This window comes from Pteronotus mesoamericanus, unplaced genomic scaffold (assembly GCF_021234165.1).
Source record: "Pteronotus mesoamericanus isolate MK-2021 breed Mesoamerican mustached bat unplaced genomic scaffold, CSHL_Meso_final scaffold_651, whole genome shotgun sequence".
Classification (NCBI taxonomy): Eukaryota; Metazoa; Chordata; class Mammalia; order Chiroptera; family Mormoopidae; genus Pteronotus; species Pteronotus mesoamericanus.
In genome coordinates this window covers 20438868-20727225 of record NW_026555325.1, presented here as the reverse complement: position 1 = coordinate 20727225, position 288358 = coordinate 20438868, and the positions used below count along the sequence as shown (strand labels likewise).

At 39.4% G+C, this 288358-nt stretch overlaps 1 protein-coding gene across 4 annotated transcripts; it reads left to right on the top strand.

Annotated features, from left to right (window-relative positions):
* The first annotated feature begins 95246 nt into the window (after positions 1–95246).
* ACVR1 (activin A receptor type 1) lies at positions 95247–236280 on the top strand. 4 transcript variants are annotated; one of them, XM_054562475.1, is made up of 11 exons: positions 95247–95524; positions 149425–149608; positions 171825–171898; positions 191359–191622; positions 193825–194036; positions 197940–198039; positions 201601–201747; positions 209383–209658; positions 213531–213728; positions 234200–234330; positions 235062–236280. In XM_054562475.1, exons 3-11 carry the CDS (start codon positions 171832–171834, stop codon positions 235194–235196), a joined length of 1530 nt encoding a protein of 509 aa, XP_054418450.1. In that variant the 5' UTR covers positions 95247–95524; positions 149425–149608; positions 171825–171831; the 3' UTR covers positions 235197–236280. The 4 variants fall into 4 exon arrangements, with proteins under 4 accessions (XP_054418450.1, XP_054418451.1, XP_054418452.1 ...); XM_054562476.1 differs by having other exon boundaries at positions 149425–149725; XM_054562477.1 differs by lacking the exons at positions 95247–95524; positions 149425–149608 and adding an exon at positions 184062–184245 and having other exon boundaries at positions 171846–171898.
* The last annotated feature ends 52078 nt before the right edge of the window (positions 236281–288358 follow it).

The window sequence follows — 288358 nt, the reverse complement described above, 5'->3', positions numbered from 1 at the left end:
GAAAAATATCAGTCTTTGACTTTCTTAAGCCTGCATAACTTTAAAAGCAAGCCTTAAAAGGGTCAAACTGTTTCCAGGTAAATTAACTATATCCTAGAACAAAGCTCAAGAACATGTATAAAAACACAAGAATATGCAGCATCCTAAGTGGAAAATTTGCAAATGCTGGTAATCAAAAATGACTAGGGATACAAAGAAGTAGGAAAATCTGACTTACAATGATAAAGAAAAATCTATTAAAACTGACTCAAAATGAGACAGATAATAGAACTAAATGGTTAAGGACATTGTAACTATAATCTATGTTCAAGACAATGTTCAAGACAATGGAGGAAACTACAAACATGTTAGGGAAATAAATAAGCAATGGTATGAAGAAGACTCATATAAAACTCTGAGTTGAAAATATACAATGTCTGAAGTGAAAATATACTGGGTGGGATTAAGAACAGATTAGACACTGCAGAATAAAGTATTAGTGAATTCAAAGACAAGTCTACAGAAACTATTCAAAATTGAAAATAGAAAAATGGCTGAAGAAATAATCAACAGATCATCAGTGAATTATAAGAAAAACCTCAAGCAGCCTACTATACATGTAATTGTAGTCCCCAAAGGAAAAAAAAAGAAGAAATAATGGCTGAAATTTTCCCAAATTCATTGAAAACCACAAACATACAGATCCAAGAAATTCAATAAACCCTAATAAAAAAAAAAGTGAAGAAAGCATACCAAGGCACATCACAGTCAAACTGGGGAGCCTACCTCAAAGACAGCATCCCTGAGAGTCATACCTGCCCTTCAAGTGAGAGCAAGCACAGAGTGTTTCAAAGAGTGGGTATTCTCTTCACTAATGTATTTTCCCATGGCTTAATGAAGGGAATCCATTCTGGGTTTCCTAGTGGAACAGAGATGTGGGGATGGGTATATAAGTTGCACATGACAAATCTAGTACAACATTCTTATCTCTTTAAGCCTGTGGATTCTGTTCTCCACATCATGACAGGAAAGCTCTGGCATGTCATCCCATTAAATGTAGGCCAACATTGAGTCCAAGTTTTAGTCAATTATCCAAGAAATCTTAGCGCCACCTCCAGCTACACAAGCTGACACATTAAATCCAGAATCTCTAGGAAATACACCATATCAATGAGTTCAACCCAATATACTATTATATATTTTTTGGACAAATGCCCCTAGAATGCACCCCTAGTGATGTTGCCCAGGTGTCTTTTGATATATATTATTAGCAAGGTCTTGAAAGTTTTGGGGGATATAAATTATGGGTAACCATCCCCTCAGGAGCATGCTAAAATTTGCCCCAATTCAAAGGCCCCTTGGTAAGAGGGAATGGTTGTGGTAAGTCTTGTGGAGAAATGTGCATGCCTCTCAGGGTATCTGCCCCAGGTGAGATTATCACCAAGTTTTCCCAGGAAAGGAAATACAACCATGGAGTGAATGCTCATGGAATCACATGGTCTTACCACAGACCCATTTCTCAGAAATGGCTGAGCTATTTAAAAACTGGAATGGCTTACTGAAGACTCAGTTATGGTGGCAAATGAGAGACGGCCTGAAAAGATGTTTTGTCTTATTAGGTGCAGTATATGCTTTGAATCAGAGACCGTTACATGATGGCATTTCCCCATAACCAATACACATAGATTTGAAAATTACAGAGCAGCAGTCAAGCAGCAGCCTGAATCCCCTGAAAAGGGAATTCAAAATTTTAACTCTAGAGACACCACAATTTGCTAATAACTTAAAAAGTCACATCCAGTCCCTAGTCCTGCCCTCTTCCCATTATTAGTAAGCCACAGGGTTCCAAAAAATATATTAAAATCCAATTTTGGTTACCTAAAAACTGGGGATATTTATACATGTTCACTAGTATATTATAACATGATAACTTTATAATAAAAGAAATGAGCAAAGATTCCCCAAATGAGCTGTAGAGTGCCTGGCAGCAAAACAAAAAATAGGAAAGCCAGAAACAAAATATTATGTGGTGTCCCAAATATGTTTTCTTGATTCCCTGATAAGCTCTCTAGTTCATCCTCCTATATGATCTAATAATCAGACAGATGCAATCCCCTAATGTTACAAGCTGACAAATTACCCTTAGAGTTTAGGGCACTATTCCAAAGAAATGTTTTGAGAAAATGGTAGGAAAGGATTCCTGCATGCAGCTCTTCCTTCAGCCTGTATTGCTTTCCTATTCCAGTGATGTGAAGACACACTCTTGAGGTTAAAAGTTCAAGGTCAAGTGGGTGTTATTATTTTCTAGGTCTTTTCATGGGTCAACTAAAAAAAATATTTGTTGACCTGGAGGTAACTAATGAAAAAAATTAGCTGTTGAACTCAGGCTTCTGGGAGAACCTTGGGCAGACAGAGTTGTGTGACTCCAGGACTAGGGGTATTTTTTCCCTCACACACCCAGCCAATGCAAAGTTGTCCCTTCTTGCAGCCAAATCTTGGTCTGTTGGGCCTGATAAACTCTGCTGGACTCAGCCAAACTCTGTAAGAACCCCTTGACACCACAAAGGTCAGTGGACACCTTTATGGGTCACTGGGTGGCAACCAGGGTATTTGGTGTACCCTGGGACATTTGCTGAGTGGCCTTAGAGCCAGCATCGGCACTACATTTGAAGCTGTAACAAGTAATGAACACCACTCGCCCCTACCTGGCGACTCACTGAGAACCTACTTCATGCAACTAGATACAACTAGAGTACCACAAGAGGCTCTTACAATGAATGAGACCCAGGCAGCCAGCAGACAGAGGCAGGGGGAGGAAGATCTCAGGGTGCCTTAAGACTTTTGCAGACCTGCCTCTGGACCTGGTGCTGGAAAAAGCTGGCCTTAGTTATTAGCTTTGTTCTTCCCATGCACACCCAGGCCAACAGAGGCAGCCACAAAGTGCAGATGATTTTGTAGTTCCAAACAGGTTGCCCAGGGCCAGTCATAGGCAATGTCTGACATTGGTCTGAACCAGAGTCCCTCCCAAGAGGTCCCCAAACCAACATATTCAATGGCTAGCTTCAGACAATATCTGAGTAGGATCCAATTAACTCATATGTGGCATATCCAAAGGGAGATCTTGATAGACATCAAACCCTGCTGAGACAAATTCTGCTTTGTGGGGTCAGCACCTGCACGGCAGTCCATACACTGTGGTCAAGGTCAATCCTCACTGTTAGCCTGAGAATTGATCCCACAGATGAAGGGACCAATAGCAGTTAGGACAAGACTCAATTACAAAAGGAGGGCCCACATAACACACACAAGGAACATTCTTAGAGCACCTAGATCAGGTGATAAAGGAGACTATGCCACTGGATACTACAAGGCACCTACTAAATAAGTCCACCCTGCCAAGACCAAGAGTCATGGCAGATCTACCTAATATATGGAAAAAAAAAAAAACCCAGAAAGAGGTACCCGAGATAAGGAGACGACAAAACATGGCCCAAATGAAAGAACAGAAGTAATCTCCACAAAAAAAGAACTAAATGAAATAGAGGCAAGCAATTTTCCTAATATAGAGTATAAAAAAGTGGCTAATCGGATGCTCAAGGAACTTAATAAAAACTTCAACAAAGAGATGGCAAGCATAATAAAGGACACAGAAACCATAAAAAAGAACTGGTCAGAAACGAAGACTACAATATCTGAAATGAAGAATACACTGGAAGGAATACATGGTTGGATAAAGCAGAGAATAGAATCAGTGATTTGGAAGACAAGATAGAAAAAAAACACCCAATCAGAACAGAAAAATGAAAACAAAATTTAAAAAATGAGGAGAGTTTAAGGGACATTAGGGACAACGTGAATCCACATCATAGGGGTACCAGAAGGAGAAAAGAGACAACAAGCAATTGAGAACATAGGAAATAATGACTGTAAATTTCCCTAACCTGGGGAAGGAAAAACAACACACAATTACGGGAAGCACAGAGAATCCCAAACAAGATGAATCCAAAGAGGCCCACGCCAAAACACATCATAATTGAAATGGTAAAAACTAAAGACAAAGAGAGAGTCTTGAAAGTAATAAGTGAAAGACAGTTTTTTACCTACAAAGGAGCTCCCCTAAACCTGTCAGCTGATTTCTCAACAGAAACATTTCAGGCCAGATTGGCCTGAAATATACAAAGTGATGAAAAGCAAGAACCTACAACCAAGACTACTTTACCCTCAAAGGCTATTATTTAAAATTGAAGGAGAAAAAAAGAACTCCTCAGACCAAAAACAAACAAATGAGTTTGTTATCACCACATCAGTATCACAAGAAATGTTAAATGGCGTCAAAGAAGAAGAAGGAGGAGGAGGAGGAGGAGGAAAACAAACAAAAAAACCCAGTGACACCTAGTTAAAAGAATAAAATGGCAATATATACAAACCTATCAATAATCACTTTAAATGTAAATGGCTTAAAAAGATGGAGTAACCATACTTATATTTGACAATATAGACTTTAAAACAAAGGCTATGGTGAGAGACAAAGAAGGACACTACATAATAATAAAGGGAGCAATCCAACAAAAGGATATAACAAAAAAAGAACACTTAAATATATAAACTAAATATTGAATGACATAAATTCAATTCAAGAGATTGACAGTAATGCAGTCATATTAGGGGATTTTAATACCTCATTGACATCAGTAGATATATCTTCCAGACAGAAAATCAACAACAACAATAAAGTGGCCTTAAATGACACACAGTATCAGTTACATTTAATTGGTATCTTCAGAGCATTTTACCCCCAAGTAGCAGAATATACATGCTTTCCAAATGAACAAAGAACATTCTCTAAAAATAGGCTACATATTAGTACACAAAACAAGTCTCAATAAATTTAAGAAAACTGAAGGCATATCAAGCATTTTCTCTGACCATAATGGTATAAAACTAGACATCAAACACTGCTGAGACAAATTCTGTCTCAATGTTATTCAATTTCAAGAAAAAACTAAAAAACACACACAGATATAAAAGCTAAATAACATGTTATTAAACAATGAATGGGTTAACAATGAGATCAAGGAACAAATCAAAAGATACCTTGAAACAAATGAAAATGAGAACACAACAATCCAAGATCTGTGGGACACAGCAAAAGGAGCTCTAAAAGAATTCATAGTATTACAGGACTACCTAAAGAAACAAGAAAAATATTAAATAAATATTATTACAAGAAATTATTACAAACTATATACCAACAAATTGAGTAACGTGGACAAAACGGATAAATTCCTAGAAACATGCAATCTTCCAAAATTGAATCAGGAAGAAACAGAAAATCTCAATAAAAAGATTACAACTAATAAAATTGGGGCAGTAACCAAAAACTCCCAACAAACAAAAGTCTTGAACCAATAGCTTCACAGGTGAATTTTACCAAACATTCAAAGAAGAACTAACACCTATCCTTCTCAAAGTATTCTCAGAAGTTCAAGAGGAGGGAAGACTTCCAAGCTCATTTTACAGGGCCAGCATTAACCTACTTCTAAAGCCATCTAAGGACACTACAAGAAAGAAAATTATAGGCCAATATCCCTGATGAACATAGATGCTAAAATCTTCAACAAAATATTAACAAACTGGGTCCAGAAATACATTAAAAAGTTCATACACCATGATCAAGTGGGCTTTATTGCAGGGATGTAAGGTTGGTACAATATCCACAAGTCAAGAAAGGTGATAAACCACATAAACAAAATGAAGAATAAAAATCACATGATCATATCAATAGATACAGAAAAAAATCTGATAAAATCCAACATCATTTATGAAAGAACTCTCAGCAAAGTGGGAACAGAGGGAGCTTACCTCAATGTAACAAAGGCCATATGTAAAGACCCACAGCCAACATCATACTCAGTAAGCAAAAACTAAAAGTGTTTTCCTTAAGATCAGGAATAAGACAGGGATGTCCACTTTTCCCACTGTTATTCAACATAGTACTGAAAGTCTTACCACAGCAATCAGACAAGAAGAGGAAATAATAGACATCCAAACTGGAAAGGAGGAGATAAAACTGTCATTATTTGCAGATAATATAGAGAACCCTAAAGATTTCACCAAAAATCTACTAGAACTGATATATGAATTCAGTAAAGTATCAAGATACAAAATAAATTTCCAGAAATCAGTTGTATTTTTATATACCAACAATTAACTATCATAAAGGAAATTTAAGAAAATAATCCCATTTACAACTGCATCAAAAAATACCTAGTAATAAATTTTCTGTACTCAGATAATTATAAAACATTAAAGAAAGAAATTGAAGAAAATACAAATACGTGGAAGCATATACCATGTTCATGAATAAGAATACATCATTAAAATGTCCATACTACCCAAAGCAACTTTAGATTTAACAAAATTCCTATGGAGATACCAGTAGCACATTTCATAGAACTAGAACAAAATATGGAACTGCAAAGACCCCGAATAGCCACAGTAATCTTGAGAAAGAAGAACAAAGAAGAATCATGCTACCTGATATTAAATGATACTACAAGGTCACAGTAATTAAAACAGCATGATACTGGTATAAGAACAGACGTATAGCTCAATGGAACAGAACAGAAAACCTAGAAATAAATCCACACTGTTATGGTCAATTAATATTTGACAAAGGAGGCAAGAGCATACGATAGGGTACAGATAATCTATTCAATAAGTAGTGTTGAGAAAATTGCACTGATGCATGCAAAAAAAATGAAACTAGAACACCTTTTTACACCATATACAAGAATAAATTCAAAATGAAGTAAAGACTTAAATGTAAAACGTGAAGCCATAAAAATCCTAGAAGAAAACGTAACTTGTAAAATCTTGGATATTTCTCATATCAATATGTTTTCTGATATGTCTCCTCAGGCAAGGGAAGCAAAAGAATAATCAAATGGGTCTACATCAAACTAAAAGATTTTTGCACAATAAAGTAAATCATCAACAAAATTAAAAGATAATCTGTTGAACTGCAGAAGGTATTTGCCAATGACACATCTGATAAAGGTTAACCTCCAAAATTTATAAAGAACTTATTATACAACTCAACATCAAAAACAAATCCAACTGAAAAATAGGTAAAGGACCTCAACAGATGCTTCTCCAAAGAGACAGGAGGCCGATAGACATATGAAATGATGCTTGACATCACTAATCATTAGAAAAATGCAAATTAAAACCACAATGAGATATCACCTCACACATGTCAGAATGGCTATCATTAATACATCAACAAACAAAAGTGCTGGTGAATATGCAGAGAAAAGGAAGCCCTTGCGCACTGTTGGTGGGAACGCAGACTGGTACAATCACTGAGGAAAGCAATGTGGAGATTCTTCAAAAAGTTAAAAATGGAACTGCCTTATGACCTAGCGATTCCACTTCTGGGAATGTATCTGAACAATCTGAAACACTGATTTGAAAGAATATATGTACACCTATGTTTATTGCAGTGTTATGTGTAACAGCCAAGTTTTGGAAGCAGCCCAAGTGCCCATCAGTAGATGAGTGGATTAAAAAGCTGTGGTGTGTTTACACAATGAAATACTATTCAGCTGTAACAAAGAAAGAAATCTTACCTTTTGTGACAGTATGGATGATTCTGGAGAGTATTAGGCTATGTAAAATAAGCCAGTCAACCCTGGCTGGAGTTGCTCAGTAGGTTGAATGCCTGCCTGCCAACCAAAGAGTTGCTGGTTCAATTCCCAGTCTAGGGCACATACCTGGGTTGTGGGCCAGGTCCCCAGTAGGAGGTGTGTGAGAGGCAACTACACACTGGTGTTTTTCTCCTTCTCTACCTCCCTTCCCCTCTCTCTAAAAATAAATAATTAAAATATAATTAAAATCTTAAAAAAAAAAAGCCAGTCAGGAAAAGACAAGTACCACATGACTTTACTTATATGTAGAATCTAATGAAGAAAATCAACCAACCAACCAAATAAAAACAGACTCATAGATAGAGAACAGACTGACACGAGTTGGGGGTGGAAGGCTTTGGGGAAAAGGTGAAGGAATTTAAAAAACAACAAACCTCTAGACACAGACAACAGTTTGGTTATCGCCAGAAGGAAAGGTGGGTGAGGGGAGGTAGAAGAGGTAAAGAGGGGATAAATGATAATAGAAGACTTGACTTTGTATGGTGAACACACAATGCAATGTACAGGTAATATATTATAGAATGGCACATTGAAGCATACATAATTTTATTAACCTATGTCACTCCAATAAACTCAATAAAAATTTTAAAAAGAAAAACATTATGTTTACATTATTTGTATAACTGAATAAATGTTTTCTTAGAATGAAGTTTATCACTCAAAGTATGTCATATTGCCCTATAATTACTTATGCAATTTCTGTCCAGAGATGATTTCTTTAGAGCAATTCCTTACTCAACTTTTCATTGATACAATCTCTGACAAACAAGGCTTCCAGTAAAGCGAACATAGGATTTGGAAAACTGTCTGAACCCCTATGGCTAATATCTGAGCTTATCCAAAAGGATGGTTTTCAGGCTGCCTCTACTATGCTGAATTCTAGAAAGCTCTAGAAGGATTTGATAGTAGGGCAAATTGTCAAAAGAGTATTACTCAAGCATAATAGTGGCTATCAAAGGTTTAGAATTAATTGGAAGAATTATTTTCTTTAGGATCTAATTCTAATTTATCTACAAATTAATCATTTGTAGGGGCTTAAAATTAGGAAACAATGTGCAACAATATGACTAACTCTGACTCCCCATTGGAAAACACCTACTTATTTAATAAGGAGTGAACAAGTTCAGGACAATATGTAAGAGAATAAATTAATCATATAATCATTTAGCAAGAAAAGAAGAGCTCAGAGAAAATTAGAACCTAGCTTTTAAAAACTTATGTTTAGAGAGGAGTCATGTCTCCTAACCAGAATTTAGGTAAATAATGATATAGCCAAAGCTATGGTAATGCATGAAGAAAAGCTCTCCTCTCCACAGGAGAATTTGTCTCTACAATCATGTGAGCACAGTGGCTGTGGGGTTGTGGCCAGGTATCCTTGCTCTCCTAAGGTACACAGTAAGCATCTTGGTTTGACAAGCAGATAGAACGAGAAAAATAAATATATTTAGATCCAAACTTAAAACAAAAACAACACCCCTTATGCAAAAAGACATTATTACATGGAATTCAAAATATATATTGGTACAACCAATCTGTTAGAGCAATTTAGCAATGTATATCAAAGGTCTTAAAAATGTACATGTCCTTTGAACAGACTATTTCTCTTTAGCCTAAGAAAATAATCAGATTTTTTTTAACAAAAATCCTATGGCAAAAAAATAAAATGCCCAACAAACCTATTAAAGTATTTTTTTCCTAAAAATTATTAGTTCTCAGTACATGAAGTAGAAAAAAACACAGGTTATAATCCATGTTTCCATTATTTTCCATTTTGTAATTCTGTGTGTATGTGCACATGAAAAAACTATAAAAGAACTTAGAATAATTTTTCTAGGGTTTTCCTTTGTTGTATTTTCAAAATTTTGCTAATTAAAAAAGAAGAGCTTTCTTTAAAAAAGATATTAAGAGTAGCCAACAACCTCACAAGATATCATTACTTCATGATTAAATATAGTGATTAAAAATAATGCACCAGTGCAGCACCTACTGCTCACATAGCATGTTCTTCTAAAATACCTTCCTTCATCTTCTGTAATAACTGCCTGACTTTCAGTGGGCCTCTAGCCTCAAAAAAGTTGTGAAATTGTGCCAATATGTGTTTCATCATCCCTTAATTATTTGTGCCAACTGATGTGAGTTGAAATATGGAAAACATCAAAAAGATAATCCTAAATTAATTTGTACTTGGACTTGGAATATGACCAGACACATGTGCTTAGACATGAATATATTTATTCCCTATTAAATCCCAGCCTTTGTCTTCACCACTTCTTGGCCTGGCTCCTACCTGTTCTTCCTCCTGAGGAGGTCTCCAGGAAACAAAATAAAGCTGAGAAAGAATTGTTTGATGATGAAGATTTGGCTCTGAATTGTGGATATTTACATTTTTAAATGCAAAAAACATCTTTATATAATTATCCACATATTTATATTCTACCTATAGCAGTTAATTTTCCCTATTTCTTTGATTAAAGGAAAGTTTTATTTGTGTAGAATCCTCCAGATTTGGTGAAAGTGGTGACTGAGGTAATGCACAGAAAAGATGTCAGGACTAGCTACATAATTTAAATGATCAAGTGCAAAGAGAAAATATGGGGCCTATTATTCTAAAATTATGAAGAATTTCAAGATGGCAACCAATCAAGAATAGGACCCTTCTAAGCTCGGAGCCTGGTGTGCGGGCTCAGGTCACATACCCATAAAGCCAGTCCTGAGCCTTGGAGTGAGATAGACATGAAATCAAAATCAAATTATAGGTTTTTTATTTATAAGCTGAGTATCTTCCATAAGTCACTTAAACTTCTAAGCTTCAGTTTTCTTATCTGTAAAATCAGAGTAATGAGAATATACTCTGATTTTAGAATAATGGTTCTAATTATTGTGTTTCGTAAGAATTCCTACTAAGACTCCACTGCAGTGCACCTCTCTCTCGTAGTCATAAGAATGTCAGTACTGGGCAATGATCTCTTTTTCTATGTCTGTATCCCTCGTACTTTGCTTATCATGATGTATTTTTTTCCTCTGCCATACTTGTCTAATCTATTGATTTAATGCATTATAGTTCTACCAAAAAAGCAATCCCTACAAAATACTCCATTCTCAAGATTGTTGTGACAATTAAGAGAAAACATTATATTGAGTGTATGGCAAAGTGTTTGGCTTGTGGAGGCTCTGGCTTCTAAAATATAACCTTCAGGGTCTCTCCCTGACTTAAAATTATTTTTGGTATCCATTCATCTACAAAACAAAATGAAAATGCATATTATGGCATATCAAGACTTTTATTGTTTAAGTTTTATCCACTTCTTTAGACTTAACCGTCTACCACCCACATTCCCACATGTATCAAGTCCAAAATATAATTTGTGTTTTCACTTTTCCTTAAGGGTCAGTAATTATAATAGGCATAAGTGACATGTTAAACACAAGACAACAGGACCAAATGGAGTTGCTGATGCTATGTATAATGCCACCAAACCAAAGCTTAATTACAGTTTGCTTTGGTTGTCTCAGAACCTGTATCTTAAACCAGTCGATCGCCTGATTGGGACTAGTTAGGTAATCTGCCTAATAGACCTAAAGGAAAGTGATCTTCCAATAACCAGCTGCTTTTGAAATCTAATATAACTTGCTTATTTCTGCTCCCTTTTGCCTATAAATCGTTCATTTTGTACAGTTCCTCTGAGCTCCTTTCTAGCTGCAAGATTGGATGCTGCCTGATTCAATTGATTCTTGCTAAATTCTTAATTTTTTTAATATACCTAGTTTATCTTTTAGCACAAATAATAACTGTTTCTTTGTGCCAGACACTGTGCTGAACATTCTATTGGAAGGAACACTTATTCTCCACTCCTGCTGTTTCCTTCCACGAGGGGAGCTCCAAGAGCTGTAACACTCCTGATACCTTCCTTCCTGTCATCCCCCTCCACATCAGCAGAGTGATTTATCTCATTGGTGACCTCGGAAGAAACTGGTTGTTTATAATCTAGTTCTTCCTTTTTCTGTAGCAAATCTCCTCATGGGGCACATCTGCTCTCATTTGAACTCAGACATGCTATTAGCTTAAAAGAAAAGACCTTTGGCCCAGTGGGAAACCTGTTGTCTAGGCCTGCTTGTGATGAGGTGGTAAGTCTGTCTATTTCTGATGTTTGGTGTCAGGAAGCCCACACTCTCCAATGTCAGCTTTTTCAGTGATAATGGGTATTATTTATCAGAGCTATGCAAATACAGGTCTTATGCTTCATTTTGTTGCACTTCCCAGATGTTGCTTTTTTTTTAAAAAAAAATTGAAAGCAAGACCCTCCACCAGCAAAAAGAATACAATTCACTTTAGTGCAAGGCTCGCCTTATTGAAGGGCTATGGAATCAAAGTCGCATAACTCCAATGTATGCCTGTACCCTTATATGATCTTTATCTTTTAGCTCCTTTAAACCTTATTGCTACCATATGAGATAAGCATTATTGTCACACAATTTTTATAGATAGGGGAGGATTAGGGATCAAAGAAGTGGCATAGTCAAGATCTGAACTAGGTCTTGTTGATGCTAAAGATTATGCCCTTAAACATTCCCATTTTGTTTTTGCATGAAAGTTTAATAATAAACAGTAAGAACATTCAAATTTTGGGTTGATATCGAAAATAAACCCAATGCAGTATTATATCCAGTATACTTATATTCTGTTTGGCAGAAAAGTAAGCCAAGCTAAACTTAAATTCAGCAAATGCTGAATTTTTATTTTAGGAAGAGCAAGCTGCAATCATAATAAAGAACTGTATTTACAGCTAACAGCAATATCCATGTTACTCTATAGATTTTACACTATAATATGAAACTACATTTTATGATTTACAAGGTCTGGGGTGTAAACAATAAAAGGTATGTTTTGGAGATTTCCCATTAACTAGCAATTTTGTGTGCAATTGTTTTGTTTATCCTTTCTCAGAACATGTGTGCAAGACATCTCTTTGGTGGTGTGCCTGTTATGATTTGAACATGTGACTATTTTCAACACTCTGGGAACTCCTCCACACCCCACCTCCCAAGGTTTGACTCCCTACACGTGGTGACAAAAAGGGAATTTAGAACCATTTTTGTGGTAGCAGACTGCCAACTTATGACCACCTGAAGAATGAGCTCTGTATACCCCAGTCCCTTCATGCAGGTGCATGAATGAGTCATCAAAACTTCACTAATGCTTTAATTATTTATGCTGATCGCAGTTGTGCTAATTAGAGAAACAACAAAAGGGTATAGTGCCCAAAAAGTTCTAGATCTGGCAGATTTAAATGCATCCATCTATATCCACAACACATTCCCTCTCCATGTTCTAATTATTGTGTTTCGTAAGAATTCCTACTAAGACTCCACTGCAGTGCACCTCTCTCTCTCGTAGTCATAAGAATGTCAGTACTGGGCAATGATCTCTTTTTCTATGTCTGTATCCCTCGTACTTTGCTTATCATGATGTATTTTTTTCCTCTGCCATACTTGTCTAATCTATTGATTTAATGCATTATAGTTCTACCAAAAAAGCAATCCCTACAAAATACTCCCAAACATATAACTATTTTTTAAATGTAGCTACTCCTATGTTTCTCATATACATGTTACTTGACCTGACATTTCTCCCTTTTTTAACACAACACTGCCACTTCTGATTGTCTCTTTATCGTTCTATCTGAAAGTGCAACTGAAAAGGGAAAGAAAACAGAAGTGAAGGAATGTAATTTGTACTCCTTGCAACCTAACCTTCATTATTTATCAAATATACATTTTTTAATAACCACCTTTGCAGCACTTCAAGAGCTGCCTAACAGCCAGTGTTCACTCTTTTACAGGCCCTGCAAATAATGGACAATAATTGGACAATACAGGCCTGGAAAAGTCAATCAATAAGATTAGTGTGACACTTCTCTTTATTGGAGGAACTATCCCTTTTTTGAGAGAAGATAACTGATGGAAATCCGGGAGAAACTCTAGAGAACAACTAGAGTCTAGATTTGAAACATGGTTATTAGTCTGCATGGATGTTGCACCTGTTTAAAAAAGGCTTCATTTGTATTAACTTACTGATATTTGTATAACCTGGTAACAACATAGAGAGGTAACATTGGTTAGAACATTATATAAATTTCAGGTGTAAGGCATTATAATTCAATATCTGTACACTCTATTGTGTGCTCATGACCCAAAGTCTAGTTTCCCTTTATTAACATACATTGGTATCCAATTCATCCTTCCCCCATACCTTGCCCATTTTTTAAATTGATAATTTGAGGCACAGAGAGCTAAATGACTGGCTCAAGGACACATAGAATGTGATCAACTTAGTTTCAAGTTATAAGCTGAATCCAAACTCCCCTCAGTAATCTATTATGAAAAGAACTTCCAATCCCCAGATTTCCTAAATGATACGATATAGAGAATTCAGGAATATGGCACCAGCTTACTTTGTCTTATTGCATAGAAGGATATCCAAGTCAAGACTGAAGATTTCACATCAGAGTCTACAGACCTTTAATGCTACCCGATAGTCTTTAGTTGCCTACCTTCATTCTTCTGTGAACAGCAACCCTTCCCTCTCTGCTTTAAGCACTTCTGAATAGTTGTTGGTGGTTACTGTGGTAACAGACGCTAAGGTTTCAGCTTGAAATGCTCCTTTCAATGAGGTAATTTCAAGAATATTTGTGATAAATTACCAGACCACAGACTTAACTGTGGGAAGTTTTGCTTTGGAAAATCTAATAAAAAGAAAGCAGCAAATGCAATCGAGAAAATGGAGCCAGATTTGGAAGGGATGCCGGGCCTCCTAATACCAAAAACCAAATCAGAATCAATTCAAACCAGAGCTTTAAATTAAAAATGGTCCCTGAAGGGCTACTGGGCAGACTGAGCCAAGATTGCTCAGGAGGAAAAGTGGTACAGCGAGAGGTAGAGAGGGCAAGGGTTGAGTATGTCCTACAGAAGGTTGTGTATTTTAAAGAGCTTCTGTTTTCTATTTTATTGCTGACTGAGGCGTCTAAATATCAGCATCAATCTTCCTTTTGTTTCTCCATTTGTGAAACTAAAAGACACTGCGACCTGGAGAAGACATAATGACTAGAATGTGGAATTTGGCATAAGTGAAGTTCTTAGAAACCTTCGTTATTCATAAATCCCAAAGACATAGAGGTCCTGATAATAATGTGCCAGGATTCTGTTATTAACTCTTATCTACTTTAAAGAATGATAAAAGGACTTTATTACACTGCTACCCTATTGCATGAAAAGAAACATATCATAATTACCCCAGAGAAGACATGTCAATAATCCATGTTACGTTTTAATATAAAAGCATGCCTCATCTATCTAGGATAGCTTAAGTTTGTACCTCACTGGAGGCGAGAGGATAGCTTAAAGAGCTTTCACACACACCTTTCATTTCTGGCTGGGCTCCTTAGGCCCTTACGGGAACATCTTACTCTTGGTACCCACGGAAAGCTCCAGAGAACAGATGCATTACAGTTTGTGACAGGAGAACAGCCTGTGTGTTCCACCCACTCCCTCCAGTCCATCTGGGAGGTGGGTGAGACAGGGAGCCCACAGAGAGGGGGCTCTCCTGGGAATTCCTCAGGGTACCATGGCTATTGGTGCTTTATTTTCAGTAGATGGCACTGTGTCTATTGAGATAAGCAAAAGGAGAGTCTAATGGGAAATTTAATTGTTTCTTGAGAAAGCATGCTGCATATGAGAATGCATAGGGTTTGTTTTTTTTTTCCCACTTAGTAACATGATAACACAAACACTATTCGATATTCATGTTAACACCCTTTTTGGAGCTCAAGGAATGGCTCAGATGCAGGACTGTGGTGGAGCCTAGGGCCATTCTGTGAAGGACATAGTTGAGATAAGAATAAATCACTCTGAGCGTTCACCCACTTTATCATCCAGACATCATCAGCACCTGCAATTCCATCTGTACACTAGTACACTGGATTCCCACCCTGTGCACTAGATTCCTCTCTACCCCACACTGGGAACTCTGACATCTCAGTTCCTGCCAACACCCAGAAGCCCTCACACACCTAGAGTCAAGGCAACCAGGCGCGTTTCTTGCACATTGATGGTCCTGTGCAGCAGAAGATTTAGCTGCCCTTCACCCTTTGTCCTTTCTCATAGATATTCAATTATGTTTCCTGTTTTCTGAGTGCTTTCAGAAAAGTTGACTCCAGCACCAGAAGACAAATCACAAATCTTTATTTTAAGTTGACCATGGTCTTTCAAGTGGGAGGAAAACCTCAAGCTCGCTTCTGAGAAAAGAAACTCTCCACACAGCATGGAGGATGTAATAGGTGAAAGGAGAGCTCTGAGCTAAGAACTATATACAAACTTGATAGGATACTCTTTCTTATTCCTTACAATAATATTGAGATAGGTACTATGCTACCTATTGTGTAGATGAGAAAACTGAAGCTCAGAAAGGTTAAGTAAGCTACTGAAAATCACTCTTGCTATTGACTGGCCATTTGATGAGATTCTAACCTTAGAGGAGATGTCAGCTATGGGACTTCTGGGAAAGAGACATGCAAGGAGAAACCCCTAACTCTGTCCCTTGACACTGTCTTCTGAACATGACCCCTGGGACTGCAGCGATCAGCATGAGACAATTACAGGAGCCAACTTAAGACAAGACAAAAGTCTGAGGATGACAGAGCAGAATTAAGGAAAGAACCTGGGATCTTGATGATGCTGTTGAGCTGCTAAATTAACCAACCTGCAAACTTCAGATTTATGTTTTGGCCACTTTGAAATATATTATCTGTTACTTATAACCCAAAAAATCCTAACTACTACAACTTAAGACCCTAGCCATAGAGGATTTCAAAAAAGAAGTAGTGGTAAACCAAAAGCAGCTATCCATAGAGTGACTGTCAATGAGGCAGGATATGAGAGTCCACCCATGAGAGCCTCTCTATCGGATCGTGTCTAATGATCCAGTAAGATCTTTTCTGGGGGAGCCTGAATAAGACAACATTTTCTCCCATCTCATCAGGAAACTCTTCCCATCAATTAACCCATCTTTTCTATATTTTTAATGTTTTCAGCTTATACTAGCATCTTCTTAAATACCATTTAATTTTTTATATTAAAAACTAGAATAACACCTTTGTCAAATACAGAACTTCTTATATAAACCACTGTAAATAACATTTCTCTTTCACAATCAACTTATTAAAATTGTTGTCTCTAGTTCTGATCATTCAGCTCATGGCAGTTTATATGCACAGGACCCCCATCAGACATGGTTTCTTATAAATGTTGCAGAATAATAAGAGAACAGGCTATCAGTTAAGCAGCCACCATCTATTATTTGTGATGATGATGTGGGTTGACTAGGCTTGAGTGGATATTTCCATAGCCAGAGCTATGGTCAACTGGAGGCTTGACTGTACTGCAGCATCCACCATGGCTCATTCACATGGCTGGCAGGCTGTGTTGGCTCTTGGTTGGGAGCACAGCTAAAAGTCAGTCCTTCTTCTCATGGCTTCCTCCACTGTGGGCTTTCTGCAGCATGAAGCACAAACTAACAAAATTGAAGGGGAAAATAGGCAACTCAACAATGATAGTTGGGAATGTCAGTGGCTCACTTTCAATACATAATAGAACAACTTAGACAGGAAATCATCGAGGAAATAAAAGACTTAAACAATACTATAATTTAATTAACAGAAACCTGAAGGATATTCCATTCAACAGCTACAGAATGCACGTTCTTCTTAAGTAATGTAGAACATTTACCAAGATAGAATGTATTAGGCCATAAAAAAGTGTCAGTAAATTTTAAAGACTGAAATCCTATAAAGTATGCTCTCCAACCACATTGAAATAAAAATAGGAATTAATAACAGAAGAAAATTTGGCAAATTCACTAATGCATGGGAATTAAATGCAATCATAAATAATCAATGGGTCAAAAGGAAATCACAATAGAAATTATAAAATATTTTGAGTTGAATGAAAATGAAAATACAATGTACCAAATCTTATAGGATGCAATAAAAATAGTGCCTGGAAGGAAATTTATAGCTGTAAACATCTGTATTAAAAAAAGAAGAAAGAGCTCAAATCAATAATCTAGGATTCTACCTTAAGGACCTATAAAAACAAGACCAAACTAAACTCAAAGCAAGATGAAGAAAGGAAATGTAAGTTGAATGGGGAATAAATGGAATAGTGAATGAAAAAACAATAGACAAATCAACAAAACCAAAGCTGGTTTGTTGAGCAGCTGGCCAAAATTGACAAATCTTTAGCTACTCTAATCAAGTGGAGGGGAGGGGGAAGGAGGGGAAAGAGGATGAGGAGGAGGAGGAAGAACAGAAGAAGACTAAAATTCCTGAAATAAGCCATGAAAGAAGGGACTTTACTACCAACGTAACACAATGCCATGGCATTTGGAGATGATGCCTCTGGAGGGACTCAGGGCTACATTAAGTCATGAGGGTGGGATGAAATTAGAGGCTTTGAAAAAAGAGAAAGATCTCTTGCTCTTTCTCTCTGCACCTCCCCTCTCTTCCCTTCCCCAAGTGTGTACACATGGAAAGACCATGTGAGGACATAGCAAGAAGGTGACTACTTGCTCACGAGAGAGAGAGAGAGCTCTTACCAGGATCCAAATTGATTTTAGAGTTCCCAGGCTCTAGAACTGTGAAAAATAAATTTCTCTTGTTCAAGCCACCTAGCCTATGGTATTGCGGTATGGCAGGCTCAGTTAAGACAGATTTTAGTACCGGGAAGTTGAGTACTGTTCTAATAAATATCTAAATATGTGGAAGCAGCTTTGGAAATGGGTAATGGGTAAAGGATGAAAGAGTTTTGAGCTTCATGCTAAAAATATGGATGTTAAGGGAAATTCTGGTGAGAGCTTAGAAAGAAAAGAGGAGAGCAGGAGAGAAAACTTCCCTTTTGTTAGAGAATATATAAATAATTATGAAGAGAATATTCATAGAAATATGGGTATTAAGTCCACTGGTGAGGTCTCAGATGGAAATGAGAAATCTTAAAAACTGAAGGAAAAGTGACCCTTGTTATATAGTGATTAATTGAAGGTTGAACTTGCAAGTGATGAAATTGGATATTTAGCTGAGATTTCTAAGCAAATGCTGATGGAATGTCTTGGTTCCTCTGGACTACATATGGAACAGGCAAGAAGAGAGAGATGAAATAAAGAAAAAAAATGATAAACAAAAGGAACCAGAACTTGAAGATTTGGAAAACTCTCAGCCTATCCATACTGCAAAAAATGAGAAAGCGTGTATTAAAGAGAACACCAATGGTGCGGCTGACCTATCACTTGATAAAGATTTCATGGGATACTATGAGCAGAAACACTGCCAAATTGAACTGATGGAGATGAGAGAAAATGAAGGAAAGCTGTGGGACTTTGTGTATTTAACAAGACTGGACAATAGTGATATTCCTTGTGAACATGTACTATTTATTCTTCAAGAAATAAAAATGACCCCAAAGGTGATTCACAGATCATCAAGGCCACCTTTCTTTCAACACATCAGATGGCCTCTGGCAGAGCCCTTGGCAGTGGGACCACGATGTAGAGCTGTGGGACCAAGGTCACTCTGCAGAGCCTTGGGATCAGCATTGCTATCCAGCAGAACCTTTGGGTCACAACCCCTGCCCAGCAGAGCCTCAGAAGCAGAACCTCTGCCCCCGTAGTCCAAAAGGCATGGAATCAAACCCAAAACGATGATTTTCTTACGTCTTAAGATCTAATGGAATTTTCCTTTCTAGGTTTTGGACTTGCTTGGGACCTGTAACCCATTGCTAACTTCCTATTTCTCTTTTGGAGTGGAAATGTCTACCCTATACCTGTCCCGCCATTGTATTCTGGAAGAACATAGCCTGTTTGGTTTCACAGGTTTATAGTTAGAGAGAAACTTTTCTCAGGAAGGATTGTACCTCAGATCTCACCTACATGTGATTTAGATATTTAGATGAAACTGAACTTTAGACTTTAGAGTTTATGCTGGGACAAATGAAGACTTTTGCTGTTGTGCAATGGAATAAATATATTTTGCATGTGAGAAGGACACGAATTTGATGAAGCCCAGCACAATATTATGGACTGAATGTTTGTGTTTCCAAAAATTCACGTGTTGAAGCCCTATCTCCCAGTATGATGGTATTTTGGTAGGAAGCCTTTGAGACCTCATTAGGGATAGGTTAGGTCAGGAGGAATTAATGATCTTAGAAGGAGAGAAAGAGAGCAAGAGATCTCTCTCTGTTTCTCCTGAGGAAAGGCCATGTGAAGATATAGTGAGAATGCAACTGTCTGCAAGCTAGTAAGAAAGCACTCACCAGGAGCCACATCAACCAGCACCATGATCTTGGACTTCCCAGCCTCTAGAACTGTGAAAAAAAATTCTACTCTTTAAACTACACAGTTGATAGTATTTTGTTATGGCAGCCTGAGGTGAATAAAACCTAAGACGTACCGTGAAAATATGTTGGCCAAAAAGGTAGATAGCTCAGTTGAAATGGACACATTCCCAGAAACATAGAAACCACCAAAGCTGATTGTCAAAGAACCAGAAAATCTGAAAAGATACATAACAATTAAATAGCTTAAGTTAATAATCAAAGAACTTACAGCAAAGAAAAGCCCAGAACTATATGACCTCACTGGTAAAATCTACCAACTTTTAAAGAAAATTTAATACCAATTCTTTTTTTCTTTTTTAAATAAATTTTATTGATTATGCTATTACAGTTGTCCCAATACACCCCCTTTGCCTCCCTCCACCCGGCACCCTCCACTCCCTCAGGCAATTCCCACACATTTCTCCAAGTCTGTGGGTCATGCATGTAAGTTCTTTGGCTACTTCATTTCCGATACTGTACTTGACATCCCCATGGCTATTGTGTAACTACCTATCTGTACTTCTTAATCCCCTCACCTCTTCACTCATTTCCCCACACCCCACTCCTTTCTGGCAACCATCAAAACACTCTCTGTATCCATGATTCTGTGTCTGTTCTTCTTGTTTGCTTAGTTTGTTTTTCAGATTCAATTGCCATTTTATTGTTCACACTTTATATTCTTCTTTTTCTTAAAGAAGTCCCTTTAAAATTTCATGTAGTAATGGTTTGGTGATGATGAACTCCAAAGTTTTTTAACTCTAAGCATTTGAATTCTTTAGTTTTTTCTTGTCTAGGAAGCTCTTTTTTTTGTTTGTTGATGTTTATTGATTTTTATTATTATTTTAATTGCTTATTTTTAAATCATATTTATTCTATTACAGTTGTCTCAGTTTTTCCCCCTTTGCCTTCCTCCACTCATCCCATCCTACCACTCTCTCCCACAGTCAATTCCCACTCTGTTGTCCATGTCCATGGGTCATTCATACATGTTCTTTGTCTAGTCCCTTCTCTTTCTCTCCACCATTGTCCTCCTTCCCCATCCCCTCTGGTCACTTTCAGTCTACTCCATATTTCTGTGCCTGTGGTTTATTTTGTTTGTTAGTTTACTTTGTTGAATAGATTCCACTTATAGGTGAGCTCATATGGTATTTGTCTTTCACTGACTGGCTTATTTCACTTAGTATAATGTTCTCCAGTTCCATCCATGTTGTCACAAAAGGTAGGATTTCCTTCTTTATTTTTTTAAATGCAGATTGATTTTATTTATATTTTTAAACATCAAGATTCATTATAAAATATTAAAAAATTTAAATCCTTTATAAAGTCTCAGCAGTTAAAACAACATGCCACCAGCACAGAAATAATCAAGTAGATCAATAAAATAAAATGAGCATTCTAGAAACAAATGTATATATCTGTCTAACAAAGTAATATCTGATTAAATTGATATTTCAAATCAATGGGGAAAATAAGGCTTATTCAACAAATAAGCTGCATGGACCACTATTACTTGAAATAAATATAGATCACTATTTCACACATTATACAAAAAATATTCAGGTGAGTTAAAAATCAATATATAAAATCTTAGGAGTTTTAGGAGAAAATACAAAATAATATTTGTCTTACCCTGAAGTAGCATATTCAAACCCAGAAGGTATAAAGTAAAATATTGACAATATGACTATATTAAACATTTAAGACTATACAGTAATATATATATTTAAAAAGTTAAAGGACAAGTAATAGAATAGAAAAGTATTTGGAACACATCTAAAAAAGGGTTAATAGCTGTTATTTTTTAGGAAAAGAATTCTACAAACATTTAATTTAAAAATGGATAAAGAATACAAAAAAGTCATTTAAAGTTTTTAAAAATAATAGAATATAGGCAAGAAATATACAAAAACAAGTTTAGTTTCAACAAATAATAAAGGAACAAAATAATACATCATTGTTGCAATCAGATTAATAAGTATTAAAAATATTGGCAATATCAAGTATTGGTGACTGTGAAAGGAACTGGGTATTCATAGACTCTTTTTCTTCATCTTCTTAAAGCAGTCTCTTTACCGTATTTTGCAATGCTGGTTTGGTGGAGGTGTTTTCTTTTAGCCTTCTTTTTTCTGGGAAACTCCTTATTTTGCCTTCCATTTTAATTGAGAACCTTGCTGGGTAGAGCAATCTTGGTTGCAGGCCTTTGCTTTTCATGACTTGCAATATTTCTAGCCATTCCCTTCTGGATTGTAGTGTTTCTGCTGAGAAGTCAGCTGCTAGCCGTATCGAGGCTCCCTTATATGTTACTACCTCCTTCTCCCTTGCTGTCTTTAGGATTCTCTGTTTGTCTTTGATATTTGTCATTTTAATTATGATATATCTGGAGCGGGCCTCATTGGGTTCTTCTTGAATGGGACCCTCTGTGCTTCCTGGACTTGTGTGACTTTTTCTCTCCTCCAATTAGGGAAGTTTTCCATCATTACTTTTTCATACAGGTTCTCTATCCCTTGTTCCTCTTCTTGTCTTTCTGGTATCCCTATTATATGGATATTATTACATTTCATGTTGTCCTGCATTTCCCTCAATGCCTCTTCATTATTTTTGAGTCTTTTTTCATTTTCTTGGTCCTTCTGGGAGCTTTTTACTACCTTATCCTCCAGCTCACTGATTCATTCCTCTGCTTCATCTAGCCTGGTTTTGATTCCTTCTACTGTGTTCTTCAATTCCAAAATTGTCTTCTTCATTTCCTCTTGCCTCTTATTAATAGTTTCTATGTTCTTTTTCATGCTGATACAGTTTGCAGTAAGTTCCTCATAGTTTCCCTGTAGATTTTTGTAATTCTCTGAGCTCATTCCTTAGAACCATTGTTTGGAACTCAATATCTTATAGTTTACTTGCCTCTATTTCATTTAGTTCTCTTTCTGGGGATTCCTTCTTTCCCTTCGACTGGGGGGGTGTTTCTTTGTCTTCCCATTATTTGTGAAACTCCTCTCTTTTGCTTCTGCTTCTTAGATTGATCTGTCTTGATTTCTTGACTTTGTGGTATGAACTTCTATGGTAGGAGACTGCTGTTTTTTCTTTTTGGATCTGCCTCTGATGATGTCAGCTGTTGACCCTGTCTGACCTTAGGCAGTCTGTTCAAGACGTCCAGGAATCTACTGTCTGTGGATTCAGCTTCAGCTGTTATCTAGTCATTCTGCACTCAGCACACCAGCTTAGGGACACCACAGGGTATGGCAGAGTCCCTCCTTGGGGCAGGGTTATTGTGTCTTCTCAGGCTGCTGCTGCTCAGGGGAGTGGTCTGCCTGAGCCAGATGGCTGCTGCCCTATGGTGGATGAGTCAGCACTTGGACCCCACAGGCTACTCTCACAGCTCTCTCCCCAAAGCCTCCTTCCCCAGTCTCTCCTCAGGTGTCTCTAGTCCACTCTGCCCCCGCCTTTGCTGGAGACCAGGGTATGTGGCTGCAAATAAAAATTTATGCATTAATCCTATAAATGGCTTTTTGCGTCTCCAGCTGCTTGTCTCTGGCAGAGAGCAACCCTGCCACTTTTCCCAGCTGGCTGTTATCTGTGTACCTTCTGGGCTTTGGTGCTGGAGATCCCTGCTTACGGTTTAGACCCCTCGCATCTCAGGGGGATCCAACTGGCCATTTCAATATCCTTCTCATGCTGCTGCCCGTGGGTGTCACACCCTCCTTCTGAAGTCTCTATTGCACTCCTTACTAGTTAGATTGTGCTAAAGCTGATTCTTCTGTCTGTCTGAGGCTTTAAGGCTCCTCTCTCGCTATGGTTCAGTTGTTTGTTCCAGGTGATTTCTCCACAATTTAGTTGTAATTTCAGATGCGTCCTGGGAGGAGGTCAATGTGACTTCTACTCACTCCTCGGCCTTCTTGATTCTCCCTAATACCAATTCTTTATAAGCATTTGCAAATATAAAAAAGGTGGGAACACTTCATAATTCACTATTTGAGGCCAGTATTTCCCTGATACCAAAACAAGAGAAAGACATCATAAGAAAAGAAAATACAGACCAATACCCTTAAAAAATAGAAGCACAACTCTTCAACCAAACACTGGAAAACTGGATCCAGCAAACCACATAAAAAGATTTATACTCTTACCAAATGGAATTTATTGTGGGAGTACAAGATTGGTTGCATGTACAAAAATCAATCAGTATACTATAATATTAATAGAATAAATGGAAAAAACATACATGATCATTTCAACAGATACAGAAAAAGCATTTGACATAATCCAACATACCTTCACAAATAAAAAAAAAGACCTGAACAAATTGAGAATAGAGTGTCACTTCTTCAATCTGATAAAAGGCAGCTATAAAAACCCCATAGCTCACATCATCTTTAATGATGAAAGACTGAAAATTTTCTCCCCCTAAGATAAGGAACAAGGTAATTACACTGTGATCTGATATTACTTTATAATTTCAAAGCTATATATGCTGTAGTTCAAAATACTTTTTGAATAATATGTTCAATATGATCCAACTTTTATTCTTTAAGTAAGTATTTATGATACACAGAAGTGAGTTTGGAAGTCTATGCACCAGGGTGCTAGCAGTAGTAATCTTGGGACAGTGGTACACACACACACACACACACACACACACACACACACACACACACGTTTGTTTTTAGTTTTATAACAGCTTTAAGGAGCTATAACTTACATACCATACAGTCCCCCTATTTAAAGTGTACAATTAAAAAAATAAAGTATACAGTTCAGTGGTTTCCAGTATACTTGTGCAAGCATCACCACTATAAAATTCCAGAGCATTTTAATTACTCCCAAATGAAATCTCATATCCATTAGAGGTTGTTCCCACTCCTCCCCCACCATATTTTGTCACAACCACTAATCTACTTTTCTGTTTGTATGGATTTGCCCATTCTAGATATATACCATATAAAAGGTACCATATAATAACACTTGGACTTTGTGTCTGGCTTCTTTCTGTAGCATAATATTTTCAAGTCCCATCCATGTTGTAGTGTGTACCAGTACTTCATTCTTTTTTATGACTATATAATATTTCATTCTATGGATATACCACATTTTGTGTATCCATTCATCAGCTGAACATTGGGTCTCTCTCCAAATCTTGGCTATTATTAATAACATTGCCAGGCATATAACATGTACAAGTTTTTGTGTACACATGTTTTCATTTTTTTTGGAATTGAAATGTGCATGTAACATTATAAGAAATCATCAAACAGTGGTTTAAAAGGTTTTGTAAAGTTTACATTCCCATCAGCAGTGTATGAAATTCTAATTCCTCCATATTCTCACAAACATGTGGTTTGGTTAGTCTTTTTAATTTTAACCCTTCTAAGTGTAATAGTATCTCATTGTACTTTTAACTTGCATTTCCCTGATGACTAATGAAGTTGAGTACCTTTTCATGTGCTTATTGGCTATTAGTATATCTTCTTTTTTAAAGTGTCTTTCAAGACTTGTCCATTTTTTTAAGTTGGGTTGTTTTTCTCTTTGATAATCATTTGTAGAAGCTTTAATGTATTCTGAATACAAGTCTTTGCGAATACTTTCTACCAGACTGTAGCTTGCCTTTTCATTTTCTAAGTGTGAGTCAGTCTCTACTCAATACATTGGGCAAACCTTAAGCTTTATCTCCTCCTCCATCCCCACTTCCTGAGAAACCATTAAAAATAAACTATCAGGATCACTACAGTTTGATGCATATTCCTAACACAAAATGCACCCCTAGTATTTCCTCACCTTTCGAGAGTTCTATATTCATTTCACTTTTTAGCTTCTTAGAATCTTTGCTTTCTTGGCAGCTCAGTAATATGTTTGCAAGTTTTTGTTGCTTATTTGTTTATTTTTTTATATTTTATATGGCAGGCAGTATTATTGCTTTCAGTGGGAGGATTGTAGCTTCCCATTTGTAGCCAGCACCAGTCATGTGACACAGTTCTGGCCAAAAAGATAGAAGAAGTTCTCCAGTAATTATCTTTTCTCTTCCTTCCCTTTTTCTACTTTAAATACAGATGTAAGACCCATAGATGATGCAGGGATCTTTAATTCATGAAGTGATAAAATAACAGATTTCCCAGGAATGGCAAAATGGAAGGAAAATAGAATAATAAACACTAACAACATCATTAGTTGTGGCACCAACCCTGGGTGGCCTTACTCTAAACTTCTTAGTTGAAAAAATGTTATAAACCCTAATTTGTCTAAACTATAGTTAGTTGGGTTTTCTGTTACTTACCAGCAAAAGTTAAAGTTATTTTTAGAGATACAATATTCACACATTTTTTCATCCACCTGATCAATAAGCATGTATTAAACACACACTGAGTGCCAGGTACTGCTTAGAGCAGAGTTTCTCAGTAGGAATGATATTACTATTAGTTTGCATTCTAAACATTTATGGGAGGTTTTTATAGTGTTATTATGACTAGAGGCTACTTGCTTTTAGTGAGTTGGGACTGAAAATACAATCTTTCTTAAAATGTATAGAACAGTTTCACATAGTAGGATTTGTCCCCAATCCTGCACACTTTGAACAGCCACCAAAACATTTATTTAGGTGAAGATGGTAATTTCAATTATCTGAACTTAGAACCTAACTCCATTTTACAAATAAATACTAAATATTTTCTACACATGCTTAATCCAAATTTTCTATAAATTTTTTTGTCAGAAACTTACCATAAGTTGTTCCCAGCATTTAGGAAAATCACCTCATGAATGGCAAAGCTGCATATGGTTTATGAGTCTACACTACAACACACCTGTATCAGTCCACATTTATAGAAGTCTTATTTGCCTAATTCTACATTAGGTGCAAACATCTGACTATGTTATTGTGTCTTCTAGTCATACCTACACATTTATTATACATTTTATTATAAACAACTTTGCTTTTATTCTTTTATATTTCAACTTGGCATTGTATTGCTTTTTAGAAATTAGTAATATACTTACTAGTTATAGTATTGGATTGACCAAAAGTCCATTTAGTTTTTTTCTGTAAAATATAAGACACATTTTTCATTTTTACCAATAATTTTATTCATTTGTATATTTTGAGTATGTCAGCTCTCTCCCACGTGGAGAACATTGATTGTTCTCAATTAATGTCTCGATTTGATCGCTATCAAGTTCAACTGGTCTATCCAACTGTGGAGCATCATCCAGCAAGATATCTCCAGCACAAAACTTCACAAACCACTTTTGATGCATTTGATCAGTCACAGCAGCTTCTCTATACACTGAACAAATCTTTTTTTGCATTTCAGTTTGTTTTTACCTTTCTTGAAATCATAAAGCATAATATGTCAAAAATGTTGCATATTTTCTTCCATCTTCTGTATTAAAATGGTTACACAAAAATTCACCAACTTTGATGAGTTTTTTTAAATGCACACTCATATGACAGCTGTCACAATACAATCTAACAAAATTGTTTCAAATGAAGTTAAAGACAACCTCCTTGGCTGGTGTGGCTCAGTGGATTGAGTGCAGGCCTGTGAACCAAAGGATCACCTGTTCAATTCCTAGTCAGAGCACATGCCTGAGTTGTGGGCCAGGTCCCCAGTAGGCAGTGCATGAAAGGCAACCACACATTGATGTTTCTCTCCTTCTATTTTTCCTTCCCTTCCCTTCTTTCTAAAAATAAATTAATAAAATCTTAAAAAACAAAAACAAACAAACAAACAAAAAAAGAAGTTAAAAACAACTAAGTCCCTACTAGAGCCATTTACAGAAAAAAACAAATGAACTTTCTGGCCAACCCAATGATTTAAACATTAATTTAATGGTATAATTGTAAGCGGGTCTTATAAAACATCATAAAAATGGAATTTGGGCTTCAATAGAGGTAGGAATTACTGGCTTTAATAGTAACCTCATATCTTTAAGAAATTGTTAAGTGGCATGTAATATTTTTGAGTAAGATGACCAAAAACAAAAAGTTTAAAGACAAATTTCCTGATTTGGAAAAACCAGCTTGATTCTCAGTGAGGATTCCCTGCCTGCAGATTTTGAGTATCTGAGTTTATACCCTATGGCTGTTTGACTCTGATCACAAAAATCCCTTCCCTCTACCAACTGCTCATGTTCCTGGGACCTGCTGGGAGAGGCTGTGAAATCACCTTTCTAAGAATTTGGATTTATTTCTCTTGAAGTATGACAGTTTTTTTCCAAAAGGGAAAATCCAAGTTAGGAGGACCTCCTGATGTATAGATAGAAAGAATGGCAGAAGTGTGACTTTCCCACAATCATGCAAAAGGCAGCGAGTGTTAAGAGCTAAGACTCAAATCCAAATTTTCTGGCTCCTGAAGCTAAATAAGATTTAATCTACTAGAGTATGAAAAAAATGGTGTGGAGGGGGTGAGAATATCTGTACATACACAGGAAGATGTCACTCCTCTTGGAGCTTAGTAACTTAAAAAAAGTGGCTCATATTTCCATGTGAGCATCTCCCATCAAGTCTTCCCTTTTTCTAAGTAATTTCACATCCTTAAGTTCCTTTGAGCCTCCCAACAATCCCATTATCCCACTTTTTAAATGAGGAGAACAAAGGACGGAAAATTTTCTAATGTCACAGAAATATTAATTGATAAGGTAAGAACTCCCTGAAGTTCTCACCAAACTTCCTTAATATAGTAAAGTATATAAAGGGAATCAATAGTTTACCTCTTGTTGTAGCTTTAGAATGCCCTCCTTGGCCAATCATACTGAGTCTCCTATGCCTTTTTCAGCACTGCCTACTCTTTTATCCTCCTTTCTCCATCAAGTTTTCTCCCCTTTTCTTTTGGGATCTTTCCATTTAACTCTACCAGACAAATTTTATCTAAGCAAATTATCAGAATCAGATAAGAAACTTCAAACACAGTGTGACATTTCGACTATCCTCAGTCTTGGGCAAATGTCTGAAACTCACCATACTCCATCATAGCTTCATATCTGCGATCATTTGCTCTTAATAAATATGCATAAGAGGGTTATAATTGAGCCTATAAAACTGCCTAAAATTTTAGGTGACAACTAGAAGGTAGGGAATGGAAAACAATAAGAAAATATGTTATTTATACATTTGTCATTCAAAATGTAAAGGGGAGTGCTCTAATAGTATTACAGAGCAACTATGCTGCCACTTCAGTAAATAAAACAGTTTGGGCTGTAAATGACAGACCACTCAACCCATGGTGACTTGACCATAGGACAATTCTTCCTCAGTTAATAGCAGTCTGGAGGTAAGTGATCCAGTTAAACTGGAAGCACTTGGTGTTGTCAAGCATCCTGGATTTGCCTATTATTTTCTTTTGTTTTATTCTTAGCACTCAACCAAGGCCCCCACTGTGGTCATACAGTAGTTGCTGGAGCTCCAAGTATAAAGTCTCACACACTAGCTTCAATCAATACCTGAGCAGGAAGGGAGTGGGAGTGGACAAAAGGAGACTTTTCTGCCTGTATCGTGACCCAACACACAACTGTGTTTTTGTTTGGGATCTTCTTTTCGAGGCTGTTTGTATAGGAAAGAGCTTGGAAGATAGGGTAACTTCCTCCAAAGTGGAGGTCAGTTTTGTTTTCTGCCTAGTGTCATAAAGAAAGCATCTCCCTCCAGGACAAAGCTAAGGCAGGGCGCTTACTGTTTATTATAAAAGTTCAGGTTCCCTAAGCTCAGGGCTCCTCAGCAGACACAAGCCCATTGCATGTGCAGGACCCACCCCTGTGTCCCACCCCATGGGCTTGGGAGGTGAGGGGATTTACACAAACACGACGCTCCTGCTGCTTGCTGTGCCGCGACTAATGAAGTCCTCTGTACCTGACCCGGGAGCTTCATGGCTTTTGTGAACATCCGTGAAACCATGACAGAATCATTTGTTAGTCGGCAAGTAGTGCGAACACTCTGACCTTTCACAATTCTTCAGAGACACATGTTTTCTAGAACAACAAGATGTTTTTTGATTGTCTTGTACTTTTCCTGCTCCAGCTCAGGAATTAGCCCCTTCTTCAATGAGCCCTAGTTCGTTTGAGTGGAAAATGGTATTTAAAGGCCACCTCTGAGTGCTAAATGTGCTCCTTCCTTTTAGCGTGTCACTGCTCCCAGTCCCCTCTCAGTGGACACAGCTAGCTTTGCACGCAGGAGCACATACACACACGCACGCCAGCATCTATTTTTTATTTTTACATGTATTAAAAACCGAGCATTCACAGCAATGTCTCCAATAATCCAAGATCAAGAGTTTGTTCTAATTTTCTCGTTTCTGTGCTCATACTTACCTTCCCCAACAGTAAGAAAACTGGCTCCAACAATCTTTTAAATATTTACTTGTTTGATTAATTCCCCTGTATGGTAAAGCTCCCAATTCTGCTGCTATTTTCTCTTCCACCTATATGCTTTCCTCAGCCTGAACAGCTTTTATTCCCCATTCCACACTGATATCACTCCCCACATCTTCAGAGTGCGGGTTAGGGGTGGTACTATAGGTATTATAGATTGAGTTCTCCAGAAGTACACTCTGAGATAGAGTTTAATGTGAAGAATAACCATTAGAAATCAACAGTCATGCAAAGAAGGGGAAATATGAGTGAGTAGAGGGAGCGTTTGAACTACAATGCAGTTCTAAAAAGTCTTCACTAACCCCACTTGGAGCTCTGGAATGTAGAGAGAGCCAATCAAAATTGTTGCAGGGTAACCCCAAATGGCTAGGGCTTTATACCCCCACATGACAAGTCACTGAATATAGGCTACCCTGGAATGGGTGTGTTCTTGGGCAAGGCAACTGTCTGCAACTGAGATAAACTCTGAGGAGCTGACAAGTACGACAGCAACTTTTCCCTTCGAGGGAGATTATTGTAGCTCATGTCCATATCCATTACAGCCCACCCTGTGTGTCACTTAGATACACTTTTTTATATAAGTCAAATTTTATTTATGGTTTGGTTTGTTTCTTTTCATGAATATTTTACAAGGTTAGGTACATACATACCTATTTGGAGAATTTTTCTTCCAGGATTCTGAGGTACCTGTCTTCTCAAAAGAAACTTAGAAGAAAAAGTTTAGTGAAACAAATTATAGCCCCTACACAAGAGCTGGACTTAGACTCATAACTGATATTTATCATCCTTCTCTTCCAATATCCATTCTATATTCCCCTTCCTTCAGCAGCTACTTTTGCTGGCTTGGGTGACTTATGTGATGGTGTTACCCAGATCCCCACAGCTGAGGGGTAGGAGCCCCTGGACACTGCGCCCTCTTGAGTCCAGGGTGGCTGACATGTGTCTTTACTACCACAGTTGAGCAAAGGAGTACAAAAAAGCCCTCAAATGTGTTAGCGAGATGCCACACATGTTTATCTCTGCCTCCAAAGTGCAAGAGCAGTTCTACTGCGTACCACAAACTCCAGTGGGAAAACATCAGTGTAGGTTCCTGAGATTCTAGCTCAAGGAGAATTATATATTTAAAAATGAAAAACAAAAAAAAGCAAAAAAAAAAAAAAAAAAACCAAACAAACAACTTCTGGTATGTTATTGGCCATTCGTAGGGAAAAAAATTGCCTGACCACAAAATATTAAATGACCATGCCTCCAGAATTGCCTATCAAGAGCTGGGTTTGCATGGAATCTCAAGTGCCTAGGTAGCAGTGTAGTCCATATTATAATGACACACTTGCTGGAGCCTCCAGTATAAGTGTATTCCCTTCACACACCAGGACCTCTAACACCACAGAGTCTAGAAGTATGGGGACAGAAAGAACAAAGTCCTCAGTGGGCCACTGAGAGACATAGTAATTGGGATCACTCCTGTTTTCATCCCTTAGTGCTGGACTTATGTATTTATCTGACTAGGTGATACAGTGCCATGTAAATGTTTTCTGATTCAGTCTTCTGAAGGTTGGGTGCCTTTTCTTGCAAAGTGTTGTCTCTAATCTAATATTTCAGCTGTGTCCTCAATGGCTATTTTCATGCTCTATCAGGCAGGTAGCTTCTGAGTAGAATGGTATGTGATATGATCAGTGGATCCAATGGTCATAGATCCATTTCCATACCTTCTTTGCAGTAAGGTAGGCTCCCTACTCGTACAGTGTTATACAGGATACTTTTCCGATGGATAAAATATTTATAGAGGTTTAGGCCTTGCAATCATGAAAAGCAAACCCACTCCGAGAACACGTGCTTATTTTTGGTAGAGCAAACCTCGGGACTTTTCAGGGTAGAGGGAACTCATAGAGTTAACTTTGCACCAATGATCTCCTTGAGGAACTGTACAATTTCAGAGGTTCAGCATTGGTGTTTGTTGCTGGCATGTTACACATTTGATGGCAGCAACAATTAAATCAGGCTTGATATGCGGGAACACATGCTGCTGGACCCATGTAGAACATCCACTTCTCCCACGTGGCCACTATATTTGTGTACCCATTGAGCCAGCCCTAGAATAGCTGATGTCAGGGAATAGTGGAGTAATCTTGTCAACTTGACTGTTTAGATCTTCCTCCATGCTTGATGCTCTCTGGTGGGCATTAACATATGATAGAAAGATTTTCACACTTTTATCCCACTCCCATATGTTCATCCACCTCCTTGTTTCATTCGTTCAATCTTACTCTTTCACAGGCGCCTGCCCATTAGTCTGGGTACATTGTCACCTCAGATCACTTCTTTCACACAAAGTGGATAAGTACGTGCATCACCCAACACTCTACCCATTAGGAGAATTTTCCCTCACTACTGTCTTTCAAAGCCATTTCAGAATGAGGCTGAGAGCAGCTGCTTCCATTTTTAAGCACCCACATAGTAAGCTGTTCTATTTTTAAACCAAGCTTGGAGTATTTGTTCTTCCATCAGCTAATGATAAGAGATTCCTAATATGATCAAAATGAAGTGAGCAAGAGGCACTGCAGTACAATGATGAAGGTCATGGGAGTTTGGGCTACAGGCTTATGCAAGCCGTTTTTGCCCTCTAGCTTTCCTCATGTCTGGAGCTCACGCTCACCTTGCAACAAACTGCTACAGGGCTCAAGCAACCTTGTGACTTGAGAGCTCCGTGCAAACCCAGCTCTTGACAAGCAGCAGCTCTGGAGGCACCATCACTTGGTGTTTTGTGGGCAGGCATTTCTTCTCTACCCATGCCCAATAGCATATCAGAAGCTGTATTTTTTTTTTTAAGTATATAATTCTCCTTGCGCCAGAACCTCAGGAGTCTGCACTGATATTTTGCTGTAAGCACAGGCAGCATATTGCATCTCTTCCTGCCACTGATATCTCTGATACCATAGAGCCTGCAGGGTCTTATAGCCCCAACAGTAAGGCTGCTTGCACCGAAAGCTTGGATTTGTTGCAGAACTCTATTTTTGTACTGTGATCTACTCAAAACTAACAACCTTTCTTGTTACCTGGTGTTTGTGCTGGAGAAGTATCCCCTGTGTAAAATATGTTCTCTTTAGAACTGAGAGCAATCTATTAAGCATACGATTTCCTTCTTTGTAGTTGGAAGTGCAAGATGTAATGATTGTCTTTTAGTTTGGAAGGTATGCCCTGAAACACCCCTGACTAAAGAACCACAAAATTTACTTATACAAGTGTATCAGGGCTTTGATTCTTTAAAGGGTTTATTTCATCTGGAGCATGGGTGTCTTACTAAGTCTCCCAGTGTGCTAGCTGCTTCTTATTCATTAGCCCCAATTAGCATAATATTATTAATGTAAGGGGTTAATGTGAAGTTTAATGGGATGTCCAGATGACCCACATCTCTCTGGAGAATATTCTTACATGAAGCGAAGAATTAACATAGTTTTGGGACAGAATGGTAAATATATTATTACCCACCCTATGTAATTGCAAACTGTTCCCGATGCCATTTTTATTAGACTATAATATAAAGCATTTACTAAGTCAATGGCCATGTATCATGTACCTGAAACCATGTAAATCTGCTCTAGCAAAGATATTAATCATATCTAGGCTGTAATTAGAGGACAGTTTGTCTAAGTTTGAAGTGCACTATCATTTTCCAAGATCCATTTGGTTCTTCAGGAGGCCAGATCAGTAAATTAAATAGATATATGATAGAGTCCTTCATCCTTGTGTCCTTCGTATTCTTAAAGGTGGCACTGATTTTTGGGATCTACCTTGGTGTTTTTTTTAAAGAATTTATTTATGTTTAGAGAGGGAAAGAGAGGAGGAGAAACATCAATGTGGGGTTGCCTCTCATGTGCCCCCTACTGGGGACCTGGACTGAAACCCAGGCATGTGCTCTGACTGGGAATTGTACCAGTGACCCTTTGATTCTTAGGCCAGCACTCAATCCACTGAGCCACACCAGCCAGGTACTCTGGGGTTCTGATATTGGTTCTGGTACTTGGATGTGATTGGGGGATGATGGAATATGTTCAGAGACTTCTCCTTGGATTGCCTCATTATTTGAGCTCTTACCCCAAAGGCTAGTAACTCAAAGTTGGACTTGTGTCAACTACAATATAGGTCAATCCCAATTACATATTTGGGAATCATGAAAATGACTCCTTGGTGGATCAACAGATCCAACAGGTTTACCATAAGTGGGACCATGGTCAAGACTCCATAAGACTCTATTCTAACTGTAAGACCATGGTGATACTTTGCATCATGGGTTATCAATATCAGATAAGAACTTCTCTTTCCACAGTCTCTAAAATGTTTGGGATACCTAACTGTAAATGACTAACTATCCAGTCAATGGGTTCTGAACCTGAAAACTCATTGAGATCCAGTAGCCCTATCCATTTTGTATTTCTTCTGATAATACAAGCTGAGTTGTACTCTTGTTGGATGCCCATCTATTTAGCCCTTAGGGATACTGAGTTCCATTAACCAACTCCATTACTCTCTTCAGGTTAGACCCTCTTGGCTATCCGATGACTCTGCCACTCATTAGGAAAATTGCACCTACTTTGCTCCTGGCAATTAAGTGCCACTACCTACTCTATATTGTTTTGAAGTCCTAACATCCCCATTGCTATCATTGAGCTTAATTCTGTAATGGCCTCTCCTCCTGTTAACTGTCTTATATAGGAGATCCATTACTTAACTTTTTAGTGATGCTGGTACTCTCTCACCAGTGCATTATTTATGGCCTTGGCAATGATGTATCCAGTAGTCCCTCCCAATGTATGTAACATCTGATATCTCTCCCAGGCTTACATATACACACCTTGTTTTATTGCATGTCACTTTATTGTGCTTCACAGACATAGCATATTTTATAAATTAAAGGCAAGACCTTCCACCAGCAAAAATATTACAACTCATTTTATGGCAGAACTCTATTGCAGTGGCCTGGAACCAAACATGTAACATCTCTGAGGTGCACCTGCATGATGCACTTCAGCACGCCCATTTCCCTGAACCCGGTGGACCCTTCTCTGCTGTCTGTCATAGCACCTCTGGCATCTTGATTTAATTTAACATGAACCATCATTTTTTTCATGCTTCTAAGATCCACACTAGTGGTGAGGTCACGCCATCTCCTTGGACTCTTCGCAGCATCTTATATTTTGAGTGTCCACAAATCAATAAACTCTCTTCTATCCAATATATTGTACCAGCCTGACTAATGAAGCCTCAGATTCCAGTCCTACGATGCTTCCCCCAGCTTCTGCCAATACATTCTAGTTAGGTCTTATAACTCCTTTGGGCAGAGCCTCTGTCTTTCTTTATCAGGCCCAGAATTTCTCCAGCTGTGTTCTGTTGGAATGTAACCCTAGTTATAGGCCTAATGACCAGGAAGGGAAATGGGAGCAGATCATGAGGAAGGTTCATGCTGCTCTGCAAGGAAAGGCTCTGCGTTGTTTTCAAGCAAGGAAAGAAAGCTAGCTTTTCATGCTAAGGCGTGATCACTTCTATAGACTATGATTCAGAGAAGGCCCAGAGTTCAAAATCTTAATCATCTACCCAAGTTTTCCTAGCTCGAGTGTCAGTGTTCTCATTTTCCTAACCATAGCCCTAATCTTGGCATAACAGACTTGCTCTGATTCAGCATTTAACCTTTTCCCATTATTGTTATCAATTTAAAAACAAAGACCTCAGGGTCTATTTAACATGACAGTGGAATGCACCAGCATTTAAAGAAATTTGTGAAAGGAAACATCAAACTTTTAACAGTGGTTAAACGTGGAAGTAAAATAGGACAATGTGGAGGGAGGAACTGGAACTATTTACATTCTTCCATGTTTTCTGCGTTTTTTCTTTACACACATTTGTACAACATTTTAAAGTATTAGAAAAATTAAAATCATCATTGCATTAGGGGGAGCAATCTGAAAGAAGGAAGAAGACTTTAGCATGGTTCTTGATTTTCCCCCATGAGTTTTTAAAATATATTTATTTATTGCCAAAAAACCCACTTATATTTTCAGGACTGAACAACGCTTTTGGAGCAATCCAAGAGTATCGTGTTCTACCTTGAATGTTTGAAGTGGCTTTCCTGAGTCAGATTTTGGAGAACATACTGAGATACTTTCATTGTGGTCTTTTTGCCACTTTGGAAGGAATTTAGCCTTTCTTTTCCTTTGTGTCAGTACAGATGAAAAGTCTGAGCTAAATTAATGTAGGGGTCAAAGAGACTGAAGACTTTATCACCCTCACCACTGATTTTTTATATTCTGCAGATATAAACCTGGTTAGAGAATGGGAACATAATAGAGTTCCAAGTGCACCTGAAGTTCAGAACAGGAATGTTCTCTCTCCTTCCCTCTCTAGATGCAAACCTTATTTTATGCGAGGGAGAAGTGGTTTATGAGTAGATGTTGCCCTATGAGATTTGACCGCACTTGATCCCATCTCAAGGGGAGAGAAGGAATGAGTGAAGGCTGTTGTGCAATGAACCAGTCTCTTGCTCCTGGAGAAGGCAGAAATGAGGGGGAAAGGGCTTATTACCTGTGGTCAGCCATACTCTTTTATTCCTCCTTCAGAGGGACCTATGCAGAGATCCAGAGGCAACAGAAAACTGCCTCAGAAGCAGATCGGCCTGTATGCCTGTCACAGGAGGGTGATCTAACTGGGGGCGGTCTCCGAGTGATACCACAGCAGGAACTGAATCTGTGCATTAGCAACTCTTCTCAGCTTTTTGGCAAATTAGCAGGATGGAAAGGGCCAAATAATCTATATAAATAGAATAAAGTTTCTGACTCTTACAGCATTTCATTAAACAGATTTTCTATACACTTGACAAATGTACTTAGGATGGTGTATTAGCTTCCTGAACCTGCTGTAACAAATTATCACACACTTTTTGGCTTTAAACAACAGAATTGAATTCTCTTACAGTTCTGCAAGCTGTAAATCCAAAGTCAGTTCCCTCAGGCAGAAATCAAGGCATCAGCAGGTCCATACTTCTTCTGGCAGCTCTAGGGGAGAATCCTTCCCTTGACTCTTTGAATTTCTGCTGACCATCACTATCTCTTGGCTTGTGGATACATCACTGCAACTCCACCTCAGTCTTCACATTGCCTCTCCTCTGTGTGTGGGTGGAATCTCCCTCTGCCTCCGTCTTATATGGACACTGGTGGTGGCATTTCAAGCCCACTCAGATAATCCAGGATAATCTCTCCATCTCAAGATCCTTAACTAAATGACAGCTGCAAAGATCCTTTTTCTGTATAAGTTAACATTTACAGGTTCCAGGGATTAAGACCTGACATATTCGGGGGCCATTATTCAGTCTGCTACAGATGGATTGATTTAAAACATGTAATACATTTAAAAAATATATAAAAGAAAATAAAAGTTCTGGGTATTCAAAGACCAATTTGCTTCTAGAACCCAAAGCTGAGAAACAATGGCAGTTTTATGTATCCAGCAGTCAGAAGAGAGATACCATATAGATTAAGACAGCAGATGCAGAGAAAATAGTTCGTGGTTTTGAATTTGAGCTCTACACACCCCGTCCCTACCCCTGACCTATGGAATCAGAATCTCTCCATCTGATTTTTACCTTCATTAAAGGCATAAGAATAGATACTAGTGTATAGGCTCCAGTTCACAGTCAAGGTGCTTCTCAAACAGGCAACTCATTCAGCTGACTTCCGGGTAATAAACAGGGATCTGTTTGTTTAACTGTGGAGGGTCCACCAAATAGGAAGTCACATTGGAGTAATAATACTAGCTAACATTTATTAAGCATTTGTCATATCCCCAGTATGAGCAAATTACCTCACATGTATCATCATATTTAATTTTCAAAGCTAACTTTTGAGGTGGATTGATTCATGAAGCTCTTTGGTTGTATCCTACATAAACAAAAACGATTTCTTGGAAGGCCCCTGGACTGGCTCAGTGATCGGCAGAGCTACACAAACAGGGTTAGGCAAGACAGAGAAGGCAATGGCTCTGTGGCTCTCGGTCACAGCGCTGGGTTCTTTTCTCAGTCTGTGACACTGTGATCAGATGATTCTATCTAAACTGCCTTCCACTGCTGGGAACCGTCCTGCCTGGTTTCAGGGACTGTAGCCTGGCCAACAGGCGAGAGGGCCCCAAGGCTGGAGCTGAGCAAGGAGGCCTTGGGAAAATAGGCCACTGAGGGGACAAAACCTGTCCCCCTGGCAGGGGCACACCCCCTACCTTCCTCACATCACCCTGCTTGGCCCCGATGGATGGCTGGTTAGTCAATGATGGGTAAGACCCCCTCGATGCCAGGGGCAACCTAAGCCAGACACAGTAGCATATGGGACATCAGGGAAGGACTAGAGGGGCACAGAGAAGGGGCAAAAGACCCTCCCCTCTTGGCTTTGTCATAGCCAGGGTCCTCATTCTATCTGAAAGAAGTCTCCTTATCTCTTGGCTGCTCTGCTACCCTGACTCAGGCTTGAAACAATACTATAGGCAGGTACAGCCCTAAACTGGTTCAGGCTGTTCATGGGGGCAATTAGGCCTGGAAAAGGAACACATTAAATCCTATGAAACCTGCTTTGCTAAGACTGCCTTTGAGTCAATGAGTACTGGGGTTTGGGGACCAAGCACAGGATGAGTTTATTTTCCCAGGCTTTAGGGCCAAATGGGCATCACTCTCTCAACCAGACCCTGACTCAGAAATATTCCTGTAATCCCTTTACTGTTATCTTTAAACCATATCTCCTTCCTTTAATCATTACTGCTTAATATTGATTGATGAGCTTTACACTCATGCTTTGTATCCCTATACGAGCTAAATTCAATAAGAGCCAAGGAAAAAGGTGCTTGGGGCTCTTCTCCTCTGAGAGATTAGCCAGCCTTTCCTCTTCAAGAAGATCTTACTTTGGGCATTTTCATTTCATCCACCATGCCGGGGGGCACTGCAGGACGGAGCTCCCCCTTAATTCTACCTCCATGGGTATTCACTATCAATTTGAATTCCAAGCAGGGTTCACCTGACTGCTGGGACAAGGGCACTATCACTGGCCCTGATTCAGCAGATTCAGTTGTGAAAAAAGGAGCAGGAAGAGGAATGGAGCAGGCCAAAAGGATAATTTCTTCATAAGTAATGTTACTCTCATTTTTGCAGATGAAAAAATGTTGAACCTCTGAGGGTTTACAACTTAAACTTAGTAGCAAGTTGTGAAGCTGTTATTTGAACCCAATTCTGCCCAACCCAGAGCCAGGAATTCTTAATCACTATTCTCATCCCAGTATCTGCTACAGCCCAGGGATCAAACAGGACAGACTCCAAAGCAGTTTCTGCATGAAGTTACCAAGAAGAGCTGCAGCATTTAAGTCAATTGTGAGACCCAAAAAAGTAACTGTACAATGAGAACTTTTTCTGTTCATTCAATTGGTGGATGTTTTGTGAGCAAGTATCGATTGCGAAGCTTTGGGGATGCAGTATTGAACAAGATAGATACGTTTCATAGTTTATGTCTGGTTTCAAGAAGCAAAACTCAACTCAAACAAGTTTAAACGAAACAATATGCATTGATTCAAGGGAATGGGCACTCTAAAGGGAAAACAGACTTCAACAAAGCTAGATGCAATGCCATCAAAATGTGTCCCTTTCTCTCTTTGTCTTCTGCATGTACTTTCCTCTGCGTTAGCTTTACCTGCAGGTATGCTCCCTCCAGAGAGGGCAGAGATGGACACCAGCATCACCAACAGCCAGCGACATCAAGGAAAAGAACCCCTTTTCTCCCAGCAATGGTGCCAATTCTCAAAAAAGATTCTGACTGCCCCTTCATGGGTCATTTGCTGAACAAAAAGCTAGACCAATCACTGAGTTCAGGGAAATGGTGTGCATATTCCGACCTGCTTTTCTGACTCCTGTGTCCATTCCTATGGTAGACTACATGAGACCACATGATTGACAGACCCACCAGGATCACACAGAGTGAACTAAAAGCTCTTCCTAAAAATAAAAGAGAAGTAGTGTTCCAGAAATAGAGGGAAAGGACAGCAGGAATATAAGGGGTTTTATGCTATCTTTCCAAGCTTTTCCTGTCTGTGCTGGTTATAACTGTAGGTACCAGAGTTATAAGTTGATCTTCCCTCTAGATGAGAAAGTAAAAAGGTATGTGAAATCCTTTCTACAGTTTGGCTAGTTAGAAAAGCTAAAGAGCTGATCTACACTAGTACATTCAAAGTGGAATCTGCCAACCAGCTGCAACCTTGTCACTTGAGAGATCATTTGAAATACAAATCCTTGGGCCCCACCTCACCCTGGGAATCAGAATATTTCTGTATAATTCTTACACATGCACAAATTTGGTTTATACTAGTCTGTAAAATGAAGGAATTCCAGGAAAGGCACTGAGGAAATACAAGATTATGAGGTGAGAGAAGTAACTCAAAGCTAGGATGAAAAGTAGATAATAAAAGAATGAAATAAAGGAGAGAAAAGGAAAGAAAGAGAGCCAAAAACATAAGCAGTAGCAGAAGCAGCATTTGTAGGCACAAGGCACGTTCTTAGGAATCAGACACAGCTTTCAAGCCTACACGGCAGCTTTGCCTTCATTTATTGGAGGGGCTTTTTGCATCGAAGAGACGACTTCTGCAGCATGATGCTAGAAAGGACACAAATTTAGGAGGCAGAAAGCTTGGGTTTGAATTCTCATTTTGCCACACTTATCAGCTCTGTGAATTTAGGTAGATGACTCATCCCCTCTTATATCAGTATTTGGGTTCATAAATTGGGGATAATGATATATTCCTCACTATGTTCTCGAGGTTTGAGGGATACGAACCTGTCCAGAAAGTATCCAGCTGTGCACTATGAAAACTAAAGGCATTTTTTGAAGAAGATACAAGATTCAAGAAACATTGTACATAGGATAATGATGCCTAAGTCTTCTTCAAAATAGGTACCTTAGAACCTCACACAATTCCCCCAATTGCCATCAGCTGCCCTGTTGTATTTACCTGAATCTCAACAATGGGCTGAAATCACTTCCTTTTCAAAGGTGATTTTAGTTTGGGGAAAAACTAGAAGGCACAGGGCACCAAACCTGGGCTATGGGAGGGGGACTGAGTCACCTGAGTGATTTAACATTTTGCCAAAAACTCTGCACGAGATGTGATACATGATCAGGTGCATTGTCAGAATGAAGCCGCCCATCACCAGGTGCCCATTGCTGTGCCTTCTGAATCATCTTAATAGTTTCAGTGGAGGAATGTTCAAGCTTAACACAAAATTTGATGCAGATTTGTTGCTCTACTGAGTCATTTTGAATGCAATGCCATAGAGTACACATGATCAATCAAGGACATCTACAGTCCCCCCTGACTAGTATAGTGAAGTCACCATTGTTCACACATGCGCATCCCAGCCCACTCTCCTTGGCTGTCAGGTTATATCAATGTCAAGAAAACTGTTCTCATATGTTAACAATAGCTGGACTTTTTCCTAACAGACCTCATACAATGAATGCAAAATACCTAGCAAGATAGTTGTTCTTATGTTGTCTCTCATTTCTCTTAAGTCTTTCTGCAGAGTAAAGACTAAGGAGTAGAAAGAATTTAAGAAGGTAAAGGATTGGGTTTAATATGAAGAAGAGCTTTCTAATAATTTGACTCACTTTACAGCCCAATGAGCTGCAAACTACTATTATGAACTGTGTCCCCCTCAAAATTCATATGCTGAAACCCCAAACCCCAATATGACTGTATTTGCAGATAGGGCCTTTAGAGGAATAATTAAGGTTAAATAAAGACATAAGTGTGAAGCCCTGATCCACTAAAATTAGTGTCTTTATAAGAACCCAGAGACCTTGCTCTATGGGAGGCCACAGGGAAGAGGTCTGCACATTAGGAAGAGAACTCTTACTAGAAACTCTTTCCTGCCAGAACCTTGATCTTGGGTTTTCAGCTTCCAGAACTGTAAGAAAATACATTTCTGTTATTTAAACCACCTAGTCCACAGTGTTTTGTTATCCCAGCCTGAGCAGACTAAGATACTCCCCTCTCTGGAATCAATAAAACAAGCTGAACAGCCACCTCTCAGAGATATGCAGGGACTTTCTGCAGCAGGACAGTGGATTGAGAGCAAACTATACTGATAAGTCTATCTCAAGGTTTCTCAGGCTCAACTGCATATTAGAAGCACCTGGGGAACTTTTTAAAAATACTGATGCCCAAATTCTCCCTCCCAGCCCAATTAAATCAGGATCTCTGGGTGTGTGCATTTTAAGATAGTATCCCAAGTGATTTTAATGTGTAGCCAAGGCAAGGGTGAGAATCACTCCCTTAAGAGATATGAGACCCTTTCCAGCTCAGAGTTATTATTAATTTATTGAAGCTTACATCTGGGGCCATACGAAAGGAGTATGTGTAATGAACCCCATTTTGCAAAAAGGCAAGAGAGAAAAGGGAATTATGAAGTTAAGTTCCCCAAGACTAAACAAGTTAAAGCAAAGCTATAATATATCTTTTAGTCTGTGACCCTTGGAACTCTCTAATAAGATGCAAACAACCTTTTTAGTTGTGTGGTAGAAATGTGTTGTTTTTGCTTGGCCAGTATCCTACCCCTTCTACTGGAAGCAGCTTGTCTTTGGGGAGACTGCTCCGTCCTCATTCTATGTGGTCTTAATAGGACTGTCAATCACAGGGCCTCCTCATATGTCCCACACAAAGCAAATCAAATGCTTTCTTCAGGAGGAAGGACAGAGGGACTCTACGTGGAGTTGGATTATTCCCATGATAAGACCTAATGAAAGAGGATGTATTTCTTACTAAGATCCTGTAGCTTCCTGCTTTCCTTTCTTCCCAAGATCTGGCTTTCAGCATTTCCTTTAACTCTGGGAGCTATAGAGGATGTGTCCCATGAATTTCTTTTTCCACCTAGGTGAATCAGAGTTTCTTTCAACTGCCTGAAGAACTAGTACAAAAATTGGTACCTGGAAGTGAACACTGCAAGCAACAGACTCTCAGCTATGGAAATAGCAGAAGGTAAGTGCAAGGCAGTGAAAATTCCCTGATTCAGTTGAAAAAGTTGATTGAAGCCAGTTCTTTTTCTTGAAATTCCCAATTTACACATGCACTAATAAATTCCCCTTTTTGCTCAACCTTGTTTGGATTAAATATGCCACTTATGTAAAATGCAAGGACTTACACTAGTAAAGTGCTCCTCTCTTTGTGGTTATTTGGGGGATTGGTGGGTTGGGACTGCCGTTGGGTGTGGCTTGGAGCATTTTCTAAAAAACCCATTAGAGGAACCTCAGTGAGAATTAAGACCTAGCCCAAACCAAGCCTTTGCTTTTACAGCCCTCAAATAAATGAGAATGGAAATTTAGATGCCCAACCAAACTCCCCATCTTTCTGTGATTGTTGTACTAGAAAGAGCCTATGGAAAGAGCAGAGCACAGCAGGTGGGCATAGCAGTAAGGACGATGACCACCATTTGTTAGGCCCTTACTATGTGCCACAGACTGGGCTATTGTGTCACTTAATCCTAGAAGAGCAACACTATTATGTTTTGTTTTATTTTGTTTCTAAGGTTGAGCTTCAGATGCACAACATTGAATTGATTCAGTCATCCTTCTCTGTTACTGGCATGATAATCATCTGTCTAGACATGACCCCCATTTTTTTCTTATCTTCTTTATTCCTCATCCCTGACTGTATCTAATGTATGTACTTTCAATCTATTTTCCATAGATTTACTAATCCACAAAAATATGCAGTGTAGTGTCTGTCTTTAAAATACATGGATCATGCTGCATGTCCCACTCTGCAATTTGCTTTTTTTACTCAGCATTATGTTTCTGAGATCTATTCATGTTGATATATATAGTGAGAGCTAGTTCATCTGTTTAAACTGCTCCATTGTATACTATCATATTGATACCCTATAGCTTACTCTGTATTTTCGACCCAGATGGATTTCTAGACTACTGCCAATTACTTTCTATTTCAAAAAGTACTTCAGCAAATAATTGTGTACATGTTTCTCAATGCATAGGGTAAGAGTCTCTGTAAGATTTACCTAGAAGAGGAATTGCTGGGCCTTAGGCTTCATGCTTTTTCAGTTTTAGTAAATCCTGCCAAATTACAAAGTAGGTTTACTAATTTATACTCCCACCAACAGCATTATCAGCGTTCTTGAAACAGATGCTATTACTATCTCCATTTTACAGATGAGGAAACATTCAGAGAGTCCAAAGTTAAATACGGTATGTGCCTGAACCATGCCTATCTAACTCCACATCTACACTACACAATATCACTATACAATACACACTAATTAACAGCTAGAAGTAGATTCAGCTTCAAGTGACAGAACCCCCTAATGGTGACTTAAGCAATATGGGCATTTATCATCTCACTTAATAAAAACTCTAGGAGGGGATTCCAGCGCAGTTCAGCGGTTCAGCTGTGTTGTCGGCAACATGGACACTTTCAGTTCTTTATTTCAACCCACCCTTAGCTGTTTTCACCCTTTTATCATCTCTTCGCAGCCCTAGGATGGCTGACATTACCCTGACACCAGGCCTGAGTTCAGGGAAGGGAACAAAGGGGAAAACAGTGACACCATAAAGCCCTTTCTTTGTTCTTGTCCTTTTTATAGGAAAGAAAAGTGCTTTCTTTGAATCTTCACTCACTCCAAACTATGCTCTTTTTTGTCTCACTGGTCAGAGACCAGTATTGGCCCAATCTTCAGGCAGAGTGGAATGAGATTATCCTGTGTGGTTTACACCAACCACAACTCAGCCAATGGGGCTACAGGGAGGGTTTACCTTCCTTCATCTCGAGACATCTCTGTGTCTGAAACCTGTTCTGCCAGCAAGAAAGAAAGACAATGACTGTTGGTTAGTAACTTGTCTTTTCTTCTAACTCTCTTATCTTTTCATATCAAAAATTTTTTTTTCTGGCCTCTCCTCCCCATTCAGTTACATACTCGTTTCATCTTGGGCCGTTTCTCTTCCCAAGATACTTAAGAAGACCAACAGAATGCCAGTAAGTCAAATCTGAGCATGTGCCCCCTGCTGTATACACTCTCCCTAGACCGATAGCATCCATTTTCATAGTTTGTTTATCATGTACATATTGATAACCCCAAAACTTGTGTCTCCAGTTTCCTCCTCTTTCTTGAGCTTCAGATCCATATACACCATAGCCTACTTAGCAATTCCTAAGACACATCAAACTCAACATGTTCAAACTGAGCTTCTCTGTTGCATCCTGTCTCAACGACTGCTATCCCCTTTCACTGAGTTGCCCGTGTCAGAGGCCTGTGAGACTTCCCACACAATAGCTCTCAGTTTCTCTGATTTACTTCATCTCCATTGCAAACACCTTGATTTAAAACTCTGTTACTAAAATGTTTGTGGTGTGGACCAGCAGAGTGGGGACCTGGATTTTAAATGCAGATCTCAGTCAGAATCTGCATTTTGACAAGATCCCCAGACAAGTCATTAAAATTTGAAAACTTCTCATATTTTGACTGGTCTTATTAACTGGTCTCCCTGAATCAGTCTCTTGGCCTCTAAAACTCTTTTTCTACACAGTCAACCTCTTAAGTCATTCTCTCATTAAATCCCTGTAACTAGCTCCCCACTGCTTTGGAGATAGAAGACGAAAGACTACAGAATACAGAAAGTCTTATGGAAGTTCCCCCCTGCCGTAGCCCGCAGCCCCATTCTAGCTTTCCCCCTGGGCTACAGCCACATTTGTCTTCTTTCCATTCGTATGCCAGGCCATGTTTTTCCTAAGTCAGTGACTTTTTGCCTGCTGTCCCCTATGCCCAGCATGACTTCATCCTCCCTGGCACATGGCTAACTCCTACTCCTTCGCTTCCTCAGAGAGGACACCTCTTTTACAGTGCATGTGAAGTCAGCCGCTCTCATATTATATTCTCTTTGCACACTGAGCTCCTTCATAGTCATACTTAAATAGCAGAGTGTGTTTCTAAGACAACATCAGCTCTTACAATGTCACAGCCTTCCAGTGCCCAGCACAGTGCTTGATACATGTTGTACACTCCAAGAGCTGCTGTTGACATGATGAGTATGAATGAATAATCATCCCCAGGGAGTTGTGCTGGCTCAGGGTGGCCCTCCTTTCTTAGTTCGACTGTAATCAAGAATCTGAAAAACGACTGAGGAGGGCCAAGGAAGTATAATTTGACCACCAGCAAGCTAATCGGAGATAAAAATGTCCAATTCTGACAGATGAACCCCTGCACGTGCTGAAAGGAAAACAGAGCAGCTGGCCAGAGAGTGATGGTAAACATTTTGTTCCCTGGGCCAATGCCCACCTCCTCGGTACACTCCCAAAACTGACCTTGTATAGTGGGAGGTCTCTTTTAACCTCCAGTGAATAAGGGTGTGAAGTGCTGTTTGCTTTATTCCTTTTGTTCTCTGGCTGAGAAAAGTCTGGAGGCGGTTGAGTGAGGTTTAGTAATACAATTGCCTTCCCTTTCAAATGCTAAAGAGGGTTTTTGCTAGAGGTTTGGTACAATCTGAGAGTTGTAGACGTCTGGACTGGATCCACTCTCCTTTCTTTTGCATCTCATTTCCTGCTGGCTATGGGCAACTTAACAATTAATGAAAAAAACCAAAGTTGTAAAAATGTTGTCAACTTTGCCCTCCAAGCATTTTTGCATGGTGAGCCAGTGTAGAAAAGTTAAATGCTAAATTTACAGGGAGGGCTTCCAGGAGAACTGCAGGATGTTCGAAGTCCTCAATTCTGAAGTTGGCCAGAAATCCTTGAGTTTGTACCACTCTCCTCACCAGGAGTGAGCTGGAGCCAGAGGTTGATTTCCTCAAGATGACTGCTATTCAGTCTTTTGACTCCCATACAGACATGGATCTGGGTTTTGGAGAAGCATGACATGTATAAAATTTGGAGGGAATCCTTGAAGAAGAGAGTGCAAAACTATGAATAAAGTCAGATTGGGAGCTTTGAAAAAGACAACTGAGGATTTTCTTTGGCTCCGTGATACATCTACATCTGCCCCCAGCAGAATGTAGTGGAAAGCTAAGGCTTTGAAGGCCTTGGACAAGTTACTCACTTCCTAGAGCCTTAACTGCGTAATCTGTAAAATGGGACCTTCCATGCTTCTTCCACAGAAATGGTGTAAGGTAAAGAAAGATGCATGAGCAACAGAGAAGAGAGGGTACCTAATAGTGAGGGCCTTTGGTAACTGCAAGTTCCACATCTATGGATTCAACGATCTAATGAAGGCATTCAGGGGGTTTGGGGACAGGTCTTTCCATGACCCACTGTGGGTTCTTGGTTTCATGCAGGAAAGAATTCAAATGTGATCCAATATAGTGTTTAAAGTGAAAGTGAGTTTATTAGTGAAGCAGTTAGAGAGTGGGCTATTCCATAGATGGTGTGGCCCTTCCTTAGTAGTATTTACTTCTTTTACTGAGATTCATCTTTTATTTATTTATTTTTATTTTTAAAATTATTTTTTATTGATTATGCTTAAAGTTGTCCCAATTTTTCCCTTTTCTCTCTTCCTTCCAGCACCCCCCTCAAACAATGCCCCCACCATTGTTCATGTCTATGGGTCATGCATATAAGTTCTTTGACTACTCCATTACCTATATTGTACTTTTCACATCCCCATAGATATTCTGTAACTACCTATTTGTATTTAATCCCCTCACATCTTCATCCATTTCTCAACCTTCTCCCCATCATCTGGCAACCATCAAAAACCTCTCCATATCCATGGTTCTGTCTCTGTTCTTTTCGTTTGCTTAGTTTATTAAATTCAATTGTTTATAGGTATGTATTTTGTGCCATTTTATTGTTCATAGTTTTGATCTTCTTTTTCTTAAATAAGTCCTTTTACCACTTCATATCATAATAGTTTGATGATGATGAACTCCTCTAGTTTTTTTCTTGTCTGGGAAACTCTTTATCTTCCCTTGGATTCTAAATGATAGCTTTGGAGGGTAGAGCAATCTTGGCTGTAGGTCTCTGCTTTTCATGACTTTGAATATTTCTTGCCAATGCATTCTAGCCTGCAAAGTTGGTTTTGAGAAATCAGCTAACAGTCTTATGGGAATTCCCCTGTAGGTAACTGCTGTTCTCTTACTGCTTTTAAGATTCTCTTTATCTTTAACCTTTGGCATTTTAATTATGATGTGTTTTGGATTGGGCCTCTTCGCATCCATCTTGTTTGGGACTCTATGCTTCCTGGACTTGCACATCTATTTCCTTCAAAAAATTAGGGAAGTTTTTTTCATTATTTCTTCAAATAGATTTCCAATTTCTTGCTCTTTCTTTTTCCTTCTGGTATACCTGTGATGCAAATGTTGGAACTTGTGAAGTTGTCTCATAGTTTGCTTACTCTATCCTTGTTTTTCTTGGATTCTTTTTTCTTCTTGTTTTTCTGATTAATTATTTTTTGCTTCCTTATGTTCCAAATCACTGATATGATTCTCACTTTATCCACTCTACTGTTGTTTCCCTGTAAATTGTTCTCTATTTCAATTAGTGTATCCTTTATTTCTGACTGGATCTTTTTTATACTGTTGAGGTCCTTATTAAGTTCCTTGAGCGCCCTTATAAGCAGTGTTTTGAACTCTGCATCTGATAGATTGCTTCTCTCCATTTTGTTTCATTCTTTTTCTGAAGTTTTGATCTGTTCTTTCATTTGGGCCATGTCTCCTTTGTCTCCTCATTTTGGTAGCCTCCCCATGTTTGTTTCTCTGTATTAGGTATAGCTGCTTTGACTCCGTGTCTCGGTAGTGTGGCCTAATGAAGTAGGTGTCCTGTAAGGTCCAATGGCACAGGCTTGCCTATTACCCAGGATGCAGACTGTAGGTGTGCCCTTCATGTCGGCTGAGTATACCCTCCTCTTGTAGTTGAGCCTTGGTTGCTGTTTCCAGGTCAATGAGAGGGATTTCCCAGGCTATTTAGCATCAAGGACTGGCTATGATTATTGACTGCCAACCGCCAACCTCCACCCTCCATGGAGGATCAGCTGTGTAGGGGTCAGGTGGTGGTACTCCAAAGTGGTGTGTAGTTGTCCACTAGGTGTGTAGGCTCTGGGATTTCCTGGGTGGTGCAGGCCAAGGTCTCACCTGTGTTCTTCCTGGGGCCACCCTGCATGATCTATAAAACAATCTGCAGATGACTGCTACTTGTGCCTGGTTTGGAGATTCCCAGGCAAAGCCAAACTGTGAATCTAGTCTGGCTGCTGCCAATGCCAGGCCCGGGACCACATTGCAAGAGGTGTGGGGGATGGAGGCTCTCTGAGGCTAGCTGTTGCTTATTTGAGAGGATTTAGGAAGTTGTGAAGCATGAACCAAGACCAGCCATTCATATGGAAACATTGCAGTTTACATTTTGGGTGGGCCAAAAGTTGGGTGGGACAGAGTCTCGGGGGATCTCCAGGGTAGGGCAAACAGTGTTAGCCAGGTTAATGGAGTCTCAGATGTGACACCTGCTTGCTGAATCTGTAGCCCTGTATAAGGAGGGTTCAGAAAAGGGACAATTGCCTCTGCCCATATTTCTGTCTGAGAGAAAACTGTCCCCCAGCTCTTGCTTTGGTGCCAGATACTTCAGTTCCTCCCTGTAGGCCACTGGTGCCTTTCAGGTTGCTACCCTGGTGCTGAAGCTCAGAGAAAATGAATCTGAGTAAGTTAATGTGTGGTTCCTTTAAGGGGAACTGGTTGGGACTCCAGAAATTTCTTCCACTGACTAAATCCCCTTTGGTTTTTGCAGCCAGAAGTTATGGGGACTTATCTTCCTGGCATTGGAACCTTGGGCTGGAGGGCCTCGTGTGGGACTGGGACTCCTTGCTCTCAAGATATCCCTCCCAAATTTTTATCCACGACATGTGGATGTGGGACCAGCCCATTCCATGTCTTCACCCTTCCTACCAATCTGGACGGATATGGTTTCTTTACTCCGTAGTTGTCAGATTTCCATTCAACTTGATTTCTGATGGTTCTGAGTGATGGGTTTTCTATATTTTAGTTGTAATTTTGATTTGGTTGTGTGAGGAGGCAAGCCATGTTTACCTATACTGCCATCTTGACTTGAAGTCAATTGACTGAGATTCATTTAATTGAGGGGTAAGGCATTCAGTCATGGGGAGGAGGTAGGGTGGGGTCCTGGAACCAAGCCCTAGTGGATACCTAGTGACAAGGTATTTGATAAGAGGTGCTCAGTAAGGATCTCATATTGAAGACCCCCTGTTGTGTATTGTTTTAATATGATTTCAAATCCACTTGTTTATGGTTTAAGTGAAATTATTTTAACTCCCATTTATGATAAAGACAAATGTTGTTTTCAGAAGTAAAATTATTTTAAAAAGATAAAGTAAGTTTTGTAAGGATGTCATCATATGTTGTCATTAATAAGCACTAAGCAGCTCAGCCAATCAGTGGTCCTGCTGGGGGTTTATTAATAAGAACAAGTGGAAAAGCAACTATGCAAAGAGACATTTAGACTATAATTGTAACAGAAGGAAATGCCTGTTCTGCGATGGCCTTCAGAGTAATAGCTCCTGCTACTGATATGCTAATTAACTAGAGGAATTCTGCTTGAGGCTTGAACAGCCTTTTTGTCAGGAAGAGATAGGAAAGTGTGCACAAAGTACAGGAATCTCCCTCCAGAGCTGGACACAGATGTGGTGGTCCACAGATGAGAAACAAAGTGATTTAGAAATTTAGAGCTTTTCATTGGCTCCCTTTTCTGGTGTGGCTGTCCAGAGTCCCTACCTCTTGCCTCATTCTTCCTCCCTTCCCTTGGTACATAAGATGCCTGAATTTTTTATTTCTCTTACAACGGATTTGAGAATTAGTTCTCCCATCTTCTTGAGGTAAGCATTCTCAATCAATAAACATTTCCTTGTTCCAAAGTCTGATCTATTTAATATTGACCTGTCTTTTGAAACGCCGGGCACATGAACCTTGTACCTGTGTCAAATTGGGTTGGTCAAAAAGTTTATATGGTTTTTTCCATAAGATGGCTCTGGTAGTACTTATTTGTCTTGAACTTCATTCGGGGCAATTTTGTTAGGTTGTATTTGTGACAGTTTTCATATCAGCATGCATTAAAAAAAACATCAAAATTGGTGAAATTTTACATAGCCATTTTAGTAATGAAGATGGAAGAAAATACACATTTTTGGCATCTATGCTTTATGATTTCAAGAAAGGTAAAAATGCAATTGAAACAAAAAACGATTTATGCAGTATATGGAAAGGTACTTTGACTGATCGAACTCGTGAAAAGTGATTTGTGAAGTTTCGTGCTAGATATTTCTAGCTGGATGATGCCCCATGGTCGGGCAGACCAGTTGAATTTGATAGGGATGAAATCAAGACATTAATTGAGAACAATCAATGTCATGTAATGTGGGAGATGGCAGAGATACTCAAAATATCTAAATCAGTAAGGTTATTGGTGAAAATGAAAAATACATCTTTTACTTTATGGGAAAAAAATTACAGACTTTTCAGCCAACCCAATAAATACTGAGAGTTTGTGAGGTCTATTCAAGAGTTTTGGTCTCAGCAAGGTACACTTGGTTGACCTATCTCTTTGAAGATTCCTGGGGCTTTAACTCCTGTCTACAGGACTCCTCGTGGCCAGTGGCAATGCTGAGCGATGGCCCCCTGAAGGAGTCAGCCTACCCCCCCAACTCCTACAGCTGCGTTCCCTCACAACATGCTATAGGACAAAGGTCTTTAGTTTTTTTAGCTGAAATTCAGCTCCTGGTTGGTTAAGCAAGCTCTCCAAGAAACCAAACTTGTATAAAATGTACACTTCCAAATTTGGACTTTATTCCTTTCACCTCCCCTTGCCTGGAAAAATAATGTAATTAATCTGTCATTGCTATGGATTTTTTTTTTAACTTGGCTTATTAAGAGATATTATCCTGTATGCTATTGTCTTACGAAATTATACTTTCCAAAACAAATCCATGTTAATAAATTGTTGGCAAACACAAAATCAGTTTCTAACTTTGCCACCTCCCCCTAAACCAAAACAAAACATCCCCTCTCTAAGATGTTATAGATGCATTCCAGGCTGCCTTCTCACCCTTGCTACTATCTCCTTTAGCTTTTTTGAAGTTTTTACAGGTATTTCTGTAATCCACCTTGAATGTATATTATTACTTGGGAACTTAATGGAAGTTCCCAAAACTGGTAATTGAAGTTAACACATTTTTTTGGACATCACAAGGATTTCTGATAAATTTAATTTGCTTTACTTTTTAAAGAGCCCATACAAGGTTGTTGGGGTTTTTTTTTTCTTTTCTGTTTTGGTTTGTTTAACTGATGTGTTTTTTAATTGTTTTGTTACTGTGCAAAAGGTAACCCGAAGGTGAGCCTGATGTTGTGAGGTATGTGGGGGCGGAGGAGTATACAGGGTGGGAGTCAGATTCTTTATCATCCCTAATGTTTGCCACATCTCACCAGTCAGTTTCATGTTTACAAACCTGAAGGCATCTGAGTTTATAATAAATCAAAATCAGTTAGTGACCCACATAGGAATGGAAAAGGAAGAAGGAAAATACAAAGATGACGATGTGAAATTTTAGGTAGCAAGTACGTCAACAATATTGGGGCTAGTTGGGAAGCCTCCAGCCTTGGACTATCTTGTTTAACTCCCAGTTTTGCCATCACCAGTTTTTAACCTATAACTATTTTTATTTGAGCTTTCTACCTCTAACTTTGCTCATCAATACAACTGGAATATTTATAGGATTTTCCTAAGAGATTCACTGTGAGGATTATGTTGTTGTTGTTGTTGTTTTTAATTCTCACCAAGTGACATGCTTATTGATTTTAGAGAGGGAGGAAGAGAGGGAGAGAGAGAGAGAAACATCAGTTGGTGCCTCCTCTGTGCACCTGGACCAGGAAACTCTTGTTTGCTTCCCTACTGGAGGTGGAACCCATAGTCTAGGCATGTGCCCTGACCAGGAATCAAACCCACAACCTTTTGGTTTACCAGATGATGCTCCAACCAAAAGAGTCACAAGAGCCAGGGAAATTCATTGTGAGGATTAGATGAGAAAATTCTCTCATTGTGCTAAGAACAGTAACTAGAACTGGGTACACCCTCAATAAACATTAGTTATTATTAAGAGCACCTCCTGACATCTGTAGTGAGCTTTATATATGTTGCCTGATGTTCACAACTCTGGAAGATTAAAATGACCTGCCCAAGATAAGGAAATGCAGTTTAGAGAGAAATCTTGTTTTAGCACTGGCTGGTGTGACTCAGTGGATTGAGCACCAGCCTTTGAACCAAAAGGTCACCAGTTCAATTCCCAGTCAGGGCAGATCCCTGGGTTGTGGGCCAGGTCCCCAGCTGAGGCTGTGTGAGAGGGATGTATCTCTCACACACTGATGTTTCTCTCCCTTCTTCCCCTCTCTCTAAAAGTAAATAAAGTCCTTTTTTTTTAATCTTATTTTAATGAGTCTCCATTTACTGCTCTTTACCACCTCAAAGACCCATGGGTTTGTAAGATGAGTTCCTATTTCCAAGTATTAAAATGTGGAGAAAAAGATGTTTCTCAGAAATTAAATATAATACTGTTCTTTCCACTACACTATATCTTTCATCTCTCCTTCAAGTTTCCCTTTATTAAAACTGTCACAAGATAAACTCAGGAATATTTAAAATTTTAAGAGTTTATTTGAGCAAAAATAAATTTGAATCTGGCAATCTAATCTGGCAGATAGGAAGGAGTTCCAAAGAGCTGTACAAAATGAAAGACTTTTTGTGCAAGGTCACTTTCATTTAGGGGTGGCATGGGTCTCTTAGGCAGATCACCTAACTATTGCGGATCGGGTGATTCCTGATTGACTAGTTTAATGTTCCATTTCTGGGTGAGCCTTAACCAAAGTTAAGCGTTGTGGGGCTTAGCATGAGCAACTCCACTTTTGGGCCCATTGTCTTTTTTTTCCTTTAACAGCATGTTGTCCAACAGTGGATGTGCCCATCACCAGCACTATTCCTTAGCTGGATTACATATAAAGGCATCAGTATGGGGTTCAGCAGAGGGGTTTTTTTTCTTTTATTTTTTGTACCTGCTATTTTCATCACTTCCAGATGTGATCCAGACACTTCGCAAATCAAGCTGGGAAGCCCATCCTTCTCACTTATAAACAAAACTACTGGGAAACTGTATGGTAATGTTCCAAATTGTATCCTAACCTAAATTTTGAGCTAACTACTCTGTAGGACACTTTCGCTGAGACTGGGGAGGTCTGGATGTGGAATCCCCCTGTGGCAAACAGTGTGATGTAGGAAAGACACTTGTTGTTTGGTATGGAGGAAGCAAGTTCAGTCGCAACTTCTTCAGCAAATTAGCTTTGAGAGTTTAAACAAATTACATGGTCTATAAAATGACACAAATAATCCCAACGTGCCTGCTTTTGAGCATCAGAGTGAGGATCCAGGATATGATGCATGTGAAATGTAACGTGTGTGGAAGTGCTGACAAAAGTCACCTTTATTAATGTAATTGTTAATTGCTATAGCTTGTTCTTTTTAGTGGAAATGAGATGATAGAAGTTGATCAAAATAGAAAAGATATATGCAGATTTGATTGTGTACGTATTTTAAAAAGTCTAAAAGGGTAAATGCCAAATTGTTTACTGTAGTGGAACTTTTACATTTACTTCTATATATGCGGGTCATTTGAATTATTTGTAAAACAAGCATGTATATTTATAATATTTTTATTTCAATAAATTTCTCCCAAAACAACAAAGCACCCATGTGCTAAAGAACATGTCTTTCAAAAGCTGTGATTTTGTCAAATTAAATCCATTTCACACATCTTATTCCAGTCCCTCACCCTACATACAATATGTTATCAGATCATGTGAAAACCAGCCCTATTAAACTACTTCCCTTCAAAGCCTAACATTTGGCTAACATTCTACAGCCTAACATTTGGTTGTTGTTGGTTTTGGTTTGATAACCTCATATAAGAATGGAATACCTCTTTTGAAATAGCAACGACTGATTTTCACACTGTGAGTTATCAAGATTTATAATCAAAAGGGAACCAATCTGAGCAGAAAATCAGCAGTTTCTTCAAATCAGTATGACATCTCAGAAACTGGAAGTTTCTCCTAAAATTTAAAGACAAAAGAAAATTACCTTTTAGGTAAACTAAAATATGTAGTTTCACCTCATTGGCCAGTCTTCATGTGGTGCTTTTGATAGTTAGACTTCCTCATCTCATCTTAGGAATTGGTAACATGTGAAAAGCTCTGTCCTCAGACCAACTTTCTAACAGCCTCTTCTCTGGAGATTTCCTTTATTCTTCCAATCGTTGTGCATCTGGTGTCATCATTTGCATGTAATTTCCAAATATTTTTCTCTAGTCCCAGCGAACCTTGTCATTTTTGTAAAGCTTTTCAACTATGAGCTCAATTTGGTTCATTACTGGTACCTCAACTCAAATATGCTCAAAGCCAAATTAATCTTTTTTTTTTTAATACATCATAATTTTCCCCAGTCAACTAGGGCTGGCCAAGACTCTCTTTTTATCTTTAACTTGCTCATTCTCTGTGTCCCTCTTGCCCATAATCCTTTGCCTAGATTTTTATTACATCCTTTGCTTCTTCCCATGTCTACTTCCACCTCCCTTGCTCAGGCTCTTGCTTTCAAAAAAAAAAAAAAGCAACATGAGTGAAGAGAGACAAGCAATGGGAGATCAGAGAAGCCCTCACAACAGGCCTAGCATGTGACTCAGGACTTGAAAGATATTCTTTTTGAGTGGGAAAAGTTATTCCAAAATAATGGATCAGCATCAATAGAGGTACCTCAGGCACAGAAATGCCTGGTATCATTAAAGAAAGGCAAGGAAGCTGGCGGGGCCTCCAGGCTGGGTATGTACAGACACTGTCAGTGATCAGGCTGGACAGCTATGTTCAATCCTGTAAGACCTTAAATTTCATTTTGTATACTGTAGAAAAATACACTTATATTATAAGAAAACCTGTTTAAAAAAACTGTGTGATAGTTAAGGTAACAAAGCATGCAAGCATTAACCATGGCCATGGGAATTGATACACCACATATTTGCTGTTAGAATCAATTGTTTCAGAGACTAGTTGCTTGTGGGAGCAGGAAGGGTGGGAGATGAAGGTACCAGAGATAACCCTGAGTTTGATATCCTGGATGTTTAAAAGCAAATTAACCAATGCTTAATTTGTGTTTGTGAATGACTGTAACGTTCAGTCTTAGGCATGTGAAGTACGATGTGTCAGTGGGATATACAGGTGGAGGTGTTCAAAACACACTATTACCTCTGTGCGGATGATCTCCTAGGAAATCTATTTCTAGCTCCCTGTTGGATGTATGGCTTTTGTTGATAGATTCCATCAACAGAAAGACAACCTGTCTAGTCCCGAACGAACCCTTACCAAAAACCACTTTCACCTCCTCACTGCTCCATTTTGGTTAATGCCATTTTCATTTCCCAAACCCCTTTCCTATTTCCTGTGGGTTGTTTTCAATTCCTCTCTCTCCTTTGATGAGTGATTTACTTAGGCACCAAATCTTATTGATTTTTCCTTTACAGCATCTCTCACTCCACGTATCTTTTGCTTCTTCCAGCTCTACTGCCTAATTCTGGTCTTTAGTGTTTATACCTTGACCTTAATACCACCTTCTAATAGGAACTGTGCCTCCAATCTGTTCCCTAACAACCTACCACCCGCTTACTTTTCCTGAAACCCTACATTGATCTTGTCACTTCCTTTCTCATAAACTTTCATTGACTTTGTCACAACAAGAGAAAGTTCAAATTCCGCAATATCATAAAATTTATAATATATCTTCTCCAACATTCTCTCCAGCCAGACTGATTTAGCATCTAAAAACCTGTTTCTCCTTCTGAGCCTTGCTTTACTGTCTGCAATTTTATTGGAGCTTATAAAAGGTGAAAGGTAAGTTTAAAGAATTACCTTGAAATCTATTATATCATCTGTAATAGAAGAAAGGAACTTGGTATACTGACAAAATCTCAAAGGGGACTTCACTGAATGTGCCTGGCTAACCCTGCCATGCCAGTGGGCTCCAATCACAGACCTAAAGTTTAGGGAAGGGAAGAAAATAAAAGAAGAGGAAATGAGGGAAGGAAGGAAGGAAGGAAGGAAGAGGAGATAAAAGAGAGTCATAGGTATTAGCCAGAAATACAGATGTATCAGAGTTCTAAATAATAGTGTTTATAAACTTAAAAGTGATTATCCTCTTATCTATGAGCTTCTCAAGGGCAGAAACCAGGCCTTGGTTCCCTTTGTTTCCTAGCACCCAGCACAAAGGCTGGCACAGAGATGCTGCAAAGAAAACAATTTTAAATGAAGTGTCAGCAATTGACTTGTCTTCTTCATTTAAAAGATCTCAGCTCCTTCACTATCCCCTCTGGTTATATTTGCAATCATAAAGATTTGTTTTGCTTTTTATGCAAAAAACAATATGTCTAAGAACAATATCGGAAAAAAACCCCACAGGATTCAAAAAAAGAGTTTTTAAAATATAATATATAATATAAAAATTGATTTTCCCCAAGTAGTCTTATATTTTCAGTACATTTCCAGACTCATACTTGACTTTCTGTCTCATTTCTATCTTATGAGCAACTTTAACCATTCACTCTTTTCAGAAACAATCATTCATTGTTAGTCATTGCCCTTGTTCTGGTCATATAATGTGTCCCTCTTAATAAATGTATTACTCTGTGCTAGTTACTAATGAAGTTTATTTTTCTTGCCTCCACCTCTTCTCCATCTTGCCAGGCCATTTGGAATTCTAATCCTGTCCTGGATGCTAGCCTTCCTAACTGACGATGGGTGTCATCTGCTAACAGCATGTATCATCTGTCATCTTTAGAAGCTTATTTTCTGTTCTATCCATGTAAATCATTGATGAAATATTAAAGAATCAGTTCCAGAATGGAGTCCTGTGGGACACGATTTCTAATATCCCTGAGTTTGACACGAGTGCCGTTGATAACAAAGGCTACCTACCACAGAGCCACATGTCCCTGGTGCGTTGATGCAATGCAGCCCTGAGGAAGATATTCAAAGTCTTTCACATGGCTGTAGACAAGTTTAGGGAGAGACTTAACATACTTTCTGCCCACTTTTCTGTTAGATAGTTTGTGTATGTTAATTTAATGAATCCTTCCACAACTCTCTAAGGCAGTATAGCACAGTGGTTAACCCCATGGATCCTCAGGTTGTAGGTACTACCTGAGGTCAATTTAAAACAGAAACCATAGAATCTTAGGTTTGAAAAACTATAGGGATTATCTAGTTTAATCTACAAGTTAATAAGAAATGCTTTTGGAGTTGTTTTTTAAAAAATTCTATTTATTTTTGGAGGGGAAGTGAGGGAGAAAGAGAGGGAGAGAAACATCAGTGTGGGGTTGCATCTCACGTGTCCCCTACTGGGGACCTGGCCCACAACCCAGGCATGTGCCCTGACTGGGAATCGGACCAGCGACCCTTTGGTTTGCAGGCCAGCACTCAACCCCCTGAGCCACACCAGCCAGGACTGGAGTTTTTTTATGTTTACTTTCCCTCCCCCTGCCCAATTACCTAGTGGTAAGTGCTCAAAGTAGAAAACTTGGAAAACCCTGAGAAGCTCAGAAGAGAAAAATCACATATAATTCAAACACTAATGGTAACCACTATTAATGTGTTCATGTATATATTCTGTAGTGTTATTTTTCCATACATATCTTTTCTTTACTATATATATATACATATATATTCTATTTTAGTAGTCTGCTTTTTGAAACTTATTAATAGATTTTAAACATTTCCCATGTCATTATATTTTTGACTTTTAACTTCTATAAAATTGGTAAAAAGATAAATCACATGAGAGTACCATAAATAATCTAACTATCCTATTGTTGGACATTTAGCTTGGTTCTATTTTCTTTTCTACTATTATAAATAAAACTGTCATGAAGAGCCTTGTATTATGTTGTTGCATAATTCTCTCATTATGCACAAATCCTTTTTATCCTTAACAGATGGTTAGCCAGCCTCTGTTTGATCACTTCCAGTAACAGGGAGCTCACTTCTTTGCCAGATAGCTCATTCCATTTATGGACAACTCTAATTGTTAGAAAGTTCTTTATTTTTAACCAAAATCTGTTCCTCTTAACTTACACTCGTTGATTCTAGTTTTGTGGTCTGGAATTACCCAAAGCAATTTTTCCTTTTTGTATTTGGCAGCCCATCAAATACTTGAAGAATGCCATAATAAAACTCCCTGAGTATTCTCTTCCTGGAGATAAATATCCATGCTCATGAGTCTTATGATAAAAAAGGATGAAGAATTGGTAGCAGTAGGGGGTTCCTCATGAAAGATATATATTTGGTAACATCATATGTCCCTTTTTGCCTTGGCCTCCTGGAAGCTCAGAGCCTAATTGGTTGCCCTGTCTCGTAACATTATAACCTTATCAGCTGCATATATGTGCACGATCATTTCCCTTAGGTCTGATCATTCTCTTTTGCCTATATTTTTCCTGGCTATTATTTTTTCTAAAAAAAATTAATGACATATATCTATGTAAGTTCTGTACCTCTATAGTACACGCATTGTAAGTTTCTCAATTTCCTTTAGACATCTTTTGTATGATATAATTGATAATTTTTCTTTTCTCTCACCATTTCAGTATACATGCGTGTCTTTTACTCTGAAAACTACAAGAATAATGGAATAGTTTGAGTTCCCTCTAATTTTTTTTTTCTGGTGGAGAAGTTTAATGGAATGGGAAGATAGAAAAGTAATCTCCATCTTCCTGAATCATTAATAGTTTCTATCAAATTGTCAACATCTCTTCTGTCATCCAGCAGCACCATTTTCTGCTCTTGAAAGAAATGAGAGCACATGTCTCACCAGCCCTCAGATCAACACTGAACATGCATGGGATGCTGTGGGGTTGAAGAGCCTTTCCATACTCCCATGAGCATGGGGGGAGTCCTCCCCACAGCACCTCTAAGAGGATAGTACTATTATCCTCATTTTAAACTCAGGGAGCAGAAGCTCTGAGAGGTGAGACTCGAACCTGGGTCCTTTCACTCTGAATCTGAGAGCCCCACCCCGCCCTTAAAGTACACTGACTTCAGAAGAGCTCTGGACCGACCCCAGCCACAAGGATTCCACTACCGATGGACAGGAGGCAGGTGACTCTGCATGTTCCTCCTTTCATTCGGGAATCCAGCTCTGATTATCCTCTTCCCACAGAGAGAAGCGTGGTGGCTGCCAGTTGCATATGGCTTGACGAAGATAGGAGAGGACATAAAGACGGCCCCCCTCCTCTCTCTGCTCCCGGATGGGAATCAAGCAGATTGTTTCCTATTTGGAGGAAGTGGATGTGAGAAACCTAAGGCAGCAGGCAAACCTCAAATGGGTGAGAATAAAAACGACTCCCCCCACCCCCTTGTGAGGATCTGCCTAGAGGAGCCAGGGATGAAGGCAACCAGGCTGTGTGGGCCAGAGAGCTAGAATGGTTCTGCCCCAGGAGCTTCCTGCTTGAAGGTCCCCTCCTGAGGAGAGGCTGAGATTGCCCTCGGCCTCCCTGGAAGACCTCGCTGCTGGCAGCATGGCCTAGTGTGACAGCTCAGAGTTGAAACCCTCTTAAAAATAGCTCTGTGCCTTTCTGGGTTTAGCAACTCACACTTGAAAAGCTCTTTATTCTTTATAATGAATAGAGAGCAGGGACTTTTCACTGAAAAAGAGGAGCTCTAACACAAAATAAAGACAGACTGAGGGTAGTTATTCTTTTGAAGAGGTGGACAGAGAGGGCTCCACACTCAGCTTTCACAGGCATCAACCCTTTCCTTGGATTATTCTTGGAATAGAGACGTGGAGAGGCTTTGAGCAGCTCTTGCTGTCAAAAGCGTGTGTGTGGCGGGCAGTATTTCTTTCAGGTGACAGCACCAGCTAGAGACCAGCAGAGCAGCCTGAAGTTGAAATTTCAATCTAATTAATTGATGAAAGAAGCAAAAGACCTGAAAGAAAGGTTTACTCTTTGCTCTCCAGATCTCTAATGCTTGTACCCATACCCCGGAAGGTCCGAGAAGGGCTGGAAGCAAAAGGGTGGGAGTGTGCAGTCAGGAAGCTGATGCCTTCCTACTTTGGCAGGAAGGTGTGTGCCGAAGAACTTTATTCGTCAGAGAGGACAGATTCCTTAACTTATGTCTTTTCCAGAAAGAAAAAGGAGTTCAGATAGAGAAATGAGGCAAAACTCAGTCTATAATGTCAAGTCTTGTTGCAAAGTAATGTATTTTCCTTAAATCAAATGAAATACACCTCTCAGGATGCCACTGAGTCAGTGAGAAATTCAATCTCAGTTATTATTTGGGTCTCTTCCTCTACTCCAGATATAAGCACTGGGAGGCATCTGTGTTTGCATGGGAAAGTGGGGTAAAACATCTGAATTAGGCAAGGTAACTAAAGCTTATTATTAGACAAAAACAACTCTAAGTTACAGAGGAAAAAACCCCTCTAAGTTACAGTATCTTAAGATAGGAAGTTTATTTCTTACTCACTCAAAGTCCAACGTGATGATCCTGGCCAGGAAGCCATCTTGGGCTTCATTAACTCAGGGATCCATTTCCCCTCCAGCAGGGATTCTTCCAGCCATCCTCTGGGCGTTGCAATCTTTGTTCCTGTCACTCAGACTAGAGAGAGATTCAAGGTGGCAATGGAGAGACCAACAGGCGTCAGCCCACATTTCATCAGCCAGATTCAGTCACTTGGCTTCACCTAGATGTAGGGGGGCTGGTGGAGAGAGTTGACCTTTGTGCCCAGGAAGGAAAGCTAAAATAGGTATTGATGAAATTTAGCAATCTCTACCAAGTGGCTAATCCTCAGGTCACATGGGTTTTTTTGCTCTGTTTTGTTTTTCTGTTATTATCTTTGTTCCCCATACAAGGTCCATAGAAGCCTGGCTTTATCTATTGCAGGGAGATTACCTGAGGCTGGAAGCTGTCCCCTCTGTGATCTTTCCACTTCTCCTGGTCAGGGGCATCAAGAACCCATCAAATTCTAACCCTTCCCTGTCCAGGGAAAAATCTGTTTCTCCTTCTCTCTGACCTCTTCCAGAACTCCTAGCAAAAGTTTTTCAACATGTTCATTCTTTCACAGAAAATAAGAAGGAAAGATACCTTGAAACAACTTCAGCTTCAGCCAATCAATGACTCAACCACCTTCTTGAAATGAATGGAAGAGAAAAATACAGATGACACAACACAAATCAATATTTCAATTGATCATTATGCCACCAAAGTGCTCTAGCTGCCTGGCATTCATGAGACATTTGACTCAAGACCTTCATAAGCTTTCAAAGTTAAGAATGTTATCTTTTTTAAGACTTCTTTATTTCTATCACAACAATATGAAATAGCCCTTTTTTTCAGCAACATTTCATAAAGACAAAGAAGTCATAATCAACATGATGGTATAAAGAGAAAGAACACATGCACAGAGTAGAGATGGGGATGTTGGGCAGTTGGCTAAGCTGTCACTGGCTAAGAAAGCTGATGCCAATTACCATTATGAGAGTGGGTCAGAGCCAAGTGCCTCAGCAAAATAGCAAAGTGTTGCTGACCACAGATCTCTGAATCTCTTGTAGATAGTTGAAGATTTGAAGTGACAATTGCCATTGTTTGTTTTAATTGTTCCAAGAAATAAGACTTGGTAGGAGTTGACCTGGGGGCTTTCATAAGTTCAAGTTTCTGGAAATTCAAGTGCCATTAAATAGCCACAGAAATCTCAGAGGAATCGTGGCTTGTGGGAGTGAATTCAAAAGACAAGGTATAGAGAAGTAATCTGATTTTCAGAAGGGGGAAACTATAAATGTGCAACTTAGAGGCTGATTCATTTGAAAACTCATCTAAATTTTACTAATAGAAAATATATAACTTTAAAAAAAGAACATCATAGTTGCTATGGACCGAATGCTTCTGTTCCTACCAAAATTTATAAATGTTGACAACATAATTCTCAATGTGATAATATCTGGAGATTCAGCCGTTGGGCAGTAACTAGGACGGGAGGGTACAGCCATGATGATGGAATTAGTGCCCTTATAGGAAGAGACACCAAAGCCAGCGTTCATTTGCTTGCTGTTTCTTTCTCTCTCCCTCCTTCTCCCCCATCCCCCATGTGAGGATATAGTGAGAAGAGAAGCAAACCAGAAAAAGAGATCACTAGATCGTAACCACTCTGGCAGTATGGTCTCAGACTTCTCAGCCTCCAGAACTGTGAGAAAAAAACTTCTGTTATTTAAGCCACCAGTCTATGATAATTTGATAAAGCAACCTGCATTAAGGCAGTAATCACTTCAAATTATAATCAATTTGCTCAGAATAAGTCATACCCAACTCATTTCTTTTCCCATTTTAGTTTTAATATTAAGTTATCAGATAGACCTGCTTTAATTTTGATTATGTGGAAGACCTCAATACTAATATATTTTGATCTATTTGAAGCCATTGAACAATCAAACAGAGTGTTGCTTAAGATTGAGTTTGGGGCCCTGGTCAGTGTAGTGTAGTTGGTTGGAGCATCATCCTGTACATGAAAAGGTCATCTGTTCAATTCCTTGTTAGGGCACATGCCTATGTTGCGGGTTTGAATCTGATCAGAGTGCATGCAGGAGGCAGCCATGTTTCTCTCTCTCTCTCTCCCCCAACTCTTTTCCACTCTTTCTAAAAGTCAGTGAACATGCCCTTGAATGAAAATGTAAAAAAAAAAAGATTGAGTTTAAGGAACAGTTAATTAGTAACTCATTGCTCTTACCTATCTAAATTCTAAAGCAATGAATAAATAAACTCAGGTGTTAACCCAATAGAGAAAAAAATCTCAGCTTTGTTTTTGGTAAACTGATAGGAGAACATGGTTGATTACATACCCACAATCTATCCCCTATTCTGATATTTCAGCCCTCATATTATTAACTTCCCCATTCAGTCATTGACACAGCTGTGCAGACTACTGGGTGGGGGCAGGGACCCAGGGATTCCTCCCCAGGGGGCATCTCAGTGCTTGCTGGAGGAGGACAGTTCATGGTTCAGAACAAGGACAACTTCAAAGACCTTAGAGAGGACTTGGTCAGGCATTTTCAGTGCTTTCTCCAAAATTCACCAATCACAAAGCTTGGTTGGAGACACAGGAGGTGGACTGGAAGTGGCAGAAGTTATTATCCTGACATTTCTGGAAGGACAAATGTTCTTACCTTACTGGCAAGTTAGGAAATCATGATTAAGAGAGGGATAAAGTGTCTATTTTGGCAAATTATGAGGGAAACTAGAGTCAGTCTTCTCCTCTTGCTGCTGTTTCAGTCAACATTTTGCTATTTGATTCATATGAAGCTAAAGAATGAATGTATATCTTTTTTTGAAGATGACATCAAAATAGGAACAGTAGCTGATATGGCAAATGATGGAACCACAATTAAAAATTACATCAACTGAATGCAACCTAGGCTGGAATCTTCTAGATATAACTGAACAGCAATAAATCTCAAGGCCTTTATTTAGATTAAAATGTTTTAAACAGAAAACTCCATACACAATGCAATCTCTCAGATACAGGGTGAAGACAGACAGCTTTGACATCAATTTATATAAAAATGTTCTAGGGGCTTTTTAGTTTATCTGAACTTAATATGACAACAATTATGTGTCTGCTAAAAATGTTAATTCAGTCTCCAGCTGCATTTGTTCCATAAATGATTGCTTAGAGTGTATTCCATGGCAGGTACTGTGCTGGGTCCTGGGAGTTGATGGTCACATAGTGCCGGGAGTAATCTCACCAGTAAAGTGCACATACTTTAGGAGAGTATTAACGAATTAAAATGGAGCACTGGGGGGTAGTTCTATTTCTTCAGGTTTCCATGAGGCAATTTCTACTAACCCATAAGAACAATATTTGAGTATTTTATTCAGAAGAATTATTGTACCCGGAAATGACAAAAACACTGACATAACTAGCTTAAACAATAAGAAAATGTAGTATCCTTTATAATTAAAATATCCAAATATAGAGCAAACATGCTATCATTGGAGCTGGGGGTCTATTTCTTTGCTCTTTTTTGAACACTTTCAGCCTCTCAGTGGAGGCTTTTTGTTCAGTCTGGCTCCTCTTGCAATTAGAAGATGGTTACCATCAGTCCAGGGACAAAATGCTTCTTCATTAGAAAGTCTCTCCTTTAGCAACTGAACAGAAGTTCTCACCTTTCGCTTAATTAGGCTAATTTGTATCACATGCTCATCCCTGGTCCAATAGCAGGCTCAAGAACAATGCCATCCGTTGATTGGTTTAAGCCTAAATTCTGGAACCTTGCAAGGATATCAGAGTCACTATGGTGGGCTCGAGTTGAGAATAGGGTCAGCTTTCTGAGAGTCTGGGCAACAGGGAAGAGGGGGGCTTGTATAAATAATATCTAGGTTCTGTCTGATAGGAGAGAAATTGCAGGAATAGATGCTAAGTAGGTGACTGGAGAAGAAAGAAGATCTTACTGGATTGGTAAGAAGCCTTGGGGACAAGAAGCTAGACACCTTTCCTTTCTCTATTTCAGGAAAACCTGTCTTCTCCTGGTGGTTGGTGCATTTCTTTATGTGGTGACAGCTGTAACTCTTACCCTCAAAACCTTGCTCAGTGGTATAGATTCAGTTGTCCTGCTTCTCTGTGTCTGACCGTGTCAGATAAATTCAATGAGGTGGCAGTTAGTAGGAAGGCTGATTGTGCTCAAGGTCGAGGTTCTACTCTCCAGTCTATGTTTACTGAAAATAAGGATGACCTTTGGATCTCTCTCTGTTGGTTTCCTAGGTCTATTTCTAATTAATTCATAACCAGTAGGAGGCATGATTATTGTCCCTAAAAATCTCAACAAGTGTGCCCTCAGGAGCAAGCCAGCACCGAGAGGATTCAGAGAATTCTGTCACACAAAAGAAATGTAGAGTTCAATATTAAGACATTCAGCTGCCATCAGATATCTAGATATATCAGATAGTCAGAAAGTTCAAAGGGTGCACATTTCCCCAGGCATAGCTGTGGAGAAGTCTGCTCTGCTAGTAATAAGAACCCTGTCATTGGAAGTATTCACACACAGACCAGATGACAATCTTTCATGTATGCTTTAAAATGGAATTCTGCACATTTGGAAAGTTGAGCGCAGTTATTTCTATAGTATAATCCGACATTTAGTTCTATGTAGTCCTGCTTCGTAGATATTTTAGATTTGCGGTTTGCAAAGTGTGGTCCATGGAGCAGCATCAGCATCACCTGGGAAGTTGTTAGAAATGCAAATTATCAGGTCCCACTCTAGACCTCCTGTTATGAACTGAATTGTGTCCTCCTCAAAAAGATGTGTTGAGCTCTAGCTGGTGTGGCTCACTCAGTGGATTGAGCACCAGGCTGAGAACCAAAGGGTCGCTGGTTTGATTCCCAGTGTAAGGCATATGCCTGGGTTACAGGCCAGGTCCCCAGCAGGGAGCATGTGAAATACAACCACACAATGATGTTTCTCTCCCTCTTTTTCTCCCTCTCTTCCCCTCTCTCTTAAAAAAAAAATTAAAAAAAGATATGTTGAAGTCTTAAATGCCAGTACATGAAGATGTGAACTAGGGTCATTGTACATGTAATTAGCTAAGTTAAGATGAGGTCATATTGGAGTAGGGTCAGCTATTATTGCAATATGACTAGTGTTCTTATAAGGAGAAGAGACAGATACACAGACACAGATACACAAGTTGAAAAATACCATGTGATGAGGCAGAGACTGGAGTTATGCAGTTTCTAGTCAAGAGTCACCAAAGATTGCCAGCAAACCACTAGGGGCTAGGAAAAGGCAAGGAAAATTATTTCCCTACCTAAGGAAGTTTTCTGAAGGAGCAGAGCCTTGCCAACACCTTGTTTTCATACTTTTGACCTCCAGAACTAAGAGAGAAAATAAGTTTCTCTTGTTTTAAACCACCCAGTGTGTGGTAATTTGTTATGGCAGCCCTAGGAAACTAACACACCTATTGAATCAGCAACTCTCATATTGATGCCCAGCAATGTGTTTAATAAGCCCCCCAGGTGACTCTGACGCATGCTCAAATCTGAGAACCTGATTTCTATCGTAGAGCTAAACCAATGCCTCTCACTCTGACATGCATGTGAATGAACCGGGGATTTTGGTAAAACCTCGATTCCGATGCAGTGGCTCTGTGGTAGAGCTTGAGATTCTGCATTTCCCATTAAGCCTCCATGCGATGCCATACTCCTGGTCCAAGGACCAGACTTTGAGAAGCAAGTAGCTGGATCAGTAATGGCCAACAGAACTTTCTGTAATGATGGAAATGGTCAACATCTATGCTGCCCAGTAAGAAAGTCACTAGTCACATGTAGCTGTTAGACATTTGAAATGTTGCTATCCTAAGAAGTGAATTTCTAAATTTTATTTAACTTTAATATAGCCACATGTACTAGGGCAGGTCATCATCTTGCTCCTAGATTTAAATGACATGTCGTGTAAAGCTTTCAGGGCTCTCAACTTTTGTTCATTTGAATTATCTGTAGTTCAGTAGTCAGGACTGGTGGTGCTGTGCCCCATGCAATAATATGTGTGTGCAATAGTGTATTAGGAGCCACGGGAGAACATGACATAGATTGCAGGGTCTTTGCCCTTAAGGAACTTCCTGTTTATAACCAACTCTTATTGTATTTCTACCAGTTTCTGCCAAACCTAAAAGTGTTAGTTTGATGTTAAAGGGGTGGGGGTGGGGGGAATTAAGCAATAATTAGAAGACATGATGCTTGGCAGGGGCTTTTTTATCTCAAGGCTACCAGATTTTGTACATGGAATTTGAGAACATGAGTGATTTGCATGTGTTGCATAAATTTGCATCTTGTATCAAGAGCCCTGACTCCAAGTCTATGAAGTACAATTTAATTAATTAGTAGAACCTACTAGCATTGTATTGAGAACAAAATTCAGGGCATAACACATATGAAATAAGCTGTTGACTACAATTCAGGAGATTTCAGACCAGGTCAGGAAACAAACAAACAAAAAGGAGCAGAAGATGTTCACAGCGGAAGGGGAAGGAGGTGTAAGGAACTTTATCATGCCTGACCCCTGCCATCTGTGCCCCTCAAGCCTTCGTGTATTGGGTGGTTTATTTTCTTCAAATGGCACTAGGTCAAATGAAGTTCCACAAGTGAATGGAAACATGCCTTTTGTGCCAGCTAGTGTCTGTTTCCTTGTCTTTGGCATACCCATCCCTCCTGCCTTGTTTCTTTGCCTACAACTAAATTCTGCACGGGTGTTAGCAGATAGTTTTAATAGGAAAAAAAAAGGGAGCAAAAGAGAAGACACTAGGCGCTGGGTTAGAAAGATAAAAAACACAGGATCCTTGCCCTGACTGGTTTGGCTGAGCAGGTTAGAATGTCATCCTGCAGACCGAAAGGCCACTAGTTTGATTCCTGGTCAGGGCACATGCCTGGACTGAGGGCCAGGTCCCCAACCGGGGGCATACGAGAGAGAACCGATTGATGATATTTCTTGCACATCGATGTTTCTCTCCTTCTTGTTCTCCCTCTCTCCTCCTCTCTAAAAGAAAACAATAAATAAAATCTTAAAAACAACAACAACAACACAGGATCCTTATTGTGAAGGAGCTTAGCACCGCAGCAGGGAAGAGGCACAGATGAGCAGTAACTACCACATTGTTTGTAAAGAAAAATGATCTCCTAGGAAGACGAGGGCCCAGAGGAGACAAAGATACACTCCACTCATGCGGAGGGGTGGGAGGAAAGTTTTCACACAGGAGGAGCTTAAAGAAAGGGAAGGACTGTGGGTGGGATAGTGGATTCCAGGAAGAGAGAACAGCATGTGCAGAAACAGCATGGTGTGTTTAGCAAACTGTATCACTAAAAGTGAAGGGGAGGAGGTAGGTCAGGGAGATGTTCAAAATCCAGACCAGCCTATAAATGCTTTATTAACTTGCTTTTAAGAGCAAGGGGAATGTAATTAAAATAGGGCACTTTAGTTCACCTCACATAGGAATGAAAACATGCCAGAAATCTAAACAGAAAGGCTAAAAGATGTCTCCCCTAAGAACAAAGTCATCCCCTCCTAGCATCTCCTGACCTATGTTTGCTGTAAATCTGCCCTTAACATTTCCTATGCATTCCCCTTTCTAGGGTAACTCAAGTTCTTTTATGACCCCAGTTGTCTAGAAACAAGGACCTATACAAGATCTGTTTTGCTACCCGTAACTAAATGCACTCTACCTGCTGGGTGGCCTGTAGAGGTCAGTTAGAGCTGAAGGGTCATTCAGAAATGATGATGCTAACCACCTGGGAGCTTCCCCTTGGATTATGGCGCCTCTTCATTATGTTGAGACCTACTCCTTCTTTCTTTTGGAACCTCAGAATCAAATTGTGACACTTGTGTGTTGTCCCAGAAAAGCTGCAGATTCGCCCCGTCCCCCTAGTGGCCAATCTGAGAGCCACAGATCTCCCCACGGCTGCTGAGCTTAAGGACAGAGTTCGGGCCTGCCCTTTCCTGGCCCTGGTAACTTGACTGTATGGGAGGGCTGGCTTCCATTTCTCATTGATTTAGTACATATTTCAGAAAAACACATAGTATAGAGTATAAAATAACGAACACTCATGTGTCTGCTCCTCTGTTTAGGAAATGGGACTTTTCAAGATCAGTTGAAGCCTTTGTATATTCCTCCATAATCACATTCCTTTCCTTCCTTTTAAGAAGTGACCTGTGTCTTGTAAATTGTGTTTCAAATACTTTCTTAAAATGTTATCCAATAGTATCCTAGTAAACGTTTAACAACTGGCTCTCCAAGGAAGGAAAAACATAGCAAAACAAAACCCTGATTTAAAGCGTGTGCCAATTTCCATGGTGTACATATTCCCACCATGGCCACTTTCAGGCTATCACATTATGTCCATGAACAAGGACCTGAGGAGAGAGGAGCCTGTTAGCTGTAAGCCAGCTGTTCTATATCCTCCAGTAACTTGGGTTTTTTTCCTTCAACATTATGATATTTGAGATTTATTCATATTGATTCATGTATTTCCAGGATTTTTCATTTCTTCTACATAGGATTAATAGCACTAAAATTTAGTTTTCCTGATTGTGGACGTGTAGGTTGCTCCCAATTTTTTGATTCTTAAAAATAACACTTAGAAATCTTAGAAATCTTTTTTTTGAATGCTCTTCATGGTGCACTGGTACAAGAGGCTCTAAACTGCATGGATCTTGGATATGCAATGATTCAACATGACTAGATTTTGCCAAGTTTTTCTCCTAAGTGGCTATAACAATTTACCCTCTCATTAGCATGGTATGAGGGTCTCATTACTGTCCTTTTCTCCTCCTCTCAGTTTTGACAGAGGCTATGGACTGAATTGTGTCCCCTTAAAATTCTTATGTGAAGCCCCAGCCCCCAATGTGACGCTATTTGGAAATAGAGTAGTGAAGAAGGAGCTCAAGGTTAAAGGAGGTCATGAGGGTGAGGTCTTAATCCTGTAGAATGGGTGATCTTACAAGAAGAGGAAGGGACAACAGAGCTCTCTTCCTCCACCTGCGCACAGAGGAAAGGCCTGTGAGGACGTGGTGAGAGATGACCCTCTGCAAGCCAGAGAGCTCTCATCAGAAGCCAGACTTGCTGTACCTTGATCATGGACTTCTAGATAACCAAAATGTGAGAAAATAAATGTTTGTAGTTTAGACCACGAGTCCATGGGTTTTTTTGTTATAGTAACTTCGGAAGAAGAATAAACAGACTTAGATTTTTGCCTTTAAACCGACGCAGTTTTCCTTTATTTTCTTTTTTAGAACCTCTTTGTTTCCCCTCATCAAACCACGACTATTATCTAATTTGAGGAGACTCCCAAACTGGCCTTCTCCTTTGTAATTCACCTGTTTTCTCCTTCCCAATGTACTCCCTTTGCTCCCTCAGGCTGATGTTCTTAGAGTCCCCGAAACTACCATGTTCATCTCATCTCTGGACCTTGCCCGGAATAGCCTGTCTTCTTCCCTAAGCACATCCAAATCCTACCTAGTTTTAAATACACAATTCGAATTCCACTAACAGTTATGACTTCTGGTTCAAATGGAAGAAAATCCAAACCCAACCTCAATAGGCACAAAATGAAAATCTGGTTTCAAGGAAAGCAGAAGAGTTTGTCTCAGGGACGTCAAGGACTGAAACAGTGCTATTGGGCCCCTCTTCTCACTTCCAGTCTCCACCTCACCCTGCCTGGAACTTAATCTCTCCTTATATAGACATCTTTCTTCTAAACTGAAGGGCCCCAGAAAGCTCCAAACTTACATCATCCCACCTAATGAATAACCCACAAGAAAGAGCTTCCCTTCTCCCCCATGTACAATGTCTGGGCAGGGAGTGGGGGTTCATTGGCCTAATTTGGATAAAGTACCATTCCTTTGTTCAGTCATTCTGGCTAGAAGGATATGAGACAGTGGTAGCCAAGCCTGGGGCATATACCCACATGTGTAGCCAGAAAGTTGCTCCACAGAGGGTTTTTGCATTATTATTATAATCACATGATATTGTGACTGGAAAACCAGCTAAAACTAGATGGAGTGCAGATCAAATCTGCTAAAGAAGGGCTCTTTGATAAACACAAACAATATTATCTACCACATCCCTGGTCCATGAAGCCACCCTTATTTCTCTAGCCCTCACCGCTCCTCTTTACTTCTAAACTGATACTGTACCTAGATTATCTATCACTGAATTATCAAGCTGCTTGTGTCTCATGCTAACTTATATTCTTCTTAAAGTTAAGAATCATGTCTTCATTTTCTATGTACCCTCTATAGCCCCTAATGGAGAACTAAGCGTATATGAGGCATCTGATAAATACTTACTGGTTCTTCGAACCTGTGCCCTACTATTTCTAATGGGAGCAGATCTGTTAAAGCCATACCTATTGACTTCCATGGTAGTTCTAACTCAGATTAGAATTTTGAAATTATAATGAGATTCTGGAGATAATAACACTGCCAAAAATGTGTATGATACATTGCAGTTTAAGAAACACATTCTATGATCCTTACAACTGGGCAGAAGGCAGGTGCTATCCCCATTTTCTTGACGTAGAAACTGAGGATCAGTGTGGTTAAATGTCTTGCCTGAAGCAGACCAGCTCTTAAATGGCAGAAACAGATGAGCCACACGTTGACTGGGCTTTGGGAGGACTGAGTGTTGCGGGAGGTGTGATAAGGGGCTCTCCTGGAAGTAGCGCTGTGAGGCACTGCCCTCATGCAGCGCCGATTGCCTTTCTGTCATGAGAGGCGTTCATGAATGGATTGGCCTAAGGAAGCTACCTACTTTTGGGCATTTGCCGCCTGAAACATGTGTTTGAAGCCTGGAACCAAAGCATCTTTGTGGCCCTGGACGTTACTGGGGAGAGATTCAGCCCACATTTAACTGCCAGATGATAGAAGCAAGTGGCAGAGCAGTGCGGGCATTTTTGCCAAGTTGGAATGGGAGCAAGTGTGACTAAGCCAATGGGACTAGAGGTGGCAAACAATTCGTGTCTGGTTGGAACCAAGCGCTGTGTTGGTGATAACACTTTCAGAACAAGCAAGGGTGACCAGAAACCCACATTCCAAGGAGCCCTGTAAAGGAATGAACTGCACACACTCCCATCAGTTAAGAGAAATTCTCCACTGGGTCCATCTTTTCACCTCAGCGAGAAAAGGTATGTCGGCAGTGGCATCGCCAGGCCTTCTCTGCCTGCCGCTAGCCCAGCAGAAGCTTGTAAAGGCTGAACTTCAGGGCCCAGACATCTTGTTTCTGTCGCTTTTGCCAGAGAGTTGCTCCAGAGGAGGTTTGCATTGTGTTATAATCACATGGTTTGCAAAATGATAGTTAAGAGTCTGTTAGCATTTCCACCCCAAACCTCATATTTTCAGCTGCTCACAGTGACTCAAATATAAGAATTCTCTTTAGGCTGAAATTTGGCACACAGGGTCTTAGGCCCAGCTGGGGAGCAATTTCAACCTTTTTTGGGACCGGATTTCAATAACATCCATTTGGCTGTTTTTGAATAACAGCAGAAGCACAACAGAAGAGAAGTTAGCATTTTTATAGCAATGTGTTACCATTATGTGAGTCAAAAACTGGTTCTGGGGGTAGGGGGGTAACCCACCCTAGCAAGCTTCAAGAAACCCTAGCAGGCGATTAGCGTTTGAGTGGACTAAGCATATGTATGATTTTTCTTAAATCTATATTTAAAAACCCAACCACTCATCTGTTGTTCAGAACAGAGGAAAGATTTTGTTTAATAACATATTGTGTTTTTGAAAAAGCAAAGTTGACTCAGGAACAATGACACGTACCAGTAGATATTGAATTTCTACTACACCCACTCCTTGGTGCAACTGGGGCAGTGGCAAATTGTAGGATGCAACTCAGTTCCCAAATGTAAAGGGAAAAACTGTGAGGGGGCAGGGGACAGGGAGACAAAGGAAGTGCCATGACTGTAAAGATATGAGGAATATTGCTGATGATCTAAGCTCAGGGACCCAAGATATGGCTCTTCGTCCTAGAAGGAATAAGCCTTCAGAACTGAGATCCTCTTCTCCCTGTCTCTGCTCACTAATGGCAGCTCACCAAATTACAAATGACAGAGTCCAAAAAACCAAATGATACCAAACTTTTTTTTAATGAAATATTTCAGAAAAATAAGAGAAGGCATAGAAAATAACATAATACATGTCCATGTACCCACCGCTCAGTATATGAAATAAAACACTGAAAATAAAATTGAAATCCCGTCTCTGTAATTATTGCCTTTTTTTGATGACTTTCTTGTCTCTTAATATGAATGTTTATTATTGTTCTCTACGTAGAATGTTGTATCTCCAGTTTGAATTTTATAGAAGTAATTATCTATGATTCCTCCTCTTCTTCCTTCTATGTTATTAAAGTTTATCTAAATTCTGTTTAAATTTATGCTTCTCCCTGCTCCCCCTCACCAGAAGTTCCTAGGTTCCACCACTGAACAGTAGTCACCTATATCAAAGCGGGGAACTTGAGTTTCAAGGGACGTTTCTTGGTTAAAGTGAAATATAGATGATTTTCCCCAACCTCTGTGAAAACAATGCCCTAACATACCCTAGGAAAGTCCTGGCTGTTCTATGGTAGGCGTGATGCCCAGAGCCTCTAAATCCCAGCCTCTGTATGCATTCTGTCATATCTCCTTCCTCTTCCACAGTATAGGAAAGTTGCCTGCTGACATGGCCATCAGCCCCTCTCCTATTTGGCTGATCAGTACCTTTGCAAAGAGAAACTTAGACTAACAGGCACGTCGATTCAGGTTCTCTCCCGATCTCCTAACCATGACCTCAGGCAGAGCTTCTAACCAAACTATAAAGTAGTCAATTCTGAGACTTGGAGAGTCATTTGACCCAAGGAACCCCAATGCGGCAGGCTGCAGAAATCCTGCTGGTTCCCTCTCTAGATGCCATACCCCACCCACTCCTGGTTCCCTGACTTCAGGCATCAGGTAGCCATGTGCTTCGGGGAGGTGGGACCCCTCTCCATCCCTAGGGCAAGAAGGAGCACTGCCTGCACACTGAGCAAGACTCTGGGCTCATGATTCTTTCACTTAGTAGGTGTGTGAATGTAGGTGAACTGCTAAAACTCTGTGGCTCAGTTTGAGTCCTCTTGTCAGAGATTGTTATAGTAGATGTGCCGGGTTTGGCAGAGTTTAGGAAAACAAAAAACCTGGGAACTTGTACATGTTGTTGAGTACGTGGAATTTACAAAGCACAGAACATAAGCTCCCTGAAGGCAGGGATTTTTGTCTGTTTTAGTCACTCAGACATCTCCAGCACCTAAAGCAGTGCCTGGCCCATTATAGGTGTCCAATAAATATTGATGAAATTGAATTGACTTGAATCCCAGACTCACCAAATTTCAGATGGGACTTTTTGTTATGTTGACGTAATAAATATACTTACTTGTAATCAAAAGAATCTTGGTACATAGATACCATCTGTGGCAGGTGTGTCCAACCTCTTGGAGTCTCTGGGCCTCAGTGGAAGAAGAAGAGTTGTTTTGGGCCACACAGTAAATGCACAAACACTAACAAAAACTGATGAGCAAAAGAAAACTTTTAAGTAAGTTTATGTTTCCATGTTGGGCCACATTCATAGCCATCCTGGGCCATGTCTGGGCTGCGGGCTGCAGGTTGGACACCCCTGGCAGACAATACCATCCTTTCCTTAGATTTGTCCCCTCACACCTAAACAGACATGGCTGTGATAGACACTAATTTAATAGCATGTGACTCCAGGACCACAGTTAATTCAGTCAGGGGTGGGTACCTGACTCAAACTAGGCCAATGATAGCCTTTCCCCAGGAACTTGGAATAGACTGAGAGGTTCAAGCTTGGTCTTGCTGCTTTTTTGAAATGGAAGAAACAGGAACTTGTAGCCTATTGGCAGTTGTATTTCCTGGGTGTACTCAGTGAGCACCACAAACAGCAAGAGGACAGAATGGAGCAGACGAATGAAGAAACAAAGACAAAGAATAGAGAGAAAGTGCTCATGGTATTTAAGTGTGGTTCAAATTGTTTTTGAGATCTACCTATATCTTAGTTCTTGGAATCTGGGAAACACATGAATTTTTTTTTTTTAATAATTGTCTTTTTTTTCCTTAGGATATTTTGAGTTGGATCCCTGTTACTTGCAGAGAAAAATCTTGAGTTTTTTAAACCATAGTTATAAATTCTGAGTAAACTACTCTTTATTTCCTATACCTTATATGTATCTCTGAAGATGAAAATTTTTGTGTAAAGTAGAAAAACTAAGAGACAAATATAACCCAACACATAATCATAAACCTTTGTAAACTTACTCTATGAACAAACTGTGCCAAGCCAAGTTGTCTTAAGTATACTTTAAACCATCTTTGACAGGCTTTCCAATCCTACCGTCTTTCCTTTTTCTCACACACATGGTGACTAATCTGAGATTCTTCAAGGTTTATAGCGCTGTGCTCCCCCACCGTCCCCGGGTTTTTCCATGTGGCACGCTCCATCACTGGAAACCCTTTTTTATTTCTAGCTGTTCAGTATTTAACTCTTGCAGTTCTATTTTTCTGGATTAGCTACAAATAACTACATGATCTCCCTTCCCCCCACCGCCTTGAGACTTCAATGTACAATTCCATGAACTAATTATCTCTATCAACCTGAAACTCTTGCTGTGTTCTGTGTTGATAATTTTCCACTAGACCACAAGGACCATCAGGTTGAAGGCCACGACTCTGTTTGCCATTTCTGCAGCTGCCTGCACATCTGTATATTCTGGTTTACCCTTTTATTATTGCCTGCTTCCCACTGCACGTTATCAAAGGCCCGAGGACTACATCTGTTTGAATTTTGTTTGTGGGCCCTGAGCATAGAGCAGTGTGTGGCTTGGAACACAGAAAACGTTACTCCCAGAAAACTGGATTCAGGGGGTCATGATAAGTAGAAATGGTGAGAGCGATTTGAGTTCAGGAATAGGTACTAAATTTCATATTCAATTTCTCGTGAATAATGCTTCTTTTAAATGTTCCCTCTTCAATGCTTTGATCTGAGCCCTACTCCCACAGTGGTTATTTCCTGGTAAGTACTTGTTAGTTAAGTTAGCTGTTTAAATATCACTTTTATATAGGCTTTTTAGAATTGTTCACCCAGTCTTACTCTTTGACATGTATCCCCCTATTCCCTTTCCCCTTTTCTCTCTTTCTTTCTCTGTCTTTGCACATACACGTTCATTTGAAAAATCAGGCCTTAATGCTGGATCTATACTTGGCCAACGTCTTCAAGGTCACTGATGTTACTTGCCTCTGCTGTGTGGGAGCCAAAGAAAGTGAGTCATCAGGGTGAATAATACCTCTGTAATACTACCAGATTGTGTTTGTCTCCACTTCAAAGCTCTTAGTTTTAACAGAATAGTATTTCTTCATCCTGCCCACCCAAACAGCAGTCTGGATAGCTGAGAGGCAATGGTTAGATGAACAGCACATTGTTTTCATAGGGTGGACTATGCCCACTCCACCATGCTCCGCCCCCCCCCCCCCCATCCCCTGCCGCCAATTTTCAGGGCAAGTTCTTTTCTTTCTTTCCTTCCTTCCTCCTTCCCTTCCGCGCTCTCTCTGTTTTTCCCCTGCTTTCATTTTTTCTTTATTTTTGCCTCACCGAGGATTATAACTATGCCTTTCTTTATCAGTCTTCTGTCACTACTGCCTCTTGAACCCTTTACTTTATTTTCTATCCAAAAGCGAGTTTGTAACTTTCAGTTTGTAAACAAAAGAGGGAAAAAAGAAAAAAAAAGATAAGAGGGAAAGGAAGGAGGGGAAAAACAAAGGAGAAAGAAAGTAGTTTTTATACCCTGGAATCTATTCCCATTTCTGCCGCACCCTCATGATTCCTCTTGCAAGGACTCTTTATTTTAAAAGTCATGTGCCTTTGGTAGAAGTACAGTGCAGAGTGGCCATGGCGAAAAGAACAATGGCAGAGCTACCATTATTAAGTACCTAACCAAGGTGCCAGGTGCTGTATATACACATTTCATTACATTCCCCTACATGAAGTAAGCCTTAGAATCTTGTTTACACATGAGTAAAGTGAGGTTCAGAGACATTGAATACCTTGCCCAAGGTCACAGCCAATAAGCAAGAAGGGAAAAAATATCTAATTTTACATGGTACCAAGTTTTTTGTTTATTTGTTTGTTTGTTTGTTTTTTGCTCAGCTACTTGGATGAGAGGGAAGTTATTGACCAGTCTCAAATTCCTAGTTTTTCCATGCTCTTCATTTGTAGATGTTAATTCATGGGGTAACCTGAAAACATAATTTTCTTTGATCATTCCTTTGTCACTTCAGCCCAAAACACGTCCTCATTGCTTCTGATTGCATTTAGGAGTATCTTTTTTTCATTGGAGAATAACTTAGCTTAGACGTTTTGCCATTCATCATTCATGTGCTGCATGTGCTAATCAAAGTTCCTGTAGATATAATGTAATGATATAATTAATTATCCAAACTGGGAACTTTTGATAACAAAAAGGTGTGGTAGCAACCACTACGCCAGGCAAAACATATGGCCACCCTCTTAGGACCAGCTATAACCAAGCTAATGCCTCCTATGGGCAAAGAGAGTTTGGACAGTCTAGCCTTAACTAAATATTATGCAAAACAGCAGAAGAGAGGTTGTAGGGAGGGAAACTAGAATTCCCAGACCTGAACCTGTCTCTCACAAGTAATTGCTGCATTTCTGGGCCTGGCTGCGTGTGGTGGGAGAGGGAAGATAGCTGGAAATGACTCAAAATTAGAATTATCATTGTCCCTAATCCTTAAGGAAGTGGTTTTCAAACTTCAGTGTGCTTAGGAATCACCATCATTTTTATTTGAAGTGAGGATCCCTGATCTCCACACCTTAGAGATGTTGAAAATACAGTCTGAGGGACGTTACACTTTAACACCCCCCATAGGGATTCTGATCTAAGTAAATTATGAACTACCCTGGGAGGGAAAACAGTGTTTTATGATATAAAGACTTTGCATACTTACTCTACAAAGACAAGCACAATTTCAGAGGAAATCCCTGTGGGACTTTATAACACAACTGTTTTCAATAAGAAGATTTGATCCCAGATACCATCTGTATGACCTGAATCATCATTTAAATCAAATAATTTAAACTATGTTAACTTTATAATTACTTTCAACATAGACTTTGGGATTCTTAGACACATACACACGCACATTCTCAGTATCTTTATATAGAATTCAAAGAAAAGAGAGAAAAACTTTTTTTATGCTTTCTGATAATCACAGTAATAATAGCTGCCATATATTGAACAATGCATGTCTGCCAGTCATATACATTACCTTGACTCCCCAAACACTCAAAAGTCATGTTACCTCTATTTTATAGATGATGGGCCACAAGCTCAGAGAAGTTAGGTGACTTGCCCAGAGTCTCATAGTTGGTAACCGGCAGACCTGTCATTTGAAACCAGGTCTGAAGCCTTGCCCTCGAAAACTTTACTGAATGCATAAGTACCCTGTGAGTAGTAAAAAATACTTGTTGGAAGGTCACATCATGCATGTAAGCTAGTAAGACCTTTCTAGAAGAATAATTCCTAGACAAAAAGAAGACCTGAATGGTGACTTTGAGAAATGCTGAGGCATTTCTTGGATCTAAAAAAGCAAGCTAAAGCCAATTATTGGTTAACATTTGGGAAACATGAGGGTACAGCTAACCATTTTCCAGGCTGGCCTTTGGATTGATCTCTTTTGTTGGCGGTGCTGCTGCTATGCTCTTTATTCATATTTTCAAGGAAACACAAGTAAAGTGACTGTTCTGTCATTGTGCTCCCTTCCTGCAGTCTGCCTGCTCCTTCTGAGTACCATGGGCGGGTTCGCGGGTTCCATACGCATCGCATCGTGTGGAAGGACTGGTGGCAGCTGCAAGTTGGTGTGTGACACATTGAGTAGTCATATTTCTCTTCTCTGTGGCCCTCCAAAGCCCTTTCCAACATAACTTTTCCCCATCTGTTCTCGTTTGCACTGCATAATAGGGGACAGGTTTTGGAACTTGGGATTCAAAAAAAAAAAAAAACATTAAGAGAAAATAAAAATGAGATGGAATTTGAGTAGAGAGAAATTCACTGGCTTTCCCCTCCTCTTCAGTTACTGGGATCATTACCAGAGTATTAAGTTGATCAAGTTTTTACTCTAGTCTAGTTGATTCTCGGTATGTGAGGATATATGAGAACATTTAAAAGATCTCTTTAAACTGTCTGCATAGCAATAAGATTGACAGCCTGGCCTAGTCATTAGCAGACACAGCGTTGCCCAGTACAGGACTTAAAGTTTTTCCACATTTGCTTAGAATCTCTAATAAGTTACATTAATTGCCTCATGCCTCAAGTTTGTTCTCCATAAAATGGAATGTGTGATGTGAATTTTAGAATCCTTAGAGACAGTGTTTGCCAAAGTGCCATAAGCCCACCTCTGTGTGCAATGAGTGATTTTGGAAATGATACAAACATCTTTAAATTTTAAAAGCAATACATTTCTTGCAATATATTAGGGAAAAAGTACAAATGGCACAATATACCCATGATGTCACAGACATTTTTTGCATGGAATGAGGCTAACCGAAGCATTTGTGTTTAAAAAGTGAACAAATTTAAAGGAGAATACTCAATTACAATAAAAGTGAATACGGCAGAACAAAAAAGACACAAAAATGGCAGCTTTGAAAAAAACTATAGGACAGCAGCAATTCATTTATTCTCTGTTTTCTTTCTGAAATGCCGTCTTGGATGGGCCGCTGGTTCCAGTGTTGGATGAATCATAATCCTGTGTCACTGTGCACTATCATCATCGATCTTGAAGGGGCTTATAATCCTTTTATGATCATAGCCTTCTTTGAGAATCTGATGAAACTTATGGATACCCCCAGAAATATGGGTGTTCCCATATACAAACTCCTGAATATAATTTCTGGGTTTTCAGGACCATTTGGATTACATTTGTGGTTTAATGGATATTTCAGGTCCGTAAATTGAAGGTTTTGTCCACTGGCTTCACAAATTATTCTCTGCTTTCTTAAGTTCATACATCAGCTAGGAACACCGTCTTCCTTCACTGCCTGCCCAGGGCAAAACCATCCAGCCCGCTTCCTGTGATCATGAAGGTAGTACAGAAAACATCCACTCTCCTCCAACCCTCCTCCTTTTTTAAAATCAGAAATACTGCAGAAAGCTCTGTAGTTGGGACTGATATTTCTTGCCCAGCTCACGTCCTCTCTCTCCCCTTGGGATCCGCTCCTTCCCACTCCAACAATGTGGTCCCTGCAGGAACTGACGTTTCTTGAGCGGCCATTGATGGCTGGTCCAGAAAGAGGCACCTGCCCCTAAGCCAGGCCAATCAGTATCTTTCCATTTTTCATCAGAACCTGGATAGACAGGTGCATGATATAAAACTCAGGACAGGGCCCTAATTTGCGACTAGTTCTGCAGATAAGAGTGGCAACTGCAGAGAGGTGATCTGTAAGTGCTTTTGATGACATCAGCTCTGTCAGCAGACCCCTTTGTAGCTGAAGATGCTCTGGGTTAGTAATCACTTTTGTAACCCACTGTCACTTTCCACCCTCTTCCCCAAATACCCAGCCACTGGTGGTAATATTAATGAGAAGAGGAATGGTAACCACTCACAGAGGCTGAACATACCCCGTGCCCCTCCCACTCCATGCCCTCTGTGCGCCCTCATCTAATACGCTCCACTCCCCTACGAGGCAGGTAGTATTATCTTCTCCACTTAAAGAAAAGGAGACTGAGGTTACATAGTCAGAAAGTGCTAGCACCAGTTTACAGAAACAGGACTGCCTCACTCCAGACCTAGACATTTTTTCTTTCAAACTTTGAACTCTTTCCTATTCAGAGTGGTGAAATATCTTATTCCTGTCTCTGACTTTCAGTTGTTTCTATCACCCACTCTCTATCTCTCCCTCCTCCTCGCCACTCCTAGAATTTTGTCCAATTATACTACCTCGTATAGATGCCTCTTCTTTTTAACTCAAATGGTAGCATATGGCCCAATTTTTTGAACTTTGCTTCCCCTCTGCTCTAGCTACTACTATATTGAGGAGCTATATCAATATACTGAGAATTTCCTAATTCTTCATAGAAGCTTCATAGTGTTCCACTGTAAGGATATATCATAATTTAGGGACTCAGTATCCTATTGATACATTTAGAATGTTTTCAACATTTAACTTTTACATATAGTGCCAGAATGAAAATCTTGTACAGACATCATTTCACAATTGGGTGAGGATATGTGTAGGGAATATTCCTAGAATGGAATTGCAAGGTCAAAGGGCATGTGCATTTGTAATTCTGCAGTATGATATCAAGTTGCCCTCCGCAGACCTTGTACCAACTTCCAATTCGGCCATAATTTATGAGAATAACTTGCAGGATTCTCGATGATTTCAAGTTCTTGTTCTACTTCCACCTCTGAAAATTTCACCTTCTCTAAAATGTCTTGAATTCTTTTATTAAAAAGAAAAACATAAGACTTACACTGAGTTTTTGCCCCCGGTCACATACACACACATATAGAGTTGATTCTGTTGTACATTTTCACCTACTTCACTTAGAGCTTCCCCTAACTTCCAAAGGGAGCTTGGGAGATAGACACTTTAAGGGCTGGGATACTCTCAGCAAGTCGGTCCTGTTTAACCGCTTAACCAGCAGATGGTTGATCTCCAGGCCATTTACCACTCAGCCTTTCCACGGGGTTTCCAATCATCTTCCACTGTCAAGCATGCCCACCACAAAGCCTCCTGCCTCCAGCCTTCTTAACAGTTTGCACCAATTGCATCTTTGCTGCCATACCACTCTATTTATTCTTCACATTCCTTGGGAGGTTAATGACTTTGTGGAAATTTGAAACAGCCCCTCCTCAGGAAGTGGTAAAAGTCTCTGGGAATAACAGAAACAAGTCTTGAAAGAGCTCGAATTCATCAGCATTTTTTATTAAAGACCCTGGGACATAATGATATGCATAAAAATTTAAGATTATATAATGACCAGTGACCAAAATCTGATAATTAATATGGATACTGTCCTTTAGGTAGGAACAATAAAAAATTGCCTAAAGGAGGGACAGAGCACCTTCCCTCCATCTTCCTTCTTTACAAATTCATGTCTGTTCTCCTCCTTTAAGTTATTTCTGGATATTAATTATTTAGCAAAGAGGAAGAACCAGAAGCAGTATACTCTTTGTAGTAAGAAGGCTTTGTCTTCTCAGGAACTCCAGTTCAGAAACTTTCAAACATGGTTTTAAAGGCTTTTGTGAGTCAACTGTTAGTGAGTCACACAAAAGGGGCCTTTATTAATAAGCATATTCTGTTCATTAGAGAGAAATGAAAGCCTCAGAATAATTCACCAAATGTTTAAAGAGAAAACAAAAAACAATGTGGTAAACATATCAGGACTTGATGAGCTGTCTAGGTAATTGGTTGTTTCTGTGCACCTGGTTCCAAAGACAATATTTAATGTGTAATCTGCTTATTTTGCTTTTGGGGAAGTAAGTGTAACTCTACCCCCTGGATCACATCTGCATTAAAATTAGGGGGCGGCAGAGGCTTGTTTTAGTGAGTGGAAATTTATGCACATGAGTTGTCTTTTACATGGAGACAGCAATTATACCCTGGAAATGCAGTCTGTGGGAGAAAATGACATATTCAAAGCTGGGGAACAAAAGCCTAATGCTAAGGGGACATTAACAAGGTTGGGAACCCCCTCTCAACAATTAACATGATCATTTACAAAATCTGCAATCTATAAAATTATTTTAAAAACATGTTTTTCAAAACAAGTGGCTTTTTCCCTTCTTTCTCAGAAAGAAAAAGATTCAGCAGCAACCATGCAGTATCTATTCCATTATAACAAATAATATTTTAAAATCTCTTCAGATATAATAAGGACTAAAATAAACAAACTCCTGAGAGTGGTAGGTGACCCCTGGTTTTACAACCTTATAAGGACTGAGGGGAAAATGTGGCCAAGAGTTTTTCATTTTTATGTGTGGAAGTTGTGGTGTTTGAAAACAACAATTTCTTATCAGAATTCTAGAACACAGGAGGATTGCATACTGCATATGCAAGTAAAAGTCCCTGTTAGCTAAAACTGGTTTTAAAAAACACTTTGTTGGCTGACTTGTTAAAAAGGACATAGTTGGAGCGTCTGAAATGGATTTAAGCTTTTGTTCATTCTGTCTTCTCAGAAGACTATAAGAAATGGATCAGAAAGGATGTGTTTTCTGCCGTCTTTCCCCTGTGTCCTCTCCACCTTTGTGCTTCCTGGGGACATCGAACATACTGATGACCATGCTTTATTTCATGTACTAATTTTATTACCAAAATAGAAATATATAAGCTCTGCTTAACTAAAATAGGTTATAGCAAGTAAATTGTTTTTGAGGTTTTCTAAGTTTTTAACATTTGACCCTACCTTTTAGTGTATGTGTATGTGCATTTCTGTTTTATTAGTTTTGCTTCAAATTCTGAGTGAAAGCACTAGAACTTTTTATTGATCTTCTATGAGATGTTTATGCTTTCTTTTGTTCTTGGAAAACTAGAATTTTTCTATTAATTGTGGCATATTCTCAAAAAGTAACATTTATAGAGTAACCTCAATGGGCCAGGCATTGGAGAAAAGCAAGCTATAAATTCTAAGTCCTCATTAACTTTGAAATAACTTTAAATGTAAACAAATATGGTAAAAGCAGGGTATAATGTTTTTTAAAAACATTTTCCTGAACCACCAGATTGCTAAAACCATAGATACTGTAAAACTGTAGCATGACAACATGATATATGGTAAGGGACATGATAGAATGGGATTAAGAGACCTGAATTTTACTTTGTATTTGGGGGAATTCACTCAATTTCTTTAAGCCTCTATTTCCTCAACAGTTAAAAAGTAAAATGGAGGTGGAGTCCACTGACGTGTTTTCATCGACAAATCAAGGCATCAAAATCATCATGGTCAACAGCAACAACAATAAGAAAAGTGGGTTGGGGAGAAAGGGAGGATTAATTGACCTCAAAACTAAAGGAAACTTAACAAAACGTCAACAACCAAATGATATATGTAGTCATCGTCTAGATCCTGATTTGATAAAAGACTTTTCTGAGAAAATCTAGGTAATTAGAATCTGAACTGGGGATTGCACATACCAGGCAATCATTAATTTTGTTACGAATCTATTCATTTTGTTAGGTGGGATAATAGCATTATGACTGGGTGAGCAAATGGCCATGTGTGTTTAGAGATGCTTGCTAAAATACGTAGGAATTGAACGACATAATGGCTGAAGTTTACTTTTAAATACCACACCCTTTCAAAACAGAAAACCCTATCCTTCTATTTCAAAGGCTGAATAGTGATGACTGTAAAAAGATAAAGCAATTTTTAAAAGTTTTCAAAATCAAATAAATAGAATCTAATTAAGGCTGTGAGTGACTATTAAATTTTACTGGTGCCCGATACATAACTAACTGAAAATCAAGTAGAAACAAAGAAGTCATGGTAGAAGAACGTCTGATGAACTCTTGATTTGGAACAAATCTACACTTTTTTTTCTCAACAGGGAACCCTGAGTCTGTTCACGCCAATCAATAAATTGCCTTTTTCCTCTCTCTTTTCACCAAATAGGTTATGTGGCCATTTTTAAAAAAATTTTTTTATCCAGGAATAATCACTGTCATCAACACTTTTTCTGCACTGTGTATTTCTTTTCCCTTCCAAGGTCCTTTCCATTAGAAAGAGATTAAAATGTTTTAACATTTCCTATTTTGAAACTCCAGTTTCTTAGATGTGATCAGCATAACATCTTTAGCTGTTAAAAAGTGAGACACTTAAACTTCCTTCATTCCAAATTGGATCTCTGTGTTAGAAACAGGAGGATTTGGTAACCTTTTGTACTCAGTGGTGGAGCACTAGGAGGAACTGAGTCATAGTTAAACTTCAGTATGTTCCCTGGCTTAAAACTCATGTTTGTCAAAGAAAGAAGTGAAGTGAGACTCAGAGCATTTTATATACCCTTGTACTATCTTGTTCAGGGTCGACGTTACTCTTCGTAGGGAAGGATGAATTTGGTGGGACACAACTTATCTGGCTACTTAGGAAAATCAAGGGCTACCTAAGAAATAGATACAAATAAGTGGAAACACATACTGTGTTCATGGATAGGAATTAACATCATTAAAATGTTCATACTACAAAAAGCAATCTGTGGATGCAACACGATTCTTATCAAGATTCCAATGACATATTTCATAGAATTAGAACAAACATTTCCAAAATTTATATGGAACCACAAAAGGCACCTCATAGCAACAGTGATCCTTGGAAAGAAATACAAAGTTGGAGGAATCACACTACCTAATATGAAACTATGCTGTAAGGCCATAGTAATCAAAACAGCAAGGTACTGGCATAAAAACAGACACATAGATCAATGGAACAGAAAAGAGAACCCAGAAATAAACCCACACCTTTGTAGTCAATTAATATTAGACAGAGGAAGCAAGCACATACAATGGGCTGAAGATATTTTATTCAACAAATGGTGTTGGGAAAATTGGACAGATACATACAGAAAAATGAAACTAGACCATCTTCTTTTACCACACACAAGAATAATTCAAAATGGATTAAAGACTTAAGTTTTACATCCCAAACGATAAAAATCCTAGAAGAAAACATAGGGAACAAAATCTCAGATATTGCTTTCAGCAGTATTTTATCTGATATAGCTCCCCAGGCAAGGGAAACAAAAGAAAAAATAAACAAATGGGACTATATCAAACTAAAAAGATTTTGCACAGCAAAGGAAAGCATCAACAAAATAAAAAGATGACCCACTGAATGGGAGAACATATTCGCAAAACATCTATTAAGTGGTTAATAGCCAACATTTATAAAGTACTTACAAAACTCAACATGAAAAAAATAAACAACCCAATTAAAAAATGGGCAAAAGACCTGAGCAGACAATGCTCCAAAGAGGACACACAGATGGCCAATAGACATATGAAAAGATGCTCAATGTCACTAATTATCAGAAGAATGCAAATTAAAACCACAGTGAGATATCATCTCACATAGTCAGAATGGCTGTCATCAATAAATCAACAAACAACAAGTGTGGCGAGGATGCGGTGAAAGGGGAGCCCTTTTGTACTGTTGGTGGGAATGCAGGCTGGTGCAGCCACTGTGGAAAGCAGTATGGAGATTCCTCAAAAAATTAGAAATGGATCTGTCTTTTGACCTGACGATCCCACATCTGGGACAATATCTGAAGGAACCCAAAACACTAATTCGAAGGAATATAAGCACCCTTATGTTCATTGCAGCATTATTTACAATCGCCAAGATATGGAAGCAGCCTAAGTGTCCATTGGTAGATGAGTGGATAAAACAACTATGGGACATTATACATTGTAATTCTACTCGACTGTCGAAAAGAAAATTTGACCCTTTGCAACAGTATGGATGGACCTGAAGAACATTATGCTCAGTGAAATAAGCCAGAGAAAGACATATACCACATGATTTCACTCATATGTGGAATCTAACGAACAAACTGAACTAACAAGGAAAATGGGGACAGACTCATAGATGGAGAGCAGGGTGACAGCTGGTGGGAGGGGGAAGGTGAGGGATGTGGGGGGGACTGAGCAAAAAGGAAAAAGGACTCATGGACATGACAACAGTGTGGTGATGGCTGGGGGCAGGGGGTAAGGGGTTTTAGGGGACTAAATGGTCATGAGAAATAAAAGAAAGCAAAGGATAAGAGTATATAGCATGCTACTAATCTTTGTTAAAACAAAAGAGAATGCACATACACTCCCGTCTGCACCCTATTAGGTGGATGCCCTAACTGGGAATTGAATCTGCAACCTTTTGGTGTAAGGGTAACGCTCTAGCCAGCTGAGCAACCTGCCTAGGGTTGTATCTTTTTTTAAATGATAGAATAATTATTAGGGAAAAATCTTGTTAATAAAGGAATATGGATGTCTTGGGGGTAATGATACATGACCTTAAGCAAACTTACTACTCATTCCCTTGCTTAAGCCCTTTTAATCACTATTTTTGCTCAGTTCTTGGGAGACCCTCATGATTGGGCTGGGTCATCTTAGTCCTCTTCTACGGCCACTTCTCCACACGTTCCTTTCCCCACAGTCACGCAGGGCTTCTGCCAGTTCCTAGAAATCTGAAGCTCCTCCTTGAAGGGGCTTTTAACTTCAGATAACAAGTTTATTAGGAATTCCAAGTCAAGTCATGGAATTTTAAAATTGGGAGACTTCTGAAATGCAGCTCACTCCTCACTTTATACCTGCAGAGAAGCTGGGCTCCATAATCTGAAGTTCCCTGCCTAAAGGTCACACAGCTAGTCTTCAGCGATATGTAATTAACCTCAGCGGCTGCTCTCTGGAGTTTCAGGTAACAAAAGTAGGTTAATAAAAAGGTAGCCTTTGGATTTTAGATATTGGTACAGTGGAGCTACACAAGGACTTGGAAATTAATTTTATTTCTTAACCATGAAAATGTCTTCATGATGCCAGGGCTCAGAGGGACTAATCAGGCAAAAGAATGCTCCCTAAAAATGAAAAGCCATTGTGACACTAGATTCTGCCAAGATTATATTTGAAGTGTACTTGTTTAATTTGAGGAAGAAATTAGTTTGATCATCCTGAGGGCATTCATCCATGGGACTAGCTTTTAAAAATCCACATATCCACAATACAGCTGAGTTAACCGAAGTTAAGTAAGTTAGAAACTCAAGCAGCTTCAGAATGTGAGCAAGACCATGAACAGGCCTGATGGACGTAGCTTCCAAGGTTACAAGGAAAAGGTCACAAAAAGGTCACAAAGATGCAGGTAAAGGATGAGAGCAGGTTGAAGCCTCTGGGAAATTTTCTTCTGAAAGAAATGGACCTAGCAGGAGAGTACAAAAATGCCAAAGTCAAATCTATTCTCCATGCCTTACCCCCCAGTTCACCTATACAAATCCATATACATTCTTCCCTAGTTAGGTTTTGTTCCATGATTGTCAGACACTTTTAAATTATGTGTTTCTATTTTATAATGTTCATTATTTCTGCTTATAAAAATGTTACAGAAAAGTTGGAAAACACAGACATGTGTAAAGAAAGTAAAAGTCAAACATACCCATTATCCAAAGATAATTACTGCACATCCTGGAATATTTTCTTATAGTCTTTCATATTTGTCATATATGTATACATGAGCATGAGGGATTCATGTGTTTATATGTTTATACAGGTTATGGAATTGGAATATTACCTGTGAATTCTACTTTTTTCAATTTATGCTTTACTGTTGGCCTTTCCAAAATTGTTAATGATTATCTTCTTATACAAATCTTTGTGCAATTGATGGCTATTTTCACAGCATAAATTCCTAAAAGGAGATTAAAGTGTCAAAGGGTATAGGTATCTCAAGGCATTTGATACATATCACCTAATTATCTTCAAGAAAATTATTTACATTCTTCATAGCAACTGAGTGTCCTTTATAAAGTCAGTCTTACCACTAGAGAATAGTTCAATTGGTGAAAAGTTGTATAAAATTTTTTTTTGCATTACCTTTTCTTCAATTTGTACTTTTTTCCTAACGTTCATATGTATGGGCCAAAAAGTTCGTTTAGTTTTTTCCGAACAATGGCTCTAGTAGTGCTTAGTTGTCTAACTTCATTTGAAACAATTTTGTTAGATTGTATTGTGACAGCTGTCATATCAGTGTGCATTTAAAAAAAAATCAAAATTGGTGAATTTTTGTGTAGCCTTTTATACTGAAGATTGAAAAAAAGCAACATTTTCAGTATATTGTTTTATTATTTCAAGAAAGGTAAAAACGCAACTGAAATGCAAAAAATTTGTGTAGTGTGTGGAGAAGGTGCTAATCAAACATGTTAAAAGTGGTTTGTGAAGTTTCTTGGTACTTTTGACATTTTGGCTAAGTAATTCTTTGCTGGGGGGCTGCCTTACGCATTAGAAAAGGTTTAGCAGCACCCGTGGCCTCTACTCACTAGAAGCCAATAGCGGGAGAGAGCTGACATACTCAAATATCCAAATCAATTAAGTTATTGGTGAAAATGAAAAATGTGTCTTTTATTTTGCAGAAGAAACTAAACAAACTTTTTGGCCAACCCAATAATAATTTTGTGTTTGTCTATTCATGACATCTGCCCAACTTTCTATTAAAGTGTGCATTTTGTTGATTTGTAAGAGTTTTTTTCATATATTAAAGATTTTAACCTTTTGAGTATGTTGTGAGTAGTTTCACTACTTGGTTTCCATCCCCCCACCCCTCTTCTTTTGATTGTTCCTTTAAAAAATTTAAGGGAAGAAATTGTTTTCTTCACCTGAGGACACGCTTACTGATCTGAGAGAGGGAAAAGGAGGGAGAAAGAGGGAGAGAGACATCAATGTGAGAAATATCAGATCATCGATTGGTTGCCTCTCCAATGTGCCTGGACTACGGAGCAACCCAGACACACGCACTGACTGGAAATCCAACTGGCGACCTTTCAGTTTACAGGACAACCCTCAAGCAACTGAGCAACACTGACTGAAGCAAGGGAAAAATTTTTATGTAATCAAGCCAACAAATCTTTTTTTATTATTTTTCTGTAACTTTTATTTAGAAAGTCCTTTTCCCGTCCAAAGATAAGTATCTACCTTTATTTGCTTTGAATTAATTTATAATTTAAAATATAAATATTTTACTTATATTTTATTCCTCCTGCAAATAGCTTCAGGAACGGTGTAGAGAAAGTACTAACAGGATTTTTTCCCTCAAGTGCTTCAACATCGCTTTAATGAATAATCTTCCCCTTCTGCAGTGGTTGTGTAATGCCCCTTTTAACACAGGGTTGGCCCGTAGCCACACATTGGTTTGCATGTAACCTTTTGTGCCAGGAATGACTGGATTAACTTTCCCATGTGGTTAGTAACTGTAGGTAGTTTGAGGACTCATGTAGTGTAGCTCCCACAGTTCCTTGACTATGGTAGATGGCCAACAAAGTCCTGTATAAAATGAACAATTAATGAGTCATTCATACACCTGGGAAAGTTTAACTGGAAGGTAAATAAGTGTCTGTCCTGACTGGTTAAATGTTTACCTTTTAGGGAAAAGAGTGCCAGGACTGATGGGACTTTTAGTCATTCTTTCAGGATATGATTTTTCTCTTCTACCCCCTACTATTCTGATCTAGTCACTTTGATCTTTGGACCACAGTATTGGATTTTTAAGGGCCTCAATATTAGGATTAAATTCCAGATGTCCAGGCCTTTTAATTCATCATTCTCCAAGAATAATTATGACGCGGCTGGGCCAGTGTTTCTCAATGTTTGAGTAATGTAGACAGCTTTAAAACAAAAAAAATTTCCATAGACCTTTAGTGATGCCTTAAACTATTTTTATTACCATAGCATTTGAATAACCCGCATGCTCCTATAGGTACCTCGCAAAAAAGGGCGGTAGCATCATGGCTCCATGGCAGATATCCGTATGCTGCCGAATATGTGCTGTTAATTTTTTTTAATATGATATTAATTTCTTTGAAAAATATTGTAACTGAAGACAACCTGGAGAGCCCCTAAGAGGATATGCCTTAGTTCCAGTCTAATGAGAATCAGGATACCATATAAACCACATCCAACCCTCAAACTCTACCCATTTTCTAAGTAGTTTGAATGCCTACCTAGTCTGTGATGCTCAACTTAAATGTGAACAATCGCTAAACTGGATGTAAACTAACCTCCATATGTTTGTAACCATTATGCAACTACACAAAAGCTGAACATGAACAAACTATAAAACCAATGCTTCAAATAACTTTATTTAATGAGACAGATGATATTGTTTTGCTAAACAAAAATGTCTGCTCACATCATAAACATGGTACTTCTGCCTGCCAGGAGCAGGGTTTTTTGGGTTTACGTGCCCATACTGAGGAACAGACTGATTAGAATATGTTCTTTCTGTCAACCATTAATCTTTATTTTTCTTCAAGAAACCTTTAGAAATTGAACAGCAGTACATTAATCAATCAGGATTCTCATCAACAACAGCTCTCAGACACCACACCAAACTGCTGCTGCTGGAAGTTGATATGTATAACTAAGCTGATTTTTCCTTTATAGGTTTTTATAAACCATGGTCTCTTATACCATTATAAAACTCTCTAGAACCAAAAAGATAGGCTTCAAGATAAAGTAAAATCACTCAGTGTAGTTGCATACTGAAATATTTTAAGTAAAATCATTTTAAAAAGTTATAATTTATATTCTGTATCACATCTGTGTGCAGAGAAGCCATGGTTATCTTCTGTGAGTCCAAGAGCTTAATCATAAACATGAAGCTTTCTGCAAAATTTTATAAAATTCTCCAAATTTTATAGGAAAATATTGTACAGGACTTTTAGGTTGCTCAAGACCCTGTTTCCTAATAGTTTTTGAAAGCTGTTGACTTTTAGAAATGAACATGTTGATCTGGGCGTAAGGGAGGAGGATATGCAGAAAACAGAAGAGATGCCAATTCACAATGCAGCAGGCAATTAATTAACAAGAATCCTGCTCCTTGAAACATATGACGGAGGAGATCTGAGAATCTTAGAATAACAGAAGATGTATTTCTTCCAAGTTACTTTAGTGGTGTGTTTTCCACCAGAGTAGAATCAGTGGATTAGATGTTGGGGTAAGGCAGTGGTTCTCAGCATGGGGCTATTTTGCCCCCATGAGACACCTTACAATGTCTAGAGACATTTTTTGTTGTCACAACTATGAAGGGAAGGTGTCCTATGAATAGATGTCAAGGATAATGCAAAATAACTTACAAAGCACCAGACAACATCCCACAACTATTCAGCCAAAGATGTCAACAGTACCAAGGCTGAGACTTGGATTAAGGTGTCCAAGCCAAAGGATAATATCCTTGTGTGGACGAGGCTTGTGTCTTTCAATCAATCAATCAATTTATGTTACAGTGCCACAAGAAGTACCCAGAATCCTCCCAGACAGACTTCTGGAATACAAGTTAGTCACAGGAGGATTAGGGTTAGATTTTTTTTACTGAGCCAGCTACACAATAAGAAGGAGCCACTGCTGAAGGACCAGATAAAAAGGAACAGTTAAAATCGTAACAGGTTTCACTAGTTCATTTATTCACTTAGTCAGCAAACCTGTATTGAGCACTAACATGTGCATTCTGCTAGGCATGATGTTACATGATGAACACAACCAAACCTGGTCCCTGCCCTCACGGGGCTTACAGCCTAGAGGATACTATAGAGAAGGTTACGAACAAGAGAACAGTAAAATACTGTCAATGTACAGGACTGAGAAACATTTACACAGTAGCTTGAAGAGCCTCCACATGCATGTAATCTCATTTGAACCGTACAGCAAACCTCAGGAAACAGGCTCTGTTCCTTATTCTTAGAGAGGTTAAAAATGGGTCCAAGGTCACTCAGTTTGTTACTGGCTAAGTAACAATGAGGCCCCTGTTATATTTGTCTAAAGAGCAGGGAAACACCTAGCCACTCTTTTTTAATTTGACCTGGAATTTCCTCTCCTAATCCACACCAATCACATAGGAACAAAGCCCTTCTCCTTTTGAAGAAAAAAAAAAAAAAAAGTCCCCAACCTTTTCCATATTCTTGCTCCTGTAACACTTGGGTATTATTTTCTAGCTGCTTTACATATATATGCGCCTTGTGTTCCTAATTCGATTGTAAACTCCTGACCTGCAGGGCCCCGATCTTCCATTGCCTTTGCAAGCTTTTGCAGTACTGCAGGCAGTCACCCAACAAATGCCTGCTGCATAAATGAACCTGTAGAGATAAAAATACTTTATGGTATCTCCATTTATGGCTTTCATGCTTTTATTTTGCTTTGTGATAGGACTGTACATTATAAGCTTCTAGAGGGCAGAGAAAATGGCTTTCCTTACACTCGCAGGCACTATGCAAAATTTGATCCTTGCATGCCTTTTTGATGCTCTGGATAATATTAGCACACTGGAGTGTTTTTGTGTATCTAAGGACCGAGGTTGTCAGCCTCTCTACGTCGGGGAATGTTCCTTCCTTTCCACTGTAAGCTCCCATGGCGCCTAGGACAGGGCTAGATTACTGCAGACCCTCCCCGCGCCCCCCCCCGCCCCCGCCCGGAGCATTTTTACTAAGGAGGCAGACTGCGAAAATGGCAAGCGCTTGCATAATTCCAGACCTTGCGAAGAAATGAGCAAAGTGGAAGGGGATTTTAAGACAGATCAGAAATGGCCTGGATGAGAATGCTGAGGCCTTTCTCTGAGAATCCAGCCGGTCTAACAAGCAGATCTCCAGCCACCCGCCACCCGCAGTCCCGGGGCCCGGGAGGCAGCCAGCCCGTCCGCCCTCCCGTCCGCCCGCCCGCCCCGAGAGCTGTCCAGACGGCCCCGCCTGCGCCTACCTGGGCACTCACCCGCGCCGCGCCGCCTCTCCTCCTCCCACCCCGGCCCCGGGAGCCCGGCTCGGGCCTGCCCCGCCGCCTCCCCGCCTCCAAAAAGCCCCGCGGGCGGCGCTCTCGCAGCCTCCTCCGGGCCGGCGAGACAGCGCGGGGCGCGCCGGGGGCGGCGAGGTCAGGCTCGGCAGGGCTCGGCGGGCTTGCCCCTGGCCGGGCGCCTGCAGGGGGCGCGGGGCGGCCCCGCCCCGCCGCCTTCCCTCTCCCTCCCGGCTCCCTGGATCTGCGCCGGGAGGAAATGATGTGTTGCTGCCTGGTTAATCACAGCTCCAGACACTCATTGGCCGAGCGCTCCGCAGCCACTTCCTTCTCCTCCTCCTCCTCCCGCTCCGGCTCCTGCTCTTTGCAGCCGCTGCCGCCGCGGCAACCTCCCCCTCTACGCTGGGGGAACTTTCCTACTCTCTGTGACCGTCTCCCTCTCCGACGTCCGGGCAAGCCCCCACCCGGCCGGCCCGCCCCGCCCGCGGCCGTCTTCCCCGCCCGTGCCGCTGCGCCTCGGGAAGTTTATTCCGCCCGCCCTCCTCCCCTTCCTTCTCCTCCTCCTCCACTTCACCCCGCCTCTCCTCCCTCCCTCGGCTCTTTCCCCGGGTGGCTGCTGCCGCTGCCGCTGCCGCTGCCAGGCTGCTTCTCGGCCAGCCGCGCCGGTCCGCGGGCTGGTAAGCTCCTGGCCCCACGCACCGCTCCGCCGCAGCCGCCGCCGCCGCTGGGGGCCGGCCACCGGTTCTCGGCCCCGCAGAGTTCCGGGCTCCCTCGCCGGCTGCACCGCCCCGCCCCGCGCCGCGCCGCGCCGACCTGCAGCGCCCGGCTGGCTCGCACTCCGCCTCCCCCGGCTCAGCCCCCGGCCGCGGCGGGACTAGAGGTGAGGGCAGGTCGCCGGCCGCGCCTGCAGGGGCCGGGTGGATCGAAGGAGGAGGGAGCCTAACGGGAGTAGAAGCAGGGATTGGGGGTGGGAGGGTGGGCGTCTGCGGTGCCTCCCCCTCGCTTTCATTCTTTTCTCCCCCAAGCTCGATCCACTCTCGGTGGGGGAAGCAGCCACGGAGCAAAACTGTCTTGCTTTGGGCCTGGACTGCTGGTGGGATATCGGAGAGGGCAGAGGCACTGAATGGGGGTCTCTGGCTTGCAGTGTGTGTGTCTGTGTGTATGTGTGTATAGATGTATGTAGTGAACTCCTTCAGGATGTGCGCCTGTGACTTGTAAATTGATCTGGCAGCCGGGCCAAGGGGCTCACCTTCCTAGCTGAGCTTGGGAGGAAGTAAAGGATGGGCGAAACACCCCCACCCTCAAAATATCCATCTCTTCCAAGAAGAATTTTCTGCTGGAGAGACAGCCAATAAACTCTGTTCAACTCCCTCCCTCCCTCCGTTCTTCCTAGCTGCAGTTTCAAAAAGCTTCAAAGCCAGGAATGTGGGATTCATCTTCCGATCCCCAGAAGGCAAATGTGGTTACAGATGTTGCACGGTACTTTGCCAAGTTTAAAACCCTTCCTTCAACACTGTAACCAAAACAGTGAGGCTAGAACCCTTGGCGCGCTGGAGAGAGACGTGGGCCTCTGGGGCCGCCGGATTCACTAACTTCCGTCTGCTTCTAGACTGGCTCAGCTCTGTCCAGTTTGTGCCAGATAGGTCTCTCACCCCCACCGCCTTTTCCCTGGAGGTTCGAACGCTCCTCGCATGGGAGAGAAGCTTAGAGGAAGCTACTAGGGAAGAAAACATTCCATTTGGTAGTAGAAGAAACGCCTAGGTTAAAAAGTTGTGCTTAATTTGGCTTTTGGAGAGAGGAAACAAAGTAATACAAAGGATTAAGTAATTTTGTTAGGCTTTCTTTTCTTTTTTGAAGTGTGTGAGATGTGAATTACATGGTGAGAAAAAGGGCTGATCTCATACATATTTTGTATGTTTTTGAAAAGAGGTCTCAAATTGAGACATAATCCAGTGCTTTTAAAGAACCTTGTCCAGAGATGCAGAGTGCTCTGACAGGCCAGGGGAAAGCGGTGGCAAAAAAATAGACAGCACCTCCGCCTCCCCCCACCAAGTTTCTTCCTGGAAAGGTGGTAAGAAATTTCGGAGATGGGCTGATCCAAGTGGCGAGCCTTAAATGGAAACACTATAGTATGTCCTGGCACTTGTCTCTGGAGGTGGGTGGCTGGCCAGGGGCCCAGGGTTGAGCAGCCAGCAGACACTAGACTTGTGCTGACCTCAGACACTGGGCTTGCCATCCAGCTTTACAGTATGCTCAAGTATGAAATATGGGCCTCACCCATTTCACTGATGGGGACCCGGGGGTCAGGAAGTTCGTAGGCCTGGACAAGACTTGGATCACCAGGCTACTAACACCAAATCACTTATTTAAAAAAAAAAATTCAGTTGTATTTGTTCTCTGTCCTGAAGTTAACAAAGTAGAAGTCTTTTGAAGCTGAAATGTGTAGGCCTTAAATTGATGGAATTGTGTGTTGGATAATAGCATCTGTATTGTTACTCCTCATGCAAATTACTCAAAGTCAGTGAATGATGTTGCAATAAACTCTAGAGAGATGGCAAAAATCAAGGGCTGGGATGGATATAGATTAGGTTCATGCTCTCTTTTCCCAGCAGTATAGGTAAATTTTACTTGAAATGGCGAGAGTGGCTTTAAATAAAACTTGATTTAGGTAGCAACTTTTGTACCTTGGAAGAGAGATCATTTGGATCCAACAAGTTTCATTTTATCTCTAAGTAATTTAAAAGAATAGTAAGGATATGGAGTAAAGGTGGAGGAGTATGCCACATTCAGGAGTGCAATTACAGGCATACCTTGGAGGTATTTCAAGTGCTTTTCCAGACCATCACAATAAAGGGAGTATTGCAAAACAGTGGAGGTGGAGGGTCTTGCCTTCACTTTGTAAAAAATATAATGCCTGTAAAACACAATAAAACAAAGTACGTTAAAATGAGGTTTGCCTGTATTTAATTTCACAAGTGAGGAACTTAATTCCATTAATAGCATTGTGATGGTTTTTTTTCAAAGCAGTGATTTTTCCTCATTTTTTGCACCTTTCTGCGGAACAGGTAACAGTGAGTGACTTAGTAAATATGGCCTAGGTCTCTGTTTCACCCTAGATTGCACTGAACTAGTCCTGTGACGATTATGATAGGCTTCTAGGTAAGGTTGGATCGAGCAGTGAAGCCTTCTGGGAGAGGGAGGAACCAGGCAGAAATTCATCTGAAGAAAAATAAAACAAAACGGTCCTGCTCTTCAGCATCTTGAGGTGAAGATGGCATCTATGCACGTGTGGTACTTCAGACAGAGAAGAGCTGGGACCTGGGCACTGCCCTCCGATCCCTACGTCTTGATTGATTTTTACATGAAGACATCAAAGGACAACTTGTTAGAGTTTAGGGAGAAGTAAACTATTGATATTGGCAAAACTTGTTGATATGGTTTGCGTGAACTTGATGTCTGATATGATGACTGGTGGAGGGGGACTGGATATGTACCAGGCATAGTGCTTCACTCTTCTTACATTTTATAACAACCACTTTTTTTTTTTTTTTTTTGTTACTTTACTCTTTGTGATAAGAAATTGAGGCTTGTTAAAGCTGAGTTCCCAAAGTTGTAGAGCTAGTCGGTTGTGGAGTGGGGATTTGAACTGGGAGTTTGTGGGATTCCGGAACCTGTGCTCTCGCCACTTTTGCCAGTGTTTTCCAAATTTCATTCATTTGTATGCTGTCTTCCTGAGTTTACCATGGCTAAGTCTCATGTAGTCTATTATGTTTTTTAAAAAGCAACAATAACCTTTTCAAAGACATCAGCTTTTAAGAGGAAACAATATATCACTGCTGTATTTAGAAAGACAACTCACTTCTTAGGAATAGGACCTACTTATGAAGATGCATTCGTACTGTTGTTGAAACCCCAAATCCAGGATAATAATTATCTGTGGTATGTGTGTGTGTGCATGTGTGTGTTGCTGGCTCCTGGGGGTGAGGGTGGAGGAGGTGGGTAGCTTACACAGTATTGGTGATATTCTGGTTTTGGGGTTCAGGTGCTGATTTTTTTTTAGACTTTATCACCTGCATATGCAATACATAATTTTTGTAAAAAAGATAAAATTAAACATTAACCATTAACGTAATGATTACTGGGGGGATATTTCGCTGCGCTACTCTGACTTAGCTTGGTGCCTGTTTGAAGTAGGCACACAAGAACAAATGGCTGATTGACAAGACTCGAGGTGACAATTTAAAGTAAAGATGATTGTTGTCATACCCAAGGAAGATTGAGGTGTATCCCCTCCTCTATTTTCTCCTGCTCCCACTCTCATTTCCGATACAGGTCCCTCCCCTCCATCCACCCCATCCGAATTAGAGCATTTCTGTGAAAGCTTTTGTGAGCCGAAATGGCATAAAGTGAAAAGCAATTACCATTCATTTATATGGAAAAAATGTTGAGTGTTCCCAGACCCCCAAAACAACCTACTAAATCATACCAAATAACATGTAAAACCCCAAATAACATTAACCTGGACTAAAAAGCAGGAATGCGCAAAATAAATGGTGATAAGGCACAGATGCTCACAGACACAATTCAAAGCAATGGCAGCTTGAGCTTGGTGGTACCACTATTTGCTGCTCCGGGTGCTGCTGCCTGTATAAGGACTCCCTGAAAAGCAAGTGCTATTTTCCTTTTGGGCTTTTTTTCATAAAAGGAAAAATGCTCTTCAGGTTTCTGTTAGTAAAAACAGATACTAATGTAGGTCTTTTGTAAAAGTGAAGCGGCGTAACATGAACTTTGAAAAGCAGGGGATTCCTGTATTGCGATTAAGATAATAGTGTGGGCTGCAGTGTGGCTTCTCCTGACTGGGGTTATGGGAGAGCTGGCACTTTTCAGCATCACCTTGTCTTATACATCAAGTGCTCCATCCGGATGGGGCAAAGAACGCTGACATGAAGTGTTAGAAAGCTTTGGCGTTTACCCAGTGGGTAAGTGTGACTATTCAGACCCGGGAGCCGGTATTTAAGGTAAAGCATTGCCTGGGTAAAATGTTAACAGCATTAAACCAGTGAGGCTGGGAAATAAAGCCATCAGCGATTTTAATTGGAGTTCACATAGTCTCCTGTTTTATTTTCCCAAAGCAAGTATTGGGCACTGTGGCTTTATTCCTGGAAATGAGAATTTGAATTGGGTTTCCTGGTACAAAATGCCTTCTTTGATCTCTTGAAGTGAAAACTTTGTGTTTCTTACTGTGGCCAGTTCCAGCTCTCAGAAGAACCAAGGGGAAGGTTTACCACTTCTGTTTTAGCAGTTGGCCATAGTCCGCTCTTGCTTGCCACGCTCGTTTAAGAATCAGAAGTTCCAGACCCGGGCTTGGCTGTTGGAAAGGGCATTCAAATTAAAGACTCTTTTTGAAAAGAGCTTCATCAAGTTGGTGTGATTGGCCCATCATGGCCTTTGGTTCTAACGGGACGTAGTTTTGCTTGAATTTACACTCTCAAAATTAGTAAGAGACTCAGCAGCTTTCTTTTTAAACTTAAAACAAATACTCCTCCTGCCCCCAACATTCAAACTGACTGCACAGTTGAATAATATTCCTGTGTTTTTATACGCATTTCTGGAAATCTGAGCTTGTTTATGTCTGAAGACTCTTGTGGGATCCGTGAGAGCTTTGTTTTCCGAAGCCACCGCCACTCACTTGTTTGATTTTGGGGTTTTAGTCTCGGACCAACATTCCACTTTGCCCATTACTGTTGCTTCATTGTTTGCTCTGGGTATTTGGCTTTTATTTCTGTGACTGGGAAAGTGACTTTAAGTTTTAGTCTTTCTGAATTGTGTGAAGGTTGTTTTTTTTTTTTGGAGGATGGGGCACGGTTAGTGGTCCCATTTAGCACAGGTCCTGATGTGTCTCCAAGAGTTCAGGTCTCATCGCAAGGCTGAACCTGGGCTGCTCTGTTCCTCTTTGTCGCCCTTCCCCCCACTTTTGGGGTGAGTCAAATTCTTCAGGGCTCAGAATAATCTCATTGCAAGCAAGAATCCTTCCCGGATTTTGCCTTTTGACATTTTTCTAACGTTTTATCATCTTCTCTACTTATTCTGGGGCTTGATTGATCTCTTTGAGAGCAAGGACTTCAAGTTATTTATTTCTCCATTTATTTGCTCCACACAATTCATTTCCCTTCACGAATTTAAAACCTTTTAAATTATCTCACTGGGCTCCTTGAGGACAAGGACTGTGTCTTATTCATCTTTTGTATATCTTTTGCACCTAACACAATGTCTGGCCTAGACCACATAGTCAATAAATCGTTTTTTTAATTGTGGAGAGAATAAATGGACGGTTGCGTGTTAGGGGAGCGAAGGAACCCGGTCCTCCAGGGAACCAGTCTCAGAGAAGATGATACCAGACACAGTGGGCTTAAGGGTGAGTTTGGGAAGCAGGGATAAAAGACATCCTCTGTAGAAGAAACTTTCTTTACACCTCCCTTTTAGAACAAGGTGATTGTAACTTGTACTTAGTGAATTCAATACATATCTCTATGTATATGTTTTCTGATTGTTTTTGGATTTAAGGATGATACCGTATTTATGAGGAAGAATATCTCAACTAATGTTTTATATCCCGTAGAGCAAGCAATCCTGCAGTAGTACCCTGTAAAGCTGGGACTTTAACACTTGGCGAATTGTCTCTTTTTCATTGTTTTTCTCGTGTTGCGCATGTTCTCAAACAGTTGACAGTGAAAACAGTGTGGTAGCCAGAGCTCATGTGAGGGATGGACTGTGGATGACCTCTTTGGAGATGGTTGGGATCCAAAGTAAACTCCTCTTTTGATAGGTTTTCAGGACTGATTTGAGTGGGCCTGCAACCTAGACCTTCTCCGCTTGAATACTGGGCGGCCGGGTGCCTTGCCCATCTGTGGAAGCCGGGATGGGCCTTTGCTAGCTGCCGTGCAGCGTGTATGCCATTGAAAATAAAATCGCTTTAGGTTTTGTTTTTCTTTGTAAGACAGTTATGGAAAAGTTATTGATTGAAGTTCTAAAAAATAACCTTGACTTTGATGAGAAATGTTTAAAGGAAGGTAGGGGTGGTCTTGGACAAAACTGGGTGTTAGGTATGGGATGAAACTTCGTGATCAGAGAGAGTGTACTGAGAAGAATGAGCAATAAAAGGAACTTGAGAAAAAAGCATTTCTGGTGTAGAGGGGCTGGATTGGGGAGATATTTTAAACCAAGTTCTGAATCCACCACTATTGGAGCTATTAATGAATGCTGTTATACTCTGGGTGAAAATACAGAGTATTTGTTCACTCTTCTTAAGTGGTATGTTCATGCTTATAAGGAAATGCCACCAAGAAAGCTGGAGATTTTGGACTTGTAACTTGATGTCAGGGACTTAGACAAAATAGAAGTATATGTAGGAGGAAAAAGTATAGGTGGTTATCTAGAGTCACCCTTACCTTCTTTTGTGGGAATAAGGAAAATGGTAAGGGACAGGTGTGCCAAATGATATTTTTTCATATGCTTTTTTGAACTGTCATGCATAATAGGTGGCAAGAACAAATATTCTCTGACTTTATAAGTATGACCTGGTTAAAAAAAAAACGGAGAATTTCAGTTTCTCAAGATTACATAAATATGAATGTTGGATTTCAGTGTTTTAAAAACCTTTTTTGACTCTCAACATTTCATTTTACACAATGACTGAGTACACACTCATACATGCATGTTAAAAATAAAGCTGAATTGCAAGTTTTATAATATTACAGTGCTTCCTAATTTCTGTTCAATTTTTATTAAAACTTTTTTGGTCTTTACTAAATTGAGTTGACAACTTGCTAATGGGTTCTAAACAACAGTATAAAAAAAAAGAATTCTCCTAGGTATTGTGGACATGAGCCTTAATTTTTTTTTTGTTGAAAACTTAACTGATCTGGCTGAAAATTCTGTTTCTCTTTTTGTATGAGCCTCAGTCATCCTGCAGAGGGTCCACCCCACTGTGTTCCTCCACTATCCCCTCCCCACACTGTTCTTTTTTCAGTGCGGGGGTCTTTGTTTGTTTCTCCAAATCCGATTAAAGTGACTAATACGTGCTTTGGACTTGCTCCAAGAGTTCATCCTCATCTTGATCCCAATCAGCATCAAAGGTGGGGCTAATTAATTTAAGCTGGTGGCAGGAGCCACTTAGCTCCCTGTTTATTTAGATTATATTTGAATGGAATGGTGACTTTTAGTAGTAAGAGGAGAGCAGGAATGCCTGTATAGGTCAAGTGCACCAAAAGGATGGGAGAGAGGTAGGAAAGGTGACCCCATACATCTATTGTTCAGAAAGGCAAAACAAGGTTAGTAGGGGACAGCTCTTTCAAAGAGGTAAGTGAGAGCGTAGTAGGTGGCAGCCGTCATCACTGTCATTGTCCAAATTAAGGTTTCCCTGTCTTGCCATTGCCCCTTCATCTTTTCCCCTCTTTGTCTTTCACGTGGTCAGTGTTTATCAAGTTCAAGAAGACTTGATAACTTGAGCTGAACTTATGGTGCACTTGAGTAAAGGATTGAAGAATCACACATCTAACTGTAAGTGGCAGAATGCTGAGTATCTTGGTCACAAGATACAGAGATAAAGTTCAACCAACACCTTTGAGGAAGTAGCTGTTTGGTTGGCCTTGGAAAGAGGTAACATTTTGATGTTATCGTTTTGAGAGTTATCTATATGTGTGTAGGTTGTGGAATAGGCAACATTCCAAAACCAGGGAATGGGGCAAGTAAATATGAGTAGTTGGCTTTTGTATAGGAGCCAAGTTGTACAAAACATAGTTGCACATATTTTTAATCACTAGAATCAGACACAGTGCCTTGAGGTGTAGCTTCTTGGAGAGGCATCAAGACTTGAGAAAACTGGAAGGAACAGCAGATTGATTTTGCACTAATTCCAGGGCCAAAGTATGCTGAGTGTAGTGGCCAATACTATTTAAGTGGTTAGATTGCACACCCTCCCCCACATTTTTCTTTTTCTTTTTTTTTTTGGCCAAGCACATATATTTTAACTCCTGGAAGTTAAAAGTTCTTTGTGATGTGACAGGACTGTATAGAGGACCTGAAAGTGAGCACTGTAAAAGAAAGCTTAGAAAGGGAGATTTACAGCCAAATTAGGGCTTATTTTGATTGCCAGGCTAAAGGCTTTAGACTTGCTTCTAAAAACAGCAACAATAAGATAATAAATAATACATGTGAAGGAGGCTCCAGCCATGCCCCTTGCAATCTCCATTTAATGCTTACACCTACTCCTTGAGGTATCTACTCTTAATGCTCATTTTACAGAAGGAGAAGCTGAGACTCAGAGGGGTGATGGAAAATGTCTAAGGTCGCACATCTGAACTTATGACCCAGGCTGTACATTCCCTAGTCCTCATGCTCCATAGTGGAGGTTGGGAACCGGTGGTCCCTGGACTGCCTATACCTCACAGTTGTGTCCTGTTTCATAATGCATTTAAAACTTTTATTTCTGAAATGATTGCCAACATTTAAATATGGGGAAGTTTCCCACAAAATGTCCAAATTTCCACCTGCTCTGCAAAATTGAAAGCTCTGGCTGCACCAGGTCCATATTCCAGCAGGAACCTGCCAGAGCTCCTTGTAATGATGTCCATGTGAGGGGACATGTACCCTGTGTTCGCCACAGCCCCAACTCATTCCCGTTTTCTCCCAGACCTGAGGCCCCGCATCAGTTACTCCCTCCCTCCCTCCCTCCCTCCCTTCCTCCCAGCCTGTCTCACTCCTGTATGTCAACTGCATTGTCCCTATAGGCATAGGAGTTTGAGACCCTTATTCTATAGCCTTCTGCTGGTCACAGATGATTAGTCTGGTGCTGAGGGCGGATGCCCAGCAGCTAAGATCACAAGAGAGAAGGTGGAATCAGGGTTTTGGCCTTGGGCTGGAGAAGCCATAGGGTGAATAAAGTATTTTATCGAAGAGAGGGAGGGATGGGTGGGGAGCAGATGCCTCTGAGTGTAGAACCTGGGTAACTGGGAAAATGACATTCTAAAAAAAAGGAAAAACAAAACCCCCCACCCAAAATGGAAGATTATTAGGGGGAGCTGGTTTGAGATTGGGTATGCTGGTGTTGATTTTGAGCTTCTGGTGGAACCGGGACAAAGACGAGGGCTTACTGAGTCTAGAGAGGAGTGCCATGTGTGGCGCTGGAACCCGACTGACAAGGGTTGGAGCTGTGGCTTTGTGTTGGCCAACAGATCTGTGAGAGAGGATGGAAAGGAAGGCCATGCTGCGCCATTGGATCTGGGGGAAAGGTCCCTTTTGGAAATGGGGAGAAATGAATTACAAAATGATAAAATGAACCAGCTATAAACAGTTCAAAGTCTCTTATTGACTTTTTTGGATCAAGTGCCCTATTTTGTAAATAATCAAATGTTTATCCTAATAAAGGAGTACAATAACAGTCTTCCACTTTTGAACATGGAAACTGGTAAACATTTGCCCACAGAATCAAAGACAGGAGTACTGTTTGATGGATGGCATCTGTAACTTATACCTATTTCAGAGCCTTACCTATTTAGGTGAAGGGGATTCTGACAATGATGTTTTCTGTATCACAGCTGATAGACAAAGTGGTTGCTGTGGCCCTCACATGGGGAAATATGCTAGAGGAGAATGACTGCCTGGCATTTATTTTTGCCTTTAGCCAGTTTAGAATGGAATGTCCTTTTAAAATTCAGATGACTCCCCCCCCACCCTTATCTTGGCATGTTTGTTTGGGATCCTCTCTAACTCATTGTTACTTAATCAGTGAGGTCCACCCCAGTTGCTCCCCTTTTCCCACTAGGTTCTATTTTGATCTCTAAAGGGCTTATTGTTTTAGAACATTCTCACAGGTGGAGTGAATCCTTCTCAGATGTGGCTATTGAGTGTGGAAATCTTCCAAGAGGGCGTTTCATTTGATCTCAGATACTTTTGTCTTCAATGATGCCCTTTATTTTGGACCATAAAACTTTAAAAAAAATTTTGAATCTGTCTTTTTATTTCTAATTCATAGGTACCTTTATTTCATTACATGTGCATGTGCACATGGGTTCTTATAATTTTTTTCTTCAAATCATATTTTTATTCATTATATTTTATGTTTTAGAAATGATATTTATATTATGTTACATGTATTCAGTACAAGATTTGGAATATGAGAAGAGTATATAATGAAAGGTAACTTTTGAATTCCAGTGTTTCACTTTTCCTTCCTCGGAAAAAAATCGCTAAAAATAATTGCATATTTTCCCTGTATTACTCTTTACATACTAAATTGTTTTTCCTATATATATTGTATCATACTGTACACCTTTCAGTTCTATGCCTGGCTGTTTTCATTTGACAAGGTAGCTGGGAAATTTTTTTCCTATCAATATAAACAAGAGTTTCTTGTTCTTTTAATAGGGATTCCATTGCGTGGGTGTATCATAATTTATTCTTTTACTTGTTACTGTAGGTAATATTGTATGTTACAATATTGCAGTGACTATTCTTATATGTACTACTATGCCTATTCACTGAATTGTACATAGATGTCATATATGTAGATCTGTCTGTCTGTCTCTTGTATATCTGGGAGTAAATATCAAGGATTGGAATTGCTGAATCAAAGGGTATTTACATTTTACAGTAAAATATAGATTGTACCATGAATTTGGTTTTGAATTGTATTAGTGAAGCAATGTGGCATGAGGGAAATGAGAAAGCAACAAGACTAAAGTTCTGGTTTGATCTCTGGTGTAAACCAGTTTTGTGGCCCAAGCAAGTCACTTTCTTAAATACTTTTTTGGTCATATTTTCTTTTCTTATATGTCAAGAAGAGCATACACTCAGCTATATCTGAAGTTTGAGAATTTGTTGATTCTCTTTCAATCTCCCATCTATTTGGTCCTTTCAGTAAATAGAGCTTCATGATGTTTTTTCCCTTTGTAAGTTTTAAGTTTGTGAAGAACCGAGGGCTTCAGAAACCTTGCTTACCACAGCTTTACTTTGATTCTTTTAAAGCACTCTGTCTGGTTTGTACTTTAAGTTAAAAGCAGAGCTTATATGGTTGATTACCTTTTTTTTTTTTTTTTAAATAGGGTGAGTGGTAAGTGGGTATTTAGTGACCAAGAAACTCGTATAGTCAGCATTTTATTATTGATCAAGAATAGAGGGAATAGATTTTTAGACTTAGGGAAAAAAAGTTTTATTTTTATAATAGCTTAAAAAAATAAACAGCAGCATTTTATATATGACTTTGGAGTGGAACAGAGCAGAGCCGTCAGCTTTTGATCTTTCAAAAGTATTAAAAGTATTTTTAAAATGAAGAAAGGAAAATAGGGATTATTGGAAAATTTGAGGTATTTACCTCGTATATAGTTTAATAAGATGGTTAGAGTTTCTGGTGGTTACCAAATTATTTAAAAATTCAAACCCAAGTAAATAAAATTTAATATAAAATTTGTTTATTCCCTGTACTGCATTTTTTTTTCTTTAGAATTGGTCCCCCCAAATTAAGCAACATCCTGGAGTTTTTCATTTGGAAGACTTGGAAATTTGGGACTGCTGATGTAAATGTAATTTTCCTGGAAAAGATTTTGAGTTTTTGGTTACTCTAAAAAAAACCCCACTTACTAAAGCTTTTTAAGTATACAAATTTATTCTTCTAGCTGTGGAGTAGCAAAAAAAAAGAGAAACATTTTCTACAATAACCTATATGTATATAACTTTTATATAGGATATATATTTATAACAGAACATACATAATCACAAAAATATTATTTTAGATGAATTTTCAAGGACAGATCTCACCTTAAAATTACCTTCTCAAAGAGACTTTTGTTGGAATTTTCTTTTAGTTGGAGTCTTTCGTCTTCTTTATATCTTGCATATACTCCCATACATACTGCCAGGTTATCTGTTGGTAAATACCAAGCACAAGGACTATGTTTGTCTTTGATGCCCAGGTTTGTCTGTGTGCATGTCCTGTGCCTTATATACCGCCTTATCCGTGGTAGGCATGCGGAAATTTTTGGAATGAATGAATGACCATGGGAAGTTTACAAAACAACATTCTGTAGAAAAAGCAGGACACTAAAACAGTATAATTTTATATACATAAATTATGCATAGTTTCATAGTGTAATTCCATAAACATAAATAAACATAAAACATAGTACAAGTCCATCCAGATTTGTTGTTATATACATATGGAGATAGAGGAAAAAAAGACCGATAGGAAAGAATACCAAAATATTAACAGCTGACATCTCTGGGCTGTAGGTCATGCATAATTTTGAAGAGAAATCTTTAAATACAAACGAGTGAAGTAAATATTGGAAGATTATGTCACCTTGATAATGTATTTTACCCTTTCAGTATTAAAGGTGGTCACCTTACCTAAAATGATGTATTACAATACCATGGCCTTTTCTCCTCTTGAGTAAAATGTACTGTATCTCTGTAGTGTGACAGGTTTTATATCTGCTTTAGAATTAAATTATGACCTGAGAGTTACACGTTTAAGAAACTGGTTTTAATTTCACATCAGTTGAAGTTAAAGGGTAGTGATGGTATATTAGGTCTATCTAGTACAAGTGTCTAATTAGAATTATTGACACATTTTCAAATGCTCTCTTAAGTGTGATATATTGCCCATGATTTTGACAGCTGTGACTACATTAAACCTGCAGGAGTACTCTTTCCACAAAGGTTTGTTTAAACTTAAAATTGTCAGAAGGATTCTCTATAAAGTAGATGAACACAGATTTAGAGGTCAAATGGTGTTTTATTTCCCACTGTGCCTGGTGATTTTATTCTGTTAAATGTTAATCAGAAGATTATCTGGATTTGGTTGTCATTTCAAGGAACTGGGGAATTTTATTATTTTTTTAAATAAAAAATGGTTAATGATATTCCTTTGTGATTTGATTCTCTGCGATATTAACATGGATTGTGCTTATTTCGCTTGATGAAGGTCCCCAACCACAAAACTCCAAACCAACAGATTTGATTCTGTAAAAAAACCAGATTTTTTAAAAGTCTTCCCTATGCCAAATTTATGCATTATCTCTTTTGCATGGCTGCTCCTTCCTTCTATGAGAATTTGTTGAGTAGCTACAGTGTGCCAGGCATTGGGCACATAAAGACAAGAGTCCTCTTAGAAAGTTCAGCTAGGGAGAGGCAGAAACATAAACAGTTTTGCTACAACAGAGCAAGCACCAAAATGGAGCTCTAAACATAAATTCAATCTGGGGTGTTTGAGAAGGCATTGAAGGTCATCTTGTGCAGGGAGTGATGTTCTCGACCCTCTTGAAGGTTGAGCAGGAAGTTTTCAGGTGGGAAAAGCCCCTTTGAGGCACAGAGGCTGACAGAAGACAGTGTCTTTTAGACTTGAACATGGCCAGAGCCACACCACAGTGGAGCAGGGCCCTGGGTCAGCAGTGACGGCATCATTTGGGAGCAGCAGCACTAGAAATGCGGTGTCTCAGGCCCACCTCAATCCTTCCGAGTCAGAATGAGCATTTCCACAGTCTCCCCAGGTGATCTAAATGCTCCTACAAATTTGAGAAGTATTGGTCTGGAGCATAAGAAGGGATACAAGATGAAAGAACTGGGAAGGGGGATAGTCCACCTGCTAAGCAGTCTGGACTTTTTTTTTTTTTTTAAAGCATGGGATTTGATAATTGAAGAAGTAACATCAGATTTATATTTTTCTAAAATTGTCTGGAAGTACAGGTAAGGAAACACAGGAAGTTTCTCAAAACTGACATGATAAAGTGCTTCACAGAAAAGTGGACTCCAATATTTGGAGAAAGGCAGGACATTCTATTCTCTCTGGCAGTGTAAATAATCCTAGTACACTGGAATTTCTGAGAAGTCTGCATTGAGGAAAATCATTAACTTAATTATTTATCCTAGGATATCCCAGGGGTCTTTCAAATTTATTCCATAGTGGAACCATTTATAGCCACATAGCTGTTAATACCCCAGGGAGAGTGGATAGCATTTTGCTGAACACATTTTGGGAAATGCCAGCACTTATTCCCAAACTTCAGACACTGCCTGACCTGAGTGGAGTGACCAGTTTGCCTGGGACTGAGGGGTACTCCAGGGTGACAGACATTTGTGTTAATGTCCTGGGCAAATCAGGTGACTTGGGTTCCTTTTCTGTTTACCATATGTATGACTGTTTACTTAATTTCTTTATATGGGCTCATCCGTTTCCCTTAAATGCCTGTTGCAGGTTTATTCTGATCTGCACTTGGGAAGCACGTGGGGAGTTTACAGAGCGGATGCCCATCCCCACCCCACGAGGTTGTGATTTCGTTGGTCTGGGATGTACCCCAGCTCGTGGTGTTTCTAAAGTGCCCCAGGTTATTCTAACATGCATGAAAGTTTGTTCAAAGCAGTATACCTGGGGATACAGTCTTGATATGCACCTTGGAAAGTTATTTTAATGTACTGTAATAGAAAAAAGCATTAATCATTAAAAGAAAACAATGCTTTAGAACCACCGAGCATCATATTGGGGGGACCGCCAGTAGTATGTGCTCCACACTTTGAGAAGCACATGTGTAGAGGCAGGGGGAGCAGCGGTCTGGCCAAGGCGCAGTGGCAGGTGTGGTTGGAGAGCATGGTGCCGCTTTCAGAGTGGTGGTGGCTGATCTGATCTGTGGGTTGGGGTGGACGGAGGAGAGTATCAGGGTACACGCAAGAGTAGATGATGGTCACACAGAGTAGGGAGGAGGGGGGTTCCCGGGGGTTTCAGGAGAGTTAGAGCTCGAAAGAAAGGACCGGAGACTGATGAGAGCCTCTCCAGGTCCAGGTGGCGGTTACATTCAAGGTGGGATCAGATGCCTGGGGGGGAAGGGCGAGGAGGGGGACAGGACGGGTGCGGGGGGAGGGGCCCTGGGAGGGAGGGCCTGGGAACAGCCCCTGGTGTAGAGCGCTGCCGTGGAGAGTGTGTCTTCCTTCGTTCACCCAGAGGAAGGGAAAGACCCCTCCCTGGTAGGACTGTGAACCAATAGAGAAGCTCTAGAGGGCAGTTGGTTTGGTCACGTAGGACGGCATTAGTCCTGTTTGTGTAAGTTCTGCTGGAGGGAACGAACTAGGTTATAGTGGGTTGAGAGGGGGGAGGTGGCTAGAAAAGTGACTCTAGAAAGTTTTATCTGAAGAAGCCTGGGATAGTACGGGACCGTAGGGAATAAGTTTTGGGGAGTAGTCATCTTTTGGTCAGTCATGGAAATTATTTCAACAGGGAATATTCATATATTCACAGGAAAATTGCCAGAGCCCTTCGGGCTCCATAAAACTGGCTTTACTTTCAAATCATAGCCACTCACATTTTGTTCCCTTCTTTTCTTATTCCATGGACACAACAATGCCAAGTTCTGAATTTATATGTTTATAAATATCATTAAAGTTTTTTTTTAATGGTGATGATAAGGCAAGCATAAGATTAAGTATTCAACCTGTGTTCTTCTGTAGTACACATTTGTGGAGGCTTTGCAGCTTACCAAAGCAACTCCACATCCTAATGTGAGCCTCTTTCTTAATAGCCTTTGTACAGAAGATAGGACCGAAAATAGTATTATTCCATTTTAAAGGAAAAAAAGAAAAACCCTGAAGTTTAAATATATGCAAAAGGACTTGCGTATGATTAATGACTTAGTGATGGACCCAGGATGGAATTGTGGTCTCCTGGCTCAAGTTTCTTCCCTTATATTTGGGGAAAGGTGGTGGTGGATAGCATGTCCTTTTTTTTTCTTTTTTTTTTCCTCCCCAAACCCCCTAATTAGTTTGTCAGTTATTTGAAGGCAGAGACCATGTGTTCCCCTGGAATTGTCTGTTGACTCCTTCGCTCACCTTGGGAGGGTGCTGGTGGGAAGAGGGACCCACTGGCCCAGGCTTCCCACTCACAAGGGGCTTCACATTGGTCTTGGCATTGCTTTTGAATGCTAAAACCCCTGAAATACACAACAGAACTGAAAGAAGGCATCATGGATCATACAACTTTGGACTTGGGTCTAATTACTGGACCATGTGTAATTATCTTGAGACTAGCCCAATAATATTGCCTGGCATATTTTCTAAATATGTAAAACACACATAATTTTTGTTGCTCTGTTTTGGCATTTCTTTATATTTTAATAGCAGACGTCAGACACCATGGAAGAGGTTTGGACCTCTCTGCATTTTAGAGGGGTCCTCCCTGCCGATTGAGATAGTCCAGTGCTTGTGTATGGGGATGTGAAAATGGATCAACCCCTCTCACCAGGCTTGTAGTTTAGTAAAGCTGATCTTGTTTTGTAGCCCCTGCATGGCACACAGTGGGCTCTCAATAACAACTTGTTCTTTTGAATCAAGGGAGATGCTACTTTGGGTTACACATTCCCCATTTTATCACAGTGGACTGCTGTTGATATTTTTTAAAACGATACTTCCCATGAATCCTTAAAGATATGGTGTGAGGATTTGGGGAAGGGAATGATGAAAGAGAATAAAGAGATGGAATCAGCAAGTTTTAGGACAAGAGACAAGAGGTTTTGAGTGAGCAGTGAAAAGCTGAAAGCAGGAAGGAGTCGCTTGGAATACTGGACAGATGTGGAGGTGCTTTTGAAAGAGCACATGGGGGGCGGTGGAAAAAGTAATTCAAATCTGATAATGTCTTAGAGGGGAAAACAAGGCCTTTTTTCAACCTTAATTATATCCACAGGACAAAAGCACATTACAGGACTTCTGTTCCTACCTCTGCTAAGGGCTGGTAGTATATAGTCTCTTTTATAGAGTTATATCTAAGAATCTGTACTTCAGTCTGCACTAAAATTTATTATATTTTAGGGCGCTGTGAGTTGAGGAAGAAGAATGAAAATGTGACTGTCTTATATTTACATTAAAATGTCTAGTGACTTTCTTATTATGAAGCGAGGAACTTTTAGTCATTGAGGAGATTTAGGCAGATGAGTTCATGTTTGGTCATCAGAAAATGTACCATTAGGAGCTTGTTTTTCTTGAGAGGAGAAACAGGCAAAACATGAGTCAGAGGGAGCATAAAGTCATTTCCATCCACTGAACGCAGCCACCCTCCCGCTGAAGGACCAGCCATCAACCCACGGGGGTAAGCTGGATGGTAATGACCTCTGGCTTTCATAGCGGGACTTTAAGGCGTACCGAGCCTTTTCCCCAAGAGCACGCATAGTTCTGCTCTGACTCTTGTATATAAAGTTGGCACTGCTGACGAGTGGGCACAGGTGAGCTGTTTTTCTAGGGAGGTTGCTTTAATCAACTTACAACCATCTGCAAGTCTAAATTGGATAGAGTTTTCTTTCACGAGGTGGTCCATCCGTTCATTGGCGTGCATGAAACATGGTAAAAGGCAGCAAACAAATCCCTCACATTGGGAAGGTGTACAGTTTGTTTTATGGATAAACACTTTGCTGTGAATTTTGTATTTGCCAGTTCTATGGCAGAGCACCATCCCTCTCTCCCTTTCTCTTTGCTCTTCATCTTTCAGTGATTTCTACATTGTGTTCCATTTTCCTGGTGATTGAGGGAAGCACCAAAACTGCCTGCAAATTTCTAACTAGAAGAAGTATGTCAGTGGGAGCTGGATGTGAAATGTGAGGAGTAAAAATGCTTCCATCTTTTTCTTTTTTCAAACTCTTTAATGGTCTATTTGATTCATGCTTTTACCCATTTTTTTTTTTTTTTTGAATGCAATGATGTGTTAGGGCCTGTGCTGATATGTATTCCCGACTCGGGACCAGCGGTGCTGTTGCTGGCCTCGGGGAGAATTCACAGCCCAGTAAGGGAGACACATGAATCAGCGGTTCCAGTACCGCTCACCCAGTGCTGCCCCAAAGGTGCGCAGCAGTGAGTTCAGAGCAGGAACTGCGAGCGAGCCTGGTTTGTTGGGGAGGATGCAGGGAAGGTTCTGACCCAAGGAGGTATTAACTGCACACTTTAAGATTCAGTGCAAATTAGCCTGGCATGGTAGGGGCCAGGTATTCTCCTGTAGGGAACTTTCACTGTAAAGGTAGAAGGCATAAGAAAAGTATCGTGCATGCTGGGAACGGCAGGTAGTTTAGTTTAACCATTACATGTGGGGATGGACGTGAGAGGTGGGTGACGGCTACATTATGAGGACTCCTTATTTTGAGTTGAACAATTCAGATCATACTCCCAAACTGTGCCAGCTGTTAGGAAATTTTAGGTAGGAAAAAGATCTGCTTAAATTTGGATTTTGGAGCAATCACTGGCAGCAGATTTTGAGGATGATCTTTGTGTTCCCTTCAAATTCATATGTTGAAGTGCTAATCCCCAATGGGATGGTATTTGAAGCTGAGGTTCCTGGGAGAGTATTAGGTTTAGATGAGGCCCTGAGGGTGGAGTCCTCATAGTAGGATTAGGGCCCCGAAAAGAAGAGATACCAGAAAGCTTGCTCTCTCTTTGCCTTGTGTGTACACAGTGAGAAGGCAAACCAGGAAGAGAGTCCTTCCCAGGCGCTAAATTGGCCAGCACCTTGATCTTGGACTTCCCACTGCCCGGCCTCCAGAACTGTCAGAAGATAAATTTCTGTTATTTAAGTCACTCAGCCTATGATATTTTGTTATGGCATTCTGAGCAGACTAAATACAACCTATTTTATTATCTGGGTAATTCTGAAACTAGGAACAGGAAGGATATTATACTAATTCAAATAAGTAACAATCATTTGGCTGCTGTGGTCTGTTTTGAAAAATATTTGAGCAGGGAACTATTCATTTTAGCTTAAACACTAGTTTTGATTTAGTATTGTTAAAACATCACTGCTATGCTAAGTCTACGGAAGAGCTTTCTCAAACATCTCAACATACTATTATTAACCCACGAATACCCAGAGGCTTTATTTTGCATCTTGGTATGGCTGAATTATCATTACCTAATACTCAGGGTTAAATCTGTTAGACAGTTTTCTCCTGTTTTATCTAACTCTTGATACTATGACATTTGACTATTTTAAAGGAATTGATGTTTGTGTGGTTTTAGGAATTGTATGTAAACTGTATTTACTGTGGATTAATGCCATTTAGAGCGTAATGGGACTATGGCAAACTGATATTTGTCGTAAAATTGGTACCCATCTTCTGGGTGTTTGCGTAGTTATTTAAAAAATAATTTTAAGTACTTTGTGCACATGAAGATGTGTCTTAAACATGTTACCCAGCACTTAGTCTGTGCTAGATGATTTCAGGTTGAGTCTAGTCTCTTTTCCCAAGCCCTTGCTCTTTAGTTTTTTCTCTGCCCTTTTCCCTCAGCCTCCTCCAGTATTTAAATTCTCTTTGTTGCTTTTTCCCCTTGAGCTTAGAAATAGGCTTATACCTTCTCTATCTTTAAAGAGAATGTTCTGAATGCTGTAACTTTCATAAGCCACTTCCTAAAGAAACACTCCAAAAAATGAGTCCACATTCATTGCTGCTGCCGCCTCTTCAGCTTCTAGGCATCTCCAAAACATAACATTTTTTCTCTCCTCATAGTTTTTTAAGTTGCTCCAGTTCATTAAATGTTTCTGAGGTGACAGGTTGGGACCTGATGCAAGTGCTCAGGGGTGTTCTTGACTTCCTCAGGAGCGTCTTTTATAAATAATTTTTTAAGTTTTACTTCTGATTTTAGAGAGTAGGGAGAGAGGAAGAAAGAGAGGGAGAGGAACATTGATGTGAGAGAGAAACATCAACTGGTTGCCTTCTGTATGGGCCCTGAGCAGGGACCAGGCCTGCAACCCAGGCATTGTCTGACCAGGAATTGAACTGGCAACCTTTTGGTTTGCAGGGCGATGCCCAACCAACTAAGCCACACGCTGGCAGGGGCCTCCTTTTAGTGGGAGAGTCATAGGATTGGGAGGAGTGGTTTAATCCCACCATCCAGGGCCTGCAGTTGCCCTGCCTGGAACCTTCTGAGTGAACCCCAGGCTTTGCTGAAATTCTGCAAAGTTAGGTAATGCATATCTATCCACTAAGACCCACTCTTCCTTTGGACAGCTCTGACTGTTTAAGGTGGTTATTTTCAGGTTTTTTGTTGTTGTTTTTTTTTTTTTTTTAATTTTGTCTATAGTAATTGCAGCTTCTATTTATCCTTTTGGCTGTAGTTCTTTTTTCAGCTATACAGGCTAGAGTATAATACTATAGTTACATGATTAGAGCCGTAATATTCACCCCCGTTTTCTATTATTTGAGCAAAATCGCTCCAGAGCTCCCAAGTGGTCATCACCATCCTGTGCATGTTGTTGCTCGTTGCTTCTGTTTCATTGAAAATCTTTACAAATTGGTATCTAGAGCTATTGTAATATTCCTGGCTGGGTTTATCTCTCCTCTGATTTCTTAACATCCCCGTTTGTACGATGCAGCCCAAACTGCTGTATTTCAGGTAGCCACATCGTGCTACTCACTGAGTTGACTATCAACAGAAATCTTAAAGTCTTTATCACAGATGCTGCTGCTAGGTCCTGTTTCCCTGGCATTCTTCTTGGTTACTTGTGCCCTTGTCTTTTATTCCTGTTACTACATGTAGGACCTTAAAGTTACCTTGATTAATTTTCAGTTTGTTGGCTCTCACCCATAGCAATAGACTGTTGAACGTGTTAGGAAGACATGAGTTCTTTATACACAGCACACTTTGAAAGCAGTAACTTACAGATAACATCTGCTTAACCTTTTGTCCATCTTGACCTTTCATAAGAGACTTTGTCAAATCTTGCTGAAATCTAGAAGTGTATGTTTTCATGAACTTCTAGTTTTAGAGTTATTAAAAAGGGAAATTCGGTTAATCTTATATGACCTGCTCTTAATGTTGGGGTCCCAGGGATTATCACTTTCTGAATATTTGAAATCTATTCTCAAATCTTCCTGGGACTTTGCTCTATGTCTCTAGTCTGTTTATATAATTTCCTCATTTTTATTTTTCAAAGCACCTATTGATCACTTAATCCTTTCTGACGTGGTTTTCTGCTGATTTTCTTGTTCCTTTCCCGGGGAACAGTTTCTTCCCAAATTTTGGAATTTTCCAAGATAGCTTGTTCCCCTCTTTTTCAGTTTTCATTCTCTAAGATTCTCAATACTTGAATTGTCCATCAAGGTAAGGTAGCCACTGGCCAGAATTTGCATAGAAATGTAACTGCCTCTAGGGAACCTACTGACTTCAAGTTGAAAGCCAGAGCAGGAATCGCTGACACATGGAGTAGAAGGTTAAGGTTGACTATTCTGGGAATCAGGAGAGGAACACAGAGTAGTGGTCACAATTTAACTTGCTTGTTTCTGTTGCCAGGTTATACATGTATATTTGTGTCCCTGTGTACTGCTAACAGTGAGTCATTTTACAAATAAATATTAATACATTTATGTGCAGAGTATTTTAAAAATAAAATCCTATGTGTAGTGTGCCAAGAGATAATAAGTTTTGGAAGCAAAATAAGTCCTTAAGTTTTGACTTGTGATTCAGCGTAGTGATGTTATTTGAATAGTACTGGGTTATTTGAATGCTGTGCAATAACGTTTGCCCTCATTTTCCAGTTTTTGAATATTTTCTATATGCTTCAGTTTTTGTAATTACTGTTGCACATAATATTTCTTACTTATTAAGTAATTTTTTAATAAGGAACACATTTTTATTTTTATTTATTTATTTTTACTTTTTTGTGGAGGAGGGAGAAGGAGGAGAGAAACATTGATGCAAGAGATGAACATTGAGGGGCTGCCTCTTGTTCATGGCCCCAGTGAAAGACCATGAAAGACCAAACCAGCAACCTAGGCATGTGCCCCAACTGGGAATCTAACAGGTGACCTTTTGCTTTGCGGGATGATGCCCAACTGAGCCACTCTGGCCAGGGCTATTAAGCGACTTTTTAAAAATATTCATAATAGTAAATAGTGAAGGATGTTGGAAGTATTTAAAAAATAATTTTTGATTTCAAGAATTCCTAGGAATTCTTTTTTTGTTCCTCAATCTAAAGTTTGTGCGGGGAATTTGGAAACAGTAACCCATAGCACTTGTCCCAAGTACTGTTTGTTCCTGATCTGTAATGTGATAGGTACGGAAATTGAGGTTAAGTGTTTAGAAACTGTTATGGCACTCCGATGTTGCCATGGCTCAACGTGGTCCGTGGACCCATCTCACTGGATGGACAAGAGTGTTTTACAAAAGCTTTGGTGAAACTTGGATGTTGAATTTAGTTGGATAAGCAGTGATCTAGATGAGAGATACTGATGGCTTAGACCAGGCTTGGAGGTATGAGATGAGGTTGGTTGGAATTAGGATATACTTTGAAGATACAGCCAGTGGGATTTGCTACTGGATTAAATGTCAGATTATTCTAGATTATCTTTCCCTCTTAAGTACTTTACTTGTGCAATGTAGACAGTTAGGAGATCACTCAAGACTGTATCTACATCCAGTGTTTCCCTGAGCTTGCTGGAAATTTCCTTGTGTAATGCTGCTAATGTAATCTTCCAATCCAATCATATAGTTACCTTGATCTTCGGCCCATCAACTGCTCCCCCTTGTATACAGAAGACTGCTTAGGTTGACTTTTAAGACATGTGACATCTTCCTTCAGACTCTTTTCTAGGGTTATCTTCTCCCATGTTCTCTTGTACCTTTGACTACACTGTTTCAATCAACTTACTGCTGCATAGCACACCACCTTCAATTTAGTGGCACAAAAGGACAACCATTTTATTATGCTCACAGTTTAGTGAGTCAGGAATTTGGAAATACACAATAAGGACAGCTTGTCTCTGTTCCACAATGTCTGGAGCCTCAGCTGGGAATACTTGCAGCTTGGGAGCTAGAATCACCTGAAGGCTCATTCGCTCACATGGCTGGCGGGTGATGCTGGCTGTTGGCTGGGAACTCAGCTGCGGCTGTCAACTGAAACACCTACATGTGGTCTCTCTGCATAGGTTATTTTGAACTCCCTCAGAGTATGGCTGCTGAGTTCCAAGAGCAAGTGTCTTCAAGAGACAGGAAATGGAAGCTGCTCCTAGTTTGTTAAAGCTTGGTCCTAGAAACTGTTACAGTGTCACTTCCACCATACTCTTTTGGTCAAGCTGTCACAGAGCCCAGATTCAAGGGGAGGGTATATACATTCCACCAATGGGGGAAAGAGAAATGAAGAATTTGGGGGCCATGTTTTAAATCTGCCGTAGCCTCCTGTTGGCCAGCCTTCCTCTGTACTCTACTGTGTTTGACTTCTTTCTGTAAACCCCTTAAGCCCTTCTCCCTTTTCCTGCTCTCTACCCCGCCCCAGTTCATATGCCATTTCTTTCTCTACACAGCCTTTCTCATGTCTCCTCCACTGGCCAAAACCAGGTTTTCCTTCCGCGGCGGTTCCATAGATTCATTACTGTTTATAATTCTTCCGTAGTTATTATTTTTTATTTTTTTTATGAGTAGATTATAAACTCTTTGATCTTTTAAAAAATTTATTTATTTATAGAGAGGGGAAGGGAGGGAGAAAGAGCAGGAGAGAAACATCAATGTGTGGTTGCCTCTCGATGGCCCCCTCAAGGGGCCTGGCCCGCAACCCAGGCCTGTGCCCTGACTGGGAATCAAACTGCAACCCTTTCGTTCGCAGGCCAGCGCTCAATCCACTGAGCCACACCAGCCAGGGCTAGGTTATAAACTCTTTGACAGTAAGGACCATATCTTGTTTTCCTTTGCATATCTCATAGCAGATAGGTTCCTTGAATTGAACATTCAATATTGAACCAAGTCTCAGATTTGGGACACAGATGGGTTGGGACTTGGCACTGGTTAAAAAGAAATTTTTAATGAGAAAAATTAAAAAACTTTCCTTTTAATACAGATTGTTCTAAGCTTTCTTTTTTTATTGGCTCTCTGTAAACTAAAATTTCTAAAATTTTCTCCTCTATAGTCATAAAATTAGAGATTAGCCCTTTTGATATTGTCTCCTTCCTGTTTAGTTCAACCCCTGCCCAATCCTTATTGTTTTGTAAACTATGGGTTGTGATCTGTTACTGGATCAACTTAGTGAGTCACTGTCCCCATTAGAAATAAAAGGAAATAAAAGTTTGGCATAAAAACTGACATGTTACAGGAGTAAGAATTGTCTTATGAAAGTTTTGTTTTGGTTTTATACATGTATGCCTGTAATGAGTTGAAATGTAAAATACATATATTTTTAATAGTTGATGGTTAAGAATTTTGAAAGACACTCTTCTATGTCATCCCCCACCCTCAAACTCTTAATATTATAGTTCATTTCTTTTGTGTCTGTATTTTTAGTTTATTCCTTTTGATGTCCTTTCTAAGGGCTCAACTGCAGATCCTCCTGGGGACCATATATATATACATGTCCTTTATGCTTAATCTTTTCTTCACCCATCTAACCTCTTTTTGTCACTAACCTCTGTACCCCAGTGTGACATATGTTGCTTTTCCTCTCCTTCTTTGGAGACTTTCTCTTATGTTTTTATTGGGGTATAGCATGGATACAGTGAAATGCAGAAATCCCAAGCATATAGCTGAGTGCATTTTTGCATCTGTATTCATTTGTGTAAGCATCACACAGATGAAGATATAAAACATTTTTATCAACCCAGAAGGAAACAGTTTATTCTTAAATCCTGTCTGGAGTAAGGTGGGTGGGCAAATTAGTAGCTTCTCTCCAACTCTCTTGTATGGCATATGTAGGTAATGTTGAATTTTGCAGTGCACAGAGGTCTAAAGGAACTGAGTTCAGAAGTGTTAAAACAGAGGATGTTGAACGTGAGCTTGGAAAGAATAAATTAGGACCAGGTAGGGTGAGCCAAGGGAAAAAGCAAGAAAGAATCCTCTCTGAAATAATTCAGGGGAAGAAAGGTTTATCTGAATTTCAGAGGAGAAAACATAAAACTGAGTTTGCTGTTCCCACTGAACAAATTATGACAAATTCATTATCTTGAAACAACACAAATTTATTCTCTTTACACTTCTGGAGGCTTTGAGAGGAGAGTCCATTTTGATTGGCTTGTGGGCCTCTCCTCCATCTTCAAAGCACATTTCTTCTTTCTGTTTCCATTAGTTACATGGCCTTCTCTCTGTAGTTAAACACCCCCCCCCCCCCCCCTTAAAAGGACACTTATGACTACGCTTAAGGCCCACGGATAATCTTCTATCTCAAGATACTTAATTTAGTCACATCTGCAAAGTGTCTTTGTCATGTAAGGTAACTCACAGATGCTGGGGATTAGAATGTGGATACTTGGTTTCTTTTGTTTCTCATTTACTCTCCTTTTTAATACTCTATTAATTTTCCTTAAACACCACATTGTACATTTTATTCCCTTGCTCAGATGTCTTTGGTGACTCCTCTATTAGCTAATAACATTAATATGACCTAGATATACATTCAAGTTGCTATTTTACCCCAAATTAACATTTCAAGCTTTTCTTTCTCCCTTTAACCTCTAATTCAGCAGCATGCATTTCCTCATGGCTCTCCCATCACCAGCTTGTCTTCTTTCCTTGTATGATGTCTTCTTCCTGCCTACTGAGCCCTGCATGCATCCTTAAAGACCTTCCCCCAAGCAGTATTTTTCTCATCATCCATATTACATTCCTTGGGCCTCCAATACAAATTGCCACCAACTGGGCGGCTGAAACCAGCAGAAATAGATCCTCACACAGTTGGGAGATCAGAAGTCTGAAGTCAAGGTGCTGGGTCTGGCCTCTCTGGGAGGATTCTTCCTTGCCTCAGCTTCTCATGGCTCTTGGCATTTCTTGGTCTATGGCTGCATAATCCTTTTCTGCTTCCATTGTCACATAGCCTCTTCTTTTCCTTTGTGCGTCCCTTAAAAGGACACTTGTCATTGGATTTAGGGCCCATCCAGATAGATAATCCAGAACAATCTCCTCTTGAGATCCATGTTTAATCACATCTGCAAAGACCTTTTTCCCAAATCAAACCCCACTCACAGGCTCTAGCAGTGAGGGGTAGGATATCTTTTGGGGAGGGCACTATTCCACTAGCTGTACCACCTCAAACAGCAGTCATGGTTTATTTCTTTGACCTTTTGACATTACTTGCATAACTTCATGGTTGGAAACCCCTCATCTCTGCCCTGTTGTTCTGCCATTGAGTGGATAATTCTTGCCTCTTCCTCTAGACTATAAGCCCTGGAGGGCCAGAGCGTTGCTCTTGCTACGCAGGCCTGAGCTCCCCGCTATCCATGTGGTGCTTAAGAAACTGAAAAATAAAACAAGATGGTACGTAAAGATCCTGGCATGGCGATTGTCAGGGTGCTATTTTGAAATACAGGAAGTGATCTTTCTCACTGCAAAGTTTTTATTTATTAATTTCTAGTAGTTTTCTTTGGGGTGCCTTCTGTTACTCAGGAAGTTTAAGTGAGCAGTTGGGAGGGAGCAGAGCCATCGTGGCGTTGCAGAGCTGAAGTGGAGCAGAGAGAAGCCTCTGCAGGGAAGGGCGAACCTGGCAGGGACAATGGGCTTGGAAGTCTGCCCGGTAAAGCTGAGAGGCTGGCAGATCCGTCATTGTTAGTTGGGAATTTGTCCTCGTACCTGGTCTCTTGGAAGTCTTTATCTTCACTGGACTCCTTCCCAGAGGATTTTACAAACCTAGAAGATAGTTCTTGTAGGCACATGAACTTGATCTCCCTCTGCACAATGAAGGGCTGTGCCAAGGGCAGCCCCCAACCTCACTTTCCTGGAGGAGATGGCCTCAGAGCTTCGCCTGCCCCATGGGCTGGTGCTCCTCAGCCTGCCCTCGAAGCACAGGTCCTCCTGAAAGCTTAGCCATGAGCACAGATCTTAGGCTGTTTTCCCAATTATTTTCTTCCTTTGCCTTAATTTCAAGGTTATCTGATAATATCTTCTTATTTTCTTTTTCTTTAGTCTCAGTCTTACTTTGAATGGATGCTGGCTGTCTAACCCTGTTATAGCTTAAGTTGTACTCATGTGTTTTGTACTAAGCATTTGAAGGTGACAGATTTTCAGCCTTTTTGGTATTTTCAAGTTAATGATACCTTCATTTGGAGTTTTATTATATCCACGAATTCCAATATCATTGCACGAGCCTGTGAAATGTAACCATCTCTTACAGCAACAGCATTCTATAGCAAGGTTGCTCCACAAGGTGTGGCTGAAAAGGAATGTAGAGAATATATCACAATGGGTAAGAATGGCTGATTGTGTCAGGCAAGTGTGTGTTTGAATTTCATTCTGCCACTTTCCAGCTTTGTGACATTAGGGAAGTTACTTAACCTCTCTGAGTTTCTATTTTATCATCTCCAAAGTGTAGATGATAATTCCTATTGTATTGTTATTCATGTTGGGAAAATCAGGTGTAGTGATGTGCTTGCAAATCTCCAGCATAGCAGCATCTGTTACCTGAGAGGTGTTCAGAAATTGTGGCTTCTGTTACTGTTTATTTTGCAGGGAAAACAGGGGCACTAGCAATATTAAGGAATATTTAATAATATTAAACCCACCATAAGCATCTAACTTGCAGGATTTAGTAAGCAGACCATTAGTATGTTGTGTAATGCAGTGTTGAATTCATCAGTCATTACAGTCTGGCTGTGTGGTATTTATTTGGTTAATTTGTAGAAAGATAGGAAAATGGCATGAATAAAAACACATTTATTGACTATATTGCTGAGCCTAAGCATTTATCATTTTTCAGATCTGTAAAGCAAGACTTCTCATTCGTTCAAAGTCTCTACCTCCAAACTCAATGAGGATAGAATTTAGAGTATGGTTTAATTGTGTTTAATTTGTATTATAGGAATAATTCAGCATCACTTTGCTTTTGTAATAGACATGTGGTTAAATATATTGTCCTTTGTACTAGGAAACCTTGAGTCCATATAAGCCTTGCTGGTTTTCAGATTAAAAGAAAAAAATCCTAATGGATGAGCCTTACAATAGTCCCCTGCCTGGAGTCAATATTTTGGATTAAAATTACTTTACCTAAGCCCCTTTGTATATGAGATTATTTCTGGGATTTTCAGGGGAAAGGCATAAAAGAAATGGCACTGAGTGCTAGAAATTGAGGCAATTGGGGCATCACGTGACCTGGAATACTGGTGTTGTATGTGGATGTTGAAGACTTTTGCCAGAGGTAATTGTTTTAAGAGTTTCTTTCATAGGGGCATGTGTTCTTACAATGGAAGGTGTCTTCTCAGACTTGGGACCTTCTGGCAGGAGACATGGTTAGATGAGTGAAATAACTTTAACTTGGCATTTGTTTTCTGCCTGCATGTAGACTGCGTGGGGGTAGGAACTTGGTTGCAAGTACCTCTAGTGCTTGAAATAGTGCCTGGCTTCTTGTAGGTGCTCAGTACGAATGGTTAACTACGTGCATGACAATGTGAAGGAAAGGCAGTGAACTTGGTTCAGAATACCTTCTGTGCTCTGCCGTTGATTTCTGGATGGGCCTTTCCATAGGGTCAGGAAGTTGGTTGGAAGAGAGATCCATCCACTCTGGGGACGGTTATATGTTGGGATATCAACTGTATGCCAGCGCAGTGCCATGCCCTGGCGATGAATGGTACAAAAGACCTTACCCAGCGTCACCTTAAGTGTTTGGATTGTTGTTGTTTCTGTTTTTCAACAATGGCTATTAACAAGGGCTGTTTCCCTAGAGTGACTCTTCCCAAAGGACTGGGGTGATCTCTGGGTTCAGGGGATTGGGTGGATCTTCTTCCTTTAAGCCTAAGTCAGTCCTGAGAATTTCGGAGCACTTCATTGTCCTGGAGAAGCAGCTAGGTGCATATGGTCATTTATTATTTTATATAATTTTCCTGTCTTGTCCTCCCACCCCAAATGAGGAGTCAGGGCAAGCTTCCTCCACCCCATCCTACGTCCTAATATCCTCATATAAAAGAATAGATACAAAGGTTTGAAATTCCTAATACAGTCGTGATTGAAAGGAGTTGAGAGTGAGTTGGTCTCATTCCCTCCTTCTTTCCTTCCCTCTCTCCCTTCTATCACAATCTTGAGACTATGTGTTCCACAGTTTTTCTTAAGGACCAAATTGAGATCTCATTCATACGATTTTCAACTTACAAGTCTTTCTTTAATCTTTGGTGATCAGAAGCCAAGTATGGACCAGCGGAGGGTGAGAAATATGGCTTGCCAGGGCATGGAGTGAGCTTGTATGCCTGTTTCATAATTTTTGCCATACCTGGTTGGCTGTGTTGAATTTCTGGGGAGAAGAGGCCTGCAGTTCTTTTACCAACAAGGGAGCGGGAATTGTGGTTGCTGTCAGGCCAGCAGCCAGGAGGATATTTATAGTGTAGTGAGTGGCTGCGAGCCCACCATGGTTCTGGATACTCCTCCTGCCTTAAAGTCCCCAGTGTTCTTGAACCAAACCCTGCCCTTGTTGGCCAGACAGTAGTTAATGATAAAGCAGAGAGGGCTGCAGCATGTGGCCCGCCGGATGGCCTTGGTGACTGCAGGTGCTTGTGCTTTGGTTGACCTGAACTCCTGGTGGAAGAGCAGGTGTCCCCCTCCCTCCTCTGCTCAGGGCTGCAGTGGTTTCCTGCCCTTGCCTTGAGTCAGCTGCGTTGACATGGAGCTGATGGACCACTCGCTAACCAGAGTCCACTTCTCCATGCCACGCGGTCCAGGTTGTGTTAAGATTTATGACACTGAAAGAAAGTGTGAATCATTAATTTAGCTTCCTCATTTCTCCTTGAATTCAGGTTGGATATCAAGACTTGCCTTGCAGAAGAGGCCAAAATCAGGTGGTGGTTTGCATACTTTAGCTCATATTAGCATGTAAGGATTAGAGGAGAAAAGTGAAAGTAAGTTCTAACAGGAAATGACCAAAAATGCATGTTTTTTTCCTTGTTTATGGGATAAGGTATAACATGCATTTGTGTTAACTGGTGAGTGTTTTTAGGGTGGAATGATGGTTCATCTGTTAGTTTGCGTTTGCACGTGACAGAAAATGCAGCCCAGACGAGTCTCAGGGAGATGAGGAACTAATGACTGCCATGTGTCCAGGGCAGGGTAGCGTTTTGATCTGGATTTCATCTGTGTTGACCCAGGACTCAAGCAGTGTCCCTGGGACCCTGTTATTTCCCCCCTAATTATTTTTTCTCTGTCAGCTCTTTTCTCAGGCAGCCTCTCCTTTTGTGGTAGCAAAATGGCTATGGTATATTCTCCCAGGGTCAAGTATGATGCGAAAATCAAACCTCTTATTTTTTTAATTTATTTATTTTTTATTTTTAGCAGTTCCTGTAAAATCCTGATGGGTCCAATCTGATGGGACCAACCTACCCCACAATCGAACACAGTGTGCTGATTGATCTAGCCCCTCCACTCCTACCCCACAATCGAACACAGTGTGCTGATTGATCTAGCCCCTCCACTCCAGCAGGCAGAATAGGAGGGGGCATATGCCCAGTCCAAATCAGGAATTGTTGAAGGGGCTGGCAGGGGGAGTGGTGGGTACAGAAGGTGGAGAGGCAAACAGTGCCTACAAAGTGATTCCATATAAAGCACATATTGGGAGCTTTTGTTGTCCTGATAAAGGTCTTGTTCTTGGACCTCCTGCATTGTTGCTTAATGGTTACTGCCTTGGTCCCTTGATTTTCAGGCGGTAAGTTCTGGGTGTGTTTTCTAGGTAAGTCTAGCGTCCCCCAGAAGCAGAAGGCCAGTGATTTTGCTGATGAACTGGGGATGCTTACTGCAGGGTGTCACATTGCAGTAGGTCTTAATGGCTGCCATGGTCGGGAGCTCTGTGGTGTGACATTAGCTCAGTTAGCTTTCCCTGTGTGCCATTACGTCAAAGATTGTAGCTGGACAGCTATTCTTGACATATGTTTTGTATGTTGCTGAAAACACGTGTTCTGTGTCTCTCTGGCCATTCAGATTCATTTTGGGTGGCTGTCTTGTCGGCTTGGGGCTGGGGAGAGGGAAGGGAGGGCTGCATTTTGGCAGCGCTTCAAGCCTGGAGCAGCGTCCTGCAGCCAGCACCGTAAGCTGTATAATTTGTCCACAGAGGCCTATGCATTATAGAAATGAAAATTCCTTCTCTGACAGCATTCATTGCTTAGCACGCAGCAATTTGGCTGTCAGAAACAGCTGGCCCTGCCGGGTGGGACAATGGAAAGGCGAGACCGGGAGAGGCCAGTGCTTACTCAAGTCTCCCACTGTGAGAGGATCAGGTTTCTGAGACTGTCATTAACAACCGACTGCCAGGGGCTCTAAGGCAACGCTTCCAGGGAGCAGGAGCCTGTGGCTCAGACAGTTAGTGATTCCCCCCACTCTTTTTTTTTTTTTTTTGGCTGAATGGAACAAAAAGATAAATTAAAAATAAACTATTAACTTTTGTTGATTCTCCAGTTTTGGCTTTCCCTAAGAGGTCAGTTCTGATTGGGTTTTCTACTTGGCGAGGATCAGCGGTGGGGGAGTTAATCCCTTCTAACCTGAGTATAGCTGTTATTGGTGCATTTTAGAAAACTCAGAAAGGAGTGGGGGTGAGGTGCTTGACATCTGCACATTTGAGGTCTGCAGCTATTAGCTTCTCCTTACATTGAAGCCACGCTGAAAGGACCGACGTTGAGGGCCCATGGAGGCAGTTCAAGCAGGAGGAGGAAAGCCCATACGCTTTTTCCCCAGATGCATGTGCTGGGGACTGAAAGGGGCAGGGTTGCTGTGTGTCTCTGCAGTGTGGCTGGCTCTGTGCATTTTTCTCTATTGATTCCATGACTCATGGAGTGTGATCTCAGCAAAAAGCTCACTTAAACTAGAGAGGAGACAGCTGTCTGTTACAGGAGGACATATTTTCTGGGTTCAATGGCGCCAGTTTTTTTCCTATGAGTTTGTAAACTAGAGATGTACTCACTAGTAATATCTCATAAAAGGTCTTTATTTTTCCTTTTTGAAAAAAATGCCTTTAAAAATCATCTAAATATTATTTTTGACTTTTATTTCACACCTTTCCATCTAGGAAAGCAGTATTTTTTCTTATAGCTATATGTCAAAGTGGGATTTTTTTTTTTTCCATATAGCAAAGGTCTAGAGGAAGTTTAAAGTAATGTGTTGGGAAGTACCTTCCCTTTTTGAAGTGAATGGCATTTCAGAGATACCAGTGGCTCAAGATAAGTTTGGCCATTGGAATTTGGTTGTTGTTTAGTGTGGCTGGAACTGTATTTCCCCCCTTTCCCTCCAAATCTGTTTCCCTTTTATATGATAGAGGCTGAAGTTCCCAGATGTTGTTTGGATTAACGAGTGTGTGTGGGGAGGGGAAAAAAAAAAGCTTTCTTAATGATAATAACAGAGTCAGACTGGCTGGTTCTGTACTGACAGGAAAATGGAGAGATAAAAACTCCATTAATGGTGTGTGCACTAAGTAGCCAATAAAACAATGCTGTCCTCACTGGAAACTGGTCCCAGACTGGCAGCGTTCCGTGCCAACTGCAGGAGACAACAGCTGCAAAGAGGGGCAGAAGTATTCAGTCAAGAGTCTGTGTTAAATGACTGGCTGGGGGCGGTTCTTTTGTTCTCTTCTTCCTCCTCCTCCCACTTTTGCCCATTTTTCTTGATGAGCCCTTCTTAATGCTCGATGTTCCAGAAATTGAACCACATCCGATTAAAACTTAATGGTTACTTGCAGAATGAAGTTGGCTGGTAGTTCCGAAGCCTATCTTTCTGGGTTAGTTTGATTTTGTGACAGTAGAAATTGTTAATTTGTATAAAATGTATCCAAGGATTACTGTCAAAGTTTGATAGTTCTAGTTAAAAAACCAGAAGAATAGTCACCTGTCAAAGATATAACGTTGCAGTTCACTCCCCCTCCCCCAATATATTTGAATTTCTGTGCTCAAAATTAGTAGCAAAATTTAAAAAAAGTGTTTTTTGTCACATCTCATTTGGAGAGTGGCAAAGGCTTGGTTCAGTCACATTCATTCTGTGTGCTTACTGAGCCCATTCTGAGTAGAGCCGTCTGCAAGGACCTGGGCCTGTGTGGCTGTGTGCGGGAAGACCTCCCGCGTCAGGAACTTGCTGTCTCCTGGCCAAGTGAGCCACACTCAGGTCTCTAAGTGAAGGTCAGAAGGCAAGGGAAGAAATGCTATTGGAGTGGTATAGAAAACCAGCTCTGAAAATTCAAGTCTTGTCCTTGTTTCCTGTAAGTGTAAAACCTAACGTACTCTAACCTTTTACATTATGGTATAAGAAAGGGAGAGAGTAGATACCTGAGTGTTCACTTTTGTGCCAAGTCCTGTACCACAGAATTTGCAAATATTTGGAAGTTGGTATGTGTAGCCTTCATTTTACAGGTAAAAGGGACAGAAGTCTTGAGGAATTATGTTTCTCAAGGCTGCTGAGTCTGTTCCTCCTGCACTTGGGTGCAGTAGGAATGAAACAAATGATATGAGTCAAGAGTGTGTTATTTATTACACATAACTGCAGTGGGCATCCAAAGAAGAGGTGTGGGGTGTTCTTTATCTAGACCCATAAGAATGCTGGCGGTGGAGGAGGCAGGGACACACACTGCTTTTAAATCCCGGAAGGTCTCTGTGGAAGAGGAGAGAATGGCCTCTCTTCCTCAGCACACTCCTTTAAGTGCGTCCCTCTTCTTGGACACCATGACTGAAGATGGGAACTCAGAGCTGAAGAGGACAAAGTCTTGCTGTCAGAGGGTCACTGCCATTTCCTGGTGGGCAAAGCCAGGGGCTGGGAGAACAATGGGTGCCCAAGCACCCTGGGAGAAGTGAATCTTGACAAAATTACTTGGTGCTGGCTTAGTTGAGAGTAAGGCTTTTCCTCATTACTCTCTGGAAATGGAGGGCTTTGAGCACAAGGTGAAGGCGTTGGATAAAAGAGTAAGGAAGAGCAGTAAGTCATGACTTGAAATGCAACTTGGATGTCCCTTTTGGAAACTGCATGTGGGTTGTGAACAGTCTGGAGGATCCTAGCTGCAGACCTCTCTCTCACACGCCACTTCCAGGCCACACTAACTGGCCAGTGGCCACAGAGTCTCAGGCATGGTGTCTTCTCTCTTGTGACTAAAGATGGCAAAGTAAGATCCAGGGGAAAACTATGTCCTTTTAGATGAAGGCTTTATGTTAGTCTTTTTCTTTTTTTTATTTAAGTATGCAGTATAGTTTTTCTTTAGATGGCAAACTAGAGAGACTGTTCTGCAGAAATATGATTCCTCAGTGATTAATATTAGATATAGAATGGCCTTTAGCATGTCATGCTTGCACTGCTGTGCCAGCTTGTCTTTTTCTAAATGTCGGGGCATCACTGTTAATTTTATATGCTTAAGGGACTTGGTTGAGTTCTAGATGTGACACTTGGGTTTTCATGTTTGTATTTTATAGTATTAATTGTTTCATAGTATTCTTTTCTTTTAGGAAAGTGCAGGGAAAAATGAGAAACAAATTTCTGATATTAAAATCTTAGAAGAGAAGATGTCTCTGTGATACCAGTATCCAAAGTATGTCTATATTTGTAAGATGGCTAAAGTGAAGTAGATGTAAGGCCTTTAGAGTTAAAGAAGGCTAAAGTCTATGTGATTTCCATTTTTTTATAAAAATACGTAATTTTTTTTTATTGTTCATATACATTTGTCTCCATTTCCTTGACACCGCTTTCCCCCGCTCCACCCACTCCCACCTTCCTCCCTCAATCCTTCCCCACTTTGGCTTTGGCCATGGGTCCTTTATACATGTTCCTTGATTTGACCCTTCTCCTTCTTTTCCCCGTTACTCTCCTCTTACCTCCCCTCTCGTTACTGTCGGTTTCTTTTTTCTTTCAATGTTGCTGGTTATATTTTCCTTGCTTGTTTGTCTGTTGATTAGGTCCCACTTATAGGTGAGATCATATTGTATTTGTCTTTCACCCCCTGGCTTACTTCACTTAGCATAATGCTCTCCAGTTCCATCCATGCTGTTGCGAAGGGTAGTAGCTCGCTCTCTTTCTGCTGCATAGTATTCCATTGTGTAAAAGTACCATAGTTTTTCGATCCACTCATTTATTGATGGGCACTTAGGTTGCTTCTAGCACTTGGCTATTGTAAATTTTGCTGCTATGAACATTGGAATGCAGAGGTTCTTTTGAATTGGTGTTTTGGGGTTCTTAGGGTATAATCCTAGCAGTGGAATTGCTGAGTCAAAAGGCAGTTCCATTTTTAGGTTTTTGAAGAAATTCCAAACTGTTTTTCACAGTGGCTGCACCAGTCTGCATTCCTACCAATAATGTACTAGGGTTCCCTTTTCTCCACAACCTTGCCAGCATTTGTTGTTTGTTTTCTTTATGATGGCCATTCTGACCAGTGTGAAGTGGTATCTCATTGTGGTTTTAATTTGCATTTCTCTGATGGCTTGTGATGCTGATCATCCTTTCATATGTCTCTGGGCCCTGCTTATGTTGTCCTTGGAGAAGCGTCTATTAAGGTCCTTTGCACATTTTCTAATTGGATTGTTTGTCTTCCCGGAGTGGAGTTGGTGTGAGTTCTTTACATATTTTGGAGATCAAACCTCTCTCTGAGGTACCATTGGCAAATATATTTTCCCATATGGCTGGTTCCCTTTTCATTTTGCTGATCTTTTCTTTAGCTGTGCAGAAGCTTCTTATTTTGATGAGGTCCCATTTATTTACTCTTTCCTTTATGTCCCTTGCTCTAGAGGACATATCGGTGAAAATATTGCTGCATGGAATATCTGAGAGTTTCCTGCCTGTGTTCTCCTCTAGGACTTTTATGGTGTTGCAACTTATATTTAAGTCTTTTATCCATCTTGAGTTTATTTTTGCATATGGTGTTAAGTTGGTGGTCAAATTTCAATTTTTTGCATGTAGCTTTCCAGCTCTCCCAACACTATTTGTTGAAGGGGCTATTTTTTACTCCTTTTTATGCTTCTGTCCCCTTTGCTGAATATTAATTGACCACAGAGACATGGGTTTATTTCTGGGTTCTCTATTCTATTCCATTGATCTATGTGTCTGTTCTTATGTTAGTACCAGAATGTTTGATTACACTGGCCTTGTAATATAGTTTGATGTCAGGTGTTGTGATCCCTCCTACTTTGTTCTTCTTTCTCCAACTTGCTGCAGCTATTCATGGTCGTTTATGGTTCCATATACATTGTTTAAATGTTTGTTCTTTATCTGTGAAATACGTCATTGGTATTTTAATAAGGATTGTATTGAATCTATAAATCGCTTTGGTAGTATGGTCATTTTGATGATGTTAATTCTTCCAATCCATTAACACGGAATATGCTTCCATTTATTTGTGTCTTCCTTAATTTCTTTCTTCAGTGTTGTATAGTTCTCTACATACAGGTCATTTACCTCCTTGGTTAAGTTTATTCTTAGGTACTTAATTTTTCTTGTTGCTACAGCAAGTGGGATTTTCCCCCTGATTTCTCATTCTGTTATATCATTGTTGGTGTACAAAAATGCCTTTGATTTCTGAATATTGACTTTGTATCCTGCTGTTTTGCCAACTTCACTTATTAGATCAAGTAGTTTTTTGCTGGAGTCTGGGGTTTTCTTTGTACACCCTCATATCATCTGCAAACGTTAGTTTTACTTCCTCCTTTCCAATTTGGATGCTTTTTATTTCTTTTTCTTGTCCTATCGCTGTGTCTAGGATTTCCAGTACTTTGTTGAATGGAAGTGGTGAAAGTGTAAATCCTTGTCTTGTTCCTGATCTTAGTGGGAAAGCTTTTAGTTTTTGCCCATTGAGTATGATGTAGGCTGTAGGTTTTTCATATCTGGCTTTTATTATGTTGAGGTATGCCCCCTTTATTCCCACTTTGCTGAGTGTTTTTATCAAAAATGGATGCTGTACCTTGTCAAATGATTTTTCTGCGTCTATTAATATGATCATGTGGTTTTTGTCTTTCCTATTCTTTATATGATGTATTACGTTTATTAATTTGTGAATATTGAACCATCCTTGCATCCGTGGGATGAATCCCACTTGATCATGGTGGATGATCCTTTTAATATATTGCCGGATGCGGTTTGCCAATATTTTGTCGAGGATTTTAGTGTCTATGTTCATCAGCAATACTGGCCTGTAGTTTTCTTTCTTTCTTGTGTCTTTATCTGGTTTGGGGATTAGGATGATACTGGCCTCATAAAAAGAGCTGGGGCGTCTTCACTCTCCTTGGCTTTTTTTGGAATAGTCTGAGAAAAACAGGGGTTAGCTCTTACTTAAATATTTTGTAAAATTCTCCTGTTAACCCTTCCAGTCCAGGGCTTTATGTGCTGGGAGTTTTTTGATAACTGCTTCAATTTCACCAGCTGTTATCAGTCTGTTCAGGCTTTCTGCTTCTTTTTCACTGAGTATTGGAAGGTTATATTTTTCTAGAAATGTGTCCATTTCATTGAGGTTTTCAAATTTTTTGGCATATAATTGTTCATAGTAATTTCTTAGAATCCTTCATATTTCTGTGGTATCAGTTGTTATTTCTCCTCTTTCATTTCTGATATTATTTATTTGGGTCCTTTCCCTTTTTCTCTTGATGAGTCTGCTTAAAGGCTTGTTGATTTTATTTATCTTTTCAAAGAATCAGCTCCTGGATTTTTTGATCCTTTAAATTTTTCTTTTGGTCTCTATGTCATTCAGTTCTGCTCTGATCTTGATTATTTCCCTCCTTCTACCCACTCTGGGCTTTATTTGTTGTTGTTTCTCCAGTTCTTGAAGCTGTAGTGTTGGGCCATTTATTTGAAATGTTTCTATCTTTTTTAGGTAGACCTGTAGTGCTATGAAGTTCCCTCTTGGGACTGCCTTCATTGTGTCCTATAGGTTTTGGACTGTTGTGTGTTCATTTTCATTTGTTTCCAGAAACTTTTTGGTTTCTTCTTTGATCTCATTATTGACTCATTCATTGTTTAATAGCATGTTATTCAGTCTTCATGAGTTTGAATGTTTTTGAGTTTTTTCCTTGAGGTTGGTTTCTAGTTTCAAGCCCTTGTGGTCCAAGAAAATGCTTGTTATGATTTCAGTCTTCTTGGATTTGTTGAGGCTTGTTTTGTGTCCTATAATGTGGTCTGTGTTTGAAAATGCTCCATGTACATTTGAAAAGAATGTGTATTTTGCCTCTTTGGGATGAAAGTTTCTATATGTGTCAGTTCAGTCCATTTGATCTAATGCGTCGCTCAGTTTCACAATATCCTTGTTGACGTTTTGTGTGGAAGATCTATTTATTGTTGACAATGGGGTGTTAAAATCCCCTACTATCAGTGTGTTGCTGTCTATATTTTTCTTGAAGTCCTCCAAGATTTTCCTCATATGTTTGGGCATTCCTATGTTGGGTGCATTAGGTGTACAATGTTTATATCTTTTTGATGGATTCTTCCTTTGAGTATTATGAAGTGTCCTTCTGGGTCTCTTTTTGTGGCCTTTGTTTTGAAATCTGTATTGTCTGATCTAAGTATTACTACCCCTGCTTTTTTCCCCACCACTTGCTTGTAATAATTTTTTCCATCCATTTACTTTGAGTCTGTGTAGGTCCTTTGTTCTGAGGTGGGTCTCTTGTAGGCAGCATATGTGCGGGTCATGTTTCTTGTCCCTTCAGCTACCCTATGTCTTTTGATTGGAGCATTTAATCCATTTACATTTAAAGTTATTATTGATAGGTGTTTATTACTCTATGCAATTTTCCCCTTTGTGTCTGTGTTCCTCTCTTTCTTGCTCTTTTTCTTCATCTTGTTAAAGCAGTCCCTTTAGCATATCTTGCAGTGGTGGTTTGGTGGAGATGTATTCTTTTAGCCTTCTTTTGTCTGAGAAACTCCTTATTTTGCCCTCCATTTTATCTGAAAGCCTTGCTGGGTAGAGCAGTCTTGGTCACATGCCTTTGCTTTTCATTTCTTGGAGTATTTCTTGCCAGTCCCGTCAGGCTTGTAGTGTTTCTGTTGAGAAGTCAGCTGCTAGCCGTATCCGAGCCCCCTTGTATGTTACTACGTGTTTGTCCTTTGCTGCCTTTAGGATTTTATCTGTCTTTGATATTTGTCATTTTAATTATGGTATGTCCTGGAGTGGGCCTCATTAGCCTCACAAAAGCAGGAAGGACATGGTCAGTGAAGATCAGGACCGAAGGCAGCCCACCCAGAATCCAGGCAAACCCCAGCAGACTCCTCTTTTTGGTTCCAATGAAGATTTGAGGTGGGAGTGCTATGCAGTGGGAAGGTAGGGTTGGGTCTGCACCCAGAAGACTGCTAATATCAAGCCTACGTTATCTATCACATTTAAGTCTCTGGATTCGTTACTCAAGTAATTTGTGCGAGTAACCACAAAGTAGAAGCATTTTCTATATTTTTAATCTCAAGTGTCATCAATCACTCAGTCCACTAATGGAATTACAGACTCTTGATCTGAGTTGCTATTAATTAGAACACACAGTTTTGCACCAAGATTCATTTTTTATCAATTAATTCTATACGATAAAACAAGCCTGAAGTTGATTGTTAGCAGTCTTTTCATCACAAGCCTCAAGGTTCCACACCTGTGATTAATTTACATCCGCACAAGCTGAAACATCAGCTTTCCAATCATTTGTGATATTGCAACTTTTAAGAAGCAACTTAAACCTGACAATTAATACAAACAATCTATATTTACCATCAATAACCTAAATTCCCCACTGGGCCAGAATTTAATGTGAAATTAAATCTTCCTCGTGGTTTTAGTAAAACCATTCTCACGGAAAATGTGTTCTATTTATCCAAGCAACAATTAAAGAGGAAAAAAAAACTTTAAAAAATACATATAATGTGTGTATATGTACATGTGTATGTACACACACATATAGACACAAATATAAACACATAAAATTTATGCCACACATTTCTAGCCTCAATGAGTAATTCAACAAGCACTAAAATGACCAGCCAATTATCAGCCCTGTTCTCCCCCAGGTGGAGGCTACACAACAGCCAACTAAATTCTCTCACTCAAAGCCCCTCAAGAGACCAATGGGTTAACAAACTAGTCTTCCTCAGTTGCACATTAAAGTACCCGGAGATTGCTCTCCAGTGGAGCTGGAGAGTGAGCTGAGTATCACTGAGATGGGATTTTTTCAATAAGACAGGACAATGAAAGTGCGTCATGAGTATAAAAAGGAAATAAAAACATTAGCAAGTACCTATGCTTACCATTCACACTGTCAACAATTCTGAGAAAAATCCCACTGAGTTTCAGGTCACTAAACTCTCATGCATTTCATAAACACTTGACTCCCTGATTCTGCTTTTTAATTTTACAAATCCCAGAGGGAAATGATAATGTTCTCTAAGTTTAAGAATGGCTTATTTTCTAAAATTGGCAGGAAGTAAAAGGCTAGCTTCTGATAGTTCTAATTTTGAATGCATTAAGTATTGGAGGAGAAAACTCTTCAATAATGCCCTTTAAAAAAAACAAACAAACATTTCAGGTGTTTCATGTGCAGCATTTTTTTTGGTTCTACCAGCATTGCTGTGCAGTCAGGTTTATTTTAAGACAACACACTCTTGCATATATTCAGCTGCATGCCCTAGAACTTATAACCAAATTTAGACCAGTTTAACAAAACTGTGAGGTGTCCTTCCATAGTTTTTCACTTTGGACATATGAAGAATAGGCCAGATACATGTCTAGAAGTTATTTTATTTTTATATAAACTTTCCTACCACGCACACATACACAAATGCTTTAACTTCTCCCTCAGAGTCATATAGTCAACACCTAATGCCTTAGGCTAAGACAAGATCCAATACATGAGGTAATTTAGAGGATAAAAAAGGCAAATAAACATGAATATTCCATGGAAGTAGGAGCATGCCAGGGTTGGGATAAGCTTCCATAGCTTCCATACGTGAATGTATTTTCTCTCTAGAGGGTGATGAGTAGTTCCCAAATGTAAGGCTTAGTGTACATCAAACAGCAAGAATGGTAAGGAAAGTCTCTTATGCACATATTTACTGCCACTTCTCAAATATGGTATGAGTTCATGGATATATTACATATACAAACATGTGTAATACATATTTATGAAAATATATATTCAATCCACATATACTAAAAATGCAACTACAATCTTTAGTGAAGACCCTAATTTTTTTTAAGAACTTCCCCAATCCAAGGTGTCCCCAATCACTGTCATCTTCCTGCCCTATGCTGTAGTTAAAACCCAGGACGGAAGCCAGACATCTGAGTTAGAATTCGGGCCCTGTCACTGGCTAAATTTACAGCCTTAGATGCATAACTTAACATGCCCCCATTTCTTTCATCTTCAAAATTAAGATTTTTTTAAAAACTACCTATCTCCCAGAGTAATTATAAGGATTAAATGAGTGAATATATGTCAAGCACTCAGGAGAGAACCTGATATATAACCACCTTTAAAAGGTAAGCCATTACTATTATTGATAGTTAATATGAGAACCATAATCTTGACTTTTGTGATACTCATTTTCTTCCTTTTCTTAATAGTTCTTACATTGTAACAACTAAGAAATATAGTCACTCAGAAAGACGTAATAGAAGGCAAAGGAGCGTATAGTGCTGAATTGAATCTGAAGTGTTTCAAAAGGTCTTTATCTCAATAATGAATAATAAATCACTTGCAATAGTCACAATGGACTGCATTCTAGTCCCACAGTAGGACTGAAAACCAATGGTAAAAACAAATGTCCCTCAACCAGCAAATTGTATTGCGAGTAATGGGAAGTTTTCACATTGATAACAAGTATATAGACTCCATCCCCCACCACGGGTTATCTATAGTGAAGAGAAAACAACACAAGTCACTAACCAACCAGCACACAACACCTTTAATTCAACATACTTTATCTTTTCTTTATCCATATGGATGTATATGTGAAAATCTATCAATAACACTGTGAAACAGAGTCACAGATAGTAGAACCTGGGCTAAAGTGGGCACAGAGTGGTCTAGAGACACTTGAGGAGAGAATGGAGATGGAAGCTTTGGGGAGAGAACTGAGAGAGTGGCCAGAGGAATTCCGATGCTGATTCCTCCTCCTGGGCAGTAACAATGTGAAAGGACAAAATAACCCTGCCCCCAGGAAGGACTCTGCCCCCCGGTGTGCCTAAGCCTTACTGCTGAGTGCAGACTGACTAGATTAACAACTGAATGAGACACCCAAAAATAGTAGATTCCTGGAAGCCTTGAAAAGACTGCCTAAGGTCACACGGGGTCAACAGCTGACATCATCAGAGGCAGATCCAGAAAGAAAAAACAGCAGTCTCCTACCATAGAAGTTCACAGCACAAAGTCAGGAAGTTAGGACAGATCTATTTAAGAAGCAGAAGCAAAAAAAGAGTCTGACAAATACTGGGAAGACAAAGAAACAGCCCCTAGTCGATGGGAAAAGAGGAATCCTCACAAAGAGAACTAAATGAAATAGAGGCAAGTCAACTATCAGATATTGAGTTCAAAACAATATTGCTAACGAAGCTCAATGAGCTCAGTGAGCTCAAAGAGAATTACAAAAAACTATAGGGAAACTATGAGGAGCTTACTGCAAACTACATCAGCATGAAAAAGGACATAGAAACTATGAATAAGAGACAAGAGGAAATGAAGAATACAATTTGTGAATTGAAGAACACAGTAGATGGAATTAAAACCAGGCTAGATGAAGCAGAGGAATGAATCAGCGAGCTGGAAGATAAGGTAGAAAAAAGATCCCAGAAAGAGCAAGAAAATGAAAAAAGACTATAAAGGAATGAAAAGGCATTTAGGGAAATGCAGGACAATCTGAAAAGGAATAATATCCATATAATAGGGATATCAGAAGAAGAGGAGTAAAGGATAGAGAAGCTGTTTGAAAAAGTAATGATGGAAAACTTTCCTAATTGGAGGAGAGAAAAAGTCACAAGAGTCCAGGGAGCAAAGAGGGTCCTGTTCAAGAGGCCCTGCCGTGTCACCCTCGGTCTGAGAGTGGTGATGATTTGCAGATACCCAGTCTCCCCCTCGGATAGGTGGGTGGTGTTTACCTGTTTTATAGCTGGGACCGGGGGTTCAGGCAGTAATGGGGTTCAAGATCTGAGAACCTGGGAAGTGGCAGATGAAGGTTCAGTTCTCAACCTGTGGGATTCCAAGCCTTTGGCTCTTTCCACAGAAATGAATTGGGAGACAGAGTATGTCCATGTAGTTAACAGGCACAGCACAGTATGGACTCAAGGTCTAAGTTGTACAGAAAAAGCTGTAAGAGCTTTCTGACTATTTTTTAAAATAATAGGTTTACTGAGTTAATTTATATATCCAGACACCCTTTTATCATGTATAATTTAGTGGTTTTGAGTAAAAACCCAGAGTTGTATACTGTCATCACTATCTGTTGATGTAAAGCTAAAAATCACTGAAGTAGAAGTCAAAGGTGGGCTCCCAATCATCCTTTGATCTGAATGATACAGAAACTGAGTTCCTGGACCAACCCCACAGTGGGTACCCGTGCTGATTAACTGTCATAGAACCCTCCAGAACAGTAAATTCTCAACTATTAAAAAACATGTCCAATTTCGATAAACTCAAATCTCATTTTCTTCTGTGCATTTGTGTTGTGAAAACAACAGGATTTAAAAATTTTCTAAACATTTGCATTTCTGGCTCTTCTGAAATGTATCTGCCACCCCATTATTTTGATTGGAGAATCATCTGCATCTTAAGACTTCTAGGTCATTTTATTGCAGGTTTGCTTGAACACATTAAATGAATCAGTACAGTCATGATTTGAAATGACTCATGCGTTAAGCAATCATGTGTAAACTTAGTGGTCCCAGCCAGTGAGTGCTAATAACAGGCACCTTTATTCCTTGGATCTTCCTTCTTCTTAACATTTAATGTGGGCCACTGCCTCCTTTCTGTTACTTTCTTTATGCTTATTAAATTAAGTTGAATTACATTATATAGAAATTTATACATTTGTTCCTTTTCCTGTGTGGTATAAAAAGGCTGGGGTTGGGAAAATGGCTGGTGGGGTGGGGAAGGACCATTAAGAAGGTAGCATTGTCATGAGAAGAACTTATCTCTTTCCCACTCTGGTCCCTGGCACCTTGACTGACGACATCTGGAAGGAGGCCAGTGAGCTAGAGCTGAGCCTTGGGAATTGTAATGGGGCCTGGTGCCAAGTGACAATCTCGGGAATAATTTTCTGGGAAAAAAATTAACATTTTTCTTAAAAGATGAGGCATCGCTCTTCTTACATTTTACTGACAACATCTTATTTTCCAGTAATAATATAGTGTTAGCGTGGTATTTGAGTGTTGTTCTCAAGTTACTTTTCTGTATATATAATTTAGAAAAAGATTATATACTATAGTTTCAGAGTAGGGAATGCTCCCTTGTTTTAATATGAAAGTCATTAGGAAGCAATGTTTAATGTATATATTTAGTTTATACATTGTCTTTTTGTAAGAAACACTTTAGTTCTCTTAGTCTGTATAATTTAGGATTGGGAGATGGTTTGTTTTTTTTTTTGTTTTGTTTTTTGCTTTGAATTAAAAACCGTCACAACACTAAAAATGGACTCTGGTAGGCCTGCTTCCTTTTTTTTCCATTAGCATAATTTTTATTGTTTGTGTTTCCTGTGGTGGGTTTCTCTTATGCTTTGAATTTGTTATCAGGGTTCACCATTCAACCGTCAACATTTATCAAGGACCTTATGTTTACAAGACTATCCCTGATGTTTCAGAGATGAAAATATACTACTTCAAGGAATCCACAGACTCACCAGGCAGCGAAATAAAAAAAATGAAATGCGCTTTTTAGGTGCTGTGATAATTCAGTTTTGGAACAACAGATGAGGGTGCATGTATCTCAGACGGTGTGAACGTGGGGATTTCGGGGGAAGGCTACCATCAGGAGGTGGTGATTCTTGAGTCGATCCAGAAATGTAGCAATTTGCCAGATGGAAAAAGGCATCTCAGGCAAGTAAGTGCGAAGACAGGAGGCAAACAAGATTGTGGTGTCCTCAGGGAGCTGTAAGGTGAGAGTAGGGTCAAGGTTCCTGTGGGGTGATGACTGGATGAGGTTGGAGAGGTCATGGGCCAGGTCATGGAAATCAGGAAATCTGCACATGCTAAGGAGAGCCATTGACAGCTAAGCGGAGGACAGGCAGCTCAGTGGACATTGACTTCACTCTTGGCAGGTACTTAGAGGAGAGCTGGAGTGCTGCTGGTGGGAAACAGTAAGGGCTGGCACAAAGGCAGGGGTGGGGTTTGGAAGGTGAATGTTTCAGTTCTTGGCTTGGTCATCGGTGGTTCTATCACATGAGATGGGACATAAAGGAAGGTTAGCAGGTTTGGGGTGCTGGGTGAGGTGGTCATGCTCACTTTAGTTTTATTAGCCCAGATTCCTTTTTTCGGGAACTGGATGTGTTCCCATGCCCCATGAGATGCTGTTTTTGATAGACCCCACTGTTGTTCTACTTTTTGAATGTTTTCTTACTGAATTGTCTTTCAGTTGGCAAACAAATAATTGGTATGCAAATAAAATTAAAAGCAAACTTCTGTGAGTTAACTAAATTGTTAAATAAAATGAGAAATGTTATTTTTACTTTTTTTTCTTAATGAAAGGTCTGGATGCTGTCTCAGTAGAGGACTAGATTGGAAAAACGCTTTCAGTGAAGAAGTAGCCTTTCCTGTTAGCAAAATTTTTGAGGAATCCTGCTAACAGTTATGAAAGAAATGTCTAAACAGAGATTCTTTGAGCTGTAGGGAAGCTTAGCAACCTGGGCCACCATTCTCAAGTTATAGTTAGGAAAAATGGAAGCCAGACAGGGCAAGTGATTTCCCAGTCACAGAGCTATAGAAAGGGGTGTGTCTAACACATTAGTTCAGTGTTTTCTCCACTGTACCTCGATGAATCCCTGCAAGAAGCCCAACGAGATGTTAGAGCAGTTTGAAGAACTCTAATGCTCAAGGTTGCTCACGCAGTGGTAGATGCAGAGTCACCTGGATTCTTGACTTTAATCTTATTTTAAATCAGTATCACTGTTCATCTGTCAGCAAATATTTGTTGACTATATACTATGAAAGGGATGTTATTACAAAACTAAAAAGATAAATAAGAGGCTATTTTCCCCTTCAAGAAGCTTGCAGGTTAATTTTTCAGATGACTCATTACAGGACTGGTAACCACTTTTTATAAAATGCATCACTTGTCTGATATAATTATGAATGTAGTATAAACACAGACACACAATAACAACAAGAAAAGAAAACCATGTAATATATTGTTTACTTTTTTTTTTTACTTTACTGGGTCTTTTATTTGCTACCTAGTTCTGTCTGCATGGGGGGACAAGCCGTATCCTTTCTAGCCTGGGAATGTCTTCATGCTTTCCACAGATAATACATTAAACCAAACAATTAGAAAAAGAATGTTGATTGCCTTTTATTCAGTTTATATTCGTTGGACCTTAATTAGGGAGAGTGATCTGGTGAAAATTTTATTTAGATTGGTAACTGACATCAATATTTGCAAGAGGGCATTGGAGGACTGGTTTTTAAAAGCTTAGTTCTCTGTTCATTTATTTTGGTAACCCCTCTTTTGTAGTGGCTTCTGTAGATACAGCTTTGAAAAACTTAACCTAGATTTGGAGTAGTTGTTTAATTAATAAATGTACTAAGAAGACATATTGCCATTTTAAGGTAAAGACCGCCTTTATGAAATTGTACTTTTTCTATAATTCTTGGTATGTTTCTTATGTGTCTTGTGTTAACCTGTTTCACTTAAATAAGAGTATTTGGTACATTTTGCACTGTTTTGAAAGTAAGTCTCAGGTAGAAATTTAGACATTTACTGATATAGAAGTTTTCTTTACCAAGTTTAAGAGCTTGAAATTGTTAATGCTTTTGGTTTTTCTGTAATTTTAAGCTTCATTTGCTCCACAAATATCTGAGTAAGTCTGGTGTGATGGCTAGAGCCGGGCTTTGGGGATACACTGAGCTGCCTACTTTCAGGAAGCTCCCCATTGAAGCTTTGTTAATATCTGTCTTGGGAGGATACTAGACACAGGAACCCCAGAGTAAAGGTTAAGAGTAACAAACTACTAACATCCTTTTAAAAAACCAGAACATCTGGTTCTGGCTCCGGTGGGTGGCATCCCTGTGAACTCTTACAAAAGTGCTTTGAGATCATTAGATGGATGATGAAAGCCTTCATGGCTTTATGTGTGAGGGTAATCATCAAGGATTACCACATTACTGAGAGACAAGATAAAACACAACGTCTCACAGTAATGGGGAGTGCTGCGGGAGTGGGATTTACACACATGAAAGCCGGACCCAACCGACTGAGAAAGGCCAGCTAATTACCAGTGAGGTCTGGTTCTCTCTTCAGAGTAGTGGGTTGGGAGGATGGAAGAAATAACGTTGCTTTTTTCTTTCTCCTGCCTATTTGCCATCCCTCTCTATGCAAGGTACACTAATTCCTCAGTCAGAATCTTTTTGAGATTTAGATACAGCTGGAATAGAGCCACTTGGGTTTAGGCTAGCGGGGTGTCTTGAAACTCAGAACTCATCCAGGAGTAGACATGACTCCTTAGAACAGCCACAGACCCATGAACTGGATGCGGACTCACAGAATTGAAAAATTAACACCTATGGTGTGAGGGAAGACAGAAAAATTGGGGGGGAGAGGATGTGAAAGATCCATTGAATTTCTTTATTGAGCTACCAACTGCTTCACAAAGTCTGCTATGCAATTGGGAACATCAGCTGACCAGAAAGGCGATTTCCTCCCCGCCCTGCTTAACAAAAGATACCATTGGGCAGGGAAAGAAGTAAGGGCAAAAAAGGAAAGGGTAGGAATGGAGAAGGGAGAGAGAATGAGTGAGTTATGTGTGATACTTAGGAGTGAGGTGTGTGTTTCTTTGTCAACTCACTGTCATTTGTTGAATCTTTTCCCTGAAGTCACACCTCCTGTCTAGTGGGAGATGACACAAGGGTTAGCCTGTAGCCTTCCCATCTGGTGCCTGGATTTCTTCTAAGCTGCCGCCAGTGGGGCAATGAGCATGGGGTATTAGTCTTTCATGTTCTCTCCTTTCAGGTTTCCCTACATAGACCTTTATAATATTTACTTAAAAACTACTGTTTTTATGAGTCAAGAAGGTCAAATTGTGGGCTTTCTACATGATTCAACCTAATAATTCCACCATTGTGATTCTTTGTCTTCATCATCCTTAACTATGGAGTTTATAGTAACAGCCCCCACTTATTAGCACCCACTGTATACAATGTATGTCACATGTGGCAGTTCCGCAAGGAAATCATGTTGCCCACCCGGCCGGTGGGAGACTGTGGCTCAGTGAGTGGCCCAAGATTACATGTGTAGTGATTGGCAGGACGGGGATTCAATCCAGGACTTTTTGGTTCAAGCCTGGAACCTTCCTGGTGCTACAGTATCTCACTGCCTTTGTTACTTTGAGTTTTATCCTGGATCCTGGTGCTTTGTCCTTCTGGCACAATTAAGTAAGTCCTTGGTTTGAACAGAGAAATGGATTTTGGTGAGTCACCTAACCATTTCAGTTGAGGATGTTTGAAATTATACAGTACAAGCAGGTTATCTTCAGAAATACAGTGCGGTGCTTCATTACATTCACTTCTATCCTAATCCACAGTGTATGCTTTTTATTTCAGCCAAATTATAATTTAAATTCGGGAGGAGAAGGGTGCTCTGATGCTTGGGTCTTAAATCTCTCCCTGGGGCCACAGCATTAGGAAATCTCATTGTCATCCTCTCTCCACTTGGGCTGTTCTCCTCTCCAGGTTTTGAGAGAGACCTTAATCGTTTCCTTAAAATATCCTGGAGACTTTCTTCTTCCTCCTGTCTGCCTCTCCACAAGTCTTTCCCCTCCGTTCTTTGAAAGTTTAGTGAGTGTGATCCCTACTCAGTATTTAAATATGTACCGGAAAAAGAGAGTGTTTCCATGGTAGAACTCCTTCCCAGGATTTCTTGGAGAATATCCAAATCCTGAAAAAAATCAGGAAAGAGATAAGGTAAATGGGAAAAAGTATTGTGCATAGTGATATTAATAGATCTAGGGAATCCACTCTTGTCAAGTTGAAAGCTATCCTGCAGAGTCGGAGGGTAAGATTGACATTTCCCAGAGCCAGCACAGCGTAGGAACACGGAGAGAATTGGTCACGATTACTGGTAGGTGTTGCTATGTTGTAAATGTGTGTTTGTGGCCCTGTCTGCTGCTACTGGTGAGTCATCCTTGCAAATAAAATAAATAGAAGTTTTTATGCGTACCCTAGAGTATGCAAATCCTTGTGAGTAGTATTCTAAGAAATATGTTTCTGAAACAAAATAAGTCTTTAAAACAACAATTTCAACATGTGATTCCGTGTCATGCTCTTAACCTTGCTTGTAGATCCAAATGCAGGTTATTGCAGGGGTCAACACGCTGTTTCTCTAAAGGGACAGATAGTAAATATTTTAGGCTTTGCAAGCCATATGGACTCTGTGACAACTACTGGCTCTGCTGTTTTAGTGTGAAAGCAGCTATAGACTATATGTAAAATGAACAAGTGGGGCTGTGTTCCAATAAAACTTTTATTTACCAAACTGACTGTGGGCTGGGTTTGGCCTGCTGTTGGGCTACTACCCAATAATGTTCATGGCATTTCCCAGCTTTTGAATATTTATTACAGGCTATAATTCTTTGTAAATTCTATTAAGTTTTCCTTATTTAACCATTATTTTTAGATATCCGTAATAATGAATAAAAAATGTTTGGAAGTATTTTAAGAATAATTTATAATTTGAGGAATCCTAGAGAAGTTCCTGGGAATTCTCATTTCTCATTCTCATGTCCTAAAGATTAATGACTGTTATATTTATATTTATATTTATATTTATGATTTGGAAACACCCAGAGAAGAGGATCTGCTGTATCTCCGTGCTCCCTTGTACTTCCTGATTCAATCAGCAGTTATTTTTTTCTCAGCTTTATGTGGTCCTCCCTGTTCTTTGTGCTGCCTGGTGTCCCCTGAGTTTATCAGTTGTCTGGGGCATATGACCTACTTTCTTTCCCACTGGGATATTGGGAATCTTGGAAATCAGTGGATATCCTCAGTGTTTTCTCTGGAATTACTTACAGATCAAACCTCTCTTACCCTGTATTGCAGTGCTTGGGAGTAGATTATTCTTCAGGGATACTCAGCATCTTACATGCTTTGTTCTGGCAATATTATTTTAGAGCTGGAACAAGAGGACATTTGTAGAATCATGCAGGTGATTTATGTTATTGTTTGAGATTGGTGTGCTTTATGCTTTTCTGCCACGCTGTTTCAGCACTTCTGTTATTCTCTGAGGGGCAGAAAACAGGGGCGGGAACTAAGAATATCTGCTATGAGCACTCAGTTCAATTCTTGCAAAAACAGTCAAGATGGAAATTAACTTACTGGTAATTAACACAGATTTGAGAGTCAGCAAAACTTGAATTGATTCTTGGTTTTGTCACTTATTTTAAAACTGTGATCTTGGGCAGTTTTAACCTTTCTAACATTGTTTTCTTATCTTTCAAATGGAAATGATAATACCTTCCTCTCAATGTTTGCATTGTTAGGATTGTCACATGAAACAAGTATGAGGTTAAGCACAAGTCTGGAACCAAGGGCTCACTAAATGATAGCTGGTGTTATTAGTAACATTCAAAGGAGGGAGGTATTTGTTGTATTTCATGGGAAAGGAATCTGAAATAGAGGTGAAATGATTTGCGTAAGTTCACATTAGGAGGTTGGAAAACAGAGTTTGACTGTTCCCTAGGTCCATGTGCTTATTAGCAAGTGCTGTTACTTATAGTAGTCTGAGTTAACAGTAATTCTACAGCAAGATACACCAGCACTTAATGGGGTTATGGGTTTGGGTGGATAGACAGGGAAGGCTTTTTTTTTTTTTAAATTGTGATATAATTGACACATAACATTAGTTTCATGTACACAACATAATGATTTGATATTTGTATAGTAAAATGATCACCACAATAAGTCTGTGTAACATCCATCACTGTACAAGGGATGATGTCTTGAATGGCCAAGGATTTGCAATATTTGGAAGCCACAATTTTTAGAAACCAAGAATACAGTTATAGCTAACAAGTTGAAAAAAACTTGCTCTGAATTTTTTTTCCTGTTGCTTAGCTGCTATGTTGACTGCCAAGAACTTGTTTGATTTTAAGTACCTTTTATGCTTGCCTATTAGTTAGGTTGCATCATATTACAGTGACTTTGAAGACATTATGCATGGTCTTTTAAATTGGATTAAAGAAAAAGGTAGTACTGTGTTAAACCCGCAATTGGAGATGGATTTTTCTGGATTTCTCTTTTTCCTCTTCCTCACACCCTCCTTCCACCACTTCACAGGAATGTGACCCTGACATTTATGGGCCAGATTTTCACATGGCATGAGGCATGATTTGCTGCCAATAATTAAACCTCCATAGCCAAACAAATGAATTGGTTAAGGTTTTGGAAAAAAAAACAGCTCAATGAGTTTTGTGACAGGTTGCTGGAGTTTGCTATGTAGATATTTATTTTACAGCGCTGGTTTTGATTGGTGCATGTTTCCTTTTTAAATTATTTTTAAAATCACATGTGGGGCTTCAAACATAACTGCTCCACACTACCTTATTGACATCAAGGGTATTTGTGGGGAGCTTGGTTCTGACTAGAACATTTGGAGAGTTAACTGTCCAGAATTGCCTCTCATCCTGAGCTCTCATTTTACCAATGAGTTCTTGCTTATAGGACACCACCATTTTGACTTCAATTCATGGGTTGAAATAAATCAGTAATTATGATTTTTATTCAGTAGCTCTTGAATGCCAACTATATGCTAGGTGCTAGATTCTGTGAAGAAAGGATGTAACAGAAGAAGATGTGATCCTAGTCTAGTTTAAATTGGTTTTGAGATAAACCCAGTTCAAGGCAAAGGATTAAGTGCTAGGTTGAGTCATATAAGATATAAATATCAGAGGTATTAGAATGGGATGATATGGAAAATAGAGGACTCATTAGAGAAGGCTGAACAGAGGCAGGAGAACCTGAGCAGAAAAGGAATTCTGTGCAATGAACTAGGGAAGGAGAAACATTTTTGTAGCTTAAAAAAACAAATCAGCTTCTGGTTTTTTTTTTGTTTTTTTGTTTTTGTTTTTTAATTTAATTTTAGAAAGAGGGGAAGGGAGGGAGAAAGAGAGGAAGAGAAACATCAATGTACGAGAGAAACGTTGATCGGTTGCCTTTCCCACGCCCCCAACCGGGGCCCTGTCCTGCAACCCAGGTATGTGCCCTGCTGGGAATCGAACCAGCGACCTTTCGGTTTGCAGGCTGGTACTCAGTACACTTTGTCCCCCAGCCAAGGGAATTTTCGTGTTTTTTTAAAAAAGAGAATCAGAAAAATACGCAGCAGTATTTTCTTATTTTCTTGCTTATCTAAAGCTGCCCCTAAACAGTACATACTTATAAATTAAGGCCATGGTTGGCTCTAGTCAGGGCAGCCTAGTACTGGCCCCCTCCTAAAATGTAGCCAGTCTTTGGCAGAGGGGAAAGCAACTTCAGTTTGAATCTGCCAAATTTCCCTGGCCCCAGCGTCTTGGAAAATACCAGGATTTCAACAGTTTGTTCTGAAACTCAAGGTTTGTGAATGCTTAGTTGATGAATTTGTTTTTAAGGATGTCCGTTCTAGAAATGCATTTTTACTCTTAACTTCACTAAATGATTGCCGAACATGTCACATTTCTGCTTGACCTTCCTACGGGGCAGGGAGTGATGGTAATATTTATGTGTGCCTTAATTTTAGTGTGTCTTTTTAGTGTCTTATTATTTTACAATCAAATTGATGTGAGCCCCAATTTAAACCAAAGCGAGGACAGGTTTGGCCTCATTTGCAAAGCATTTCCTTGAATTTCAAGGCTGATGTGATTTTCCTTCCAAATAATTATTGAGGAATGCTGTATTTTGGGTTTGTTTTCTGCTTAGATATACTACGTGAAAGTTTCCTTGGCAAAATTTTCCTTGGCGTTAAAAAAAAAGGTGCTGTTTCCCAAAAGGAGTTTTTCAATGTTTTGTATCACTTAACTGTTTGAATGGGAAAGTTTGGTTCTAACAAAAATTTCCTCTTCCTTTGGCAGATGTTGACATTTTAAAAGTTTTCCTAAAGGAAAAAGGAGCTTGGATGGCGTTTTGTTTTTTTGTTAGTTATCTAGAGTTCCATTCCCTTCCGCTGTGTGCTCCTTTTCCATCATTGTTTTATGAGCCTTTGAACTAGATCTATCTGCAGCTGAGAGTGGTGCTTGAATATGGACCAAAACCAGATTATTTGTGGGTGGGTACACAAGAAACGATCTACTCTGGTAAACGGAGTGCCTGTAGAGTGGCCAGGGGTCTAGAAGAGACTTACACTCCATACTGGACACTGCTTGAGCTTTACACTTTCAAACCAACTACATATAACAATTAACATATGCAAAGCCATTGTTTTTTTTTTGTTTGTTTTTGTAGTGGACTAGAGTAAATGGTATATGGGATTTAAAGGAACTTGATCTTGAAATTTACCAACTGCAGGTCTACTAGGTTTTGTGTCATTTGGAAAAATAATTTAAAGACCAGTATGGATCTATGACCTCAACACACTACATGTCAGTATTTTTTAACTCTTTCCATAATTGCTTTATTTGTAAATTGGCTTTAGTTTTGTGATCCCAACTGAAAGACTTGTCAAGTATGGATTTCCTTTAGCCAGTACATTCACAACTGCAGAATTTTCTTTTGCTTAGATGTTTTTTCTTTCTTCTTCCCCCCTGCAGCCCTGAGCCACTTGTGAGCATCGCATTGCCAGAGCAGGAGCTACTAGAGAACTTCTCATTATTCCAGGAGATTCCAGGAGCACCTCTCCCCCCAACATCTCTGGTGAACTAATGAGCGAAGCTCTGAATAAGAGCACTCTGCTTGAAGGACTTCAGGAAGACATGACCCGGAGCCAGCTCTAAGGTAGCTGAGTCAGCTTTTACGCAGGAGCTCTCAGAGCAGCATTGCTGGAACCAGCAGTAAAGCCATTTCAACAAATCTTCTCTTTTAATGTTCTTTGGCAGAGATCAAATCTACACGGTAATTTCTTAGTCACAGTGGCCATTTTGTTGGTTTATATGAATCCAGTATCAGAAAGTTAGGACTCGGCCTTAGTTCGTGCATTTCCTTGAAGGTAGGCTTTTTCGATGGAGTGGCACAGTTATTCTATAACTTTGGCCAAGTTGTTCAAATACTACCAACATTTCCCTACATATAAAATGCTTCTGCCATCCTTTTCACCCTACAGGGCCACTACCTTTTCTCCCCCCACTTCCAAATAGATTTTATGTTTTGGATTCACAGCAAAATTGACCAAAAAGTGCAGAGAGTTCTCCTATACCCTGTCCCCATATATGCACAACCTCTCCCACTGTTAAGGGTTCCCACCAGAACCTTATTTATTCTGCCGCCCCATCCCCCCAGGTTTTTACAGTGCATTTATTATAACAGATGAACCTGCATTGACACATCATCCTCCATGGTTTACATTAGGGTCTACTGTTGGTGTTATACATTCTGTGTGCTCTACCTGTTTGTCATTTCCCACCTCAAGCCCTGGAAACCACTAATTTTTCACTGTCTATGCTTTTACCTTTTCCTGAACTACATTTTCAAATTACACTTCCTATGGAGAACTTTGAAATCTGTGTGTGTGTGTGTGTGTGTGTGTATACACTTTGAAATCTGTGTGTATGTATATAATTTTTTCCCTTCTCTTATCTGTAGCTAATAATTTCAAACACATGTTTTCACATACAAATCTTTTCCTATACAAACAAATTATGCATGTTAATTATGTTTAAAAATTGATGGAGACTTGTGGTCAAGATGGATGGCATAGGTGAATATGCTTTGCCACCTCACACAACTACAGAAAAAATTACAACTAGATCTCAAAACAAATAACACCCAGAGTCATCAGAAAATTGAGATATATGGAAGTCCAGCAACCAAGGATTTAAAGAAGCCACATTCATCTAGACAGGAGGTGTGGAGAGGCACAGAAACATGCTGTAGTGTGGAGAGGCAGTCCCCCATTCACATGCTGTGGATAAATACTGGGAGGGGTACCTCGGGAGCGAGGGATCCCAGCTGCAGGCCAGATCACACAGCCCAGGATTCCAGCGCCAGGAAGATAAATCCCTGTAACTTTTGGCTGTAAAAACCAATCGGGGATGGAGTGGATGGATTTTCAGGATACTCCGCTTAAAGGGCCCACACAGACTTAGAACTTATGCAGACCTGCATCTGGGATTCAATACCAGAGCAACAGCTGGAAGGGCACCACTTGCATATGGGGAGTGAGTGAAGTGACTGGAAACAGGGCAAATGCTGGGCAGACTTCCAGAAACCAGGCGATGGCATTGTCCCCTCTCTGAGCCCTCCCCCAACACGGAACCACAGAGTGGTGAAGTGGAGTACCTTGCCCTGGCAATTACCTAAGGCTCTGTCCCCACATAATGTACAGGTGCCTTTTCTACAATAGGCTATACTACTAAGACAGGGAGTCAAAGCAGCTCCACCTAATACACAGAAACAAACAGAGGGAGGCTGCAAAATTGAGGAGACAAAGAAATATGGCCCAAATGAAAGAATAGAACAAACCCCAGGAAAAAGAGCTAAATGAAACAGAGACAAACAACCTATAAGATGGAAAATTCAAAACACTGGTTATTAGGGTGCTTAGAGAACTCACTGAATATGGCAACAGCATAAAAAAGACCCAGGAAGAAATGAAGGTTACATTAAGTGAAATAAAGACAAATCTACAGGGAACCAACAGTGGAGGATATGAAGCCAGGATTCAACTCAATGATTTGGAATGTAAGGAAGGAATAAGCATTCAACCAGAACAGCAAGGAGAAAAATGAATTAAAAAAGAAGAAGAAAAACAAGCATAGTATAAGGAGCCTCTGGGACATCTCCAAACCTACCAGCATCTGAATCATTGGTGTGCCAGAAAGAGAAGAGGAAGAGCAAGAAACTGAAAACTTACTTGAAAAATAATGAAAGAAAACTTCCTAATTTGGTGAAAGAAAGAAACATACAGGTTCAGTAAGCATAGAGAGTCCCAAACAAGTTAGACCCAAAGAGGACCACACCAAGACACACCATAATTATAATTAAAATGCCAAAGGTTAAAGATAAAGAGAAAATCTTAAAAGCAGAGTTATCTACAAATGAGTTCCCATAATACTGTCCGCTGATTTCTCAAAACAAACCGCAGACTAGAAGGAACTGGCAAGAAGTATTCAAAATGATGAGAAACAAGGACCTACAACGTAGATTACTGTATCCAGCAAAGCTACCATTTAGAATGGAAGGGCAGATAAAGTGCTTCCCAGTCAAAAAAAGCTAAAGGAGTTCATCATCATCAAGCCAATTATTACATGAAATGTTAAAGAGACTTATTTAAGAAAAAGATCAAAACTATGAATGTTAAAATGGCAACAAGCTCACAACTATCTACAACTCAATCTGAAAAACAAACTATGTAAACAACCAGAACAGGAACAGAATTACAGACATGGAGATCACATGGAGGGTTATCAGCTGGGAGAGGGAAAGGGGGACTAGGAGAAAAGGTGCAGGGATTAATAAGCATAATTGGTAGGTACAAAATAGACAAGGGGATATTAAGAATAGTACAGGAAATGGAGAAGCCAAAGAACTTACGTGCGCTACCCATGGACATGAACTAAGGTGGGGGATTGTTGGAGGGAAGGGGTGTCCTGGGCAGAGCGAGGGAGAGGGGGAAAAATTGGGACAACTGTAATAGCATAATCAATAAAATATATCTTAAAAAATTAATGGAACATGACTATACATTTTGTTTTATGACTTGCTTTTTCCTTCTACTTCATATGTTGTGGACATTTTCTCTTTTAAGCAGAATTTTTCCTTTTAATTAGAATCTCAGTCCAAATAATGACTGCTTACTATTCTTTATATGGCTATTACATAATAATAGCCAGTCTTCAAGTGAGGGGTTAGCCCAAAATTTAAACGGGGACATGAGGGAGACCTTTCACATTAGGGAAAAAACAAAAGTCATGACTGTTGACATTGGACTTTGATCATTAAGGATGTGAGTTTTTATTTTCCAAGGCAGATGATGCTCAGCTTTGGGCTGTTGCTGAGGTGTCATTTATGTCAAATTTTCATCTCTGGATGCCTGGAAGGAACTTCTCTGGCACTGGGCTGCGTTAATATATTAGTACGGTTGTTAGTTTTGGCTACCATCCTTGGAGCATTTTGAGATATTTTTATGCCCATTTAAGGTGGCATGAGGTTGAATTGGTTTTAAGAGGAAGTAATGAATAACAGGGATGGAATTAAGAGACTGACTTTATTTTGCATATATACTTATTTAAGGGAGGAGAAGATGATGGTGCTAGTTAATTGCTTACCCTGTGATTCTTAATTATTAAACAGGGTTAAAATAGTTCAGTTCAAGTTGTGTCCGGGTGGCTCAGTTGATTGGAGTGTCTTCCTGTACACCAAAAAAGGTTGCGGGTTCCATTCCTAGTCCGGGAACATATCTAGGTTGTGGGTTCAATCCCCAGTCAAGGAGTGTTCAGGAGGCAACTGATCCATGTTTCTCGCACATCGATGTTCCTTTCTCTCTCTGAAAATCAGTAAACATATCCTTGGATGACGATTAAAATAAAATTGTTCAGCTCAGTAGTTTCATAGGGTAGTGACTGAATCACCAGAGAAGTTTTCAGATCTGGGATTGGGAATGAATATTTATTTGTAGTGTCGTTATTTTACAAGATATTTATTTTTAGGAAGGTCATATAATCAATATTTATAAGATTAGAAAGGGAAAAAAAGTAAAAAATAAGTTGCCAAGTACCCAGTTACCCTTCCTAGAGGCAACCACTGTCACCAATTTCTTGTGTATTCTTTCAGAGATTTCAGGGTATTCAAAATGTACCAGCATGTAACCTGTAGATTATTGCAATTTCTTTCTTTCTTTTTTTCTTAACACAAATAGTAATGATATACACTGTTTTGTACCTTTTTTCATTAAACTACTATTTCTTGGAACTTTCTTCCTAATTAATACTGCATTCTTTTAAAATGAGTGCCTAGTATTCCACTGTAGAGATACACTGATTTATTTAGCTCCTACTATAATGAGGCCCATATAGATCATTTTCAGTTTTATTCACATTAACAAGACTGTTGGGAATAAGCTTGTACATACATCATTTCAAACATGTTCATGAGCATGTGTGTGAGATCCATTTCTAGTTGCGGAATTGCTGGGTCAAAGGGTATACACATTTTAACTTCGGTAGAAGTGTATTGCCGAGTTGCTCTAATCATAGAGCTTGCAAATTCTAGATTTCACCGGCAGTGGATAAGAACGGTGCTGCCTTGCGCCCGTGCCCATCACAGGATGCTATCAAGCTGATCGGTTTCTTTTTGTTGCCAAATGGATAGGTGAAAAATGACAGGTTACGGTAGCTTCAGTTTGCATTTTTCTTATTGTGGTTGACAGAATATTTTTTCATAAGTTTAGAGGTGACTGGTATCTTCTGTTCCATTCTCTCTATGTTTGTGTCTTTTGTCTATTTTCCTATTGGGTTCTTGATCTTTTTATTATTAGTTCATGGGAGCTCCTATACATTAACAAAATGAGTGCCACCCCCTCCCCCATCACATGTGATGTTTCCGTTTGGTCATATGTATAAAAATTATTTTGCTGAGCAGATTATTCAGTTTTGTATCCTTAAATTTACCAGTTTAGTCATTCAACAGATATTAATTGAATGCCTCTTACGGCACATGCTTTAGGCAGCGGGCTATACTGTAGTACAGAAAACAGATCCCAATTCGGGCCCCATGCAGCTTATGTTTTTTAGAAGAGATAGTCAATAAAAGATGTTCAAACAGATTTATAGAGATAAATATATAATCAAGCATTTTGTGGCTTCAGGATTTTATATCACAGTTAAAAGACCTTTTCCATTCCTAGAGTTCAAAGCCTATCTCATGTTTCCTTGTAGTGTCATGTGAGGTGTTTTTATTTGTTTGTTTGTTCTTATTGTTTTTAGTTTTACATCTTTGCTCCAGCTGGAATGTTAGGTTTGAATCCAACTTAAATTTTCTCTGGGTGCTCTATTGATTGGAGGAAGGCTGAGCTGCTGTAACCAAGAGGCCAAAATATGCTATTGTTCAAAGAACATATATGTTGAGTTTTTCCTCACTTAACAGTCCCGGTGGGAGCAAAGCAGGTCCGCAGAACAGCCCATATTCACACGTCCTTGTAATTGTCACTGTAGTTATCAGCATGGTCATAGTTGGCTTGCTACTATATCTGGGTTTCCTATGTGAGAAGGACAGAGGGGAAGCACCAGTTAAGTGATCAGAAGGTGCACACACCACTTCTGCTCCTACTGGTGAGAACTTAAGTCATGTGGGCACTTCTGGCTGCCAGGGAGGCGGGGGGATGCAGGCTCTGCTGGTCAGCATGGGCCTGAGAAAAAGCGAAGGGGGAATTTTAGTAGAAAATCAGCAGTCTGGCATTGACTAGTCATTCCAATTTTACTGAATAGTTCCAACTTTTCTTCCTTGATTTCTTTTGTTTTATAAATTTCCATATACATTTTGGTCTGTTTTGGGGCTATCCATTTGCTTTCATTGATCTCGCTGCCTGAGTGTGTGCCAGGACTACACTGTTTTTTAACTCTTGGAGTTTAATACAATTTTTTTCTTTTTGATCAAGGCAGGTTCATTTTATAGAATTTTTATGTTTATTTTTGTATGTGGTTTTAAAAGTTATATGAACTTTAAAATAATTATAACTAGTCACCACTCCCTCCTCCCTAAAACCTGTTAATATTATTATTGGAATTGGAGTGTGTGGACATACCTTGTGAGAAAGGGTTCATGTCTTTATGATGTTAATTTTTCTTATTTGCTGATAATGGTACATAGTGTTTTGGAAACATTGATATGGACTCTACGATCTTTCTATATCCTTGGTGCATGAAACTTATCTAATTGAAGTAGGAGAGAGGGAGGACCATCGTATCATATGATGGTGTGTGTTTATTTTAATACCTAACTTCTGATTATGACTGATGTCTATTTCTTTATGAAAATTTAATAAACTTGGAACCTGAAAGGAAAACTTAGCTGTTGAAGATTTTAAAAAATTTGATGTTTAAGAAGTTTATTATATAAACTTATTTGTAACACAAACCTGGCAAATTTTTGCATATATTTATGGTATGTGATGCTGTTACTTCCTTATTTTGTCTGTGTGCACGTGCGTGTGCACACACGCACCTTTTTTTAAATGATACACATGTCAGTTTCTTCTCCTTTTACATTTTTATGGTGAAAATAAAGTACAAATACAAACATCCACACAAAGCATACCTAGCTTAGTTCAATTATTATAAAGTGAATATTTTTTGTGACCACCATGCAGGTCAAGAGACAGAATGTTAGCAGCCGCCCTAGCCTGTTGGCCTGTCCCATGCCCCTCATAGTGTCTTTCCCCCTGTGCAAGTAACTACTTTCCTGATTTCCATAGTAATTGCTTTGTTGCCTTTCTTGATGGTTTTACAACCCGCATGCACGTATCTCGCTATGTAGTTTAGTCTTGCACATCTTTTTATGTCTTTAAGCCTCTTAAACTTCAGGTTCGCCTTCCAACCCCTTCCTTTCCTTACAGCTAATTTGTTGAAAAACCCAGTCATTTGACCTCTAATTTCCCACTGGCTGGATTTGGTGATTACAACCTTATAGTTTAATTCAACATTTTCTTTTAGTAGGAAATGATATTTTTAACACTACAGTCTGGGCAGCAGAAATGTTCACTGCTCTGGATAGGTCATTGTTTCTAGGCCTTTTTAATGACAGAGGTTAAATATACATAAAATACTTCATGAGTTTGTACTGACATTTCCAATTCCAATTCAGTTTATATGGTTTTTACTTAACCTTTTTGTATTACCTTTGCATCTCCGTAACACCACACAGAGAATCCTGCCACTCTGGAACAGCAGGGGATGAGAGAATTCAAATGTGTCTTAGTTACTCACTTGCTGCCTTCCGTATGAAATGCACAGCATTCTCAATACTGCCACAGTTCTAACACCGCACCGCTGGTTATGATAACTGAAAAGCGATAAAAACAATTTCTTTTTGATATGCTATTCTATTCCCCCGCAATTTTGGGTGGGAGGGGATGTTGAAAATTGGGCAGATTTAAACACTGTCTAGCTTTTAGAAGATATTTGGAGGAGGAATACTTTTAATTTTGTTAGGTGAGATGTTGGTTTTATATCTATGTTTAGGAAAAATACTTGTTAGTGACTTTGTGGGTGAAATGGTGTGACACCGGGAATTCTTATTAAAATACTGCAGGAGAAAGTGGACAGAGCAGAGGCAATAAGGTGGCTCATTCCTGAAACTGGGTGGTAGGATGTTGTTCATTTTTGAAACTGGGATGTCAGAAATAGGGTTCATTATCCTTCCTTTCTGTTTTTGTGTAACTTGAAATACCTGGAGTAACATTTTAAAACAAATCAATTTTATAAACAGTGAAGGCAAGGACGCATGGTCGGGGAAGAAGATAATAAAGAAGGAAGAGATGATGGCGTGGGGAGTGATAATGAATGAATGGACGATTCCATTCTTGACGCAGTTGTTTGTTTGGTCTCAGCTTGGTGGCCCTGAAGCTAAGAAACGGGGTACCATCTTGAGTGAGAAGCAGTTTTAAGGGATGAGGGTGGCAGAAGAGGAAACTGCCATCCAAGGACCCTGAGAAGATCTGAACACTAAATGTAGATACCAGAGAGAGTGGAGACTCTGAACCCCAACCAGGAAGAACTCTGGGGGAGGGGGTCATCAGCACTGCCATCTTGCAGAATGGATGAGTGAGACCACCCTCCTTAGTCTCAGCATCACTGGAATTACTGAGGGGCTGTAATACTGCAGGGTTCCCAGGCCTCATCCCCGGTCAAGATTTTGAATCAAAATCTCTACGTGTGAGGCTTGGGAATCAATTTTGAGGAAGCTTCCCTGTCAACCTGAAGGATACCGTTAGGTCTACAGTGAATGAGGACCTTGGCAAGAGGTGTTTCAGTGATGAACAGGATGGATGAGAGGGAGGATATGGAGGGAGCTGTATAGATCGCTCTTTCTAGAAAGTGTTCTGTGAAAGGATGATAAGGGATATGGGAGGACTTGGGACTGAGGGAGGCGGTGATTGTTGAAATAGTTGTTGCTTATAATAATATAAGACAGGTTTGCCGGTAAATGTGGAGAATGTGAATGGTGTCCGTGCAGGATGACTGAGTAGTCAGGCTAAGTGTGAGCTTAAGCCTTCCCCCACCCCCCTATCCCAAGAGATTATTTTTGGGGAAGAACTCGATTATCGATTCTTTTTATTTGTTGTTATTGTGAATTCTTTTCTGTGCTTTTGCTTCTCATGAGCTGCCTGGGCCTGTGGCCCTCCTGCAGAAGCAGGCAGGGTGGGGTCTGGAGTGCCGACGTAGGCACTTTTGTTAATCAGCGCTCCCCCTGCTCCTCTTGACATTCTCCATTTTCTTTGGTTTCCTTTTCTTCGTGTCAAACTGTGGCTCTCACGTGTGTAGAACCTCTAAAGGGGGTTGCCTGGTACAGGGTGGTGTTTCCATTATCAGCTTTGGGACTATTGGAGGGATTTTCGTAGTTTCATGATTTCATAATCACCATGTTTGAAGATTGTGGAGAGAGGACTGAAGTGAGAGTTCTCTTCCTTTCATACTCCTCTGCCTCAGGGTCTTTGTTTAGTTTTATGTTTACAAGCAGATCCGAATCATCAGTTCTACCTTCTAGGATATCTACCTCTTGGAAGCATCATCTATTTCCTAAATTTTGTTTCTTTCTCTCCAGTAGAGCTCATTTATTTTTACTTTTACCTTGCCACTGTTATGTAGGTCAGCCAGTGTTTAGGGTGGGGTGGGGTGGGATGCGTGGTTTTTGGGTCATGTCGGTTTCCTGGTCTCTTTCTACCCACCATGCAGAACTACCCCCTGCCTCATCTCTTCCTTGTTTTCTGTTTTGGTTACTTTGATGCCAACCCATTCAACTGTGCACTGACCCTGTGTATGTGGCTCATTTTCTTTCTCATGATCATATTTATACTTTTGATGGATATATTTAAATGAACAGCTGTGCGTTTGTTGAGTCATACCACAATTATCTGATTCTGCTTTAGCTGCTCCACTGGCAAATGCATATTTCAAGCTCAGTTGTGAGAGAATTCCATTAATCACGTTCTAGTTGGGGGAGGGGAGGGGAGAAAGACTGCTATGAAAAGTATTTGTAAAGATTAATGTTAATTAGTTATTCCATTATGTTAGAGTAGATTGATTCAGTCACTATTTAAGATGTCACCTGGAGAAACTTTATAAAGGTGTAAATAACTATAAAGGTTTAATGGTGACTCGGTAGGCAAAAATTCCCTAGAATCATTGCTGTGCAGAGAAAGTTAGTAGCTGGTGCTGCTCTATTTAAATAGATAAAGGATCTTTGAAAGAGTTCCTTTTTGCAACAGCTAGAGTTCTTGACTCAGCATTCTTTGATTTCATTGGTTATGTATTTTGTTTTAAGCCTCCTGAACAGATAACATGTGATACAGGAGATGGTACAATTTTCTTTTCCCTCAGATATATTAATTGCTAATTGTAATCTCTAATTGAGTCTTTGGCTTCCATCAGCCAGACCTATTTTTCTCTTGACACTTCCTGGGAGTTCTTTCTGAAGGTTATTAATAGGCATGGAATCATGGCTTTCCAAATAACGTCAATAACTGTGAGGAGGCTAGGGTAGGGGGAGGTAATGTGTCAATTTCTGACTCATAGGCGGTATATTTTCAAGCTGGGGAGGCTGTCTCAGAGGTCACTGGGGATGGCTCTGGGCAGATCAGCTGGTGTCTGCAACTAGAGAGATCCAAGCAGTCTTTTCCAAATGGGATATTGTCCACCCGGGAGTTGTCTGGTATACCGGAGTCTGCCAGCCGCCTTTTTGTTTGGCTGCTTCTCTTGGATGACACCTTTGAAAATCGAAATCCAGGTTACAAATAATATCTTTTAATTTACCTCAAATACCTGCTTGCTACTATATTAAATTGAGGACATGGAGCAACCCCTCCCCAAGTCATTTTCTTGCTAGGCTGTGCAAAATTTCTAAAATCTCACCACCTTCTTCCTACCCAAACCAAAGTGTAGCATAGACTAAGAAGTTAAAATGAATGTGTTTTCATTTACATCGAGTGCCCAGTATGTGCCAGGCCTGGGTATGTAGCCATGTGCTAGGCAGAGATCTTACTTCCATGCCACTTCTATTTTGGTGCATGGAGGAAGATGGGGTGGCAGAGGGGAAACATCATAAAAATCAACAAACAAATAAACCACACATTTCACACAGCGTTAAGTGCTATGAAGAAGATGGGTAATAGAATGCAGAGGCAAGGGTGGGAGGTCTGAGGCAAGGGTGGGAGGTCTGAGTGGCCTTGAATGTGGAGAGGAGTGTGGATGAGAAGGAAGGCTCTGGTTAGGTTGGTGCATAAAGGGTACTTTCCCCCACCTTTGCAGAAATACGCTGTAGTGTCTCCCATTTAAAAAGAGAGAGGTGGTGAGGAGTGGGGAGGGAGAGAAAGAGAAAGAGAGACAGAAACTTCCCTGGTGCTGACATCCCTTTCATTTTCACCCCCTTCAAATTATGACAGGTCAATTCTAATAGCCTTAGTATTGGGACAGTTGTGTCAGGTGGTAGGTGTCGGAAGCACCATTTGTCTGGTAACGGGACCGATAGGAGGGTCTGCACTGTTTGGGTAAAGGGGAAAGTTCAGGCCTCGCTGGAGATGAACTAGCAGGCTGAGACAGCTTCTAACTGAGGACTTTGGGAGGAAGTGGGATTTTAAATGGACTCTACAGTTACATGTCTTAAGAATTTTGTTGGGCGTGGGGGGGAAATAACAGGCTTCTTCCCACCACTAGGTTAAAAAAAATTGTTCCAGGCACAGTTTAGAAACTGGAGGGTGAGGAGTGAGCCCTGAGCTGCCTAAGACCATATAACAAAACAGTGGGTTGAAGATGGGGTCCTATCAGTTGAAACAAAGCAGGACAGCCGTGGCTGTTTGATACAGAGGGCATGAAATGGAAAATGAGGGACAGTTTCCATGTAGTCAAGTGTGATGAAATAAAACCTAGTCTTGAGATACCAGGAAGGCATGGAGTGGGCGACCAAAACATTGGAATCTCGGAAGTTTGGCGTAGTTGTTATCTGTGTATCTGGTAGTGTTTTAGTAAAATCAATTTCATTCTGTAGACAATTAAATTAAACTTAGTGGGATTCATTTGTTCTTACATGGTAGCCTACCTTAAGCCTTTCAGCTTACTTTCATTCAATTAAGCCTGATCTTCTCCCAACCTTTAACAGATTAGATTGGTCTTTCCCCCTCTTTTCCAAACCCTGCCTTCGGTCCATCTGTCACAGCTGGAATGTTTGTAGTGTAACTCTTTCAGTCAAAACCCTTTCTTTCCTCTAATAACCTGTAATTATTTCCTCTAACTACAGGATGAACTGATCCAAGGGCTGGGTTTCAGTTCTATAGGACTTGTCCAAGAAGCCATTTCTATTCATCTATCATGAAAGATCAAATTACATGCTAATATTCTGAAAGGAACACCCACCAGAAACCCTCCAGCAGCAGTGAAGTCTATATAAAACCGAGCCCTGGCAACTTCCACATTGCCAGTTTAGACAGAGCGTGGTGTTAAAAATATTTCACAGGTCATTTGTGAACTGGAGAAAAGACCCTGACTTAACTTATATGGTATGATGGCTTTGGTTTAGCCTTTCTTTGCAGCTATAACTGACAGCCCATGTCATTTTCACCCCTGTCCAGGCCCAGGTAGTGTGAAGCAAGCTGCCCTTGGTTTCTCTCTCTGCCTTTTGAGCATAGAAGAGGCACAACTGTTCTCACTTAATGGCTGATTTTTGTGCCACTCAGAGGTGGTGGTTGTAAGTATGCCTTCCCTCGAAGTTTTATGTCTAGAATTTGTCTTACTGGGTCTAACTTTGTTCCAAAATGTGCCTGACACACATTTCTGTATTTATTTGGAGATGTGAGTTACAAGAGAACTGAAAAGTAGGGATGGGAGATGAGCAATAGAAAGCACTTATATTGTCAAGGTAGCTTATTTTTTTCCACATCAAAATCTTTTTTCAGTGTCGGCGGGGGGCGGGGTGGGGAATCTGAGGTGATACAGCATATGAAATTAACTTTGAATTCAGAGAAATTAAAAACTGAAAGAGGGCGTGATTGACAAGTAGCCCAAATACCATGAATAAAGATTGTTTTCTGAGATGAAAAGTAAGATGGTTAAAGCGCAAAATGTGTTGAGGCTTAGATAAAATGTAAAGGATGACAAAAGCAGCTAAGCTAGGGCTGACTAGTTTAATGAAGGTTGAGAGTGGTGGTTGGTTAAGATCTGAATTCGGATTGCTTCTACCCACCCACCGAAAATTCTACTCACTGAAAATTTTACAGATTTTTAAAAATTTATGAAATGGGGTGAATATGAGTATGTATTTTAGAGTGTTTGGGGGAGAGATTGAATGAGATAATACACATGATTCCCAAGCATAGTTCCTAGCTGGTTAGTAAGTGCCACTCCTGTTGGGGTGATAATGATGTAATTTTTGTGGAAAAGAGAAAGCAGAATTACTCTTTTTCTTTGCCTCTACCATTTATATTAAAGAGAATGACTTCTTTTTTTTTTTCATTACTGAAGGCATAGCATAGACTGTATAAAGAGATATAAAGAAAAAACTGTCCTGGAAGAGTAGTAACAACCCCACCAATAGCAAGTGACTTTAACTGGAAGCTGTTGTTCAAAATAAGGATGCGTGAATGTACAACCTGTCTTTCAAGATTCTTTCTAACTTAGAGACTGTTAGAAGTTGACTTGATGAAAGTATCAAGAAAGTTTCTGTTGAACAAGTAGGGACTAAATAATATGCTGAACAAATGGACAAACCAAATGAATGTAGGTCACTAGCCTTGACAAATGAACATTTTGTAGAATTTTATGATGGTAAACAAACATAGGGATCATTTTACAACTTTTCCTTCATCTTCAATATTATGGATAACAAGTTGTATGCTGTTCATGTCTAGGTTTTAGAAATAGCCTTTATTCTTATGGTAGATTATCAGCTAGGTTGCTTAATAGGTCCTAAAAGTTGACTATAGAAGTGCGTTATACTCTGGATTATTTTGGGACCAGTGATCAATGTCAGTCAAAATGCTTTGTGATTTTTTTTTTTTTTTTTTTGGTGGGTAATGTATTGCAGTGTATGTGTGGCCTTATCCAGCTGTAAAATTGTGATGAGCAAAAGAAGTGCCAAACTTGGTTTCAAGCCCACACATGTTAGAAATTGAGCTAAATGCTAGCTCCCTAACTGGATATCAGTCTGATCTATAAATGGAATTTGAAAAGTGCCATGGGATTTGGAAAGCAGTCCTGTTTTGCCCTGATGACATGCCTGTTTTTCCTAGAACATCATGGGAATACTGTTATCTCCCAAGAGTGCAATCTTGAGACATCGCACAAGATGGTACTGACTTAAAGAGGTACCTTCGTTAAGTCAAGAGGTTTAGATTTGAAGTATGAAGATGAGTTCCTAGGGGTAGAGGCTCTTACCCACAACAGAAAGGAGATGGTGTATACTGCAGGCAAGAGTTCATTCTCTGTACTCTTCAGATAATATTCTGTAATTCCCAAGTAGCCTATGATTTTTCCGTTAGGGATTTTGGCCTTAGAACATTACCTGAGGATTTGGTTGATCCTAAATGAAATGACCAGGTGAGTACCTTCTTATAACAGGTTTGTGTCTCATTTAAAAAATATTTAGTTGTGTACATAAAGTATTATTCCTACATTAAAAAAATCTAATGCTTTCTTCCTTGACTATAGATTTTGTTAACTTCTTTAATGTTACAGAGGCCAATGAGATGTCTGAACCTATGTCACAGTAGCATTTTTGTCAGGTAGTAGGTTAATGCTCAGCCTAAAATATCTGGTACCATTTGGTTATCTGTATGGTAGAACGAATTGACCACATAAAGGATAAGGCAGTGGTTCTCAAAGTGTGATCCAGATGGAGTTTCCATGACTTTCCCAGGGATCCCATGAGGTCCTCCTTCTAGGGACATATATGTTCAAGGCTGGATTTGCTCTACGTCCTTCCACCAAAATGCAACATGTTAAAACAGATTGAATGTAGAATTATTTGAGAATCCAGTTGCTTTCTAAGCTAAACATGATAGAGACTTGCAAAAATGCAAAACAGTGCCACTTTTCTCACTATATTTTTTGGGAGGGAGATATATTTTTTTAATTTATAAGAAATAAAGTATCACGTTACTTCTTTATTTTAATTTCTAATAGAGTAAATGTTGATAGATGTAGCCTGCAGAAACAAGCCCCTCAGAGGCCTTGATACTTTAAAAGAGTTTAAAAATACTCTGAGACCAAAAAGTTTGAAATCCCTTGGAGCAGGGCATCCCTGAACTGTTGGAATATTGCCACTCTCTTTTTCTACTACCAGTACCTCTTTTGTCAGCCCATATCTGAAACTTCTTAGCCAAAATATTTCACAGCAGGGGAATGGGAAATTTACTTTTAAAGATAATATTTTCTTATTTTTGGAAATAAATTTTATTTTTTTAAATTATATTTTATTGATTATGCTATTACAGTTGTCCCAATTGGAGCCCCCATTTGAGCCCCTCCACCCAGCACCCCCCACTCCCTCAGGCAATCCCTACACTATTGTTCATGTCCATGGGTCATGCATATAAGTTCTTTGGCTACTCCATTTCCTATACTGTACTTGACATCCCCAGGACTATTTTGTAACTACCTATTTGTACTTCTTAATCCCCTCACCTCTTCACCCATTCCCCTACACCTGCCTCTCATCTGGCAACCATTAAAATGCTCTCCATATCCATGATGCTGTCTCTGTTCTTTTGTTTGCTTAGTTTGTTTTTTAGATACAACTGTTGATAGATATGCATTTATTGTCATTTTATTGCTCAGAGTTTTGATCATCTTCTTTTTCTTAAATAAGTCCTTTTAACATTTCATATAATAATGGTTTGGTGATGATGAACTCCTTTAGTTTTTCCTTGTCTGGGAGGCTCTTTATCTGCCCTTCAATTCTAAATGATAGCTTTGGTGGGTAGAGCCGTCTTGGCTGTATATCTCTTCTTTTCATGACTTTAAATATTTCCTGCCAATCTCTTCTAGCCTGCAAAGTTTCTTTTGAGAAATTGGCTGATAGTCTAATGGGAACTTCCCTGTAGGTAACTAACTGCTTTTCTCTTGCTGCTTTTAAGATTTTATCTTTAACCTTTGGCATTTTAATTACGATGTGTTTTGGAGTGGGCCTCTTTGCATCCATCATAATTGGGACTCTGTGCTTTCTGGACTTGCATGTCTATTTCTTTCACCAAATCAGGGAAGTTTTCTTTCATTATTTTTTCAATTAGCTTTCCAATATCTTGCTCTTTCTCTTCTTCTGGTACTCCTATTGTGTTAATGTTGGAATAGTTGAAGTTGTCACAGCAGTTCTTACACTGTCCTTGCTTTTGTTGTTTTTTTTTTAATTCTTTTTTCTTCTTGTTCTTTCTGATTGCTTGTTTTTTGCTTCCTTATGTTCCAAATCATTTATTTGATTCTTGGCTTTCCACTGTACTGTTGTTTCCCTGTAAATTGTTCTTTATTTTAATTAGTATCTCCTTTGTTTCTGACTGGATCTTTTTTATGCTGTTGAAGTCCTCACTAAGTTCCTTGAGCATCCTTATAAGCAGTGTTTTGAACTCTGCACCTGATAGATTGCTTATCTCCATTTTGTTGAGTTCTTTTCCTGGGGTTTTGATCTGTTCTTTCATTTGCATTTCATTCTCTGAGCTTCCTGGACTTGAATGTCTTTCCTTTACCAAATTAGGGAAGTTTTCTTTCATTTTTTCAGGTAAATTTCCAATTTTCTGCTCTTTCTCTTCTCCTTCTGGCACCCCTATGAAGCAGATGTTGGACCCCTTAGAGTTGTCCCAAACACTGTTGATATTATCCTCATTTTTCTGGATTCTTTTTTCTTTTTGCTGTATTGATTGGATGTCTTTTTATTCCTTATGTTCCAAATCATGGATTTGATTTTTGGCTTCATCCATTCTACTGCTGTTTCCTTGCAAATTGTTCTTTATTTCAATTAGTGTATCCTTTGTTTCTGACTGGGTCTTTTGTATGCTGCTGAGGTCTTTACTAAGTTCTTTGAGCTTCCTTATAAACAGTGTTTTGAACTCTGCATCTGATAGATTGCTTATCTCCATTTCCTTTAGCTCTTTATTTGGAGTTTTGATCTGTCCTTTCATTTGGGCCATGTTTCTTTGTCCCTCATTGTGGTAGCCTCCCTGTGTTTGTTTCTGTGTATTAGGTAGAGCTGCTATGGCTTCCTGTCTTGGTAGTATGGGCTAATGTAGTATGTATCCTGTAGGGTCCAGTAGCTCACCTCCCCTATCACCCAAGCTGAGCACTCGAGGTACGCCCTTTGTGTGGGCTGAGTTCACCCTCCTTTTGTAGTTGAGCCTTGGTTGCTGTTGACAGGTCAATGGGAGGGATTTCCCCAGGCCATTCAGCTGCAAGGATTGGCTATGACCACTGACCACCAACCTCTGCCTGAAGTGAGGATCAGCTGTGCAGAGACAAGCGGTGCTCTAATGTGGTCTGTAGCTGTCCACTAGGTGTACAGGCCCTGGTGTTTCTGGGGTCGTATAAGCCAAGGTCATCCCCCACCTGTGTTATGCCCAGGGCCACCCTGTGTGAGCTATAAAGCAATCTGAGATGGCTGCTACTTGTGCTGGGTTTGGAGATTCCCAGGCAAAGCTAAACTGTGAATTTAGGCTGGCAGCTGCTAGTGTTGGGCCTTGGGCCACTTAGCAAGAGGTAAAGGGGCTTGGGGCTCACTGAGGCGGGCTGTTACTTGTTTGAAAGGATTCAGGAAGTTGTGAAGCAATGGCCAAGACCAGACATTCATATGGAAAAGCCACTGTTAACAGTTGTGAGTTGGGTGGAACAGAGCCTCAGGGGATCACCAGGGTGGGGCAAACAGTGCTAGTCAGGTTGATGGAGTCTCAGATAGGTTACCACTGGCCTGCTTGCTCTGAGGCTCTGAGGCTCTGTGGCTCTGAGGCTCTGCGGCTCTGCGGGGGGAGGGTTAAAAGGGACTTGGCCTCTGCCGGCATTTCTGTCTGGAAGAAAGCTGTCCCCTATCTCTTGCCTTGATGCCAGACACTTCAGTTCCTCCTAGTATGCCACTGGTGCCTTTCAAGCTGCTACCCTGGTGCTGGGACCCCGAAGGAGTGAGTCTGAGCAAATCCATGTGTGGGTCCTTGAAGAGAAACTGCTTGGAACTCTAGGAGTTTCTTCCACCAAGTCAGTCCCTGCTGGTTTTTGCAACCAGAAGTTATGGGGACTTATCTTCCTGGCACTGGAACCCTGGGCTGGGGGGCTTGGCATGGCGAGGTCTCCCAAGATATCTCGCCTGAACTATATACCACACATGGATGTGGGATTAGCCTGTTCTGGGTCTCTGCCTCTGCTACCAGTCTGGGTGGATATGACTTGTTTAATTCTGCAGTTGTCAGACCTCCATTCAACTGTGTTTCTAATGGTTCTGAGTGGTGGGTATTCTATAATATAGCTATAATTTTGATGTGGTTGTGCGAGGATGCAAGCCATGTCCACCATGCCACCATTGTGACTGGAAGTCAGTTGATAATATTTTCTTTTTAGTATATTTTAAAATTAAAAAGATATCCTTGGGGCTTAATGTTGGGATGTTAGCATATGGGTATTTTTTAATAATTAAAATATGATGAAATTTATTTCGGAATATTCTTTATACATTCTCTTTCCCCTTTTCTTTTGGAGGCACTGTCTTTAATAGCTGAATTGACTGGTCAGCAGACATTCCAGATGGTGAACAAAATGGCAACCAGGAAGTGATGCTGATGTTTTTTCTCAAAGATTTTTTGGCGGAATTTGATTTGTCTGTCTGTAAACAGTAGATAGCTTGGGTGACTGAATTTATAACTTTTTTTTCTATTCATTGAGTCCAAATTAATATTTTAATTTTGTTTATACAGCTATGATCTGTTAGGAATATTTTGAGGCATGAGCTTTTCTTGGCTTTATGACAGGAAAAGTCCATGGTTATTGTTTTTTAGATTTTTTTTTAATAGTGAAAGGATTCTTGGTTTTGAATCTTGAAATTTGTCAACTGCTAACTTGTACTGTTACCTTGATGAAATTCTGCACATTAATGTTACAGAGGTGGTAGACATCTTAATCCTGCCATTTCTTTGCAGGTGTGTATGTGTTTGTGTGTAGGAGAGGGCTGGAAGAGATTGCTAAGTTTTTAGAATTTAACTTAAATTGAGCTGATTAATTCAGGAGAAATTCAAATTCAACAAGTATTAAACATGTACCTACTTGGCTCTGGTGTCAATGAACAAAAAAATAGACTATAGATTTTGCTACCATTGAGTTTACGGTCTAGTGAAGGAAGCAGATGTTAAAAAGGATACACAGGTATGTTTAAGTAATTATTAATTATAAGTGCTATGAATGGAAATGAACAGAGTGGCATGTATGAGTGTAATGAGGGCATATGTGGTTGAAGGCAAGCTTCTAGAAGCAACATTTAAGACTTGAAGGATAGGAATTTGCCTGGTTGGATCTCGAAAGAAGGGCCCCATCATGGGGACCATCTTGTATACAGAGGCCCCGAGAGAGGCCGGAAGCTGGCTGCTGCAGTGCCTGGGAAAATGGGGTCTGGAGGGGTCACTGTGAGAACTAAGGGTAAGGGGCCTTGAGGGCAGTTAATATAGAGGTGAGTAGAGGGCTTGCTAGGACTTACTGTATCTCACTGAGGTTCTAATCCTGGCCTACCTCTCCAGCTGCCTTCGGTTTTCTCCTCTTTATAACTCTTCTCTCTAGGCTCACTGTATGTTAGACTCGGGGTGGGGGGAGAGAGGTGCCACTCTGTCTTTACAGAGTGCTACCCACCCCAACTCTCTCTTAGGTGTGTGTGTGTGCGCACACTCACACACACTTATTCTTTTGCTAGTTCTTCCTAGACATCTTTCTGATTCTTATTTAAATATAACCTTCCCAGGGAAGCTCCTCCGCCCCTTAGGAAATCTCAAGTTGTTTAGTTAGGAATCTTGTTTAATCATATTTTTTCTAACATTTAATACTGTTTTTAATTATGCCGTCTTTTGGATGATTCCTTGATTACCACCATAGACATGAACTTAATGATAGTAAAGACCATGTTTTATATCTTTATTACCCTAAGTTTTTAATGTCTAATACATAGTAGTCTCTTAATAGTTGTGGAAGTGAGGAAGGAAGGAGGCAAGGTAATTCAAAGACAAGACAGATATTCCAGTAGTTTTCAAAAGCTTTTAAAAACATCCCATCAGTTAAAAAGTTTTTTGAGCACGCACCTTCACTATGTATGTTGGTTGTAAGTTTTATGTAAAAAAAAAAAGTATGTATTATAAAATAGAAATTTAAAAAATTAAAGATGAGATATTTAAGGGGCTGCTAATGCTGATGACATCATTAATGAAAATTTCAGGTCACTCCGAGTAATGTGTACTGTTTATGTACCGGATGCAAATCAATTTTTCAAGTATTTTTAAATTTTTGTATTGGGGAGCCTTCTTCATGTCCAATTCAACTGAATTTTAATTGCTTTTTTTCCAGTAAAGTGATTACCAAAGAACCAGCAAGAAATCAGCTCCACATTTTCTTACTCTTCTCTTGTGCTTTATTAATAACATATTTAATCTGTAGTTTTTTTAATGGTTTTAGAACACTTGCAGTTTGGGGGAGGGCTCGTTTCATTTTAACTAGCCAGTGCAATCTTTAATTCTACCTAAATAGAACCTTAAAAGTACAGTACATGGGTACACTCTCCACTTTCACATTGTTTCTCCCATTCTTTCTGAAAGACACCTTTTGTTACTGAACTATAATAAGGAATTGAGACAGAGACCATATAAAGGCTCAAGCTATTTATGACTCTATTAGATGAAAACATTTTTAATTTATTTTTATTTTTTATTTTTTTAATCCTCACCCGAGGACATTTTTTCATTGCTTTTAGAGAGAGAGGATAAGAGGGAGCAGGGAGGTAGGGAAAGAGTGAGAGAAAGAGACAGAGAGACATCGAGTTAAGTGAGAAACATCAATTGGCTGCCATCTCTTGTGTGCCTCAACCTGGGGTCAAATGTGCAACCTGGGTATGTGCCCTGACCAGGAATTGAACCCGTGACCTTTCAGTCTATGGGACAGTGCTCCAACCAACTGAGTCACACTGGCCAGGGTGAAAACATTAAAAAAACCTTTTTTTGTATATTCATCCCATAAGTCAATGAATTGTCTTGCATGACCATTGGAGGTATGTACCCCATTTGGAGACAAGTGGGCTAGTGCTGGAGACTGACATAGATAAATAATTGATTATGAGTGGTGTTAGATCAGTGCTATGGGTTTGAAATCACTGCCAATGGAGAGGTGTTTCACGAGTTGTTTCACTAAGTGTTTGCCTCTTGAGCTAGATTGCGAATGGCAGGAAGAAGCACTTGGGTAGGAGAGGGGTGGAGGAGGAAGCTCAGCGCATTTGAGGCAGATGGAACCACCACTGCATTCACGTTCAAAGGCACGGAGATGAGAGGCTCCTGGAGGAATCTGCATCTGGTTGTGAGGGCCCCGGGGTCCAAAATTAGGTCGTTTGTATGTTACAAATAAGGGCTCACCTTAGGCAAGGTCTGTGTGAGCATGGAAATAATAATAAAACAATAAAAGGAGCTCACTCAAGTTGCATGTTCTAAAAATATAAAAGGAAAGTGCATTAAAAATACTCCCCTTTACCCCACTTCTTCATCTTGCTATAAGAGAAGGAATAGGCTGAAATACAATTTTATAAATTGAAATGAGGGCTGGTAAGATAGGATGGGGTGTGGGGAATGAACAATCAGACTTATCAACCTCAAAACTTGATGTTAAGAATATGAATCAGATGGTGTCCACTCTCAACTGCTTATGTAGCAACAGGCTTTTTCGTTCTTTGCTTTGAAGCTGTAAAATTAGGATAGCACAGTAACCTATTCATTCGAGGGCTTGACCAGTTTTCTTCTTTATTTTACCACCCAGAAAATCATAACTGAATAAAGGTTTAATTTTTAAAAATTATTTCTTGTAATAAAGAATTAGTATAACCAAACTGGCATCATATTCAAGATTTTTCAAGATTATTCAAATGGAAAACTTCTCTATTGTAATCCTTTAACTCATAAAATTGAGATTTTTGCCACTAGTTTCAGGGAAATATCAACTTGAAATGTATCTTATTTTTTCTAAATTGTAGTTTCATGTATTATACCTTGACATGATTTCTTCCTGTCTTGGTCATGTCTGTCCTCTGTTAAACTTGGGGTTAATGCAGGAATGCATTGTTTTGCCTTAGATGGAGGGATATGTTGCAGGTTTTACCCTTTCCTTTCAGGGGTATGCAGAGCAAGGAGAAAAAGTAAGACTCACACATAATAATTTGGCTTGAATGATTCAGTCTTAATCTTTATTATATTGTAGCAAGTGTCTATTCATGCTTCTCAGAGTTTTTAATTTAGTGCCAATTCTACATTCAATAGGATAAGATTCAAAACCAAAATCCTTTGGGAATGCCTAGCCTTACATAGCTGAGAAGTTTTCTTGTCCCGCTGAGTTCTTTGTAAGAGGGTACACTCAGAGAAAGTCACCTTAGGGTGGCCACCAGCAGGAGGTACATCTGATTAACTTCTTAAGATGATTTGTTTAGATCCCTGTAAAGGGTATATGTTTAAATATACTAAGAAATAAGGCAACATATGTGAGGGGGATTTGTAAGAAAGGCCTTGAATGGCAGTTTGAAAATGGTATGCTTAATTTAACTTGTCATCCTGTAGTTAAATTTTTTGTCTTATATGTCTTTTTTTCCTCCACAGTTGTACAATGGTGGATGGAGTGATGATTCTTCCTGTGCTAATGATGATCGCTTTCCCTTCCCCAAGCATGGAAGGTAAGAGGCTCTCAGCTGTTTGGGGTAGGCTAAGTGTGCAGTCATGGGCCACGTAATGGCGTTTTGGTCAAGGACAGATGACGGTGGTGGTTCCACAAGAAATAATGGAGAAGAAACAAACATTCCTGTCACTTAGTGATGCCATAGCTGTCATAAGGTTATAGCGTAACACATTACTCACACGTTTGTGGTGATATTGGCATAAAGTTACCGTACTGCCCGTTATACCAAGTTAGCACATGCAATTATGTACAGTACGTAGTACTTGATAATGATGATAAATGACACTATGCTACTGGTTTATGCATTTACTATATTTTCTTTATTTTCTTATCATTTAGAGTGCACTCTTTCTACTTAAAAAGAAGTTTGCTATAAAACAGTGTGCCCTGTTCCACTGACAGCAGCCTCATACATTTTGTGCTTACCACGTCTCTTGATTGCATCATTTTCTCATGCACTTGATTTAATTGAATTGTTTTGTATAGTAACATGGGGTACAGTCTTGTAGCCTGGGAGAGAGCAATAGGCTGTACCAAGTAACCTGGGTGTATAGTAGGCTGTACCGTCCAGGTTTGCGTGAGTGCACTTTATGGTGTCCACACAATAACAAAATCACTAAAGGACATGTTTCTTAGAACGTATCCCCATCCTTAAGTGGTGCATGCTTGTACTGTGTATGATTTGACTTACTGTAAACAAGTTTGTTTTTAGTTCTATCAGACTTAACACTCCTTCCTTTCCCCTCTCCCTTTACTGTAAGTATTTTTTAAGCCATTTTTTTAGGTTCACAGCAAAATCAAAAGGGAGGTACAGAGATTTCTCATACCCCTTCGTCTTTACTTCCACATGCATACCCTCCCCCATTATTAATATCCCAGACCATACTGGTGTATTTGTTATAATCGATGAACCTACATTGACACATCATAATCACCCGAAGTCCGTAGTCTACATTAGGGTTCACTCCTGGTGTTGTACATTCCCTGGGTTTGGACAAATGTATATAATCACATGTGTTTGTCATTACAGTATCATGCAGAGTATTTTACCACTCCAAACATTTTCCGTGCTCCACCTGGTCATCCCCTTCCCCTGCCACCCTTAATCATTAGCAACCACTGATCTTAATGCCTCTGTACTTTTGGCTTTTCCAGGATGTTCTATCATTGGAATCCTGCAGTGTGTAGTCTTTTCAGATTGGCTTCTTTAAATTGCTGATATGCATTTAACATTCCTCCATATATTTTCATACTTATTTCTTCTTAGCACTCAATAATATTCCATTGTCTGGATATACCACAGTTTATCTGTTGACCTATAAAGGAACATCTTGGTTGCTTCCAGGTTTTGGAAATTATGAATAAAGTTACTGTCAACATTCGTGTGCACATTTTTGTTTAGACATGGGTTTTCAGCTCCTTTGGGTGAACACCAAAGATTGTGATGCTAGATTGTATGGTAGAGGATGCTTAGTTTTATAAGAAATCACAAACTGTCTTTCAAAGTAGCTGTACCAGTTTGCATTCCCTCTAGCAGTGAATGAAAGTTTTTATTACTCCATACCCCCACTGTGTGGCATTGCCGCTGTTCTGGATTTTGGCCATTCTAATAGGTGTGTCATGGTGTCTCACTGTTGCTTTAATTTTCATTTCCCTGATAACATGATGTGGAGCATCTTTTCATATGCTTATTTGACATCTGTATATCTTTTTTGGTGAGGTGTCTGTTAAGGTCTTTGGCTCATTTTTTAATCAGGTTGGTTGTTTTCTTATTTTTGAGTTTTGAGGGTTTTTGTATATTTTGGATAATAGTCCTTTATCAGGTGTGTCTTTTGCATAAATTTTCTCTCAGTCTGTGGCTTGTCTTCTCATTCTCTTGACATTGTCTTTCACAGAGCAAAGTTTTTAATTTTAATGAAGTCTATCTTATTCATTATTTCTTTCATGGATTGTGCCTCTAGAAAATTATTGCGATACCCAAGGTCATCTAGGTTTTCTCCTATGTTATCTAATAATATTGCATTATGAAAATTACATAATGTGGCTTACATTAAACTTCTACTGAACAGTGCGTTGTAAATCAGTTTAGGTGTTATAGTAGTGTAGGCTCTGCTCTAAGCAATGTTGTTAAAAACATTCCAGTAATATAGCAGTGATTTTAATTAGTACCAAGAGGATGGGAAGTAAAGATTCTGCATGGCAAATTTAAAGGAATTAGAGGTATTTTAACCAGAAAAGAGGTTGGATCCTAGGTCGAAAGAATTAATAAGAAGAAATGGTCTGGAAAGATTTGATGGGTTAACAGTAGTTCTCCGCTGGGGGGTATGACCTTCCCAGAGACATTTGACAGTGTCTGGAGATTTAACAGGCAAGCGCCTAGAATTCTTCCTCTTCTTTTTAATTGCTGAACACTATGGTCCCTATACCAAAATCTAAAGAATATTGTGGAATAAAGTCCCTCCAAATTACATGTTTTTTGCTAGGTACACTATTAGTTCTGCATGTAATTAAGAAGTTCCTTTGGGTTTCATTCGATATGGGTGGACCTGTCGTGTAGTCTCAGTAGAAAAAAAGAGTGTGGAACAGAAATTGAGGTGGAAATGTAGTATAATAGAAAAGAAGTGGGGGAGGAATGGGGAAAAGAGAAGGGAAATAAGTCATTTGTGGAACAATATTAACAACCATTCCATTGGTAGATTTTTCTTGCTTTTAACTCTTACGTTGCCCAAAGAATCCAGGAGCTATCTTCTTAAGGCCACAGTAAAGGTATGTAATGAAACAAGTTAGTCTGGCTGAAGTGGCAAAAAGATTGGCACTAAGGTTTTGCTGTTTAGTATACCACCACCATTTGGATGTTTACAAGCAAGAAGAAGAACACATCATTTTTTGGTTGCAATGGCTTTTTCTTTCTTTTTTAAGAGAATGCCTAGTGAGTGCTGCAACCTAGAGTGCTCCAATCATAATGGAGTTGCCTTAGTCCTGTCTTCCCTCCGTGACTCAAACCCTTGCTGACTGCCAAAAGCGTATTCTATGAAAAGACTCTTTGTTTTTATATATTTACTAGGAATTTATTTAAAAAGCCCCTGAGAACCCCTAATTGTAATACACGAATATATTCAACATAAGTCATAAAGCAAATGTTAAGTACAAAATACTTAACCAAAAGGTGTAAATAATAGGACAGATAAATAAACTCTTTATACAAGCCCCAGTGTCTAGTGAAGAGCTTTAGACAACCAGGTTTAAAAGGAAAAAGTCCATGTTCGATATTTGCAGAGCAGCTATGACAGCTTATTCATTGTACTCCAGTGAAACTGATAGCATTCTTGGGGCATAAATAAGAAAGGCATAGAGATTTTATTCTAATATATGTTATGTGGTAGTTACTCTTAGTCCATTAAAAAACCAACCAACCAACCAACCAACCAGCTTTTCCCCCTTTGTCTTCCGATTACTCCCAAATGTCTCTTAGACATTAAGTGGAAATAGTTTTATCATTTCAAATAGGCCCAAACAATAATTTTGATAGAATTTGGCTAGTCTGGCATTCTTTAGAGCACTTCTCAAGTTTTGTGGAATCCAAAATGCTCCAGGGCAAAAAAAGACCAAACAAGTTTGGAAAATACTGCTTACCATAACTACCTCTTTGATGATTATGGGTAATATTTAGGGAGTGGTTCCTATGTGCCAAATGTTGGGCTAATTGCTTTATATGCATTGTTTCACATAATCCCCACGATTACCCTAATGAGGTAGGTTTTGGGGATGAGCTTTTGAATTGGTTAAAACTCTTGCTTGAGGCTGTACAACCAACGAAAGGTATAATATACTTTGAGGGATAGTGTTCAAGAGTTTCAACCATTATCAGTCTTCTTCAGAATTTTGCGTTTTTCTGATACCCTGAATTAGCTGCACCCCAACATTAACATTGTATCTGGTGCATGTTAGAATCCTGCTTAAATCCAGCCCGTTGGAAAGGCTGAGATGAGATCTTGTAGTAGCAAGTGATGAGAGACTGCTTCACCTGGGCTTGTGTTTTTTCTCTTGTCTCTCATACCAGTATTCATTTTTCATGCTCATTATATATACAACTCTAGCTGCAGGAAGAGTTTTATTTGCTCTCACAGAGAAGAGCACTTGAGTCCTAATTACCCGTATATCCTTCCTTTTCCTTCCCATTAATAAGACTAATCATGCTCTAATACTGTTATTATGCCACCTGGGAGAAGTTCATTTTTGTTCCAGAACATCCATGTTTGGCTTTCCCTTTGTCCCTGTGAGCATTTGCAGGTGGTGACCGTGACACAAATACTTAAAATGCAATATTGATTCTTCAGAAATATTTCAAGCTAAGATGACCGACATTTTATTAAGTTTGTAAGCTATAGTTAGATTTTATTACAGCAAGGAAGGCTGGGCTTTGCAGAGTTTTAAGCAAGAGATTTTGACCTGTCCTAGAGAAGATTGCTAATTTATTTTCAGGGTTGACTTGATTTTAGTACTTCCAAAGCTATCACCACTCAGACTTTCCAGCCTAATTACCCAATGAGGGAAGGAAGGGGATAAGTTCAATGGACTTATTGTTAGGGACCACAAAGGTGCCCCTCTTTGCCCCTGGTAGGGGGAGAATAGAATAAGCCTTTCTTTGAATTTCTCATTATTGAGGATTCAGGAAGTTCTTGAAGGGGGGAGTGAATGTAAGAAAAATGTCTCAGTATTAAATTTGTTGCTCTCATTTCTCATTACTATAATTTATCCCTTTTGTTCAGAACAAAATCTTTTTCATTGATACTTCATCAAATGAGACTTTGGGGGAGATAATTGAGATGTGCTGAGCTATTCACCGCTATTTACCACTACCAGGGCCTAAACTGTAAATATCTAATGAAGCTGTACTTTTGAAAGATACTGCTGCTGCTGCTGCTTCTTTTTTTTCAGTCCTCACTGGAGGGCTTCCCCACCCCCCACCCCCATTTGCTTTTTTAGAGAGAGACAGGAATGGAGAGAGAAACATCAATGCAAGAGAAGCATCGATTGGTTGCCTCCCTTTGCACCCAGAGTGGGGATCTGTGCGCGGACCAGGGATTCCAGGGATCGTATGTGTTTGGATGGGGTGGGGTAGGAGGGTTGCACACACCTGCACCTGGACCAGAGATTGAACCCGCAGCCATCATGGGCTCCAAACTCCAGGAGGACAGAAGCTCCTTTGTTTGGGACCTTGCCCTATGACTAGGAATCAAAGCCACAACCTTTCCATTATGAGCCATCGCTCCAACCAACTGAGCCACACCGGTCAGGGCAAGATACTGCTTCTTTATGGTCACATTTTCTTATCTAGTAAAATGATGGTGTATTATTTGATGCAAGGTGAGCTGTGACAAAGCTTCCTTTTAGCTCTCCTTCCTGGGCAATGTTTGTTTCTTCTGTGGGTAGTTAAACGAAAGCAACATTCAGTCCCCCGCCCCCAAGTGGATCTTAGAAAATGTTCCTTTTCACTGAGTATTTATATAAGAGGGAGTAGCAGTAGGGTAAGGATAGAACTCTAAAAATTCAGTCAAAGTCAAGTATTGAACAGAAGAGAAAACAAATCCAAGACCCTAGTTCATTAAATGATTTCCATATGGTCAACATGAGTGGGCAGTACAATAGCGTCTAAGCTTTGCTTTTGTAAAGACAGGTCTCAAGAGTGAGAGGGTGGATGCCATCTTCTCTGCAGAGAAAAACTAGTGAAGCAGGAGCTTTGTAGGAATGCCATACCTGCAGCTGTGATACTGTGATTTATAACCATTCAGATGACCAGAATATATTTCTCAGATATATTTGCAGTTCTTACACAGATCCCAACCCCCTGGGAATTTCCTAAGCGAAGAGCACAGCTTCTTGTTATGCTAATGAGGTAACTTTTAGATCCCACTCACCTAAGGGGTAGGAGCAAATCAGGTGGTTAGAATATTGAAACTTTTGATTTCACTCCCTGATTTCCTGGGAAGGAAGAGGGAAATGGAGGTTGAATGAGTTGCCCGTAGTCAATGACTATATAATGAAGCCTCCATAAAGACCCCAAAAAGATAGTTTGTTGGTCCCTTTTTGGAGACTTTCTGTGTTGGGGAACTAGAATGTTTTGGTGCACTTCCATGGTGGGCTCTAGGCTCCAGGAGGACAGAAGCTCCTTCATTTGGGACCTTGCCCTGTGTACATTTCCATCTGGCTATTGATTCATATCTTTTAATATCCTTTGTAATAAATTGGTAATCTAGTGAATTAAATGGGTTTTCCTGAGTTCTGCGAGCTATTCTAGCAAATAAATTAAACTGAAGGAGGAGGTTGTGGAAATCTCTAATTTATAACCAGTTGGTCAGAAGCACAGGGAACCACCTGGGCTTGAGTCGGGTATCTGAAGTGGAGGGTTGTCTTGCGGGAATGAGCCCTTTACTTGTGGAATCTCATTCTATATCCAAGGTAGAGTCAGAATTGAGATGAATTCTCAGACATTTTACTGGTGTTTGAGAATTGTGTTTTGATGTGGGGAAGCCTACACTCTCTGTCTCTCCCTGTCTCTGTTGCTGTCCCTCTCTCTCCCTCTCTTTGTCTCTGTCTCTGTCTCTGTCTCTGTCTCTGTCTCTCTCTCTCTCTCTCTCTCTCTCTCTCCCACACACACACACACACACACACACACACACACACACACACACACACATTGGGTCTAGTAACTCATTAAGCAACTTTTAACTCTTGAAAAGAAATAAACAGTAAAGAAAGCAAAAGATACTTGAAAATTAATTTATAACTTTCAAAACACTGCTAACTGTCCTACAAAACTTCCACTGCAGCCTGGTATGACCTCAGGCAAATTTCCATAGATAATGATTATATGAAATAGTCATAATTACTGGGATCTCATGTCAGTTCCAAAATAGTGTTAAGATACAGGGCAGAGTGGCTCTCTCACAAACTTTTCTTCACTGTGACTCACAGCAAGGCACATTTTAGAATTAGATCCAGTGCATCTACATTTAGAAACATCTTAGAGTAGGACCTGCATACATGTGAAACAAAACTTTCATGAAACAGTAATTATTCTTACTTTGTTCGATTTACTCTCCTATTTCTTCTTCTTTTTATTCTATTCAGTCTCTTTTCATGTAAAAAGGAGGAGGAAATCTTGTCTTGAACCAATAGATTGATTTCACTATATTTAAAAAAGATCACTCCAGTCTTCTAAGAGCTCCTTGCCCAGAAGTCCCAGCTGCCTTAAGGTGAAAGTTCTGACAACTAACCTGTGTATTTTCCAGGTCAGCTGGCCTAGAACCTTTTATTTTTTCATAACTTTATGTAGCCTGACCACCTTCTCTCTCCAAGTTAGTGATTTGACAGAAAGAGGGAAGTTTACATTTGTACCATCTCAGCTGTGGTCATAACACTGGAGCAGCTGCTGCCTGAGTCTAATCAGCTGAATCTGAACTGTGCAGGCCAGGGTGTTTTCCAGATCCATGGTAATGCTGCGTCTAATTCTTTGTTATGGGTTACAGCAGAGCATGGCCCTTCCTAGGATGTGCATTTTGGGGGGATATGGGAAGGGGAGAAGGAATAGGAGGAAGATTGAGAAATTCCTCTTGGGAACAAGGTGGTGAAATTCATCTCTTTTATTTATTTTTTTTGCTGCAGTTGTTGTCCTTTCTGAATTATGGCACCTGCACCAAGTCAGTTTGAATGCAAAACAAAACCAAAAAACAAAACAAAACAAAACAAAGAACCCCAGATTTATTCAGCAACATTGTAAACTAAAGGATAGAGAAAAATACCCATAGTCCAGTTTGGAGTGTGACTTCTTTGATGAAGAATGCCACGAATGCCATGTAGCTTCCCTTTATTTTCCATCCCATGTCCTAGTTCATATGCTTCATAATGTCAGCTGTGCAAAGGGTTAGGCTGATTTTTGATAGTTAAATGACGTTGTTTGCCATGACGTTGTTTGCCAGAGCGTCTTTGGAAGGGAAGGCTCTTGGTCATGCAGAGGAGTCAGGCCTTTTTCAGGAGAGACAAAGTCAAATACATGAGCCGTTGACTTCCTCTTTACTGTGACTCTGTGCATGTGCACTTGACCTCTCAAGGACTGTTACCGCAGCGGCACTAGCAGGGTGGCTGTGAGGGGCCACGGGGAATACAAGCAAAGTGAGCCCTGAGTGCCAGAGGCTGGGGCCTTGTGGTGTCCATTGTTTTATTCCCAGTGCCTAAGATAGTGCCTGGCATGTAGTTGGTGCTCAATGAATATTTGACAAAAAAATGAATAAATAATGATTATTGTAACATAAAAACGATAATATCATAAGAGACAGAGGGACTGATACAGGCTGAGGAGATAAGAGCACATCTTTTCAAAGCATTTATTCTGGGTTTGGGGAAAGAGAATAAGTTATAAGATAATCTTACATTCTTTTTTAAAAAAATTTTTACTAAATTTATTGTGGTAGCATTGTTTAATAGGATTATATAGGTTTCAAGTGTACAGTTCTGTAGTATGTCACCTGTGGTTTGCATGGAGTGCCCACCACCCAGAGCCAAGTCTCCTTTTGTCACCATATATTTGACCCCCTTTCTCCTCTTCTACCTCCTACCACCCTCTTCCCTCTGCTAATCACCATACTGTTGTCTGTATCTATGAGTTTTTGCTTGTGTTTGTCTTGCTTGTTCGTTGCTTTCTGTTTTATATCCCACGTGTGAGTGAAATCACATGGTTGTTGACTTTTCCCGTCTGACTGATTTTCACTTAGCATGATAGTCTCAGGATTTCACTTAGCATGGATAGTCTCATATCCATGTTGTTGCAAATGGCAGTATTTCATCTTTTCTTTCGGCTGAGTAGTGTTCCACAGTGTATATGTACCGCATCTTCTTTATCCAGTCACCTAGTAAAGGATTCTTCAGTGGTTTCCCTGTCTTGGCCACTGTGAATAATGCTACAAGGAACATCTTTATGCGTGAGTGTTTTCCAGTTTTTCAGGTAGATGCCCAGAAGAGGCGTTGCTGGGTTATAAGCCCCATTCTTAATTTTTTGAGGAACCTCCACGCTGTTTTCTGTAGTGGTTGTACCCATTTCCAGTCCCACTAGCAATATATGAAGGTTCCTTTTTCTTTATAGCCTTCCCAACACTTGTTATTTCTTAAGACAATTGTACATTCTTTTAATTGATAAATTAGCATGAGTACACCAGCAGGCACTGGTGATGTGCGTGTAACCGGCAGCGGTGCCTGCCCACAGGAAGTCACGGTTTAGCAGCCTACGGCAAAGGTTACAGCACAGCACTAGGAGTGTCAGCGGGAAGGGCCTCCATCCCACACTGGCTGGGGATGGGGCCATCAGCCCAGGGAGACGAGGTTCGGAAGGATGGACAGGCATTGGGCTAGTGCAGGAAGGACTGAGGAGGACTTGGTAGGCAGGGGGAGGGCCGGGCCCAGAGAAGTGGGGCGATGGTGACTGGGGATAACGCCAGGGCAGTCAGTGCAGCAGTGAGTGCAGCACGGCCAGAGCAGCCCGCGGAAGGGAGCGCTCAGGCCCTCCCCCAGGGGCAGGGCCTTGGGCCCAAGGGCAGCGAGAGCTCCTGAGAGATTAAGTAGGGCACTTGGTGTGTTTCGGAAGAGTTGTGGGTGGAGGTGGGTCACAGGGAATGGCGAGGTGAGAGGTAAAAGGGTGAGGAAATGCGGTCCCCTTGCAGTGTGGCAGCGGCAGGTAAGCTCACATGCTACCCTTCCAGAGACGTCCCAAATACCAGCTGAATGATGGCAAACAACAAAAGGAAACAAACAAACAAACGAGAAAAAACCCCCCCAAACCTTAGTTCAGAGAATAGACCTTTGTTACAGGTGTTTCACAAACAATAACAGCAGTGGCAAGCCGCACTCATCTAGTAATAATTCCATTGCTACTTTTATTATGAAAGCAGATGTCTGAGCTGCTGACTTTTCTAGCAACTTTTGTGAGACGTTTAAATCCCTGTAGCTGGCCCTTTGTTCCTGTGTTGCCATGGAGTGTCAATAAGCCTAGCTCAGAATAACCCAGGCAGTGAGACGAGAGGTACAGCTTGCTCACTGGCATGCCGGCTGGCCAGGTTACAGTGTTTTCATTGCTCCCGTCTTGGGAGGAGCACTGGGCAGCTGGTTGCCCTGGCAGCTGTGAAAGGTGTATGTCTCTTGGCTGCCCAGAGTTTGAAATGCAACCAAAACTTGCCTGCCTACTGAGCATGTGCAGCTCCCGATTGATCTGATAGCAACTGAAAATAGCCCGCTGAGCACCTGTCCCTTGCACACCAGCCCCTGGCCGTCTGCCATTGAAGACAGTGTGGACTGACTTGGGGTAGGTGAGGGGCTGGGTGGATTTTAATATTTAGGAAGATCTTGAGAACTTTGGCCCTGGCTTAAAAGGAATAAACAAAGGAGCAGGCTCTTCGGAGCTGTTCTATTTGGCACTTCTGTGGTTAGTGGGTGGCCACACTGGCTGCATATGTACAGTGTGTGGTAAAGATTCCATGCAGTCCTCCTTGCTCAGCCAAACTGTGGTCCAATTGACTGAGAGGCAGAGTTTTGTCTTAGATGGAAAGGCTTTCCTAAAAACATTCCTGGATGGTAGCCATCCATGGTTCATGCTGCCTCCGTTTTAGAAAGGGGAGGCATTGGGTTAAACTGTTTAATTGTCTATCTGCTGTTGAATCCCCAATGATTATCAGTCGATCACTTCTATAAGATGTCTCTGTGCTAGATTATTCTTTCTCAGCAGTCCAAATTTGGGTACAGAATAGAATCACAGCATGTTGGGAGCTGTCTGTTCCCCTTTGGGACTCCTTCCATTTCCTTCTGGGCTTTCATCTCTTCAGCGGGTTGCCATTGTTGGGCATGCATGGCACGCCAATGTGGATGGAAGCAGACTCTGGAAGGAAATACCTCTGAAATGACTTGTGGTATTAAAGCTACTATTTAAAAGTGACCCTTCGTAGATACTTGGGTTATCTTTAGGCTGTCACTGCTCTGCAGCTACAGGAGCCAAAGAGAATCTGCGGAAACGCTGGCCTGTTGCTCTCGCCTTGGTTCGTGTTTAGATATTCTTGCTCTCCAGCCAGTGGCTCGTGACACATCTCAGATTTAGCTGCCTTTCTTCTGCCAAGGTCCAAGATTATTGTGGAAGCTGGGAATAGTGTGCTCTGCCATAGAGATTGCAGGAGAGGGAGTGTGTGTTTGAAAAGCCAGTCTGGTCCATAGCACTATGAAGAAATGCTTTCGGCTTCTACCTTAAGTGTAGGCACCTCGAGAATTTCTGTGGGTTCAGGGATAAAAAAGAATAAGCTTAAAATGACCCAGACTCAAACCTACTCATGGTAATGGTCAGATCTTAAGTTGATGACTAATAAGCCTTCTTAAGGGTATTAAATTTGGGAGTTTAATGAATTCTTGTGTACCATATTAATTAAGACTGATAAGGGAGAGAAGATTTGCACAGCAGCGATCAAGTTAGAAAGACTGGAATGCAGATGCACAAGGCTTATATTCAGGGGATTGAAGGCACAGGATTCTTTTCTTCATTAACCTTCCCTGGAGTTCTCCTAGGGCCTGGGGGCTGGAATTGGGAAATCAGGGGACAGGGAAGTAGCAACATCAGAGAGGCTAGGGCTCTGTGCCGTTTTCCCCCCTCGAGTATCTTACTTTCTGTTGCTTCATCTGGGCAAGAAAGAAAAGAGTCTAAAAAATACCTTTTTTCCTCTGTGACTTTTCTGGAGTAGGGTAGGGTAGGGAGCCAGGGAAGAGGAATTTAACTAATTCCGGACATTTTTACCTTTAGCTTTTGGGTGCCACAATGCCTAGAGGCTGGTGTTGTAAGACAGTTGTTCAACAAATTGGAGCCCTGCCCATCTTTTGAAGGGTTTATCTCTGTGGTTTGAAAGCTTCCTGAAAGGGTGTGGTGGCGGCTTGCAGATGGTAAGCAGAGCGAAGATTGTCTTGTCGGCTTTGGAGGCCCATTCTCTGAATCGGAGAGAAGGGCTGGGGAAGAGCACGGGAGAGGAAATAGAGAGGGGAATGGGGCACTGGAGGTACCTGGAGTTCCTCCTCCACTCTCCCTGCTCTTCTAGAGCACTTGTATACGGTGTCCTTTGACAGCGAACTTTTCCCTCTAGAGCCCGGAAGAAGCCTTCGCTGGAGCAGCCCAGCAGTCCCTAGTTTGCCGCTGGGGCAGAGCACGGCCAGAGTCAGGAACACCTCTTCCCACACTGCGAACAGACCTAGCCAGCAATGTTCTCTAGAAGGGACCATATCACTGGCTCTCTTCTAGACGTGAACCAGGAATGACTGACCTGAAATGTGTGTAATCCATCGGGGTGGGGGAGTCTTTCCCTCCTCTTCCTTTAGACTGTGGTAAACTGTTACTTTGACATAGGCATTGTTGGTGTTTGGGGTGGGGTGGGGGTATGTTCCAGTCTCTGAAAGAATTCCTCACTACCTAATTTCCATGAGGCCTTATAATAAATAGTTTGCTTCTCTGAGGCAGAGATTCAAGAAGTTTGAAGACAAAATGAAGAAAGGGGTCATTATTTTCTTCATACTAAGGAGTTGCTTCAGAGACATGGCACATATGTTAAAGGCAAGACTTTGCTGTGTTCAGGGAATTATAAAAAGCACAGGAAAGACAGGCCAATATTGTCTTAGGTCCATACCCCATAATGTTCTTTAACTTGTTAGTCACTTAAACACAGACTGAGTTTTTGGCTTTGAAATAGAAGGTGTGGCTGCTGCAATAGGCTTGATTTACAGGGATTATTTCACAGACAAGGAGTCAGCCCAGACACAAAATAAACAGATGGCACTTTTTTTTCCCTCTCAGCTTTAGCAGTTCAAATGCAGTATGACTTTGGAATCCTTATCACCTTCAGCAAAGCAAGAAGGGGAAAATGATGTAATTCACTCTTCCCCACTCCCTGCTGGAAAACGCCATTATTTTCACTGATAGGAGAAGAATGGCAGCAAAGACCAGGGGCATCTTTTTCACTGCTGAGCAGGCAAGCCCTCCATGGCCCCTCTAAACTGACTGGAACCAGGCATTTGCTGTGTTTTGATCGTAGAAGCTACAAGTCCTCAAATCAACCACCCAAGGAAGGATCACTCCTAATAATGTATTCCTGGTTTTAGGAACTCTCATGTTTTACTTCTTTCTTCTAGCAAACAAACAAGCAAACAAAGAAATCTACCACACCGCAGGAAGGACTGATTTTCCACACGTATAAGCCCGAGTAGGTGAACAGATGTGAAGCTGTGGCGAGCTGCTCTAGGAAGAAGTGGTTTGCACAGACATGCTGGCTCTGGTGACTAAGCCTTGCCTTAAGATCTCTGCTGACATTTAAAGACTTTATAGGCTCAGTCTGCTCTGAAAACCAGCATCATGTCTCTTCCCACCTCTTAAGTTCTTTCTGTGAAATGAAAATCCATTCTGCAGCAAATATTCATCAGGCTGGTACTCCTGCCAAATACTGAGGCAGCTGTAGGGTATGGAGCAGTGAGCACTTTAGGCTCAGTCCCTGCCCTCATAGTACGCATAGTCTGGAGGAAAGACTCGGACATTCAGCAGCCTTAAAGATGTGTTTGTGAGTGTATACAGGTTCTTTCTACTTTCAAGTTGGGTGTGTGAACAAAGGCTTCTCTGAGAAATGACATGTAAGGGCTGAGGGGCCGACAGGTACTAACTAGGTGGATGGGGGTGTTGACAGGGAGGGAGCTAAGCTTTCCAGGTGGAGGGAATTCCACACCTAAGGGACCTGAGATCCCTAAGCAGGAAGAGGCCTTCCAAGAACTGAGGGGATCTAGGGGAGGCTGAAGAAGCAGAGAGGAGATCACCCAGGACTTTTGTGGGCTAGATTAATGACTGTCTATTTTGAGAGTGATGGAAACCAGAGAGCATCAGGTTTGTACATCTGAATGGGGGTAGCAGTTGCTGAGTTAGGAAACCTTGAGGAAGAACACATTTGGAGTGGACACATCATGAGTTGAAAATCTTGGAAGTCCTAAAACCATTGTTTTTGTTGTTATTCAAATTTAATGTGATCTCATTCAGATGAATCCATTCTCCCGCTACTCCTAGAACACATTTTCTTCTTGGCTTTACAACTTTACGGAGTATCAGTTTCTCTGATCAGAAAAAAATGTGCTTTGGATCCCTTAAATGAGGGTTTTATCATCACAGTGTTTAGGCACTTCGTGTATGTTAGCCCTGAGCATGGAGCCGGCCTGCTTGCCAGACCATCAGATGCCCTTCACAAGGCATTCCGGATGGACCTTTGTGTTTCTGTCTTAGGAGCAGGTTTGCTGGCATTGCAGAATCCTTCCTTAAGCCTTTGTTTAATGCCAGAAACCTCAAATGCTTTCAGATTCTGGAGAGGTGCCAAACTGTACTTTTGGATTAGGAGATGATGGAAGGACTCTCATATCTATAAGCCTAATATAAGCTGTCTTTTTGAATGAGCGAATCGTTTATACTGTTGGAAGGAGGCCAGGGGTGTTTGGGGTTCCTTTTTTAGCTTATAAAGTTCTGAGCTCTTGGACTTTTATAACAATCGTCTAATAACTGCATGGTGCTTTGTGCTACCTTGAGGTGAACTAATAAATTCAGGCTGTTCCTTTTACTGACCCCTGCGATCACAGTTAGAGGCTGGTTTACTTGCAGCATTTTATTGTTTGTTTATTGTGTCAAAGACTTTAGTGGGAAATGTGGGTTTTTTTGACACCATTTAGAATGATAATTGGTTTAAATGCCTTAAAGTATGATGGAGTACGTGACTGGGCAGCGGGGAGGGAGGACGTCGGGGATAAGTCCATCCTGTTGTGCCTGGATTGCTCAAGTCCCATTTAAAACATACATGTGAACACTTTTAGTACAAAGTACAAGATTTTCCCAAACAATGGACAGTCTTAAGAAGTCCATGACCCTCTTTGCTCTACCTCTGCTTCTCCCAGTCTGGGTCTGGGCCATGTGAAGAGGTGTGTCCAGATGGGGAGGTATTACCCAGAACAAAAAAGTGTATTTTAAAAGATTTGGCCGCGGTGAACCCCTTGGATTCCGAGGCTGTGCCTCTCTGGTTGGGTAGCCTGCATTGGATCCTCGCAAGAGGCGTTGAGAGCTCCCCGCTGCCCCCAGCCAGACCTAGGCTGTGACTGTGTTCATGCAGGCACCGGTGATACAGAGGGCACACAGTGCCAGCCATAACACTGAGTAATGCTGGGAGGTGCCTATGAGAACAAACAATGTGGGTGAGCTCCTCAGAGAGGGAATACCTCTGGCTTGACATTTAAATTGCTGAATTATTTAAATGATTGTCAATTAGGTGGAGTAGGCTTGCTGCCTCTGCTGGGACACTTCCTGGTTATTTGCATAGGGAAGTATAAAATACTTCATATCAGATGTGGCGCTTCCTGTCTGTACAGTAGAATCAGTCTGAGAACGTGATTATCCATTGCTTGGTTTTCCTTGATGTGTACTGTATTCATATCACAGTCTGAAAGATTAGAGGGCCACGGAAACTTCCTTTTGGCCCTAAAAGGGGTTTTGTGATAATTCTTGCACCCCCAGTCCCCTCCTACCACAATCCTGCCCCTAATAAAGTATCATAGGCCCACACGTGTTATGGTTATTCCTAAATTTTGACAAGACTAAAGCAGTGAGTCATGGGCACTCTGGGACCTGCTGTGTTCCTTTGAATTATGGATATTAAGATCTGAAAATGCTATTACCTTGCTTTTAACTTTCTTTGTTGAATTAGTAATCCTAGCTCAGAAAATCCTTTTGGCATCTCTTTGGCTAATCCACTTTGTTGGATAAAATTGCCCAAGTGGCATTTAATAATATGTGCGCATATGTGTAGGCGTGTACATGAGTGCATGTGGTCATTTTTATGTTTGTATGAACTTAGGGTCTTTATATTTGTCTGTAGATGCAAAACAGATACATGAAGGGCTCTGCTAATTAGTTATATGGGAATATACAAATAAGGGGATGAAAGCAAAACAGGAAAAAAAGTTGGGAAAGGTTTTGTGTTTTCCCATTCGCTAACTGCTGGACTGAGCTCATGGCTCCTGCGTATCGGAGATTGAGTTAATTATTACATATCATTAAAGGCTGTCTTTCTTCCTGTTTTCTTTTTCTTAATTGTGGAGGGGAGGATTTGAAAACCCTGTTTTTTTGACATCTTACTGAGAAGAATCACTGACCTAAAGGGAGTTAACCCTAGTTATCTAGACTCAACTGCTATATGGATATAAAGATTCAAGGAGAGTATATTTGATAAGTGAATTTGATTTAGTTTATGACCTCATTCATAGTGGGTATAGTGAGTTGAATTTTACTAAAGACCGTCTTGACTTGAGGCTGTTTAATTCGGGACAGAATTCTTTAGGTTATAATCCAAACTTCCGTCAGGCTGTCCCCATGCCCTGTTAGAAACCACCGACCTTGGAAAGCAGTGTCCCTTTCTTGCATCTGTGGACCTAAGATTTCAGTTTGGGCTGGAACTTTATAGTAGACTTCACTCTGAAAGCACATTAGAAAAAGTTTTATTAGGTTTTTTAAAAATTGATTTTTAGAAACAGAGAGGAATTGGGGGGTGGGGGGAGGGAGAGAAACACCAGTTTGGTTGATTCTTGTATGTGCCCTGATTGGGAATTGAACCCACAACCTTGGTGTAGTGGGATGACACTCTAGCCAACTGAACTGTCCAGCCAGGGCCTATTGTGTTTTCTCTTTTTTCAATTTGACATTTTAAATTAGAATCACAAAGTGTCACTAATTCTTTGGTCCTCTGGACCATCCATTTCCATAGGATCGATGATGAGTGAGCCTTCTGTGGTCTAGGGTTACAGTTGTCCCTTGGTTGCCTCTGGAGATTGGTTCCAGGAGCCTGCAAATCTGTGGATGCCCAAGTCTGTTATATAAAATGGCATAGTGTTGCATATGACCTGTGCACATCCTCCCCACCACCTTCAAGTCATCTCTGGATTACTTACAATACCTAATACAAGCTCAATGCAATGAATAGTTGTTAAACTCTATTGTTTAGGGAATAATGACAAGAAAGAAGTCTGCACATGTTCAGTTGGGATTCAGTCATTGTCGGCTTAACCACATAGTATATACACTTTGGCAACAGTGTAACTTTTTTCCAAGTATTTTCTTCAGCAGTTGCTTGAATCTGTGGATGCGGCACCTGCAGATATGGAGGGCCAACTGTACTTGTTTATAGTTGTTCGTAGTGGACCATAGGTACAGCAAATTAAATAATTTGTACTCTTTAATCCATTATCAGTCTATGAACAGCTAATCTCCTAATTTATTTTTATTTTACCCCTTCATCCCAACACTAACTCCTCATCCCCCAACCTGGCATCGACAGACACAACCTCTTTAATGTGTTAGGTAAGTATCCTTGGGTATATATGGTCTTTAAAAAATATTTCTGGTTTTAAAATAGATGCTTATGTTTGAATTCACATGAATTACATTATTGCATACTTTAAAAATATAGTCTAACTCCCTGCTGTAGATCACAAGCAAATCAATAGGACACCGTTAACCCTTCCCCCTCCCTTCTGCCCATCCATTTCCCTCCAAAGAATCATCACCTGTTGGGCAGCATAGTTGGCAGCCCTCAGCCAGCTTTGTGCCATTCAAGAGTGACAGGCATGTCTAGACTCCCTAGAAATATTATCTTTCAACTTGCTTTTGGCAAGTGTAAACTTTTTGCTGGATTATGTCAACAGATATATATGTTTCTCATCCTCGTAGAAATAGATTGGTGCTGGAATTTCTCTTGGATTTCTCTAGGCTTGGAAAACAAAGGCACTCTCTTGGCTCATTAAAGTTTTTGTTCATTAAAAATGTTTGAGGGCTTTTGATTCTCAGGGGTGAGTCGGTGACATGCATATACTGTCAGCGGCTATTTTGGATTTTCGGCTTTCAGGCATGTCTTTACTTTTGGATGAGCCCCTTGTGGTTTTCAAAAGCACTAGCGAGTCAATTATAAATAGAAGGCCGGTGTCTGTGTGTCTGCATGCACTTGCTCTGTGGGATGAGGCACCCACATTACAGTGGGCAGTGAACTATTTTCACTGTGAAGAGGGAAGAAGGAAGATTAAGAATACTTTTTTCTTTTTGCGATAACCCACATCTCTGCACGCACCCACACAGATCTGTGTAAATGAACTTGACATTTTCAAAGACCTTAACTTAAGGTCTCTTATGCACAGCCACCCAACCTGTTATTTTAAGAAAAAAGCGATTATCTCACAGACCTGTGACAGAGGGTTCAGGATCAGAACGCAGACTGTCTGTGCCTTAGACCTTCCCGGGGAGCTCTGAAAGCTGAATTTCCTTATATGAACAATGCTTTGGGGAAGTGGCCTCAGTTAGCTAATCAGTGGCTTCCAGGACTCGGCTGTTGATAGTCTATCTTCACTTCCTTCCCCACTAGTGGAAACTGTTGGGACCAGCAAGTCTAACCTAATCATTCTAACGAGAAGGGAAAAGAACAAGTGATTTGAAAGATGAAACTGCACATGAGTCCTTCCAGAAAGAGACAGTTAGGAGGTCTGCTTAGATGTCCTTCACTGATGATACATTTCTGCCTCTTTCCATTGTGTCTCGGACCCACCAGGTGTGGGCTGTTCCCTGAATCCCATCTGTAACCTTTATTTTTCAAACATTGTTCTATTCCGTTCTTCTTCTTGGGCCCTCATCCTCAATAACTGGTGCCAAACTTTTTTTCTGTCAGTCGAAAATATGTAAGCAGCTATGAATTTCCATTGTAATTGATATAAAAACTTAAGTGTTACTACCACTGAAAATTGGTGTAGGCATCTAGCTTAAAATGGATTTGTAACTATAGACTTGTAAACTCTTTATACTGGTGTATGTCTGAAGCAGAAGGTAATAGCAGGACCATTAACATTGCATTACTGGTTGATGGAGACTTGTATAGAGCTAGCAGGAACTGGTATTAACAGCTACCATATAGTTAGTAACCATCCTGTTGTTTTTCCCATAAAATAAGAGATGAGCATCATTTCTGATGCAAGAATTGGGAGGTGAGAGCCCATCAGGCCAGAGATAACATGGAAACCACAGTCGGAGAAGTTCATTTTCAGAGGCCTATGGACAAACGATAACCATTTTTTGGCATAGTGGGATCTAAAAGAATACACTGCCTAAAAACATGCACTCATATATTGAAAACTGATTATTATTTGGTAGTTGGTCAAGTTAGAGATACAAGATAACAGCATGTAGACATCATGGTCAGTGATGATGCTTAGCTGGACTTTCTGTTTGTTAATGTGTTTGTAATGGTCGTGGAGAAACTGTATTATTCCCCCAATGGGTGCAAAATACATTTAGTGTTTGTTTTTTTTTTCCCCTTCCTCTCTATTCTCTTGCAGATGAGAAGCCCAAGGTCAGCCCCAAATTGTACATGTGTGTGTGTGAAGGCCTTTCCTGTGGGAACGAGGACCACTGTGAAGGCCAGCAGTGCTTTTCCTCATTGAGCATAAATGATGGCTTTCACGTCTACCAGAAAGGCTGCTTCCAGGTCTACGAGCAGGGGAAGATGACCTGTAAGACCCCGCCGTCACCTGGCCAGGCCGTGGAGTGCTGTCAAGGGGACTGGTGTAACAGGAACATCACGGCCCAGCTGCCCACTAAAGGTTCCCATGGACTTTTCTATTTCTAGATAGAGGATTTTTGTGAGTGTCGTGCTGATTCGGTGTGGGTTAAAGGTGTAAGTAGCCACAAGGCTTCACTCCCACTCTTTGAACCGGAGGCAGTGGGTGACAAGGGAGATAACTCTAGGTGAGGAAGAGAAAGGCACAGCCTTTGGAATCTAAAAGGAGGATGCACATTTTTGGGAAAGTCAGCAAGGTGATGTCCACCTTGCGGATATCTTGGCCAACCGTATCTCCCTTGGTATGCATGCGGGTGAATGGCCCAATACCCTTTTCAGTTAATGAGCCATGATGCCATTCCTAATTTCTGAGAAAATTCTGCTAAGTATATACTCACCTCTATGTTGAGTGTGGAGGGAGGACAGTGGAATATAAGATTCAGGGGCCTGAGTGGAATACCTTTTCCTCTTTGTAAGGAAGGAGACAAAGAAAGGCTCACTGTATTCTACTCCCGTGTTTGATTCCCAGTGACCCATCACTGAAACTTGAAGCTGTGTGAGATTTCACATGAACCTTGTAGTTTATGTGGAATCTAACCTATGTTATATTCAACATGGGTTTCATAGCCAGTGGGAATCAGTCCCCTTCTGAAACTGGTTCCCCATAAAATGAGCCCGAAATTGCTATCTCAAGGTCCTAAAGAATATTAATGTACCTTACTTTTTGTAGGTTCACTCCAAGGCAAATTTACTTTCCATATGTCATACATTTTTAGTAGGCATGATTATTTAATTTTGCACTCACAAAAGAAGAAACAGCTCAAAAAAGTGGAGTAGGAGAAGCTACTGGGAGCGTCCATTGCCAGAAATGTCAGCCAGCAAGGGAGGAGACAGAAAAGTGAAGAAAACTGATACACAATGCTGTTGTAATTTTTGGAGTTATGGTGATGATCTTAAGGCATATAGAAAAGATTAAATTCTGAATAATAAAAGAAGATTTTTAAAAGGGAGATCAAGTATTTAAATAGTTAAAACTAAAAGGCTACCAGATGGAATAACTGCACTCTTAAACTTTTTGAGTTAAATTGTTAATAGAATGGACAGACATGAAGAAATGTCTGCCTTCACACAAAAATTATATCTACAGTATGAGAAGTTCCTACTCTGCAGAACACTCTGCTAGACTCGAGGTTGTAATAGAAAATTTATTTTCTTTACTTAAGGAATTTCTAATTTAATTAGGGAGGCACAATATTTGTGATTTAATGTTGTATATAATTAGTTTTACACTTTATCGTGCAAATGACATGTGCCATATAGTATGTGTGCCAAGTTGTTGATTAATTTGGATTTGGAAAGTTAAAAGAGATGTGTAAAGGAAATCAGGCTTGAGATTGGATCGCTGAAAGGGCCAGGGACATGGAAATGAGTAAGTCACGTGTGGAAAAGAACAGGGCTCGGTAAAAGCGTCATGAAGGGGTCTGAAATTCAGAAGACAGTTGTTTTGGGACCTTTTACTTAGGGACTTTCACTATCGAACTAAGAAATTTTGATTAACTTACTAGGCGAGTAGAAAGTCTTTGTGAATATTTGCTTGAGTTGATACGTGAGAGTTCGAGTGAGCGCCTGAATGCTCGAATGGGTAAGACAAGAAGTCATGTCTGAATGGGAGAGTGACTCAGTGAATGAATGTTTTGAATGAGTGAATCAATGTTGAAGATGTTGAGTAAAAAGAACAGATGAAGGAATAGGTTCCCAGGCAGAAATGATGATATAAAAAGATCAATGAAAATTTAGCAACAGACATCCAGGGTACATTGGAGAGAGAAACCGCAGATTGGGCAATTTGGTCTTAACTCAGCACTGTCTCCTAGGGATATTAGAGCATAATGTCTACTTGCAAGGGATTGATGATAAAACATCCTTACAGATCAAATCCAAGTTAATAAGAGTAGTACCAGAGATTTGTGTAGTACTTAATATTTTAAAAGCACTTTCACACACAGGCATTAATACGGATGGTTCTCAATGGATTTTTTTTTTCCAGTTGTGTCTAAATGAATAATATTTAAAATGACTGGGCTATTGGCCAGGTGTTAGGAAGTATTTTAGTTTAACACTTTGTGACTTGTGAGACTTTGTGGTCAGGATCCGGAGGTACTTGTTAGGGCATTGGTTATAAATATTAAAAAATAAGTAAACAGTGATCCTTACAGCCAATTACCATTTTCTCCCCCATTTCCAGGGAAATCCTTTCCTGGAACACAGAATTTTCACTTGGAGGTCGGCCTCATTATTCTGTCCGTAGTGTTCGCAGTATGCCTTCTAGCTTGTCTACTGGGAGTCGCTCTCCGAAAATTTAAAAGGCGCAACCAAGAACGCCTCAATCCCAGAGATGTGGAGTACGGTACCATCGAAGGGCTCATCACCACCAATGTTGGAGACAGCACGTTAGCAGTGAGTTTGTGACCCTAGGGAATCCCAAGCACAATGAAAATGGCTGAGGGCGCTTTTTTATTTTGAGCATGAAACGCTAACCAGTAACTGGTGACTGGACAGTGTGCACACATCACATACCACTGGTCATGTACAACCTAAGCAAGCATATGCTGACACCTGTCTAGTCTCCCCTGTGTGAGAACACTGATTTTAGACATTTACATTAAGTGAGAGAGGGGATTGACTGTAGCAGATTTTGGGTGGTGATAGAAAAGGCTGAGAAAATGGTTGCCTATATTGTTAAGTCAAAGTGGGGGAATCCATGGAGTTTATGGAACTCAGTTTACTCTGTTTCAGCAATAAAAGTACTTTTATAAAAAAATACCTTTTGCATGATATTAAAAAATCACTTTCCTTTCTAGATGATTTTAACATCCTGTTATTTAGAACTTTAAAACTTGACATCCAAAAAAGTGGCTGTTAAATTTTTCACGCTCTTGTGCTGCCCCCTTGTGGAGTGCTGTCAATTGGTTAAATGAGTGATGTCCAGTAGACATTTTAAATTTTCTAGTAGCCACCTTAAAAAAAAGTAAAAAAAAAAAAAAAAAAAAGAGGGAGAGAGAAAGAAAGTAAAGAAACCCTGAGTGGTATTAATTTCAACAATACATTTAACCTAATATATATAATTATTATCATTTCAACATATAATGATAAAGAATTATTGAGATACTTCACATTTTTTAATTAAGTTTTTAAAATCTGATATGTATTTTATACACACAGCCTATAAAAGTTCAGACTAGCCACAGTTCATTTGCTCATTGTCAACATCTGGCTAGGACAGCACAGGGTTGGAAACTATTGTATTTATATGTTTTAATTGTACACTTTTGAATATTTTTAAATGATGAAATCACATTAAAAAGTGACTGCTTTTCTTACATTTTAAAATTGTCAACTGTTAAACTTTAGATTTTAAGTAGAAAGGGAGTCATTTGCTATAACTAAGTTATCGTAAATTGCAAAAGAGAAAAGTAAATCATTCTAAAGGGATACTATGCTGAGTCTGATGCCTATTCTGAAAAAAGACGAAGATTAGTGAGTGTTAATGAGAGGTGTTAAAAACACCAGAACCAAATCAAGATTACTTTTCATAATCTGATGAAATAATCAAGGTAATAGTTCTGTCATGGGATTCAATATTATTTAATGCCAGGATCATATATCACCTGAGAGCATCCTGCATTAAGTCTTGTTCTACTGGACAACAAGCTAACAGTGCCTGACAGTTCTGCAGGCAGGCCTGCCACGGAACTCCCTTTTGCTGGAGGAGACTTGTCCTTACCAATCTTTGTAGCTCAGTTGCTACACCTGGGCCATATTTGGCACGCTGTTAAAACATTTGGTGGCAGCAGATACAGGCTGGGAGTAGCCTGTACCGCTGCCTTTCCCATCACTGGGCCACTGTTGAAGTGTACTTTTTGGTATAAAAAAGGGAGAAGGACCCTTATTTAAGTTCCTTATTTAAATTGTGGCTCAGCAAAACTGGGAAAAGAGAAGACATTGCATTTCAAAAAGTAGAGAATTAGTTTTTTTTGTTGTTGTTAAAAAAGTACATAGAAGTTTAATTCATTCTTTGAGAAAAATTAAATGGTTTATAGGGTTAGTATCAAGAAAATACAAGGCTGAATCCTGACAAATCTTTAGCAAAGCAAGATTCTAAAACAGATTTGTCAGAACTTTGTTCCTTAGAATAGCTAACATAACTGATCACCATGGACAATAATAGGAATATTTTTTGTAAGCTAGTGTTTAAATAGTTTCTATAATTTTGAAGAAGGGATGGGACTGTATGCTTAAATAGTCAACTCAACCATTTTAGATGACAGTATATTACAATATAAGGACACAGTAGAGGGCACTATTTAAGTGGTCATTATTGACCTGCTTACTTGCTCATTTAAGCAGTATGATCATTTATGATTGAACAAAGCACATCCTATTAAACAGCTCCCCTATGTTGAAAAGAAGACTTGGGGTCCCAGAGTTGAAGTAGATGTTTGGTTGTCTTTGGTTGATTTCCTCCTGATTCTCTTCCTTAAGGGTATGAACTAGATTTATATATTCAGTTGGCCAAAAAGTCAGTTCCTTTTTTCTTGTGATAGCTCTAGTAGCGCTGAGTTGTTTTTAACTTCATTCAAAACAATTTTGTTAGATTGTATTGTGACAGCTGTTATATCAGCATACATTTTTCAAAAACATCAAAATTGGTAAATTTTTGTACAGTCATTTTAATATTGAAGATGGAAGAAAATGAGCAACATTTTTGGTTATATAATGCTTTTTTATTTCAAGAAAGGTAAAAACACAACTGAAACACACAAAAAAATGATTTGTGCAGTGTATGGAGAAGGTGCTATAACTGATTGAATGTGTCAAAAGTGGTTTGTGAAGTTTCTTGGTACTATTGACATTTTGGCCAAATAATTCTTTGCTGGGGGAGCCTGTCTTATGCATTGGAAGATGTTTGGCAGCACCTCTGGCCTCACCCACTAGAAGCCAATAGCAGGAGATGGCTGACAGACTCAAAATGTCCAAGTCAATAAAGTTATTGGTGAAAATTAAAAGATTTCACTTAAAAATTAAAACTTTCATTAAGAAAGTTCTTTTATGGGAAAATGTAACAGACTTTTTGACCAACCCAATATTATGGAAAGTATAATAGTTTAATTTTCTGAATTTTTATCTCAAAAAATTGAATGAATAAAGAGCAAAAAGGATATCAAGTAAATGGTTAGGAAGATGTGAAAGTCTGCTTTATCGATACTCAGTGTCTGGTTGATTATCCACTTTGTGGTTTTTAAGGATTCTAAATTTCTTCCTTTGGTTGTTCAGCTTTTTGGTCATTTTGCTGATGAACAGTACTTCACAGTGGTACTCAGAATAACTTAAAAAAAAAAAAATAGATGAAATTCCAATGAGTCAGTCTGTTGCATTAACAGGCCAGCTAAAAAGTTTGGGGAAGGATGGACTTCGAGGAATGTCAGCTCACTGTTACCACAACCTTACCACCATCTCCATAGGCACGGTGGTTACTACAGACAAGCCATTTCTGATACAGAAAGACCTCTGCTTCTTGTTTGCTTTCTTCTTTTCCTAAGAAGGGAACATTTATGAATGAACTATTTGATAATCTTTTTCACAATATGTTCTTTTTTAGAAGTAGATTCGGGGCATGGTTTTATGTTTTCAATGCAAGTTTTAGTTTTCCTATAGTACGTGGCTAATTCACATCAAAAAATCACATGCAGGTGTTACTTTTGTGACTTTGTTCTACACTCTCTGCTTGAGTGTACCAGTTTGATGACCCACATGACCACCTGTGTCTTTTTAATACCAGCAACATTAGACTCATCTGTTTCTTATTCCTAATTTGCTTTTCCTCATTAGAGTCCCTTAGTTGGCATGTCTAGCAGAGTGGTTCCTTTGCTGGACACTGACAAGCAGTGTAGAATATGGCCAGTTATGCCCAGCCCTCGTACTTCAAGTTCGTTTCTCTTCTTTCGCTCCACTTGTTCTTTGTTCTGCTGCTTCCCCTGTGCTCAGCCTACTTCCTGGACTTCCTAATTTGCATCTTCAACTTTATCCACTCAGCTTCTTTTTATATTTAATTCTAAAACTATGGGTGCATGAAAGGACCACTTATCCCTCAGGAAAACCTACCCCGTACTAGGAAAAGGGTGAGCTTCTGGTTTTCCTGATAGAACCCAGTGCTTCCAGTGGTGGGGCTGTTCACGCACACTAACAGGCTGTGCATCGAGGGTCGCTGCCTCTGCATGAGTTCCAACGACATGCATGCTTATACTCTAAACGGGGAGCTGTTTTTCAATAATTTCTTTTTCTTCTTGTCTTGAAACACAGGATTTATTGGATCATTCGTGTACGTCAGGAAGCGGCTCTGGTCTCCCTTTTCTGGTACAAAGAACAGTGGCTCGTCAGATCACACTGTTGGAGTGTGTCGGTAATGCTTTTTTGCCTTCCTTTGGGGGTTATCGGCAATGTTAGTTTTGGTTCTAGAAGTAGGATGGCACTTGGAAAAAAATCTGTTTCTTGTTTGTTAAACATCAGGAGATGAGGGGTAGCCATGTGGCGTGGCTGTGCCTCTGTTCTCCGTGTGACTTGTGTTGGAGCACCTGAATTTGTACAAGTCCGTGGCAAAGGAATATGTCACTAGTTAGCAGAGAGAATGCTTAAACAGAAGTTTCGGTTGCAAATATACCCTTTGAGATGACGGGAATGTTTCAAACTTGAATTAATATGACTGCTCCTGATTGTAGGTGTTGAATGATCTGAGGTAAGTAGGCTTTTGGACCATAAACTTGCTTATTGCAATTCTTTAATCCCTCTCACTTTTCCCCTGCCTTTAAAAATAATGAAATAAATTTACCAAAGCTACCTTTATAACAACTTTATTTAAACAAAAGTTCTCTATATATTTCCCTAAGACCACTCACATTTTTTTCCATGTAGAAACATATTTATACATGGATGTGATCATAGGGTGTATGTAATTCATGTCCCTTTTTTCAGTTTTAAGCTCACACGCATTTCCCTGTATTCGTATACATCATATTTTTAAAGAGTGTAGTAATCGTGTATTGAATGTTAATTTTTCTCTAACATTACTAGTTGAGAAAGATTTTGTACACATCGCTTCTTTCTTTTGAGTCCCCAGAATAATTTCCCAAGAATTAGGGTTCCTGGGTCAACATTTCTGACATTTTAATGGCTTGTTTCTTATATGGCTTGACTGCCCCCAATGCTTTTATTTTAAAGTCCCAATTTTTGTCAGGTTTCCTTTCCTGTGGTGGCTATTTGCTACCACATGATAGTTTTCATTCTTCTCTCTTGAAGGCGCGATGCAGGGATGGCCACAGTAGCCATAATGGGTTGGCAGCAGCTCTGCACTCTCCTCCTCATTCTCTTGGTTTCTTTGGGCTGGACTTGGCAGCTTTGGGGTAGGTGGCTCCCTCCACCACGTGGCTGCTGTGCTCTGGCTTTTCTTCCTGTTTTCATAGACACCAGGACACCCCCCATCCCAATAGTGGAAAGGGGGATGGGCAGAGGTAGTAAGAGCAGCAAGTGCCCCCTTCAGGCACACAGGCAGCCAGCTGGAGCCTGTTGCCTTTTCCCGAGGTCTGCAGCTACTGCGACTGCTTCTGAACACCCCTTCATGCAGCAGAGAAAATAAAAAATGGGAAAATCCCAAAATGTACTCGTTTCATACAGCCAGCGTTGGCCTTTTTTACTACTTCACATCCCTTAACATCCTATTTGATTAGGAGCCATGAGTTCTGGGTCGTGGTGCAAAGGCCGTGAAGGCAGGCATGTACCTGTCTCACTTACCCCGTCCTCCGGTCCGCGGCCACTCGCCGTTCCCAGAGCAGCAGGTCTCAAGATCAGTCCTTGAAGGTGGACCCCCGCGTCCGAAGGGCAACATAATGTTGCACCTTTAAAAATACATAACTCTTTCTGGTTATATAAATATTCTTGAGTATTTTTTGAAATAATGTATATTCAATTACAGCATTCTGTTGGGTTAACGCTAAAGACTTTTTTAAAAAAATCAATGCCATTTTAGTAGCTTGTAGTGTTAATGTGCTACAGTTTTAAATACAAATGTATGTGATGAATTGCTGGGGATAGTACGTTATTATTTTTGGTTCAAAAATTAGAGAAGTTGGACTAGATCAGTCTTTTCCAGGCTATGATCAGTGAACCCCCAAATTTCAGAGGCCTTAAGGGGATCCCTGTTGTGGGGCTCCTTGGCCAGGACTTCTGAGCAGCTCTGCTTCTGTTTTTAGGGACATCTTTATAAGGAGCATTTGCAAAAAGCATTTGACAGTGTAAAAGCATTTGAAAACCACTGAAGTAGGTTTCTATTTTAATTCTGCCTACTTATCCTGACATCCATCTCTGTTTTCTTGTAATTAAAAAAAAAAAAAGAAGGCTTTAAGGTAACTTTATAGCAATGTCCACAACTCTATGGGAAATTTTTTCTCTTTCCTAATATTCAGACTATTCAGTGGGGCTATTCAGACAAAGGGCAACTAAAGGTATAGAAGGGAACCAAACAGGGGAAAAGATTAGCCTACTATTATCTAGCAGCCAGTTTTGTAGTATTTTCACACCAGCCTTCATCTTGAGTTACAAATGCTGGGCAGTTGCTTTATTAACTGACTTCATTAGAATTAATTTTATACTAAAGGAACACTATTGTGTGACCTGACAAGTGGCTTCCAACCACCACTTCCTGACCACAGTTAACATCCTTTAGAATTAGTCCTTGGTATTTAATAGGAACATTATTTATCATAATGAAATCTAGATTGAGTGGTTTTGATTATGTTGCAGGTGAGTCACCCAGACAGACATGCTTTCTCTCTCCTTGGGTGGGTTCTTGGTGGCATAGTTTTTCAGCAAAGAGCTGTATTTCTGTCTGTGCAGGTGGTGCTACAGCTGCTTATTACCAGCCATGATTTCCAGCAGCCGCTTGCCCCACTGCACTGCAAGTTGTGTCTCTTGCTGCGTGGTTATCTCGGTGCCGCATATGTCTTTACCCTTGATTATACCCTGTGTTGATCCCCAGAGTCTTGTGGTAATTACCTCCTCCTCCCAACCTCCCTGCTCACCCCTACCTATAATTAAGGAGAAGAATGGCAGAGGGGCATGGAGTTGACAAGCTGAGCGTTGAGTCGCTGCTGCAGAAGGGGGCACGCACCCAACAGACTCATCACAGCTAGTCACCGCGTTCTGGAAAATGTCTTCTCCAATTGGTCTTTGCAGTGTAGTCCACTTGTGGCATTACAGGGGCTGTCTAACAAGCAAATACCCATGACCAATGTCACAAATCAGAACTGTTCTGGGATTATGCGTTTAAGACTTTGCAAATCCTCTTTTGAACTATATCCTCCACCAAGAAATCCTTTAGGGATGGCAGTGGCTGCTGGTCGATCTCCTTCGCAGCATTGTTTTTTGTGTGCTTGTGTGTGGTTTTCTTTTTAATCCTTCAGGACACGTATTTCAAACTTTACAGTCTCCCGAATGAAAAATATAAATGCGTATGTAAATTCACAAATTTGAACTCTTAGAAAATGCCTGTTGATCCTATATGAAGGGAAAGAATCAAATAAGCTATTCAGTTTAGCCACATATACTTTTTTATCTTTCAGTACACTGAAATCTAATAATCTGTACCATTTCCTAAGTTTTATTAACTTTCATGTGCTTTTAAAAGCCATGTATATTTTATGTCTTTTAACAGAGGAATTTAAATGTAAAACTTTGTCATTTGTCGCTAATTATAGAGTGCAGATACTGAGGGTGTTTAATTTGTTATCACAATGGGGTGGATGGAGGGGAAGGATCTACCTTTACGGGCAAAAGGCTGTGGTATTTCTATCTCCAGATTGAGTTTTCCCAGTAAACAGTGGGCCAGGGGGCGGTTAAGAGTCGCAGGTATGAACTTTATTGGCTACCTCTTCTGTCCTGTCCAATGTCACCTCTGTGCTGCTTTCCACAGGGAAGGGCAGGTATGGTGAGGTGTGGAGGGGCAGCTGGCAAGGGGAAAACGTTGCTGTGAAGATCTTCTCCTCCCGGGATGAGAAGTCATGGTTCAGGGAAACAGAATTGTACAACACTGTGATGCTGAGGCATGAAAATATTTTAGGTAAGTGCAGGGATAACTTCCCTCATTAATTTTATCTAGAAAGAGCTAATTTGGCTGCCCTTGCCCACTCTGATTTGGTGTATGTGAATTTGCCAGTCTCTCTTGAAAAGTGATGTAGGGACCTTGAACATTTATGGACTGCTTAATTTTTTAACAACTAATTTCTTGTTTAAATCTGCAGAGAAGCTAAGTTTGAAGGTTTTCTTGATGATGAAGAGGAAATTGTTACCGTTCCTTCTTATTCTGCAGGTCGTTATTTAAACAACACAAATTTGCCCCGTATTGTTCACTTCAAGGCTTCATCAGTTGTTCTACTTATCCCACACCCTTTTTGAATATTTATTACTTGAATCAAACCAAGAAAGATCTTTGGACGATTTCCTAGATTTCCACAGCTCCCAGGGACATCATAATTAAATGCACATTCCCTCAACCTAGGCATCATTTTTAAAGCCCAGATTTACAGAGGGATTTAGCATACATTTTAATTTGGAAACTAAAGCTTAAAAACATTTGTGAAATATGAAGAGCTCATTGAAACACTGCTATAGAAATATAAAGGATGAGAATATTCCTTGTGGCCATTGGCTTACATGTTTTTGAAAAGTTTCTGTAAATGTGTTTATACTAATACATCTGTGATGGATGCCACCTGGAGTGCTTTTTATTGGTGGTTATAAAGTTTGTATAAAACTTGACCCGTATAAGATAGTGTTGGCTGCTTCGTGGCTTTTGCATTAGGTTTGGCATACAGAAGGCTGTTGCCAGGATTTATTTCTATTCTAGTACATTCATGTGCTGTATAAATTTCAGTCAATGACGGACAGTGTGTGTAACAGTGGTCCTATCGCCTGTGATGTTGTAGCTATGGAAACAGGAGCACTCCGCGTTTCTCGTGTTTTTGTGGTGATGCTGGTGTAAACAAACCTACTGTTACCAGTTGTATAAAAGTATAGCACATACTGTTATACACAGTATGTAATACTTGATAAAGATGATTTGCTATACTTTTATCATTATTTTAGAGTGTATTCTTTTTATACTTTTAAAAAAGGTCATTGAAAACAGTGTGCCATGTTATGCAAGCAGCAACCTCATATTTCTTGTGTTTACAGTGTCTCTTGATTGCATCATTTTCTCTTGGGCTTGATTTAATGTCATGTTATTTTATAAATTTAGTGAGGCCTAAGTGTGCAGTCTTTATAAAAAAAAGGTCTGCAGTAGTGTACAGTAATGTTCTCGGCCTTCATACTCACTTGTCATTTCACTCACTCACTGACTTACCCAGAGCAAATTCCAGCCCTGCAAGCTCCATTCATGGCCGGTGCCCTATACAGGTGTACTGTATTTTATCTTTTACACCACATTTTTATTATACCTGTTCTATGTTTGGCTATGTTTAAATACACAAATACTATTGTGTTACAATTGCCCATAGTATTCAGTGCAGTAACATGCTGTATAAGTTTGTAGCCTAGGAGCAGGAGGGTATACTATACAGCCTAGGTGTATAGCCCTATCATCTAAGTGTACTCTGATGTTTGCGCAATGATGAAATTGCCTGACAACACATTTCTCAGAGTGTATTCCTGTTGTTAAGTGATGCACAACTGTACTGCCAATTTAGTATTAAACTTGAATCAAGTTGTCTGCAGATAATGGTTTGACAGTTGTCCAAAGCTTTGCTTCCACAGTATTGTGATATGTTCCACCTTAGAATTGTCTCAGTCTCTGCTGGTGACTTTTTTCCCTTCCCCTTCCCCTTGGGCCCTATCACCTAATCCTCCTCACCTGTATTGTTGTTCTTGGCCTCCCCTTTCCAATCCACATCTCTGCAATGTTATCTTCCATTGGGGAGCTGAGATACTTATGCTAAAGTGTCTTTGATGACTGTCACATTACTTGCAACAATTGTGGCTTCTGGGCCTGGCATTCCAGACTCCCTGTCTTGGGGTCAAAGGAGCCTCTAAAGCATCCTGTACATATATACCCATATGCAGCCACTTCTGGTATTTGCCCTTCCTTGCAATTGCCATGAACATTTATGTATCTGTGCCTTTGTTCATGTTTTTCTTGATCACCCACTATACCTGTCCCACCCTCCAACCACCCTTTCTTTCATTCAGACATCTCCGTTCCCTTTCAGTCTCTCCCAGGAGATTTAATTTTGCTTTCCTGCACTCCCCACCTTGCACTTCCGCGATTCCTCTTACCACACGTTGCCTTGTGTTGCGTTTGGATGCATATGTGTAGCAACAATAATGATGGCAATAGCAATAATAATGACTAGTTAACATACAGTAGGCACTGATTTAGGTGCATTTTCTCCTTTGATTGTCCTCACAACCATAAGAGGGTAGGTACTCCTGTTTCCCAGTTTTAACTGCTGACATAACCGAGGTACGCAGAGGCTGACATCACCCAGCAGACTGAATAGTAGAGCTGAGAATCACACTGGGCCATCTCATTCTTAACCACAGTTCTGTACCCTACATTGCAGTTGGCTAGATGGTTCTGTACTTAGTAATAGAGTTGCTTCTCAGGCTAGACTCAGGGTACGAGGTGAAAATTCATCAACAGTCAGAATTACCCTCCAGTGTCCCAGTTTTTCCTCTGAAACGGGAACAGGCTGAAGTTATGTAACAGATAAAGCATTAGTTGTGTTAGACGCCGCGAGGTCCAAGAAGTACTACAGCTTTAAATGTTAGAATTACTCTTAATGGGCAGATGCACATGTGCTAAGAAGAATGGGGGCCTGAGATTCACACAGGAAGGGCATGTTCAGGCATCCCCGCCCACTCTCATGGGGCTCACAGGCTCATTGAGCAAAGTGCTCTAGATACCACCATGCTATGCAAATAGTCACTTTGTCCGTGCACTTAAGTTAAATGACCTATGATACCACTCCATTGTACAATGAGGACAGGGATTATTTCCATTGTTTTTGCTTTCATATTCAGTACTGAGGACAGTATACTACACATGGTAGGTGTTCGGTAAATATTTATTAGATTGGATTTAATCACAAGGGAAATTTGAAATTTACCTTTGCTGTATGATTCATGTGAGAGAAGTTAGATTTCCTTAGTGTGCTCACAGAGGGCAAAACATTGTCCATTTCTTATTACCAATGATCCACAGAAGTTCTGAATCCATGAACTCTTTCTGCCCTCATTGTAATTACAGCCAATGGATTGATCTTACTGTGTAGTCTTAATTGAGAAAGCTTGTAGACATGCACAGCAGTTTTTGTTGTACTTCTTTCCCTGCTTTACCAGTTTTCTGGATGTAGAGACTTTAAGGCTTTCTGTGATCATTTTCTTCTGTTAAGAGCCTATTGTGTTTTTAATATCAGATCCTGATTTCCCTCACCCTTGAGTATTGCTAACTCTAGTCCCCCAAAATACATAATTAAGTTACACACACAAATAGACATATACATATATAAACATGCATACATACAAAACCAGGCCCTTGTTGTTTCTCCTTCTAAATAAACTTGTAAAACAGTATCTTTCAAATGGACTGGTTTGGACTTTAAGTCTCCCCTTTGCTGTGCCTGGTGTAGAAGTCAGCAGATAAGTGAGTAATGGAAGGCTCTGTTGTGTAGTGGCAGGAAGAGTGGTCTGAGCATTTGGGAAGCTGATTCTGCTTTGAGCACTGCGTGACTTTGGGCCAAAGTTTTATGTTTCTGCATGTTCTTTTCTCCGTGGCTAAAACCAGAGGTTGAGGATTTTACTCCAAAAGCTTATCTTACACTCTTTTTAAAAAAGTGTCAAGTACACATAACATGAAATTTCCCATTTTAACCATATTCAGTTTATAGCTCAGTGTAACAAGGTACGTTCACATTGCATAACCAGTCACCACCCTCCATCTCCAGAACATTCTCATACTCTTAAAAGGTAGCGCCTAACATCTTAATCAATCCTAATTTCTGGAGATCAATGGGAAGGAAAGGAAACTACCCACAAAAGATAGTAAGTTACAAAGTCATTGTGGTTTAATTGAACCCTGGGCTATTTTAAAATATAATAACAACTAATGATTCCTGAACACATACTGTGCGTTAGGCATCATATGGAGTATTTTGGATCTAACAACTTTTTTATTCTCAAAGTAACCCTTTAAAGTGTATGATGATGTTATCCTTGTCCTATAATTGAGGACACCAAGGTGGAGGCTTTTTGTGACCTGTGCCAGATCACCCAGCTTGGGAATTGTGGAGCCCGTATGGGAACCCAGTAGTTCAGGCCTGGAGCCAGCACTCGACCACCGTGCTCCACTGTGTGGCAGCCGCAGTCCTCAGCTGTCAGAGCTGCCCAGCGCCTGCTTCCGGGGAGGGTCCCCAGTCAGAGGCTCCCAAGGAGCACTGATTACTTCACATAACATTTTGTATTTTTTTTTAGCTTTTGAGGAGCCTGGGAGGATGACTTTGGCTGTTTAATAAGAGGCTTTTGCCCTATTCACTTTTCTCTGCCTGTTATGAACTCGCCCAGTGGCTGTGTCAGAGTTCCAACTTACAGGCACCTGTTCAACCTCCACAGACAGTAGAGCTCTTTGACTTAAAATACAAATATCTTATAACAAATGCTCTAGCATTTTGAAGAAAATGCAATATAATTCACACTTGAAAAATAGTTTGTAAAAAAATCTTGCTTATTTAAAAATTACTTTTCCTGGAGTTAGAGCAGTGATTGTCAACCTTTTTCATCATGGCATACAAAAACTAATCACTAAAATTCTGTGGTGCACCAAAGAATATATATTTTGCCAATCTGACAAAAAATAGGTGTAATTTTGGTTGATTTACAAAAGAAACCAATAATAGTAATAGTAGTAATTACCTACCCTTTTTGCTCCAATGTGGCTTTTTAAAAATTAGGTGCCTGTACTTGTATACAGGGATTTCTGGTATCAAGAATTAACCAATCAGATGTGACCTTATTATATGATGTGACCAATAAGATGCAGCTCTATTATATGACCTGTATACTTATGGTTCAAGATGGCATTTACACCAGGTGGCTATTGTGTTGGCTATTATCATTTTTTATTTGACAGTCTAAAGGAAAAGAGGTCATTGTCTCTGACTAAATAGTTAGGTATTGAATGTGTTAAAAAATTCTTGTAGCCGCCCTGGCCAGAGTGGTTGAGTTGGTTGGAGCATCCTCCTGTAAAATGAAAGGTTGTGGGTTTGATTCCTGGTCAGTGCACATGCCTACATTGTGGGTTCGATTCCTGGTCGGGGTGCATGTTGTGGGGTGGGCAACCAATCTATGTTTCCCTCTTTTGCATGCTCTTTCTCTCCCCCTTCCTCTTTCTTTGGAATCAGTAAATATATCCTCAGGTGAGGATTTTAAAAAATTGTCATAAACATTAAATAAATAAATAAATAGAATTCTTGTGGCACACAGGCTGAAAATTGCTGGTCTAGACTATAATTAATGGGACAGACAAAAATCCTTTTGTAGCACCTAGGGGGCTTAGGGGAGGTGAGAGAATAAAAATTTATTTGTTATTTATTTTTTTAATCAAAGGTCGCACTCCCTCTGGCAGAGAATTCAGTAGAGGCTCTACAAGTATACAGCAATAATTTAAGTTCTTTTGAGCGGTGCTTTTATATTTTGGGGTATATATTATTGAGAAAGTCATTAAAGATTAATATTTGATTTAAAATGACCAAGCAGGAGCATTTCCTTGAGTAAGAATTATTAATGTCTGAGTACACATTTTGATTCATATATTGGCCAGCTGAGGGCTTCAGGAGAAACAGCACTGTGGAGACAAGGACAGACTGGAGAGCAAGACACTGAGACGGTCACAGAGGAAGAGGGGGGTGGAGGAGGGAATCAAAGTGTGGAAATGTTATTCAGTCCACTCTACAGATGTTTCATGGATCCAAATGTCAGTTGGTCTTTCTCTGAGTAGAAGTCAACTTGTCTGGGGCTAAGAGTATGGGTTCTAGAGCCAGACTGCCAGGGGCCATTACTGACCTTAATGTCAGAGACGTAATCTACCTACTTCATGTGGTCATGGGAGGATTGCATGTGAAATGCTTGGCACACTGTTGGCGCTCAGTAATTGATAGCTGCTTCTACTGTTAACGATGCAGATCAAATGGAAGACCTTTCTTTGTTCCCAGAACTTCCCGTGTGAGGTATGGTGTACCAGAACAGCTAGCACCAAACTTGGGGTTGGTTGTAGTTTAATAGCCTTGCAATTCTTGGCATTTCTCAGCAACAACTCATTATTTCTAAACTGAGTGTAATGATATCTACCTTACTAGTCTATTGAGGAAAATCCCATGAGAAAATACATGTGAAAGTGACATGCATTTTATACAAAGTACTTAGTATGAGATGGTAAGGCATTTTATGCCTTTTTCTTTAACTTCACACTTCACAAGGCATTTAATTCTTCCTCAAGTCAAACTTGTCTTTTTAAAAATTTTAACTTCTATTTATATCTCCCAAACTTGCCATAAGTTTAATATATATGATATATATGATATGCATAAGGTTAATATATGATATAATGCTATACATATATTTTGTAATATATACATATGTTATACAATATAATATGCAGTTACATATTACATGTATATTAGAAGCACAGAAGTGCCTTTCTGGCACTATTCTCCCTATATAATGTATAGAAGAATATTATTATATAACATATAGAGAAGAGCAATGCTAGCAAAGCACTTTTACAGCAAAAAAGACAAGCACACGTATCACAATTCATTACATAGGTTAGGGACTGCATCTGACTTCTGTAGTTTCTTCAGTGGGCTCAAAAGTCCCCAAAGCATATCTAGAAAAATTCCTTCCTACCCTTTTTTCTACATCTGTCAGTATTGTACTTCTCTTCAAGACCATTGTCACTCCCTGATGGAAGCCTATTATAACATCTGGTGTAATGTGTATTGCCCTTTGCGCATATTATATATAATATATATTATAGTACTTTTCACATTTATGTTGTAATTTTTTCTTTTTGTATCTGCCTTTTCTGGCTAACACACACTGTCATCTTGGTTTTCCTGGGTGACTGACAGAGAGCATAGATGCTTCTTGTATTTCATCAGTTCTTTTTTTTTCAATTTGATGAATCTGTCAATCACTTAATGTAAACTGACCTTTTTATTTTACAGCTGCAGCGGAGAGACTCCAAAGAGCCTAAATGAGCTGTCGATATTGCACAACAAATCACAGGCAGGGTCAGGACAAGAACACAGATGTTTGGGTTCCAGGGCTCTGTTCTTTCTGAGTAGTTGATGAATGATCTGTGCTAGCAATATTGCTGTAATGAAGAATTTGGCACTGTCGTTATGGGTCAGCACAAAAATATTATTCCTATTTGAATCTTAATGCAATGCAAAATATTTCTTAAAATGATATTTCACTGTGGAAATGAATATGAACTTTTCCTATTCAGTAGCAGTACCCTTTTAAGGAATAGAAACTATTGTTTTTCTTCATCAAGCTTGTGTAAACTTTTCATAGCAGTTGGTTAGTTTAATTATTTTTTGTCACAGAGGATGTCTACTGCATGGGTCACTATTTCTGGGTACCAAAAGTTATAATGTGGAATTATCATATCTGTTAATTTTGTTTTTGCTCTCTCCAGGTTTCATTGCTTCAGACATGACATCAAGACACTCCAGTACCCAGTTGTGGTTAATCACACATTATCATGAAATGGGATCGTTGTATGACTATCTTCAGCTTACTACTCTGGATACAGTTAGCTGCCTGCGAATAGTGCTGTCCATAGCTAGTGGTCTTGCACATTTGCACATAGAGATATTTGGGACCCAAGGGAAACCAGCCATTGCTCATCGAGATTTAAAAAGCAAAAATATCCTGGTGAAGAAGAATGGACAGTGTTGCATAGCAGATTTGGGTAAACTTTTACAAATATTTTTTAATTACTGTTTTTACTTTTGTTGTATTTCCATGTTACCAAGGTTGCCTCCTTTCTCTCCCAATCATTTTGTTGGTGAAAAATTTCAAGCATGCAGGCAAAATGAAAGAACTTCATAATGAACAACTGTATCCTAACCACCTAGATTCTCCCATTAATATTTTACTTTTCTTAAGGTTCATCACATATCTGTCTATCCCCCATTCATGAATCCTTCTTAACCTTTGATACATTTTAGTGTAAATGGCAGACAAAAGAGCTCTTCCCTCCAAAGACTTCAGCATGTATACCAGTATATCATTCACTAGAGTTCATTATTTGTTTTTTTTCTTTACAGGTAAAATTTAAATTTCATGGGAAATGCACAAATCTTAAGTATACATTCCCAGAGTTTTGACAAATGCTGTAAAATCCAGATCTCTATTGAGACACAGACTTTCCCATTATCCTAGACCATCACCTCATGCTCCTTCGCCCACCCTCAGAGCGGCCATACTGTGCATTCCGATCTCATAACCCTGTACACAGAGTAGGAACACATAAAGAGCATATGGAATGAGTTTGTTGTTTGTCTTAAGAATAGTTCTAAAGTTGTTCTTCTGTAGCAACAGCAAAATTGTCAGTTGAGAAAAAGGAAAAAAAAAATCCACAACTAATTTATCATTTGCCCTGCTAGGGTATGCAATTCTTTTGGTGTTAGGGTAATGCTCAGTGCAGCCTTAATTACATTATAAATAAGATTATTTTTATTTATAGTGACATTGTATATAAAGCCATATTCATCCTAGACCCGTGAAATATTGGCTGAATAATTATGCTAATGAGAACTGATTTGTAATGTTGGTTATTCATTTCAGTGGACTCTAGACAGTCCTCACTCTACTTGATTAAAAAATGGTTTATATTCATATTGTAGTTATTCTTAGACTGGTAAAAGCATAGACAATGTTATATAAATTATAAAATTATTTTTGCTTGTTCTTAAACACAAGGCATTTGACATGTCAGGAAAGTTGATTTCTTTTGAATCCCTTTAAAGTCTTTTTCATGCTGAGTAATCATTTTACAATGTTCCAAGTATGAAACGAAAACTAGGATACTACTGAAAGGCACAGCCCTGATGGCGTGTGTGGGCAGGTTTAGCTGTGGTGTAGAAGACTTCTATGGCGGGGCCCTGGCTTTCGGAGCCAGGGTGATTTGGGTTTCCTAGCTCTTCACCCCATATTTCTCCGCAGGTGTTTTTTCATCCATCTACATACACGCCCTCAGAGCTGGCCCGCTTACACTTCATGCAAAGGTGGGCGGCTAAGCAAGGGGGACCTTGCTCAGTGTTTGACGCTGTGCACTATACACCGCAACTTTCATAATAGTGTGCGTACCTATCATTCATGTTACTAAATCAATGATGTCTGCCTCACAGGATTCTTACAAGATTCAGAAATTATAAACACTCAGGAAATAATAAGTATTTAAATGGTAGCTGCTGTTATAGTTCAGTGGTCTAGGGAAGATGGACAGATTAGCACTGGTTTATGGGACTTGGTGGGGAGGCAGTGGAAGGAGTTGTCCAGTAAGTTTACTTAGTTGATTCTGCTGCTGCATTTCTTTTGGATGCATGGATTAGGGCAGAAATCTGTGTGAAGGGCCCATTTTTCAGGGGAGGAGATCCATAGTGCAGGATGTAGCGCCTGTAAGACCCCACTTTGTGTGTAATTTTTGCTTTATACTCAGAAATTAAGGATTGCTTGGTAGAAGTCATGCTCTATTAATATTGCAAAATACCAGTATTCTAGTACAAATACTAGTATTCTATTTATTTTTCTAACACTTTATTATAAAAACAATTTGAACATACAGAAAGTTTGAAGGAAAAGTATAATGACCATTCATATCTACAATATTGAGATTTAACAACTGTTTAAAACTTTGCCATATTTTGTTTATATAGCTGTGTATATATTTGCTAATTCATTTAAAAATGAGTTGCAGACATCACAACATTACTCCCAATACTTCAGAATGCCTCCCCTAAAAGTACTTTAAAATATATCTCTTGCATAATCACAATATATATCATACCTAAAAGTTAATGATAATTCTTTAATATCATTAATATTCATTTTCATATTTTTCCAGATTTTTTCCAAACAAGAAATTCAGCCACGGTTCACACATTGCATTTGCTTTGTCTTTTTAATTTAGTTTAATAATTATATATCACTGGATCACAAATTGCCTCTAAAACTTAGCTGCTTAAAATAATATGTTTAGTGCGTCACACAGTCCTGTGAGGGAGGGAGGACCTGGAGTGACTCAGCTCTGTGGCTCTGGCTCAGGGCCTCGTGGGGCGGGGGGCGGTCAGGCCAGCTGCCGGGGCTGCGGGCGTCCAGGGGCTTGCTCGGGGCAGGAGCGACTTCCGAGGTGGCTCGATCCCATGGCTGTGATGGGAGGTCTCAGTTCCTTGTCCTGTGGCCGCCCCACAGGGCTGCTGTAGTGTCCTAGTAACGTGGCGAATGAGCTGAGAGAGCAGTCAGGAAGCCATAGTGCTTTTTATGTCCTCATTTAGAAGATACACACTCGTTTCTGCCATATTCTGCTTGATAGTCTGGCCCACACTTGAGGTGTGGGGAATTGATTCACCTCTTAACAGGAGTCGTTTCAAAAAACTTGTGGACTTATTTTAAAATCAACACAGCTATTATCTCCATGCTCTATTTAAACTACATCTTTTCAGCATTCTGTTATTTTGACTTTTCAGTACTGGAAATGGTGGAGGGCATGTGTGATTTGGGGAATGTTCACAGTGGCCATAGAACCTGGGGGTTGAGGATAAAAATAAGGGAAAGGGGAACCAGTGTGATTTAGTCTAATGCAGTTGCCAATATCTTTGCTAATCACTGAGGCCGAGATCATGCATGTGCTGTTCTCCCTGGCATTACATAGTGTCATTATCCCACACACGCAGAGCCACAGAGTGGGAGGGGAAGCATTCTCCCTGGATGGCTTGAGGGATCCCCCAAAGATCATTGGGTTGCAAAGGTTTACTGGGGCTGCTTGTTCCACTGTGGCATATTTTTTTTTTATTTTGAGTGTCACAAGAATCATTTTCAGTTGTCCTGCATGTGTATCAAAAAGTAATTCCATTGGCAAATGAGCTGTGCATGTATCTGGCTCATTCCCTGGTCTTTGAGGAACACCAGGCCTCTCTAATTGACTGTAGAATTCTGAAATGAGTCATGGGTTTAGGGAAGTACTTCAAAACCATTTAACATGAAAGTTGTGCTTTGGATTGAAGTCCAGTTTAATGTTCTCTGTACATGTGACTGTAGAGAAAGGCCTATGGGTTTGGTCAGCATTATTGTTCAGGTAAGCAATTCATTCCCTAGGAATAGAGCAGTCCTTTCTGTAGTGATAAATTACCTCACATTCTGTCTCGCAGTGTTGGAAAGTTGTGTTTGCAGACTAGTGGGAGCTGTGGTGGAGCTTGAGAGTGTAACTTGCTTCTTGTTAAGCCACTCTGAGGCTCCCATTTAAGACGTGAGCCTGTTTTTCTGTGGACTTCAAACATCACCCTCATCTTGCTTTGATGTATTAGTTCATTACTTACCTCGATCTTTTTGTCTCAGACATTCATATATATGTTAACCTAATAGCCTCAGAATGTTCCTGACAAGAGTTCATTTTCCTGCCCTCACAGAAGCCATCCCAGAGATGACTCTGAGTGTAATGATGCAGCAGCGACCTGGGTGCCTCAGGAGGGTGCTTGTGATTGGGGCTGGCTTAAAATCCTTCAGCAACTCTCTCTGGGAAAGGAAGTGGGCTGATTAACACTGTTGTCTCGTCCCTTTTAGGTCTGGCAGTCATGCATTCCCAGAGCACCAATCAGCTCGACGTGGGGAACAACCCGCGCGTGGGTACCAAACGCTACATGGCCCCTGAAGTTCTGGATGAAACCATCCAGGTGGATTGTTTTGATTCTTACAAGAGAGTCGATATTTGGGCTTTTGGACTTGTCTTGTGGGAAGTGGCCAGGCGGATGGTGAGCAATGGTGGGTATCTGATCTTATATAATACAATGTTGTCCTTGTTCAAGTCCTGTTGGTTTTGCTACCCTTAAAAGGGTGAAAGGACTATTTAAGTCCATTTTGTTCCTTGACTCCTACTTATCAAGCTGTCAGCATTTATATTTAACTTATGACTGGTAGGTGAAATGCAATGGCATTGTATTTTCACTGCACAAGACGAAATGATGGTTGAAAAAGAATACTTCTGGAAGAGACTAGTGATTCCTTGTTTTGTTCTTTGGAATGGTCCATATAGCCTTTCCCCTCCCTGCTCCCTCCCTCCCTCCCTTTATTCTGCCTTTCTTTCCATGTTCCCATATTCTTTGCTCTTCTCACAAATGAGGTTGAACATGAGGAGAATGTTCAAGTAAATTTAAGGGTGAATTCTGCTGTTTTAGATATTTTTACTTAAGTTTAGATTATTGAGAAAAAGCTCAGGTTGACATTCAGAATTCACTCCTTTCTAAGAAGCAGGCTGTGTAAGTGAAGTTTAAATTCAGGAAGCCCTGAATGGGTGGCTTGTGTTGCTACTCTGTAAGGCTTAGGTTGCTTACTGTAAGTAAGTTTAGGAAATGGTCTCGCCGGGGCAGTTAGGGAAGCACATGTCAGTCATTTTTACTGGCGCCCCCTGCAGTAAGCTCTTACTCTTGTCTTTCATGTATCCAAATCAGCCACAAATACATTGTTGAACTTTACTTCAAGTACATTGTATTCTGAAAGCACTAAGTTACTCTTTCAAATTGCACATGCCCTGTCTATCCACAAAGTGGGAATTCCAGCAGAATCTTTTCTGTTGACTAAATCAACCCCTTCACAACTGGAAATACCTTCCTGACTGGAAATCTTATTTCACAGAGGATGTGTCTGAAATTGTTCCAGGAAAACAGAAGATGGTGCCATACATTTAGATTAATATTTCTTTCCAAAAGATACTTCACCCTCCTGTGACCCATTGGAATCTTGGATTGAAGTGTGAAAGAAATAAAGCATGATGACTGTAACATCTGTGCTCCATCTCACCTTCCACTGATATTTTCTTGTAAGGATGGAGATTCTTGGGGCATTCATAATTTTCATGAATACACAGCCAGAGAATAGGAGGTTCTGAGAGGGAAGGGGATCAGGGTAACTTAATATAGTTTTAGCGTGCAATATTAAGATTGGCATGTCTTCATGATAGCTTCCCACCCCCGGCAGCAGGGCATTTGCTTTTAACAAAATCTCTAAGGATCTCAAAATTAATGTTTCAAATTAAACATAAACACACATACATTGTAACCTGAGAGTTCCTTTAAAGTCTTTTTTTTTTTTTTTTTTTAACGGAGTCATGAACATTTTCTTGGTAATTATTTCTCAATCATTGGGAGCTACGGACTTGCATTTTGTGCCATTCAAGTGCCTTGAGAATTGTGTGCAACAGTGAGACTGTTTTGCTGATTTATAAGGTTTGAACTTTGCCTGAAATTGCACATCGACTTCATTTCCCCATCCCCCTTCCACATAATTCTGGAGCTCCTTGGAACTGAAATCCTCATTCTAATTAGTTTATCTTGACAGACATCTTAGAGAAGGATCAGTGTCATAATAAACCATGTGATGGGGAACTTGCCCCTAACGAAGGGAAAGCTAACATTCCAGGGCCAGGATGGTAGCAGTCCAGCTGTGGGTGTGCTGGAGCGGTGCCAGGCAAGCCTGGGAGATGAAAGCCGAGCTTGGCAGAGACTTGGGATTTGGGCTGTGTAAGAACTCATGTTGCAAACTAGTTTCCTGTGTCAGAGGCATAAACCCAAATGGCTTTGAAAGATCAGCTGTGATTAATGTTCGGTGTGAAATTAGAGTCATCAGTTTAAAGTGTAGCTCAGCAAATGGTAGTTTGCTTGATCTATCCTATGTAACTTTTTTTTTTTTTTTTAATGATGGAGTGTAGAAGAGAACACTTTAGTTGTTTTTTGATTTATTGATCTCTCCCTTATGTCATCATTTACATTGTTTTCTGGTTCCTAAAATTTTGTGGATTAAGCTTCTGTTCTGTGGTGAGGTTTGATTTTTAGGTGGAGGTAAGGGTATTCCGTGTCTCGTTTGAAATCAGCTGTTCTCCCTTGGCAATGACGAATTTGATATTTTCCTTTTGTTTTCTCTAGTCCCTCTTCTCGATAGGTATTCATGTGTTAACATGCACACAACACATACACATACACATACAGAAAATATTTAAACCTAAACTTGTAAGTGTTCCATGCTGCTTGTAAACTTACTTTATTACTATTAACATCTTGGTTATTACTACCCCAAAATAGAAAGAAATGAGTAGAGCAGGAAAAAAGTAAGAGAAATTTTGCCCTTACATTCCAACATTCATGTTTCTTTTCACTTTTTTATGCATATATTTTTGACTTAGTTGTAATAATATAGATACAATTCTGAATCATCTTTTCCATTTGTGTGTGTTTTCTTAATGCTGTTCAGTAGTTTGTTTTTATTTTAAATGGTAACATGATATTTTATTAACCATTTCCATATTGTTAGACATCCATTTGCAGCCTATAGTAGATATCTTTGTTCATGTAACTTTTTCATTTGGAGAATTATTTCTGAATTTGAAAAAAAAGTAGCTTTAATAGGTCAGAGTGTATGGGTGTGTTTATGGCTTGACACAGATTGCCAAATTGCTTTCCATAAGAGTTGTACTAATTCACAATATCCCACTCGCCCCAGGGTGTGATATATGATTTCATTTTTTTACTGGCTTTAGGAATTGTCATTAAAAGAATATATAGTTTTGAAATTATCACACATAAAATATACCTCACTTAAACATATGAATATCGTATCTTCAGAAGGTCATTATAATTATGTGTCCTTTGAGTTCCATGAGTCCATTATAAAAATTGATGACCAGCCCTGACTGGTGTAGCTCAGTGGATTCAGTGCTGACCTGTGAACCAACAGTCTGGTTCGATTCACAGTTAGGGAACATGCCTGGTTGCAGGCCAGGTCCGGGGTTGGAGGTGTGCAAGAGGCAACCAACTGATACATTTCTCACACTTCCATGTTTCATTCCCTCCCTTCCCTTCTCTCTAAAAAATAAATACATAAAATTTTTTTTAAAAAAAATCAATGACTTGGTAGTGCTCCTGGAACAGTATAATCCTCTAGTGGACCATAAATATAAAAATATGTTGCACTTTATGTTTTTATTGGAATTTTATATTTATTTGCTACTCATAATAAACCTCATTCTGTTTCTCTACTGGAAAATAAGAGTTAAGTCTAATTCACATCAAAATTTCTCAATAGTGTTTTTGCATTTTATGTTCCATGTTTAGTTTGACACTGAATTTGGATTGATAGGAAGGAAATGGTTTTCTCACCTTTGCTGTGTGGATTTTGTACATGAATTTAAGGCAGGGTTTGCTTGGATCAGTGGTTCTTAAACTGGAGTGAGCATCAGAATCACCCAGAACCTAGAGTGCTGGCTCATCCCCAGAGCTTCTGATTTAGTAGGTCTGGAGTTGGACCGAGAGTGGTCCTTTCGGCAGGGCCCCAGGTAATGCTGATGGTGCTGGATCAGGGACTGTATTCTGAAATCTCTTTTTGAAATAGAATACATTACATCAGTTTCACCCAGGGCAGGCAATAAAAACTGCTCCAGGATGTCGAAGGAGCCTGTCCAAGGAGAATATGCATGTCCATGACTTGTGTCCTGATACTTTAGGTGAAAGTTGCATTCCCTTTCAGGCTTCCAAGGGGTCTGTTTCTCACTTAAAAGTCTTAGGTGTTAGCCATTTTTACTACTTCTCTAGCAGTATTTTTTTTTTTTTAAAGATTTATTTATTTACTTTTAGAGAAGGGAAGGGAGGAAGAAAGAGAGGGAGAGAAACATCAATGTGTGGTTGCCTCCTTTGTGTCTCCTACTGGGGACCCGGCCCACAACCCAGGCATGTGCCCTGACTAGGAATTGAACTGGAGGCCTTTCAGTTCACAGGCAGGCACTCAGTCCATGGACCCGCTAGGGCTCTAGCAGTATTCTTTTCTTTTTTTTATAGTTCTGCAGACACATTTGTTCCTGGTTACCTGAGTTCAGTGCAGCGTGAGAAAGAACTTTATGTAGGGATTCTGTAGATAAGTGGGGACATTATAACTGTGGACTTTTGCCATTGAGCTGTGGTATGATCAGAAATGTCTACCAGCCACTTCTAAGGATCCTTCAGCATGCGCTCTCTTTTAGGGGTCCTTCCTTTGGAGCTTTGGCCTTCGGATTTAGGTCTTGTTTGGGTCCCTGTACACAGCAGCTCCGTAGTTCTGATGCTCTGATACTGCGGTCACTGCTTAGGGACTTAAAAGCTAAACAGAATAATCTTTACCGTCCACCCTTAGGCACATCTTTGCCTAGAGCATCATCCGAGCAGCCTGAGCCCCTTACCTTTCTTTATGGGACATACATTCTACTGTATATTTTAGCACAAAGTTTCACTGAGATTCAGATGTCATATAATTTCTCATTTCTGGGACAGCTACACTTCACTATTATCCATAACCCAGTTAGTCTTAAAAGTGCTCAGAGAAAATTCCGTGCTAGGGTTCCCATCAGAATATACAGCAGAATTTTTGAAAAGACAGTGTAGCCAGGTGGTACAGGCAAACACATTTAAAAAACAGGACATAACACGTTCCTTCCTCGTGTTTGGTTGCCTCACACATTGCAACAGGGTCCCGTCTGTCCTTGCTGTGTTTCCCCTCCGAGCCGAAGCACCGCGCATGGACACACCTGTGAGACCGCGCCTCTGTCCAGTCGGGCAGAACTTCCCCGGGGCCACCGGAGGCAGGGAAATGTCACCATTCACAGGCTCTGAGGTCGCACCCTCTGATTGATAATGGACATAGCTTTCATCATCCATAAAATATTGATGTAGTACCCACTCTAAAGAATTTTGATTATTAAATAACATGTAAAGCACCCCAATGCATGTCCCGCACGTGGTAAGTGCTCTGTAACGCAGCCGTGGGTCTTGGTATTGTTCCGCTGGGAAAAAGTGAGAGATGGCGGTCACTCGCGTGCTGGCAGGGCTCAGCTGCCCTTTCCTCACCTCTCCTCGTGCTAATCCTTCACTCTGATAATACATTTGTCTCCCTCTTAGTGCCCACCGAGGGCTATGTGGACACACTCCTATTTCATTGTTACTGGCTCTGATTATTTTGTGATGGACTCCAGTGTTAAAATGTGTCAAGAAGTATTTGTATCTCAGAGACAAATCTTTGCTTAGCTAAACTGTATCTCTTATGGGGTGGGGACTAGGAAATACTTGTTAATGAGCTTGTGTTTGGCAATTTATTAATGAGCTTGTGTTTGGCAATTTAAAAACTCTCAAAGCTTTGAAACCCAAAACCTTGTTTATAGCTTTTCAGCAGAACACATGAGTGAATTCATTTAGCAGTTCAACCTGACCTGAACTGACATGAGTCTGTCTATAGCCTTTATTTCATTTAGTGTTCCCATTCATTATCACACTGTAGAAAGGTGTTTGGTTGTGGAGTGTCCCTCTGACTTTGCTAGGGTATCACATGAAAGATAACCTATGTCTCTCATTACCTTTATAAAACGTAAGCACCAAATTCTAAAAACACATCTAAACCTCAAGGGTTTGGAGAGAAGACTTGTGAACATGTAATCAATAATCACTTAACTAATAATGTATTTAGTGTATATAATATACTAGGTATTGTGTCATGCTCTGGGAAGCAGTTAAACAAACAAAAAAAAAGAAATATCCAATTTAAAGGGGTCCACAGTTTAGTTGAATAAATTATTATAAATTAATAGGATAAACCACTATGGTTGCGGTATACAAGAAGGTGACTGAGTGCAGGGTGGAGTGAGCTCTGTCCAGGGGCCTGGATTTGTAGCAGCAAGGTGGGAAAGTGTTCTCAAAAGGGAGAAGGTGTGACTGCGTCATAAATGACATGAATAGGAGCTACTCAGTGGGTCAAGCTTGGGAGCATGTCCAGGTGGAGAGGAGAAATAAAGTCAGACAATGATGATTGGTAGGCATCCCAGGCTAAAGAAAGAGCTGTGGGAAATCGTAAAGGTGTCCTATTAATGCAACTGTAAGTAATTCCTGTGGCTGATGCCCAGGTATGTAAAGGAAGACAGTGGTATGGAATGGCTGTTACTGGGCAGTGAACACCAGCCATCCCACAGGCAACTCTGATGGCGTGCGTGTAGACGAGGGGCATGCGGAGCTTCTCGGTAGAGGACGTGGGCCTGTGAAGTCCCCAGATTCACTGCGGAGGGAAGAATCGTTCAAGATGCTGTTTGTCTGTCAAGGAAATGGGAAGGCGCTTCCCTCTAGTGGGGAGAGCCCCCCAACACTTTTCCCTTGGTGTTATCCAAAAGATATATTGCTGGAGGCAGAGGTAGAGGGGTGGACTTGAAGCAGAGAGACCTGTAGGTCCCAGATGCAGCTGTCAAGGGGGTGGCACATGGGGCCCTGGTCTGAGTGAGGCCTGAAGAGGCTCCCGAGGAAAACCTTGTTTCTGGAGACTTGCATTTTGGAAAGACCTCTCGAGCATATCATGCCCTTTGAAGCGCTACTAGGGGTGCCCAACCTGCGGCCCATGGGCCTTATGCATCCCAGGATGGCTATGAATGTGGCCCCACACAAAACCATAAATTTACTTAAAAAATGATCACTTTTTTTGTGATTACGTGTCGCAGTATATTTAATGTGTGGTCCGAGACAACTCTTCTGCCAGTGTGGCCGAGAGACGCCAAAAGTTTGGACGCCCTAGGCTGCTGTTTACCTGTGCATCAGCTTCGTGATGCGTACTCTGAAGGTGTTGGAACTCACTCACGGCAGTGAGGGGTTTACTCAGAGCTGTGCAGCAAATTAATGGTACGGATATTGTTTGGTAAACATAGATTTGCCACAGAGAATAGAAAACTTGGAATGAGACATATGCCCAGGAAAAAATGATTGTATAAATCAGCTACCCATGCCAAAAGTTGTGGGGGAGTAGGTTATGAATAATTTTTCTGCTTTCTCGTGGCCCTTTGAGTCATGCCAGCATCTTTCCATGGAAAAGCAGGGCCTGGCTCAGTTCCTTCTCCCTTGACCACCATTGGAGAGCTCTTCTTCCCTGCGTCCCTGTAGCCTTTGTTGTTTGTACCACTCATTTGGCACTCGAAAAGTACTTTGTAGTTTTAGTCACTTTTCCAGAATTCACACTGTCCTCTTTGCTGGCTCATGATTTGGCAGTTGTTCATTGGGTGCTGTCTTTAAAGGATGTAGAGTTCACTTTTTTGCATTGCTACCCAGAGAGCTGTCACTTTCTGGCAGACACAAGGAACAGTTCATAGGACCATCCTGCTTTAAGAACACAAGTCATTTCTCGGTCTCTCCTTGACCTTTACCACCCAGGTGCAGCTGATTTCCACGACAGAGACTTCCCTCCCTCTCTCCAGCTATGAGAATGAGGATCATTTGTAACTCTGTCTTTGCTCCACTTCCTCCCCCACGTCCCCGCTCTAGCCCCTTGCCCCACCCTCAGAATGCCCCTTCTCCTATATGTGTTTTCTTTTCCACATCCTCTTCAATGCCCTGAACACTCATTATCTTTCTATGTCTGCCCAAGCCCTAGCTTCTGGAAAGATGACTGTTGTGACACCTGGGTGATGTCTGGCGCTCAGTAAACCACACAGGTGTTCCGTTCTCTGAGACCTGCTGAGAACCATGCTCTCGCCCCTTCTCCCTGCCCCTACCTCTAACACTAGCGTGCAATTTATTTATTTTTTTCTCATCACCCTTTTCTATTTTCCCTCTCCTCATCACCCACATCACATCTTCTACACTTTTGTATCCCTAGTGCCAGACACAACCTCTGGTACGCACCGTTTAAGGGACCACAATGGTTATTGAGTAAATTTAGGAACCAACAAGTAAAAATGTAGTGAGGATTTCTAATCAATCTTTGCCTTTCAAAATGTAAAATAAGTAGAGAAGTGAAAAAAAATGAGAGGCTTTTAAAGTAAGATTTCAATTATCTTAAAAAAAATGGGGGGCTTATTCTCATCCTCCACTAGGTGATGAGTTCCTTGAAAACCAAGAACGTGTCTTACACCTTTATGATCCTCAGTATTTAATATGGCGTCTCACACGTAGTAGGTACAGAATGTATATTGATTGAAATAATTTCTTTCCTTCAGCAGAGGGAGTTTCACGTGACTGCTAGAGTTTAATCCCAGGTTTATTTTATTCTGGAGCAGCATGATCAGTGTCAGATGGAAACAATCAACAATAGACTGATGGCTGAAGAGGTGTGACTAAGTCCCAGGTGTAATCCATTAAATGGTCTTTTTAAACTGGACTCCTTTCGTTAAAACATGGGGACATTTAATAAGATTAAAATATGGTAAATGTAAACATAAAGGAAAACTTCAGCTTTGTGTAGTAAAATTCGCTGTTGCATATCACTAGATCTCATATTTTAAAAATCTAGCCATGCTTTTTTCTTTTGCATTTACAGAAAAATCCAACTAGCATTACTGTTAACCTTCACGTAACCCTTTCCAAGCTAACCAGGCAAATTACCCCAAATAGCTAGCAATTATGTTGGATTTTTTTTTAAATAATTAAACTAGGTTATTAAATATATCTCTTTCAGAAAAACTGAAAGATGGGGAAGGATGTATCTCTTATGTTTCCTATAAATGGAAGTGGCCCTTGAAAAGGTGTAGATGGTCTTGTAGGCCCATGTCCAGTTGTATTTTAGGTGGTGTCTGTTAGTACTGAAAAGAATGAAAATGTTTTTGTTTGAATGTGTCCTGGGTTCCTTGCAAGAGGAGTAGATATCATGTCTGGGATGAGTTGTCCCCAAGCATCCTCTGTGAGCAGTGGTTTATGCCTGACAAGAGCTGTTTATAATTTGCCAGGAAAGGTTTTTAATCCATTGACCAAAGTGCATCACAAATGCAGTTATGCCCTGTGGAAAGGTTAATCAGACAACAGTGTGAACTAGAAATTTATATAATTAGAATGCATTCCATTTTTAATACAAACTCAGTTGGATCTGTGAAGTTTAAGGAAAAAACCTAGTCATTTTTTTGACAGATGTTCCTTATCATGGCTAACCTTTTGTGTAAAAAGTTTTTATTTACATGGGACATGTAAGAATGGATTCTCGCTCTTGCTCTTATTTTTAAATTAAATTTTTCTTTTTGCTAAATGAAAAGGGAATTAAAGCTATTCATGTGGTTTGTTAGGAACTAGAAAAACTCAATTAGAACTTTCCTCAGAGCCGCCTCCTGTCTCCCCCAGCAACCTGTTAGGTGTTTAGGAATAGGAGAAAAGTTACTTGGAGGAGGGGAGAAGGGCAGTAAGTCAGGTAATCCACTGTCCTCATTGTTGAAACCTTTGATGATAGAAGGAAGGTAATGGATTTTCTTGGTTTCATCTGTATAAGAATCAATTTTTTGAAGTTTTTTAAATTAAAGAATAGTTGACATACAATATTAGTATTGGGTATACAACATAGTGATGCATTTATATACTTCACTGTGTGTTCACCACGATGTGTCTAGTAACCATCTGTCACTGTACAAAGTGATGACAATATTACAGACTGTATTCCCTGTGCTGCACATCACTTCATCCCTGTAACTGATTTATTTTACCACCGAAAGTTTGTACCTCTTACTCCCCTTCACCTTTGTCGCTCCTCCACCCGTCTGTCTCCTCTCTGGCAGCCATCAGATTGTTCTCTGTATCTATGAGACTTTCAGTTTTGTTTCTCAGATTCCACATAAAAGTGAAATCATACACTATTTGCCTTTCTATCTCTGGTTTATTTTACTTAGCACAATACCCTCTAGGTCAATCCATGCTGTTGCAAATGGTAAGATTTTATTCTTTTTGTTGCTCAAAAATATTTGTGTGTGTTTATGTGTGTGTGTGTGTGTGTGTATGTATGTGTGTGTGTGTGTGTGTGTGTGTATATATATACACACACACACACATATATATATATATGCCATATATATATATATATATATATATATATATGGCGGGGGGGTGGAGATTATATATCTTCTGTATCCAGTAATCTATCAGTAGATGCTTAGGTTGCTTTCATATCTTGGCTATTGTAAATAATACTGAAATGAATATAGGGGTTTATATGTCTTTTCAAATTAGTGTTTTGGATTTCTTTGAATAAATACCTAGAAGTGGAATTCCTGAGGCATATGGTAGTTCTATTTTTAATTTTTTTTTTTAAGGCCTCCATACTGTTGTCCACAGTGGCTGAACCAACTTAACAATCCTGAGGGTTCCTTTACCTCACCGACAGTTGTTATCCATTGACTTTAGGTATGAGGTGATATCTCATTGTAGTTTTGATTTGCATTTCCCTGATTAGTGATGTTGAGCATCTTGTCATGTGTTTGTTGGCCACCTGTATGTCTTCTTTGGAGAAGTGTCTTCATGTCCTTTGTTTATTGTTAAATTGGATTGTTTGGTGTTTTGATGTTGGGTTGTACGAATGATCTGTATAGGATATATCATTTGCAAATATCTTCTCTCTTTCAGTAGGTTGTCCTTTTGTTTTGTTAATGTTTCCTTTGTGGTGCAAAAGCTTTTTAGTTTAATGTGTTTTCACTTGTTTATTGTTTATTGTTTATTTTATTTCTCTTGCCCAAGGAGATATATCCAAAGAAAATATTGCTAAGAGCCCATTGTATATTCTCGCCTTCTTTGTCATAGATTAATTGATCATATAGGCATGGTTTTATTTCTGGGCTCTCTATTCTGTTCCATTGATCTATGTATGTGTCTATTTTTATGCCAGTACCATGCTGTTTAGTTTACTATAGCCTTGTAGTAATTTTTGATACCAGGTAGTGTTGTACCTTCCATTTTGTCCTTCTTTCTCAATATTGCTTTGTCTGCTGAGGGTCTTGTGATTCCACATAAATTTTAGTATTATTTTTTCTAGTTCTGTGAAAAATGTCATTGATATTTTGATATGGATTGCATTGAATCTGTACATTGCTTTAGGTTGTGTGGACATTTTAACACTATTAATCCTTCCAATCTGTGAGCACAGTAGAAACTTTTATTTATTTGTGTCATCTTCAATTTCTTCAGTGTCTTACAGCTTTCTAAGTATAGGTCTTTTACCTGTGTGGTTAAATTTATTTGTAGGTGTTTTTATTCTTTTTGATGCAGTTGTAAATGAGATTGTTTTATTAGTTTCTCTTCCTGATAGCTCACTATTAGTATACAGAAACAACAGATTTCTGAATATTGGTTTTGTACAGTGCAACTTTATTGAGTTCATTTATTAGTTCTGTTTTTTTTTTTTTAGTGCAGTCTTTAGGGTTTTCTATATATAATATTATGTCATCTGCGAATAGTAACAGCTTTAGTTCTTCATTTTCAATTTGAGTGCCTTTTGTTTCTTTTCCTTGTATGATTCCTGTGGCAAGGACTTCCAGTACTATGTTGAATAAAAGTGGAGAGAGTGGACACCCTTGTCTTGCTCCTGATCTTAGAGGGAAAGCTTTCAGTTTTTCACTGTAGGATATGGTGTTAGTTACGGCTTTGTTATATAGCAACTTCATAATGTTGAGGCATGTTCCCTTCATTCCCACTTTGCTGAGCGTTTTTATCATAAAATGGATGTAGCATTTTCCCAGATGTTTTATTTTTGCATCTGTGGAGATGATCATAATTTTTATCCTTGGTCTTTTTAATATTGTGTATCACATTCATTTATTTGTGGATATTGAACCATTCTTGCAACCTTGGAATAAATCCCTTTTGATCATGATGTATGATCCTTTTAATGTTCTGTTGAATTCAGTTCATTAATATGTTGTTGAATGTATGTATTCATTCATTCATCAGGGCTATTGGCCTATAATTTTCGTGTGTGTGTGTGTGTGTGTGTGTGTGTGTGTGTGTGTGTTTTGTCTGGTTATATGTTTGCTGGTTTTATAGAATGAGTTTAGAGAATTTCTTTCTCTTGAAATTTTTGGAATCATTTGAGAAGGGTAGGTATTAACTTCTCTTTTAACATATGGTAGAATTTACCTGTGATGCATTCTTATTCTGGACTTTTCTTCGCTGGGTTTTGGTTACTGATTCACTTTCTTTACTTGTAGTCAGTCTGTTCAGGTTTTCTGTTTCTGATTCAGTTTTAGAAGGTTGTATGTTTTTATAAATTTATTCATTTTTGCTAGGTTGTCCAATTTTTTGCCATATAATTGTTGATAGTATTATTTTATTATCCTTTATATTTCTGTCGTGTCATTTATAACTTCTGTTTGATTCCTCATCTTATTTATTTGGTCCTTCTCTCTTTTTTCCTGATACATGTGACTAATACTTGTATCTTCTCTATTTGTTTAATTTCTATTTAACTAATTTCTGTTTTGGTTTTTATTATTTTCCACCTTTGCTGACCCACCCAATAGTTGTTCAGTAAGTTGTTTAGTCTATATGTATTTGTGTTTTTTCCAGTTTTCTTGTAATTGATTTCCAGTTTCATACTGTTGTGGTAAGGAGTTGAAAAACATACTTAATATGATTGCAATCTTCTTGAATTTATTGAGGCAGATGACTTATCTCCATTTCATTAGGGATTTTTTTCCTGTGTTTTTTCTTGTTTCTTCATTTGCACCATATTCCACTGTCTTCTCATTTTGTTTGGGTTTGTGTTTGTTTCTATGAATTAGAAATAGCTCCCTCTCCCAGTCTGGAAGGAGTGGCCTTGTGTAGGACAGATGTCTGTGTAGACTGCACATGCTATGTGGTTTTGACAGGCCAGCTGGAGCCAAAGAGGGCATGTGTGGCACTGGCGCACCCTGGGGAGACAGCCGGCTAGGGTTGCAGTGGGTTCCAGAACATCCTAGGGGTCCACTGGCTGGGGCTCCAGTGCTGTTGGCTGAGGTAGCCCAGGGCATGCTGTGGTGGCCTTACAGGCTGTCTGGAACATCAGACTGAGCTTACACCTGTGCTAGCTGGGTGGAAGGGGAATGTAAACAATGGCACTAGCAGGTACTTTTGATTCTAGAGTTTCTGCAGATCCCAGAGAGTTCCCACAGTTCCCCACCCACTTGGCAGGCATCTTGGAGTCAGTAAATTGATATTTTTACATATCGCCTAGGTACCTTTTAAATCACTGTTTTATTGCTGTGTCCCAGAGCAGGCGTATCTGCCCCTGTGGCCCCTCAGTGATACTCCCTTCTCACTGCAGGTCACCCTGTCTGGTAGAGTTCCCATGGTGACTATGTCTCTGTCTCCTTCTTTTCCTTTTGTGGTTCCTGTCTCATTAGTTGCACTGAAACTGTTCAGTCAGCCCTTAGTTGTCCTTCAGGAGGAATTGCTCTATATTAGATGCGTGTTTGGCATGTCCATAGGAGGAGGTGAGTTTCGGGCCTTCCTATGCAACCATCTTGGATCCTCCCACCCTGAAGTGATGGCGTTTTAAAATTTTTTATTTGTAGAATTACTCTTCCTTGTGAAAACTAAGGAGTAGATGGTATTTTGCTGGAGAAAAAAGGTTTCTAAGGCATTAAAGCAGAAACTAAAATTAGCCACTTTCATATTTGCTTGGGAGTAAGGGAGAGTTTATCCTTTTCAGTCATTCTTGTTTTTCCAAATGACTGTCCTTCCCTATATTTTGTACTTCAATCTGAGAATAAATAATTGAGCCATCAGAGGGCTGTATCTGGCAGTTAGCTGGCATGCAGTCCACATAGAATGAATGAATGGGGAAATTCATAATTTATATTAATTATATGCATCCTCCCAAAGGGAGGAGTGATTTTATAGCAAGGATGTTTTTCCTAATTATAACAAAAAGCAGTATTTCAATAATATTTGTGGGTTATTTGTTTGCCTGTAACTCTAGTTTGTGGACAACTTTTTATTTCTATTATGGTCTGAAACCACTAGATTCATGTCAAAAGATGATGTGTCTTTTTGATCACCAAAGAAATTTTTGTCTTGGGTCTTCTTTGTCCTGTTGGGTATTATACAGCTGTTTATGGACATTCTTGGAGCATTTTGTTAATAATTGTAAGTATTGGGGGCCAAAAAGTCCGTATGGTTTTTTCCATAAAGGACACATTTTTCATTTTCACCAATAACTTTATGATTTGGATAATTTGTATACATAGCCTATCTCCCGTGTGGTATAATGTTGATTGTTCTCATGATTAGATAACTATCAACTTCAACTGGTCTACTCGACTGTGTAGCATTTTCCAGCTAGAAATCTCCAGTGTGAAACTTCACAAACTGCTTTTGACATGTCCAGTCAGTCATAGCATGTCCCGCATAGGCTTCGCAAAACTTTCTTTTGCCTTTCAGTTGTGTTTTTACCTTTCTAGAAATAGTAAAGCATGATATGCTGAAAATTTTGCTTATTTTCTTCCATCTTCTCTATTAAAATGGCTACACAAAAGTTCACCAGTTATGATGTTTTTAAAATTTACCCTGTATTGTATTTTTTTCGAATATCACTTAGTCCTTATCCGTCCCTCCCCCAATAATCACCACACTGTTGTCCAGCCCATTAGCACTTTTTCCTTTTTGCTCAGCCCCTCCACTCCCAACCTCCCCCACACGACTAGCTGTCATCCTGCTCTCTATGAGCCTGTCCCCATTTTCCTTGTTAGTTTGCTTTGTGCATTAGATTCCACGTACGAGTGGAATCATATGGTATTTGTCTGTCTTTAACAGGCTTATTTCACTTAGCATAATGTTTCCCAGGTCCATCCACACTGTTGCAAAGGGTAAAATTTTCTTCTTTTCTACAGCCAAGTAGAATTCCATGATGTAAATGTCCAGTGAATGTTTTGTCCAATAAAACGTGTAAATGTTTTATCCACTTATCTATTGGTGGACACTTTGGCTGCTTTCATATCTTGGAGGTTGTAAATAATGCAGTGAACGTAGGAGTGGTTATGTTCTTTTGAATTAATGTTTTGGGTTCCTTCAGATATATTCCCAGAAGTGGGATCACTGGGTCAAAAGGCAGATCCAGTTTTATTTTTTTTGAAGTGTTTCCACACTGCTTTCCACATTGGCTGCACCAGTCCACATTCTCACCAACAGTGCACAGGGGTTCCCCTTTCTCCACATCCTTGCCAACACTTGTTGTTTGTTGATTTATTGATAGCCATTCTGACTGGTGAGAGGTGATATCTCATTGTGGTTTTAATTTTCATTTCTCTGATGATTAGTGATGTTGAGCATCTTTACATATGTCTATTGGCCATCAGAATGTCCCCTTTGGAGAAGTCTATTCAGGTCCTTGCCCATTTTTTAATTGGGTTGTTTGGGTTTTTTTGGTGTTGAATTTTGTAAGTACTTAATGAATGTTGGATATTACACCCATATCAGAGGCATCGGAGAGCATGTTCTCCCATTCAATGGGTTTTTTTTTTTTATTTTGTTGATGATTCTGTTCGCTGTGCAAAATCTTTTTAGTTTGATATGATCCCATTTATTTATTTTTTCTTTTGTTTCCCTTGCCTGGGGAGATATATCCAACATAAAATCGCTGTGAGCAATATCCAAGATTTTGCTACCTATGTTTTCTTCTAGGATTTTTATGGTTTTGGTCCATTTTGGTCCATTTTGAATTTATTCTTGTGTGTGGTGTAAGAAGGTAGTCTAGTTTCATTTTTCTGCATGTATATGTCCAATTTTCCCAACACCATTTATTGAATAAATTATATTTAGCCCATTGTATGTGCTTGCTTCCTCTGTTCAATATTAATTGACTGTAATGTTGTGGGTTTATTTCTGGTCTCTCTATTCTGTCCCATTGATCTGTGCCTCTGCTTTTATGCCAAGACCAGGCTGTTTTGATTACTATGTCCTTGTACAGTATAGTATAGCGTGATTCCTCCAATTTTTTTTCTTCTTTCTCAGGATCACTGTCGCTATATAGGGCTTTTTGTGGTTCCATATAAATTTTTGGAATATTTGCTCTAGTTCTGTGAAATGTATCATTGGAATCTTGATAGGAATTGCATTGAATCTATAGATTGTTTTGGGTAGTATGGACATTTTAATGATGTTAATTTTTCCTATCTATGAACTTGGTATATACTTCCATTTTTGTATCTTCTTCAATTTCTTTGTTTAGCGTCTTATAATTTTCCGTGTACAGGTCTTTTATATCCTTGGTTAGGTTTATTCCTATATGTTTTATTCTCTTTGAAGCAATTGTGCATGGGATTGTTTTCTTAATTTCCCTTTCTGTTAGTTTATTACTGGCATATAAAAATGCAACTGATTTCTGGGTATTAATTTTGTATCTTGCTATTTTACTGAATTCATTTATCAGTTCTAGTAGTTTCTTGGTGGAATCTTTGGGGTTCTCCATGTACAGTATCATGCCATCTGCAAATAAAGACAGTTGTACTTACTCCTTTCCAATTTGGATGCCTTCTATTTTTTCTTCTTGTCTGATTGCTGTGTCTAGGGCTTTCAGTACTATGTTGAATAAAGGAAGTGAAAGTGGATGTCCTGGTCTTATTCCCAATCTTAAGGGGAATGCTTGTAGTTTCTGCTCTTTGAGTGTGATGCTGGCAGTGAGTTTGTCATATATGGCCTTATTATGTTTAGGTTTGTTCCCTCTATTCCCACTTTGCTGAGAGTTTTTATCATAAATGGGTGCTGGATTTTATCAAAAGCTTTTTCTGCATTTATTGAGAAGATTATGTGGTTTGTACCCTTCATTTTGTTTATGTGGTGAATCACACTTATTGATTTGTGAATGTTGTACCAACCTTGCATTCCCAGAATAAATCCCACTTGATCATGGTGTATTATCTTTTTGATGCATTGCTATATTCGGTTTGCTAATATTTTGTTGAGGATTTTAACGTCTATGTTCATCAGGGATATTGGCCTATAATTTTTTTGTAGTGTCTTTATCTGGTTTTGGAATTAGGATAAATCTGGTCTTATAAAATGAGTTTGAGAGCCTTTCCTTCTCTATGAAATACTTTGAGAAGGAGAGGCTTTAGTTTTTGGAATGTTTCCTAAAATTTACCTGTGAAGCTATTTAGTCCAGGGCTTTGTTTGTTGGATGTTTTTTGATTACTGCATCAATTTCACTAGGTGTAATCTACTTATTGAGATTCTCTCTTTCTTCCTGATTCAGTTTTGGATGATTGTAGGTATCTAGAAATCTGTCCATTTCGCCTAGGTTGTCCATTTTTTGGCATACAGTTGTTCATAATATTTTCTTAACAATCCTTTGTGTTTCTTTGGTGTCAGTTGTTAGTTTTCCTCTTTCATTTCTCAAATATTTGTTTGGGTCCTCTCTCTTTTTGTCTTGATGAGTCTGGTTAAAGGTTTGTCAATCTTGTTTAACTTTGTAAAGAACCAGCTCTTGGATTCATTGATCCTTTTTATACTTCTTTAGACTCTATTTCATTTACTACTTCTCTGATTGTTATTATTTTTGTCCTTCTACTTACTTTGGGCTTTGTTTTTTGTTCTTTTTTAAGTTCCCTTAAGTGTGAAGTTAGATTGTTTATTTGAGCTTTTCATGCTTTTTGAGATAGGTCTGTAATGCTGTGAATTTCCCTCTTAAGATTGCTTTCCCAGTGTCTCACAGATTTTGGGTTGTTGTGTTCTCATTTTCATTGTTTTAAAGTATCTTTTGATTTCTTTTTGGTCTCATTATTGACCCATTCATTATTTAGTAACATGTTATTTAACTTCCATGTCTTTGTGTGTTTTTTCAGTGTTCTTTGGATATCTAGTTTCACAGCATTGTGGTCAGAGTAGATGCTTGATATGATTTCAGTCTTCTTAAATTTATTGAGACTTGTTTTGTGTCCTAACATGTGGCCTATCCTAGAAAACCTTCTATGTGCACTTGGAAAGTATGTATATTCTGCTGTTTTGGGGTGAAATGCTCTGAAGATATCAATTAAATCCATTTGATCTAGTGTGTTGTTTAAGGCTGCTGTCCTCTTGTTGATTTTCTGACTGGAAGATCTATCCGTTAGAGTCAGTGGGGTGTTAAAAATCCCCAACTATGACTATATTTCTGTCGATCTTTCCCTTTATGTCTCTCAAGATTTGCTTTACATATTGACGTGCTCCTTTTTTGGGTGCATACATGTTTACTAGGGTTATATCCTCTTGTTATATTCTTCCCTTTATCACGATGTAGTGTCCTTCTTTGTCTCTTGCTATAGCCGTATAGTCTTGGTTTTAAAGTCTATTTTGTCAGATACAAGTACTGCTACTGCAGCTTTATTTTCCATTTGCATGAAATATCTTTTTCCAACCCTTTTATTCTGTGTGTATCTTTCGATCTGACACGGTTTTCCTGGAGGCAGCATATATGTAGGTCTTGTTTTCTTACCCATTCAGCTACCCTCTATCTTTTGGTCAGAGTATTTAAGCCATTTACATTTAAGGTGATTATTGATAGATGCATGTAGTGCCATTGTATTGTTAGACTATTTTCCTCTGTTTTTTTTTTTTTAACTTTCTCTTTTTCTTCTTCTTAAAGCAAGTCCTTTAACATTTGTTGCAGTACTGGTTTTGTTTTAACACATTCCTTTAGCTTTTTCTTGTCTGGGAAGCTTCTTGTTTCTCCTTCAGTTTTAAATGATAGCCTTGCTGGGTGAAGTAGCCTTGGTTGTAAGTCCTGGCTTCTCATCACCTTGAATATTTCATACCACTTTCTTCTAGCCTGAAATGTTTCTATTGATTAATCAGATGCCAGTCTAATTGGTGCTCTCTTGTAGGGCTACTACCTGCTTTTCTCTTGCACCTTGTAGGATTCTCTCCTTGTCTTTAAGCTCTACCATTTCAATTTTGATATGTCTTGGTGTAAGCCCCTTTGGGTCCAACTTGTTTGGGATTCTGAGCTTTCTGGACTTGTGTGACTTTTTCCTTCACCAAATTAGGGAAGTTTTCGGCCATTGTATCTTCAAATAGGTTCTCAATCTCTTGCTCACTCTCTTCTCCTGGTATTCCCATGATGTGGATGTTGTTACTCTTTGTGTTGTCCAAAATGTTTCTTGAGCTCTCCTCATTTTTTTAAATACTTTTTTCTTTTTGTTCCTCTGCCTGATTGTTTTTTTCTACCTTGTCTTCCAAAATACTGATTCAGTCCTTTGCTTCATCTAACCTACTGTTTATTCCTTCCAGTGTATTATTTATTTCAGATATTGCATTCTTTATTTCTGACTGGTCCTTTATTATGGTTTCTATGATTTTTTTCATGCTGTTGAGTATCCTTGTAGTCATTACTCTAAAGTCTCTATCTGATAAGTTTATTGCTTCCATTTCATCTATTCTTCTGGAGAATTCTCTTGCTCTTTCATTTGGGGTCTCTTTCTTTGTCTTCTCATTTTGGCTGTTTCTTTGTATGTCAGCTTTAGTCGCTAACCGAATCAGCCATCTAACAGTTCAGTTGTTAATCTAATCAAATGGTAATCAGCAGCTGGGCTTACGCACCTCAGGGTGAGACAGAGTAATTCCTGCTGGTGAAATATTGCTTCCCCTCAAGCTGATGCTACTCAGAGATGACTGTTCTGCCTGAGAAGGATGGCTTCTGAAGTTTGGGGAATGACTCAGCACAGGGATCCTAGTAGTTTTCCTTCAGTTCTCTCCCCAGAGCCACCAGCCCTAGACTCTTGTCAGGTATCTAGTTCCACTCTGCCTTCCCTCTGCTGGAGCCCAGGGTAAGTGGCTGCAAAGAAAATTTTGTGCATTGGACCTTGAAGTGGCTCTCTGTGTCTCCAGCTGTCTCTCCCTGGCAGACAAAAACCCTGCTGCTTTTCACAGCTGGATGCTATCTCGTTTTTTTTCCTGGCTCTGTTGCTGTATGATGGAGATCCCAGCTTGGGGTTTAGACCACACACTTCTCAGGGGGAACCCACTGGCTGCTAAAATACCCTTCTAGCACTTAAGATGCCAACTATATAGGAGCCCAGCCAGCTCTCTCATGTCTCCACACTCCCTACCAGTCATGTTGTTGTGAAGTGATTTCTTCTCTCTGTTCTTGGTTACTTGATAAGTTTTTGTTTTTTAATGCACACTGATATGACAGCTGTCACAATACAATCAATCTAACAAAATTTTTTCAAATGAAATTAAAGACAACTAAGTGCTACTTGCGCCATCTTGTGGAAAAAAACAAGTGAACTTTTTGGCCAACCCAATACATGAGTGGTAGTCATATTTTCTTTTAACAATTATTTTCCTCCAGTTTTTCTGCATAGCTTCTATTTATTGCCTTATTCTCCACTTATTTTAAGACCTACCTGTAGCTTTTAGAATCATCTTGAAGTGTAAGAAAGGTGATCATCACTTTTTCTGTCACATTATAATGTGACACTCATCAATAAAAACCTTGAGGGGACCTCTACTCTTTTGCTGAGCCAAAACAATTTTTATTCATGTGTGCAGGTATTGTGGAAGATTACAAGCCACCGTTCTATGATGTGGTTCCCAATGACCCAAGCTTTGAAGATATGAGGAAGGTGGTCTGTGTGGATCAACAGAGGCCAAACATACCCAACAGGTGGTTCTCAGACCCGGTAAGATTGCCATTTCCTTATTTTCATAGCTATCCTCAGCTCTCTGCTTGCTCTCCCTATTTTATGCAGAAGGTCCTTAGACATCGTTGAGTAGGTTCAGAAAATTGTCTCTTTCTTGAAACAGCCATTGATGATTTATCTTGCTAATGAATGACAGTATTCACAAGACTTTGTACTACTGATTAGCCCCAGAAATTGGGAGTCTCATTATTATACTTCTGGCCCTAGGACTGCAGTTTTCATGTGTAAACCAAGATACTGAGTGATGCTTTTAACCTTTTCCCCATCTCTGCATATGTGAAATTCCAAACATATAAGTTGTTCAATGCTGAACATCCTTATTGCTGCTCTTTAGTAGCAAATCTAAGACATCGAGTAATGACCCTTTCTGCACATTTCAGTATTAACTCTGGGTCAGTATTGCCATTTTTACCACCCATAAAACCATCAAGGGGCCCAGCCTTGCCTCTGTGATTGACCTGATACAGTCTTTTGGTGGTATTAGGAGTCCAAACGACAGATGTGATGAAACTCCAGAGTGGCTTCTTTATCCATGTTCGGGACCCTGATTATTGGTTTTAAAACAATGGCAGTGACACCACTTTAACTTCATAAGACCTACAGGGTCTGTAAAATGGCTGATACATCTGCCCAGCTTCTCCACTGTCCCCTCCCCGCCAAAAAAAAACAAAACACTTTGTCATTGTGGTGTTTGTTTCTTCTCTTCTCAGACATTAACTTCTCTGGCCAAGCTGATGAAAGAATGCTGGTATCAAAATCCGTCCGCAAGACTCACAGCTCTGCGTATCAAAAAGACTTTGACCAAAATTGATAATTCCCTAGACAAATTGAAAACTGACTGTTGACATTTTCATGGTGTCAAGAAGGAAGATTTGATGTTGTTGTCATTGTCCAGCTGGGACCTAATGCTGGCCTGACTGGTTATCAGAACAGAATCCATCTGTCTCCCTCCCCAAATGACTGCTTTGACAAGGCCAACATCTTACCCAGCCATGTGTTGGGGAGACACCAAAACCACCCTAACCTCGCTCAATGACTGTGAACTGGGCATTTCACAACTGTTCACACTGCAGAGACTAATGGACAGACACTGTTGCAAAGGTAGGGAACTGGAGGAACAGAGAAATCCTAAGAGAGATCTGGGCATTAAGACAGTGGCTTTGCATATCTTTCACAAGTCTCCTAGACACTCCCCACGGGAAACTCAAGGAGGTGGTGAATTTTTAATCAGCAATATTGCCTGTGCTTCTCTTCTTTATTGCACTAGGAATTCTTTGCATTCCTTACTTGCACTGTTACTCTTAATTTTAAAGACCCATCTTGCCAAAACGTTGGCTGCATACTCCACTGGTCTGTCTTTGGATAATAGGAATTCAATTTGGCAAAACAAAAATGTAATGTCAGACTTTGCTGCATTTTACACGTGCTGATGTTTACAATGATGCTGAACATTAGGAATTGTTTATACACAACTTTGCAAATTATTTATTACTTGTGCACCTAGCAGTTTTTACAAAACTACTTTGTGCATATGTTAAAGCTTATTTTTATGTGGTCTTATGATTTTATTACCGAAATGTTTTTAACACTATACTCTGAAATGGACATTTTCTTTTATTATCAGTTAAATTCACATTTTAAATGCTTCACATTTGTATGTGTGTAGACTGTAACTTTTTTTCAGTTCCTATGCAGAACGTATTTAGCCATTACCCATGTGACACCACTGAATATATTACTGATTTAGAAGCAAAGATTTCAGTAGAATTTTAGTCCTGAACGCTGTGGGGAAAATGCATTTTCTTCGGAATTATCCATTATGTGCATTTAAACTCTGCCAGAAAAAAAAAATAACTATTTTGTTTTAATCTACTTTTTGTATTTAGTAGTTATTTGTATAAATTAAATAAAATGTTTTCAAGTCAAAAAGTGAATTTTCAGTGTATAAAAAAGATCTACATAATATAGAGCATTTTCTTATGGGAACAATAGAAAAACATCATAAATTGAATTTGCTTTTCAAGTCTAGTAATGAACTTGAGGATTTTATGAGGATGTCTTCCAGCTTGAATTTGGTATCAGATAATTTGAATTTTATTTTTTTCGAGTTCTGGCTGTGATTTTTTTTCCCTTGGTCAGTTTTCCCAGCTTTGAAGTGAGGGTAACAGGCCTGAGTGTCCCGCCTTCCTCACAAGATAGTTGTGAGTGTAAGTCGGAGGGAGAGGTCAAAGCATTTTGTTTAGTATACAGCCGCGTGTAAGTGGAAAGCAGGCTATGCATCTCACCTGGCTGTTGGAGGAGAGTCCTTCTTTGGCTTTTCTCACTTACTCTGTTCAACGGGATTGAAAACGTAGGCTTTACAGTAGCCCCAAAAGAGAAGAGGTGTGAAGATTCTGAAATGTTCACCAGAGGTAAGTTAATAATACATTTACTTGGAGGTTGTGTATTAAAGTCGTGCTTAACTTTTAAAAAAATTTGTACTAAAATACATGTAACATAAAATTTATCACCTAAATCATTTACTGTATTTTGCCTTATATAATGCACACTCACATTTTGGGCCCAAACTTTTAGGGGAAAAAAAAAATTTTTGTTTTAATTTTTAATTCAATTATTTAGTTATTTATATTTAGATACAGGTTTTTTGTATTATAAAGGAATTTTAGCATTCATTTTTGAACATATTATGGTACAAGAAATTTTATGTAACAAATAATTACAAAACACAAGAACAGATATAAGGTACTACCCATGTATAATGCACATCCTTATTCTTCAAAAATTTGGGCAAAAAAATACTCATTATACATGGCAAAATACAGTAAGTGTACAGCTTGATGGCTGTGCTGCCTCTCACCATCCATCCCCAGAACTTTGCATCTTGCAAAACTAAAACTGCATCTATCAAACAAAAATTCCCTGTTCCACACTCCTCCATCTCTGGCATTCCTCATTCTTTCTGTCCCTATGAGTTTACTCCATGTACCTCATATGAGTGGAATCATATAGTTTTTGTCCTTTAATGGGAGACTGCCTTCTTGTACTTAGCATAATGTCCTCAACATTCATCCTTATTGTAGCATATATCAGAATTTACTTCCTTTTTATGGCTGATAATATCCTACTCTAAGTATAAACAGTATTTTGTTTATTCTTCTCTTGATGGATATTGGGTTTCTTCCTCCTTTTTGGGCTATTGTGAATAATGCTGCCATGAACTTGGATGTATAAATTTTTTTTTTGAGTTTTTGCTGTTAATTCTTTTGGCTATAGACCCAAAGGTAGGTAGGATAGAGTCACAGTTAACTTTCATTGAAGTGTATTACATATGTAAAAGTATATGTATATAGAAGTGTACAGCTTGATGCATTTTCATCAGTTTTATAATTTGGTTGCACCCAGATCAAGAAGCAGAACGTTGACTTCTCTAGAGTGTCAGCCTTGTGGCAGTGAGTCATTTCTTTTTTCTCTCCCTTTTGATTTATAACCCATTAGACATTCATTACAGAACAAAAATGCCTCTACACGTTACACCAGGACACCTGGCAATTTTTACCCATCTGTACACCTGAAAGTGGGTGGATCAGACTTCAGAGGAGGGAGAATTGCTGTGGATCCAAAGGACTTGCTGAGCCTCTGCAACACCCACATGCCATGATCAGGAAAAGGGGAACCCGAGAGTGCCGAACTGGGCAGACGCCCTGGGGAGCCTGAGATTTTGTAGAGGTCCGCCAATATGGCGGGAGAGTCTGGCTTGCAATAAGAGGGAAGATAGAAACTAGTTTGGAGACAGAGGAGGAGGGGAACACACTGAGGCGCCCCCCTCTCTGAGGATGCATTGCAAAGCACTGGGCTTTTGTCGGTGGTAGCCTCTTCCTCTGCCAGAGCGGGTGGGAGTGAAACTGGCTTGGCTGCATGGGTTGCAGCTGGAGGGACTTGTTTCTCTCTAGCAATACCTGAATTACTGAGAAGGACTCTCTGAGGCAGATTGGGAGCAGAGGGAGATTTGGGATTTTAGAAGGAGGTCCTCCCACACCTCTGGGAGTATCCCATTCATGGATCCTTCTGTTGAGCTGTGGGTACCCCCAAAACCTCAGGCACAAAGTCTGCACCTCCCAACATGCTGCTGAGAGCCTGCTCAGGTAAGAGAAACCAAAACCTTGAACTATAGCACCACCTTCTGGAGTACCAAAAAAGAAAAGTTTTTAATTGCCAGCCTTTTAAAGTATAAAGGCCAAAGTAAACAAATCCCTGACTAAGGAAAATGCTACTTTAAAGTGTAAAAGCAGAAGTGAATATCTTCTAACACTGGAAAATAGTTCAGAGCATGGCTTTCAGTCTAGGTGGCAGAGTAGGGAAGCGCTGTGCTCATGTCCTCCCACAACCACATCAAAATTACAAGTAGGTTGTAGAATGACCAACATTGAGAACCACATAAAGACTAGCTAAACAGAAGTCCTATAACTAAGGACATAGAAGCCATGGCAAGGCTGGAAGGGTTGAAGATGCAGATTGGGCAGGTCTCGCACCCATGGTGTGGCAACTAAGAGTCTGGAGGGAAATCATGGCTGCTTAGGTCCCCCTTGAGGAGCAAGGTGCCCCAGCCCCACACTGGGCTCCCAGGCTGTGACACCAACGCCAGGAAGAGGATTCCCCATAACATTTGGGTATGAGAACCAGTGGGCATTGCACCTGAGACAGAGGGCTGCTGGAGACCGAAGGATCTTCTTGAGGGACCATGCATGGACTTGCTCACAAACTTACTCCCTCTGGGCTCCAGCACAGGAGCAATAGCTCAGAAGGTGCCAGGGACGTATGGGGAATAATTAGATTTACTTGCTTCAAAACAAGGGCCGGAGGGGCTGGGTCAGGGCAGCTCTGAGACAGAAGCATGACAGACACCATTGTTTCTTTGTTGAATGCTCCTGCAGGTGTGGGTGAGTGTCAAATCTGAGCTCTCTATTAACCTGGCTAATGATGTTTGTGGTCTCACTTGGTGTGTCCCTAAGATCCAGCCCCATGCAACTTGCATACCTGGCCCAAACCTCTTCTGGTAGCAGCTCCACAAAAGTAGTCAGCTCTGGCTTATGCTATGGACTTTCTCAAAATATCTCAAAGGTCCCCAAACAAGCATCAGCAGGCTTCGGCATCACCTGTACCTCTTTCTAAGTGGCTGCAAGCCTGGCACAAGTGGCAACAAGCTTGTCTTGCAGTCCTGGCTTGGAACTTAGCTTCAACTAAGTGGCCAAAGATTGGCACAACTGTCAGTTTGCATCAGCTCACATTGTGGTGCCCACCAAAGGGTCCCAAGCCCGGAACTAGTTGCAGTCAGCCTTGGTTCACAACATAGCCTCTTCCAAGGGCCTCCAAGCCCAGCATAAGCAGCACCAACTACAAATCACCTTGTATTTCCAACCAGGTGACTCCAAATTAGATAAAAGCAGTGGCTGATCTTGACCTTCACTGGAGCCTCTCCCAGTAGGTTCTCGAAACAATACCTAGTGGGTAGCTGTACTAAGTCAGAGCACCACCCTCCAAACTCCACAAATGACACATTCAAAGGGTGGACTTGGTTGGCACTAGAGCTCTGCTAAAATAACTACAACTCTATGGATTATGCCCCCCAAAACAGCTCATGTATTGTTGTCATAACAAGCCCTCACAGCTAGTCAGCCTGTGACACCCACAGAGAAGATACCTCTGCAGCACCTGGCACAGGTGAAAGGGAGACTGAACCACTGGGCCCCACAGGAAACCTACTACATAAGGCTGTAAAGCATTACAGAGATGCTGAAGATGTACCTAATGCATAGAAAAAAACACACATAAGGATTCAGCTAAAATGAAGAAACAAAGAAACATGTCCCAAATGAAAAAACATGACAATACTCCAGAAAAAGAAGTAAAAAATGGAGAGGAGCAGTCTACCAGATACAGAGTTGAAAACACTGGTTTTACAGGTGCTCACTGAACTTAGGAGAAGGAGAGAGGAACTTAGAACTTCAACAAAGACAAAAATTTAAAAAAGAACCAGTCAAGAATGAAGAATACAGGGAATCAATAGCAGATTAGATGAAGCAGAGGATCGAGTCAGCAATATGGAAGACAGACAACCAGAAAGCAAAATGATAAAAATAATCTAAAAGAAGGATAGTCTAAGGGACTTCTGTTATAATATCAAGTGTAATAACATTAGTATCATAGGGTACTAAAACAGGAAAAATGAGCAAGGGACTGGAAACCTATTTTAAAAATGACTGAAAACTCTCCCAACCTGCAGAAGGAAATAGATATGCAAGTCCTGGAATTGCAGAGAGTCCTAAACAAGATGAGCCCAAAGAAGTCCACACCAAGGCATATCATAATTAAAATGTCAAAAGTTAAAGAGAGACTCTTAAAAGTAACAAGAGAAAAGCAGTAGTTATAACAAGGGAGCTCCCATAAGACTACCCAGCTTACTTCTCAACAGAAACTTGCAGGCAAGGAGAGACTGGCATGAAATATTCAAAGTAACAAAAAGACCTAGAACCAAGATTACTCTATCCAGCACAGCTACCATTTGGAATTGAAGGAGAGATAAAAAGTTTCCCAGACAAGAAGAAGCTAAATGTCTTCATCAACACTAAATATTAAAAGATAAGAAATGTGAATAAGAAAATATTGGAAAGGGAATTAAAATCTCACTGACAAAGGCAAGCACTTAGTAAAGGCAGTGGATCAACCAATTACAAAGCTAGTACTAAGTTTAAAAGGCAAAAGTAGGAAGATCATATGTAATTACAATAATAAATTAAGAAATACACACAGAAAAAAATAATTTCAGAAACAAATGCGGGGGAAGTGAGTAAAAATAGTGATTTTAGAATGTGTCAAACTTAAGTGACCATCAACTTAAAATAAATTGTTATAAATGTAGCATATATGGAGCATATGGTAACCAGAAACCAAAAATCTGTAAGAGATATAGAAGAATAAAAAGAAAGGAATCCAAACACAACATTATAGAAAATAATCAGCATACAAGTGGAAAGAGCAGGACAATAAGAGGAGAAAGAACTATAAAAAAAAAAATCAGAAAACAGTAAAATGGCAATAACTACATACCTATGAATAAATATTTTAAAATTAAATGGACTAAATGCTTCAATCAAAACACATAGGGTGACTGCATGGATAAAAAATAAGACGCATACATATCGTGTCTACACTTTAGATCGAAAGACACACAGACTGAAAGTAAAGGAATGGAAAATTTATGCAACTGAAAGTGAAAGAAAAGGTGGGGTAGTAGAATTTACATCAGACAAAATAGACTTTAAAAGAAAGTCTAACAGGAGAAAAAGGCATTTCATAATGTTAAAGTGATCAATCCAACAAGAGGATATAACTCTTGTAAACATTTAGGCACCTAATGAAGGAGCACCTAAATATGTAAAGCAAATATTGATGGACATAAAGGGAGAGATAGACTTTAATACAGTCATAGTAGAACTTTAATATGATATTGACATAAATGAATCGATCATTCACACAGAAAATCAACAAGGAAACATTGACCTGAAATGATACATATCTCTATATATCATTTTTAGGACATTTCATCCCAAAACAGCAGAATATACATTCTTTTCAAGTGCATAAGGAAAATTTTCCAGGATAGATCACATGTTTGGCCACAAAACCAGTCTTAATAAATTTAAGAAGACTGAAATCATATCAGGCATCTACTCCAATCACAATGGTATGAAACTAGAAATCAGTTAAAGAATATGAAAAACAAACACCTGGAGGCTAAATAATGTCCTAGTAAACAATGAATGGGTTAACAACAAGCTCAAGGAAGAAATCAAAAGCTACTTTGAGGCAAATGAAAATAAAAGCACATTTAAATAAAATCTATAGGACACAGCCAAAGCAGTTCCAAGACAAATTCGTAGTACAACAGGTATACCTGAAGAAACAACAAAAATCTCAAACAATAAAGTTTTACTTGAACTATAAAAAAAAAAAGCCCAAAGTGAGTAAAAGAAACGATAGTAAAAATCAGAGCAGAAATAAACCAGAGTCTAAAGAAACAATATCAAAAGCTGTTTCTTTGAAAATACAAATGAAACTGATAAACCTTTAGACAAAACTCATAAAAAAAAAAGAGGACTTAAATATATCAAAATGAAAGAGAAGAAGATACAACAGGCACAACAGAAATATATAAGAAAATACTATGAACAACTATGTGCCAACAAATTGGATAACTTGTTAGGAATGAATTTCTAGAAACATACAATCTTCCAAGACTGAATCAAGAAGAAAAAATGTCTGAACAGACTGGGAACTACTAACAAAATGGAATCAGTAACTTTAAAAAAAAACAACAAAACCTCAAAACAAAAGTTCTGGACCAGATGGCTTCACAGGTGAATTTTACCAAATATTCAAAGAAGAATTAATACCTATTCTTGTCAAACTATTTAAAAAAAAAAAAACTGAAGTGGAGGAAAGGCTCCCAACCTTATTTTATGAGGCCAGGATTACCCTGATACCAAAATCAGACAAAAATACTACCAAAAAGTGAAATTATATGCCAATATGTCTGATGAACACAGATGCAAAAATCTTCAAAAAAAATTAACAAACAGAATTCAGCAATATGATTAAAAGATCATACACCATGATTAAGTGGGATTTTCTCCTGGGATGCAAAGTTGGTACAATATTTGCAAGTCAATTAACATGATACACCACATAAACAAAATGAAGGATAAAAATCATATGATCATATCAATAGATGTGGAAAAAACATTTGACAAAATTGAGCACCATTTTATGAAAGAAACTTCACAAAGTGGGAATAGAGGGAATGTATCCCAACAAAGTAAAGGCCATATATGACTAAACCATAGCTAACACAATGGTGAAAAGCACAAAGCTTTTTAAGTACAGTAACAAGACAAAAATGTCTACTTTCACCATGTTTATTCAACATATTCTATCACAGCAACTTTCGAATATGCAATACAATATCATTAAGTATACCACCATGCTATACCTCCTTCTGATTTATAATTGGAAGTTTGTATATTTTGACCCCTTCATCCATTTCACTCACTCCCCACCCCCCACCTCTGGCAACCACCAGTCTGTTCTCTGTTAACTCAGTTTTGTGGTTTTTGTTTTATGTGTTTTTTAGATTCTACATATAACTGAGATCATATATTTGTCTTTCTCTGACTCACTTCACTTAGCATGATGTACTCAAGTTTCATTATATTGTTGCAAATGACAGGAATTCCTTTTTTTTTATGGCTAAATAGTATTTCATATATTCACAATTCCTTTATTCATGTATCCATTGTACTTGGGTGGTTTCCATGTACAACTATTGTGAATAGTGCTACAATGAAAATGGAGACATATTTTGAGTTAATGTTTTCATTTTATTTAGATAAATATCCATAAGTAAAATTATGGGATCACATTGTAATTTAATCTTTAATTTTTGAGGTATATCACACTGTTTCCCATAGTGGCTATACCAATTTACATTCCCACCAACAGTGCACAAGGGTTCCATTTTCTATACTTCCTTGCCAAAGCTTATCTCTTTTTGAAAATAGTCATTCTAACAGGTGTGAGGTGATATTTCATTGTGGTATGGATTTGCATTCCCCTGATGGTTAGTGGTATTGCCCACCTTTACAGGTACCTATTGGTCATCTATATGTCTTTGAAAAATGTTTATTCAGATCTACTACCCGTTTTTTAAATTTTTTTTTTTTTGCTTCTGAGTTGTATTTATGTATTTTAGATACTAATCCCTTACTTGATATATGACATACAAATATTTTCTCCCACTCAGAATGTTACCTTTTCATTTTGTTAATGGTTTCCTTTGCAGTGCAGAAGCTTTTCAGCTTGATACAGTCCCACAAATTTATTTTTACTTTAGTAGCCTTTGTTTTTGGTGTCAAATCCAAAAAAGCATGGCCAAGACATTTTGAGTTAATTTTTGTGTATGTGTAAGATAGTGATCGTGTCATATTTTTGCATGTACCTGTCCAGTTTTCCCCACAGCATTTATTGAAGAGACTTACTTTTCCCCATTGTATATTCTTGGCTGCTTTTTTGTGAATCAATTGACCATGTATGTATGAGTTTATATCTGGGCCATTTTGTCCTATTGCTCTGTTGTGTCTGTTTCTGTGCCAATATCTACATCTGAATTTTCCTCTTGGAAATATTCTTGATTAGGAAAATTCTTTCTAAATTTCTTCTTCCCTCAAAGCAGAGGGAGTTTGGAAGATGAGAGGTTTGTAGAGATTTGGGCAATGACAGTAAGAAATCCTATTATGTACGTAAGGTTCTCGAGGGAGATGATCTAAAGGACTCTGCACGGAGACCATGTCCCCAGCTTTGGGGATTTCTTGGTCCCTGTTGCCATGTCTTCTAAATAGACTATTGGCTCCAGAGGGAAAATTGGCAGCCTCAAAAAAGGGGAGAGGAGTTCATGCCATAGGGCAGTGTATATTGGAGAAGAGTTGCAGCATGTTGGGCAAAAGTATTTATATTGAGGAAAAAAAAATGGCCTTTCAACAGCAGTGGGCCAGGTTCCCAGACAGGCACATTTGCTTGTCCTAAAGGCCTCACTCTGGCCTCTCACTCTGTCTCTCTCGGCCACATGAGGGCCCTGCCTCTACTCTCTGCCAGGCAAGCATGGGACAAGAAGGACAGAGAGGAGGAGACAAAAGTTGTTGCTCTCTTTTTTTTCTGTAAGTGGTTTGTCTCTTCCTCACCAAAGGGTAAACTTATTCATATTTAACTGTTCAGGTTCTTTTTGAACAGACCATAATTTTGGAAGGAAGGATGTTAGTAGGCCTGTGCAACACTTTGGGTAGTGTGAAAAATTGATTGTATCTGTTAAAGATGTTCATATTGCTAATGACTGAACAATATACACAGCCAATACAATTGCCCCCAAATTGTGAATACTAAGGAATTGTTTAAACTGGCATGACATCTTCTTTGCCCATAGAATTCTTTAGTTCCCCAGCTGGGCCCCTTTACACTCACTGCTAAGCTCAGCCCTGCCAATGCTAAAGCTCTGATATAAATCCTTATTTATTCATATACTCTTTTTTTTATGCTCCTTTTGATTATCTTTTACTGATAATCTACTAAGAGGCAACTTGTAGCCAGTGCTAGGAAACATCAAACAACAAGTGCCACCCTGCTTTCAATGAAAACAGCCACGCAAACATGCAGTGGGTACTTTCAGTGTATTAGGAATCCTGGGCCAGGAGCTTTTTATTGCAGCAAGATCTGTATAATTTCTTTTGTCTGGGCAAAGTCACTGAACCCTGTACATGCTCCCTGTCACTAAGTCTGCCTCGCCTCCTATCCCCACACTCCTTCACCTCACCTTCACCACCATTTCAGGTCCCTACTTTAGAACCTTGTCTTAAAAGTTATTAAAGTTACAAGTATAACAATAATAACTAGCATTTGTAAACCATTTAATATGTGCCAACACTCTACAAGGGCTTCACATTAACTTGTCGAATATATCAACTTAGCAACCTCGTGAGAGGCTATTATTATCCCCATTTAAAGATGAGGAACTTGAGGTATGGAGAAATTAGGTAATTTTCATTCCTGTCTGGCAGTGACAGTCTCCTCTAGGTTTTGGAGCTCTGTCCTGAATACAGATTCTCATGTCTGACTTAAACTTGCTGCTGGGATCACTCTGTCAGTGCGCGCCTAGAGGAATGCTAGTGCAAACAGGAAGCCGTTTTTTTTTAACCTGGGTTTTTGTGTGTATATCTGGTACTTGGGGTGTTTGTCTCCTTGGCTGTCTCTCTTCTCAAATGTGAGCTATTTCATAATAGGGATTACTTGGAACATACTTGATACCTAATAAACATTATTTTTCCTCCTCCTTTCATAGTGCAATAGATGTGCCGTAAGTGCTGCTGGATCTTTGTATAGTGCCTGCCTTGCTTGGATAGTCCAGGGCCCTTATATGTATTTTTTTTTTTTATTTAAATGAGGTAGGTTGAGGCTAATGCAAGACAGTTTAATGGGGGCCTGAGACATAGGGGAAAGCATGGGTCCAGTCAATGGACGCAACTATTACTCGCTTCCAGCTAATTGCTGCCATGCAAGAATGATGACCCTCGAGTAGCCACATTTTTCAGTTTTTCAAGATAAGTCAGAATTCTGGATTGTTCTATAAAATTTGCTAGTTTTTAAAAATACTGCCAAACAAAGAAAATCTCTCAGAGGTCCAAGTTTTCTACATGAGCTCTGCATGTTTTTCTTTTGTGAAAAGCTAAATAATAGTTTTGCTTTTTAAAAGGGTTTGTTTGGCATGCAAAGACATAGACACACATATGCGTGCTCACATAATGGCGGGTGATGATATCCAGTGACAGCCACACCAGTTGAAGAATTGTGAGGCTGGTAGAGAGAAGCAAAGATTGCAAAGGCGGGACAATGCGGGTTGGAAATAATGGAGACCAATGAGAACGGCTTTGAGATAAAGGCAAAGGTGTAGAAAATTCAATCACTGGCCAAAAGAGCGTCTTCACTAAATCTGGTCTTTCAATAAAGTTGCAATTCTTAGGATATATAGCTAAGGGGTTGTGATACTTTATCATCATGTTATCAATGTGACATGGTGGCGACTAAATATAGTTTGGATTTTGGGGGAAAGTCTTCGCTGCATTGCTTGATTAGGAACCTGTTGCTTTGTGGAAGAGTTTTCTAGGAATTTCTTTTGCCTGTGGTCATACGCATAATCATTGTGTGCTGTCAGCAAGGCCCGCAACAACACAAGGCTGGAAAGGATAAACTTTAACAACAACCAAAAAACCCTACATGATTTTGGAAATACCATAGGTTCATATGAAATGTGTTAAGTATTTCATGGAAGACAACACCATCTTTAGCAGAGTGAGAAACATTTGCTGGTTTTTATGAATGTTTCTTCAATATCTATTGTGTAGCAGTTATAGTTGTAAAGCAACTTTCACTGAGAAATAATGGGTAACAAGAAACAAAAGCTTGATGTCTCTTTTCAGAATTGTACAGTTGGCTTGGAAAGAAAATGGAGCCAGCCACAGGGGAGTAGGTTTAAGGGAGTTGCAAAATGAGAAGAAGGAGGGGAGAGAAATCAGAACACAAACATTCTGACTTTTGACTGAGAGTCTCTCTGCCAATTTCTCCTCACACATAAAGGCTTATTATTTACTTTGCACACTCTTGCAATCTTTAACATTTCAAAACAAAGTCAGATATTTTTCCCTTTTATTTTTAACTCTCAACAAGGTCTAGGCCTTCTTCATTCTTGCCAATTACTACAAAACTTAACATGGCCTCTGAATGGCACAATTTTCAGAGCATGTTCCTAACTGTGTTATTGTACCTCAGATTGGTAGATTAGCTCTTGGCATACATAAAAATGAAAATTATAACCAAATAAAAGCCAGGATAATGTGACCAAGATGGCAACATGTCATTCCTGACTTTGCTCTTCTTCACAAGAATGACTACATACAACATACCACTGAGAAAATCCTAGAGCATGAGGTGAGGCTGAAGGACCTTCTTGGACCAGAGACCCAGAGAGACTGTATGAAGAGAATAAGAATAACATCTCTGCCCTGACCACATGGCCGCTGCTGCCAGCCATCATAGCACCATGCCGAGAGGTCTCCTCTAAGCCTGCAGTTCTTCCAGGAGGAAGGCACCCAGGGTGGACATTTGCTTCCCTAGCATTGTGGGTCACTTTTTAGGAGCTCCCTCTCACTGTGGCCTCACTCCACAGGGATTGCAAGAAAATCTGTGGGGCTTGACCACTGGAAATCTGATTGTGACAAAGAAGCTGAGGGGGGGCTCGTAACAACCAGCACTTAGATTTTGACAGAACAAGTTCCTACCTTCAGCACCCAGGTAGTAGGCCCAATTGGTGATTGTGCTCATTTGCAGAGTCAAGAGAGTGGTGCCATGTAAACAGGGAACTCGTTGGAGCACAGGCATGTCTACCCGATTTGGGTTCTCCAATAGAGAGCTTTGCGAGCCCTGGAGCCTGGACTGCTCTCACTGAAGCAGGAGAGCTGAGTGATAGCCTGGCCCACTGCCAAGTATAGCTTCTAGTCCTTCAGGACCAGGAAGGCTGGCCAGAACATCTAGAATGTGCATAGCCTGGCAACACTTGATCAGAGAATCTGGCAGGCAGAACTGGCCATCCACAGAGCAAAGCCAGGGGCCTCATCTAGCCAGAGACATTGGGGCATGGGTCAGCTGGAGTCAAGACCATTAAAAAGTGCCATTCCAGGCCTGGAGTTGGTTATCCTGTTCTGCCTGGACAGGGAAACTAATTTTTAGGCATACCCATGGCTGAATACAGCCTCCTACCACCTGAAAAGGGAACCTGAACAGAGCACACAGGAAGCTATTTAGCACATCCAATGGCCCTGCATACAGTGGCACTTGAAAAGGTAGCAAAGCATGTTCCTTTCCCTACCTATAGAGCAAAACCAGTAGTGTTGGCTACACAGGAAGTTTAGTGCATATTCTTGCGTGACCTGGTTCCTTAACAACAAGTTACACAAAGCATGGGACACGTTTTGCTGCCCCGCCTGGATAGGGAAGCGAATTCATAGCACCACCTACTCCTGAATACAGTACAGAGTTATGACCAGAAAACCCAAGTAGCCAGGGAGGTCATTTCTACAGCCTGGCATGGTCATGAAATCAAGCCAGTAGGCTTTTCTCAGCCAGCAGCACCTCACCCAACCCAAGAGCTCGTGCAGTGGCCTTGTCCAATAACAGACCCTGAGAGCAAACCCTATCTTCCCAAGGATGTTATCAGCGTACATGTCCAGACCCAAGCTGAGCTTACTGGTTCAGAACTGACTCTGCCAGACTGAACCTTCAGAGTCTAGATTAAGAGATTGCTCACTAAGATTCCCAGATACCAATATAAGGAATCAACAATCATGAAAAATCAGGTAAACATGACAGCAAAGGAAAATAATAAACCTCTAATAAATGACTCTAAGTAAATGGAGACCTGTAACATGTCAAAGAATTCAAAATAATCATCCTGAAGTCCACTGAATGACAAAAATGTACAGACTGCTAAACAAAATTAGTAAACCGGAGAATGAACAAAATGAGGAATTCAAAGGAAAAAAAAAACGAATCCTAGAGCTAAAAAATACAATGACTGCATTGAATAACTCAACAGAAAGTTTGAAAAGCAGATGACCATGCAGTAGTAAGAATGAGTGGCCTAGAACAGAAGACATCTGAGGCTGTCCAGTCAGAGAAACAAAAAGGAAAAAAAAAGGAGAAACCATGTAGAAAGCCTAAAACTGTATGAGAGACTAGCAAAAGAAATGATACCACATTATAGAAGTCCACAAAGAGATTAGAAAGAGAAAGGGGCAGTAAGTATATTTAAAGCAATGACTGAAAACTTCCCTAACCTGGGAAGAGAAATGGACATCCAAAACCATGAGGCCCAAAGACCCAAATAGGTTAAACCTGAATAGGACTACACTGAAACAAATTATAATTAAATGGTCCAAAGTCAAAGAAAAAATTTTGAAAGCAGCAAGAGAGAAATTCCATAAACAGGAACTCATATAAGAATATCAGAGGATTTCTCAACAAGAACATTTCAAGCCAATATATTATATATATAATATTGAAAACATTAAAGTAAAAAACCCATCAAACAAGTACTCTACACCTGGAAAAGCTGTCCTTCAGAGATGAAGAGATAAAGACTTTCCCAAACAAACACTGACGGAGCTCATCATCAGTATGTTTATCTTAAAAGAAATAAAGGGAGTTCCTTGGGCAGAAGTAAAAGAATAATAATAAATTTCATAAAAACATAAGAAGGTTGAATAAAGCTCACTGGTAATGATAACTAGATAAAGTTTGATTTTGTAATATGGTGATGATGCATAATTAATTTATAACTCCAGTTTAAAAGTAAAAATGTAAACATAACAATGACTCGATAAACTTATTACTTATACAAAACAAAAGAGAGGAGGATAAGAAACAAGAAACAATAGATCTACAAAACAGACCGAAAGCAAAATGGCAATAGTAATTCTATACCTACCAATAATTACTTTCAATGTAAATAGATTAAATTATCCAGTCAAAAGACATAACTGGCTGAGTACATAAAAGACAAAGGTCCAATATTATGGTGCCTACAGAGATTCACATTAGCCTTAATAGCACACATAGATGAATTGTGAAGGGATGGAAAAATTATTTCAAGCCAATTTTATATATATACACACATATATATGCGTACAAACATATATGTACATATATATGTATATATATGTATACACACACACATACACACACACCCCAACTATGAATATTTATGCACCATATTGGAATGACAAAATTTATAAAGCAAAACCCAATAGAGCTAAAATGAGAAATAGCAATACAGTGATAACTGGGGACTATAATACTCCACTCATAGCAGTGGATAGGCCATACAGACAGAGAATCAATAAAGAAGCAGATGATTTACACAATATTATAGATGAAATGGGCCTAACAGACATGCGTAGAACATTCTATCCCACAAAAGCAGAGTACATATTCTCAAGTGCACATGGGACTTTTGCTAGAATAGACCACATTTTAGACCACAGAACAAGTCTTAGCAAATTCAAAAAGTGAAATCATCCCAAGTATCTTCTCTGACCACAATGGTATGAAAGTAGAAATCAATGACAGGAAGAAAACTGAAAAACTCACAAACACATAGAAAGTAAACAATACCCTCTTGAATAACCAATGGATCAAAGAAGAAATTAAAGGAAAAATAAAAATGTATTTTAAAGTGAAAATGGAAACACAATATAAAACTTATAGGTTACAGCAAAAGCAGTTCTAACAGGGAATTTTATAGAAACAAATGTCTATTGCCTACATTAAGAAACAAAAAAAAAAAATCTCAAATATACAACTTAACTGTCCATCAGAAGGAACTAGAAAAAGAACAACAGAGTCTGGTATTGACAGAAGAGGAAAATAAAGATTAGTGCAGAAATAAATAGAGAACAGGAAAACAATGGGAAAGATTATAAAACTAGTTGGTTCTTTGACTATATAAACTAATGACACTGACAAAACTTTAGCTGGACTAACCAAGGAAAATAGAGGATCCAATTAACAAGATTATAAATGAAAAAAAGACAATATAAAAAAATGCTACAGATATGCAAAGCATCCTAAGAGACTGTGAACAGCTATATGCCAACAAACTGAGCAACCTATAAGAAGTGGATAAATTCTTAAGCATACAACTTACCAAGAAGCTTCTGGGTTTGAAAATGTTACTTCATGGTAAGAAAAATATTATTTTGTATTTTATCCAAAAACTCCTTAGATTTTACATATTGATTTTTAACTCACCTGGATATTTTTTTGTATAATATGTGAAATAAGGCTCTATATTTGTTTTATTTCAAGTAATAGTGGTCCATGCACCTTATATGTTGAATAAGCTTTGTTTTCCCCATTGATTTGAAATATCAATTTAATCATATATTACATTGTTAGACAGATATATACATTTGTTTCTAGAATGATCATTTTATTTCATTGATCTACTTGATTATTTCTGTGCTGCTGTCATGATTACTGAGACTTTATAATGGATTTAAATTTTTTAATATTTTATAATGGGTCTTGACATTTACAAAAATAAATAAATAAAATCAATCTACATTTTTTTAAAGAAAAAGAAAGAAAGAATTCCTTCTTTTGTGACAACGTGAATGGAACTGGAGAATATTATGCTAAGTGAAGTAAATCAGTTAGTAAAAGACAAATACCATATGATCTTACCTATAAGTGGAATCTATTCAACAAAATAAACTAACAAACAAAATAAACCACAGGCAAGGAAACATGGAGCAGACTGAAAGTGACCAGAAAGGGATGGGGAAAGAGGACAATGGTGGAAAGAAGAAGGGACTAAACAAAGAACATGTATGAATGACCCATGGACATGGACAACAGAGCGGGAATTGACTGTGGGAGAGTGGGGTGGGGTGGGATGGGTGGAGAAGGGCAAAGGGGGAAAAATTGAGACAACTGTAATAAACATGATTTAAAAAAATGTTTTAAAAAAGGAAAAAATCCCAACTTACTAAGACTCAGTAAGGAATAAATAGAATATCTGAACAGACTAATTACCAGTAAGAAAGCTGAATGAGTAATCAAAAGTCTTCCAATAAGGAAAACCCAGGACTACATGGCTTCATTGGCAAATTTTACCAAACATTTAAAGAATAACACCAATCCTTCACAAACTCTTCAAATAAAATCAAAGGGGAAGCACACCCATATTGATTTCAAAAGTCAACCTTGCTACAATACCGAAGTCAGAAAGATACACCATGAGACAAGAAAACTACCAATATCTCTGGTGAATACAGAAGGAAGCATTATCAATAACATACTAGCAAATTGAATGCTGCAGCACATTAATAAAACCATTCACCACAATGAAGTGAGACTTATCCCTGGGGTGCAAGGATGGTTCAACATACACAGAGGCAACACAGTACCTTACCTTAGTAGAATAAAGAAAAAAAATTACATGATCGTCTATATAGATGTAGAAAACTAATTTGACAAAATTCAATATCCATTCATGAATAAAAATTCCTAAATTAGGTATAGAAGAAACATATGTCAATATGAGAAAGGCCGTATATGACAGCATCACCGTCAACATTACACCTAATGGTGAAAAGTGAAAAGCTTTTCTTCCAAGATGAGAAATAAGACAAAAGTGCTCACTCCCATGACTCCTAGGCAACATAGCACTGGAAGTCAGTGCCTTCTAGTACTGAAAGGTTTCAAATAGTGAAAACAATATCAGGTTTAGCTGCACTGTGGGAGAATGGATTGCTGCCTCATTCACCGCAGTCAACCAAAATATAGAGCAGAGAGTTGTGCCCTTAAAATGCTCACAGTCTAACTGAGAAAGCCATGTGTGTTAGTTTCTTATGCTGCTGTAACAAATGACCACAAATTTAGGGTTTAAAAAAACATAAATCTGTTAACTTGCAGTTCTGGAGGTCAGAAGTCTGAAACAAGTTTTATTGGGCTGAAATCAAGGTACTGGAGGTATCGTGTTCCTTCTGCAGGTTCTAGGGAAAATTGCTGTCTTCCATTCTTCAGGGTCTAGCAACCACACGACTAGGTTTAGGCTCCTAAATTGTGCTGACCTCAGCTTTCATGGTCAGATTTCCTCTGACTCTCCTGCCTCCCTCTTCCCCTTTTAAGAAACTCGTGATTCCGTTGGGCACATGTGGATACTCTCTCCATCTCAAAAACCCTTAATTAATTTCATCTATAAAGTGCCTTTGTCATACAAGGCTACATATTCACAGGTTTTGGGGACTAAGACATGGACATCTTGGGGGAGGGACAGTATTCTATCACAGCATGTAATTAAATGACAAACATAAGGCTTAAGAAGAAGGTTGGAATGAAGACAAGAACATCTCTAACTTGCCTTATTTTCAGTTGTTACCTAAAAGTACACTCATAATTCCACAAAGGGCAGTTTGCTTTTGAACTAGACTAATTCTGGAATATTTTTATGTCTTAAGTGAAAAAAAAAATCTATGTACGATTTTTCAAATTATCACTACAAAGGGACGAGATAATTATTTGCTTTTGTGGCATGGGAAACAGCAATTATCTTCTAGTTTTTGTTGTTGTTGTCTAGCTCCTAAGTGTAAATTGATAGACCATATAGCAGTACCTTCCAAACTTTAATAAATACAAATCTGGTTAAAATGAAGATTATTCTGATTCATTAGATCAGGGATACAATCTGAAATTCTGCTTTCTAATCTTCTCTCTGGTGATGTCTTTATCTGAGGGACACACACTGAATAGCGAGGACCAAGATTTTTGTCACAAATCCTCCTGACACAAGAACAGATGGGGAGTGTAATGTAGGGGAGAAATGAGTCATTAACTCATAAAGAATTTAGTAAGAAGTGTGTGTATGTGTACATGTGTATAGATAAAAGAGTTTTTTAACTAGTTCAATTCAGAAGAAGAGTTTAATGTTTGTACATTTTCTTGGAACCAAGGACCCAGAAATGGAAGAAAGTTTCTGCCTATGAACTTACCTGGTTTGAGTCAGAAAATTGGGGAATTTCATTACTCTAGCGACTATTAGAGGTAAACTCATCTAAATTGCCAAAGAGCCAGTCATGTATCAGAACTGGCAGGAAGAAGTGATTGTGCAGTTATCACTAATTTTGTGAGCTGGTTATTAAATCATTAGTAGCTTGATATTATCGGTGGTGGGAGTATTTACATCATGGAGATTGATAAATGCTACAAAAAGGGCTGACTTGGTTTCTTGCTTTCCTCTAGGGAGCCAGTTTACCAGCATACCACTGCCACAAACCCACTGTTTCTTTAATTTGTTCATATCAGCAACTGGCAGGTGATATTCTGGACCCACGCTCAGGCTTTCCCCTGAGCCTACCTGCCTTTGCGCACTGCCAAAGGAAAGTGCAACTCTATGTGTACAAAGTAGTTTCATGTGGCATCCTCTGAACCCAAAGTTCTAGTTTCCTAGAGATGAGTTGCTATTTTGGGCTATGAGTTTCTCAGAAATAGTTTGATGTGCCCTACAAAGAATCGCATACTTGACTTGAATTTTTAGACTTTGTGAGATGCTCCGTGGGCATCTTGGAATAAGCCATTTATCAACACATTACTTCTTTTAGAAAGAAAGTTGGGCCAGTCATGATATTTATTTTGTATTAGTGGTCTAATTGGAAGAGGGACAGCTGAAAGGGAGCATGCAAAAAAAATTAAGGCTGGTGTTTGTGGGAGGAGAAAGAGGGCCCTAGGGTACAGCTGTAGCAAGTAAGGAAATAGTGCTTGGGGTGGGAGTGTGTGCACAGTAGGGCTTGTGAACGGGGATTAATAGGCAGGGAATTAAGTGGAGGGGTAGGAGGAAAAAGGAAAAGGTGATAATGTGTCAAGATGCCCAATATTAGTTTGCTAAGCCTCAATGTTTGTGTACTAATATTAAATATTACTCTGTTGTTGGGGTTGGGGGGGGGGGGGGGGGGGTTGGGGGGGGGGGCAAGGGAAGATGGGAAAATTATTTTTTTTTGTTCGGCATAAACCCAAGAAAAAAAAAAAAATGAAAAATATAACAAAAAAATGTAAATAAAAAGAGAAAAAAAGGGGGAGGGGGGGGGGGGGGGGGGAAAGGGGGGGGGGGGGGAAAGAAGGGGAGAAGGGAGGGGAGGGGGGAAGGGGGGGGGAGCACTAGGTAGTTCACAAGGTGATTTTATGTAAATTATCTAACTTGATTCTTCCTTATATCTACAAGTTGAGATGGTAGCAGATCTTCATATTTACTGATGAAGAAAGTGGGGTTCATAATGTTTAAGTGACTTCCCCCAGGGTCACAGAGCTGCTGAGGCCAAGCTTAGATAAAGGGTAGGCAAACTACAGCCTTTAGGCCTAATATAGTTCACCGCCTGTTTTTATAATGACTTACTGGAACACATCCCTTCCTAACTGTATACTCGGGTGCCCTACAGTAGTAGTTGATTACTTTTGTATTAGTAGTTGACAGATTTTTTGTTTATTTCTTTTGTTTTTCCCCAAAGGTAACTTTAATAAGGGCCAACTCTTGTTTCTTGGAGTTAAAGATCAAAGAGGAAGGGCGTAACATCTGCCTGTCTCATGTGCTGTTGGGTGGCTTCCCAGAAGCATGGAGGCCAAGGTGTGTTGTCCTTCTGAAATAAACTTCCAGAGGCAGGATGGAGGCCTGTGCTGGCCCCTACCTCATGTTGACCCACACTGTCAACAAAGTTGTGTTGAAAGCAGAGATTGTGACAGACAGTATCCCACCAGCATTCTGGAGCTGTTGTGGAAAAGGGGAAATGCCAAGCGAAACTGTAGGTCTGTTACACGTTGAGTGGGAGAGTGGGGATTGTGGGGGAGGTTGGGGGGCATGTTTCTTAATGCCTGTGCAGTTAGGTAGAAGCAACTGAGGGGGCTGGACCAGAGCCTCGCCTCCTGGCTGTTGGCTTGCCCAAGCCTTTCACTTTTCTGCGGCTTTGGGGTCATTCTGAATGAGCGTCAGGAGATCTACTCCCTTGTTTCCACCTTAATGGCATGTCCGAATAGACTGACAGATGCTCCGAACTTAGCAAGTCTCTTTCTAGTGAAGGGACAGGACATTCTGGGGCATATAGGAAAAACTGGGTGAGCGCCCAGGAAGCTATTTCACATGTAAAAGATTCCAGAAATTGTTTCGTTTTTCCTTTTCTGGATGCTCCTTTTATATCATAACCCCTACCAGACAGGGTGCCCTTTTTAGTGGTCAATACAGAATAACTGGCGCCGCTATCCAGTTGAAATTTTACTGATTCTTCTTCTGAAGTAACCCGTGGCTCCTCAGGGGAGGCAACGGTCTTCTTTCCTGGAGCCTTTCCGGGGGTCCTTGGCCCTGTCAGTATTCATTTTCGAGGGGCATTTGGAGACTGGCGTTGCCTCCCATCTTCCCTCTGTGATACCATTGGGGCATTCCCTCTTCCGGTGCCCTTGCTGGCTGAAGTATGTGCATTGGTCCTGCCCTAGTTTAGGAGACTGTGGACCGGTCCCACTGTGGGAGCTGGGGTTATGGTACTTCCTGATGTGTCATTTTTTCTGGGATTACCTGGTCCTGAAGGAAGGCTACTTCAAACCAAGCTGCCTGGTTCTTCATCTCTGTATCTTTTTTCTTTTCTTCTGCTACATCTCTATTATTAAACACCTTAGAGGCAACTCCTATCATTTTGGAAGGGTTCATTTCCAGCCCTATTGCGAATTTTTGAAGTTTCTTCCTGCTCTCTGGAATGCTCTAAGAAATGAAATAGGTACCTAGCACTACTCTCCCTTCTTCCCCCTTTTCACTCCAGGAAGGATTTTTTGAAGACATTCTCTTAATCGTTGCATGAAGGCAGAGGGCTCCTCTTTTGAACCTTGTTCGACTTCCCTGATCTTATTCTGGGGCTCAAATCATTTTATAGTCAAATGTATTTTCTAAGAGTTAATGATCTCTTCTTTCTTTTTGTCCTTTGATCCTTTCTACTGGAGGGGGTACAGTTGCTATTGAGCCTGTGTAATAGTGGGAGACCTAAGTTGAGTTATGGCAGAACTATATTTGAGTTCTCTTCCAACCCTGCCTCTTCCCACAAATTATGCTGCCTCCCAACCACATGTTAATTCCTGGGGCTTGTCATTTATCTTAACATAGGAATGCTGAGGACACTGTTTGCTTTAAGAGGCTTATTATGGAGTGAAAAAGTAAATTGTGTCCCTGTAGTTATAAATCAGGCCCCAGAAAAACATTTAAGGGAAGAACAATTTTCTAATGAAAGCCTGTTAGCTTGCCTCTATATTGAAGTCTTTTGTGATTTTCCTGATTGATGTCTGAGAGTTACAGAATCACTGTAAGAGGAGTTATTCAATTCAAGCTGGTAAGTCTGTGGATGAGGAACTGAAGCTCAGAGACACTGGGTGAATTGTCTAAAGTTACAAAACAAGTTAAAAGCAGAACTAGGAATGAAATCCTGGTTTGATTCCTAGTCCGATGTGTTCCTAGGAACACTCAGGTTCCTAGGATATTCTAGGGCCCTAACATCAGTTACCTGAGTTGATAAGGTAGGCATGACTAAATTAATGCAAATCAACACTCCCACCACTGAATTTAGCAATGAATTTCAAGGCCCCACATCACAGCGTGGGGTGTTCAATTATCTCTATTTTTAAGTATTCAAGAGTCAGATTGTGTTACAGACCAATCTGGGCTTGGTGAAAGCAGAGTATCAGCACCCAAAATCCTTCATTTCAAATTCAAAGTCAACTCACTCTAGTTTCCCCTCAATGTGGCTCTTTGCTTTAGCTAGAACTTTTCCCTCACAGCTTAAGCTACTGTAAGAGGCTCCTCTGTGCAGAACCATTACTCTTATCTTCAAGGCCAAGTGTGTCAGACCAAACTGCTTGGGCAGAAAAATGTCTTTATTCAGAAGGCTCTTTCAAGCAGAAGAGCAGCATGAGGACTTTGGTGGGTGGCTTTTCTTTGAGAAGGAGCTATGGGAGTCCAGGCGTCACTTGATCAGGTATACCTAGAGCATGTCACTGAAAGGGGTAGGAGTTTTCAGATGCTTGGAGAGCATAGTCTAGAGCCAGATCATGGAATCCTGTCCCGGCATCTCCAGTTTCCAGCTATGCGGTCTTAGTTTAGAAGCTAAATCTCTCTCTTCCTCGGTTTCTGTGATGTCAAGGGGAGATAATAAATAATGTCTACCTCAGAAGGCTGTTGTGACTTTCAAGTTGGTTAAAACACCATCCCGGCACATAAAACATTTCGGTGACTATTTTTGTTGTTATTGATATGATTCCTTCTCCTTTCCTGCTGGAATCAGTTTAGTGGGAGGCAGGTGACCTCTACGGGAGGACTCTCCCATGCGGGCCTTCATGACAGCAGATGCCACGTGGAACACTGAGGGCCATATGCTCTTCTGTGACCCCCTGGTGATGGCAGAGACTTTGCTGAGCTTGCACTTGAGTTTGACTTCTCCTTCTGCCCAGTCCTGCTTCTTCGCCTTCTGTCCTGCAGAGGTTGATCCCTGATTAATACTCTGCATGTAAACTCCATCTCAGCATCTGGAGAACCCATCAGATGAAAATTGATTTCCACATGATGTTTGTAGCATATAGTAGAAAGAGTTTGGGAGTCACTGACAGCATGTAAAACTTTTAAAAACATTTGATCTCTTAGAGCCTCAGTTTCCATAGTAACAAAGTGAGGGCGATTATCCCTGACTTGTGAGGAGTAAGGGAAATAGTAAAGTGTGAACTCCATAGCAGTGAGTTCTGTAAGAGTTAATTTGAGGTTCCTTCCATTTTCTTTTTCTTCTTCCACTTCCTAAGTTGGTTGGAATTTTCTTTTCTCTCATTTCACATGTTCCTTTTCCTCTTTCTCTTCTGTCTCTCCATTTGTCATCTCCTTTTGGTTTTAATTTAGTTCTTTAATCAATGTTGTTGAGGCATAATTTACATATAATTAAGTGGATGCATTTTAACTCTGGAGGAGATTGGTTTAGGAAAAATGTATACACATGCAGATCCACCACTGCGATCAAGATACAAAATATTTTCATCACCACAAAGGTAGTCTTGTGCCTCTTCCCAGTCAACCCTCACCCTGCCCTCCAGCATAGGTAACCATTTATTTGCTTTCTATATCGCCATAGATTGGATTGTTTTTTTCCCTAGAGTTTCACATGAACGTAATCCTACAGTATGTACTCTTTTGTGTCTAGCTTTGTTTTTTCTCTCTCAATGTAATATTTCTGAGATTATCCATGTTGTGTGCAGTATTTTTATTGCTATGCAGTATCTATTGTATAAATGTATTACAATTTGTTTCTCTATTTACCAGGTGGTGGTCGTTGGTTGTTTCTGAATTTCAGCTATTATGAATAGGTCTGCTATGAACATTTATGTACAAGTCTGTGTGTGGACATATGACTTCATTTCTTTTGCAGAACTGCTGAGTCATATGTTAAGTTTGACTTTATAAGAAAATGCCAATATCATGTTGTATTCCACATAAAAAGTATGCAAGTTTCTGTTGTCCCTCGTTTTCTCCAACACTGGGCATTGTCAGTATTTTATTTTCGCTATCCACATATGTGTGAAGTAAAAGTATCTCATTGTGATTTACTTTGCATTTCCCTCGTGACTAACATGTTAAGCATTATTTCATGCTTTAATGGCCCTTTGCATTATTTTGAGTGTGAAGCATTTGTTAAAATATTTTGCTCATTTTTCAAACAAAATTCACATTTATGTTGAAATAAACTATGCAAAATTTACTTTCTTCACCCAAAATAACAGCAGTGTATCCTGTATAGTTCTGAGATAACCACAAACACATTTTTGGTAGGTTTTCCAGGTTTTGCCTATAAATCAAGAAAAGAAAGTAGATATAGTCATGTAAAAAAAGAGACAAAATAAAACAGACAAATCAGTTATCAGCCTCCACGTCCTGTGATCCTGTCTTGTCTGTCCATGAAACTGAAGTGTTCAACATATATGTGCTAAAATGCTTATGAAGATATACACTTGGCAAAGGCATGTAAACAGCAGCAACCAGATGTGGAACAACAATGGCAGGTTCTTCCACTCAATCTTTGACTGCAAGTTGTTCTTTTAGGATCATTGAATAAAATCTACACTGAAATCTTTGCTTGGCAAGCTCATGTGTTTCTTTCACTGTCTGGTAATTCCCATAACTGTCCATTACAGATTTTTTTTTAATATCATACTTAAAACTCTTGTTATTCAAAGTTTAGTTTTAAGCTTCACTGTGATACTTCACAAAATGTATCCTTTCCTCCCACATCTGCTCAAAATTTATTTCTTCAAAGAACTGATATCTCAATACCCGTCAACTGGATCCACAGTGATAATAAATGTTATGTCTAAAATGACAACTAAGTGGTGGGGGGTAGGCAGAGACGAATGTATTTGAAAAAATAAATTAAAATAAAAAAATAAAATAAAATGACAACTAAAACAATTCTAAAGCACCATTAGCAGAGATCATGCAGACATGGAGCATTATTTTGCCCATTTTTAATTGGGTTGTTTGTTTTCCTGTCACTGAATTTTGTAAGTTTGGTATGTATTTTGGATATAAGTTCTTTCTTGGATATATACATTGTGAATATTTTCTCTCAATTTGTGTCTTGCCATGATTTTTTTGGTCACTTCTAAAAGAAAAGTATTAAATTTTGATGAAGGCTCTTTGTGTGTTACTTAAGAAAGTTTTGCCAACTCCAAGACTCCAAAGTTGCAAAGACTTGCTCATATATTTTTCCCTAGGAGTAGTAGCACACCTTTATGTTTCTTATTTAGTTTCCTTTATGACTAAATATAGCCATATTTAGGACTATAGTCCATTTCAAGTTAATTCTTTCACATGATGTAATGTAGAAGTGTCGTTTTTTCCTCATATAGGTACTCAGTTCTAATGCCTTTCCGTAGAAAGTCCATCTTTTCCTCATTGGATTACTTTGGCAGTTGGCCAGTAATTGTGCGGCTGTATGTATGCAGCCTACGTCTGTTCCATTATCTGCATGTTATGCCAATCACATACTCTTTTGATGATTGTGGCTTTATAGTAACTCTTGAAACCAGGTGTGTGTGGAGATCTCACACTTTGTTTTTCCAATATGATCTTTTGGCTACTGTAGGTTTATTGTATTCCCATATGAATTTTAGACTCTGCCTGCCAGTTTTTACAAAAATGCTCCCATGAGTTTCATTGGGATTACACTGACTCTGTTTAGGAAGAACTGGCATCTTAAAAATATTTTCCCTATCCTATCATGATATATCTCTTGATTTATTTAGAAATGATTCATTTCATTAGTGATATAATTTAGTTTTTAATGTAAATATATAATGGATACATAACTCTTGAAAAAATTTACTCCTAAATGTTTTAAATGTTATTTTAAATAATTTAATTTGTGTTAGAATTTCATATCCTAATTGTTGATTGCTAGAATGTTTAAATACAATTGATTTTTGTGTATTAATATGGTTTCCTGAGACCTTGCCAAATTCACTTATTGCTTGCAGAAGCAATCTGCTTGCAGGAGGTTTTTTTTTTAAATTGGATTTCTTAGTATGTGTATGTACATAGACAATGATATCTATAAATAAAGGCAGCTTTACTTTTTCTTTTCTAATGTGTATGATTTTATTTGTCTTTCTTGCCTATTACACTGACTAGGACCTCTAGTACAACAATTGAAGAGGACTGGTAAGAGCGATATCCTGTTTTATTCCCAACCTTAGAGAAAAAAATTTAGTCTCTTACTATTAAGTTAGCTGTAGGATGCCTATTTCTAGATTGCTAGATTTTTATTGTGAATAAATATTAAAATTTGTCAAATGTTTGTTTTTACTTCTATTAATATGCTCATATGTTTTTTCTTTTATTCTGTTAAGATAATGGTATGTATCAATTGATATCTGAAATGTTAAGCATTTCTGAAATGAATTTGTGCAATAATGCCATTTGCTCTTCTCCCAAGGGGGAGAAGGGACCTTGGACGTTTCTTCTTAAACAGATTTGGAACCAGAAACCCTGATTTTAACCCCACCTTCACACCCTTTTTGGAAATACCTAGTGCCAGTAATTCTTGAGTCATTGGGGGTTCTGCAGTGTGAAATGAATCGCTTATAAGCTCTCCTCACTAACCATTTTAGGATTTAGCTTCTTGGGTCTGCTAAGTCATCCATCTTTTTCCACCTTCTGAAAATTTTTGGCTGAAATCTCTTCTCTTCTCTTTGTGATATTCTTTCCCAAATATCTTTCTCACTTTAAGCTCTATTCCCCGCCCTCCCCACCCCCCTTTTCCCCCCCTAACAAATAGAGATGCTGACCAAATTGAATGTAGGGGTTGTTCTACTGTTTATGTTTTGGACAAATTAGGTTTCCTCAATGTGTTTGTTGCATTATAGAATTTGTGTCTCTTAGTGTGTCACCTCTGGCTCACCGGGGGATCATAAAAGGCTACACTTAGAATTCTATATAAAATAAGACACCATCCATGAATTTTTATGCCTTCTAAATGTAGTATAGATCTGCAAATTTTTCAAGTGATTTGATTGTTTTTCTCTGCCCTCAGCTTCTAGAAAAAGAGGAAAGTTCAAACATAACAGCCCCATCAGGAATTTAGTTAAAATAACTAAGGAAGAGCTGTGAGGCCACATTCTTCACTTTCTATATCTAAATAACAAAGAGAATTGATGTTCTGAATGACGACCTTAAGATACTGTAGTATCTTCTACCAAATAAAAATTAAATTTATATTCTATCTTTAATTTTTAAGGTAGAACTTTAGACATTTCAGAAAAATTTTTGACAATGACATGGAAAGACAAAGAGATTTCAGGTTATCTGTAAGCCATTCACCAGGACGCTCAAATTCCCAAAGTTACTCTAGTTTTACAGCACAGAAATTAATAAATGAACAATTGCCCAGAATATTTGACTAGGTGGTGGCCTTAGTCAGAAGAAGCTGAGTCTACAGAATTGTAGGATTGACCCCACATTTACAGCAGCAAACTATTTTTCATACAGAATTTGTTTAAGTAATTGCTTTGCAGTTGCTTAAAGAAACTTCCAGAATCACAATGAAAAAGGAAAGGAATCTTCCATGGAAAATCAATACTTCATGTGAAAATTTAAAAAATCCCAAGGAAACATTTTTGAGAGAGACCTCTGTCTGTGAGTTCTGGGGGACTCAAACCATTGTGAAACAGAGTCCTTGTCCTTGAGGGTCTTATAATTTGGTCACAGAGAATGACTATATACATAAACATAAATTTAAGTAGAAGAGTACATGCTGTGTTAGTGGTAGAGATGTTAACAGCTTTAGAAATAACATAAAGAAGATAGGAAGACTTCATTCAAGAGCCAGGTGGATCCACCAAATGAAAGGAGGAATTAAGGTGATTCTTGCTTTTGCTTCTTAGCTCACCCTTATGTTTTGGTTGGTCGGAACTCGAGAATTGTTCGGATGCAGCAAATTGGAATATAGTGGCAGCTCCAATGATTATATTTCAATATATAGTCTGGGTTTTCCAAGTTTCATGAGAATCATATTTTATATAAAATAATATATATTTCTTATATTTGTATGTATTGATCAGGCTTATTCTGGAGACAGAAACACATTTTAAAATACTTTAAGCAAAAAAACCCCCCCAAACCTTATGTATATATCTGAAAAAAAAATTCCGTTGACCAATGCAATTGAGAAGGTCAATGAGAGAATGTATTGGGTATGAATATATCTAATACTCAGATAATATCACCAGAAATTTCTTTCTCTTAGTCTCTTGGTTCTGTTTTCCTTTATGTTGGCTTCATTTGGGTGCATGCTTTTTCTACATGGTGGGGATTCTGGTGATCAACTTGATTCTGGTGATCAGCTGGATCAGCTTCCCATCTCAGATTAGAAAACCTTCATTCTGAGTCTAAGAGTAACTCTGAATGCCTGCTTTGTGGACTAATCATGATGGACAGAGAATAATTAACTGAGTCTTAGACATGGGTGAAATAATGGAGAGCTACTGTTAGGGATGTTACACATCTTAGATATGAATTATCCCATTTTAGGTGTTTCTTACCATCGAAGATTCCATTCTTGAGACTACTTACTCCTTGGGGACATAGCTCCTATCATGCCCATTAACACGTTGGGCACTCATGATGATAATGTGCTAATGAAGAAGGTGAAGACTATATATGTTCACAGGACCTCAGGATTCCTTTGTTCTTGTTCCCCAGGAGTCTTCTGAGTGTTCACTCCCTTTTATTTTTATTTTTCTGGAGACTCAGAAGCAAAGGGGATTGCACTTACTGAAGTCCAGTCTGTAAGCCCTTGGATGCTTAAACTGAAGAGCCAAATACTCTGAATTCCATGTCAGGAGGAAAAAAATATTTATGGAGAGGAGAATGCAAGTGTCAAAGTCAAGGCAAAAAACAGAGGACTTGAAACCTGCAGGAGCTAAAAGGGCAGGAAAAACATCAAGACCGCAGGGACAAGAGATACTTTGTAACTGTTGTGACTTTTCAGATTCAGTGTGTTTTTTAGGTGGCTCAGGCATGTGTAGAAGAATGAGAGGGAGATACTTATTTTATATACCTCATGTAAATGGAACTATACAATAGCCATCCTTCTGTGACTGACGTGCCACTAAGCATAATGCCCTTCGGGTTCATCCATGGTGTTGCACATGGCAGGGTTGTCTTCCTTCTTAAGGCTGAATTGTATTCTATTGTATGAACATGCCACATTTTCTTTATCCAGTCATCCATCAAAAATATTTACATTGTTTCCACAGCTTGGCTATTGTGAGTAACAGTGCAATGAACATGCGAGGGCAGATACCTTTATGTCAGGACTGATATTTGCAGAGTAGTATGTCTCTTTCAGTTGGGACTGAGACTCTGGGATCTTAGAATGTTCTCTATCATGTGACTGCATAAAATCAATCAAATCACTTTCAAAGTCAGGCTCCACTTCTTTTGAGTGGCACTGCCGCAGTATCTGAAATTTGAACCTGAGTAGAGACTGTAACATAGGATAAGGGAACATCAAACTCAGTTTCTCCTGGGAGATGATCTGCCATCAACTCAGTTTGGGTAATATGCTGTGTCTTCCCTCTTGGGATTCCACTTGCACATTAGGGTATTAAAGGTACTGAGAAGTTCTGTGTTAAGAAACCTATTAACCAAATGTTACCCAAAGGAATTTAACCCCAGAATATTTTTCTCACTTTTTAAACTCTCATTTCCAACCTAACATTTGGAAAATTAAACTCCCTATTTTGTTCCACAAAGAGGCTTCCTTCTTCCCTAAATTTTCCAATATGATAAAATTACTTTCTCAGTTCTCCACGTTCAAAATCTTGAAACTTCCGTTTCATTCTTCAAGATTCCTCAAAGGTGCTTTATGCCCTCATTGTTTCCCTCTATTTCTCATCAAAGCGTTAAAGGACTTGAAGGAAAAGACTTCAATTAATTAATTTTGGATCTCCCTTGAACCTTAGAAAGAAGTTTTTCTTGTGAAGGTCAAGGTTGTTACTAATGCTCCTCTGCTCCATCCATACACTTACTGATGCATATCATTATGTAATATTTATTTATTCAGTTAATATATGTTCAAGTACCTACCCTGTGTTATTCTGACAGTTTTCTGAGAAAGGGCCTTACAGAGTTCAATCAATGAGGGGTGCTTTAAACTCCCTAAATTTGGGGGAGATATTCTTGGAATGGGGGCTTCTTAGTATTTCTTATGAACAAGGTTATTACCTCTGCGGAAGTGCTGACCCTTCTGCACATCACAGGAGGCTTCTTTAGTGGCTGAAAAAGGTTGTTCGGAGTGATTCTTGCTGAATAGGCAGATAGAAGTACTTCAGGTGCTGTCTCTCTTTCCTGGTGAAATATGAGTAATTAGAAGAAAAATGGAGGCCAAGTTCTTTAGTAGCAGCATCACAATTGTTTTTATTTCACTTTCTAATATCCCTCCCCTAGTAAATTGCTATTTTAATTGCCTCCAGAATCTGTCATCTTTTGCACAGGCTATGGGGAGTTGGTCAATAGCTACACATGAGTTAATGTAAAAGATCTGTCAAAACGAACACCCAGATGTTTCTGTATCAAACACATAGCCTTATTCTGTCCTTTGTTGATGAGAACCTCTTCATGTAAAAAGGACGAAAACCTCACATTCTACTCTCTAGTTCCTCGTTCTCTAAGAGGACTTGGTAGTTCCTAGAAAATCTGCTAGCCTCTTGGAATCTACATTTCTGCAATGGAGACCTACTGATAATTCATTTTATGATGTTAGTAATATACTTTAAAAACACTTACTCTCTCTTTTTTTCTCTTTTACTTCTGTTTCCCCTCTTCCTTTGTTCCTTTTTTTTGGTCAAGGCTCAGCAAAGTCCATGCCACATTTTAGCAGCACTAAGCAACTAGCCATTGTTGCCCTAACAAATAAAAAATGAGCATTGTGTAAATGCCCCACAGTTTAAAACATAATCCACATTAGTAACACCCATTTATTAGGTACCTCATCTACATTGGGTGCTGCCATGATGTGGCCAATGTCATCATGTGATGGTGCCTTCCACAAATCTCTTCCAGCCATTCTTACCACCCTGAAAGAGAGTTTTATCTTCATTTCACCACTGAGGAAACTGAGGCACTGACAGGTTATTCAATGTGCCCAGGTTACAAGCTAGAAACATGCCTGAGAGTCCCAGCTTGTGAGATTTGAAACCGAAGGAGTAGTTTTGTTATTTGAGGTGTTTCTCAGCAGCATTTAATATTCAGTGTCCACTGGGCTTCTCTTCTAAGGTTTTTTTTTTTTTTTTGTCCAATTGAAAGTTTTCAGAGATCCTGCTACTGCCTACTATGACCTGTGCAGCATATCAGCATAACACTCTTAATCCAAAGGTTCCTTTTACTTGGCAGAGTTGTTCTTTTCTAAAAGCAGGAAGTACAAGTTTAAAAGCATACCAGAAGAACAGTGAAGAGGCAAATACCATAAACATCTCGTTTTCTTCCACCCATCCTCTACTTGACAAATATTGAAGAAGTCTATTACCTATTTGGTACCATAGTTGTGGTTCTGGGCCACAGCAGCGAACCATACACAGTTCCTGTCATCAAAGGCTTCCGGCCCAGGGGAGAAGATGGCAAGGATACACATGATACAATACAAAGTGGCAAGTACAGGGATGGAATTAAATTTGTGTTGCTCTAGAAATACATTAGGAAGGGATTGCCAATGCGGACTGTGAAGGAGAAAAGTTTCTGATCTTGTTCTGGCAGTCTCAGAGGTTACACCTTTTGCTTTGTTTCTGTAAGAACAAATATTTTGGATCACTGCCTCTATTAGGAGAGGTACTAGTGTAGGCATGCCTGGGTTCTTTGCTAGGAATCATACATGGTCTCAGTGTCTATTAGCATTAAAGGTACAATAAAAAGCCTACTAAGTGCTACTAAGTAAAGGCTTTTTGTAGAATATTCACTTAATAAATGGTAGCTGTTTATAAAGAAATTCACACAAACAAATATGCTTAATTTATAACACAGTAAAATGTAATACAATGTTTCCCAAAATAAGGAAGTTAACATTTTTGCTTGCGTTGATCTGGGACCTGTGAAATTCATTTCTGCTCAGTCTTAAGCCACTTTCTTTTCTCATACTGAATATTATGTAGGAACAATCTATGGTTTCCTTTACCACCTACAAGGCAATCATATCTCTAATCTATTTTTTCTCTTGTGTTTCAGATCCATATATGCAGCTAATTGCCTAGTGGACAGTTCCCCTGGGATATTCCACAACCTCTCAGACTTACCATGTATAGAAATTTATTGATAATTATTCCGCTAAATCCATAATGACTCCTGTGCTTCCTCATCTTTTGAAATGGCTCCACTATGAATCCATTTGTGCAGGGTTGAGACCTAAAACTTATCCCTGACTTCCTTTTTCACCTCGCCACGTCCTCTCAATAGCTAACCTACACTGTGTAGATTTGAAGTCCCAAATAGCTCTTGACTCCATTCACTTCTCTTAGGCCTATTGCCACTGCCCTAGTTGAGGCTACCATCACCCCCCACTTGGTTATTGCAGTAGTTGCCTAATGATTTTCCCACCTCTAATTTGGCTATAATGCAGCCAGAATATTCATTTTGCAAAACAAATCTGGGTCATGTCACCACTTGACCTAAATATCCTAAATATTTAACGGATTTCCATTGCTTTTTGTATACAGACCTGTCTCCTTCATAGGATTTAGAAGTAAGTTGACCGTATGTCTCACTTTTCTAGAATAGTATGAATTTACACTTGTTATTTCAGCATAATTATTAACAGGTTCTTCTTTCAACACAAGTGTGTTCTGGATTGGTCAATAAATTATAAGGCCACCTTATTTATAAGGCTTTGCATTATGTGGGTTTTGCATACTTCTCTAGTCTTGTATCTCACTTAAACTCTGTTCCAGGCTCACTAATACCATTCAATTCTTCTGACATGTCAACACTCTTTACTTTACTTCTAGACTATTTTCCATACAATTCTCTCCTCCTGGGCCTTTTCATCTTTCAACACTGGTCATGGTTGTTCATTCTTCAGGTCACAGCTTAGTTTAGTTATATGTCTGACCTGTCATCACTCAGAACACCAGTATTTTTGCCCACAAAGTTTTTAGCACATTGAAGCTTAATTATGTATACATTTGTCTGCAGTCACTACTCTACAGTAAACTCTATGGCAGGGATCAGGTCTATTCTGTTTATATTTTCCCTAGGAGTTCCTGTTCTCTCAGTTACAAAACGGATGCTTAGTAAATATTTGATGAATAAGCGAATGAATTTGGCCATATAAAAATACCAGCCAGAGTATTAACATATCTAGGCTCTCAAGTGTCGAGTGGATAGGTACAAGGAGCTCAAGAGTCAGCAAGACAAGGCGGGGGGCCATGTGCGTTACCTGTACAACGGGCCGCACAGTGCCCATCAGGAATATCTTTTCTTCTCCTAGCAGCCAGAATAAATTTTTTAAAGTGTGATTTGACTTGTATCTGCAAAAGACTGCTGGTTGAGGCATGAGATCTCAGGATATAAACTTGCCTTCTTCCCTTCCACTCCCAGGTCCTTTATTCTGCCAAGAAAAACCCAAAATGAGCTCAAGGCAAGATGTAGGTAGCAGTGTGTGGTGGTAAGCTGTTTGTTGCTCTTGTGCCTCTACTTCTTATGTTCTGTCTCTCTAGGGCACCAGGCTAGGCTTCTGAAGGGAATTCCATATCTTCCATGAAGATATTCAAACCCAAAATTTTACTTCCTAGTTGCTCTCTTTGTTACATTCTGAACATATTTTCCTTTGCTCTGACTAGGCACAGGAAGAGCAGGGATCCACAGACCATGGCCTGTGGGCCAAATCTAGTCTGCTGCCTGTTTTCCATAAATAAAGTTTTATTGGAACATGACCATGACCATGACTATTTGCTTACGAACTGTCTACGGAAACTTTCCTGCTGTGATGGCAGAGCTGAATGCTTGCAGTGAAGATCCTATAGCCTGCAAAACCTAAAATATTTACAATCTGACTCTTTATAGTAAAATCTTGCTGTCTCTTGGTCTTGCATCCTAACCTAGGAGAGCTTGGGAAGAGTCTAGGAGCCTGCTACTTCAAGTGTGGTCTGTGGACTGGTGGCAACAGCATTAAGGACTTTAGTATGAATACCTGGGCGTAATCCGAGACCTACTGAACTAGAAAGTTTATCTTAATAAGATCTCCAGGTGATTTGTGTGGGCATTAAGGTTGAAGAGTGCTTACCTAGGTGCCTCAGGAGATTGAGGAGGACCACTACCAAAGCACTCACTCTTGAGAAAGCATTGCTTCTCAGATGTACGTAAAGTTCGGTGGTGCATTGCCTAGGGTTTATGTGTTTCAGGAGTGTCACTGTGAAACTAAGCCATACTTCTTAATCCCAAGGAATAGAGCCTTAACAATAGAAGTTTAGAACTATAGAGATTGAATATTTGTGGGTCAGGGACACTCCAAATACTGTGCAAATCACACTTTCAGGCAGCCACATGCTTTGACTATGAAGGAAGACAACCTAACATTTTTTGAGTCCAAAGGTGGCTGGGGTTTAGTAGTGCTGGTCAGAAGGAGATGCTTTTTTATTACCTGTGTCATGTTCCATTTTATGGCAATGACAAAAATACCTACTCTCTCTTTGTCCACCTCACTGTTTCTGAGTTCTTTTCCCCTATGACTGCATTTGGTACTAATAGTTTTTAGAGGAAGAAGTTTGGTTAATTAAAAAAGTTATTTGCTACCCGTAATTTGTTTTGGTGGCTCTAAAATGAAAAAGAAAAAGTGATACAAAGCAAAGCTATTTTTTCTATTGTGCTTGAGACATCACACGGGGGACAATTCCTGGAACCCAACAAAAATCACATTGAGCAGTGGGACAGTGTGACAGTGCCTGTTCCAAAACAAGAAATAGCTTGATTGCCATCAAACAAACCTTTTATGTGAATATCAGCAAGACCCATAGAATATTCTGTAAGCTACTTCGGTGGTGAGGCAGTGGATATCTCCAATAGCACATGGTGTTCCTCTTGAGAGCAGGAGATGTGTTTACCCTCCCCAAACAATCCAAAATAAAATCTGGAGCCATGGACACAGTGTGCTGTCTTTTGTGGTAAATGAGTGGTTCCCGTGTGTCAACCGGGGAAATTTAATAAATCTCATCATCAGCTCCATCACTGTAACATATTGTCCCAGTGAGGAACACATAAAAAGTTGATTTTGTTTGTCTGTTTTTGTTGCTGTTGCTTTACTCAAGATTTTTAATTTTACTACCCTTAGGCTCAGATTCCTTAATCACAGAGGAAGGAACACTCTAAATTTATTAGCTTACTGATTTGGATAAAAATACACTTTGTATTTTTTTTGGAACCTGAGAAGAATAGTCCTAGTCACTCTCAATGCACCTCTATAACAGGCAGCAGAGATGGTTTAAAAAACCATGGTTTTTCTGCCTTTACGAAACCTATTTCTATAGTTAATAAATACAACTTATTTTGATAAACATTTCTGTATCTGACTTTACCATTTCCCTAATGCAGATTCAAATGAGTTAGTTAATTAAAATTGTGTCGAGAAGAAAAAAGAGAGAGAAGCAGAAGAGACACAGATACTCCAAAATGAATATTCAGGCTCTGGAAGCATGAAGCTGTCCCTCAGCTGGCAGGGCTGGCGAAACTGGCCTGGGGGCTTTGCAGACTTAAATTTCAGTTGCGTTCCCTAGTTCCTCTGAATGACTCTTTGCCCAGTAGCTCAGGGAGCGTATGCAGAGATGTAAGATTCTGGACTGTTGCGAATGCTTCTTGTCAAATCCTCTGCTGTTATAAATGTAGTTTCCATATCTAGAGAATAGAAACTACCTATAAATATTTTCCACATTTAGGGAAAGTCCACGTTCTCTTCCTGCAGCAGGCTGTTCTGGTTCAAGTAAACTCTGTGAATGGGTGGAATCGATGCTCTTTCCTTGCCTATAAATTCATCTAAAAGTGTCCAAGATTCTAGTTCGGCAAATAGTGCCTGCTCTGGGCCAGGTCCTGTGTCAACACATGTTCTTTTGACTACAACAACTCTGTAGGAGAGATATTATTAGTCAATATACAGATTAGGAATCAGACTCACAGAGGGTATTCTAGCCACTGCACCATGCTGTATTGTGTTTTGTGTGAGTTAAAAGACTTCCTTTATTTATTCACTGTTAACAAGTAATGACTAAGACAACTAATATATAAAATGCCAGGCACTATATTCAGTGTTGGGGATACAAAGGTAAATGAATCACTATTTTTGCCCTCATGGGACTATATGCCAAATAAGATGATAACAGATTTTATTTTTCATGACAAATTTGAGTTGCGGTGGATTTTGTTGTTTTAAATCTCCTTCATTGCTTTTTCCTGGCTTTAAGAGAATGTTTGCTGTATAGCCCATGCAAGTAGCACCTGAGTGAGATGCATAGGCATGGAAGTCACAGAACAACTGTAAGGCAATGACAATTGTGTACATTAGCTACAACAGCTCATTAAGTCAAGAATCTCAAACTTTGAAAAATAATATCCATTCAGTAAGGAAAAGTGAACCTTTGAGTACCCCAAATAGAAGTCACTGAGTCTATTTACTAAAGCTCATATACTTTATTTGCAGGAAGAACATTCAGGTCCTCCTTTTGAGCCAATTTACTCTTATCTCACACAGAATTTTAACTTGATTGGTTATCTGTTTACAGCCTACAGTAAATTAAAAAAAAAAAAAAGAACTTTATCCTTGGGCATTGAATGGACAAAAAAAAAAAAGTAGATTATCTAAAAAAAAAAACCCAACAATTTTGCTGAGGGCTTATTTTGTCCACCTGAACTGGGAGAGAGCATAGAAAATGTGTTTAGCGACACAGAAGAGTTCAAATCACATGCATTTGATTTGACTCTCCTGGAAAGACTGTGATTGAGTTTAACAGTGTTTTCAGAACCACAATACATTTTATTGAAAATAACTGCATCCTTTACCCTTTTGTTCCATCCCCTCTCATCTCCCATTGGTTTGTGTGCACTGACATGGCTCTAGTGTGTTGATAATACCAGTCAATTATTAACTGTAAAGTTTCTGCAAACCCGAAGACAGTGGCTTTTAATCTTAGACGTTCACAGTTTAACAGGGACATGGACTTGAGGTGGAAAACATCAAGCTAGGAGTTTCACCATCTTTTGGCAAAACAGTTTCCTGGAAGCCTGCCTAAGTTGCTTCGTGCTGTCCGTCACTAGATGAGACGTCTCCAGGGAACAGCTGTACTGATGAGAGAGGAGGCCCTATGAATGACAAGGGGAACCACTGGGCACACTGAATTCAGGGATGAAATCGCCAACCATCTAGGCAGAGGGATTGTGCATCTTTGCTTAAGAATTTCCATTTCTGGGTGGCACAGCAATTACTTTGTTAACACGTAAAGAGTCTTTTTTTTTTTTTTTGTAAGAGTATGTGACTAAATATTTCCAACAGCAATAAAATAGTGTGCAATGGTGGCTCTGTTCTTGAGGGGGAAAAGAAGTATAAAAGGGTATCAGGAGGATTTCATTTCTATATTCTGAAGAACTGTAATATGTTAGTTACATAAGGAAAAGTAGATATTTGAAGAGGAGATATCAACTATAAATTTTTCTTTTTCATTGAGTGAGGTACAAAAGCGATATGGAGAGTTCTTGTCACTTTAAAGAATCACATATGTGGACACAGAGCAATTTAGAATCTGAACTAAAGGTAGCAAAGTAAGACAAAATGGCAAGAACTAGAAATGCAATGCAGATGTCTTGACTTGCACTTACATACCCTACGTGCTAGTCTCATGTTTTTATAACGCATTTGGATAAGGTGCCCACTCTTCAAAGGTCAACATTTTATGACCAGACAACTGAGAAACATCTGTCTCTGGGTCAGGACGGTGAGAGAAGCAGGGTGTGAGGCATGTAAGGACAAGACAAGGAATAATATATTTGGTAGCACTATCAATGAGCTTCTGAGTCTAATTTTGAAAAACCTTCCATGTGATTCTTTGTTAGTGCCTATACATTAAATCAAATGTTTAGGTTTAATGTAATTTTATATTTAAAGACATTAAAAGAATTTGAGATTTATTTTCCTAATGTCTAAGTGTCTAAGGACCAAATTTCCTTAAAAAGGATAAACATAGATGACATATTACAAAATTTCTCAACTGAATTTCTCCTTTGACTACTATATATAATCACATTTTGTATTTTCTAGAATTTTATACAGTTTTTGGGTGATCCAAATATTTTTGCCTTGCCTTCTTATCTCATAATGCTCAGTTCATGAACTCACGGTCATCACGACCACCACCGCCACTATCATCTTCATCATAATCATCATTATTATTGAGAATGTGTTAAGCTCTTGACACATATTAACTCATTGCTGACTCCCAATTATCTAACAAGGTAGTAAATATCACTGAAGATAATAGTCTCTTAAACATTTTTCTATATTGCCTTAGACCTAATGAGATCTTAGGGAATTTTTTAATTGAGCCCTTTATTTTGCAAAATGTGGGAGCTAAAGATCAGAAAAAAGAAATGACTTTCCTTCGACATGCAGCCAATACTTGACAGAGGTTTGATTAGAACTTACATTTCCCTGATTTTCAATACCTTGATCTTTCTGAGAGTATGGATTGCCCTTATTTTCTAGGTAATACAATCTTCACAGAATGTCTGCTTTGTAGGGGAAAATGCTGAAACCAAAGTAATTTACTCTTTCATAAATAAAATATTTGGTAAGAATGGAGACAGCCTATTGATTAAATAGGATTCTTGGAATATTTTTGTATTCATTGCTACCTGTGAGGCCCTGTTAACCTGGATATTTCAGGGATGGCATAGAATATTAACAATTTTTAACCATTAGAGAAGCCATTTTATTTCCAATGTCCTTAATTATGAAAGAATATAGTCTAGTATTCTTATACTCATTCTCTTTAATATCATTTATAAGCAAGTCATGTTGCATTATAATGCAAAAATACATAGTATACATTTCTCATATCTAAAACAATAAAGTGAAATATCACATCGCTGAAACAAAGTTGAACAGTACTTGAGCAACTTCGAATAGAACTTGATTCTATTTCTTTAGTCCTTGGAGAATTTCACTCCCATCCAGAACTTTTTCTTCAGGCCCATGTAAGATAAGTAGCTTCTTTTGAAAATGTCAAATACAAGAAAGAGTTAAGTACACTAAAGAATATGTGGAAACATGCTTTCTGCCCATGAATAGCTGGCATTCTAAAAATCTGAAAGTATAGGTCTTTTAGTATTTTAGGGTGCTCAATGGTATTTAATTGTAAAAACTAAACATGATCCATCTTATAAAGTCTATTAATTGCAGAATAGAATTTCTGTATGAAATTGAATTAATTTTAATCCTTTGTGGTGAGGAATTTAGATTATGAAGTACCCAGAGGACTTCATTATGAGGCAGCTTCACTTATAAGCAGGACATCAATCCACCTATTTGCTTTTGAGAAAGATTCAAACTTATGGGTAAAATATCCCTTGGAGTCAGGCAGATACCTTAAAAAGTTGCATTAATAACTATATAAAGTAACTGTTTATGATTCATGAGCTAAGCAAGGTTATTTTCCTGTGGCTCACTAGACCATCTGTAAACTGGCCTGACACCAGGCTTCAAAAGAATAAATACATAGTAAAAATTTCTGAGTTAGAATTGAGGCTATGTTTTTAACTTAATTGGAAATCCCAGTGCTTCAGTGTTTTTGTTTTTAACCCAGTCAAGTGCCTTTTATTTTAAGCTCTTTATCAAACATTTCATTAAGGTCTAAGTGTTGACTGTAGGTTAATTTCAGCATATACACTTTAACATATGGTGAATAAGTAAATATTGCTCATTTATTTTAAATGTATTTCCTAATGTTAGAGTATATTAAGAAGAAAATATGCATGTCTGGGAAACTCAGAGAAAGAAAATAAAGTAACAATATTATATAACCACCAAGTCTCTGACTTTTCCATTTTCCAAATACAAATAAAGACTTTAATTATGAAGAGTATATATATTTAATGATAAGTGTAACACATGACATTGTACAATGCAAACAACACAGGAGTTCATAAAAATGAAAGTGATTACCTACTGCTACCTCCTGTTGTTTAGGTATTTGTAGAGTATAAAATTCCAGGCCCTTTCGCAAACATACTTAGGTGTGTGCATATACATACACATAAGTAATTTTTGTTTTAAACACATTGATACCAAATTAAACTTCTTGTATGGTAACTTGTGTTTTTAATCTTAGAATTGACAACCAAGTATAAAGGGTAAATTAATTTATAACAGTTTCACATTATTCCATGTATCACCTTTAAAAATCATTCCCTTATTGATAGATATTGAAATTGTCTTCATTTTTAGAAATAAAACGTGCTTCCTGTTGAAGATACCCTTGTAAGAGTAATCATTTCAATTTTAATAATTTATATTTGTAGTTGATTCAAAATGCAAAAGATACATGAGTATATGATAAAGAAATAAATCTCCCATTCCTATCTCAAAATCATTCAGTTTCCTTCCCTATCTTGTAAATCCTTCCAGGAATTTTCTCTGTTTTGTATGTGTGTGTACAAAATTTCCGATTTTGACAGTTGCCAGATGGGAGGGGTGTGGTTGGGGGTAGGGGTGAAAAAGATGAAAGGATTGAGAAGTACAGATTGGTAGTTACAAAATAATCATGGGGATATAAAGTACAGTATAGAAAATATAGTCAATAATATTGTAATAACTATAGATGGTGTCAGACGGCTACTAGATTTATCAGGGTGATCGCTTTGTAAGTTATACAAATGTCCAATCACTGGGTTGCATACCTAAAACTAATATAATATTGCACATCAACTGTATTGAAAAATTAAAAAATATTTAATTCCCCTACATATGCCTACATAACTGTATACTTCTCTATACCTTGCTTTTTAACTTAATAATAGATCAGTCTATTTGAGCTTCTTTCTTCTTTGTATTGACTTGAAGTACCCCCCTGTATAGGTATACTGTAATTTATTCACCTTATTGAAAATTAAATAATCTCTTATTGTTTTCCATTTTTGCTATTACAATAAAGTGAATATCTACATGTGCATATCATTTTCATAGGTGATTGTATATTTTAGCATCTTAAGTATGAAATTGTTAAACCAAGTTTATGTGCAATTTTATTTTGAAAAACTTTTAATTTCAAGCCTTCTGTTTACAGAGGTTGTACCAATATACTTTTCAACCAACAATGTATAATATATATTTTTATAATTTATTTTACATATGTAACTTTCCTTCAACTCTAACATTGTTCCTCTCTCTCCCTTATCATGGCAAAGTGGTACATGAAAATGTAACCTCATTGAGATTCTGTTTATTATTTTTAAAAATTATCAGTGAGGCTAAATAATAATTCATGTGTTTGAGAACTATTTATATTATCTTTTCTATGAATTTTCATTTCTTCCAATTTGATTATTGGACTTTTCTTACCAAGTTATGTGAATGCTTTACATTAAATGCTATATATTAGCATTTTTAAAATTAGTAATATTGGTTGAAAATTTCCACTGTTGTCTTCCCCAAAGTTATCATTTGTCATTTGACTTGGGCCTTTTTCTTTCAATTCAGAAAGTTTTTATTTTTATGTAGTAGAATTTATCATGTATCTTTAGTAGTTTCTGAGTTTTGTTTGACATTTAGAAAGTTCATTTCCTCTTCCAAGCTGTATTAAAAATCATTTGATCTTTTTAGCATTTGATGGGTTAATTTTTTCATATTTAGATGTTATGTCCATCCTGAAATTATTCTATTCCTTCTTCTGTGTCAAATTTTGACTCCACTTACACTGATTTAACATTCAATGTACATGGCACAAACCCCTACTTACTAAATTTGAGAACCTCAGCCACTTCCATAGACTCAGTTGTTTTTTGGATATTCTCAAAGAGTTATTTCCTAAACAATCTGAGTAGGAGGCAGGACAATTTCTTGGCTGTAATCATAGCTTTCAGAATCAGAGAGTCTTTGATTTAAATCCTGGCTGTACTATTTACTAGCTGTGACACCTTCAGAAAATATGAGTAGGTGCTGATGGTTATAGTATTAGTAATGCCTACATCATAAGGTTGGTGGGAGTATTAAATGAGATGGTACATGTCACCCTGGTACACAGGAAGGTCTTGCCAATGTTAGGTATGATTGTTATCATTATTAATATAGATGTTAATAGTTAATAATTATTATTATAAAAGTCAGTTGGGCAGGTGGAGCACAATTGAGGTAAGTTCTTCAGCTGATCTCAGGAGGAGCCTGAGTGATGCCAAATGTACACCTAGTGGGAATGTCATTGTCTAAGGTGCTGTTTCTAAACACACCACACTCCCAAAGCCACAAGAATTTAAATTTTTTTTCTTTTATTGATTCGAGAGAGAAGAGAGGGAAGGAAAAAGACAGGGAGAGAAACATCAATGTAAGAGAGACACATGGATCAGTTGTCTCTTGCACACATGCCCTGGCAGGGACTGAACCAGCAACCTAGGCATGTACCCTGACCCCGAAATGAACCAGCTACCCTTCGGTTTGCGGGATGATGCCCAACAAACTGAGCCATACCATCCAGGGAGAAAGTCACAAGATTTTTAGAGCTGAATTATGTTGATAGGTATGGAAAGAGCCTGGCTCCTGAAAAGACTTGCTCATGTCCAAGGTCCCCAAATTTTTCAAGAAGCCTGCAGACCCACATTATCTAATTACTAGATTAAAACTCAGGCCAATAGGTCCAGTGAGTAACAGGTATAAAAACAAAAAAGGTGAATATATTTATTACCCTGGGGATTCACAACATTTAGAAATAAAGGAAATCATCAATAGATTTTAATATTTAAAAGCTTAGAATTTCTGTACAATAGATGTCAGAGGCAAGTTAAAAGACAATTTTAAATCTGACAAAAAAAGTCTTTAAAAATACTTTATTGATTGTGCTATTTCAGTTGTCCCACTTTTTCCCCCTTTCAGTCCACACAGCACCCTCCATTCCCCTCAGGCAATCTCCCCACATTTGTTTATGTCCAGGGTCATGCATATAAATTCTTTGGCCACTCCATTCCCTATACTGTACTCTACATCCCCATGGCTATTCTGTGACTGCCAATTTATACTTCTTAATCACCTCACCTCCTCACCCATTCATGCAATGCCTCCTCCCAACTGGCAACCATCAAAATACTCTCCATATCTATGATTCTGTCTCTGTTCTTCTTGTTTGCTTAGTTTGTTTTTTAGATTCAATTGTTGGTAGATATGTGTTTATTGCCATTTTATTGTTCATAGCTCAGACCTTCTTTTTCTTAAGTCCCTTTAATAGCTCATATAATAATGGTTTGGTGATGATGAGCCCCTTTAGTTTTTTTCTTGTCTGGAGAGTTCTTTATCTGCCCTTCAGTTTGAAATGATAGCTTTGCTGGGTAGAGCAATCTTGGCTGTAGGTCACTGCCTTTCATGACTTTGAATATTTCTTGACAATTTCTTCTAGCCTGCATTGTTTTGAGAAATTGGCTGACAGCCTTATGGGACCTCCCCTGTAGGTAACTAACTGCTTTTCTCTTACTGCTTTTAAGATTCTCTATCTTTAGCCTTTGGCATTTTAATTATGATGTATCTTGCTGTGGACATGTTTACAACCATCTTGTCTGGCACTCTGTGATTCCTGGACTTGCATGCCTATTTCCTTCACCAAATCAGGGAAGTTTTTTTTCATGATTTTTTCTAATAGATTTCTAATATCTTGCTCTTTCTATTCTCCTTCTGGCACCCCTATGATGTGAATGTTGGTTTGCTTGAAGATGTCCCAGAGGCTACTTTCACTATCCTCGTTGTTTTGGATTCTTTTTTTCTTTTTGTTCTGATTGGTTGTTTTTTGCTCCTTTATGTTCTAAACCATTGATTTGATTCTTGGCTTCATCCACTCCACTGTTGATTCCCTGTCAATTGTTCATTTCCATTAGTGTATCCTTCATTTCTGCCTGGCTCTTTTTATGCTGTTGAAGTACTCACTGAGTTCTTTGAGCCTCCTGATAACCAGTGTTTTGAATTCTACATCTGATAGGTTGCTTATCTACATTTCATTTCGATATTTTTCTGGAGTTTTGATCTGTTCTTTCATTTGGACAAGGTTTCTTTGTCCCCTCATTTTGGCAGCCTCCCTGTGTTTGTTTCTGTGATTAGGTAGAGCTGCTATAACTCCCTGTCTTGGTAGAGTGGCCTGTAGGCTCCAGTGGCACGCTTCCCCTATCACCCAAACTGGGTGCTTGAGGTGCACCCTCCATGCGGGCTGAACACTCCCCCCTCCTGTAGTTGAGCCTTGTTTGCTGTTGGAAGGTCAATGGAAGGGGTTTACCCAAGTCAGGCAGCTGCAAGTATTGGCTATGACCACTGACTATCAGCCTCTGTCCTCCATGGAGGATCAGCTGTGCTCTGGTCAGGTGGTGGAACTCAAGGTGGTATAGCTGTCCCCTGGGTATGAGAGTTCTATGGTTTCTGGGGTATTGAAGGTCAGGGTAACCCCACCTGTGTTCTGCCTGGCGCCATCCAGTGTGAGCTACAAAGCAATCTGCAGGTGGTTGCTACTTGTGCTGGGCTTAGAGGTTCACAGGTGAGGCCAAACTGTGATCCAAAGCTGGCTGCTGCTAGTGCTTTTCCTGGGGCCACTTAGCCAGTAGTATGGGTCTGGGAACCGGCCAATAATTGCACTGGGCAGAGCCTCGGGTAAATACCATGGTAGGGCAAACAGTTTAAGCCAGGGTATTGGAGTCTCAGATATGGCATCAGCCTGCCAGCTCTGTTGCTCTGTGAAAGGAGGGCTTGAGAAAGGCACAAGAGCTTCTGCCTGCCTTTCTGCCTGAGAGGAAGCTGTCCCCCAGCTCTCTCCTTGATGCCAGACACTTCGTTTCTTCCCTGTATGCCACTGTTGCCTCTCAAGCTTCTACCTCAGTGGTGCTAAAGTTCAGAGGGGGTGTGTCTGAGTAAGTTTGGCACAGGCCCTTTAGAAGAGCTGACAGGGAGTCCAGAAGATTTTTATCAATGACTCCAATCCCATTGGTTTTTACAGCCAGAAGTTATGGGGGCTTCTTTTCCTGGCATTGGTACCCTGGGCTGAGTAGCCTGGTGTTTGTTAAGTATTTATAATATTTGAATTTCTATTAGGCTGAATTTCTATTTTGAATTTCTATTAGGGCTGGGGCCCCGCACTCCTGAGATATCCCTCCCAAATTTTTATCTACCACACATGGGTGTGGGACCCTCCCGATCCTCATCTCTGCATCTCCTACCAGTCTGGATGGATGTGGTATCTTTAGTTCTATAGTTGTCAGATTTCCATTCAGCTGGATTTCTGACAGTTCTGAGTGATCTTTGGTCTGTAGTTTAGTTATAATTTTGATGTAGTTATGCGAGGAGGTGAGCTGTGTTTACCTATGCCTCCATCTTGACTGGAAGTCTGATAAAAAAATTTATATGCATAAAGACTTCATGAAAATTTAGAAGAAAAACAACCTAATAGAAATTCAAATATTATAAATACTTAACAAACACGTGCAAAATGTTCAAATGCATATTAAAGCAGATATATATTTTTACTCTTCAAAGAGATGTTTAAAATATTTATAATAGTCAAAAACCAGGGTAGTTGCAGGTAGAATGCAATTTGGAAGTACTTAAAAAATGATATTATACCTACACTTTGAACAGGCAGGTGCCACATCTACATATCTTTTCAACATACATGTGTGTACTAAGATATATAGTTAAGGGAATTAATTGTCACGTCATAAAGAAAAAGTGGAAATAATCTAAATATTTATTAGTAGAGGAATGAATGGTGGATATGGAACCCTAAATAATGGTTAAAATCATATATATTGTTTATTTTTATCTTTCAATTACAGTTAACATTTAATATTTTATATTAGTTTCAGGTGTACAGCATAATGGTTAGACATTTACATAATTTATGAAGTGATCCTTCTGAGAAGTCCAGTACCCACCTGGCACCATAATGGTTATTATAATATTATTTAGTATATTCCCTATGCTGTACTTTGCATCCCTGTGACTATTTTATGACTACCAATTTGTTCTTTTTAATACTTTCACCTTCTTCATCCAGGCTCCCAAGTGCTAAAATCATATAAATTTTGACATGGAAAGATTTCTCAAACACTAAATGAAAAAGCAAGCTGTAGAACAAATTATAATATATAGTGTGATTTCATGAGTGATTAGAAGTCCTCTAGACAAAAAATTTGTATTTTATATATCTTACTATGTACAAAAAAATGTCTGGACATATGCATAACTAAATGTTAGTTTAGAGCACTTCTGATAAGGATAATGGGCTTGTTTGATGGGATTGGGCGCAGTGGGAGGCAGTTAGGAGAGATGACATGGGAGATTTTCACTTTGCATTCTCTGCACAGGTAATCCTCAAAGATGTTGCATGGTTGGATCCAGAGCACTGCAATAAAGCGAGTATTGCAATAAAGCCAGTCATAATATTTTTTTGCAATTCATAAGAAATGCAACGTCTGTGAAACATGATAAAGTTAAGTGCAATAAAACGACGTATGTCTCTATCTCTTCGTTGTTTAAAAGATTTATGATTAGAATGTATTCGAGTACTTGTGTAACAGAACATTTTTTAAAACTGTTTCATGGTTATCCTTACACACTACTGGCTTGCCATGAAGTTTTGTGGAATGATTATTTCAAAAACACACCTAAGGTAATTTGTATTTTCAGAATACAGTTGGAAGAGCAATTATGAGATCACAAATAATCAGGGCATGTAACAGGATTGTTCACTAACCCTTAAGTTTAAGGCTGGCTTCACCACAGCACACGTTGTATGAAAATGCCGAGGTCTTCCTTAGAGTGCGAGCCGAGTATAAAGAGTTGATTTTGCTGACAAACTGCCCCCAGACCCATCGTACTAACTTTTGCACTGCAGCGAGTCATGTCAGCCTCTGGGATAGACTTTCTTTCTCTGCTGCAATCAATTGAACTTTGGCTCTTTAACATATAAGAAAAACAGTGGCAGAATAAAACTTCACTGGCATCATTAAGATTGTGAAACTGTTGTTTGGCAAAGCCATTGCACAAGGACATCGTTAATCTTTCTTGAAATTTCACGAGAAGGAGATTGGCGCCCCACTATCCCTGAATTTTCTGCCTCCAAGATTGGCCTTCTAGGGCTGTTATTTGTTTTTTCTGGTTTTTGACAAAGATGAGAGCCCAAAGAACATTTCACTTTCCTCTCCTCTGTACACAATACCTGTGTACGCAAAACAAGAGTGGAAACACGATGGTAACCAGCATTGATATTCCTCTCAATAGCAGGGAGACAACAGGGAATGAAGAGAACTGTGACAAAATACTTACTGCATGTCCTGTCCAGAGGAGACAGCTCTGCTCAGTTCCAGAGGTTGTCCAGAGGTTGTTACCATGTCGGAATGGGAATCCAGTGTTGCAGATTTTCTAATTTTTAAAGAGAAGCGAAACATCCCAGTTTTATGTGATTTTTCCCAATTTTTCAATGTTTACTAATATAAAATATTAGTACAAAATGCATCATATAAAAACCACTTCTCCAACCCTATACAACACACTGAATGCCAAATTTAGCTTATGGGCCAGAACTTTGCAACTTTGGATTTATGTCATTCCTTTTGTCCTGAGTACCCCTCATCATAGGCTCCCAAAACATAGCAGTGCATAAGGATTCCCTGTGGAAGTTACTGAAAACACAGACTATCAGGCCCCACTTGTGTGCTAAATTTGAAACCAACAGCTCCCCTATTGTGTATCTACAGCAAGCTCAACAAGGGCTTCTGTCTAGCGGCTCATCAGCGGTAACTGGAATGGCAGACGGAATCCATCTTGAATCTGAATCCGGACCGTGAAGGGTGAGTGCCTAGAGCACTGATTGGAGGGCTGCCAGACGGGGACGAGATTTGGTAGGAAAAGATCGGCAATCTTTTAGTGATGCCTACCTTGGACATAGGTGAGGGGAAATGTGGTACATGCGTAGTTTCTTTGCTAACCACGACCCACTGTGTAGGATTTGTGCTTTAAAAAATAATATGGTGTTCCACGATGTGATACCCACCCCTTTTTCTCTAGCTTCATTTTTCACTATGGCCTGCTTCATATGTGAGGCTTCAGCAACATCAAAGTACTTGTTGCTTCCCACACACGTCATTCTGTTCTGCGCTCTGTGGCAGTTTTCATCCTCTACCTCCTTCCTTTCTGGCTGACTCCTGTTTCCTGTTTAAGGCTTGGCCTGGACATTTTCTTGCAGAGGATGATTTTCCTGACCTTTTCTCTCTCCCTGTTATTTCAGGATGGATTCAGTGCCTTGTGCTTCCTTGTCACAATGTCCTAAGAATATCTTCACCTTAGTACTTGTTTCATATTATGAAAATGATCAGTTTGCACTTGCCATTTCCTCTCTAAATTGGAAGCTCTCCAATTTTGAATATTTCATTTGTGAGTGTATAAATATACAATGTATTATCGATTATATAACTAAACCACATCTAATAAATCCATGGTGCTGAATTAATATTTATTTAGTTGAACTTTGCCATTCTAATTATGTATAGCCTTGTAGTATATATATTTGTATTGAAAAAACGTTCTTGCTGAATTATATCGTGCTTAAGGGCAAGGTACCTGGAAAATAAATGTTAAAAATTTGTTAAAACATAAAAATCCCTTAGAAATTACCTTATTAATATATTTCTCTCGTAATCATATGCAAAAGGAAAATGAGGTTAAGAGAGAAGGGAAGACTATGTGGTTAAGCTTGGTTTCTGGAATCAGGCTCGGTTCAAATTCTGGCTCCATACTTCCTAGCTGTGTGAACTTAGATGTAAATTCTGAGCTTCAGTTTTCTGATGTGAGAATGAAGTCAATAATGTTGGGTCCCTACTAGGGATTATACATATATTTGTTCAGTGAGAAAACCATTTTTTAATGCTTGGTAAAATTCCTATCATGTTGCAAGGAATAAATAAATGTTATCTGCTATAATAGGTTAAGTAGGTTGCCCCTAAAAACAGGAGTTAGTGGAAGAGCCAGAAGGAGAATCCAAGCTTTCTGACTTCCATTCCAGTTACTTGAAGAGTTTAATCAATTTTTTTCTGTGGCAGGCTAGGTGTTTTCATAGTTTGAATTGGCTTAGCTCCCAAATGCCTAATGCCTAGCATGCTTTCTCAGAAGGGGGCTTTCTGCTAGAACCTTCAAAAGTAAATGTTAGGTTGGGGGCGAGGGTTCTCTAGCAAAAACAAAACAAAATGAGAACAATGACAAAATATTTGGTAATAAATAAATAAATAGACAAATCCTTTCTCTCAGATGTAATGGATTAATGTAAAGCAGTTACATAAGCCCTAAATTCATTTTGAGTCAGGTTTGTTTACAGTTGTTTAAAAAAATCATCCAAGGTGAATTATGGGGTAGCATTTCTGGCTGTGTCTTCCAGGGACACTCTTCATATAAAATGGCAATAATTTGCAAGTCCTTGCTAAAGTTACAACTATTTGAACAACAATCACTGTGAATAGTGTGAATAAATTATTTTTCTAAACATTATCTGTAGCATTTCATGTCGTTGAAGTTTTTGTTTTTAAATCAATTGTTCAGGATTCTCATTAATCTGAAGAAATCAAAGATATATTATCACTGGAGGGGGGAGACCAATTGTGCATCTCTTCAGCTCTATATATAGTGTTCTGTTTGGTGTAATATCTGGCATCCATTATCTTGCCTTGCCTCTAATATCCTCTTTCAAAGCCTCCAGATAATATTTTGTATTAACTATCTAGACTCACTAGAAACTGATTATATGCACACACACACATATATAATTAAATTAATCAGTTTTTAAAAGATAACCAATTTGAAACAGATATTTTAAAACGATAGAAATAATTCTGTTTTTACTGAAAATAATGTTTAATTTTGGATTTAGATCAGTGTATGGTAAGAACCTAAGTCCTTTTTTAAAAAGGGTGCATACTATTTGTGCAGAATTTAGACTGTCATGGACCTTGGTTCTTTATGACAATGTAATCTACCAAACCCACACTGAGACTGCTCACCTCCAGTTTTCTCATTAAGGAGTAAGAGCTGTGCCATATGCTGGCAGTTGACCAATCATTGGCAAAGCAGAATGACTCAGACCAATGAGAATTCATCCCATGTGGTCAGACACACTGCAACCATAAATCAGAAAGAAAGAGGTAATGAGTGATGGAGAAGTAACCAACAGTGTGTGCTTTATCACATCTAAAAAATCAGTTCAAAGAAAGACAGTGCTTGGATGATGAGAGTTATCTCACACTAAGGCTGATATTCCTAATGATAAAGCATTCATGTTCATAAACAATCAAGAGGACAGTGGTGTACAAAAGCAGTAACTCTTGTGAATTCAATTGTGGTAGTAAGATGTATCCTATTTAAAGTCTGCTCCAGTATCTACTCACATATGAGATGTATTTAGGAAAACTTGTATTATTTCAGGCTATTAACTGGTGCATATTAATAAAGAGGTTTTAGTTAGTCACTAGGACTAATGTTACGTACATCAAGAGGTTCAGTAATGTTAGTTGTTCCCAAACCTGGACTTTAGAAATTCCAAGGGGCAATGGGATAGTTGAAGAGCATTTGTGAGAAAAATGGAGTGAATGGAACAAGGTACTTATAATTTGAACAATAAAAAAATCTGAGAGACATTTTGTGACCTCTAGAGTTTAGAGTAACAATATATAAAGTAAACATACCTGGTATTCTTAAAGGAGGGGATAAAATGTAGTCAGGTGTGACTAGAAACCTTCATTAAAAATTGGAACATACCAGCTTGTGTTTGACTCCATCCAGTGGTTTTTAACTTTCTTGATTCAAAGGCCTCTTTGAGAATCTAAACAAGGTTATGGAACACTTCCCAGAGAGATGCACATTTGCATATTCACACAATGTTTTGAATATCAATACTTGTTCTCTGAGGCTCTTGGTCTTATTAGAAAAACTGAAGCAGCATAACTCATAACTAACAATAGATCCCATCAACCGAGTCCTTGCCAGTTTACTTGAAACTACTGAATTAGGAGCTTCTGGGTCTCAAAAATACACAATTTTATAAAGTTCCATTACTGTTTCTGATGAAATTATTGGATCCCTCTTGATGAGTCAGAGAAACGAGGGCTTTAGAGTCAGACAAACTGGAGTTAAAAATCAAAACTTGACACTCATGAATGAGGGCAAGTCACTTAAACTCTTTGAGCCTTAGGTTACTTCTCTTATAAAATGGGAAGGATAGCTGTTCTCTAAAAGGATGATAAAGATAAAAGGAGATAGTGTATGACAGTGTTAGAGCAGGTCCCTAGCACATAGTAAGCTCTGTAAACATCTATGCTTTATGGTAGGCATTCTCAGGAGGCCTATGGCTTGTTTGCAATGAGAATAGTGTTCAAATATTCAATAACTATTTGAACCAAAGGTTTTGTGTTTGAAAGATTTACATTAAATGTTAAAAAAAGAAATTATGATACTAAAACAAAAATAAAATAGCAATGGCATGAGCTGGTGATGGCTCTTATTTAAACCACAAGGTATATAAATACAGTAGCAAGCTAAAGCTTCAGAAAAAAAGCTCACTGACCCTATATCCACAGGTCTCATGTTGAACCCTAATTTTACAAGGTTTTTGGAAGTTTTCCAATTCTTAAAGCTTTTAAATTTTCATGCCAATAAGTAAATTCTTGGTAGTGTGGAAAGAGACTCTTTTAACTGTCCTAAAGGGTCCTCCTGAATTGGGAAAGGAATAAAACAGTGTCTTATATCTAGCAGCAAACAAAAAAGAATGTTTGAGCATGATTCAGTAAACATCAAAGAAAAGAGTTAAGATTAGAGATTTACTTGGATTTTTTCTTTGGTCAACAAAAACAACAAAATTCTTGCAAATACTAGTTTTTAAAAGGACAAAAATGGGGCATCTGGGTTAGGAAGGAAGGAAGGAAGGAAGGAAGAAAAGAGACAGAAAGAGAAAGAAAGAAAGGAAGAAAGGACGGAAGGAAGGAAGGAAGCAAGGA

Coding starts and splice junctions, on each gene's coding strand:
- ACVR1 (XM_054562475.1), top strand. CDS start 171,832: ATGGTGGATGGAGTGATGATTCTTCCTGTGCTAATGATGATCGCTTTC. Junction 194,037..197,939: donor TTGGAGACAGCACGTTAGCA/GTGAGTTTGTGA, acceptor CTTGAAACACAG/GATTTATTGGATCATTCGTG. Junction 198,040..201,600: donor CACACTGTTGGAGTGTGTCG/GTAATGCTTTTT, acceptor TGCTTTCCACAG/GGAAGGGCAGGTATGGTGAG.